The sequence below is a fragment of the Dreissena polymorpha genome, chromosome 2 (assembly GCF_020536995.1).
Source record: "Dreissena polymorpha isolate Duluth1 chromosome 2, UMN_Dpol_1.0, whole genome shotgun sequence".
Taxonomy (NCBI): Eukaryota; Metazoa; Mollusca; class Bivalvia; order Myida; family Dreissenidae; genus Dreissena; species Dreissena polymorpha.
Genome location: NC_068356.1, coordinates 70633156 through 70881905, shown reverse-complemented (window position 1 = coordinate 70881905; position 248750 = coordinate 70633156). Strand labels below are relative to the sequence as shown.

The window sequence follows — 248750 nt, the reverse complement described above, 5'->3', positions numbered from 1 at the left end:
GTACATTCGTTTTTATGACATGTCATTTCATGTTTGTAATTTCAAAAACAGAATATAAAACATGAGAGATAATAACGATTTGCAATAAAAATGCCTTCTTACGCATGGGTTTCCGTAATGCTGCGAAAGATATTTGCCCCTCATTAGCGACATCAGTTAGTGATGATAACTGTAAATTGTTTAGACTTGCCCGTGATTTTCAAACATACAGCGCGTATGCGTCACGTGTTGTTCTATTCGCCTTAGTGCGTTTAACCCATTATTGCCTAGTGGACTCTCCCATCCTTCTAAATTGGATCAGTTTATTTCCAAAATTAGGGATGTCTAGTATATTTATTTCTATATCTATAATACTTCTTAAAGAAATTCCTTTAAGCAAACAGCGCAGACCCTGATGAGACGCCGCATCAGTGCGGCGTCTCATCTGGGTGTACGCTGTTTGCCAAGGCCTTTTTTCTGGACGCTAGGCATAAATGGGTTAATAAATGAAAGTGATTTCGGAAACGTGAGTTAATTAATTAAGAAAACAAAAAGCAATCAAATACTGGATATACGATAAGTGTGTTTTGTGAAGTAGTTCCAGCAAACGACTCAAAGTCACGAAAATGGGTGGAGTCACGTTTCATGCAGATCGTACATAACCTTTGCGTTGATTGCCGTCTGTCAAAGGTGCCAGTGCTTACAATTACATCGAATTCGCGGTTTCCCTCTGTAAGGCGTTTGGCGTCAGTTGTACCTCCTGGCATTTCAAAAGTGTTGGTGCAAGAGATATTTTGCATAAAGGTAAGATTAACGTTTGTTAAAAAATGAAACAGAAACGGATTGTTTTTACTAATTGTTAACAATACGCTCTGAAATAGGCGCCGCACGGAAGTGCGACTGCCTATATGGAATTAAATGCTATTGTGCCTCTTATTTTATTTATGTATTTTTTACTATTTTGGAAATAAAATGACTTTTGAAACTACTAGTATATAAAATACCTTTATTTGTGTGATTTGCATATAAATGTGTATTTTTTAATAACTCGGTTCTCTTAATCAAAACTAAACGAAACTGTATTATCCCCATTGGGTTGGCTCTCGCATTCTATACAGTTCACAATATACCAAAAGATTACCTACACAAATTCAATGTAAAAGCAATAATCTTTAACAAAAAATAAAGTCAAACTTTTGCGCGTAGACACCCCCATAACCATACCTTTTCTTAAAGAGCATTCCAAGCCGCACTGATTTAAACAATAAAAAGATAGGTCATCCAGTATGTAAGAAAGAACTCATTGCGAATCAGCGGGCACTGTTTTATGGCCATCTTTTTTACCGGCATCCTCCAGTTGATGATGGTTTCCCGCCAACTGTCAAAGTCTCATGTAGACTCCAACCTAAAAGAAAAAGAGTGAATGTGTAGTATACAACAATGTCCCTACCACATGAACACAGAAATATTCAAAAAATAAAGTCATGGCAATTGCCCGTACAGAGAATTATCAAATAAATGAATATTTTGTTTTTAGAGGGTTTTTAGTATATTGTAACCTACATTGACGGTGACGTCAGTAAGACCGGTGTGTACACAATTCGGCTCTCGTCACATCAATACGATCGGGAACCATGTTAATCGTAGACAAGTCAAATCGTTCACAAGTTATTCCGGCCTTAGTAAATCATTCTCCTAGCAGAGTTGTCGTTCGTGTTTCAACATGAATGTAATGAACCGCAGTGTAAGAGTGTTAGTAAATAAGTAAGAAACCTCCCAAAAGTGAAACCGTCAACACAGCCGCATTGCAATTCACACACATTAAGATGCAAGTATTTTCTTCTTCTTTTGGACCAAAATTTAAAAAAAATGAAAAGGTTTTGATAAGAATGTGTGATTTTTTTTTACTTCATTCGTCTTCGTAAGCCAGTGAGTATAATTAGATTTTGCATGCGAAGATTTGGTTAAATAAAGGAAATACGAACGTGTGATTGTTTGCGTTGGTTGTTTTTAATATTGTGACGATATAAAACTATATATCGTCTCCTGATACATTTACCCAACACTCTAGTATGTAGAGTTTTGTTTAATCGTAAAAAAAGCATTGTGTTTTTTTTCACACAAGATCTGTGTTTACAGATTTCCAATTACCATCTACCGAATAAATGGATTGGTTTCTCATTGCGTTCGATTAAGTTGTTGCGAACAACATTGTTTAAGGTCAGATGATTAAACTTGTGTGCAATTCCAAAACTCTTCAGCTCCGTGAAGACATTTCAAATCTTTTTTGGTTTGTTTTAATTGTCCACACGCGCCGCTTTGCCCTCCGTTAATCGTACGTTAAGCATAATGGGGAATGCTTTCAACTGAGTAACAAATACCCATTCGTTAGCTTGTGTAAACAATATACTCTTTATGACGAAATCATATAAAAAACGCAGTGTTGCATATCAGAAGTTTTGGTTCCATTATTAAACTGTCTTTATTCGCTCTTTTACTTATATACTACAAAAATCCCTTTACTACATTATGTCAGCTTGTTACAAATGTTATTAATTGTATAAGCACTTGCAAATAAGAAACGTAAAACGTTTATGTTGAGAGACAATAAATGGCCACGTCTAATATTATTTGTGCACTAATATGAACTGTTAAATGACGCCCATTTTAAGATTCGCTTCAGTCGGTTTCTTGTCAATTTTATGTTAGTACACAACTTAGGTAATAGTGTTCCATTCTATACATAGATGGGGACGTCACTAAGTAAGACCGGTGTGTACACAATGATAGTGTTCCGGAGTGTTTTGTTGTTGTTTTATAATTTTAGCCTATAGCGATCATTGTGTACACACGGTGACAATAACGTAGTGACGTCACAATCTATGTATAGAATGCTATAGCCATTATATTTAGCCTATTGCATGTGATCACTCATCATGGAAGGAATTAAACGGAAATTGTCTTGTTTGATTGTTCATCAGAGATTGCATCAAACGATGTCTTAATCAATTATAAAATGTATACCTAACATTAATAGCAGATAACAACATCAGTGAACTATAAATACATAATATATCGTTTGCGTTGTCATGATTGCAGGTTAACAATGCAACAGGAGATCAAGAACCTTCGAGAAACGAAGAAGCAGTTGCAGGAGGAAGCGAAAGTTAAGCCAATGAAGGTGTCACAAGCGCTCTCAGAAATGATGGTATTCATTGAGACGAACAAAGCAAGCGACAAGCTGGTTACAGGCTTCAGCAATAACAAAGAAAATCCTTGGGTAGATGGAGGGGCGGCCGGAGGGAACTGTTTGATCATGTGATCCGAGGGGAATATGTGGTGCATTAAGCAATACGAATGAAGGACCCTCTATTGTGTATATTGTTCTTCTCTGGTAGATATTCATGTTCACATTATTGTATTACATCTATATGAAAGCACTTGCTATAATGAGACTTTAATTTAATATGCAAGAAAATTTTTGCTTAACTTCTGTATGATTATTACGGTAATGATAAATCAATAGAACTTAGATTGTTACGAAGTAGGTAAGATATACCATTGTGCAGTGGCCTTACAACGACCATTATTTAAAAGGCATTCTTATTTGCTGCAATACCACACTCGCGTTGGGCCTCAATAATATCAACATTACATGTACAAATATTAGGAGTTTCATCACTTCAGTATACATTGTTCAGTTTTGCAAGGTAAACTATTCTTTTAACAATAGTCCTTCCTAACTGTAGTTGTAACATGTTCCCGAAATATGACAATTATATACACACATTCTCGGTGTAATTGTGAGCGTTTCGGAAACAATGTTTGGAACTCTTTGTATTGCTAAATATGGTGCTATCTCAAACGGGGTGTGCTTTCTCAGCTATACCGTCCATGAGAAATATCTACGGTCTGTCATCTTGTCGCCCCTTAACACGGGGGTTAATTGATCGGTTTTTATTAAAATTAAGTTGTTATTTATTTTATTTATTGAGATGTTGGGAAGTTATTGTTAACTTATTGAAGTTTGCAAACTAAGGCAAGTAAAATTCAGTTTTGTTCAGTCACATTAAAACCTTTATAAATATTGTTGTACGAAGGGTCATTGTAGCACATAAAAACGTGATTAATATTGTTGTGCAAAGACCGAAATATAAAAATATATATGTGCACATACCATGGTAAATGTCGCTTTTGTTGAAACTTAAGATATGTGTATTCGTTTGACCACTATCATATTACAGTTTTATTTCAGTTATTATGTAAAACGTATTACACATATTTCTATGCAATGTTAACGTTACTGCATAATAAATAAATTAGTATTTAATGTACATTTACACCACGCTATACACGTACAAAACTGATACTGATACGAACTTTTAAATGCGTCCTTTGATAAACCGTATAGTGCGAGTATATATAGATTAAATCTAAACTATTATCCATCACAAATTTAGTCTGAAGATAACTCATTTATAAAGAGTGTTGATAAAATGATTGATTAGGTGCATAAGGTATGGATACCGACAGTTACACTGCTTGATTATACTCAAGGTAATCTAAATATTTTAATATTGTCTCTTTATGTATATGGATATTAGTATACTAAGACTTTATCTGGCTGTTATATAGTTTGGAATATATGTTCCTCATATTTCCTGAAACACGATAACTACTCCGCAAGAAAACATGGAACCGTCTTACTATATACAATTTTCCGTTTATGTTATTACAACCCCATGCTATATGGTTATTGTGTCTGTTAAATAATATTTAAAGACTATTATATTAATAATTATTATTTATTATTATTATTATTATTATTATTTATTAAATTGTAAAAAATTTGTCAAACATCTTATGTTCGCAATGCTTATATGTTATTCATTAACAATTAATAGTTAAAAAGCTATGTATGGTATCGGCCAACCGTCATTGTACTTGAAACAAATTCACACGTTTTGAAAGTGTGTACAAACCGGACTGTATATTAAAGAATTGTTGAAGGAATTCGTTTAGGTTTTAAAACCTCTTGTTCAACAAATTATTTTCATATGAATGTCAATCCATTAAATATCGTTAATGTCACTGCTCGATGTTTTGTTTAAACAGATTTTCGTGATAATGTTATGTAGTTAATGAAGCGAGTAAATTTGTTGGTATAGGTCCCTGATAAAAGTTAATAATTAATATATATCGTGATATCAAGTAAGTATTCTTCAAAGTTAGTAATCGTTCATAATTATTGGCTGGTGTACTTATGGTCAAACAGCTTATCTTGTTTAATTAGGTATTATTTGTATTTACTTTGTAGAACTGCCGGCAAAATGTCATTTGTAAAAATATCAACTTCAGAATTTCAAAGTACTGTTGAAAGCAAAGCAGTTGATATAGCCAACAAAACAAGTAAAAACAGTAGGTAAACTCCATATTTTTCTTTAATTAAGTTTTAATAATTGGAGACCGAACATATCCCCTAAATTTAATATTATGTGGTATTTTTTTTATAGTTTTTATGTTCAGTTTCACTTCTGTTTTTTTTAACACTGTTAACCCGTATCAACAATTACAGACAAGCAAAGTTCTTGAACTTGGCGATAATTTACACAGAGCAAGGCATAACAATGGAATTGCCAACTCTGAAACAGCGAGCAATCAATAAAGCAACAATAAAGTATGCAAATTACTAAATACCGATCATACGAAATATGTAGTAATATATATGTTTATTTGTTTTATCGTCAATTCATTTTTACAAAAAGTCAATTCCAAATTTGTGGGAAATAAAAATAAAATATGAGGTTAATGTGAAAAAAATACGCATGATGATTAAAAAAAATAAATGCAATTAGAGTAATCTTGTGAGTTTTACTTCCAGATGAACAGAATGTTACCAGTCGATTCCAATTTCCTGGAATAGATTTCACAGCAAAGTTGATAGGCATTGCTGATGTAGAAAGTGCTCGGGGCGAAGAAATGTGCCAGGAGTCAATGCTCCGATTGAAGCAGATTGTTAAACAGTCAAAACAACACAAACAGAAAATAATCGTGAATATTTCGTTAGTTGGCATCAGGATAGTTGATACAAGAACACAAGTAGGTGTTATTATTGCTAGTGGTACAAATGCCATAATAATGAAAAAGTAATCAAAATAAAACGTGCACTTTAATATACATGTACCTATTACATTTGAATTAAGTTACATAGTTTCTTACGAATATTGTCATACAGGGACTGATTTACCGACGGGGACACATATTGCACGTGGTTATTTTCACAGATTGGCGAAGTGATTCAGATAAAAATATGTATAGTCTCATTAAATCCGTGCAAAACTTACACGAACAAAACTAATTTCAACGTAGAAAAAAAGTAAAATGTATGCGCACGAGAGTTCACAAGAGCCAGCTCAATGTTGTCAGAATTTTCTACGAGCTCGCTTTCTTATATCTACTGCACGAGTTTTTCACATAAACATGTAATGTCCGCGCTTCAATTGGGAAACACATTTCTTTAACATATTTTTTTGCTTCAGTGATTTTGTTGGTTGTTGCCTGTTAGTTAAGACCTTGCTATTACCACGTATACTTACAGCAAACCTTATTTATCTCCAAAATCAACAATAAGAAAAATCACGTTTTGACCCGTCTCTGTCATATTGTCTTATCCTAACAATATATTGTATGTTGAACACCAAAGATAAATAATGTGCATAATCTAATTTTCTTAGGCAGTCCAATCTATTCATGAAATCAGCAAAATATCGTTCATATTACGTGACCGCTTCGACCACAGAGCGTTTGGCTATGTCTATGACGCTGGCGATGGACATCACAAGTTCTACGCTGTGAAGACCGAGAAGCCTGTATGTAGGAAACTCATACTTGCATTCGGTCTTGACTTAAAACAAATTGTTTTAATATACACTAATATTTTGTAAAACTTTTGTGTTTCTGCTGCATTTTTACAAGCATGATCATGGCAGCAAATTCATTTTCTTTACCTGACTTATAACACTAATTCCTTACATTAATCAATTTAATAAATATTTAACTTCAGTGCAGTTATTCTTATTCATGTAATTATATAACAATAAGATAATGGCATGCATTTTCAACAACGTTCCATTTTAAAGTATATAATTGTAATTACAAAGTGTGCCCATGAAAGTATCAAGGATGCAGAATCAACGAGGCTCACAGGGGTTTAGACACGGGCTAAACAGAATATAAACACACCGTTCGGAATTTATTTTTGCAAATATTTCAAGTTATTAAAGGGATCTTTTCACGTTTTGGTAAATTGACAAAATTGAAAAAATTGTTTCAGATTCGCAAATTTTCGTTTTAGTTATGGTATTTGTGAGGAAACAGTAATACTTAATATTTACCATGGTCTAATATAGCCATTATATGCATCTTTTGACAATTTAAAAACCTGAAAAATTATGAAGCGTTGCAACGCGAAACGATTGAATAATTTGGAGAGTTCTGTTGTTGTCGTTTAATTTTGTGAAACAAGAAGATTGCTTATATAAAGTATAAAATACGTCTTTAATAGATACTTGGCAGGATGGCCAAGCGGTCTAATTCGTTTTTACTCCAGGACTCCGGGGGTCACTGGTTCGAGCCCTGCTGCATGCTACTTTTTTTTCCTTTTTTATTTTTATTCTTGATTTTTTTACTGGAGCTTTTTAGATCCAATATTTATATTTATCAATATAAAGCATTTAGTGACAAACTTCAAAACATGCCAAAATCTGTGAAAAAGCCCCTTTGCAGTACATTTGCAAAAATCATTAGTATGAAAAAGAAAGTTTTTTGCAGTTTGTGCCAATATCTTATGATTTAAGAATAAACCATTGAATACGTCTTAAATCGGTGCCAAAATTGCTGTTAATATCGAATTTTTGGTCAAGAACACAGGCTTATTTAATAAAATAATTCTGATGTATTTCGCATTGCCATGAGCAGCATAAAAAATTGTCTTTTATGAACGAGTTGAAAATCTTAAGATAAATTGTTTTAAAAGCTAATTGAAAAAAGCTTCGCTTACCGGTGTGTCAACATCCATCAACTTTTAATTGTGAACTCGCAAAGCCACGTGATCCTGCACCCAGGTATCTTACATGTCGACACAAACATTTATGAACCTTTGATGTGTATTAACTATTGGCGAATGGGTTGATAGTGTACTAACGTGTATAACCCCTTGCTATGCATTACATATAGGCGGATGGGCTGGTAGAAACATTGCGGGATCTGTTCCAAACTGTATATCAAAAGAAAAAGAAAGAAGAGAAAGAGTTTGTTAAACACACGCATGAGGAGTCAGTCCAAATTCTCGCCTCAAAGATCCTTAAGCAGCATGAACATGTGAAAGCGATACAAGAAACAGGTCTAGTAAGTTTTCAATGCGGCTTTTTGTACATGTAGTTAAAAAACGCAACGGTGCATAAGTTCGGCAACAATGTTGCTTGTTGTTAATGTTGTGGTTATTCGTTATATCCGGTAGTATTTGATATATTGTGACTTAATTTTGCAGATAACAATCAATGTCGGACAAGATGACGTCGGACCAGGTATACAATAAATAACTTAATTCTCGTTACATTTGTCTGCCTATAAGCTCTAATTAATTGTTCAAAGTTAACAATATACATAGCGTTTGTAGTACCGTTCCCACTATGTTTATTTGTTTTGACGGCAAAGCTATTATGGCGTATAAGGTGTACATGTTAACTGACGGAGACGGATTTGTGTTTCTAGGATTGTATGTTGGCACAGTTTATCATGTGAATGTTTCTATTTATGTCGACAACGACATGGCTTACATTGTTTGAACGACTATAAAGTAACTTTAGTGGGAACGAGACAATCAGTCGTCGCAATGAAAACCAAGTGAGACAGTAAACACGTTGTTTATCGCATGTTTGAAATGATACAAGAGAGGGTAACATAATTTAATATAAATGATTTTCAAGGTGTATGTATTCTGATTAGTTGATTCTGTACGTTTCCAAGAGTAAGTGATCTACTTTCCAATATGCAATCTACTCATCCATAATATTGAGTTATTTCAGAGGATTAGCTTTATCGATGCCACATCTTACCGTATCTATAAGTCGTGCCTACGAGTAAGCAATGTCGACCACATGGGGACGTCGTGGTAACGTCATAAATAAAACCATGCACATTTCATATCTATGTCACCTAAGTATTACATACATTGATAAAATATTTCGATAGTTGAGTTTTCAACTATAACGTTCTTATCCACATTTTCCCATGATCAGAGAGTGCCGCTGTAGGTCGATTGTGGATAATAGCCGACGTCTGTGATGGGGAGTCAGAGGTCTGAGCGCCGTAGCCGCTGTGAATGCTCTACGAATATTGGATCTTGGATGAATCCCAATGGTTTTGACGTTTATGAGATAACATACGTAAATGAATGGGCGCTCGCATTTGAAATTGTTCAGAACATGACTTGCAAAGAAATAGTTTTGTGCCGTTAACAAATAACTCAGAATTAGTCATTCATTGTATACGATGCTTTTAAGCGTTATTGTTTCGTTTTATTTTGAAAAGAAGAAATACATTATTGAGAATTTTTCTACGATGAAATAATATTTGTCATGTGAACCTTGCCGTGTACATTCACATAATACATGCAATAACGTTATATTTGTATATACTGCATTTGTACATATACTGTTATTCATTGTTGCCTTTTAGATAGGGATTTAGCCAGACTTAAAAACTGACAGCACGGGGTGGGGCTGAAAAAGGGTCGGGTAACCTTTTTCGTGAAAATATTTCGATGGTAAACTGTTTCGATTTGAATTGACAAAATGTGCTATTTCCACTTAAGTCTACCAGCTATTTTAATAATTAAATAAAATTTGATGCTAAAATCAAGTAAAGTCACTGTTCGTTACTCAATAAAATAGTCAATAGCCAATAAAAACACATTGGATGTTTCTGTATTTACCAGACTGTTGACATATAAATCATGAACCGAAAAGGATGAAACATATTTTAAAAGGGTGGGGCATTAAAATGTAAGAAGGGCCACATATTTCAGCAGTTTGGGTCATAACAATAGAAGCCCGACCCCACCCACCCCTGTCATTTTGTTTCAGCTGAACGCCTATTTAAGGTATGAGTACTGGTACTCGTACACTCATGTACTTGTTGTAACTATGTTTGTCCAAAGTAAATTTTGAACTTTTTCATTCGTTTTTAGGTATACTGGCTTTTTGAATTGCAGTTGGTTAACAGTATTTTCAAAAGTGTTCATGTCACGCATACAGGATTGAAATGACAACTCACCCGTGCGTACATTTCAGAAAAAAAATACTGAGGAATAAAGCGTATATTTCCTCTTTGAAATATGAATATCATATTACCGCTAAGAAGGTGCTGTACAAATGCCCTTTGTGTATGCACAGAAAGCAACAATCGTTGCTATTTTTAGTCTAATTTGTGTTCATAAAAATCACCAAAGCTTATATCATCACTATCAATATCATAAAATTCGCAAAAATGCAGTGCATAAAAATAAGTTTTAAACGCTCTATAGTGGAAGTATCGGCGTGAACAAATTGTGTTTAAGACGCCGTGAAATGTGCAGATAGTGATGTACCTGCCATAAAGAATAAAATAAATGAGTGGTCATATTTAGCAAAACAATAGGGAGCTTTACTTGATAACGTCTTTAGACGGTATTGGACGTTATCGAATGATTTCGTGTTTCTGATGATTATCTGTGAAATTTGAATGGACATGCACATCGCATCGGAGCTAAGATGCACACAAAAAGACATTCCGATAGTAATTCATGTTTCACCAAGTGACTGTTATGATGACAGCTTACTTCGCCATTTTTAAAAGGATATAGACTCGCCCAATCATCAATTTTGTCTTTGTTAAACACCACATGCCATTTAACAAATTTAGCTGTCGTGACTCGACAAATGTATTTAATATGGAAAGATTTTGAACGGACAACTTTCGATAATATGAGTAACAGACCAATTATATCTGCCTAAAACATTAGTATCCACGTAAATTCCACAAGAAATTAAAGATATCGTTACCGGTAGAATGTATTGTTTTGTTAACATTGTATGGCATTTATGAGGCACACATCTATAAAAGGTTCTTCAAATGAACAGCAGAATGATTACTCTAATCTCCGATAACAACACAAGTATAGCCGTAACCGTTTGAACGCGCATGTGTTCTGCGTTTAAATAAATAAACAACGAGCTTTGGTGTTGTCGGCAATTGCTTGCGATAATTTGTCAATGTGACTAACTATTGTAACGTTCATTATTCCAGAAGGAAATCTTTACATAGGCCACGTTTAGGCATTGTATCAATGACACGTCTATAACGCTAGCTGAAGTGTTATTTCATCGATTTTCTAATGTTGGTTAATTATTACGGATTGACACCATATGGATCAATCATACACTTAAATAATCCCGCGTATTATATGTCACGCTGTGATCACATGGCAACGGCCCTTATTATTGGTGATCACTGAATTGTGTATCACCGGAACAGAAATAACAGCAAAATATCCCTATGCCTCTCTGTATACATAATATGCCGTACTATGTATCAAATAAATATAGTCAGTACAACTTCATTTTGTAAGTGTTCAAGTCACATCGAGTCATAAAAAAAACACTTCAATCGAAGACACAATTACAACAAATAGTTTACCTCACAAGAAAACGTCCGATTTATTAAAGGATTTATAAAATATTGTAGAAAATTATCAACTAGGCGAAATATAATATTCCGGAGAAAAAAAAGATAACGTTGAGCATAAGTATTTAAAACAATATAATTTGATGCGACGTTTTCTTGTTTCGTTAAAGCCATTCATTGTTTATTTGAAACAAAACTGATTATTCCTATTGATGGTTACGGTAAATGTAGTGTGCGTTTAAAATCACAATTCAAACATATATGATTGTGACAGCTGTAAGAATTACAAATGCGCACAGTCAACTTTCATTAAATAAAATAAATAGTTGGAATAGTTGAGTGTAACCTATTTAGTGACGAAATCGCCCTAGAACCCGGATGTTGGAGGTTCCGACGTCATTCGGTACCCCTCGCAGATTATCATAATCGGATGTTTGACGGAAAGGGCCGAGAATGTGCGATTGTTCCGACGTGTGGGATTCTCCACTGCCCGCGCGTGGTGTGATTCGATTGGTCCACTTCACAGAAATCAAACCAATGACTAGCTTCCATCTGTCGAATCACGTGGTTAAGACGCCGGGCTGTTAGTAGTTGACATCCACATCAGTCAATGGTAAACATCAAGATGAAAGTGCTGTGTTTGATAGTCTTGACAGGCTTTGCAATTGCAAGTGCCACTGTCTACTTCGAGGAAACATTCGACTGTAAGTGTGCTATTTTATTTCTGATATATTTTAGTATTATTCTATGTAAAAACTTCGATCTGTCATAGTCTATCTTTTGATGGGGATTTTCTCTTGGCTGAGCCTGGAGTTCGTAGTAATGGTATAAAGCATGTTTATTCGGTATAAAACGTAAATGCAACTGTTTAAGTGACATAATACTCTGGAAAAGCTGCTACTAAATACATTCGTTATGTCTATATGTATTAGAAGTTGCAGTGTTTTTTAAGTGAGACATACATTTTTAACAGTACGGTTCATGCCATTCATGGAAATTTTTAATGTTTATTATTTCCCCTAAAACTCAAACAATTTACCGCTCTAAGTACCGGTAGTTTTATTATTCTGTTTTTTTGGAGTTGTTTTAGTAACGTTCTATTATAAAATATATAGTTAACCTTACATTGATTTTCACTGTATTTTTCCAGCTGGTTGGGAAGACAGATGGGTCCAGTCAACACATAAAAGTGACAATGGCAAGTTTGTGTGGAGTGCTGGAAAGTTCTATGGAGATGCTGATAAAGACAAGGGTAAGTATTGGAATGAACAACTTCACTTTCACCTTATGCATAGATTTTTGTTTTGCAAATTTAGCACACAGTTTTGAAACTTGCTTTTTCTTAAAGTACAAATGCAGAAACAATCACTTAATGCTGCCTTACATTTTCAGGTATTCAAACTAGCCAAGATGCCAAATTCTACGCACTGTCTGGAAAGTTTGACAAATTCTCTAACGAGGGAAAAGATCTGGTTGTGCAGTTCACTGTAAAACACGAGCAGAACATTGACTGTGGTGGTGGCTATGTGAAGGTTTTCCCCAGCACTCTCAAACAGAAGGAAATGCATGGAGAATCCCCATACAATATAATGTTTGGTATGTAAATGTAAACTCAATATAAAAAAAGCTTCAATTTTCATGCTTGTTTATGATATTTTTGACATTGTCACCTCTTAGAAAGCTAAGCATTGGCTTCATTTCCTGGTAGACTAAGCATAATCTTTTCAATGTGCTCCATGCTTTTGCAGGTCCCGATATTTGCGGTCCAGGTACCAAAAAGGTTCACGTAATTTTCAACTACAAGGGACAAAATCTTCTTGTAAAGAAAGATATTCGTTGCAAGGTAAGAATATGTTACTATGTAGTTTTTCCTTTGGTTTTTTAGTACAACTTATATAATGTAATTAAGAATATGACTCACTGAAGAGCAAAGAAATGTGTCTCTTTCAACACAATTGTAGATTGATCACAATTGTAGCTTGATATTTGTAATGTTTTGTTAACTCTCTATATTCAGCTTGAGAACTTGTGTGTCTTTTTCCAGGATGACGTTTACACCCACTTGTACACTCTGATTGTGAAACCAGACAACACATACGAGGTCAAGATCGACAATTCAAAGGTCGAAAGCGGAAAGCTGGAGGATGATTGGGACTTCTTGAAGCCCAAGAAAATCAAGGACCCTGAAGCCAAAAAGCCCGACGACTGGGATGAGAGGGAGAAGATTGATGATCCCAATGACAAGAAACCCGAGGACTGGGAAAAGCCCGAGCACATCCCCGACCCAGATGCAAAGAAGCCTGATGACTGGGATGACGAGATGGACGGAGAATGGGAGCCACCTATGATTGATAACCCAGAATTCAAGGTAATATACACATGTAGACGAAGAAAAATGTTGGTTAATTTTTATCTTCATCAAGTTTATGAATTGTTCAAAACACATACAATGTATTTTTAACATAAAGATGCTTTTTAATGGTGATCTTCAATAGACGATAAAACCCTATTTATTTGATAGCTAATTGAAATCGTGGCACTTAATTCACTGATTTTGTTTTTAATGGTTAAATGTATGTATGTTGTCTTTTTTACAGGGTGAGTGGAAACCAAAGCAGATTGATAACCCAGCCTACAAGGGAAAATGGATCCATCCAGAAATTGATAACCCAGAATATGTGGCAGATGATAAATTGTACAGTTACTCAGACATTGGAGTCATTGGTTTTGATTTGTGGCAGGTGAGAACTTGTCATCTTTTGGAATTTGCTGTTATAGTTTGTAACAGTTTGTTTTTTTCTACAGTTTTTGAACAAATAGACATTCCCTGCCCTTTGCAAAGAAGCTGTTAGCTTCAAACAGCAATTTTGGCTATTTCAAATTTCCATTTGGCAAGAGATTGTTTATAAAACTTTATATATATAAACTATTCTAAATAATAATTTTGATGTCTAGAGATCATGTGACTAAAGAAAAGTTGAGTATATGGGAACTCTGTAGTACAGAACAATTAATTTGAAACTTTGCCCCCAAAAAATATTTTTTGATGAACACTGACAATATATTCACGTTTATTTACTCATTTAAGTGCGAATAAAGTAACCATTCCTAGAAAATACAATTTGCTTGAATGAATTTCAGGTTAAATCTGGTACGATCTTTGACAACATTCTCATCACGGATGATGTTGCCCATGCTGAGAAGGTAGGCAAGAACCTTTGGGAAAAGACCAAAGATGCTGAGAAGAAGATGAAAGATTCCCTCGATGAGGCTGAGAGGAAGGCACGAGAGGAGGAGGAGGCTAAGAAGAAGAAAGAAGGTGAGACAATTGATAGAGATAAAGGGCTATAGATTTTGTAAACTGATACAGATGTAATAGAATCTGTACTCATAACCTAACTCTAGCTGGTGTAGTCCATCTTTGTCACAGCTAGAATCTGTTCTCGTAACCTAACTATAGCTGGTGTAGTCCATCTTTGTCACAGCTAGAATCTCTACTCAACTCTAGCTGGTGTAGTCCATCTTTGTCACAGCTGCTGTAAATTAATTGATGGGTCTAAGGATCTCTGAAATAATTAAAAAACTTAACATCCAATTCTTATAATCTCTAATAAACAAAAAAATCGTTGAATTTCTTCAAAATTATTGGATTTGCTATCTGCCATGCATTAGAAAGTCATTGTGATGTCATTGTCTCTATCTTAGATGAAGACAAAAAGGAAGAAGAGGATGATGATGAGGACGAGGAAAATGAAGACAAGAAGGATGAAGAGGATGATCATGACCACGATCACGATGATCATGATGAGTTGTAGGCCTGCAACATTGACACGCCATCAGTCACTCATCATCACCTTTCTCAGCAATGTCACTTCATCAGTCATCACCAGAAAGTTCCATAGTCATTGTACAGCAGCTGTATATATACACGATCTGTGCGGCAACCATCTTATTGCCTTTAATCCATTGACATTGCATAGAGCACTTGTGAAACAGTTGCTAATAGGTCATAATCATTGTTTTACAATTGATACTTTCTTCGTTATTATGTTCATTTTGTTATCGTGGTTATTTCTTTAACAAATTATAATTAGATATTGGAAGAACTTATTCTCTGAAATGCAAAGGTGCCCATTTTCACTTAGATTTGGCAACTTACATATACCACACAATAGCCAAAACAGCGGAAACATTTGGTTACATGTGTTTTTTTCTGTAGAAAGAGTACTATCGTTCTGTGATATTCTATAGAATGTACCATTTCAGATAAATTGGTAAACGTGTTGTCAACCATTATGTTAAATATTGTTACCTCCATGGGATATGTTTTTATTTAATGTATTGACTGTGACACTTGTGGCATAGTGACATATTTCTTGAATTGCAACATTCAGAAAAGGTAATTTGATGTTCTTGGGATTATGAATCATGTTACGCATGTTTGAAAGTATAACTTTATTTTTGTTTGCTTGTTTGTGTACAAGTTATATGCAAGTTTTAGTTATTGTTTTATCATTTTAATACCTTCTCTTAATGTTGCAACTATTTAACAATAACGATAAATGAAGTTCAATGCTGTGAATATCATGGTATTAAAATCTTCAACAACAAAACAGAGTTGGTCATTTTATGCTTGCATTAAAGCCACACACCTTGAAATAAAATACATGTTAATGCATATAGATGCAATTTGAAAGTGTGCAAAATTGTCATTAAATCTTAAGCCTTGTTAGCAAGTAATTTTTTTATTAATTTTTTTATTTTTTAATTTTTAACTGAAAGTAGGATTTCTATACCTTTATGACCATTTCTACAAACGCGATTTTAAAAAGTTTTAAGAGCAAAAGACAGATTTCTACTTTGTAACCATGAAATATATTCCAATTGGCATAGATAAAATAGAATCTATAGCCTAGTTAGCAAGTTATCTATTATTTTTCAAATGGTATCGCTTTTAAACTGAAAGTAGGATTTCTAGACGTTTACGTCCATTTCGACAAATGTGATTATTTTTAAAGCGCAAAAGAGACGAATTTCTACGTTGTAACCACCAGATATATTCTAATTGGCATAGATAAAATATGTTTCTTATTTATACTTAAATTTACTATGCCACGTATTTCATTTCAAGATGTGTGGCTTTAAGAATGTTAAAATCGGTGTAAAAACTAAACAATATAGCAGTGTTTTACCTGTAAGAAGTCTCTAGATAGGAAACGGATTATGATAAAACCAATACTTTCTATACAATAGTTGATTTCTAGCTAGAGCTAAAATTAAGGGGTACTTTGGTATGGATATGCTCATACATTTATTGCCCTTTATAATTGGGTCATTCATTGTTGTTGTTCAAGAAAGGTTATGAATGAACGAGTTTCAATTGTAGTCTTAAAGGTTCACTGTTTTGGTATATTGACAAATGGAGAAAAAAATAAAATTAAGATTCTCAAATCTGCATTGTAGTTATGATATTTGTGAGGTAAACAATAATACTGAACATTAACCATGCTCTAAAATAGCCATTATAAGCATCTTTTGACAATTTAAAAACCTGAAAATTACAAAGCGTTTCAACGTGAAACAAATGAATAATTGTTGCTGTCATCATATTATGTGACACTACGAGGATTGCTTATGTTAAGTATAAAATACATCACCCATTGTATGAGAACGGGTGGCCGAGTGGTGTAAGCGATAGATTTTTACTCCAGAGGTCAGTGATTCGAGCACAGATGAGGGTTACTTGTTTTCTTTAATTTTTATTTTTTTTTTTTTACTGGAGCTTTTTATATCCAATGTTTACATTTATCAATATAAAGCATTTAATGACAAACTTCAAAATATGCCAAAATCTGTGAAAAGGTTGGTTTAATGAAAACCTGACAATATCAATATAGCCAGTCTTTAAGAAAGCCTACAAAAAACTGAATATGTAGGGATACCACATAACATTAAAAAAAAATTTTTTTGGATAACTTGAACTCGCATGCAAACAAAAATCACAACAAAATGTCATCACTCATCTAAATGGCAAAACCTTTGGAAATGGGGGTTTAAGAACTTGCTGACAATATTCACATCCCATAGGTATTTCTACACTTTTCAGCTGATTTCAATCTTTTAAATGTCTAATTTTACAAATTCTGATTAATTTCGTTGGCATTATTTAAAAATGAAGAGTGAAGTTAAACACTTTAAGGGGGTAGGGCAATTTTCTCCCCTAAAATAGTTCTGAAATAACACCCCTGAGGTATGTTGCATATAGTTTCATTAAATTTTGGTTATCTGGTCAATCCTTATATGCTTAATAACAAGTCATTTCAATAGGGCAAGAATTGCATTAAAGGAAGACCTGACATTTGTGCCTGTCCCAGCTGAAGAGATGCTGAATATAAAGTTACTGAAGGTCCATTGATTTCTGATCAGTGAAGATTGCTCATGGAAACTAAGTACAAGACGGACTGATGGAAAGACGTACATTGAGAATGGTGGTTAAATCTCTCGGTTATTAATTCACACCCAGCAACCTTACGGACTTATAAATCAGTTGGATAGAGGCCTTTATGTCCCCCCTCTCATCAAAAGTCGGTGCAGAATAATGCAATATAATAGTAATCTTGCATTTAATTAATAAAGCAATGGAATGTTTGTATTACCAGAAAGCTCATTAAAGTTCATGATAACTTTTTTTTGTTTTCCTTTCTGTCCAAAATAACCGAAGATATCACCAGTATGAGCATCTGCAATCTAGTAGGGATATTTACACGTAAGGCATTTAGAAACATAAACATATTTAGTTAACAGCGTAATGTTTTGATTCAAACCTGTATACATTCTAAAGGATATTTATTTTTTTTACAAACTAATGGTGTAGTTTTAAAAAAATAAGAGTGTAGTTGGAATAAGTCATTTGCATTTTTTCACATAAATTACATAAGATGCATTTTCCAATCATCAAAAATGTCAATTCTAGAGGTTCACCTGGCAGTTCATATAAATGCATATCATACTACTCGGCTTTGCACTATATAAGGTCTCATGTGTTGTGAAAAATGAATGCACTATGCAGTAAAACAACAGCAGGGTTCAGATAATACTTTATTAACTAAAAATATTTTTATATCAATAAATATTTCAATTACCATAACAATTTAATCAAGCCAGCAATCTTTTTGATCTGGAAGCTATCGAGTACTCGGTACAAACACCAACATGAAATACACATCACAGCGGGTTTACAGTAGTAATGAAAGTCATAAGTACCGGTATATGAGGGAAAAGCCATCTTAAGAAATATACAACAGCATGCGTTCAACCCTTACATTGTACAGCAAGGCAGCCATTCATAATCCGCCATTTTAATGTTATATAAAAAAACAGGCTACACAAATACAAGTAGTAAAATATTAGCATATAATGGAAGATAAGAAATATGGTAAATACTAAAATAATATATCTTTCACAGTGAATGGAACAATCATGCAAAATGATCAAACAAAATTAATGGACACATTCTCACTGCAGAGTTAAGGAACTGTTAAAAATCACTCAGTACATGTTAAGAGGGGACTGAACTCTTAAGATTGTACCGGTAATCCGCTTTAATGTTGACAGATATACATATTTGGTTCATGGTTTACATATGTGAACTATGTACATGTATACCGGTACATTGTTGAAACTGTAATAGACTTGTAAAACTACGTATATATGGTTGAAATTGTAATAGTCATTCTATGCATAGTATTGTAATAAATTAGGGAGTAATTTACAGCCAGGTAATATATATTGCCTGAAATGATAATCCAGAGATGCAGGACTTCCAAAATTGCAGAAATGAAAGTTTCATCCTTTATTATCAGGATGTTGGTAAGAAGAAAAATACCGGTAACTGATTTATCTCCTCCATGATTTTCCATATAGAAAAACCTATTATCATTAGACAAAAGAAGAAAACATAACTTATTTATCTAAATAAATACTGACATGATTCTCCATATAGAAAAACCTGTTTTCAAAAGACAATAAACAAACATTGAGTTCCAATTTCCAAAAATGATGAAAAAATCAGGGGCCTGACCCCTTTTTATTTTATTGTTTTTAGCCTCTGTCAACAGGATAACTTTATGCTCATATTTCAATTTAGTGTCAAACAATATTTTACAAATATTTCACGCTTTTATTGAACAATATTGCATGTGAACTTATAATACCTGTAGTATTTTTTACTAGGGCAAGGAGGTTTACACAAACAGTTGAAAAAAAGTAGTTCATGCAAGCTCTGGTTCCCATCGTCCAAATTTGGTAATTCATGTTGAACACTTATGAAAAAGTAAAACAAGAGGGCCTGAAAGGCCCAAAGTCGCTCACCTGAGATAACAAGATGTTATTGGGACAAATTTTCTGACCAAGTTTCATGAAGATCGGAAAATAAATGTGGCCTCTAGAGTGTTAACAAGGTTTTATTATAGCCATATAAGGAAAAATGCCCCGCCCCCTGGCAGCCATGTTTTTCAACCAACTGGCATCATTTCTGAACTCGTCCAAGATATAATCGGGATGAATCTTCTGTCCAAGTTTCATGAAGATCGGACAGTAAATGTGGCCTCTAGAGTGTTAACAAGATTTTACTATAGCCATATAAGGAAAATTGCCCCGCCTCTTGAAAGCCATGTTTCTCAAGCAAACATAATTATTTTCAAACTAATCCAAGATCATTAAGACCAATCTTCTGACCAAATTTCATGAAGACTGGACAATAAATGTGGCCTCTAGAGTGTTAACAAGGTTTTACGATAGCCATATATAGCCATATAAGGAAAAATGCCCCGCCCCCTGGTGGCCATGTTTTTTAAGCAACCAAAACCATTTACGAACTCATCCAAGATATCATTGGGACAAATCTTCTAACTAAGTTTTATGATGATCGGAAAATAAATGTGACCTCAAGAGTGTTAACAAGGTTTTACTATAGCCATATAAAGAAAAATGCCCCGCCCCTGTGGTGGCCATGTTTTTCAACCAACCTGCAATCATTTTTGAACTTGTCCAAGATATTATTGGGTTAAATCTTCTGACCGAGTTTCATGAAGATCGGACTATAAATGTGGCCTCTAGAGCGTTCACAAGATTTTACTATAGCCATATGAGGTAAAATGCCCCGCCCCTTGGCAGCCATGTTTTTCAATCAAACGTAACCATTTTCGAACTCATCCAAAATATCAATAAGAAAAATCTTCTGACCAAATTTCATGAAGATTGGACAATAAATGTGGCCTCTAGAGTGTTAACATGGTTTTACTATAGCCATATAAGGAAAATTGCCCCACCCCCTGGCGGCCATGTTTTTCAACCAACCAGCATCATGTTCGAACTCATCGGAAAATAAATGTGACCTCTAGAGTGTTAACCAGGTTTTACTATAGCCATATAAGGAAAAAATGCCCCGCCCCTGTGGTGGCCATGTTTTTCAACCAACCTGCATCATTTTTGAACTCACTTAAGATATTATTGGGATGAATCTTCTGACCAAGTTTCATGAAGATCAGACAATAAATGTGGCCTCTGGAGTGTTAACAAGATTTTACTATAGCAATATAGAGCCATATAAGGAAAAATGGCCCGCCCCTTAGCAGCCATGTTTTTCAAGCAAAGGTAACCATTTTCGAAATCATCCAAGATATCATTGAGACCAATCTTCTGACCAAATTTCATGAAGATTGGAAGATTTTTATATAGCCATATACATGTTTAGATGTATAAGAAAAATGCCCCTTGGCAGCCATGTTTTTCAAGCAAAGGTTACCATTGTTGAACTCATCCTAGATATCATTGGGACAAATCTTCTGAGCAAGTTTCATGAAGATCAGAAAATATATATATATATAAATGTGGCCTCTAGAGTGTTAACAAGGTTTTACTATAGCCATATAAGGAAAAATGCCCCGCCCCCTGGCGGCCATGTTTTTCAACCAACCAGCATCATGTTCGAACTCATCGGAATATAAATGTGACCTCTAGAGTGTTAACAAGGTTTTACTATAGCTATATAAGAAAAAATGCCCTGCCCCCGTGGTGGCCATGTTTTTCAACCAACTGGCATCATTTTTTAACTCATCCAAGATATTATTGGGATGAATCTTCTGACCAAGTTTCATGAAGATCAGACAATTAATGTGGCCTCTGGAGTGTTAACACGATTTTACTATAGCCATATATAGCCATATAAGGAAAAATGCCCCCCCCCCTAGGCAGCCATGTTTTTCGAGAAACGGTTACCATTTTAAAACTCATCCAAGATATATTGAGACAAATCTTCTGACCAAATTTCATGAAGATTGGACAATAAATGTGGCCTCTAGAGAGTTAACAAGTCAAATGTTGACGTCGCACAACGCACGAGGAACGACGGACAAAAGGTGATCACAAAAGCTCACCATGAGCACGTTGTGCTCAGGTGAGCTAAAAATGCAAACTAAAGCTAAATCACAATGAACCACAACAATAAACTTGCAAATGACCTCTTAAATCTTTTTGCAAACTCAACAGAACTTACAAACAACCTAGCTAAACTATTGAACAATCAACAATTCTTCACACCATACAGGTATTGCACAAACAATTGTGTATAATATAGCTATGAGCATTATGAAACAAATGTTGTAATATTTCAATTACAAATTGATTGGAAGACATTCTTATTTCAATGACGTGGAATAAAATGTCATATTTTTACAACCAGGCCAAAATGAAAGGATGATAAAATTCTAAGACATGAAAGAATAAACATCTTCAAAGCATATAGTTCATCTTATCCTAGTATCATATAATATGTTATAATATTGAAGCTTGAATGGGCATATCACCATAAACAAGAGCACCGCATAACAGGTGCCAACGCTCGGCTGCGGGTGCATTTTTGAATTAATGAAAGCTTGTCAGAATTTTCTTTTTTAAGAGGTCACAGTGACCCTGACCTTTAACCTAGTGACCCCAAAAATGGGTGTAGCGTGTAGAACTCATCAAGGTGCACCTACATATTATGAAGTTTTCAAAGTTGTTAGTGGAAGCACTTTGATTTTAGAGAAAAATGTCAAAGTTTTAACACGAAGCCGGCGGACAGTGGACGACGAGCTGGCTATGACAATACCTCAGGTTTTCTCCGCTAATAATATATATTACATTATATAGATTTGAAATGTTTTAACACGTTTTATTAAACAAAGCCTTTTTAATAATTATCTTCAGCAGAAAAATTTCCAAAATCAATGTTTGTATCAATTCCCTGATGATATGCGCCTAAATAAGTTTTTATAGTTTATGTGATAAGTTGCGTCAATCAGACAGTTATAACATTCCGAGTCTTTAATAATATAATGCCAGTCAGTAAGTTAATATCACAGCTATTAATTATACTATTAATGTAACATACTATATTGTTCTTATGTAAAATACTATTAAAGCGACATAGTCTTATTATGCCTCTCATTAATACAAACAATGGTGTACCCTGACAATAAACAACTCAGTCAATAGGGTCACAAAGTAAATTTTTCACTTGGCGGGACTTATTCGGACTCAATGATATAATAAGTAAACATGTAAGTTAGTTGAACTGAAAAGCATTTTTTGGAGTATAAATATAACCTGTTAGTTAGTGGGACTTATAATCGGTCAGTTTGGTATAAGGTAAACCTGTAAATTATTGGGACTAATGTATAAGTTCAACATGTAAGTAAGTGGGACTAGTAATCAGTGAATGTTACCTAAATAAACCTAAACGTTGGTTGGGTAACACGGCTCTAATTGAGTATTCCTTTTAAAAACAATTAGTTTCACAATAAACTTAACATTTAACAAACACAGCCATAAGGCTCTATATGGCACACTTGCAAATATTTACATTTACCATCACAAATATGGTTATTATTTTGTGGGGACCGTTTCAATAAACATCGTAGTAAACATTTACGATACATTTTTCGAAGATACATAATTGCTCAAGTCTATATCATATGATAATAAATTTTCAGTACTTAATTACATTGGCATCTCATGCGCCATATATATTTGATAAGCATGGCGAGCTAGTTCGTCTACTTATTAAGATTACAAAATTCTCTTGTAAGTTAAATTTGTCGTACGATTGTTTATGAAAAGGCCCCCTGGTTTGCATTACGTGTTTTGCAAGATTGTCCATCAAATAACACAAAAGGTAAGGTCCATGCTATAATTTTAAATTAGTCCAATCATTTAGGATAATTTCATTACACTATCACATAAATAGTCTTCACACTTCATGATGAGCTAATACAAAAGTTTGTGTATATATAAGAAAGCAATTCATTTCAACTACTTCTTAAAAGGCCAGTAAGATAAATCTAACCATTAAAACTTGAACGAAACAATTTGACTTTGTGTCTGAAATGTAATTCTTGTCTAAGAACTTCCAGTAACATTTGCATAGGTCCTAGCTGAGAACAATGATCAGTCTTTGGTCAGACTTGTATACCTGTAAAAGAGCAAGCAGAAAACAAACTTAGGAGCACAATTAACAAGTTCAAACTTTACTTTCATAAGCTTTTAAATACGAGAGAGAACAAAAGTTACCAGAGCGATAACACATTTATATGAAATGTGATTTTAATTTTTATCGTAGATGAGTGAGTCATCTTAGAAATTGCATTCAATTGGTTATTGTTTGACATTGTTAATCTTAAGGATGTTGTCAGAGAAGAATCACTGAAAAAACTTTAATATACATGTATACATTTGCATTATTGAGATACAAAGATAGGCTGTATGTATGAAGGTTCAGTTCATACGAACATTATTTACAGATTTGTCATTTTTTTCCATAAATTGCCATCAGAAATAAGCTAGCAAATACATGTTAGCGAAACTGTCATTATTCTATTTAGTAAGCACATAATTTCACATCATATCATCTACATAAATAGCATACAAATCACTGCCAACATTTCGTATGGTTAATAGTTTTTTGTTTACATAAATTTTGCAAATTACTACAATACAACATGTTACTGTTACGGAGAAAATAGAACCTCTGACTGACCTATTTAAATAGAACCTCTGACTGACCTATTTAAATAGAACCTCTGACTGACCTATTTAAATAGAACCTCTGACTGACCTATTTAAATGCCGAGTTCATCCCGAAAGGATCATTGACCTGAAAGAAAAAACAAGTCATCAGAATATGATAAAAACAAGGTATTAAAGAGAATCAGTGCAAAACAGTTACTTTACAAGAACTTACTAGATTGAAAAGAAAATGTTATATCAGAAACTATAAAATGTGCATTCGTAACCAGCATAAAAACTATTCCTTAAATAGTATGTATAATAAAAAAAAATGAACATAAAAATAAAACGGTACTGAACAAATATATGTGGATGTGAATTTTAACAAAGTACAGTATGCAACCATTTGAATGTAACACAATGAGCAAATATAAAGCCCAAACTTTAAGTCAAGTTGGTACTTTAAATTCAAAAGCAAGGCGGTCAGACGTAATCAAGCACATCAAGGGTTGAGCGCCAAACCATTTTGTCTGACACAGGAATGTGGAGCAGACACAGCAGTTTCTCTCAAACCTCAATTTTTGTATTAACAATCATTTTAACACGCGTTATCACAACAAATATTCAGTTACCAGCTCCAGTGTAGAAACAATTCCAGTATTAAAACATTCCATTATATGAATGAAGTATATAAAATATATATATGTGTAAGCTAGCCAAAGTGTAATTAACCATTACTTTTTATCTTACAGATGATTGTTAAGCATATATTTTTCACCATAACTAAGTCACAATGCAGCAAATTTAGAAACTCAAGACACTGAAGCACAATGATTTTTCTGCCGAGGTATACAGAGGCAAAACACATGGTAAATAATGAAAAGCAGATGAACATTTTTCAAGGAACACATGCCAGAATTATTAAAAAGTATACAGATATTACATTTTAAGCATATTCTAGCAGTCAAATCTTGAAGTTTAGTAGAAACTTTTCAACTGTTGTCCCATAAAAATGGATTATTACGGTTATTCTATATGGTAAAAGTATTAAACAAGTAAAGTATAAAATAAGCAAGGGATTGCCAAGCAATATGGTCCCCTACCGGTGAAACTCCACTATTGTCAGTAAAAAAATTAATTTATATATATATATATATATATATATATATATATATATATATATATATATATATATTTGTTGCCATAGCAACCATAATTTTTGACGTAAGAACAAAATGAAATGACGTGCATATTCTCCATATTGCCATCTATCCATGCTTCAAGTTTTATGAAAAAATAAGATGAACTTTTAAAGTTATCGCATGATCCAGAAAAGTGTGACGGACTGACAGACAGACAGACAGACGAAGTGCAAACTGTAAGTCCCCTCCGTTTTCACCGGTAGGGGACAACAAGCATTACCTGGTTTAAATTCAATGCATGAAAATTATTCATTCCTCGTGCAATACTGGCCATATGACAACAACAGTGAAAGTGTTAATACTTTTAAAGGACAGTTCAGATATGTGATGTTATATGTACCAAAACTCACATCAAACATGAAGAAAAACATACAGAAAAACATTCAGCAAGGAAACACAGTATGGATCTCCCAAAAACTTACAAGATTTTTTTGGAATTTTAAATAAATGTGTTTTAACTAGACCTGTTTGTTAACGAAACATTGTATATTTCTGTTACATGTACATTAAACCATTATTGGGACCTGGAAGCGAAGCCATTAACTTTAAAGAAAAAAAACTTAGCCAAACTAAATGAAACACAAAATGTACCACCCCAGACCCCTATCCCCGATCTTAATGATTCTATTTACATTGACATACAGCAACAAATCAATAATAATAACAAACTGAAACATTTAACAAAGCTAACACACATACTGTGCAAACACATCAATCAAAGAAATGAAATCATTTGTACCACTGTTTGTCCTTTGATGCCTTCAAATAAATTAAGCATATTATCAGAATGATAGAATTTAATATTGTAACGAAGAGTTGTATTAATAATACAATGTCCAGACAGTTACCCTTTCTACATCTACAAATGATGGCTACTATTGAGCATTTTGAGTACTTAAGCTGATTGTGCTTCAATAGATCATATACTTAAAACATGGGAAATGATTAAGGTTATGTTTACACATTTGGTGCATAATACAAGGGATAGTGGAATATGAACCTGATCCCTGGGCCATCATACCATCAGACTGAAACTATTGCTACAGACATTCCTTCTAGATGTTGAAGAGCTTTCATGCCAATTACAGACATCTACAATACTCCACTCTGTTTTGTTATTTACTTCTTTAAGGATGTATGATCGTTTCCAGCATTTTTTGTAAGAACATCCATCATTGTATTATTTTCTATATGCTGATTGTCATGTCTTTATGTCACAAATATGTAATAAAAAATGATGGTCACCATGAATTTAAATAATACAGTGTTTTCAATACCGTATATTTTTTACAAATCACAAGATTGGCAATTCATAATTTGAGGGGATTGTTAACAAAATTTATGTAAAAAACATAGATACTGAACAATGCACTTAATGTTTAACTAAATAAACAAGAATGATATTATTTTATTATAATGAACAACTTTAAACAAGAGCTGTCACCATAGGATGACATATGCCCCCTATAAACGCTTTGATAGAAGTTATGAACATTTTTCGAAACCTAAATACTAAATCCTTGAAATGCACCGAGTGACCCCGTGCCCCGGCATGACCCATATTTAAACTTGACTTAGATATTGTCTAGATACAACTTCTGACCAAGTTTGGTAAAGATCGGATGAAAACTATTTTAATTAGAGAGCGGACACGAAAAGTGTGACAGACTGACAGACAGACAGACTGACGGTTAGTGCGAAAACCATATACCCTCTTTCCTTCGAAAGGGGGCATAAAAATAAATTAGACACAGAATCAATATTAAGAAGTTTTATGGCTTGACAAATCTTTCATTTTTTGTAATTTGTTGTCATGTACAAATTTCTGACATGCCATACATGTACATATTTGTTTCCTTATTATAATTGTGCAAGTGATATTTAGTAAATTTAAGCTTTTCCAACAAAATAAAAAAGTTGTAAGTGCAAGTGATATTTAGTAAATTTAAGCTTTTACAACAAAATAAAAAAGTACCCATAAGTGGAAACAATTGCACATCCTTAAATATATTTTATAATGTAAGTAACACATGAAAGTATCAAGTATTGAGTTCCTTTAGGGTCATATACATACCTGAAACTTTGTGTCTGCCTTTGCGAGACGAGGTCTTTTCAAACTTGGAACTATCATTGGAGAATTTATGATCGAACACAGCAAAAGGGTCAGGTTTTAAACTGGAGCCATCTACCCTTGGGACAGAACTGATGAAGGGATCACTATGTTTACTGTGTGTGACCTCCCGCAAGTCAGAGAAAGGATCAGGTGCAAAAGGGTCATGTGCGAATGGGTCTGACTGGGTGAATGGGTCATCATGACCGAATGGGTCTGTGGACACAAATGGGTCTGCAACAACACTGGAAGACCTTTGTTTACTTTTGGACACATCTGAGATATTTGAACTATGAGATTCATTAGTCACAAATCCGTCTCTTTTTGCAATTTCATTATCTACAGTTTCTTGATGTTTATTGCTAAGACTGTTGGCTTGTTCAGCCAAAGTGTTCACACAGTCATGACTGCTGTTCATCATCACAAGCGAGCTATCAACTGAGTTCACACGAGGATAGCTAGTCCTATCACTACTAGGCCCGGGCACTCGAGATGCATCAGAGAGTGTTCTTGCTGTAGAGGGTCTAGGGCGTGGCCTAGGCACGGGTAGGGTTGCTGCGTCCTGACGCGGGCGGGGAGGCAAGGGTGGGGTCATCTGCAGACTCAGGGCTGGAGATTCTGACATGGAGTTAAGGCTGGTGTTGCTACTCCTAGAGCTGTCTGAGGTGGACTTGGGTCGCGGGGGAACAGGGGGGAACTGAAGCTCTGATCCAGCCGCATGCACGCCGTGACGAGCTGTAGCTGATGACAGGCTTGGAGATTCTACTTGACTCGCAATATCTTGAGGCAGGGGAGGGGGTGGTCCGGAGGGTAAAGGGATATTATATGGGTCACCAAATGGGTCGTCCTCATAAAGTGCATTCTGGTGCTTACTGTTTGGTGTAGAGGACATGCTGCTTGCAAAGGGGTCTTTTGTAAAGGGATCTGAAGTGCCAAAAGGAGCACTAGGTCCAAAAGGATCCTCACTGTCTGGTAAAGACTCATATTTATTATCATCAAACCCTACCAAAGAAGCAGACTCTTTCGGGTTCTTTCCCTTCAGTTCATTCATTGACTTCTTTTCAGGTGTTGCAAAGAACATGTCTTTGGGCTTAAGGTTTGTCCCAGTTTTCGGACTGATGTCAACCAAACCATCAAATGCATCTTTCTTTGCTGGCGTGGTGGTGGGGGGCTGTGGGCTGGCCTGCTCGTTCCGGGCTGGAGTCAGAAGGCTGTCACTGAAGACATCCTGGGAACCACCAAACGGATCATTGCCAAACGGGTCATCGGACACTTGCTGGAAGTGAACACAATTTAATGTTGTTTTGTATTATTGTCATAACTTAAATGATTGACAGACATGTAACAAAATATTCATAACATGAACATGAAATACTAGATTCAACAAGAGATACTTGTTAAACAAGTCCCCCCCTCCCCATTACCAAAAGTTTTACATCAGACAGGAAGTCAAGTCATTATGCCATTTTGGCCATATTAAATGGCTTGAACTGCACTTTCTAATCAACCTGTATAAGAGGATTACATTATATTGGTTTTCATTACTTTCAATACCGTCATCTATCCAATTATCATATAATTCAAGGTTCAATGTATAGATGTTTTATAACATTGAAAAGATAAGTGGTGTTTTTGCGGGAATTAACAGTACTTAATGGTGATAATGACATTGAACCTGTTAACATCAAAATCAATAGAGACTTTCTTTAAAATTTGGATAATGGTAGATCTAAGGGTTCCCAAGAAATGTATTGAAACAAAATGATAAACAGACTGACAAGCCATTTATCCAACCGACGGCCAGGTGCAAAGCGATATTCCCTGCTTCTTTGAAGGGGCATAAATATAGACAGCAATAATTGGTGATACATCCAATAATTAGAATATAAACATGATCTGTAATAATGAATGTTAACAACTAAACTAAATCGATATTATAAAATAACAATGGAGGCTGGTCATGGAATAACTGGGTCTTTTAATTATACAGTATTTTCTTTTTTGTTTCATGGGTTCGTACAAATTTGGCATATTCCTTGGATCTTAAATTCTCAGGTTTATAATTTTGCCAAAAACATGAAAAATACATTTTCAACTTGTATTCCTCTCTTAAACACCTTGTATGCTTACTTACCAGTCAATTAAACAACAACACATCAATAAATGCCACAGTCCAACTTATAATATCCAAATATCTCAATAACATAGTCTCTTAGCTAAGTTTAACATCCAAATAGCGGGACAGATTCCTACAGTCCAATTAGTGGTTACAATCTTGTCTTGTGTAATTGTAACAAAAACAGTGGTTCTTATAAGGACAGTTTGACAATTTCATATTTTAATCAAGGGAGCAAACACATCAGTGTCAAAACTTATTACCCTCCCCCCCCTTAAGTCTCAACTTCTAGGATATATTTCCCAGATAAGACCTTTTATATAAACTTTCCTGCAAAAATCCACAAAAAATAATGTCGTAAAATAATATCGGTTTCATAAATCATGTATGTATAGCTACTGTTTTTATTGGTCTGTTTTGAGTAAGTATCATCTATATAAATAAATATATTATAATATATATATATATATATATATATATATATATATATATATATATATATATATATATATATATATATATATATATATATATATATATATATTCACTGCATGCAGGCAGTGTTGTATTATTTATATCAATTAATATTAATATTTAAAAATAAGAACTATTAATAAGCATGAGTGGACATCCCACACTGATCTGGGAAGACCCTTTACCCACAGGCATTACGTCCTGTTTTCTAAGACAACTACACCATTTATTAAGTACACGTATTCCCACTGACTCACTGGAAAGGGCGAGGTAGCCTGTGGAGCCGGGGGTCCACTCTGGGGGAATCCCTGCTGCATGCCGGGGAAAAGGTTCATACCAGGCTGACCCTGGAACCCAGGTACCACACGTGGAGGAACAGAGGGGGCCTACAACAGGGTATATGTCACACCATATAAATTATATAAAGATTAAATCTGCCAATGCCCTATGTACACAAGGATTACACATAAAGACATTTTCTGTTAGTCTACAATTTCAGCTTAAATCACACATGTACAAAAGACAAAACAAGAGGAAATTTTGAGATAGGAATGTGATGGACATGTTTTATTTACAGAGTCTGGTCAATTAGAAGATAGTTCACTTGAACCAAAATTTGAATTTCTCACTTAAAAAACAACATGCAGGCAGGTATTCAAACACATACCTGAAACATGTTAGGCTGACCACCAAATCCAAGTTGTGGGGAAACCGGTTTAGCCCCAAACCCAGTTTGCTGAAAACCGGCCTGAAAACTTCCCTGACCACCAAATGGCTGACTAGCACCAAATGGCTGACCAGCACCAAATGGCTGACCAGCACCAAATGGCTGACCAGCACCAAATGGCTGACCAAATGGGTTAGAAGACTGCTGTGGCACTCCAAAAGGCTGGCTGGCCCCAAACGCTGCACCACCCACAGAGAACATGGGCTGGACAGGTGGAGACATGGTGCCTGAGAGAGAGGCAAGGTCACTGGCAAACGAGGTGCTATCAGAGGAGACAGGGGCCATGGTCTTCTTGACAGGGGCCGGCGCCTCCAGCTCAGCAAAGAACTCCTCCATAGTGTCGATCTGCTCAATCCTCTGCAAGGCACATGTCAACATGACAGGTAGATGATAAGCACACATGAGAAAAAAGAAATATGACTCAATATCTATCGCATTTATTTCTTAGTGAAATGCTGTATACATCCAATCAATAATTTTAATTTTAAGGTTTTGTTTGGGCAGGCAAAAAGTGAGATAATTGCTGAAAAGATATTGTTAAGTTTATTTTATTCTTGAAAATTTATGAAAATTAAATGCTTTTCTTTTTTTACTCATAGTAAACAAATAAAAATCCATTTAACATATTAACTAAACATAGATATAAACAAAAATATACAACATGATGTTTCTATCCAAGCCCTGACTGAACATCTATGGTGTGTGTTGGCCTACCCGTTCCATGGCCTCCATTTCACTCTCCAGGTTGAGCAGGTCTGGTGCCTCCTCCTCCACCACAGGCTGATTGTTAGGTGGCACCTGCAAGTACATGACATAAACACAACGGTCACAGACTGATTGTTAGGTGGCACCTGCAAGTACATAACATAAACAAAACTGTCACAGGCTGATTGTTAGGTAGCTCCTGCAAGTACATAACATAAACACAGCTGTCACAGGCTGATTGTTAGGTAGCACCTGCAAGTACATAACATAAACACAGCTGGCACAGGCTGATTGTAAGGTGGCACCTGCAAGTACATAACATAAACACAGCTGGCACAGACTGATTGTTAGGTGGCACCTGCAAGTACATAACATAAACACAACTGTCACAGGCTGATTGTTAGGTGGCACCTGCAGGTACATACCATAAACAAAACTGTCACAGGCTGATTGTTAGGTGGCACCTGCAAGTACATAACATAAACACAGCTGTCAAAGGCTGATTGTTAGGTGGCACCTGCAAGTACATAACATAAACACAACTGTCACAGACTGATTGTTAGGTGGCACCTGCAAGTACATAACATAAACACAACTGTCACAGGCTGATTGTAAGGTGGCACCTGCAAGTACATAACATAAACAAAACTGTCACAGGATGATTGTTAGGTGGCACCTGCAAGTACATAACATAAACACAGCTGGCACAGGCTGATTGTTAAGTGGCACCTGCAAGTACATAACATAAACACAACTGTCACAGGCTGATTGTTAGGTGGCACCTGCAAGTACATAACATAAACACAACTATAACAGGCTGATTGTTAGGTGGCACCAGCAAGTACATAACATAAACACAACTGTCACAGGCTGATTGTTAGGTGGCACCTGCAAGTACATGACATAAACACAACTGTAACAGGCTTATTGTTAGGTGGCACCTGCAAGTACATAACATAAACACAACTGTCACAGGCTGATTGTAAGGTGGCACCTGCAAGTACATGACATAAACACAACTGTAACAGGCTTATTGTTAGGTGGCACCTGCAAGTACATGACATAAACACAACTGTCACAGGCTGATTGTAAGGTGGCACCTGCAAGTACATGACATAAACACAACTGTAACAGGCTTATTGTTAGGTGGCACCTGCAAGTACATGACATAAACACAACTGTCACAGGCTGATTGTAAGGTGGCACCTGCAAGTACATGACATAAACACAACTGTAACAGGCTTATTGTTAGGTGGCACCTGCAAGTACATAACATAAACAAAACTGTCACAGGCTGATTGTTAGGTGGCACCTGCAAGTACATAACATAAACAAAACTGTCACAGGCTGATTGTTAGGTGGCACCTGCAAGTACATAACATAAACACAACTGTCACAGGATGATTGTAAGGTGGCACCTGCAAATACATGACATAAACACAACTGTAACAGGCTTATTGTTAGGTGGCACCTGCAAGTACATAACATAAACACAACTGTCACAGGCTGATTGTAAGGTGGCACCTGCAAGTACATGACATAAACACAACTGTAACAGGCTTATTGTTAGGTGGCACCAGCAAGTACATGATATAAACACAACTGTCACAGGCTGATTGTAAGGTGGCTACTGCAAGTACATGACATAAACACAACTGTAACAGGCTTATTGTTAGGTGGCACCTGCAAGTACATGACATAAACACAACTGTTACAGGCTGATTGTAAGGTGGCACCTGCAAGTACATGACATAAACACAACTGTAACAGGCTTATTGTTAGGAGGCACCTGCAAGTACATAACATAAACAAATCTGTCACAGGCTGATTGTTAGGTGGCACCTGCAAGTACATGAATTAAACACAACTGTCACAGGCTGATTGTTAGGTGGCACCTGCAAGTACATAACATAAACACAGCTGGCACAGGCTGATTGTAAGGTGGCACCTGCAAGTACATGACATAAACACAGCTGGCACAGGCTGATTGTAAGGTGGCACCTGCAAGTACATAACATAAACACAACTGTCACAGGCTGATTGTAAGGTGGCACCTGCAAGTACATAACATAAACACAACTGTCACAGGCTGATTGTTAGGTGGCACCTGCAAGAACATGACATAAACACAACTGCCACAGGATGATTGTTAGGTGGCACCTGCAAGTACATGACATAAACACAGCTGTCACAGGCTGATTGTTAGGTGGCACCTGCAAGTACATAACATAAACACAACTGTCACAGGCTGATTATTAGGTGGCACCTGCAAGTACATAACATAAACACAACTGTCACAGGCTGATTGTAAGGTGGCACCTGCAAATACATAACTTAAACACAACTGTCACAGACTGATTGTTAGGTGGCACCTGCAAGTACATGACATAAACACAGCTGTTACAGGCTGATTGTTAGGTGGCACCTGCAAGTACATAACATAAACACAACTGTAACAGGCTGATTGTTAGGTGGCACCTGCAAGTACATAACATAAACACAGCTGGCACAGGCTGATTGTTAGGTGGCACCTGCAAGTACATGACATAAACACAGCTGTCACAGGCTGATTGTTAGGAGGCAATTACATATCATGAGATGCATTCTTAGAATACTGGTCTTAATGCATGTGCATATCACTGACGATCTAATGTGAAGATATAAAGGGTATCTGTTGTCAGTGTAAGATCATCTTAATCATACATACTTGAGTGTTCATTTAATACATATCTTCAATATTTTTTTGTTTTATTTTACCATAAATGACATGAAAATATGATCATACACTAAAACCATTGAATTTTTAAGAGATTTATAAAATACATTACATTTTATGAGCAAAGAAATATAACCATGCTTCTTTGAAAGGGGAATATTATATATATGTGAACCTTATTTAGGTACCCAAAATCATAACATCCCAATATCTTTGACAGTGTACACTGTACACATGTTTCACAGTTATCAAACAATACTGACTGAGCTCAGGGGTTGGAGAAACCTTTTGTAATTAGATTCTGTTTTATGTACACTATTTATTATACAAGTAGTTCAATTGAACAATTTGAGCAGCATTCTGAACAAACTGGGCTTCATGCATGTGCATTATCTCTTTCAGTGCGGGAACCGAATTTTGAAGGCCTTTGCAAACAGTTTGGATCCAGATGAGACGCCACAAAACGTGGCGTCTCATCAGGATCCAAACTGTTTGCTATTCTGATAATGTTCTTTGAAGAAAATCGAAGAAAATGCTAATTTTAGAAAGTCAGCAGACGACATTTTAGCAGACGACAAATTTCCCAGCATGCAAAGGGTTAAGTGTCATCCCAGATTAGTCTTTGCAGTTTGCATAGGCTGATCAGGGACAACACTTTCTGTCTAGACTTGATTTTGGCTTAGAAGAGACTTCCTTTAAACAAAAAATAAATAAATAACATGAGTGCCAAACTGTCACAAGATACGCCAGTTTGAAGGTTTTGGACAACTTGATAACTTTACCATGACCCATATTTTAACTTGACCTACATATCATCTAGACACAACTTCTGACCAAATTAGGTGAAGATTGGATGAAAACTACTTCAATTAGAGAGCAGACACCATGCTAAATGCTTGAAATCCTTTTAGTGACCTCGTGACCTAGTCTTTGACACGGCATGACCCATATTTGAACTTGACCTAGATATGATTTAGACACAACTCCTAAATTTGGTGAAGATCGGATGAAAATTACTTCAATTAGGGAGCGGACACCATGCTTAATCCTTGAAATGCACTAAGTGACCCCATGACCTCACTGATTGCACAGGTTAATCAGGAACAACAATTTACACACATGAATTAAGCCCCCAAAACAAGCCTCAATCTCACTATTATGCCACTGCTTACCAACCTCATACGTGGGATCTGTAGCACTCTCCACAGGCCTGGCCTTATTGGGCACCTGGAAGTGAAGCATCACAGTCAGCCATATATTAACTAAGTTTATCAGAACCAGACATTTTTGTATTCACTGAAATCAACATTTTTCAGTTGGGGACCAGGGAAGCTATTTGGTTAAAGCCAAGTTTATATTATTTATGATACATGTTTTTGTGAACAAATAATATCGTTGTTTAGAACAAGACAGTATTCAGTAAAATATAAATGAATATGAAATAACTGGTTCCATCAGGTACAATCACTTGATCATCTATTTGGTGTTGGAAACCCAATTCAGCAAACAATTTTTTACAGACACTCTTATCTTTTAATCAAAATGTGTTTTACACAAAATACAAGATTATCTTAACAAATTAATTGCAACTAGTAATAAAAACTAAATCAGTTACATGCTTTGAAAAGATATGCATTACTAAGTCAACTTCCTTCAGATTTGTTCTAAGACCCAACTCCAGTATTGTTATAAATTCAACAGAGTGCATAATACATAACAAATTAAACACAGAATATTTGAGATGAAAAAATCAAGTACATTTATTAAATTAAAAACAATGCTTTCTTCAAGGCTATGAACTGCATGCTCATCCGTGCTTATTGCTTGATATTAGAAACAGAGCAAATTCAGATAGGACTATGAAACATCTAGGTAACAGTTAATGAAACATTTTGGGGGCATATAAATTGCTATGTAGAAGCCATTTCTGATTTCTGACGAAAAAACATATAGTTCTATTTTAAGCTGGTTTAAGAACAATAGTGACACAATCTTTAAATCATTCATTTCATTTATGATTGGTCACAATCTTATTCTCAACAAGGGACAAAATTGTCACAAAACCAGGTTTTCATTGTGAACAAAAAATCTGATAAAGGGAGAAAACTCAAACTGAACTTTTGAAATGAACAAACAAAATTAACCCCCTTTGTAAGTTTGTTTTTTTTAAATCTATTTTTAGTCGTGGCGACCTTGACATTGGAGATATTGACGTGATTCTTTCGTGCGACACACCGTCCCATGATGGTGAACAAATGTGCCAAATGATTTTAAAATCTCACAATGAATGACATAGTTATGGCCAGGACAAGCTCATTTCTGGCCATTTTTGACCTTTGAACTCAAATAGTGACCTTGACCTTGGAGATATCGACGTAATTATTTCGCGTGACACACCGTCCAATGATGGTGAACAAATGTGCCAAATGATTTTAAAATCTGACAATGAACGACATAGTTATGGCCCGGACAAGCTTGTTCCGCCCGCCCGCCAGCCAGCCAGCCAGCCAGCCCGCCCGCATTCGCCAATCTAATAACCAGTTTTTTCCTTCGGAAAACCTTGTTAAAAATATTTAGATCCTTCTGTGTATTGGAAGAACCACCACCTCTGCCATATGTGAACATGCTTTTACAGCCATCAGACTGAAAATATTGTGAATATTTACCACTGCCTCTGTTACTTCAATATCCTAGAGTAATAACATCTCGTTTTAAAATGCTAAAACAATAGGTTTAAGTGAAATGGTGGAAATAAAATGATGAACTTGGCTTAATCATAACATTGTTCCTTCGTAATAGATAGCTATTAAACCAATTTTGTTATTCATTAGGTATTTAAGTGTAAGATAAAGAAATAAAATTAAAAATATCTCATTTTAAAAAAGTCAAAAGCAAAACCATGTCCATATGCACTATAGCATTTGGAGATAATAAATCAGTAAAAGTCTCATCTAAATCACATTCACAATGTAAGAAATGCTCACAAACATTTTTTTATCTTATTTTACATAAAGGGCAATAACTATTTTTATAAATGCCATTGTGAAACCTTGACAGTATGGGATGATGCACTAAGAGATGATTATTGCACAGGTTTCATGAATACTGCAAAAAGTAGGCATTGCACACAAAAGCTCTTTTATCTCTTCCTTTTAAAGGGCAATTACTCCGGAAAAAAACAATGTAAAAGCAAAACTTTGACAAAATCTGCTGTAGCACTTGGAGACAATAATGCTATGAAAGGTTAAAACATACATATTGTATGCTGCATAAAGCGCATTTTGCCATATTTTCTGAAAAATAAGGAAATTACTCTGGTGTTCCTGGAACAAACTGGACGAATGTCAATAGGTTCCAACCTTGTATAGTAAAACAGAAACTGAACGAGTTTGGTCAAGATGTCATACATAGTGAGGTCTGCCCTACCAATTACTGATGAACAATACAGGCACAAAAGAGCTCCCCTTAACCAATAGCTTTTAACACACTATATTTCTTTTAATAAATTTTAGCATGGTTTAGGTGTGAATTTTGTTACATATAACAAATATCAACAGCACTATAATAGCAGTGCCAAGCATCAATCATCTATCCGTACAAAATGCTGATACTATTCTGCTGCAAGGCTCTAGTTTTTCCTACCGAGTATACAGGGTCCTCTCCACTCTGGCTTTCAGATGGCTTATCTACGGGCGCCTCCTCAATCTTGTGTTTGGCCTCCTCCACCTCTTTCTTCTTTATTTCGTAGACCACTTGGAAGAGATCCCGTAATGTAAGCACCAGGGCCTCTGCCTAAAGTGAACCAGTGTCACAGTGAGAGAGAATGGAACTTACAGGTTATGGGACATAGGATGTTTCTTCAAATTACTTAAATGTCTCAATGACAATAACAATCTGTATGTCTTGTATGCCAATGAATCTTTCTTTGGCCAACTATTGAGAAACTGTTTATTCTTCTTATCTCACAGACTTTATCTCATCTCACAGACTTTATCTCATGATACAAGTCTGCAAGTCCATCTGCTCAGAAAGGCATGTAACAGCAAGTTTAATATTCTATCCGTAGACTTAATAATATGAATAACTTCATTTTATGTTCTTTTTTCAAATATTCAATGTCATTATTTCATGTGTAAATGACATAAAGAGAAAACAATCATTCAATGATGGAATCAATAAAAGCCATTTTAAGGTAAAGGATGATAAAAGGTATGTAAATTTTGATTATTTAACTTTTTTCTATTCAAAAGTCAAAGCTTGCTTGCACAAGAACGATGGATATTTACATGTATGTAATAATCATTATTAGAACTTACATTTCTTTGACAAATAGACTTCATTAAGGAAATACAAGGACTCTCATTATCAAAATAATTGTTTTGTTGTTGTTGTTTTTTTTTTGGGGGGGGGGGCACAATTACATTTTCAAATCATATCTCAAGCAATAAAATTTAGTATGACAGTTATGTTAAATCAGTTACAACCTGAAAGCCAATGGACCAAATTAATTATGAAAACCTACATAAATTGTGAGTTGACACAACATTTTTACATACAGTTTAAAAAGAAAATGTATTTAACATACTGCTTTCTCCGTTTTTATTGCGTAGAATTTGTGTTTCCCTTCCCCAGCTCCATACACGTAGCCAAACGCTCGGCTGTCACTGACATCACGAGATATAAACGATATCTTATGGACTGCATGTGTGAAATTGGTAGCCTTCAATGAGATAGTTTTGTTGTACAGGTATTTGTTATTACAACAATTGCGTAAATATGATACAAAAGATGTTAGAAGAGTAATACTAAGTCATCTTATCATTTATTGCAATGATTAAATGGAAAGATAATAATCCATAATTGTCGCTGATAGTCTGTAAACAATCAATATTCAGTGGGAATCTCATTGGAATAGTAGGTCACCACAGTACATATAAACAAGTTCCACTATTTTTTTAGAAACAAAGAAGCCTATGATTACTTCACAACTAATAATAATATGAAAATAGTTTTAAACTATTGCAATACTATAGTGATAGTAGTTTTAGTGATTCATCATAGTATTTTTGCTGCCATATTAACCACTACAAGATTTAAGGAGTTTAAGATTGACATTTTCAAAGTTTCATTCTTTGTAAAAAGGTCAATGCATTCAAATGCTATTTGCTATCACTCAATGTATGATTGTTCAATCTAGAAATGAGCAATGATCTGATCTTTTTTTATCACTTTTTAAAAACAAGAAACCGTCGGAGACGGGTGATGCTCCCAAATGAATTTTATTTTCACAATATTGCACTATATATTCAGATAAAAGGAAACTTCTTGAGGGCACAGTAGTTGGGGGGACAAGAATTTTTTACAGAAAATTTCAAAGGGCCATCACTCTGTGAAAAATAGTCCGACCAGAACCTGCTGATAATATGCACATCTCCTCTTGGTAGTGATGCTTCCCATAAAGTGTCATTGAATTCTGGTCATTAGTTGCTGAGAAATAGCCCGGACAAGAATTGCACTATATGTACAGTTAATGGAAAATTTCAAAGGCCAATAACTCTGTGAAAAATTATCCGACCAGAACCCATTGATAATATGCACATCTCCTCTTGGTAGAGAAGCTTCCCATAAAGTTTCATTGAATTACGGTCATTAGTTGCTGAGAAATAGCCTAGACAAGAATTGCACTATATGTACAATTAATGGAAAATTTCAAAGGGCCAAAACTCTGTGAAAAATCATCTGACCAGAACCCGCTGATAATATTCACATCTCCTCTTGGTAGTGAAGCTTCCCATAAAGTTTCATTGAATTCCGGTCATTAGTTGCTGAGAAATAGCCCGTACAAAAATTGTGCAGGGACTGACGGACGGACAGATGAAGCGGCAACTATATGCTCCCCCCAAAATAAATTTCGGGGGAGCATAATGAAAATATATCCTTTTGATACATTGATACAAAATATTACCTTTATTAAATTCACTAATAAATTTAACTTCTCAACTACAAATTTGTAATTAAAATGTGTGACATACTTGTGTTTTTGTATCAATAATCCTAATGCCATCCAATGAAACATTCACGATTATTTTCTGTTTGTGTTGTTTGGACTGTCTTACAGCCAGTTTCAGTTTGACCATGGATTCCTGACACATCTTGTCACCCCGAGCACTCTCAACATCATTAATGCCTATCAACTTTGCAATGAAGTTTATACCTGGACTTTCAAATCTAGATGAATCATTCTTTAGATCTGAAAAAAAATATAATAAAATTAATTGAAGGGCATTTTCTTTTCCAAAAGGTCAACACATTTACAGATGGAAAATATTTTAATGCACATAGTCATAAAGTTAAGAGGCGACTTTCAAATCAATATTTTCCGACACTTCATTGGAATTTGTAGCAACAACTAATACAAATACAATTTAACACAGGATTAAATAATGCAAAGTATAAAAGAGGTTGAATCATAAATTTTGACATCTTTATAAGTGCAGATTTAATTAGAAGTCCCACATTATATTTAAATAACTTAAAGATGCTGTTTAATACCTTTTTTACTTGCATTCCTATTAATAGGTTTCGCTTGGTTGTTATTTGTGTTGTCCGCTGTTTTGTTGTCTGTATTAGCATCTGTGGCTTCTGTAGCTGTTTCTGCTGTTGACATCTTGTCTGTACTCAGGGCATATGACTGGGGGTCTGGAATGTAGATACGATGTAATGAGTGGTTTGAATGTACTAGGTGCATTGTGAAGTAAAGCAAACATTTGCTATTGATACTGCCTGGATAAGTGACCAAAAGTTACATCAACAGTGTCAAAAGTGAAAACACTTAAGAAGCCATGGGAGGAAAAGTTCACTCCATGTAGGGCTCAAAACTATTACCGGTGTAAGACTAGAAAAGCAAACTACCAACCGATCAAACAGGGCGGCTAGTACCCAAGAACACAACAACAATTTATCATTAAATCCAGAGTACAGTTTGAATGCAAAAAATGGATGAATGAAAAGTAAACTGAACCTGTAAACGCAAATGCCTTAGATAATTGGGGTCCAACTAAGATTATTAAACAGCAGTCATGAGATCGGAAAAAATCTTACTTAGAAAAAGGAGTCCCAAAAGAAGTCTTGTTGAATATTGCACTTGTCTTAAAAAAAATATTATATGATATTTTAATATTATTGTACTATTATTATCTTAAAATTTTAGAACAGTCCTACTTGACTTGAATGTCAAGTTTAAATCTGATACAATCAACATACATGTGTATTGCCATATTGTGTTGTCATTGTGGCATTTGCCAAAATATGCATATATAAACTCTCTCTCTCTATATATATCTGATAATCCCATACAACGACAAATTCTATTGAACATAAATATTGATTATAATGTATTTAAGAATTTTATGAACACTAAAGTACCGGTACACCATTCATGTACATTTTCATATAGCCAAAATTCAATACAAAACAATGTACAGAAATAAGGTGACTTCAAACAACCTTGATGTTAAGCGCAGGATTATTCACTTTAACGTCAAATAGGCAAATTTAAACAGTGAATAAGTAAACAGATCTGAGCTGGTGTTAGGGCTTAATGGAATGCACATGCAAAGCACCCTGTAGAGGGTGTGTCTGGTCCTGGAAACATAAAGAGATGGGGGAGTGTAGTGAAATAAGGTCACTTCCAGTCCAACAGCATTGCTGTTGGGCTAGCTCTATCGCACCACGGTTAGAGTGTCTGATTATCAATGGGAAGGACCAGGGTTCAATCCCCCATAGGAGCTCAGGTTATTTAAATCTAATGATAATGGACACAATTGTACCATGACATAACATTTATTATTTTAAATAGATGTACAGTTATACAATTTATATGTTCTAAATGTTTGCAACTGATATAAAATGTGTTCAAAATGGATGGCTAAAATAATTTTCTCTAGAGGCCATGAGAAAAAGGAGATTTTATGACTTAAGCTCTATACATGAAACCTGAGAGTAATGTGTATACACTTACAGGCAGTATACTACAAGGCAATGTTTTCGAAGTAAAATAAATACAAATCGCTATTGTTTTGGTCCTATTATTCAAGAAAGATCATGTTCATGCTAAATTCGATTGATTACGAAGAATTTATCTCTGTCTTAAAATCATATAACTTAAAATGCTAAAAGATGGGGGCGTGTTCAACATAGACTTCCGGTCATTAAGACAGACGCAAATAGCAACGAAACAAACAGTTACATTGAGAATTCTTCATAAAAGGCAATTTACCTTAACTGAAAATCCAACACAAAATATAATTGTGCATTGACACATGCGTAATTGCAGTTGGTCATGCACGAAATCAAACGATCCGCCTATATTTATTAAAGTTCGTAAGTCAACTGTCATTGACATGACATTTAAGTTGCTGCAATTTCGTCTACTATTCGATGTAAAAGTTAATGATTTTGTTATAAACTTACTCATTTCTTTCAAAACAACATCCGTTATTCCATATTTCACAGTCCAAGTGAATCAAAGTTAATGTTTAATAACAAAAACTTTGAAAACTTCCACTGACAAGACGACCGGAAGTTTGGCCTCATTCAAAGTACATAAGGCTACACAACACTATACTGTATATAGACTCCAATTTTCAGAGGACCAGTATTTGAAAAAGATTGGAATGAAGCATGATATGAACACAGAGGAAAGATTGAAACATGCTCAACTCACGAAAGAGGCAAAAACTAAGACAGATGGTGATGAAAATTTTCAATATCTGGTCAGAGGTCCGGTTTGGGACCGGAAGATAATAAAGATCCGGAAAGGAAAGAAAACAGGCAAGGGCGTGGAGAAGGGTCAGCTTCACCCAGGATAGATAATGAAAGCAAGTACCAGAAAAAGACTAATAAAACTGTAAATACCAGAACTGTTAATATTTTTGAAAATTGTATTGTTTGGTGTACAAATGATGATATGTTATCAAATGATAAGTTAATTGAACTGAAATTGAAATTGGAAGATTGTGAGATTAAACCTGCTATCATTTCCCTACAGGAAGTAAGACCAAAAAACATAAGATTTGAGAGAAACTTAGAAGAATATAGTTTAGATGACTACGAAACTTTTGAGAGAAAACTTAAAGAAAGGTGATCCAGGCAGAGGCTCTCTTTTATATATACATCGTAGTGTGAAATTTTCTCCAATTTCTTTTGAAACAAACTTTTGCGAATACTTAAGTGTGGAAATTGAATTCCCAAAGAGGGATAAATTATTATTTACTTCTATATACAGGAGTCCAAGCTCAAGAGATGAAAACAATAGCAGTCTTAATGATTTATTGAAAACTATATCAGTAAAAAAATACAGCCATTTTCTTACTGTAGGCGACTTTAATAACCCTGGTTTAAACTTGGAATTTTTACGACCACAGGAGGACCAGGAGATGAAAAATATGAATTTGTTGAATCTCTCAAGGACTGTTATTGGTTTCAACATATCAGGGAACCAACTCGTGGCAGGGGAACAGCTGAATCTTCAGTGCTTGATTTAATTGTGTCAAATGAAGAAGGAATGGTAACAGACATTTGTGTAAGTTCACCTCTAGGAAATAGTGATCACTCGTTGATAAAATTTGAGTTTGTAGGCGTTCGCAAGCATAGACTATGAAAAAACACGTTATAAATACGATAAAGCTGACTTTGAAACCATGGCAGAATTGTTAGACTTGGATTGGGAAAATATACTTAATCATAGTAATATTGAAGATCAATGGCAGGTACTTAAAGTTAAAGTACACACAGCAGTGGAGACATGCACTCCAAAAGTGCATGTGAAATCTAGTCGCAAAAACAAACGTAACAAAACTTGTTACATTGACAGTAAATTGAAATCATCCATGAAGAAAAAAGAGAGACCTTGGCACAAATACAAGCAATCGGGTAAAAACTGTGATCAGATAGAGTACAACAGAGTTAGAAACCAAGTGCGCAGACTTACTCGCCAGGCAGTGAAAAATAATGAAAAGAAAATCATAGAACAGGTAAAAGTCAATCCAAAAAAGTTTTGGAAATATGTTAAATCGAAAACGAAAACTATATCATCTATTCCGGATTTATATACAAACGACGAAAAAACTGAAGTCTCTGAAAATGATCATGAAAAAGCAGAAATCCTTGCAGACTTCTTCACGTCAGTATTTACTCATGACAGTGAAAGTACTTTACTGTGCCTCGGTCACACTGTCACAAATCAGAGCTACGATTACTTTTCGGCACAGTTCGTAGCTATCCTTACTGGACCGTGGCTCTCCGTACTTGATCCATGATCAGTCGTAGTAGTTTTTGGATGTCCGTAGCGACTCTTGACAAATTTTGAACATGTTCAAAAAATTGCTACGAATTTTTCGACCGTAGCGTATCCGTAGCAGTCTGTACTAAACCATACTGATCCGTACTAGTACGTAACGACACCGCAGTCGTCCGTACCTTTTCGTAGACCCAAATATTTTCAAGGACTTCTACGGATTGAAACGAAGAACTACAGAGAGGTACTGTTACGCTACGTATTAGCTACGATTATTCCACGGATATACTACGGAAAGCCACGGTTCTAGTACGTTGTACTACGGATAGGCAGGAATTTGCACGATATTGTACGATGTACTACATGTCAGCACGAAGCAGTACGGACATGTACGGTCCACTACAATAAATTGCTACTGAAATACATCATTGAAATTAAAACAACCGTACTTGCATTTGTTGAGTTCACAATCATGAAACGCCAACAAATTGCGTTTGCGATAAATTTGTTACACTTGGATATTGATATGGAACAAACTGCAGAGGCCTTAGTCGAGCTGCTTGACGATATGCACATAGGTAGTGATGATTCGATATCGTATAACTAGTATTGCTTTGTGCTAAAGGTTACGTATTTTTAAAATATTAGAATTTGAACTTACTACTAATACATTTTTTTTATTTGCAGGTAAGTGTCTGCCTCATATGCCTTTTGAATCGGGCTCTTACTTTTACGTGATTTAATAATTATTAAATTAAAAGCCGACATAATAAATTATACAAATTTAATCACACTTTCCTCAGCATAATCTTTATTTGTACATCAATAAATTCATACTTTATCAGGTCAGAGAAGAAAAAGGAGGTGGTGAATAAGAGACTTGCTTTAAGACGACCCGCTCTCGGCCAATACGAGACTTTGATGGCCGAACTGATGGCTGAAGATTCGGCGGCTTTTAGAAACTTCACCAGAATCGGGCCTGATATGTTCCATGAACTATGACGGGTCGTTGGTCCCAGGATCACGTAGAACCACACCTGGTTCAGACAGTCCATCAATCTAGATTTGAAAGTGGTATTAACCTTAAGGATCTTGGCCACTAGGAGACAGTTACCGTGTATTGATGTATGGGTTTCGTGTTGCGCACAATACGATATGTAGTAATGTACGGGGCGTTTATGAGGCCATAGTTTTAGCATATGCTGGGGTTGTTATCCAGACTCCTACTGAGCCTGAGTAGTGGAAGGCCATAGCCGATCGGGAGGCGGAAAACTACAACGGGCGAGGCATGGTCAGGGGTGATAACCCCAAAAAAGAGTTAGGGTAAGGGTTAGGGGTCGGGTTAGGGTTAGGGTTGGGTTTAGGCTAACCAACCCTAACCCGACCCCTAACACAAACCCTAACCCTCTAACCCCCCCCTTGCGCAATACCATACCATGCCTCGCCCGTTGTAGTTTTCCGCCTCCCTAGCCGATCAGTTCGCGGCTAAATGGCAATTTCCACACGCCATTGGAGCTCTAGATGGAAACATGTAGCCATACGATGTCTCAAGAACGGTGGCTCATTTTACTATAACTATAAAGGTTACCGTTCTGTTGTGCTGATGGCCCTGGTGGAAGCCGATTACCAATTCATATGGGTAAATATTGGATCGCAAGGAGGATGTTCCGACGCACAGATCTGGAATCAAAGCGACCTCAAGTTGGCAATCGAAAGGGGGATGATTGGCATGCCAGAAGCAACACCTCTTCCAGGTGACGACAGACGAATAGGATACTATATCATCGCAGATGATGCATTTGTCATGAGGACATGGCTAATGAAGCCATTCTCACGACGAGGCCTTGAGAATTAAGGACGAGCGAATTTTTAACTATCGCCTGCCAAAAGCCAGGAGAGTTGTGTTTTGGGAGGCATTTTGTGTATGAAAATACAAGAGGCTGTGGGCGTAATGTTCAATCGTAGTTTGTTCCTACCTTGTCCGTACCAGTCTGTCGCAATTTCCACTGCTTCGTTGCGGACCGTTCAAGTTCGTTCTTACCTTTACTAGACCGCAGCGGATCCGTAGTTAGATCGTACTGATTCGCGAAGCATCGTACTTAATCGTACCAAACCGTTGCGGATTCGTAGTTTAATCGTACCGATTCGTGGCGCTCCGTACTAAATCGCGTCGATCAGTAGCAGTCCGTACCTTTTCTTGTTCGTTTTCCAACATTTTGATTGTAGATTCGTCGAAATCCGTACTCACATCGTTGTGCTCCGTACTGAAATCGTAGCTGCCTACGAATTGTGACAATTTCGTAGTCATTCGTAGCCGATTGAATCGTAGCTCATTCGTAGCTCTGATTCGTGACAGTGTGACCGAGGCATTACCAGACATCGAGACAATGCATGTAGAAAATTGGGAATTTGCCAATAACATAGTTATAACTAGTGAAAATGTTAGAAAGAAACTTGAAATGCTAAAGACGGATAAATCACCAGGACCTGACAATATAAGCCCCAGAGTATTGAAAGAACTTAGTAAGGAACTCTAAGATTGCCAACATTAACCTACAGACGGATACGCGGAGATATGATTGAAACATTCAAGATTCTGAATAATAAATATGATTATAACCCAGATGAACTTTTCAGCAAAAGAAGTGATATAACGTCAGACAGAACAAGAGGACATGAACAAATGTTATTTAAGAAAAGGGCACGATTAAATATTAAAAAGCACTCATTTAGTTTCAGAACAGTAGACATTTGGAATCGTTTACCACCTAGTGTAGTTAATGCGCAATCAGTGAGAGCTTTTGAAAGTAGACTTGACCTATTCTGGAATGATCAAGAGATCAAGTATAATAACAAGTCAACAGTCGTTACGGGGCTGAACATCCATTATGTTGACGAAAACGAAGAGCTGGTGTCACAGGAGTAAATCCCTTCTACCAGAATCTACTATGTAACTATGTAATGTATGTATGTTAATACAGTACAGAGACGAATATTTCGTTCTTGAAATAGATTTTCGCGTTTCTGAACTAATTTTACGAGCAAGGTGGCGTAAGGAAGCCTAATTGAGAAAGTGGACGCCTTCGTTGACCCCAAGAGCTTCAGTAAGACAAGGGTCGTCTTTATTATAACCAGAAGTGCCCTCTGTACGTTGCACTGTACATGTTTAAGGCAACTGAATTTGATTACGTTTTATAATCACAAGACAAGCAGCTTGAGGAAAATCCATTTTGTTGTTCCTATAATATATAACTGCCCTTCCGACGGCTTCAGAATGGATATTGAATTGTGAGTCCGAGCACATAGTGGTCAGTGGCGGCCTCAGGAAGCATTCTCTTTAGTCGTCTGGTGGTAAAAAAGGTGCTTTTAACATTGACATTGTCTTAATTTGGCTTGTGTCATTTATTAAATTATGGTCGTTTAGTTATAGCAATTCAATCGTTGGTTTGCGAAATCCTAAATTATGTAATGCACTCCTCGATATAGAATCAACTGCAGCTAAGAATTCAAAAGCACAAACTGAATCTTCAACGCGCTAACATGACTAAACTGTGGGGTTAAACCGGTTTTATGGAGCCCAATTAGCCCAGAATAATGAATTAAATATTTACGTGTCAATAACCGCATAGCATCAATATTTAAATAAAAAAACGATAGAAGAGAAAACGATACATTTTAGTTTTATTATTTGATTATTTATTGGTATACAGACCAGAGCACCAGATCCGTCACTTTCTGAGTTACAATGTAATAAAACCAAAACGAGAGCAAAGTTCTACATCTGATCTTAAAAAAAGCTTTAACATCCAAATCTTCGTCGTGCAATTTAGGAGAAGCCGCAATGAGGTTGTTAAGGGCCAATTTACAAAGGCTTTGTTGCGTACGTCTTTTTTATCCACATAAAATAGTACAAAACTTAGTAAGAAAAAGTTCCAAATAAGTGAAATTGTTTGTTTTTTTAACAGCCCCTTAATTACAATTAGAATACGTTTTGAAACAAAAAAATAAACAGCGAAATTCATTGTCTAAAAGGCATTTAAGCAATTTATATCTCCGCTTCGGGTGACCTTCGTGCTCAGCTTGAAATCCAATGAAATGTTATTATCACTGGCAATTTTATAAATTTTAATCACAGTTGCATTATTTTATAACATTGTTTTATGCAAGTGCTCCAGGCGAAATAATTTATACTCAACCATCAGTAGGAACAATTATCTGTTCATAGCCGATTTCGAAATGTATTATTTTGGCTAAGAATTCAATGCAACATATTAAGATGGCATACAGTTTTGATTTAGTTGTTGTTTTCTATTGTTGTTGATTTTACATATGCCAGCTTCATAGCCTCTAGATTTATAATTCGAGCGTATTTATTTTATGTTTTATATACAGATTTAAAATAAGTTAAGCTAGGATAAAATTAAGACGATAAGTTGTGTTCAAATGTTGATCTATAATTGTTTCAATACATCGTAAGTTCTATGTATGCACGTGTGTCATGAAAATATACGAAGATTAGATCGACCTACCTTTACTCGGAGTAAATGCGTATCCGGCAGTATCCATACTCAAATAAAGTTTGTCGTTATCAACTCTCGGATTGAATGGTTTTATCTCAGCAGCTATTTGGCTTGCGTTAAGAGATCTACACTCAAATATTCGGTCATTTGGTTACTGTATCGCGCTTATCGGGAGCATAATCATACATACATTCATGTCGAGGCGCTAAATAACACACATTCCCATCTGTACCAACACGTTTTGGCGTCTTTAATAACCAAAACGTCACTGGCGTGTTACAAAAGTTATCAAAATGAAAGTGATTCATTACTGCCCCCGGACACGCGTGAAGTAAGAGCTTATAAGCGTGCATTGTAAACCTATCATTTGTCTGTTGCTCATACGGCAATTACGGCTTTGTTTAATATGACTGTCTCAGCGAAATAATCCGTATAAATAGGGGAATACAAGGTTTAAACGTAAATATTGATCACGTATACAGCGGCAGTGACGATAAACGTAATAAAATACCCAGCGGATGCCACGGTTCGCCCGTTTCACATAAGTTGCATCAGCGTACATGAACAGGTACGAACGACTGCCAAGAAGCATGCAACCTCTATCACCTCCACGTACGTACGACTGCTAAGAAGCGTGCAACCTCTATCACCTCCACGTATGTACGACTGCCAAGAAGCATGCAACCTCTATCCCCTCCACGTACGTACGACTGCTAAGAAGCGTGCAACCTCTATCCCCTCCACGTATGTACGACTGCTAAGAAGCGTACAACCTCTATCCCCTCCACGTATGTACGACTGCTAAGAAGCGTGCAACCTCTATCACCACCACGTATGTACGACTGCTAAGAAGCGTGCAACCTCTATCACCACCACGTATGTACGACTGCTAAGAAGCATGCAACCTCTATCACCTCCACGTATGTACGACTGCTAAGAAGCGTGCAACCTCTATCACCTCCACGTATGTACGACTGCTAAGAAGCATGCAACCTCTATCACCTCCACGTATGTACGACTGCTAAGAAGCATGCAACCTCTATCTCCTCCACGTATGTACGACTGCTAAGAAGCATGCAACCTCTATCACCACCACGTATGTACGACTGCTAAGAAGCATGCAACCTCTATCACCTCCACGTATGTACGACTGCTAAGAAGCATGCAAACTCTATCACCACCACGTATGTACGACTGCTAAGAAGCATGCAACCTCTATCACCACCACGTATGTACGACTGCTAAGAAGCATGCAACCTCTATCACCTCCACGTATGTACGACTGCTAAGAAGCATGCAACCTCTATCACCACCACGTATGTACGACTGCTAAGAAGCGTGCAACCTCTATCACCACCACGTATGTACGACTGCTAAGAAGCATGCAACCTCTATCACCTCCACGTATGTACGACTGCTAAGAAGCGTGCAACCTCTATCACCTCCACGTATGTACGACTGCTAAGAAGGGTGCAACCTCTATCTCCTCCACGTATGTACGACTGCTAAGAAGCATGCAACCTCTATCACCTCCACGTATGTACGACTGTTAAGAAGCGTGCAACCTCTATCACCTCCACGTATGTACGACTGCTAAGAAGCATGCAACCTCTATCACCTCCACATATGTACGACTGCTAAGAAGCATGCAACCTCTATCTCCTCCACATATGTACGACTGCTAAGAAGCGTGCAACCTCTATCACCTCCACGTATGTACGACTGCTAAGAAGCATGCAACCTCTATCACCTCCACGTATGTATGACTGCTAAGAAGCGTGCAACCTCTATCACCTCCACGTATGTACGACTGCTAAGAAGCATGCAACCTCTATCACCTCCACGTATGTACGACTGCTAAGAAGCATGCAACCTCTATCACCACCACGTATGTACGACTGCTAAGAAGCGTGCAACCTCTATCACCACCACGTATGTACGACTGCTAAGAAGCATGCAACCTCTATCACCTCCACGTATGTACGACTGCTAAGAAGCATGCAACCTCTATCACCTCCACGTATGTACGACTGCTAAGAAGCGTGCAACCTCTATCACCACCACATATGTACGACTGCTAAGAAGCATGCAACCTCTATCACCACCACGTATGTACGACTGCTAAGAAGCGTGCAACCTCTATCACCTCCACATATGTACGACTGCTAAGAAGCATGCAACCTCTATCCCCTCCACGTATGTACGACTGCTAAGAAGCGTGCAACCTCTATCACCTCCATATATGTGCGACTGCTAAGAAGCGTGCAACCTCTATCCCCTCCACGTATGTACGACTGCTGAGAAGCCTGCAACCTCTATCCCCTCCATGTATGTACGACTGCTAAGAAGCATGCAACCTCTATCACCTCCACATATGTACGACTGCTAAGAAGCATGCAACCTCTATCTCCTCCACATATGTACGACTGCTAAGAAGCGTGCAACCTCTATCACCTCCACGTATGTACGACTGCTAAGAAGCATGCAACCTCTATCACCTCCACGTATGTATGACTGCTAAGAAGCGTGCAACCTCTATCACCTCCACGTATGTACGACTGCTAAGAAGCATGCAACCTTTATCACCTCCACGTATGTACGACTGCTAAGAAGCATGCAACCTCTATCACCACCACGTATGTACGACTGCTAAGAAGCGTGCAACCTCTATCACCACCACGTATGTACGACTGCTAAGAAGCATGCAACCTCTATCACCTCCACCTATGTACGACTGCTAAGAAGCGTGCAACCTCTATCACCTCCACGTATGTACGACTGCTAAGAAGCATGCAACCTCTATCTCCTCCACGTACGTACGACTGCTAAAAAGCGTGCAACCTCTATCACCTCCACGTATGTACGACTGCTAAAAAGCGTGCAACCTCTATCACCTCCACGTATGTACGACTGCTAAGAAGCATGCAACCTCTATCACCACCACGTATGTACGACTGCTAAGAAGCGTGCAACCTCTATCACCTCCACGTATGTACGACTGCTAAGAAGCATGCAACCTCTATCACCTCCACGTATGTACGACTGCTAAGAAGCGTGCAACCTCTATCCCCTCCACGTATGTACGACTGCTAAGAAGCATGCAACCTCTATCACCTCCACGTATGTACGACTGCTAAAAAGCGTGCAACCTCTATCACCCCCACATATGTACGACTGCTAAGAAGCATGCAACCTCTATCACCTCCACGTATGTACGACTGCTAAGAAGCATGCAACCTCTATCACCTCCACGTATGTACGACTGCTAAGAAGCATGCAACCTCTATCACCACCACGTATGTACGACTGCTAAGAAGCATGCAACCTCTATCACCTCCACGTATGTACGACTGCTAAGAAGCATGCAACCTCTATCACCTCCACGTATGTACGACTGCTAAGAAGCATGCAACCTCTATCACCTCCACGTATGTACGACTGCTAAGAAGCGTGCAACCTCTATCACCTCCACGTATGTACGACTGCTAAGAAGCATGCAACCTCTATCACCTCCACGTATGTACGACTGCTAAGAAGCGTGCAACCTCTATCCCCTCCACGATTGTACGACTGCTAAGAAGCATGCAACCTCTATCACCTCCACGTATGTATGACTGCTAAGAAGCGTGCAACCTCTATCACCTCCACGTATGTACGACTGCTAAGAAGCATGCAACCTCTATCTCCTCCACGTATGTACGACTGCTAAGAAGCGTGCAACCTCTATCACCTCCACGTATGTACGACTGCTAGGAAGCGTGCAACCTCTATCCCCTCCACGTATGTACGACTGCTAAGAAGCGTGCAACCTCTATCACCACCACGTATGTACGACTGCTAAGAAGCATGCAACCTCTATCACCTCCACATATGTACGACTGCTAAGAAGCGTGCAACCTCTATCACCTCCACATATGTACGACTGCTAAGAAGCATGCAACCTCTATCCCCTCCACGTATGTACGACTGCTAAGAAGCGTGCAACCTCTATCACCTCCACGTATGTACGACTGCCAAGAAGCATGCAACCTCTATCACCTCCACGTATGTACGACTGCTAAGAAGCATGCAACCTCTATCACCTCCACGTATGTACGACTGTTAAGAAGCGTGCAACCTCTATCACCTCCACGTATGTACGACTGCTAAGAAGGGTGCAACCTCTATCTCCTCCACGTATGTACGACTGCTAAGAAGCATGCAACCTCTATCACCTCCACGTATGTACGACTGCTAAGAAGCGTGCAACCTCTATCACCTCCACGTATGTACGACTGCTAAGAAGCATGCAACCTCTATCACCTCCACATATGTACGACTGCTAAGAAGCATGCAACCTCTATCTCCTCCACATATGTACGACTGCTAAGAAGCGTGCAACCTCTATCACCTCCACGTATGTACGACTGCTAAGAAGCATGCAACCTCTATCACCTCCACGTATGTACGACTGCTAAGAAGCGTGCAACCTCTGTCACCTCCACGTATGTACGACTGCTAAGAAGCATGCAACCTCTATCACCACCACGTATGTACGACTGCTAAGAAGCGTGCAACCTCTATCACCACCACGTATGTACGACTGCTAAGAAGCATGCAACCTCTATCACCTCCACGTATGTACGACTGCTAAGAAGCGTGCAACCTCTATCACCTCCACGTATGTACGACTGCTAAGAAGCATGCAACCTCTATCTCCTCCACGTACGTACGACTGCTAAAAAGCGTGCAACCTCTATCACCTCCACGTATGTACGACTGCTAAAAAGCGTGCAACCTCTATCACCTCCACGTATGTACGACTGCTAAGAAGCATGCAACCTCTATCACCACCACGTATGTACGACTGCTAAGAAGCGTGCAACCTCTATCACCTCCACGTATGTACGACTGCTAAGAAGCATGCAACCTCTATCACCTCCACGTATGTACGACTGCTAAGAAGCGTGCAACCTCTATCACCTCCACGTATGTACGACTGCTAAGAAGCATGCAACCTCTATCACCTCCACGTATGTACGACTGCTAAAAAGCGTGCAACCTCTATCACCCCCACATATGTACGACTGCTAAGAAGCATGCAACCTCTATCACCTCCACGTATGTACGACTGCTAAGAAGCATGCAACCTCTATCACCTCCACGTATGTACGACTGCTAAGAAGCATGCAACCTCTATCACCACCACGTATGTACGACTGCTAAGAAGCATGCAACCTCTATCACCTCCACGTATGTACGACTGCTAAGAAGCATGCAACCTCTATCACCTCCACGTATGTACGACTGCTAAGAAGCATGCAACCTCTATCACCTCCACGTATGTACGACTGCTAAGAAGCATGCAACCTCTATCACCTCCACGTATGTACGACTGCTAAGAAGCATGCAACCTCTATCACCTCCACGTATGTACGACTGCTAAGAAGCGTGCAACCTCTATCCCCTCCACGATTGTACGACTGCTAAGAAGCATGCAACCTCTATCACCTCCACGTATGTACGACTGCTAAAAAGCGTGCAACCTCTATCACCCCCACATATGTACGACTGCTAAGAAGCATGCAACCTCTATCACCTCCACGTATGTACGACTGCCAAGAAGCATGCAACCTCTATCACCTCCACATATGTACGACTGCCAAGAAGCGTGCAACCTCTATCTCCTCCACGTATGTACGACTGCTAAGAAGCATGCAACCTCTATCACCTCCACATATGTACGACTGCCAAGAAGCGTGCAACCTCTATATCCTCCACGTATGTACGACTGCTAAGAAGCATGCAACCTCTATCTCCTCCACGTATGTACGACTGCTAAGAAGCATGCAACCTCTATCACCTCCACGTATGTACGACTGCCAAGAAGCATGCAACCTCTATCACCCCCACATATGTACGACTGCTAAGAAGCATGCAACCTCTATCACCTCCACGTATGTACGACTGCTAAGAAGCATGCAACCTCTATCACCTCCACATATGTACGACTGCTAAGAAGCGTGCAACCTCTATCACCTCCACGTATGTACGACTGCTAAGAAGCATGCAACCTCTATCACCTCCACGTATGTACGACTGCTAAGAAGCATGCAACCTCTATCACCTCCACGTATGTACGACTGCTAAGAAGCGTACAACCTCTATCACCACCACGTATGTACCACTGCTAAGAAGCGTGCAACCTCTATCACCTCCACGTATGTACGACTGCTAAGAAGCATGCAACCTCTATCACCACCACGTATGTACGACTGCTAAGAAGCATGCAACCTCTATCACCTCCACGTATGTACGACTGCTAAGAAGCGTGCAACCTCTATCACCACCACGTATGTACGACTGCCAAGAAGCCTGCAACCTCTATCACCTCCACGTATGTACGACTGCCAAGAAGCATGCAACCTCTATCCCCTCCACGTATGTACGACTGCTAAGAAGCATGCAACCTCTATCCCCTCCACGTATGTACGACTGCTAAGAAGCGTGCAACCTCTATCACCTCCACGTATGTACGACTGCTAAGAAGCGTGCAACCTCTATCACCTCCACGTATGTACGACTGCTAAGAAGCATGCAACCTCTATCTCCTCCACGTATGTACGACTGCTAAGAAGCGTGCAACCTCTATCACCTCCACGTATGTACGATTGCTAGGAAGCGTGGAACCTCTATCCCCTCCACGTATGTACGACTGCTAAGAAGCGTGCAACCTCTATCACCACCACGTATGTACGACTGCTAAGAAGCATGCAACCTCTATCTCCTCCACGTATGTACAACTGCTAAGAAGCATGCAACCTCTATCACCTCCACGTATGTACGACTGCTAAGAAGCGTGCAACCTCTATCACCTCCACGTATGTACGACTGCTAAGAAGCGTGCAACCTCCTTCACCTCCACCTTTTTTCGCATGTGGCCAGTTCTGCGTACATGATAATGTATTTCGCCCATAAATGCACGTGTCATGCAATCTGTCTACTTGCGTTTTTGCAGGCGTTGGATACGGATTTGTATTTTCGTCGACATGCCGAAATATACTTTTAACAAGTGTTCCGCGGTCGGAGACATATGCCACCCCCCCCTCCAAAAAAACAACAAAAACAAACTCAGGGCTTTGAACTAGTGACCCCAATTTCAATAGAGGTCATTACTGTCCAAGGCCAATGCGCATGTGAAGTATCAAGCTAATCGGTCAATTTGTTGATGAATTTTTGCCCAGAAACAATTTTCACACTTATTGTGACCTTGACCTTTGACCTAGTGGCCCCAATTTCGATAGGGGTCATCTACTGTCCAAGGCCAATGCGCATGGGAAGTATCAAGTCAATCGGTCGATTAGTTCACGAATTATTGATCAGAAACGCTTTTCCCACTTCTTGTACAAGTGACCATGACCTTCGACCTAGTGACCCCAATTTAATTAGAGTTCATTTACTGTCCAAGGCCAATGTACATGAGAAGTATCAAGCCAATCGGTGAATCAGTTGACGAGTTATTGATCGGAAACGATTTTACACTAAGTGTGTTACAGTGACCTTGACCTTTGAAATAGTGACCCCAATTTCAATGGGGGTCATCTAATGTCCAAGGCAAATGCACCTGGAAAATATCAAGCCAATCGGTGAATCAGTTGACAAGTTATTTAACAGAACAGAACAAACCGTTTATTTCACCAAAGTGTACATAATATACAATAAGGGCAATATAACAAAGCAAGAATATTTAGTAAATTATTAACTTCCGATAATATTAACAAAATGAATTTTCCAAACATAATTGCTGGAATATGGACAAGGGTGGGGAGTACTTAGGTGGGTAGAAATATTACAAATCTCTATGATAATTAGTGTTTTTTTGGCTGGAGATGTACGGTGTAGCATTTAGTTTTGCACACCGTGGGTATCCATCTTATTTTCCCAAAAGTTGTTTGTTTGGAAATATTGATGGGAAACGATTTCACGCTATGCATGTAACAGTGACCTTGACCTTTGACCTAGTGACCCCAATTTCATAGGAGTCATCTACTGTCCAAGGCCAATGCACATGGGAAGTATCAAGCCAATCTCAGAATCAGTCGACGAGTTATTGATCAGAAACAAGTGTACTCTTAATGTGTAACAGTGACCTTGATCTTTGACCCAGTGACCCCAATGTACATGTGAAGCATCAAGCCAATCGGTCAACTGGTTGATGAGTTATTGATCGGAAACAATTTTCACACTTAGTTTGCTAGTGACCTTGACCTTTGACTGAGTGACCCTGACTGAGTGACCCCAATTTCAATAGGGGTCATCTAGTGTCCAAGGCCAATGAACATGTGAAGTATCAAGCCAATCGATGAATTGGTTGACAAGCTATTGATCAAAAAAGATTTTCACACTTAGTGTGACAGTGACCTTGACCTTTGACATAGCAACCCCAGTTTTAATAGGGGTCATCTAGTGTCCAAGGCTAATGCACATGTGAAGTATCTAGTCAATCGATCAATTCGTTGAAGTTATGGATCTTCAACAGACAGACTGGTTTACCGACATCCATCGAAACTACATACCCCTTCTTCTTCGAAAAGGGGCATAATTATACCCCCATTACCATAGGTAATTATACCCCCATTACCATTGGTAATGGGGACTATCCCCCATTACCATTGGTGATAGGGGTTATATAGGAGTCACTTTGTCGGTCGGTCGGTCTGTCCTGAAATTGCATCCGATCTTCACCAAACTTGGTCACAAGTTGTATCTAGATGATGTATTGGTCAAGTTTGAATATGGGTCATGCCGGGTCAAAAACTAGGTAACAGGGTCACTTAGTGTGTTTTTAACCGAAAGTTTGTCCGCACCATAACTATGTCATTTAACGTTAGATTTTAAAATAACTTGGTACATTTGTTCGCCATCATGGGACGGTGTGTCGTGTGAAAAAAGTACGTCAATATCTCCAAGGTCAAGGTCACACTTGGAGTTCAAAGGTCAAATGCTTGTCCAGGCCATAACTTTATCATTTATTGTGAGATTTTAAAATCATTTGGCAAATTTGTTCACCATCATTGGACGGTGTGTCGCGCGAAAGAATTACGTTAATATATTCAAGGTCAAGGTCACACTTTAAGTTCAAAGGTAAAAAATGGCCATAAATGAGTTTGTCTGGGCCATAACTTTGTTGTTGATTGTCAGATTTTACAATCATTTGGCACATTTGTTCACCATCATTGGCCGGTGTGTCGCGTGAAAGAATTACGTCGATATCTCCAAGGTCAAGGTCACACTTTGAGTTCAAAGGTCAAAAATGGCCATAAATGAGCTTGTCCGGGCCATAACTACATGTATGTCATTAATGGTGAGATTTTAAAATCATTTTGCACATTTGTTTACCATCATTGGATGGTGTGTCGCGCGAAAGAATTATGTCGATGTCTCCAAGGTCAAGGTCACATTGTGAGTTTGAAGGTCAAATATGGCTGTAAATGATTTTGTCCGGGCCATTATAACTATGTCATTCATTGTGAGATTTTAAAATTACGTGGTACATTTGTTCACAATCATTGGACAATGTGTCATGTGAAAGAATTATGTCAATATCTTCAAGGTCAAGGTCACCCCTGGAGTTCAAAAGTGAAAAATGACCATAAATGCGCTTGTCCAGGGCCAAAACTATCCGTAGGTTTATTCGTATAGCATGCAGTGTTTTACCTCCAAAATTCAAATTAAAAAGCTGGTGAGCGCTATACATTGATACAATGCTATCCTGGCTGCTAAATTGGTAAAAATATTTTGTAATCGTAAATAATCAAAATGGCCGCCATTTATTTTCCAGAAAACTACCACCCTATAATCGTACAGACTGAGGGGCCATTGTCGAAACAACAAGAAGTCGCTACTGGTAGATATGAATGCGGTAGAAGAAGTTTTGGTCAAAAATAAATTTTAAACGGATGGGGTACTATTTTCAACTCGAACATGAATAACTCAAAAACCAACAATTACTCGAACAAATCTTGAAGTCCTGGCAAAATTGTTGACACTTCAATAAGAAAATACCACCTCTAACTTAAACATTCATAACTGGATAATTCAGCATATCTGTCGTACCCTAATCTTGAGCAGGGACCTAACCAAACATTTGTTTTATAGTTCCCTGTCCTTTGACCAATTGATTTGCACCCTCCATATTTCGGTTATTTTTACCTCTGTGTAAGGACTATCTGACAGGGGAAAATTGTTTGAATCTTCGAATCCATTAAGGGGTACTGGTACACCAATCTTAAATTAATCTTCAATATTTGAATACATTTAAACAACTGATCAGTAGTATTGCATGTATACTTCTTTAATATAAAATTGTTTAATTTATATATAATTGATCAGTGCATTAATGTCGAGGACTCATAATTACTTTCAAATTTAACTTTCAAATTAAGAAGATGTTTTTAACAATTCAATATGTTATCTTCGATAACTGGCTACCTTTGATAACTCCAGGATGTCTGTCATTCCATTGCTAACCAGAGTTAAAAATGTTATACTGTATTTAATTCAGTCATCATAGATTACCAAGCGATCCATGAAGAGTTCTCCCCTTCCTGGGGACAATGGCGTCACAATCCCAGTCAGATTATTAATTTCCCGCTATTCACCACCTATTGACCGTATTTTGCACGAGACATAAAACCAAGATGGACTGTATGCATTTAAATTGTTACAACTTGTATACAATGCTGTGTTATTGTTATCTGCGAGCGGGTTTCCCTATCATAACTTCTTGATAGATCGCTGTAAAATTGGAATGCATAATGTACATGGAAATTGCAAGTTAGTTAAAATCTTATATTTGTATTATATTCTTTTAAAGTATGATTTAAATTCCATCCAAACGCCTCAAGACAATCTCAGTGAATGCAGGCATACCCCAGACCCCAAGACTGCCGCCGATTACGGTAATGTGACTCTGACCACACCACTGTTGGTGGCATTTTCATAAAATATAAACATGTACTATAAAACTTCATATTGCCACTTTTGAAAATATCTATACAGCAAGCATTTATTTTAGATTGTTGCAAAAATATATAATTAATTATTTATACGTCAAACAATATAGTTAAGTAGTTTTGCTTCCAAAGAGATCCAAATGCATGCCCACCAAGATCACACATGCCAATGATAGTTTGTTGACATTTTCAGTACCTTTATATATGTATATAAATTGTGCACATGTGCATTGAAATTCTAAATGTAAATGGCATTAATATTTATTTATCTACTGCTATTAGTTTTCCAATGCCAACAACATTGAGAAACGAAGGAACTAAACTATTCTGATTTGAAATATACTTGTTAACAAGCTTTTTCTAAAATTTGGCCTTGTAACCTAATTTTTATCTCAAATGACCCAGTTTTAAATTTGACCCATGTTTGTGACAAAATTTTTGTTCTTGCCAACTTTCATGAAATGTAACCAAGTCTTCACTGAAGCCATATATGAAACACTGTCCAGGTTTTTAACAGACCCAAAATGTTTTCGAACTCGGCCTTGATATCATTAAAACAAATGTTCTGACCAAGTTTCATGACGATTAGACTAAAATGTGACTACAAGAGTGTTAACAAGGTTTATTAATTTTGGGAAAACTGCCCCACCCAATGGCGGTCTTGTTTTGTTGTGATCATCAACTATTTTCGAATTCAGCTGAGATATCAAATGTTCTGGCAAAGTTTCATGAAAATTTAACACTAAATGTGGCCTGTAGAGTGTTTACAATTAAAATATTGACAACCCACCACATACAACATGCAAAAGGCGATCACAAAAACTCATCATGAGCATTTTGTACTCAGGTGATCTGAAAATGAAAATAATAAAATATAATCATTAGCCATAATCAGGAAAATGTAACACACAATCAATTACAAAATATGTTATCTCGCATGTATCAATGATATAAATGATATATATGTTTCTCAAACACTATATTCCAGCCAACTATTGAATGACAAACTCTCATAACAATCATATAATTATTTATTTTTAGAATGATCAAAGGATAAAACACCATTTAACAAATTAATTATTCAATAAGTACTTGTGGTTGTGTAGTAAACAAAAGTTGATATTCAGCAATGTTTCATAATATGGAAAATATAAATTCTTTCAAAGTTGTCGTAAGTTGTACAGCTAAAAGTATACCATTGTGACACTGGAAACAAAATTTAACCAGCCCAAGTCATGCTAATGCAGCAATACTGTAACTGTTTTCTACATTCACAAACAGCTGACTCAGCATTATCAAGGAATTTTTCAAAAGTTTGTACTTATGAATTAAACTTTGTGATCCCTCATGGTATTACATACAGCCATGTCTGAGCAAACACTAGATCACACTGACTGTAAGCTTAACATCCACAAAGACTATATAGAACAGAGAGACCAGTTCATAATGTTGGTGGTGTGGAGATCTACTTTGCTGCCTCTGGTAGCTGCGTCAGGTGGACCTGGTTGAACAGTCGGTCTTTGATCACCTGGGACATCAGGCCGTGGATGGCCTCCATGGTCGTCTTGCAGCTGCAACAATGGCATATTTTAATATGAGCCTCTTTCTAAGAAAACTGGGCTTAATGCATGTGCATGAAGTGTCGTCCCAGATTAGCCTGTGCAGTCCAAACAGACTAATCAGGGACAACATTTTAAGCTTTTATTGTATATTTGTTTAATGGGAGTCTCTTCTTGGCAAAAAGTCCAGTTTAGGGGGAGAGTGTAACCTCTGGTTTGCCTGTACGTACATGCATTAAGTCACGTTTTACCAGAGCAAGGCTAATTTTTTTGTATTGAATGGATTTCTTCAATTTTCAAATGCTTTTATTCATAAAAAAGTCAGGGAACCTACTCACACTGAGTAAGCGCTGGTTTAACATCAACAAATGTTCATATACGCCAGTAGCTGATAAGTGCTTGAATCACAGGTTGGAACTGAGGTTAGTTTTTTATGCTTCCCCAAAAATTTTGGGGGGAGCATATTGTCGCCGCTTCGTCTGTCCGTGTGTGCGTCCGCAATTTTTACCGGGCTATTTCTCAGCAATTAATGACTGGAATTCAATTAAACTTTATGGGAAGCTTCACTACCAAGAGGTGATGTGCATATTATTAGCCAGTTCTGGTCAGATGATTTTTCACAGAGTTATGGCCCTTTGAAATTTTCCATTAAATGTACATATAGTGCAATTCTTGTCCCCCCAACTACTGACTGGAATTCAATGAAGCTTTATGGGAAGCTTAACTACCTTGAGGAGATGCGCATGTTATTTGTGGGTTCTGGTTAAATTATTTATTTTGAGAGTTATGGCCCTTTGAAAATTTTAAGTTGCTAAACCATAGATCATATTATTTTGTCCAAAGTTATGCCCCTCAAGACGTTTCCTTTTATCTGAATATATAGTGCAATATTGTGAAAAAAAAAACTTTGGGGAGCATCACCCGTCTCCAACGGTTTCTTGTTTACCTCTGGAGTCATGAAATTGTTTCTTCAACATTCTTGCATTACTTAAAGTCAAGTGCTCCACAAACTGAGCTAGCCTGCCAAGTGAGATTTCGAATTAATTTGTCCAGATACACAACCACTCAAGAATGAAGAAAAGGTAACCTGTTACATCAGAATTATTAGCACACATTAAAAAAAGAACCAAAAAAGAACCGATCTGTGTATATCTACTGAAAACTTCATAATCTCTTACAGCTGAACCTACCCATCTTTGGTAGACTTCGCCAGTTTGTCCTCTGACTTCTTCTCACTGGAGTCCATGCCCATGATGAAGCTGCCCCGCCCCAGCTGGGCCTCGGACTGCTCCAGCTTGTCTGCCAGGTCAAACACCTGACCTGTCGTGTAATCTGCGTTCTGTTGACATGCAAGATAATGGTGAACAACTATGTTCATGCCAGACATGACCAGTAATGCTCACTCTTTATCTCTATGAGCTCTGGTGAGCTAACAACTAATTGAATATGTTCTGATCAGATCACTATTAGCTCTGGTGAGCTAACAACTAATTGAATATGTTCTGATCAGATCACTATTAGCTCTGGTGAGCTAACAACTATTTGAATATGTTCTGATCAGATCACTATGAGCTCTGGTGAGCTAACAACTATTTGAATATGTTCTGATCAGATCACTATTAGCTCTGGTGAGCTAACAATCAGTTGAATATGTTCTGATCAGATCACTATGAGCTCTGGTGAGCTAACAACTATTTGAATATGTTCTGATCAGATCACTATTAGCTCTGGTGAGCTAACAACTATTTGAATATGTTCTGATCAGATCACTATTAGCTCTGGTGAGCTAACAATCAGTTGAATATGTTCTGATCAGATCACTATTAGCTCTGGTGAGCTAACAATCAGTTGAATATGTTCTGATCAGATCACTATTAGCTCTGGTGAGCTAACAATCAGTTGAATATGTTCTGATCAGATCACTATGAGCTCTGGTGAGCTAACAACTATTTGAATATGTTCTGATCAGATCACTATGAGCTCTGGTGAGCTAACAACTATTTGAATATGTTCTGATCAGATCACTATGAGCTCTGGTGAGCTAACAACTATTTGAATATGTTCTGATCAGATCACTATGAGCTCTGGTGAGCTAACAATCAGTTGAATATGTTCTGATCAGATCACTATTAGCTCTGGTGAGCTAACAATTGGTTGAATATGTTCTGATCAGATCACTATGAGCTCTGGTGAGCTAACAACTATTTGAATATGTTCTGATCAGATCACTATGAGCTCTGGTGAGCTAACAACTATTTGAATATGTTCTGATCAGATCACTATGAGCTCTGGTGAGCTAACAACTATTTGAATATGTTCTGATCAGATCACTTTGAGCTCTGGTGAGCTAACAACTATTTAAATATGTTCTGATCAGATCACACCCTTGACCAGTCATGCAGTCTTCTCTGAAATGTGTCTAGCCCGTCTGATAGTGCAACTGTTTCTATTTTCATGGTAAAATCGTAGTGTGAAAATTAAAGGCACAAAATGTAAATGATGTCAGTCCTTCTATAGAAACATTTTACCCTTACCTGTAGACAGGACTACCCTTAAGAAAATTATATTTTATTCCGTAATCAAGACACATTGAACAAACATGTAAGTTCTGGAAATTTTACCCAACTGCAGCATTTCATAGAGGTCTATTTGATGACTGACGGCAAGATAGATTTGTAAAATGAGCCACACATCCTCAATTTTATAACTGATTTTAACCAGATTCATGATTTCACCTGTGAGTGGTTCTTACCGTGAGCAGACTGGAGGAGCTAAGTGTGTTCACCCAGTACTTGTTCCATAGCGACTCAAGCAGCTTTCTGTCTAATGCAGACTTAAAATAGGACATTTCCAAGGAGTAGTAACTGAAACAATAACAAAGACATAATATAAATATACACTTGTCAAAGTTTTACCAAGTCATCTACCTTACTTAATAAATATCTACTAAGTATTGACAGCAGCATTAATGTTGTTTACATTAGAAATGTTTTAATTGGTGTTCAGTTGTGATGAAATCTGATTTCATGTCTATGTTTGAAAAAGCAGTTTGCAAAACATATTTGAAGCAATTATATGCAAAATCTGTTATATTTTCTATTGCCCATTTAAGCTCTGGGACAAAACAGACAGTTCATTTGGCTTCCTCTGGTGTTAGATGTAGTGTTATAAAACTATATATAAATAAATAAATATATAAATATTATTTAAATGAAATTGTTCATGCTATTGTTGCCAGCTACTGGAGATGTGTTTGCATTTATTGGATCTACATCTGTGCTATGATATATGTTTGCAATTCATGAATAATTACTAAATCTATAAATGACACACATTTATTTGGCATAGTACCAAACAGGTTCATTTTAATGCTAAAAAGTGGTTTGAAGATACAAGCACAACAAGTGGTGAATGTTGAATTAAACACCACACTTCAGCCTCACTCTGTACAAATTGGGCAAAATGCATGTGTTTAAAGTCTGTCTTAGATTACCTGGTGAAGTCCCCACAGGCTGTTCAGTGACAACACTTTCTGCCTTGATTTAATTCGTTGTTAAGGGACTTCCTTTCAACAATAAAATCCATACAAGAGGGCCTGAAAGGCCCAAAGTTGCTCAACTGAGATTCAAAGGAACTGACCTGTTCTGTGCAGCCCAAGATGTCATTAGAACAAATTGTTCTTACCAACTTTTATGACTAGTGAACACCCTGGCAGCCACGTTTTTCAACAGACCAGAACTATTTTCATACAAATCCAAGATATCATTTAAACAAATATACTGACAAAGTTTCATGAAGATTCATAAGTCCTGATAAGGGAAAATGCCCCGCCCACTGGTGGCCATGTTTTTCAAGCAACTGGAACCATTTTCGAACTTTCCAAAATATCATTGGGACAAATCTTTTGGCAAAGTTTCATGATGATCATACAATAAATACGGCTTCTAGAGTGTTAACATGGTTTAACTATAGCTATATAAGGAAAAATGCCACGCCCCCTTGGCAGCCATGTTTTTCCACCAACCAGAACCATTTTCAAAATCGCCCAAGATATCATTTTGACAAATCATCTGACCAAGTTTCATGATGATCGGACAATGAATGTGGCCTCTAGAGTGTTAACAAGGTTTTACAAAAGCATGATATATAGCCATATTAGGAAAAATGCCCCGCCCCCTGGTGGCCATGTTTTTTAAGCAACTGAAACCTTTTTCGTTCTCATCCAAGATATCATTAGGACAAATCTTCTGACCAAGTTTCATGAATATCGGAAAATAAATGTGGCCTCTAAAGTCTTAACAAGGTTTTACTATAGCCATATAAGGAAAAATGCTCCGTCCCCTGGCGGCCATGTTTTTCAACCAACCGGCATCATTTTTTATCTTGTCCAAGATATTATTGGGATGAATCTTCTGACCAAGTTTCATGAAGATCTGATAATAAATAAAGATTTTACTATAGCCATATAAGGAAAAATACCCCGCCCCTTGGCAGCCATGTTTTTCAAGCAAATGTAACCATTTTCGTACTCATCCAAGATATCATTGAGACCAATCTTCTGACCAAATTTCATGAAGATTTGACAATAAATGTGGCCTCTAGAGTGTTCACAAGGTTTTACTATAGCCATATATATATAAGGAAAAATGCCCCGCCCTTTGGCAGCCATGTTTTTTAAAGCAAACGTAACCATTTTCGAACTCATCCAAGATATCATACAGACCAATCTTCTGACTAAAATTCATGAAGATTGGACAATTAATGTGGCCTCTAGAGTGTTAACAAGGTTTATAAGCCATATAAGGAAAACTGCCCCGCCCCCTGGTGGCCATGGTTTTTCACCGATCAGGACCATTTTCGAACTTGTCCGAGATATCAATGAAACCAATGTTTTGACCAAGTTTCATGATGTTTGGGCAAAAAATTATGACTTCTAGAGTGTTCACAAGGTTTTTCTATAGCCATATACGGAACACTGCCCCACCCCCCTGGCAGCCATGTTTTTCAATGAACCGGAACCATTTTTGAACTGAACTAACATATCATTTAGACAAACATTTTGACAAAGTAACATGAAGATTGGGCATCAAATGTGACTTCTACAGTGTTCACAAGGTTTGTTTTTTTTTGACCTAGTGACCTAGTTTTTGACTCAGCATGACACAGTTTCGAACTCAGTCAAGGTATCAATAGGACAAATGTTCTGACCAAATTTTATGAAGATCAGACAATAAATGTGGCTTCTAGAGTGTTCATAAGGCAAAATATTGACAACGAACGACGGACAAAAGGCTATCACAAAAGCTCACCATGAGAACGTTGTGCTCAGGTGAGCTAAAAAGCGGAAAGTGCTGTCCATGATTAGACTGTGCGGACTGGACAACACTTAACACAAATGCAGTAAACCCCCTTTTCCCTGAGCGTGTCTCATTTGAAGGTCATAAAGTTGGTTACATACTTTTTACAGTGCACACCAAAGTCCTCTATCTTGCTCAACGGAATGGACTGGTACTCAGATTGGGCCTCATCAGGAGCCTTGTAACCCTTTGGATACGTACGGAATGCTCCGATATTTACCTTTCCAGCTGATATTGTCCTTACTGGATCAATCTGTGAACAGCAATTTAAGTTAACACATTTGAAGATGAATATTTTTAACAGTTATATAGTATAAGTAAACCTTAAGCTGAACATGTATGAGATATTATCAACTTGTAATTGTTATGTTAAGTTATGAAAACTTAGAGCTGAAAATGTATACATAAACAAAGAAATTTGACCGTGCCAAAAAAACTTGAATTTCATCTTTTTATCATTTATTTACCAGGGGTTTTGCTGCCAATCTATACTGTCGAAAATGGTACAAAAATTCTATAGTGGCGACAAGTTTTGAAAAGAGGTGAATTTCATTACTGACACCTACATTAATGGAGCATATTAAATCATCAGCATTAAAAAGTACAAAAGAGGACATATGTATGGAGTTTATATTGAATAATTGTTGTTGAAACAGTGATGTGCAGGTATACTTCAACCAACGCCAACAAATAGGTGATTCATAAGGCTCAACTGTTTGGTTAAAAGTAAAGCTAAAAACATTGCTACTAAACATGTGATACTTTACTAGTTTAGTAATAGGTTTTGAACATAATTGAATGAGCAACATAACAGCTAAAGTGTGTTTATTATTCACAGAGATTTTATTTGCTTTTATTTTACTTCTAAATCTTGTGCCTTTTAGTTTAAGAAACAAGCGCGATAAACCATGATATTGGGGAAAATAAAACATTATTAATATGAATAAATAACAGTTTTCCAATTATTAATAAGTGCATATTAAACTACATTTTTAATTAACATTATAAAATGCTACAGACTTGTATTGCTGTATAATACACTAAAAAGACGGGGGAAATATTTGGTCAGAATTTGGGGAAAATGTTGTATTTGCGATTGGGAAACTGCCTGTAAGAAGCTTAATTTGTGCAAAAACATCACTGATTCAGCATACCACAATGGCTACAAATGGTTCCTGGAACTGCTGGTTGAGCATCTGAGTGCTGACATCGATACCAGACAACCAGCAACCATAACCAGGGTGACTGTGGTACCAGCCAATGGCATTCTCTAATCTTTTCACCTAAAAAATATTAAACAGAGAGGGATATGGATCTAAGACTTCAAGATAAACTAAAATATTTACAATAAAGCAATCTTTTAGTGTACTTCAACTATTTAACATTCAATGTTTTTTCTTTGTGTGGCATTATTGACATTCCTTGTACACAAAATGCTTTGCTATTCAATAATTGTCCCGACATTCATACAAAATGACATATGTTCTATAAGGTCAAAATAAAATTCGCTACTCAAGCTCCGTCTGGATTAAATTACCATCACTAATCCCTTTATTGCCTCCTAATTAACAAACAATATCTACTAGTCGATTGATCCAGTGTTGTTTTTGACACCTTTTCAGTGCTCTATTAGCAAATTATTTATTTTATCTGGCATTCACACAATAGTATTTGTATGATAGGTGTCGAAAATTGCAAGCGATAGATGATTCGTAGTGCATTAAGCGCAAACTGCTTTTTCATGGCCCAAATCATTGCTAGCCATAGATGCATCATAGTGCATTAAAAGCAGACTGCTTTTTCATGGCCCAAATCAAGTCCAAAGACTCTATTACGCGGTATTCTGTGTATTACACAACCTGAGGCTAAAAAACCCGTCAAAACACCAATTTTGTATATCAAGCAAATTGAGCGCTGACCGATACACATTGTTTCATCAGTCTAAATTTAGAGTTAATTGATGGTTGGTTGAATAAAAACAGTGCTCAATGCGCCCAAATCGCGTTGAACAATAACGCATGCCTCTGTCAATACATTTCACGTTATTGATTCATCCGCATAGTGCACATGCATGTTTACTTTCGGAAAATGGTTAACGTCTGTGTTCTTGAAATTCTAAAACACATTATTTATCGTCAATATTTGCCAGAAATTATGAGGTTTTGTAAATAATATACTGATCACTGACTACAGTAAAGGTGTCATGATTGATATTTTAGGTGTCCCATTTTTTGGTCAAATGTCCCGACATTTTTAATGGAATGTCCCGATTTGGACCTGAAAATTTCTGGCATGTATGCCTTTTACTGGTGATAATTACTTACAGATTTTGCTGCATCTGTATACGCAGCCATATATTCATATGCTTGTGCCTGTGCATTGACTCTAGTCTCTGTTCCCTCCACAGGAAGTGCAAAACAGTCCATGACAATCATGGTGTTACCATCAACCTTGCCAAGTAGCAATCCCATGACTTCCAGATTACCTCCAGACCTTGCATGCATTACCATCTTTAACAGGGCTAGAGCTGAAACTTTGATGTGCTTGAAGTAATGAGGACTGAAAATAAGATTATTTGTATGCAGTTAAACTTGAATTAAATGTATATTAATTAAAATCATTTTTAAACATCCGATAATATTATTATCCGAATTGTAAGCTACTTATAATGCTCACAAATTATCAACATACTCTTTATCCCATGGTCTGGCAGTCAAGATATCTTGTTGCTGTTTCTTATCGTAACGATATATTTCATCGACAGTACTTATTGTTTCCATATTATTGCTCATCTCCCAAGTTTTCATTGCGTTTTTGGAGTCCATTTTGTTGACATGAACGGATTACCTCCCCTGTATAATACTGGACGCAAATATTTATATTTTAAGCTCATTGGCAAATTTATCAAATGTTATGTATGATACATAACATTAAACTTATTTATTAAAAAGGATTTAATAATGAACACGGAATAAAGAGTTATCAAAATTAATTCCGACAGTTTATTTTCAGATCTGACACAGATCACGTGACACAAATATGGTGGCTGACATGTCGCCGGAAAAGTCAACAAGTGTCAAAAAGTGACAACATTTTACGAGTTTATTCAGTTTTGAATCTTCTGATGCAGTATTTTGTTAAATAAATATACACAATGTTTCTAACTCGCGCGCTTGAGAAGATTTTAAGCGACAAGGAGATCAAGAAAGCGCATCATTCGCAATTGAAGAAGGCCTGTGAGGTGGCACTTGGTAAGGCTACATTCAACAGTATTTAATATTATCCTCCAATTACCTCGAGCGGTTAAGGAAACAAGTAAAAGAATTTCTGAATTAATTCAAACAGTGCTGCAATAAACAGTGTACCTTTAAAGATTGATTTATTTCCTGTTAAATCCATGTCAAAATTGTTCATTTACAAATAAGTCTATGGTTCCATACAGGGTGCTGGAGGTTTCGGTAAATAACAAGTTCGGTAAATTGGATATATATAGTAAATGCCGTGGAGGTTTCGGTAAATTGGTTTTTTATAGAGGTGGTATACCTACAATGAGGTACGTGGAGGCCACCTCTTGTAAGAGCTAAATGTTAAAGTTCATATTACATATTACAAAAGACCATCAGCGGCCCAGCGCAGAATACTGCGCTTGGCCACTACAAAAATTTTGGATTGCTTCAAATTAAATGTCAAATTTCGAGTGCGCTTTATATATAACAATGTTTTATTTATTTTTTTTTGGTTTAGAAAAACACATGAAACAAGAGCTGTCACCATAGGATGACTTATGCCCCCTATAAACGCTTGATTGAAGTTACAAGCTTTTTTCGAAACCTAAACGCAGATTTTGAAACCTAAACGCGGACCCTAAGTTCAAGGTCACAGGGGTCAAAATTTGTGTGCGTATGGAAAGGCCTTGTCAATATGCACATGCATACCAAATATGAAGGTTATATCTCAAGGGACATAGAAGTTATAAGCATTTCTCAAAACCTAAACGCAGATTTTGAAACCTAAGCTTGGACCCTAACTTCAAGGTCAGAGGGGTCAAAATGTGTGTGCGTATGGAAAGGCCTTGTCCATATACACATGCATACCAAATATGAAGGTTATATCTGAAGGGACATAGAAATTATGAGCATTTTTCGAAACCTAAACGCAGATTTCGAAACCTTAATGCGGACCCTAAGTTAAAGGTCACAGGGGTTAAAAGTTTTGTGCGTATGGAAAGGCCTTGTCTATATACACATGCATACCAAATATGAAGGTTATATCTCAAGGGACATAGAAGTTATGAGCATTTTTCAAAACCTAAACGCAGATTTTGAAACCTAAACGCGGACCCTTAGTTCAAGGTCAAGGTCACAGGGGTCAAAATTGTTGTGTGTATGGAAAGGCCTTGTCCATATACACATGCATACCAAATATGAAGGTTATATCTCAAGGGACATAGAATTTATGAGCATTTTTCGAAACCTAAACACAGATTTTGAAACCTAAACGGGGACCCTAAGTTCAAGGTCAAGGTCACAGGGGTAAAAATTTGTGTGCGTATGGAAAGGCCTTGTCCATATACACATGCATACCAATTATGAAGGTTATATCACAAGGGACATAGAAGTTATGAGCATTTTTCAAAACCTAAACGCAAAGTGTGACGGAAAGACGGACAGACAGACGGACAGTCCGATCACTCTTCTTCAAAAGGGGGCATAACAAACAACATTTTGATCAGATAATTTAATTAGTGCCAAACAACTCAATGAGTGTACACGCTTATCGAATAAAGGTGAGATAATCCCTATTTATACCAATTTACCGAAACCTCCGCGGCATTTACTATATAAATCTAATTTACCAAACTTGTCATTTACCGAAACCTCCATAACTCTCCATACACACCCGCAAATTACATACACTATGTGCGTTGTTTACCTTGAGTCCAGACATCACATCTGAAAAGCGAGAGAACTTGATTGCAATAGGCATATGGTCAACAAAACTTGACACAGACCGTTGTACATTGTTCATGTCACAACAACTGTCAGTGTCCATGTCTGTAAAATATTGTTTCAATTTACTTTTAAAATATAATTATACAACTTTACAAGGTCACTTCCATGTTTTTGCATCTATAATACTCTTAGCAAAAATAAAAAATGTCAGAATACATGTATTCATGTATTCCTCAGAATTAAACAGTTAAAATAAAACACTAAATTAAATGTATCATTGGTTAGTTATAAAACTTACTTTGTAACTCTCAGTGGTGAAATTTAGCGTTATGATGCATTTCCAGTTGCAATAATCCAACTCCCAGCTATTGACCCTGCAATAATCCAACTCCCAGCTATTGACCCTGCAATAATCCAACTCCCAGCTATTGACCCTGCAATAATCCAACTCCCAGCTATTGACTCTGCAATAAACCAACTCCCAGCTATTGACCCTGCAATAATCCAACTCCCAGCTATTGACCCTGCAATAATCCAACTCCCAGCTTTTGACCCTGCAATAATCCAACTCCCAGCTATTGACCCTGCAATAATCCAACTCCCAGCTATTGACTCTGCAATAATCCAACTCCCAGCTATTGACTCTGCAATAATCCAACTCCCAGCTATTGACCCTGCAATAATCCAACTCCCAGCTATTGACTCTGCAATAATCCAACTCCCAGCTATTGACCCTGCAATAATCCAACTCCCAGCTATTGACCCTGCAATAATCCAACTCCCAGCTATTGACCCTGCAATAATCCAACTCCCAGCTATTGACTCTGCAATAATCCAACTCCCAGCTATTGACCCTGCAATAATCCAACTCCCAGCTATTGACCCTGCAATAATCCAACTCCCAGCTATTGACCCTGCAATAATCCAACTCCCAGCTATTGACCCTGCAATAATCCAACTCCCAGCTATTGACTCTGCAATAATCCAACTCCCAGCTATTGACCCTGCAATAATCCAACTCCCAGCTATTGACCCTGGGCTCTATGTGTGGACATGTACTCATAAATGCTCAGAGCATTCAAGAAGGACTAGATGCATCTCAAATTGTTTATTAAAGAAACTGACTGTCAAAACAAATGTTATAGAATTATATTTTAATTCCCATTATTATTACAAATTGTAACATGTCTTCATTTGTTTGGCATCTCCCAAAATTGAGCACGCATACCTTCACAATCGTTGGTGGACATAACAAATAATAAAGCTTATAGAATAATGATGAAGTTACCAATTCTTTAATAAATTCTTACTGCTGAGGTTAATTGGACTGAGAAATACTGGAGGAATGTCATGTTGTGTTGTTATTTGGCTTTTTCTAATATACTTGTAGTACTTGAAAATAAAATCTTTTAATGTAAACTTTTTTATCTATTTTGTGTTTTGCAGAAAATATCAAGAAAGACAGTCTGAATGAAAAAAGGTTTGTATTTAGAATTAAGTTCATGATAATATTGGTATAAAACCATCAACAGATACAAAATGTTCAGTAAGAGAAGGCAGAAATATCCAGTCCCTTTTTTGCCAATAGTCTTTCTACAAAATGAGCATTTTGAATTATGCAACAAACTTTTTGTTCACTCTTTATAGGGACAACCTTAGGCCTTAAAAATAGGAAAAGTAACTTCTCCTTTTTTCTGAAACAGGGAGAAGTTTAGTCAATTAGCGATCCATGCAGGGAGTAAATTGTGTAACCGTTAGACAAACAACAAACAATAAACTTGCTAATCACCTGCGGGCAGTAGCACGCCTTAGCAAAAAAAATTGGGCGACTTGATTTTTCGCTTTTCATGTCTTGCTTACTAAAAAAAACAGGCAACTTGATCTTCGCTTTTCTGGGCTCGTAGGGCGAAATCACGGGTGTTATAGTGAAATTATCGCTCTAGTCGTCCATAGGTGCAATCCCTGCTCTTATACAGGGCTACTCCTGGCTCTAAGTTTATTACCACCTTTTCTCTTACATAAATCTAAAGCAAAATGTGTAAATTTGTAGCTGTTGGGTTATTTAAGGAATTGCAGAGAAACCCTGGTAACATTTCATGATAGAGAACTATTGAGCAAAATTATATACAGAAGTAAAATGCTATGACAAATATGAATTAAGAACACATTGAAGGAATCGACAAAACATTTACTCAATTGACATAAGAAGAACATTTACTTAAAGCCCAATGCTAAGCGATTCTTGTTGGACTATAATTGTGTGCCATTGTAATAGTCCTACTTAGCTATGAAAACACCAGTCTACTGCATCATTGTACAGTAATGCAATAAGGATCTGTTACCCCCTTATTCAGGGAATCAACCCTCAACAGTTCCTGGGGTCTGTCTTATCAATGATCGTACGAAAATGTTAACTTACGATTGAATTGTGTAATTTTAAAATATAAGTGATTATGATCGGTTTGTTTCAAATATAATGGATATTTGACAGCTTCTTTGGAAATGAATGGAAATGTTGAACAAAAGTAATTATAAAAATGACGGTTACATATTTATGGCGCTTCGAAAATTGCATCGTAAGGTGAAAATGTTGTACGATGTTTGATAAGACGGGCCCCTGGAGACCAAATGTCAGCCAGGTAGTTCAAGCACATCAGAGCTAGCTGTATGAACTGAGCTCCAGTTTGTACAGGGTTGATTTTAAAAGAGGCTTAGTTGGGTATCAGTATGTTTTGATTGATGGCGTAGTCAGGAGCAGATTAATGACTTCAATCTCCCCAGTTGATGAAAAACATCAAAACATTATTGGTGCTTTAGAGAATTGTATGATGTGACCATTGCCAATGGCATAGATAAATTCATTACTGCTTATGATTCTGATAATGATATGTCAGCCAGTCTATCAATTTTAATATCAATTTTATCTTTTCCAAGTTAGTGGTAGAGCTTAAATATTCTCAACAATGACCAAGCTGATAACAACATCTAATAGTCTGTTTGTTTCCTACTCTTGCCAATTGTGTTTAAAATTATAACAATGGTCATGAAAGAGAAATAAAAGCTACAGTTTATTGTCTTGTTTACATTGAGTCTTAAACACTTTTTGTTTATTTAATAGCTTTAATTAGAAATGATGATACACATATTAGTATTTGGGACTATAATGCAACCATAGTCTGCAGGCCTATAGTCCTAAACTGTTCTTTTTACATCTACTGATATTAGGGGATTACATGAATCGTAAACTGGAAGTTTTGAAATAATGTGTTTTAATCAATGGTGAACATAAAGATTAACTATTTAAGACATTGTCACTAAGGCCATATTTAAATCTGACTTTATGCTATTTGCTTAATTCAAATTCAAACACTTTGTGATCTGTTTTGTTGATAAAGTAAGTTGTTACATTGCTGGAATACTAAATATTACAACAAACTCAAATTCAACTGGCATGTATTGTAAGCTAACTAGAATAGTGAAATATGCTGTTTCTTGTTCAGTGACACTTGCCATAAAAAACTATGATCCTATTATCAGTCACTGAGACAGTATTTAATACTAAGTTGACATTCATTGATATATCTATTACATGTTCATTGAGTTTCAAAGAAAAATGCCATCCTTGGAAAAATAAGAACATTTTATCTCATCATGGAATGTGCAAGGAATGTATTTCTAAGTAGTATGACATATGCATGTACACAAACAAGCTATAATTAGTTTATGTATCTTATAAAAATCTTCCAGGGGTCGTATTCCAGTAGCATCTTAAGTTAAATTTTATTCTTATCCTTAAATTGAGAAATTATCTTAAGCGTTTCATTTCATATTGCAATAGATTGTCATCAAGATATACATTTAAATAACATCATTATGCCAATATTATTTTAGGAATACCAAAAAAACATGTGTTTCCTTATTTAGTAGAGAAATACACAACATTGTAATTTTGAACTTAAGTTAAATTATTTAAGAAATGACTTAAGTTGTTTCTGGAATACCACCACAGATCTACAACAAATCACTTTGTTTTCAATGCTTTTTGCACAAGTATCATTGTTTATCAAAGATTAATCTACGTGGTAAGAATTTAAATGATGTTCATAGCCAGACCTGTATTTTCAGTTCTGAGAATGACCGCTCGTCTGCCCTACCGATGCCCAAGCAGGCAGGCTTTGTGGATGCTGATAGGTACTTCACGCCCTTTGAGTTGGCATGCCAGTCAAAATCACCCAGAATTGTCAACTTGACGTTAGACTTTCTTCAGGTATTACGAAATAATTGGTGTACTAGGCATGGTTGATTTTCTACATCAATTAATGGAGATTTTTTTTCAACAGTGAAGATAATTTTCTGCAACGGAGAGTTACAAACTCAAAAATGAATGATGTAAACAAGTCCCTGGTCAAATATTTACAGACATCTTTTATAACAACATTATTGTTAATCGTATTACATAATATCACATCAGTGTTTTGTTAAGTCTGCAGTAACAATGTATTATACACTATGCAATTCAGCACTAAAGTTATATTTCGCTTGTGCAATATTTTTAGATAAAATGTATTTTTACCTTCATTATAAATGTATTTTTAGCTCACCTGATTGCTCAGGTGAGCTTTTGTGACCGGTCTTTGTCCGTCGTATGTCCGTCTGTCCTTTAACATTTGCTCGTAAACACTCTAGAGGCCACATTTCTTGTCCCATCTTCATGAAACTTGGTCAGAAGCTTTGTCCCAATGAAATTTCGGCCGAGTTCGAAACTGGGTTGTGCTGGGTCAAAAACTTGGTAAAAAAAAAGAAAAACCTTGTAAACACTGTAGAAGTCACATTTCATGCCCAATCGTCATGTAACTTTGTCAAAATGTTTGTCTTAATGATATCTTGGTTGAGTTAAAAAGGAGTTCCGATCCGTTAAAAAACATGGCCGCCAGTGGGAGGGGCAGTTTTCCTTATTTGGCTATGGAGAAACCTTGTAAACACTGTAAAAGTCACATTTCATGCCCAATCTTTATGTAACTTTGTCAAAATGTTTGTCTTAATGATATCTTGGTTGAGTTCAAAAGTAGTTCCGATCCGTTAAAAAACATGGCCGCCAGTGGAAGGGGCAGTTTTCCTTATTTGGCTTTAGAGAAACCTTGTAAACACTCTAGAAGTCACAATTTTTGCCCAATCATCATGAAAGTTGGTCAAATAATTGGTTCAATTGATGTCTCGGACGAGTTTGAAAATGGTCGAGATCGGTGAAAAAACATGGCCGCCAGTGGGCGGGGCATTTTTCTCTATATGTATATAGTGGCAGTTTTCCCTATTTGGCTATAGAGAAACCTTGTAAACACTCTAGAAGTCACAATTTTTGCCCAATCATCATGAAAGTTGGTCAAATAATTGGTTCAATTGATGTCTCAGACGAGTTTTCCCTATTTGGCTATAGAGAAACCTTGTAAACACTCTAGAAGGAACAATTTTTGCCCAATCGTCATGAAAGTTGGTCAAAACATTGGTTTATTGATATCTCGGACGAGTGTGAAAATGGTCGGGATCGGTGAAAAAACATGGCCGCCAGTGGGCGGGGCATTTTTCTCTATATGTATATAGTGAAAACATGTGAACACAGTAGAAGTCACATTTTTGGCCCAATTTTCATGAAACTTGCTCAGAACATTTGTTTCCTTGATACGAGAGTTGAGTTCAAAAATGGTTCCGGTCAGTTGAATAACATGGCTGCTGGGAGGGGGGCAGTTTTCTCATTATGCCCCCCCTCCCTTTCGAAGAAGAGGGGGTATATTGTTTTGCTCATGTCAGTCCTTCCGTCCACCAGATGGTTTCCGGTTGATAACTTAAGAGCGCTTATGCCAAGGATCATGAAACTTCATTGGTACATTGATCATGACTCTCAGATGACTCCTATTGATTTTCAGGTCACTAGGTCAAAGGGCAAGGTCATGATGACTCGAAATAGTAAAATGGTTTCCGGATGATAACTCAAGAACACTTATACCTAGGATCATGAAACTTCATAGATACATTGATTATGACTTGCAGATGACCCCTATTGATTTTCAGGTCACTAGGTCAAAGGTCAAGGTCATGGTGACCCAAAGCAGTCAAATGGTTTCCGGATGATTACTCAAGAACGCTTATGCCTAGGATCATGAAACTTCATAGATACATTGATCATGACTCGCAGATAACCCCTATTGATTTTCAGGTCACTAGGTCAAAGGTCAAGGTCACGATGACCCGAAATAGTAAAATAGTTTCCGGATGATCGCTTAGGCCTAGGATCATGAAACTTCATAGGTACATTGATCATAACTCGTAGTTGACCCCTATTGATTTTCAGGTCACTAGGTAAAAGGTCATGGTCACGATGACCCGAAATAGTAAAATGGTTTTCGGATGATAACTCAAGAACGCTTAGGTCTAGGATCATGAAACTTCATAGGTACATTGATCGTGACTCGTAGATGACCCCTATTGATTTTCAGGTCACTAGGTCAAAGGTCAAGGTCACGGTGACATGAAATAGTTAAATGGTTTCCAGATGATAACTCAAGAATGCTTATGCCTAGGATCATGAAACTTCATAGGTACATTGATGATGACTCGAAGATGACCCCTATAGATTTTCAGGTCACTGGGTCAAAGGTCAAAGTCATGGTGACCTGAAATAGTAAATGGTTTCTGGATGATAACTCAAGAACGCTTATGCCTAGGATCATGAAACTTCATAGTTACAATGATCATGACTGGCAGATGACCCCTATTGATTTTCAGGTCACTAGGTCAAAGGTCAAGGTCACGGTGACCTGAAATAGTAAAATGGTTTCTGGATGATAACTCAAGAACGCTTATGCCTAGGTTCATGAAACTTCATAGGTATATTGATCATGACTCGCAGATGGCCCCTATTGATTATCAGGTCACTAGGTCAAAGGTCAAGGTCACAGTGCCAAAAAATGTATTCACACATTGGCTGTCAAGGTCACGGTGACTCAACTTAGAAAAATGGTTTTAGGATGATAACTCAAGAATGCTTACGCCTAGGATCATGAAACTTCATAGGTACATTGATCATGACTCGCAGATGAAATACTGATGAAACTTGACCAGGATGTTTGTCTGGACAATATCTAGGTCAAGTTTGACATTTGGTAAAGATTGAATGAACCGACTGCTCTCAGGTGAGCGAACTAGGGCCATCTTAGCCCTCTTGTTACATTTAAACTTTATTTAGCATGTATGTGAAGCTTAGTTTTTACATTATATGTATTACTGCATATATTAACAACTATATTTATATATAACCTTTAAGTACATGAACATAAACTGCTCTTCATATAAAATTAACGTATGTAATATTCCATGGTGAAAATGAAATTTAGCATACAGAAAAATCTGATAATTCTCTGCAAATAAAGAGAAAAGTTTTTCCTTGAGACATTTTTACCCTCAGATTGTTGGCAATATATATTGGCAATTTTTGATAACCAGCCAAATATTCATGCATGTATATATCTCAGATTGCTTTTTAATGTAGTCTGTTCAACTGTATTACAAACAGCTCCTAAAAAAATAATGAATAAACCACTGTTGACAACCTGTACATACTATAACTTGCTGACATTGCAGAAGCTGATAGCGTATGGTCACATGACAGGTAACACCCCAGACAGCACATCCCCAGGCAAGCGTCTCATTGACCGCATTGTGGAGACAGTGTGTGGCTGCTTCCAGGGACCCCAGACAGACGAGGGGGTACAGCTACAGATTATCAAGGTATGACAGGGCCTTCTCAGAGGCATTTTAGTTCGACTTGGACAGACCCATGGCCCCTAAAATTAGTATTGGACTTAAAAGAAGATAGACAAAGATTTCTGAACTCAGGGCTTAAACTGAAGGAGTCTGATGAAAAGTAACTTTTAAAATTTTAAGAGTATGTTGGAGACTTTATAGATGAGAAGAGACTTGGTAAAAGCCATAAAGTACCTTGTGCTACTATGAGATTTCTCTTCTACTGGTGCATATGAAGTTTCATTTTGTTTGTTTTTGTACAAAACGAGATAGTGGGTAATATTCTTCTCTTGTTTCAGGCCCTGCTGACTATAGTGACATCAAACACATGTGAGATCCACGAGGGTACGGTCCTACACACTGTGCGAACGTGCTACAACATCTACCTGGCCAGCAAGAACCTTGTCAACCAGACCACGGCCAAGGCCACCCTCACACAAATGCTCAATGTGATCTTCACGAGGATGGAGAGTCAGGCGGTATGGCACCCCACTCAACACTTGGGAGTTTTGTTCTGGAAAAACAGGGCTAAATGCATTTGCGAGTGTCATCCAAGATTGGCCTGTGCAGTTGGCACAGGCTAATCAGGTATGACATTTTCAGTTTTTATGTTCCCCAAAATATATTCGTTGGAGCATATAGTTGCCAGTTTGTAGTTCCTTCCTTCTGTCACACTTTTTTGACAGTTTCTCATAGCACCTTCATTTCTTTACCGATCTCTTTCATATTTGGCATGTAGGTACCTTGCATGGACCTCTACCTTTTGATGAGGTTTTAGGTCACTCGGTTCAAGGTCAAGGTCACCGAGGCTAATAATACATTTTTCCGTCACACTTTTTGACAGTTTCTCATAGCACCTTCAATACTTTACCGAGCTCTTTCATATTAGGCATGTACGTACCTTGCATGGACCTCTACCTTTTGATTAGATTTGAGGTCACTGGGGTCAAGGTCACCGAGGCTAATAATATATTTTTTAGGTGGTTATTAACACATAGATTGACAAAGCGCATCATCCGGGAGCATCCATCAGTTTCACTGATATTCTTGTTGTTGAATTGTTAGTTTAAAGAGGGTGTCTTCTAAATGAAAACCTAGTGTAGGCGGAAAGTGTCATCCCTGATTAGCATGTGCAAACTGTGATTAGTCTTCGCACATTTAGCCCAGTTTTATCCGAACAAGGCTCCCACGATTTAAAACAAGTGTAGTTAAAAGCAGTGCTTGTAACAATCAAGCATTGATGTTCATTAGTGGAAAGTTCAAGATTGAGACATAGAGATTAATACTGATTCAGACTGAGAGGGGTGATAATTTAACTAAACAGGCAACAAATGAGCTTCATTCAGGGAAAACTGGGCTTAATGCATGTGCAAAAAGTATTTTCCAGATAAACCTGTGCAGTCCACACAGGCTGATTAAAGACAGCACTTTCCGCCTAGACTGGATTTTTGTTTAGAAGAGACTTCCTTCAAACAAAAAATTCCATAAAACCGGAAAGAGTCATCCCAGATTCCTGAGCAAGATTGCACATGCTAATCTGGGACTACAATTTGTGTGCATAAATTAAGCCCTGTTTTCGCAGAGCATAGCTTATGTAAATACCACGTGTCTACAATATTGACTGGTTTCAGTGTCATGTGACTTGTATGTGTGTTTTAGGAGACAGAGGGAGAGCAAACTGCAGCAGACCTGAAGCAGTCAGAGAGCTCATCCACTACCACCGAGGTCAGTTGATAGCAGGATCTGTATTGTGCAGTAGTGGGTAGGAGTAGTTACACTTTGTACACAAAACTGAATTCTTGAAACAGTCATGCCATTTTCGATTAATGGAATGATATTAGTTTATATTGGCTGAAAAGTGGTTTGACTTCCTTAACATTGTATACTTTAAAAGGATAAGAAGATCTTGAAGAATATCCTGGTAAAAACTATAAATTTGAATCAGTAATTATGGCTTAAAACAGTGACCATTGCCTAAGTGGTAATTTTCACTGTTTCACACTGGTACCAATTTACTGCAATAAACCAACCTTAATTACTCATATTGGTTTTACTTGCATAATTTTATGTTTTTATATCCCAGTAAAAATGTAACATGATTAATTAAAATAAAGACGTTGTCATCCTGTAATTTTGTATCTATATTTGCCTATCCAGCAATGTGAGGAGCCAGGAGGAGATGATACGACCAGTGAACAGAACCAGTCAACAATATCTGAGACCCAGTCAACTAGTAATATGTCCATGTCTGAAACCCAGTCCATTGGCGACCAGACTACACCTAGTACACAGTCCACTGTAGACCAGTCTACTGATGAAAACCAGTCAAATGCTGCACACATGTCCAGTGAAAACCAGTCTATTAATACAGTGTCTGGTAAGTGTGATATTTTCAGTGCTGATTGTTTATCGTTCAATGTTCATGCCCTATTGTTGAGATCATACATATTTTTGGCATTCTTATATTAATATCACTATATGACATATAAATTCCTACTCATGGCTTGTATTTGGAAAAAAATCCTGTAGCAGTAAATTAAGTTAGTAATATTAAAGTCATTAAGCTTGTTCACCATCATTAAACATTAGATGGTTAATTTTTAAGTTTAATTCTTAAATTAATATGAAGAAGCAATACAAATTATTTACGTTGTATTTCTCTTGTCGTAAAAGATGGAGGTGACAGTTCAGAAGGTGAAGCGAGAGCTGTGTTGGATGACATCATAGATCAAGTGACTGGTAAGGATTCTAGGCATTCTGCGCTATCCTTTCTTGTCATCTTATGTTTCTTCTCTAGAGTCAAGGCATTGTCAAAATGACTGAAAAATACCATCACAGCTTGAGATGTAAGAGTGAATGTTATTATCTTCATATATATGATTGAGCATTTACCATAGATTGGAACACTAGACTAGGGGTAAAAGTTACAGTTTATACAGGAGACGTCATAGTCTTGTTGATAATTTTGTCCTAGTTTGACATCATAAAAAATTCCAAAGTGGAACATGACAATTTAAGACAATTAATGCGAAAATGTATCAAGCATGGGATGTCATTTCAAGGAATTCACCAAAGTGCTGTGCTGGAGATGACATCAGAGCAGGTCCCTAACTCATTGGCGCAGGTGCCCAATTCTGTCTTGGATGTACCCCCAGAAGCCCTGCGGGCACGGGCTAACACGGGGGAAAGTAGTGAGCCACCATCTAAGCCTGCCTCACGAAGTACCAGCACTTTGGGTAACACATGCAGTTGAAAGTACATGTAGTTGCTTTAAACAATGTTGACCATTAAAATGAAATTTCTGAATAGCAGATTTAATTATTCGGAACACTTAAAATTCTAGGTACCATAAAACATTAGTAGTGCAATACCCCTTGAAATTGTGAACCTGGAATGGAGACATAGACATGTTAAAAAGTACATTCACTATGTGGCTTTACATTTCAAGGTTGATTAGGAAATGTAGGACATGTATCAGTTTAATATTTCTATATTAGATGCATTTAGTTTCCAGCCCAACCCTAGCTTTATTTGTGTCCCTTCTCCAGCGGTGAACAAGTTGGTGGATGAAGAGCAGACAGAGGGTGGAGACATGGGTCATGGGGCGTTCAGTCACATCCTTCAAAAGGACGCCTTCCTGGTGTTCCGTAGCCTGTGTAAACTCTCAATGAAACCCCTTACAGATGGGCCCCCAGATCCCAAGTAGGTAGCCATAAAGGAAATAAGTTATAGGAATTGATAGCCATGTAGGAAATCCGTAATTGGACTGAAGTTAACATTAATTGACACATTTCTCTTTTTCATTTACATACATGTTGAATCAAATTTATTTCAGGGTGATATTTATATATTTTGTATGGCATATTACTAATGTCGATCATTGGACTACAAATCCAAAGAACGTTGGTTTGATCCCCAAGCTGGCCACATAACTTGTGTTTGGTTTAGTTTTGAAATCCTATCATGCAGCCATTATCTTCCCTTACCTCTGATTCAAGTTGGGCAGTGGTCAGCAGTTATTGGCATTAGTAAGTGCACTTAAAACTGGTAAACCCTTTTCCACTCAGAGGCAAAGTGAAATTTGCTATGTGCAAACAGCATAAAACCAGAACAGCCTGCGAGTAACTAGCAGTCTGTTCAGGTTTTATGCTCTTTGCTGCTCATTAGTATCTAAAGGTTGGAAATGAAGCCTTTCAAGTATTATTTTAAAGTATTTTTCATACCAAGTAGAAGTAAGTATATTATTAGAAAAAAATCCAGTTGAGGCGTAGAGTGTCTTCACAGATAATATTATGGAGACTGCAAAGGCTAACCTGGGACGACCCTGTACGCTCATGCATGAAGCCCAGTTTTCCCCAGAACAAAGCTCATTTTATGACCAGTATGTTGATACAAACTTCCATGATTGCCACTAACACAGACATGAACTATTATACATCCAGATCCCATGAGTTGCGTTCCAAGGTGTTGTCCCTGGAGCTGCTGCTGTCCATCCTACAGAATGCCGGCCCGGTGTTCCGCACCAACGACATGTTCATCAACGCTATCAAGCAATACCTGTGTGTGGCCTTGTCCAAGAACGGGGTCAGCTCGGTGGTTGAAGTGTTTGAACTCTCCTTGGCCATATTCCTGACACTGCTTGCTAGCTTTAAGCAGCATTTGAAGATGCAGATTGAGGTGAGGCTCATGAGTTATCACTGATGTCAGGGCTTGTTACTATGCCTTTTGTCAAACGAGCTAGTAGCTTCAACATAGCAAATTTAAAATAAGAGACAAAATTAAATTATTCTCTTGTAATCTGGTAAATTTTGAGAGAGAAATATTCAGGTCTAAGTCCTAAAGATGATAAAAATGTACTGTTTTTTTATTTGTAACCAATGAGAAATTTGGTATGGTTGACCTAATTTGATTCTCAAATCAGTAAAACATTTATATCAACTAGTTGTGCAATTATTGCAATGCAAGTAAGGACTTTCTTGATAATTATGCATAAATAATATTTAATATCAAAACAGTTCTCATTAAAAAAAAAATATTTATTGTTTCATCCATGACATTTTCTTTTGCGCAATTAATAAAAAATATGATATCCAATAACTAATTTGTGGCAGCACTTTTAAATGTCTTAAAAGCTTTGTCTCTGAAGTTCTTGTTACCTTTATTGTGGATGTTTTTCAAGTCGATCTTGCTGTATTGCAGGTTTTTCAACGATTTTAAACTGGAAGCATTTTCTTGTATTTTGCTCTGTACAGGTGGTTTTTAAGGAGTCCTCTCTGAATTACAGGTGTTAAAGAAGACTTCTGCATTGCAGTTTTTTATGCCCTCGGATCGAATGATCAGGGGTATATTGTTTTTGGCCTGTCTGTCATTGTATGTATCTGTTTGTATGTCATTCTGTCCCAAAACTTTAACCTTGATCATAACTTTTGCATTTTTTTGCAATATTGAAGATAGCAACTTGATATTTGGCATGCATGTGTATCTCATGAAGCTGCACATTTTGATTGGTAAATGTCAAAGTCCTCCTTCAAGGTCAAAGGTCAAATATATGGCTTCAAAGAAGCGCAGTAGGGGGCATTGTGTTTCTGACAAACACATATCTTGTTTTTTATGCCCCCTTTCGAAGAAAAGGGAGTATATAGTTTTCGCACTGTCAGTCTGTCTGTCACACTTTTCGTGTCCGCTCTCTAATTCAAATTGTTTTCATCCGATCTTGGTCTTGTATCTAGAAAATATCTAGGTCAAGTTTGAATATGGGCCGGGTCAAAAACTAGGTCACGGGGTTGAAAAAACAAATCCAAGGGAAGTAATAAGCTTTAAATGGACATAATGAACTGGCCTGCCAAATTATATAATTATGTTAAATAAACCAAAGCGGCGCAGTAGGCGGCATTGTGTTTCCGACAAACACATTGTGGTAAAAGGTCAAGGTCATCCTTCAAGGTCTTATGTCAAAAATACAAATCCAAGGGAAGTAATAAGCTTTAAAGGGAGATTTTTATTCAATATTGAACATGGCAACTTGATATTTGGCATGCATGTGTATCTCATGGAGCTGCACATTTTGAGTGGTGAATCTACAGTCACGGTAATGGCGTTTAATTATTTGCTACTAAAAATAGAGATTTGTAAGAGACAATTATTTTCAAGGGAAGTAATTTATATTATTCTAAATCTCAAATTATATATTTCCTTACACAGAATTTAAGTTGTTTTCACAGTTACTGTACAGATTTTTTATTTTTATTATTTATAACTCAAATGATTGATTTGTCAAAGTTTTTTTTTAATGATATAATTATCATTTCTTTCCTGTACTAATTTGTGAAAGGTAGGGTTAATTACATACCTGTGGATTTCTGTCCATAGATACATGATGAACTCTGGCTATGATCTCTTTGATAAACCACAGGCCTTGGTTGTCAGTGCTGTATGACTTGGTCATTTTTGACTGTCTACAGACCCCCCCCCCGCCCCGGTTGGATTGGATAAAATCCAAGGGAAGTAATAAGCTTCAAAGGGAGATGATTTCTATACCTGCCAAATGATAAATAGAAATTTTATTTCAAAGCGGAGCAGTAGGGGGCATTGTGTTTCTGACGAACACATCTCTTGTTCTAGGCATCTTTCTGTAATGCAGGTGTTCTTCATTGAGACCTACATTGCAGATGTTTAAATGGGATCCTAATGTTTTGCAGGTGTTTTTAGCTCACCTGAGCACAACGTGCTCATGGTGAGCTTTTGTGATCGCTTTTTGTCCGTCGTTCGTCGTGTGTCGTCCGTCGTCAACATTTTGCCTCGTGAACACTCTAGAGGCCACATTTATTGTCTGATCTTCATGAAATTTGGTCAGAACATTTTGTCCCATTGATACCTCGACTGATTTCGAAACTGGGTCATGCTGGGTCAAAAACTAGGTCACTAGTTCAAAAAAAAGAAAAACCTTGTGAACTCTGTAAAAGTCACATTTGATGCCCAATCTTCATGTTACTTTGTCAAAATGTTTGTCTAAATGATATGTTGGTTGAGTTCAAAAATGGTTCCGGTCCGTTGAAAAACATGGCCGCCAGGGGGCGGGGCAGTATTCCTTATATGGCTATAGAGAAACCTTGTGAGCACTCTAGAAGTCACAATTTTTGCCCAATTATCATGAAACTTGGTCAAAACATTGGTTTCATTGATATCTCGGACGAGTTCAAAAATGGTCCAGATTGGAGAAAAAACATGGCCGCCAGGGGGCGGGGCAATTTTCCTTATATGGCTTTAGTAAAACCTTGTTAACACTCTAGAGGCCACATTTATAGTCCAATCTTCATGAAATTTGGTCAGAAGATTGGTCTCAATGATATCTTGAATGAGTTTGAAAATGGTTGCTTGAAAAAGATGGCTGCAAAGGGGCAGGGCATTTTTCCTTATATGGCTATATATGGCTATAGTAAAATCTTGTTAACACTCTAGAGGCCACATTTATTGTCCGATCTTCATGAAACTTGGTCAGAAGATTCACCCCAATAATATCTTGAACGAGTGCAAAAATGATGCTGGTTGGTTGAAAAACATGGCTGCCAGGGGGCGGGGCATTTTTCCTTATATGGCTATTGTAAAACCTTGTTAACACTCTAGAGGCCACATTTTTTTTTCCGATCTTCATGAAACTTGGTCAGAAGATTCATAATGATATCTTGGATAAGTTCGAAAATGGTTTCGGTTGCTTAAAAAACATGGCCACCAGGGGGCGGGGCATTTTTCCTAATATGGCTATATATCAAGCTTTAGTAAAACCTTGTTAAAACTCTAGAGGCCACATTTATTGTTCGATCATCATGAAACTTGATCAGATGATTTGTCCCAATGATATCGTGGATGAGTTCGAAAATGGTTCTGGTTGGTGGAAAAGCATGGCCACCAAGGGGGCGTGGCATTGTTCCTTATATAGCTATAGTTAAACCTTGTTAACACTCTAGAAACCATATTTATTCAAGATCATCATTAAACTTTGTCAAAAGATTTGTCCCAATGATATTTTGGACAAGTTCGAAAGTGGTGCCAGTTGCTTGAAAAACATGGCCACCAGTGGGCGGGGCATTTTTCTTATATGGACTTATGAATCTTCATGAAACTTTGTCAGTATATTTGTTTAAATGATATCTTGGATGTGTATGAAAATGGTTCTGGTCTGTTGAAAAACGTGGCTGCCAGGGTGTTCACTAGTCATAAAAGTTGGTAAGAACATAATGACATCTTGGGCTGCACAGAACAGGTCAGTTCCTTTGAATCTCAGGTGAGCGACTTTGGGCCTTTCTAGCCCTCTTGTTTAAAGATATTGTTAAGTATTGCAGGGGGTTATCAAGGAGATCTTTGTTGTCCCCTACCGGTGAAACCAGAAGGTTTGTGCTCTGTGTGTCTGTGAGTCTGTCACACCTTTCTGGATCTTGCGATAACTTAAAAAGTTCTTCATATTTTTTCATGAAATTTGAAACATGGACAGATGGCAATATGGAGATTCTGCATGTCATTTCGTTTAGTTCCTATGTCAAGAATTCTGGTTGTTATGGCAAAGAAGAGACAAGAAATATTGCTGAAAATGGTGGAGTTTGAGCGGTAGGGGACATATATTTCTTGGAAATAGTCTTGTTCATTGCAGGTTTCTTAAATGAGATTTGTTATGTATGGCAGGTGCTTCTATTACCATCTCTTTGTCTTATAGGTTTGTATGCCCCCGGATCGAAAGATCGGGGGTATATTGTTTTTGGCCTGTTTGTCTGTCAGTCAATCATTCATTCATTGTGTGTGTCCCAAAACTTTAACCTGGGTCATAACTTTTGCATTATTGAAGATAGCAACTTGATATTTGGCATGCATGTGTATCTCATGGAGCTGCACATTTTGAGTGGTGAAATGTCAAGGTCATCCTTCAAGGTCAAAGGTCATCCTTATAGGTCAAATGTCAAATATATGGCTTCAAAGCGGCGCAGTAGGGGGCATTGTGTTTCTGACAAACACATCTCTTGTTTAAGGTTATTTTTATGTATTGCAAATGTTAACAAGCAAATTCTTTCTTATATAGTTTATTTCCAAAACATCGTTCTGTATTGCAAGTATTTTTCAAGGAGACCTTCATATATTGCAGCTGCAGGCCTTCTCAATGTGATCTGTTTTATTTTGTCAATACCTTTCTGTGTATTGCAGGTGTTTTTAGATCATTCTGAATATTGAGGGTAATTTTAGGAGGTCTGTCTGTATTGCATGTGTTTTTCAAGGATATCATTCTGTATATTGCAGATGATTTAAGTAGGTCTGTCTGTATTGCATGTGTTTTTCAAGGAGATCTTTTTGTACTGCTTTATTGTGTATTGCAGGTTTTTCCAAGGAGATCTTTATGTATTGCTGTATTCTGTATTGCAGGTTTTTCCAAGGAGATCTTTCTGTATTGCTGTATTCTGTATTGCAGGTGTTTTTCAAGGGGATCTTTCTGTATTGCTGTATTCTGTATTGCAGGTGTTTTTCAAGGGGATCTTTCTGTATTGTTGTATTCTGTATTGCAGGTGTTTTTCAAGGAGATCTTTCTGTACATCCTGGAGACCCCCAGCAGCTCCTTTGATCATAAGTGGATGGTGATCCAGGCACTTACAAGGATATGTGCAGGTAACAGCTTGTGTATCTTTAGTTTTCTGTGGAAAGATCTGAAAAAGAGGATTATTATTTCCTGGCTGCAGGACATCTTGGACATGTCACAGTTTGTTACCTTTCATCTGTATAGTCTGTCAATAATTAATTCTGTATTTTTTGGCACCATCAAGAAGAAGGCATTAAGCATTCACTTGTCTGTCTGTCTGTCTGTTGGTCTGAACATTTGTATGTTTCAAAGCTTGGTTATTATGTCCCCCTTCGAAGAAGAGGGGGTATATTGATTTGCTTATGTCGGTCGGTCGGTCGGTCGGTATGTCGGTCCGTCCACCAGGTGGTTTCCGGATGATAACTCAAGAACGCTTGGGGCTAGGATCATGAAACTTCATAGGTACATTGATAATGACTTGCTGATGACCCCTATTGATTTTGAGGTCACTAGGTCAAAGGTCAAGGTCACAGGTGAAGGTCACAAAAACTGGAAATAGGCATTATAAGGATTTAGCATGGTTCAAACAAGGGAAACAACTACGGTTTATGCATGTTCTTTTTATTACAGATTTGCCTCCCTTTAATTCATTCAAAATCTCATTTTACAGCAGAGATTCCAAATCTGACCTGTAAATGAGCCCCATATTTACTGCCAGTGCTAGGTTACCTTTTCCCATTTGATCATTCTTAAGTATTGGTATTGTAATGCTGCTACTGCTGCTGCTGCTACTGCTACTGCTACTGCTACTACTACTACTACTACTACTACTACTACTTCTACTTCTACTACTACTACTACTTCTACTACTACAACTACTACTACTACTACTACTACTACTACTACTACTACTTCTACTACTACTACTACTACTACTTCTACTACTACTCCTACTAATACTACTACTACTACTACTACTACTACTACAACTACTTCTACTACTACTACTACTACTACTACTACTACTACTACTACTACTACTACTACTACTACTACTACTACTACACCACCACCACCACCACCACCACCACCACCACCACCACCACCACCACCACCGTTCACAGTGACATAAAACGTATTCACACAATGGCTGCTTCTACAACTTATAGCCCATATAGGGGGGCATGCATGTTTTACAAACAGCCCTTGTTTTAAATCTTGTAAAACTGCTGGTTAGATTCTGCTAAGCTTTCGCAGGTGAATTGCTTTTATGTGCAGATGGTATTAAAGAAAGGAATTTGGGCTGAGACAATTTTTGCATAATCATAGCTCTTTGTCTTTCTTTTAACTATAGAATATCCTTATGGTTGAATATTGCTCAAACTGTAGTATTTGAAGGACCTTAAGGTGTAGATGATCATAAAGAAAATAATTTTGACCATGACCTGTTTTGGCTGAATTTAAAATCTTTTTATGCCCCCAAAGGAGGGCATATAGTGATCGGATTGTCCGTCCGTCTGTCCCTCACACTTTGCGTTTAGGTTTCGAAAAATGCTCATAGCTTCTATGTTGCTTCATATAGCAATTTCATATTTGACATGCATGTGTATATGGACAAGGCCTTTCAATACGCTCACAAATTTTGACCCCTGTGACCATGACCTTGAACTTAGGGTCCGCATTTAGGTTACGAAATCTGCGTTTAGGTTTTGAAAAATGCACATATTTTCTATGTCCCTTGAAATATAACCTTCATATTTGGTATGCATGTGTATATGAACAAGGCCTTTCCATACACACATAAATTTTGACCCCTGTGACCTTGACCTTGAACTTAGGGTCCGCGTTTAGGTTTCAAAAATGCTCATAACTTCTATCAAGCGTTTATAGGGGGCATAAGTCATCCTATGGTGACAGCTTTGTTTTGTCTGTCCTCTGTATAATATATTTTGGATTTGTCTTTGCCCAACTATTTTTAGCTCACCTGAGCACATCGTGCTCATGGTGAGCTATTGTGATCGCCTTTTGTCCGTCGTGTGTTGTGCGTCGTGTGTCGTCAACATTTACCTTGTTAACACTATAGAGGCCACATTTATTGTCCAATCTTCATGAAACTTACTCAGAACATTTGTCCCAATAATATCTTGGACGAGTTCAAAAATGGTTCTGGTTGATCGAAAAACATGGCCGCCAGGGGGCGTGGCAGTTTTCCTTATATGGCTTTAGTAAAACCTTGTTAACACTCTAGAAGTCACATTTTTAGTCCAATCTTCATGAAACTTTGTCAGAACATATGTCCCAATAATATCTTGGACGAGTTCGAAAATGGTTCCGGTTGGTTGAAAAACATGGCCGCCAGGAGGCGTGGCAGTTTTCCTTATATGGCTTTAGTAAAACCTTGTTAACACTCCAGAAGTCACATTTTCAGTCCAATCTTCATGAAACTTTGTCAGAACGTGTGTCCCAATAATATCTTGGACGAGTTCGAAAATGGTTCCGGTTGGTTGAAAAACATGGCCGCCATGGGGCATGGCAGTTTTCCTTTTATGGCTATAGTAAAACCTTGTTAACACTCTAGAAGTCACATTTTTAGTCCAATCTTCATCAAACTTGGTCAAAATATGTGTCCCAATAATATCTTGGACGAGTTCGAAAATGGTTCCAGTTGAATGAAAAACATGGCTGCCATGGGGCGGGGCAGTTTTCCTTATATGGCTTTACTGTATGGTAAAACCTTGTTAACACTCTAGAAGTCACATTTGTGGTCCAATGCTCATGAAACTTGGTCAGAATATTTGAACTAATAATATCTGGCCTAAGTTCAGAAATGGTTGAGATCTGTTAAAAAACATGGCCGCAAGGGGGCGTGGCATTTTTCCTTAAATGGCTATTTACTACAAAAACTTTGTTAACACTCTAGAAGTCACATTTATTATCCAATCTTTATGAAACTTGATCAGAACATTATTTCTAACAATAGCTCGAGTGAGTTTGAAAATGGTTATGGTTCGTTGAAAAACATGGCCGCCAGGGGGGGGGGCAGTTGTCCTTATATTTTGCCAGAGATTGAAGCTTGGTCATATCAGCTCAAAAACTAGGTCACAAGGTAAAATATAAAAAAAAAACATGTTAAAAGTCACTTTTTTGGTCCAAAATAATCTTCATGAATCAGCTTGCATTTTTTCAGAATAGTCTAGTTCCTTTGGCTTTCAGGTGAGCGCCGTAGGGCCTTATGGCCCTCTTGTTTTAGAATGTTACACATGTCTAGTTATATTTGAAAAAACATATTAAACAAAACAGCCAGAAATAGAAGTAGTTTTTCACATTTTGTCAACTTAATTTACTTGTTGATGTAATATAATTCCTTGTATGGATGCTCATTGACACTTGTTCTGAATACCTGGGTATTGATATATGTTGTCTTTTTGCTCTTGTTATTTACCTTATAAAGAGCCTTAGAATAAAAGGCTCGTTACTTACTTCTGTAGTAGTTATATTCGTTTATTCTGTTATGAAATCTGTATTGCATTAGGACTGACTTTCTAATATTTGATATGGATAGAGAAATCTTGTATTTAACTTAAATTTGCCATATTACATGTCCTGTGTCTTTTCATTGCAGATGCCCAGTGTGTTGTTGACATCTATGTCAACTATGACTGTGACCTTTCCTTGGCCAACCTTTTTGAGCGGCTAGTGAGTGATCTGTCCAAGATTGCTCAGGGCAGACAATCCCTGGCTCTGGGTATGTGTTCCACTGAAGTGGTTTTTTATTATGCCCCGGGTAGGGTGGCATATAGCAGTTAAATTGTCAGCCTGTCTGTCTGTCTGAAAACTTTAAAATTGGCCATAACTTTTGCAATATTGAAGATAGCAACTTGATATGCAGCATGCATGTGTATCTGATGAAGCTGCTCATTTTGATTGGTGAAAGGTCAAGGTCATCCTTTAAGGTCAAAAGTAAAAAAAAACAATCCAAGGGAAGTAATAAGCTTTAAAAGGGTGATAATTTCTAAACCTGCCAAATGATATATTGAAAATTTTATTTCAAAGCGGCGCAATAGAGGGCATTGTGTTTCTGACAAACACATCTCTTGTTGGTAGAATTTTAGGCTGTTTTTTTTTCCCCATTCCCAATGATAAAAAAAGTATGTATTTTTCACTTATGACTGCAAAAAATGCCCAATTGAAGGTTTCCAAAAGAATTTTAATTTATTTAAAAAAATGCAGCATACAGTTGATTCCCAAATCAGCTCTAAGGGTTAAACCTTAGTAACTATGATATCATAAACACTCATCAACTTATAAGTATTTGTTAGCAAAAGAACAACAACAAATTTCCCAGTTATAGTCAAAAAAATGCAATTTGTCCCAATCCAAAGGGTCTTGGCCCCATCTCAAAATGGTGGGAAAAAACACTGCATAGTATCACTGTTTGTTTAGGTTTGTACGTTTTAACATAAAGTCTTTTATAGACAGTATTGTAAATACATGTGTTGTTATTTCAGATGAAACACCAGGTAAGGAGAGACAATAACAGTAGTGTTGATTTATAAAAATGGTATGTAATTCAACATAGAAAAATAATTGCATAATATTTGCCCCAGGAGTAACGCCAACCCAGGAGCAGAGCATGCGTGTGAAGGGTCTAGAGTGCCTTGTGTCCATCCTCAAGTGCATGGTGGAGTGGAGCAAAGACCTGTATGTCAATCCTCACTCACAGTCCAACCTCGGTGAGTCAGACTAGATGTAACACCATTCATATAGTTTTCTCCAGCAAGTCGTTAACTTTGATAGTATTGGTTTTAATGCTATAAGGCAATGTTTCATTGACTGAATTAGATGAGAATATTCATGAGATTGCAAGCAAGCTATTTATTCTCATTTGTAATCACCTCAACCTTTGTGAATTACCAGCTTTAAGAAATAACCGACTAAGATACTTGTATAACTCCCTTGGTCAGCTTGTGTGCAATTAGATACAGATTTCTTAAAGGATTCCTTAGTTCTATGATAAATGCCTAGACTGAGATGAATGCTCTTCTTCTACTCTATGTAAAACAGAGTCATGTCCTCAATGTTGCTAGGTGCTGATAGCAAGCCGTCCCAGGAGTCAGACTCAGACTCGGGTAAAGGTACGCTGGACAGCTATGGTAGCGTGAACTCACTGGAGTCCAACAGCAGCAACCACACCCTGTCTGTGAGTGTGCAGCCCCAGGACAGCCCGGAGCAGTATGAGGTCCTCAAACAGCAGAAGGAGATCATGGAACATGGCATTGAACTGTAAGCAATCAGGTCATGGAAAATGGCATTGAACTGTAAGCAATCAGGTCATGGAACATGGCATTGAACTGTAAGCAATCAGGTCATGGAACATGGCATTGAACTGTAAGCAATCAGGTCATGGAACATGGCATTGAACTGTAAGCAATCAGGTCATGGAACATTGCATTGAACTGTAAGCAATCAGGTCATGGAAAATGGCATTGAACTGTACGCTATCAGGTCATGGAACATGCCATGAACTGTAAGCTATCAGGTCATGGAACATGGCATTGAGCTGTAAGCAATCAGGTCACGGAACATGGCATTGAACTGTAAACAATCAGGTCATGGAACATGGCATTGAACTGTAAGCAATCAGGTCATGGAACATGGCATTTAACTGTAAGCAATCAGGTCATGGAACATTGCATTGAACTGTAAGCAATCAGGTCATGGAACATTGCATTGAACTTTAAGCAATCAGGTCATGGAACATGGCATTGAACTGTAAGCAATCAGGTCATGGAACATGGCATTGAACTGTAAGCAATCAGGTCATGGAACATGGCATTGCACTGTAAGCTATCAGGTCATGGAACATGGCATTGAACTGTAAGCAATCAGATTATGGAACATGGCATCGAACTGTAAGCAATCAGGTCATGGAACATGGCATTGAACTGTAAGCTATCAGGTTATGGAACATGGCATTAGACTGTTAGCAATCAGATCATGGAACATGGCATTGAACTGTTAGCAATCAGGTCATGGAACATGGCATTGAACTGTACGCTATCAGGTCATGGAACATGCCATGAACTGTAAGCTATCAGGTCATGGAACATGGCATTGAACTGTTAGCAATCAGGTCATGGAACATGGCATTGAACTGTAAGCAATCGGATAATGGAACATGGCATTGAACTGTAAGCAATCAGATCATGGAACTTGGCATTGAACTGTTAGCTATCAGGTCATGGAACATGGCATTGAACCGTAAGCAATCGGATAATGGAACATGGCATTGAACTGTAAGCAATCAGATCATGGAACTTGGCATTGAACTGTAAGCAATCAGATCATGGAACATGGGGTTGAACTGTAAGTAATTAGTCTATGGGACGTGGCATTTATCTGAAAGCAATACACTGAGCCTCTTTGCTGCATGAGCACTATTTAATTGAGCCTTGTTATGGGAAAACTGGACTTTCGTGGTATCTTTGTTTAAAAACTGGACTCATGGTATCTTTGTTTAAAAACTGGACTTTCATGGTATCTTTGTTTAAAAACAAACAAGTCTCTTGTAAGCAAAAATTCACAGACCTATTTGGGACAACACTATATGCACATGTATTAAGCACAGTTTTCACAGACCTATTTGGGACAACACTATATGCACATGTAGTAAGCACAGTTTTCACAGACCTATTTGGGACAACACTATATGCACATGTAGTAAGCACAGTTTTCACAGACCTATTTGGGACAACACTATATGCACATGTAGTAAGCACAGTTTTCACAGACCTATTTGGGACAACACTATATGCACATGTAGTAAGATACAACACTATATGCACATGTAGTAAGGGACAACACTATATGCACATGTAGTAAGGGACAACACTATATGCACATGTAGTAAGGGACAACACTATATGCTCATGTAGTAAGGGACAACACTATATGCACATGTAGTAAGGGACAACACTATATGCACATGTAGTAAGGGACAACACTATATGCACATGTAGTAAGGGACAACACTATATGCACATGTAGTAAGGGACAACACTATATGCACATGTAGTAAGGGACAACACTATATGCACATGTAGTAAGGGACAACACTATATGCACATGTAGTAAGGGACAACACTATATGCACATGTAGTAAGGGACAACACTATATGCACATGTAGTAAGGGACAACACTATATGCACATGTAGTAAGGGACAACACTATATGCACATGTAGTAAGGGACAACAATATATGCACATGTAGTAAGGGACAACACTATATGCACATGTAGTAAGGGACAACACTATATGCACATGTAGTAAGGGACAAAACTATATGCACATGTAGTAAGGGACAACACAATATGCACATGTAGTAAGGGACAACACTATATGCACATGTAGTAAGGGACAACACTTTATGCAGATGTAGTAAGGGACAACACTATATGCACATGTAGTAAGGGACAATACTATATGCACATGTAGTAAGGGACAACACTATATGCACATGTAGTAAGCACAGTTTTCACAGAATAGGGCTCATTTGTTTGTTTGTTTGAATTGTCTGCCATATTTAACAGTATTTCAGTCATCGCAGTTGCCAGTCAACCCACTTACACTTGTAAGATTTTACTGGGCAAACTTAGCTCTAACTGGTAAAACCAGTGCGCCTACTGACGCCATATATTGCAGGTTCAACAAGAAGCCACGTCGAGGCGTGCAGTACCTCCAGGACCAGGGCATGCTGGGAACGTCACCAGACGACATCGCTGAACTCTTCCACAACGATGACCGACTGGATAAGGTGTGCATGCAAACAGCATTCTTTGACTTTATAATTGCTTATTTGTTTATTTGTGAGTTGTGTATAATGATGATTCTAGTATATTTGTTGTTTTGGTTGTTTTGCATATTCAGATTACTTGTTTTCTTGTTTACGACATGTCATAGTTATATATAGTATATATAGTAATTTAATATTAAACATCTGATGTTCAAGACATGCTGAACATATGTATCAGATTTGTACAATACAAAAAGGGTGTAAAATTTCTATGCCTGCTTGCCATGACAAGTGAACATTTTATGCTTCTACACCTGCCACTATATTTAAAATAATTTTACATATTTGCCTATTATTTTATATGTATGCAATGTGCTAAGCAGTTAACTTAATCTTATATAAAAAGGTGATTGGGTTTTGTCTGGGACTTTAAACAGACAGGTGGTTATTTTTGTGATTTTGAATGAATGGAAATTTATCCATGAACAATATTTGGTGAGGATTTAAAACTTTAAGTGGAAAAACCTAAATCCAGTTTTGTGGGTGGGCGAGCTTCATTTATCTGATGCTTGTAAGACGGAGCAAGGGCATTTTGTACATGTAAAATTGAAAACGTCATAAACATGTCAACACCTCCGTTTTTATTTTTAAAAATTAAAAAGCAGAAATTTGACAAAGAAAATTATTACATATGAAAGGGTGCCTACCAATCCAGTTTTCTTATGCATGCATGATAAAAATGATAATGCTTTGACAATTATTTGTATACTATTTTTTAATGATTTAAAATTGAAGTATTCAATTGCTTTCATTTCAGACTATGATAGGAGATTTCATCGGAGACAATGATAAGTAAGTTATTATTCTAAAGCATTCATTTGCAGCCATACACAGGGTGAGGGTATGTTTGAGTCACTCTCTCAATCGGTCAGTTGGTCAAGCAGTCGGCGTAAAATGTTGTAAATTTGTAGAGTGAACTGCTTCCATATTCCCCAAGTGACTGAGTTGAAATGTAAAATATGTCACGACTATAAGGTGTAGATGTACCAGACACGTTTTTCATCCCCACGGAGCCACGCACTCCTGAGATATATGCTGTTAAACATTGGTGACAAATAAGTGCCAGGGTATTAGACTTAATTGTGAGAAAGCTCTTATAAGTGTTTCTGGTGTAATCTGAGGGTAATATAACTGTCTATTCATAACTCTGAGTTGTGAGTGTCCATGTGTCTGTCCGGTGTAATCTGAGGGTAATATAACTGTCTATTCATAACTCTGAGTTGTGAGTGTCCATGTGTCTGTCTGGTGTAATCTGAGGGTAATATAACTGTCTATTCATAACTCTGAGTTGTGAGTGTCCATGTGTCTGTCTGGTGTAATCTGAGGGTAATATAACTGTCTATTCATAACTCTGAGTTGTGAGTGTCCATGTGTCTGTCTGGTGTAATCTGAGGGTAATATAACTGTCTATTCATAACTCTGAGTTGTGAGTGTCCATGTGTCTGTCTGGTTTAATCTGAGGGTAATATAACTGTCTATTCATAACTCCGAGTTGTTGTGAGTGTCCATGTGTCTGTCTGGTGTAATCTGAGGGTAATATAACTGTCTATTCATAACTCTGAGTTGTGAGTGTCCATGTGTCTGTCTGGTGTAATCTGAGGGTAATATAACTGTTTATTCATAACTCTGAGTTGTGAGTGTCCATGTGTCTGTCTGGTGTAATCTGAGGGTAATATAACTGTCTATTCATAACTCCGAGTTGTTGTGAGTGTCCATGTGTCTGTCTGGTGTAATCTGAGGGTAATATAACTGTCTATTCATAACTCTGAGTTGTGAGTGTCCATGTGTCTGTCTGGTGTAATCTGAGGGTAATATAACTGTCTATTCATAACTCTGAGTTGTGAGTGTCCATGTGTCTGTCTGGTGTAATCTGAGGGTAATATAACTGTCTATTCATAACTCCGAGTTGTTGTGAGTGTCCATGTGTCTGTCTGGTGTAATCTGAGGGTAATATAACTGTCTCTTCATAACTCTTAGTTGTTGTGAGTGTCCATGTGTCTGTCTTGTGTAATCTGAGGGTAATATAACTGTCTATTCATAACTCTGAGTTGTTGTGAGTGTCCATGTGTCTGTCTGGTGTAATCTGAGGGTAATATAACTGTCTTTTCATAACTCTGAGTTGTTGTGAGTGTCCATGTGTCTGTCTGGTGTAATATGAAGGTTATATAACTGTCTATTTATAACTCTGAGTTGTTGTGAGTGTCCATGTGTCTGTCTGGTGTAATCTGAGGGTAATATAACTGTCTCTTCATAACTCTGAGTTGTTGTGAGTGTCCATGTGTCTGTCTGGTGTAATCTTAGGGCAATATAACTGTCTATTCATAACTCTGAGTTGTTGTGAGTGTCCATGTGTCTGTCTGGTGTAATCTGAGGGTAATATAACTGTCTCTTCATAACTCTGAATTGTTGTGAGTGTCCATGTGTCTGTCTGGTGTAATCTGAAGGTAATATAACTGTCTATTCATAACTCTATAAGTCTTTCTGGTGTAATCTGAGGGTAATATAACTGTCTATTCATAACTCTATAAGTCTTTCTGGTGTAATCTGAGGGTAATATAACTGTCTATTCATAACTCTGAGTTGTTGTGAGTGTTCATGTGTCTGTCTGGTGTAATCTGAGGGTAATATAAATGTCTATTCATAACTCTGAGTTGTGAGTGTCCATGTGTCTGTCTGGTGTAATCTGAGGGTAATATAACTGTCTATTCATAACTCTGAGTTGTTGTGAGTGTCCATGTGTCTGTCTGGTGTAATCTGAGGGTAATATAACTGTCTATTCATAACTCTGAGTTGTGAGTGTCCATGTGTCTGTCTGGTGTAATCTGAGGGTAATATAACTGTCTATTCATAACTCTGAGTTGTGAGTGTCCATGTGTCTGTCTGGTGTAATCTGAGGGTAATATAACTGTCTATTCATAACTCTGAGTTGTGAGTGTCCATGTGTCTGTCTGTTGTAATCTGAGGGTAATATAACTGTCTATTCATAACTCTGAGTTGTGAGTGTCCATGTGTCTGTCTGGTGTAATCTGAGGGTAATATAACTGTCTATTCATAACTCTGAGTTGTGAGTGTCCATGTGTCTGTCTGGTGTAATCTGAGGGTAATATAACTGTCTATTCATAACTCTGAGTTGTTGTGAGTGTCCATGTGTCTGTCTGGTGTAATCTGAGGGTAATATAACTGTCTATTCATAACTCTGAGTTGTTGTGAGTGTCCATGTGTCTGTCTGGTGTAATCTGAGGGTAATATAACTGTCTATTCATAACTCTGAGTTGTGAGTGTTAATGTGTCTGTCTGGTGTAATCTGAGGGTAATATAACTGTCTATTCATAACTCTGAGTTGTGAGTGTCCATGTGTCTGTCTGGTTTAATCTGAGGGTAATATAACTGTCTATTCATAACTCTGAGTTGTGAGTGTCCATGTGTCTGTCTGGTGTAATCTGAGGGTAATATAACTGTCTATTCATAACTCTGAGTTGTGAGTGTCCATGTGTCTGTCTGGTGTAATCTGAGGGTAATATAACTGTCTATTCATAACTCTGAGTTGTTGTGAGTGTCCATGTGTCTGTCTGGTGTAATCTGAGGGTAATATAACTGTCTATTCATAACTCTGAGTTGTGAGTGTCCATGTGTCTGTCTGGTGTAATCTGAGGGTAATATAACTGTCTAATTATAACTCTGAGTTGTGAGTGTCCATGTGTCTGTCTGGTTTAATCTGAGGGTAATATAACTGTCTATTCATAACTCTGAGTTGTGAGTGTTTATGTGTCTGTCTGGTGTAATCTGAGGGTAATATAACTGTCTATTCATAACTCTGAGTTGTGAGTGTCCATGTGTCTGTCTGGTGTAATCTGAGGGTAATATAACTGTCTATTCATAACTCTGAGTTGTTGTGAGTGTCCATGTGTCTGTCTGGTGTAATCTGAGGGTAATATAACTGTCTATTCATAACTCTGAGTCGTGAGTGTCCATGTGTCTGTCTGGTGTAATCTGAGGGTAATATAACTGTCTATTCATAACTCTGAGTTGTGAGTGTCCATGTGTCTGTCTGGTGTAATCTGAGGGTAATATAACTGTCTATTCATAACTCTGAGTTGTTGTGAGTGTCCATGTGTCTGTCTGGTGTAATCTGAGGGTAATATAACTGTCTATTCATAACTCTGAGTTGTGAGTGTCCATGTGTCTGTCTGGTGTAATCTGAGGGTAATATAACTGTCTATTCATAACTCTGAGTTGTGAGTGTCCATGTGTCTGTCTGGTGTAATCTGAGGGTAATATAACTGTCTATTCATAACTCTGAGTTGTGAGTGTCCATGTGTCTGTCTGGTTTAATCTGAGGGTAATATAACTGTCTATTCATAACTCTGAGTTGTGAGTGTCCATGTGTCTGTCTGGTGTAATCTGAGGGTAATATAACTGTCTATTCATAACTCTGAGTTGTGAGTGTCCATGTGTCTGTCTGGTGTAATCTGAGGGTAATATAACTGTCTATTCATAACTCTGAGTTGTTGTGAGTGTCCATGTGTCTGTCTGGTGTAATCTGAGGGTAATATAAATGTCTATTCATAACTCTGAGTTGTGAGTGTCCATGTGTCTGTCTGGTGTAATCTGAGGGTAATATAACTGTCTATTCATAACTCTGAGTTGTTGTGAGTGTCCATGTGTCTGTCTGGTGTAATCTGAGGGTAATATAACTGTCTATTCATAACTCTGAGTTGTTGTGAGTGTTCATGTGTCTGTCTGGTGTAATCTGAGGGTAATATAACTGTCTATTCATAACTCTGAGTTGTGAGTGTCCATGTGTCTGTCTGGTGTAATCTGAGGGTAATATAACTGTCTATTCATAACTCTGAGTTGTTGTGAGTGTCCATGTGTCTGTCTGGTGTAATCTGAGGGTAATATAACTGTCTATTCATAACTCTTGAGTTGTGAGTGTCCATGTGTCTGTCTGGTGTAATCTGAGGGTAATATAGCTGTCTATTCATAACTCTGAGTTGTGAGTGTCCATGTGTCTGTCTGGTGTAATCTGAGGGTAATATAACTGTCTATTCATAACTCTGAGTTGTGAGTGTCCATGTGTCTGTCTGGTGTAATCTGAGGGTAATATAACTGTCTATTCATAACTCTGAGTTGTGAGTGTCCATGTGTCTGTCTGGTGTAATCTGAGGGTAATATAACTGTCTATTCATAACTCTGAGTTGTGAGTGTCCATGTGTCTGTCTGGTGTAATCTGAGGGTAATATAACTGTCTATTCATAACTCTGAGTTGTTGTGAGTGTCCATGTGTCTGTCTGGTGTAATCTGAGGGTAATATAACTGTCTATTCATAACTCTGAGTTGTTGTGAGTGTCCATGTGTCTGTCTGGTGTAATCTGAGGGTAATATAACTGTCTATTCATAACTCTGAGTTGTGAGTGTCCATGTGTCTGTCTGGTGTAATCTGAGAGTAATATAACTGTCTATTCATAACTCTGAGTTGTTGTGAGTGTCCATGTGTCTGTCTGGTGTAATCTGAGGGTAATATAACTGACTATTCATAACTCTGAGTTGTGAGTGTCCATGTGTCTGTCTGGTGTAATCTGAGAGTAATATAACTGTCTATTCATAACTCTGAGTTGTTGTGAGTGTCCATGTGTCTGTCTGGTGTAATCTGAGGGTAATATAACTGACTATTCATAACTCTGAGTTGTGAGTGTCCATGTGTCTGTCTGGTGTAATCTGAGGGTAATATAACTGTCTATTCATAACTCTGAGTTGTTGTGAGTGTCCATGTGTCTGTCTGGTGTAATCTGAGGGTAATATAACTGTCTATTCATAACTCTGAGTTGTTGTGAGTGTCCATGTGTCTGTCTGGTGTAATCTGAGGGTAATATAACTGTCTATTCATAACTCTGAGTTGTGAGTGTCCATGTGTCTGTCTGGTGTAATCTGAGGGTAATATAACTGTCTATTCATAACTCTGAGTTGTGAGTGTCCATGTGTCTGTCTGTATCAGGATCCTGCCAGAACTCAAAAAGTACTTAGGCTACGCTGATGAAACTTAGTAATTAATTTCATTTTTTTGTCAGAGTAAAATTGTGTTTGCTGTGGTTATGAAATTTATTGATTACTTAAATCTGGATCCTGGGATAACTCATAAAAAAATCAAGCTCAGTTTGATAAAGTTGGTATGTTGAAATAGGGCCATATGGGGAAAATGCATGTTATTTTAGTTGTTTTGTCAGACAATAATTGTGATTGCTATTGTTACAGATGCTTTCCCTGCAGACATAATTGTGATTGCTATTGTTACAGATGCTTTCCCTGCAGACATATTTGTGATTGCTATTGTTACAGATGCTTTCCCTGCAGACATAATTGAAAACAATAGCCTGGGTCTTGCAATAACTCACCAAGTATATCAGCTAATGAAGCTTTGTATGCTGATAGAAGGCCATAGGAGGAATGAACGCTTTATTTCAGTTTTGTCTGGTGTTTTTTTAACCGACAACAACTGCTGCTGCTTTGGTTTCAGAAATAATTGAAAACTTAATTAATCATTCTGCTTTTACTAAAATATACTTGATTAACGTTCATGAAATGTATGGAGGTCCTGTACTTACTTTGACAAAATTATTATGGCAGGGGTCTGCTATTTAGTCTGTTACAAAGCTCTTGTTTATTATCACATAAATTTGGTCAAGACTGTCAGAATAAAAAAGTATTCAATTTAGTATAAAAAAACGTAGTGAGATATTGAAAAATATCATTGAGGTAAAATTTGTATTTTTCAATGTGTTTATACATGTACTCTTAATTTTATTATGTTTGACTCTAAACTGTTAGCAATTGCTATGACCTTTATGTATCCTTCTTTCCTATTGTTTCATCCATTCCTATAGATTCATCCACCTCCTTATGTTGGTAATAATGACAGATTTCTGATAAAACTTAAGTGAGTTATGCTTATTTTTAAAAATCTATAACATATACATGTTGTATTTAGCTTAAAAACATGCAAATGTTATTTTTTGGAGAGAAAATTTTAATTTAGGTAAAAATTAAGTAAAATCAGCTACACATGCTGTGTAAATACCAATAATTCTGAAAATATTCATGTTTAAACAGTGTTTTTGTGTTTATTAGTCTATAAGAATATTTATTTAGTGATTTATATCCAAAAAACTTAAAACATTTATTGTTTTCCTATAAAAATAATGACTGAACAGATTGATAGGAAAGATACCAACATATCAGGACTGCTAGGGTGCCCACCTAGAATTGGCCTGTTACTAAGGAAATACCTGCGTTGTAAATTATTTTGCCATACTTTTGTGGGAAAGAAATAAAACGTTTAATTAAATGTCTCACTTGTGCCGAAAATCTTTTCATTTAATAGAAAAAGTCAATTTCACTCTTAAGTGGCCGAATATACAGACAAAGAGGCTATACAGTTCTAAATGTATTGAATTTAATTAAATGTTCATGACTTCTATTCAAGGTTCAACAAAGAAATAATGTATGCGTATGTGGACCAACTGAACTTTGCTGAGATGAATTTTGTGTCTGCACTGCGTCGTTTCCTGGAGGGGTTCCGGTTGCCGGGGGAGGCCCAGAAGATTGACAGACTGATGGAGAAGTTTGCCTCTCGCTTCTGTGAATGCAACACCAAGTAAGGATTTGTGCATAGAATAATCTGGTTTATTCATACATTTATAAATTCTAAAACATTCTTCAAGCGTTTTGATTTGATTAGATGACTATTTTTGGTATTTATGGTTGATGGGGATGAGATGTCATTTGTTGCCATAATCGATGTATTGAAGATTGCTTGTTCAGGAAGATGGTACTTAATTTTCATGATATCTCATCTGGAGTCTTGTTTAATTGCTGATAAGCTTCAATGTATAATAGAGCAGCAATCCGGAAAAACAGGTCATAAAGCATGTTTATAAAGTGTTGATTCAGATTAGCCTGTGCAGTGTTACAGGCTAATCAAGGATGACACCTTCTGCTTGTATAGCCTGTGCAGTGTTACAGGCTAATCAAGGATGACACCTTCTGCTTGTATAGCCTGTGCAGTGTTACAGGCTAATCAGGGATGACACCTTCTGCTTGTATAGCCTGTGCAGTGTTACAGGCTAATCAATGATGACACCTTCTGCTTGTATAGACTGTGCAGTGTTACAGGCTAATCAGGGATGACACCTTCTGCTTGTATAGCCTGTGCAGTGTTACAGGCTAATCAAGGATGACACCTTCTGCTTGTATAGCCTGTGCAGTGTTACAGGCTAATCAAGGATGACACCCTCTGCTTATATGTTATTTTTGTGTTCAAAGGAAGTCTCTTCTTAACATACATCAAGTCTAAGAGGAACATTTTGTCCCTAATAAGCCTGCACTGACTGCATGGGCTGAGCAGGGACAACACTTTACTTGCATGCATTTGACCTCATTTTCCAACAGATTTGCTCATCTGGTTTTAACTTTTTATTTCTTATGAAATTCTTTTTGCTACCTTTTTCTTGCTACCGTATAGGGTACTGGAAGCAGATTTATGTTTTGTAGTTTGTAATTCTCTCAATTATGTTGGGATATCATATATAATATTTTATTATTAATATTAAATTATAAAAATGTTAAAATCTAAGATTTGTATCTGTTAGATATTTTCAATAGTGGCATTTAGAAAACAGAAAAATATCATTGACATTTTTTATTATTGAAGAGTGGAGTGGTTGGTGGTGCTAACCCAGTTGTTAATGTGGTTGTACATTGCAGCAGTGAGATATTTGCCAGTGCTGACGCGGCCTATGTTTTGGCGTACTCTGTGATAATGTTAACTACAGATCTGCACAGTAGTCAGGTATTGTGTGAGCTGTCTTGGTGCTTTCTTGGTTTTTGTTTTGACCATTTATATTTTGTTTTTGCAGACTTGGCATTTTTGCCAGCGCAGATGCAGCCTATGTTCTTGCGTATTCAATTATTATTTTGACCACTGATCTTCACAGCTATCAGGTAGACTTTGGTAATGGTCATTGAGGGTTTTGGTTGCCATTTTGTAACACTTCTTCGTGCTTAATCCTGAATATATTCTTTGTTGCTAGAAATAGTGTTTGCACCTAAATTGCTTTTTCAAAGAGCTTCTCCTCCTGTGGCAATGTTTTTTTTAGGGATGTCAAAACTTTTGTATCTTTCATTTCCTTTCTTTTCTCCATACTTTTCTAATAATTGTTATGTACCTCTTCGAAGAAGAAGGGGTAACTTGTTTTGCTGGATGTCGGTCTGTCTGTCAGTAGACCAGATTGTTTCCGATTAATAACGAAATGACCGATTGGCTTGATACTTCACATGTGCATTGGCCTTAGACAGTAGATGACCCCTATTGAAATTGGGGTCACTAGGTCAAAGGTCAAGGTCACTATCACACTAAGTGTGAAAATCGTTTCCGATCAATAACGCGTCAACCAATTGACTGATTGGCTTGATACTTCACATGTGCATTGGCCTTGGAAAGCAGATGACCCCTACTGAAATTGGGGTCACTAGGTCAAAGGTCAAGGTCACTGTTACACATTAAGAGTAAAATCGTTTCCGATCAATAACTCGTCAACTGATTCACCGATTGGCTTGATAATTCCCATGATCATTGGCTTTGGACAGTAGATGACCTCTTTTGAAACTGGGGTCACTAAGTCAAAAGTCAAGGTCACTGTTACACACTAAGTGTGAAATCTTTTCCGATCAATTACTTGTCAACCGATTCCCAGTTTGGCTTAATATTTCTCATGTGCATTGGCCTTGGAAAGTAGATGACCCCTATTGAAATTGGGGTCACTAGGTCAAAGGTAATGGTCACTGGCTTAAAAGGTGGGAAAAGCGTTTCTGATCAATAACTCGTCAGCGATTCAACGGATTGGCTTGATACTTACCATGCCCATTGGCCTTGGACAGTAGATGACCCCTATTAAAATTGGGGTCAAAGGTGAAGGTCACTGTCACAATTAGTGTGAAAATTGTTTCAGAGCAATGACTCATCAACGAATTGAAAGATTGGCTTGATACTTCACGTGTGCATTGGCCTTGGAAAGTAGATGACCCCTATTGAAATTGGGGTCACTAGTTCAAAGCCCTGTTTGGGGAGACATATGTCTCCGGACACGGAACTCTTGTTTTTAAGTGAAGCAATAGTAGTTTTAAGCTTTTAAAGAGTCAGTATCAGTGGTACATTATTGCCACTCAAGCATGTCAATATCAAGCTTGATAAAATTGCCGATCAAGCAAGTCATTGACCAATAGAACTGCGGCGTCTTTTCATGTTTACTTTCCCCCATTTATACCTTTTTTTATAAAAGAAGAAGAAAATGTTGTTGATGTGATGAGATTATTGTCTTGTGTATCAATATGTTAGTCATACAATTTCTGCTGAAGATTGAAACTGTGGGGATTTTTTGTCCATAATATTTATATATATACCATTTGAATGCTATATTACTTAAGAATTGGTGAATATAAATCTACACCTTTGTCTTAGCTACCCCTATAGCAAAAGTGTTTGCTTGTGTAAACAGATTGCACTCTTATTTGGTTAAGTGACATGTGTATTTGCTAGATTGCAAACTTATTTTAAATACAGCAGGTCTGCTTATCTAGAAGCTCCGTTATCGCATGCACATAGCATGAATGTCTAGTGTTTAAAAAAAACTACATTAGCACAACTGGAAAAGATCCTTTATTGAAAAATTGATAAATAAATAAAAAGACAGAAAACAGCACATTCATTTTGAGCACACCTGAGCACAATGTAGTCATGGTGAGCATAAAAAAAATGGTTGCAGTCTGTTGAAAAACATGGCCGCCAGATGGCGGGAAAGTTATCCTTATATGGCCATAGATAATCCTTGTTAGCACTCTAAAAGTTAAATTTATAGTTCACTCTTCAAAAACTTGGTCAGAAACTTTGTTCTAATGATATCTTGGGCTTCACAGAACAGGTCAGTTCCTTTGTATCTCAGGGGATCGACGTTGGGACTATCAGGCCCTCTTGTTTCATAAAGTTAACTGGGGTATTATGTGGGTTTATTCAATGAGCTTGAAACATATTAGTGAGATGCCATCAAGTCCCTTGGAATGTACATTTTTTTTTCCGGTAGGGTGGCATATAGCAGTTAAACTGTCAGTCGGTTTGTCTGTCTGTCTGCCTGTGTGTCAGTCCGAAAACTTTCACATAACTTTTGCAATATTGAAGATAGCAACTTGATATTTTGCATGCATGTGATCTTATGAAGCTACACTTTTTGAGTGGTGATTGGTCAAGGTCATCCTTCAAGGTCAAAAGTAAAAAAATACAATCCAAGGGAAGTAATAACCTTTAAAAGGGAGATAATTTCTTAACCTGCCAAATGATATATTGAAATTTTATTTCAAAGCGGTGCAATAGGGGGCATTGTGTTTCTGACAAACACATCTCTTGTTTTACATGTGTCTTGGGTTGCATGTGCATTCATTGAATGATCTGGTATAGGGGCTACAATGGTTAAGCTAGGAAGTAATTGAATGATCTGGTATAGGGGCTACAATGGTTAAGCTAGGAAGTAATTGAATGATCTGGTATAGGGGCTACAATGGTTAAGCTAGGAAGTAATTGAATGATCTGGTATAGGGGCTACAATGGTTAAGCTAGGAAGTAATTGAATGATCTGGTATAGGGGCTACAATGATCTGGTATAGGGGCTACAATGGTTAAGCTAGCAAGTATTAGAAAAAATAATCAATAGCAAAACAGCTTTGAAAATGTTGAATATCACACATGTCCAAATGTTTAAATATATTGATGCAGTATTAATTATTCATTCCATTCATGCAGATGATCTTAGGTCATGACTGATCTTGTTTGTAAAGCAGTTCAGATGTTCTGAAGTAACGACTTATCTTGTTAAGCTTATTTTTCAAGCAGCAACCAAAATAATCTATGAAAAAAAGGCTTACTGGGCAATCTTTTAAGTTTAAATTAAACTAGAAGATATTTTCTGAATTGTAATTTTGCCCTGATAAACAACTCTTTAATCATTCAAATTCCATGTTGGATGACTTCTATCAATTTGAAATTCTTTGTAATAATATGAGAATGTTTTCAAAGTCCTTAATTCAAAATCAATGTTTCATTGATTGTGTCTGATAGATCAAGGAGAAGAACCGAATGACGAAGGAGCAGTACATCAAGATGAATCGGGGCATCAATGACAGCAAGGACTTGCCTGAGGAGTACCTGTCGGCCATCTATGACGAGATAGCGCAGAACGAAATCAAAATGAAGGCAGTAGGAGTGCAGAAGAATGTCACCACAGGAAGTAAGATATAGGTTACCATGCCACCAGAGGAGTATTGCAGGTTATTTAAAACACCAGAAATCAGTTATTTTAATTGGAAAATAAAGAATTGTTCAGTCTTGAACAACATATGTCTATTTTTGCTGGAGGGCTTTATTAGGGATTATAAAGAAATTAAGCACTAACTTTTTGTTTGGGACCATGGACAACAAGTCATTTTCAGTGCTGAATCTTTTCCTTTATGTTAATCATTGTGGGCTAATGATAAGCTCACTTGTTCTAAGGTAAAAGACAGTCTGTGAAATCCACTCCTCCAGATACATTTATGATATTAATATTATTGTCCCCTACTAGAGGGGACTTATGGTTTGCCCACTGTGTGTCCGTGAGTCGGTCACACTTTTCTGGATCCTGCGATAACTTTAAAAGTTCTTCATATTTTTCATGAAACTTAAAACATGGACAGATGGCAATATGGAAATTATGCACGTCATTTCATTTTTTATTACACAAGAATTCTGGTTGCTATGGAAACAAATAGACTAGAAATATTGCTGAAAATGGTGGATCCTGCGATAACCTTAAATGTTCTTCATATTTTTTCATGAAACTTAAAATATGGACAGATGACAATATGGAGATTATGCACGTCATTTTATTTTGTTCCTACGTCAAGAATTCTGGTTGTTATGGCAACAAATAGACTAGAAATATTGCTGAAAATGGTGGAATTTCACCGGTAGGGGACATATATTGCTTGGCAATAGTCTTGTTTAAAAATTGAGGTTATTCAAGAATACTGTATATGTCTTATAGTCAAGCATTCTTGGACTCACAAAATGCACCTCAGTCACTAACATAAATGTTGTTCTGCCAGTGAATATCAGATAATCCTCAATGGCCCTCTAGTCAATACTACATGCATATATGCAGCGTTGTGGAAAAAACTGGGCTTTATGCATGTGGGTAAAAGTGTCATCCAAGATTAGCCTGTGCATTCCACACAGGCTAACCTTGGATTACACTTTCCGCATTAACTAAACCAGAAAAGTGGAAAGTGTTGTCCCTGATTAGCCTGTGCAGACTGCACAGACCAATATATAATTACACTTTTCCCACATGCATTCAGCCCAATTTGTTTACAACAGGAGATATAACGAATGACAAGCAGAGGCGCATGCTGTACAATGCTGAGATGGAACATATGGCCACGGCCGCAAAGGTGCTCATGGAGAGTGTTAGTCATGTGGAGTCCAACTTCATGTCAGCCAAGCACCAGGAGCATGTCAGACCTATGTTCAAGGTATGTCAGCCAAGCACCAGGAGCATGTCAGACCCATGTTCAAGGTATGTCAGCCAAGAGGAGCATGTCAGACCCATGTTCAAGGTATGTCAGCCAAGCACCAGGAGCATATCAGACCCATGTTCAAGGTATGTCAGCCTAGCACCAGGAGCATATCAGACCCATGTTCAAGGTATGTCAGCCTAGCACCAGGAGCATGTCAGACCCATGTTCAAGGTATGTCAGCCAAGCACCAGAAGCATGTCAGACCCATGTTTAAGGTATGTCAGCCAAGCACCAGGAGCATGTCAGACCCATGTTCAAGGTATGTCAGCCAAGCACAAGGAGCATGTCAGACCCATGTTCAAGGTATGTCAGCCAAGCACCAGGAGCATGTCAGACCCATGTTCAAGGTATGACAGCCAAGAGGAGCATGTCAGACCCATGTTCAATATATGTCAGCCAAGCACCAGGAGCATGTCAAACCCATGTTCAAGGTATGTCAGCCAAGCACCAGGAACATGTCAGACCCATGTTCAAGGTATGTCAGCCAAGCACCAGGAGCATGTCAGACCCATGTTCAAGGTATGTCAGTCAAGCACAAGGAGTATGTCAGACCCATGTTCAAGGTATGTCAGCCAAGCACCAGGAGCATTTCAGACCCATGTTCAAGGTATGTCAGCCAAGCACCAGGAGCATGGCAGACCCATGTTCAAGGCATGTCAGCCAAGCACCAGGAGCATACCAGACCTATGTTCAAGGTATGTTAGCCAAGCACCAGGAGCATGTCAGACCCATGTTCAAGGTATGTCAGCCATGCCTCATGAGCATATCAGACCTATGTTCAAGGTATATCAGCCAAGCACCAGGAGCATGTCAGACCTATGTTCAAGGTATGTCAGCCAAGCACCATTAGCATGTCAGACCCATGTTCAAGGTATGTCAGCCAAGCACCAGGAGCATTTCAGACCCATGTTCAAGGCATGTCAGCCAAGCACCAGGAGCATGTCAGGCCTATGTTCAAGGGATGTCAGCCACGCACCAGGAGCATGTCAGACCCATGTTCAAGGTATGTCAGCCAAGCCTCAGGAGCATGTCAGACCTATGTCCAAGGTATGTCAGCTAAGCACCAGGAGCATGTCAGGCACATGTTCAAGGTATGTCAGCCAAGCACCAGGAGCATGTCAGGCCTATGTTCAAGGTTACTGGTATGTCAGCCAAGCACAATAAGCATGTCAGACCCATGTTCAAGGTATGTCAGCCAAGCACCAGGAACATGTCAGATCCATGTTCAAGGTATGTCAGCCAAGCACCAGGAGCATACCATACCCATGTTCAAGGTATGTCAGCCAAGCACAAGGAGCATGTCAGACCCATGTTCAAGGTATGTCAGCCAAGCACCAGGAGCATGTCAGACCCATGTTCAAGGTATGTCAGCCAAGAGGAGCATGTCAGACCCATGTTCAAGATATGTCAGCCAAGCATCAGGAGCATGTCAGACCCATGTTCAAGGTATGTCAGCCAAGCACCAGGAGCATTCAGACCCATGTTCAAGGTATGTCAGCCAAGCACCAGGAACATGTCAGACCCATGTTCAAGGTATGTCAGCCAAGCACCATTAGCATGTCAGACCCATGTTCAAGGTATGTCAGCCAAGCACCAGGAACATGTCAGACCTATGTTCAGGGTACTGCTGACAATGTTTAGGGAATATGGAATGAAAGATTGGAACAAAAATTAAAACACTTTCATTTTTATTGTGTCATTTTTATTGTTTCTGCAATGGGATATCAAAATGGGATTCATTGGAATTACTAGCACAGATTAATATCTTATATGTGACAGTTATGGGAAAGACGTTTAATATCCAGGCAGGCTAGCTCTGTTGGTAGAGCACTAATACAAATCAGAGCATAGCAGGATTGATAGCTTGCCCAGACACAACTTTTGAGATGATCAGTCATGAAATTATTTGTATGGCCATTCTTCCCGTATCTCTGTTTCAAGAAAGGCATTTGTCAGTTACTGTCATAACTTGATAACCCAGGTGTTTACTGACCATTGAAATATTACTGCAATACTGTTGAAAAGGCACAACTTTTGCATTTTATGTGTCTACAGATGGCCTGGACTCCGTTTCTGGCAGCATTTAGTATTGGTCTGCAGGACTGTGACAACCCCCAGATAGCCTCTCTCTGTCTGGATGGCATACGATGTGCAATACGCATCTCCTGCATCTTCCACATGGAGGTAAAACTATTTCTATGATGAAATATTGAATCTCGCACTACGATGATTACATTTGCAAAATTCCATAAGATTACACTTGATTTACCCATTTATGCCTAGCGTCTAAAAAAAGGCCTTGGCAAACGAATTTCTGTAAGAAATATAGAAATAAGTATACTAGAAATCCCTAATTTTGAAAATTAATAGATCCAATTTAGAAGGATGGGAGAGTCCACTAAACATAAATGGGTTAATGATAATGGGTTATGATGATGATTGAATCAGGATGAAAGCATTGAGTCAATTTACAAGAGGAAAATATGCAATTGTGTGTATATGACAATCTGTTAGAAGGTTAATAAATATTAAGCAAATATGTCAATTTTATATCGATTATTACATGACTTTATATTTTGCTTGTAAAACGCATGCATCATATGTGATAAATTTCTCTTATTGTGCTATGCGTTGTCAGCTGGAGAGAGACGCGTATGTCCAGGCGCTGGCTCGGTTCACACTGCTGACTGCAGCCTCACCCATCACTGACATGAGGAGCAAGAACATCGAGACCATCAAGACTCTCATATCAGTTGCACACACCGATGGCAACTACCTGGGCAAGTCATGGCTTGAGGTAGGGCAATCATTTCCAGTCAACTTGCTGTTGTTTGATAAGAGGTGGACATGTTTTAGATTTTCAGAGCAGATTTGTATTGATTGTGCCAACATTGAATCTCTTCATTCACTGTTGCAACAAAATTTTATAACATGGAATGTTTGTGTGTTTTGATATTTGGCAAATATGAACGTTTTAATTAATTAAATACCAGTGCTATCCATATGTTACTATTATTAAAATGTCACTTGAGAAAAACAGACGGACTGCCATATTTGTAGTAATTTTCTAGTATGTTAATTTAGACATGCCTTAACATATAAATGTTAAATCCTAAAAAGATGCTGTAAAGATCAGTGTCTGCATGAATGACACAGAAACCCTCCAACATTTCAGATCCTATGTCCACACAGGCACACTCACCCTTATATTTCAGATTCTATGTTATCACAGGCACCTCCAATATTTCAGATCCTATATTTACACACCCTCCAACATTTTGTTGTCCAATATTCACAGACACCATTCAATATATCAGATCGTATGGTCACACACTCAGGACCTCCACTATTTCAGATCCTATGCTCACACACTCAGGTCCTCCACTATTTCAGATCCTATGTTCACATACTCATGTCCTTCACTATTTCAGATCCTATGTTCACACACTCTGGTCCTCCACTATTTCAGATCCTATGTTCACACACTCAGGTTCTCCACTATTTCAGATCCTATGTTCGCACACTCGGGTCCTTCACTATTTTGGATCCTATGTTCACACACTCGGGTCCTCCATTATTTCAGATCCTATGTTCACACACTCAGGTCCTCCACTATTTCAGATCCCTTGTTCACACACTCAGGTCCTCCACTATTTCAGATCCTATGTTCACACACTCTGGTCCTCCACTATTTCAGATCCACTGTTCACACACTCAGGTCCTCCACTATTTCAGATCCTATGTTCACACACTCCGGTCCTTTACTATTTCAGATCCTATGTTCACACACTCAGGACCTCCACTATTTCAGATCCACTGTTCACACACTCAGGTCCTCCACTATTTCAGATCCTGCGGTGCATCTCTCAGTTGGAGCTGGCCCAGCTGATAGGCACCTCCTCCAAGTCCATCAGACACGCCCCTTCCCACCGCAGGGAAAAGTCCAATGGCTCCACACCACACCCCTTTGAGTCATTTGATCATGATGGTGAGTGAAAAATTTCTGTGGTTTACTTTTTTTATGCCTCCGGTAGGGTGGCATATAGCTTTTGCTCTGTCTGTGCGTCCGTTCGAAAACTTTAACATTGGCCATAACTTTTGCAATATTGAAGATAGCAACTTGATATTTGGCATGCATGCGTATCTCATAGAGCTACTCATTTTGAGTGGTGGAAGGTCAAGGTCAATGTCATCCTTCAAGGTCAAAAGTAAAAAAAACAAATCCAAGGGAAGTAATAAGCTTTAAAGGGAGATAATTATCTGTACCTGCCAAATGATAAAAAAATTAAATAAATCAAAGCGGCGCAGTAGGGGGCATGGTGTTTCTGACAAACACATCTCTTGTTGTAATTTTAATAATTTCTTCAATGTTTAAAACTGAATTATTTCATCAGTTAAATGAATGAGTAAGTTCTAAAAAGTGCAGACATTTTGTTGAGCTTTGTTAATATTTTTTAACCAACATGACATAAAAATGCTAATAAAGTAACAATTGCAGCATGAGCTGGCATTTTGCAATGCTTTTTATATGTCCGTATTATGGAAACATCTGATGCAAGAATTATGTCCACTAATTATTAAAGATAAAATTTGATCATCATAAAACTTACCTTGTCCACTGTCTTGCTTCAATAGTTTACATATAATCACGTGGATACTTGTTGGAAATGATTATGTGCATATAATCTCCTTCCAGTGTGAAAACCAGACAAATTGATGAAGAACTTAATAAGAATGGCCCTGAATTATTAAAAAAATCCAATTAGAGAGTTTGCCCTCTATTATAGGGTTTGCCCTCTATTATAGGGTTTGCCCTCTATTATAGGGTTTTACGTCAATAACTTTAGTTCCCATGAACTAATCTTGATTAAACTTTGGATGTTGTTTACTTTAATGAAGACCTAGCATTTGATTGTATTTAGGGCTAGTAGGGTCAAGTTTGAGGTCACTGTTACTAAAAATAGATAACAGTTTCAGCTCAACAACCTAATATTGTTTTGAGGTATTGCATTTAAATTGTGTGTGGAGACCTAGCTTATAATTGCACACGAGGATTGTTACCTCAAAGTGAATGTCTCTGTTACAAAAAAGAGAATTATGGTGTAACTTAATATAACTTATGTTAGGAAGGAGGTTTTACACAGAAATTGTGGGTATAGGTAGCTTACCTGCGGACTTAGCTTTGGATTGCATTTTGGGCCAGCTTGGGATTGCATTTGAGGCCAGTCAGATGAAGGTCAAGGTCACTGTTACTAAACATTGATGAAAAAATTTTACTGAATAAGTTTGGTTACACTAACACTATTGTGTAGGTTAGTGTCATGTTTTTTGTGTGTAGTATCTAACCTACAAACTTAACTGGAGAAATGTGTTGTTTCCATTATTTTATTTGCCATTATTGTGAGATGAATTAATACATTGTTGGCAGATAATTGATACCCAGAGCTTTAAACTGGTTTAACAACCCTTAGGTAAAATCTATACAGCCTCTAATAAATTTGGCTTTAATTATTTTCTACTTTCGAAAATCATCTGCCTTCTTGAAAACTAAACAAAACCCCTGCAGACGTTTAAATTTTTTGAAACTTTAGATATCTTGTACAATGCTATCTACTTTCATGATTGTTTTCAGCGATTGCTCGTGGTGGCTTTGGTTCCCGGACCCTGGATAAGTTCCAGGAGACCATGGGGGAAACCAGCTCCCAGTCTGTGGTTGTGGCAGTGGACAGAATCTTCACAGGATCTGTCAAACTAGACGGAGACGCCATTGGTATGACAGTTAGCTGAATCCTCTACAAAAGAACAATGTGGTACAAATAGGGCAATTCTTCCTTAACCTCTGTTTCAAGGAGGGCAGTTGACAGTTACTTGCATGAATATGTACTTTTCAAAACTTGCTGAGTCATTAAATGTTAACTGTTAAATGAGCACCATGACATGACTGGAATACTGCTTAAAAGTGAACGAAAAAACAGTTCTAATTAATAAACAAACAAAATTTTCTTTCAATATGGTTTATAGATCAACATGGCTTACACGTCTTTCAGTTGAGTTTGTGAAGGCGCTGTGTGCAGTGTCAGTGGAGGAGTTGTCCAACCACAGTCGCCCCCGTATGTTCAGTCTGACCAAGATCGTGGAGATCTCGTACTACAACATGGGCAGGATCAGGCTGCAGTGGTCACGTATATGGCAGTACCTGGGAGACCACTTCAATAAGGTAAACATGGACCAGATGATTTAGTATTCTGTCGTGGTAGAAGTTTGGGTGCAGTAAGCATCATAGATGATCTTTGCCCTAGTAAAATGGGACTTTATGCCTGTGGGAATAGTGTCGTTGCAGATAAGCCTGTGCAGTCCCCACAGTCTAATTAGGAACGATGCTCTCTGCCTTTACTGGATTTTTGCTGAGGAGAGACTGCTTGTTAATGAAAAATGGAAAAAACAATCCTTAAAAATAGCAAATATATAAATTAATCTGTTCATAGGTTGGCTGTAACCCTATTGAAGACATGGCTTTCTTCGCTATTGACTCGCTGCGTCAGTTATCCATGAAGTTTATTGAGAAAGGAGAGTTTGCCAACTTCAGGTTCCAGAAGGATTTCCTCAGGCCTTTTGAGCACATCATGAAGCGAAATAGGTACATTTACTTTCAAATCATTATTCTATGTGTGAATATTTTTGTGTACCCTCTAAAATGTCCAATTGAATGAGTGACAATTTACCTTGCACCTTAGCTTTGAATCACAAACAGGCTCAAGTCAATATTGTGTTTTAACTTTGATTATTTTCTCATTGTTTTTTATGAGTTTTACCATCATGTTTAATTTGGTGTTCTTAAAAGCTTCAATGAGTTTTGAGTCTTACTCAACGGTGTCAACCCTGAGTTTGAAGACAAATATGTGCATTTACTCAAAGCTAAGATTTGAGATTGTTCATGACATGACCAGCATTCTCAATACTTAGCCGAGTGTATACTCAAATCTCATATAAGATGAGTTGAGCACACAATAGTATTCTTGATACTGGTCCCATGTTCTTAGCATTAATAACACTGCTTTACATATCAGTAAACAATTTTCAAAATTACAGGGCTCTTTTTAAATACTATATAAATGTAAAGCATGTATATCAGGTCTCCCACAATTCGTGACATGGTGGTGTGCTGCTATAAATGTGAACCACGTATGTCAGGTCTCCCACAATTCGTGACATGGTGGTGCGCTACTATAAATGTGAAGCCTGTATATCAGGTCTCCCACTATAGTGACATGGTGGTGAGCTGCTTTAAATGTGAAGCATGTATATCAGGTCTCCCACTATAGTGACATGGTGGTGCGCTGCTTTAAATGTGAAGCATGTATATCAGGTCTCCCACTATAGTGACATGGTGGTGTGCTTCTATAAATGTGAAGCATGTATATCAGGTCTCCCACAATTCATGACATGGTGGTGTGGTTCTATAAATGTGAAGCATGTATATCAGCTCTCCCACAATTCGTGACATGGTGGTGTGCTTCTATAAATGTGAAGCATGTATATCAGGTCTCCCACAATTCGTGACATGGTGGTGTGCTACTATAAATGTGAAGCATGTATATCAGATCTCCCACTATTTGTGACATGGTGGTGTGCTTCTATAAATGTGAAGCATGTATATCAGGTCTCCCACTATAGTGACATGGTGGTGCGTTGCTATAAATGTGAAGCATGTATATCAGGTCTCCCACTATAGTGACATGGTGGTGCGCTGCTTTTAATGTAAAGCATGTATATCAGGTCTCCCACTATTGTGACATGGTGTTGCGTAACTATAAATGTGAACCACGTATATCAGGTCTCCCACTATAGTGACATGGTGGTGCGCTGCTTTTAATGTAAAGCATGTATATCAGGTCTCCCACAATTCGTGACATGATGGTGTGCTGCTATTATTGTGAAGCATATATATCAGGTCTCCCACAATTCGTGACATGGTGGTGTGCTTCTATTATTGTGAAGCATATATATCAGGTCTCCCACAATTCGTGACATGGTGGTGCGCTGCGTGGCTCAGATGGTCAACTCTCAGGCAGCAAATATCAAGTCAGGCTGGAAGAACATCTTCAGTGTGTTCCACTTGGCTGCCTCTGATCAGGACGAGGGCATTGTGGAGCTTGCCTTCCAAACCACCGGGAAAATTATATGTAAGACTTAATCTGATTATTTTAGGCTGAAGAATAGAATGAACTTGAACACAAAAAGCTTATGTGGTCATTGTGCATTTTCTTAGATGTATTTTTAAATGAAAAGCATCAAAAGCTTGTTTACCAGTTTAGACAAAAGTGGTGTAGTTTACGTATTTAATCAAGTCATTTATATAAGGATGTTTATTATACTCCCCCAAAATTTATTTTGGGGTGAGCATATAGTCGCCGCTTCGTCTGTCCGTCCGTGTGTCCGTCTGTGCACAATTTTTGTCAGGGCTATTTCTCAGCAACTAATGACCGGAATTCCATGAAACTTTATGGGAAGCTTCACTACCAAGAGGAGATGTGCATATTATCAGCGGATTCTGGTCGGACGATTTTTCACAGAGTTATGGCCCTTTGAAATTTTCTATTAAAAAATTCTTGTCCCCCCAACTACTGTGCCCTCAAGACGTTTCCTTTTATCTGAATATATAGTGCAATATTTTGACAAAAAAAAACTTTGGGGAGCATCACCCGTCTCCGACGGTTTCTTGTTTTGACTATTTTCTGTAGTTGCAATTTCAATTTCAAAAGAATTAACAATTAACGTGTATTAATTATCTTAGCACTTGTGGTAAACCTATAATGTCCAGACAACCTTTCATATATGTTTTATACATCAGTCTGTGCACATTGCTTCTCTCTGTCTGCAGCGTCTGTGTTTGAGAAGCACTTCCTGGCTGTGATGGACTCGTTCCAAGACGCTGTAAAGTGCCTCTCTGAATTTGCCTGCAACGCTGCCTTCCCGGACACCAGCATGGAGGCCATACGACTCATACGCAACTGCGCGAAATACGTGGCAGAGAAACCACAGGTATGGGCTTGTATGAGAAATGAGCCTCGTTCTTTGTAAACACGTTTTAATGCATGTGCGTAATGTGTCGTCCTAGAGTAGCCTTTTTAGTCTGCACAGGCTTATCAGGGACAAAATTTTCCGTGTATTCTGGATTTTCGCAAAACAGTGACTGCCTTTAAATAAAAATACCATACAAAGGCAAGGTGTCGTCTTTGATGAGCCTGTGAAGACTTCACAGGCTAATATGCGATGCCCACTTTGCGCACATGCATCAAGCCCTATTTTCCCAAAAGTGAGGCTCGAATGCAAGTGGTCAAAATTAGCAAGAGCCTGTAAGCCCTGCACAAATAAATGTGCTTTTGGGTTGCTGACATGTATCTAGGTAGGCTGGTCACAAATAAATGTGCTATTGGGTTGCTGACATGTATCTAGGTAGGCTGGTCACATTGTCTTACACTTGAGCTGGTCTCAAAGAATTTTTGCTTGCTTTTCCAAATTGCCAATTTTGACTACTGATATACCACATAGCCGTCATGGTTATTGTGTTCTGTGTAAACCAGTCTTAGTGTATGTAGCCATAGTAGTTCTATGATCTCTTATAAACAAGAAACAGCAGTTAGAAAGTATTTAAAGAGGTTTCAACTTAGTTAAAAATATTGGTTATTAAATTAAGGTATGGTGGATGGGCAGCTTCATACAGGTGGTTTTCAGGCAATTACTTTAGTTTGCATTGATCATTGATTAAACTTTGGATATAGGATGCTTGTATTAAGACCTTGCTTGGAATTGGATATGGGGAATTTAAGGCCAATGTCACTGTTGCTAAAAAAAGGAAAAAATGTTCCACTCAATAACATGAGTGTGGATGGAGACGATACACTAGCATTGTGTGCATATGCAGTTTACATATAGACCTTGTGATTGCATTTTTGCCCCTTTGGTTAAGGTCATTGTTACTAAAAATAGAAAACAGTGACCAGGTTATTTCTGGCTAATAACTTAATTTTGAATTTGCCTGCCTTGATAAATTTTATGATATAGGAAGCTTGCATGGAGACCAAGATTTGAATGGTAAATGGGTTAGTCCTGCTAGTAACTCGCAGCCTGTTCAGGTTTTGTGCTGTTTGCTGCTCATCAGTAACTAAGGGTTGGAAATAAAGCCTTTAAAACTTGAATTAAGAAAGAAATGTCTTGTATTAGATTAAACTTTCTAAGGGACTAAAAATGCGTCAAAAAACGTATCTAAGTGGGAAAGGGTTAAGGTCAAGGTCACTGGTTTAAAACGTAAAAAAAGGTTGCTGGCTTGGATGAATGTATTGCATTTTAATTTTGTATGTAGAATGCTTATTATTAGCCATAACGCCATATTTCATTGCATTCTAGTTGTGTTTAAAAGTAAAGGTCACTGCTACTAAAAAAAGTTACTAACTTGAAAATGGTTGGAGTTTTGGTGGTGAAATTGTTTGTGTAGGCAATTTCCATGCATACCTAGCTTCCATCTGTGATCAATTGAGTCAAGAGGAAGGTCACTGATTTAGAATTTGTTAAAAAATACAGTGTCTAAAAGTACAAAAAAAACTTTCTTCTCAATAGCTTGAGTTTTTATGGTGATATTGTTGTGAAATTGTGTGCATCAGTTTCTTACATGCAAGTTATATGAAAAAACATTGAAAAGCTGGTTTCGTGTGTTGTTATGACTTTAAAACCATGATGCCCCAAACGTATGATTGCAGAGGTTTAAAGTTCTTGAGATTGAGGCTGCAACAGACGATGCCATGTATGCAAGGGTAAAGCTAGTTCTGTCATAAATTCTCAGGCAAGAGTGCTGATGTGTCTGGAGTCTAATATTCTGTAGCATTACTAACATTCTGCTGTGCTAGGAACTATTCTTTGTGGCTATTAAATGTTTGCCTCTCCAATTTAACTTAATGTGTCTATTGTTGGCAATTTAGATTGGTGGTTATTAGGGTCTTTTACATCTTAGTCAGCATTAATAAAAATGATAGGGAAGTTAAACTCCTTTGATTTGTGGTTTTAGTATTAATTTGATAGTTTGAGAATACATTTAAATTGTAATACAAAAATATAATATTAGAAGAAGTAATTAACACGTGCCATACCTTATATTTTAATTATATATTTTATATGCTTTTCTCTCTTAATCATTACATCTTTTTGCATGTTTTATTAGCCTTATACTGTTCATAAACTCACGTGTATTTGTCATTAAGCATTAAAAGTTCTAATATCACAACTGGTTGAAACAGATGACAGTACAACATATCTGTATTTTATCTGTAATATATCAAAGTCTTGTTTTAACTTAATGAGTGTTTTATATCATCATCGGAAGCTTTTTAGATGGTAATTTAATGTGCCGGGGCATATCGGTATTATAAATTTTACCTTGTGAACACTATAGAGGCCACATTGTTAGCCACTCTTCATACATATTGGTCAGAACAATTCACATTTAAAATTTTTGTCTGTATGCTATCTCTGCTGAGTTTTATACTCTGTTACTTGTTTAAAAATCTAGGTCAGTATGTCAACTTCAGATGCCATTATAACACTTTTGAAGTCAGATTTTTTGCCCAATCATCATTAAACTGTCAAATAAGGTTATTTTGTACCTATGATATCCATGTCATGTTCGAAAAAGATTCCAGTCCTTTTAAAAGATTATGTCTATGGGATGTGTGACGTTATTCAAACATTGTTAAACTGCAATAAATCACAATTTTCCCTCATGATCATTAAAATGCTCAGAACTTTTGATTATATATTTTCATAAGTTAATAAGGAGAGTGTCAGCTGATAAAATAGGTGTCTGCCACCATGAGGTGATGCAGTTTTCCTAGTATGAGATGATAGTATGTGTACCAGACTCTTTTTTCATGATTTTAAAATTATCTTCATTGGGTACAGTGGCTGCTTACTGTATGGAAAGTGATAAGCGATGGCTTATAACCCAGCGAATTGGGACTTAATGTTTAGTTGGCTAAAGATGTACTTGCATGACAATCTCAGACTTTAAACCTGGCACTTAGCTTTAAAGGTTTGTGATCTCTTGGGCACATATGTATAATATAATAGTTTGAGTTGTTATTCTTGCCTTTGTAAGTAGTAAAGATTTTTTTCTGCACCATACAATTCTCTCATGACTGAACACATGATATATTTGTTTAAAGTTAACATCGAGCTGGTGTAATTGACATTTAATTGATTTTTGTTAGCTAGACTAGTCAATTAATAGATTGAGCCATTCTTCTCACTGTTCAATGACATAATAATGTGGTTACTGACTGCAACAAGTACATATCTGTTTAAGTACTACTAAGATCGTGTTGATTCAGTTGATGTCCTAGGGATCATCGCGTGACAAAGAGGTCACTGAAAAAATTGATTTTATTTTCTCTTTCAGGTTTGTGAGCATGCAAAGAAATATCCCTGTAAATAAAATAGAAAGACTTTGATGAACTCTTACACACATGAACGAAATTTGTTATGAGAAACTGAAAAGCAATTTTTGAGATAAATGAACACACAAGTTAAGTGTGTTAAGTCTGCACTCGTTTTTTTCTGTAAATTGAGCCAAGAATATTTGGATCTATTGCTACACGTATGTTACCATTTAATTGTTGAGTACTTATGGGAAAAATGTATGACAAGAGCTTATTATGTAAACTTCTCGTGCCACATTCGGTTTGCTCATACTAGCCGAGATGGAGTATATATGTGCACTTGGAGACTTTTCTAACGCAACACTTTTCAAACTTAATTATCTCTCTCATGAGTTAAGATTTTGATTAAAATTTTTATTTCAATGTCATCATTTTATGTGGGTTCTTACACCAGGAAACATTATGGCAAATTGCAGGCTACCTACCCCACGTGATTAAGCTGTTGATCGTCACGGATGAATGATTTTATTGTTAGCTGGCATCGAATGTAGTCAAATGATCACATCTACAATTTTGAATGAACATTTTTACTTATAAGAGAGAAATGTCAGTTTGAAAAGTGTTGCATTAGAAAAGTGTCCAAGACAATTTGCTTAAATGCGTAGTTGCGCTCTAAAATATTTATATGCGCCATACATTTTTAGAAACTAAGTTTTATGTAATCCTAATGTAAGAACCCAACATATATGATTACATTGAAATAAATTTATAATAATATTTGGTTTCACCATTTTCACGTGCAAACAGATGAAACCATACACACCCCACGCTCATCAAGGATATATGATTTTATCGTGTGCTTGATCAGAATTTAGTCATATGATCACACGGAAAAATTGTAATCAAAATCTTACCTAATAATTGAGATATTCAAGTTTGAAAAGTGTTTTGTTAAAAAAAATTATATATAATATATAATATACCTTGTATATATATTATTTACTCTTTCTGACTGTGAAAGGAGACAAGTATTTTTCCTGCTTTTCTGTGATCTTTTATAACTGAACAGGGCTTGTGAGTTTAATATTTCTATATTCATGACTGAAATAATGTTCTTGTCAATCTTACTGATTTTAGCCTTGTTTTGATACATCATGAAATTGCTTTAAGACATTGGGTTTGAATGGTTATTAAGCTTGATAATGATACGTTATGAGTTCATCACACATATCTTCATAGCATTAACATGATGTGTGTATTATGAGTTCATCACACATATCTTCATAGCATTAACGTGATGTGTGTATTATTGTGAGCGGCCTCCTAATGTCTGCTTAATATTGCTTAAAGATGTGTTTTGATTTGTTTCTAAAAGCTTAATGAATATAACAATTACGGATTTTTTAAGTAAACATAAGGCCTCCCTCTAAATCACGCAAACATGTTTTATAATTTCAATTGATTATTAAGTGTGAAACTATTGTTTCTGATAAAGCAGATAAAAGTCTTACAACAGTTTACTCTCAACCCAAAAGTTAGCTGTCAAACCCCTGCACTGTGCATATTGACGTTATATTGGGTGATGCCATCTTCCTTCAGATGTTCCGGGAGCACAGCGGGGACGACCTGAACGTGCCGGAGTCCGATCGGGTCTGGGTGAAGGGATGGTTCCCTGTACTGTTTGAGCTCTCCTGCATCATCAACCGGTGTAAACTGGATGTCAGAACTAGGTAAGGCCATCAACCGGTGTAAACTGGATGTCAGAACTAGGTAAGGCCATCAACCGGTGTAAACTGGATGTCAGAACTAGGTAAGGCACAACAGAGCAGCCAATATACAGGAGCCAGCGACTTCTTGGCAATTTGAACTAACAGCAAAATATTTTTTTTGTTTCAAGTAAAAAACATTGTATTCATGATTTCATAATGCACAAGATCTATACTAATTTTTAGCTCGGCTGTTTTTCGGAGAAAACCCGAGGTATTGTCATAGCCAGCTCGTTGTCCGCCGTCTGCCGTAGGCGTCGTGCTAAAACCTTAACATTGGCTCTAAAATCAAAGTACTTTTACCTACAACTTTGAAACTTCATATATAGATGCACCTTGATGAGTTCTACATGCCACACCCAGTTTCGGGTCACTAGGTCAAAGGTCAAGGTCTCTGTGACCTCTAAAAAAATAAAATCTGACAAGCTTTTGCAGCCGAGCATTGGCACCCGTTATGCGGTGCTCTTGTTGTGTTTGTCCTTCCATCTGTTCATAAGAAATGTTACTGCTGCATCATTGCACATGGGTACTTGCTGGTGTCCATGATGTCAACAAGTATTTCTTTGTGTATTTATAACAAGTAATTTAGCTAGACTCATGGTCCATTTTGCCTGTGAATGTTTCAGGGGTCTAACAGTGATGTTTGAGATCATGAAGACCTATGGAGAGTCATTTGAGGCTCACTGGTGGAGAGACCTCTTCAGAATTGTGTTCCGTATCTTTGACAACATGAAACTGCCAGAGTCACAAAATGAGGTGAGACTACAGTAGATTTGCTTTAACAATTGTTTGTGGGCGTTCATTGCGGACAAAAAAGTTCCAATTTTTAGTTCTCAATCACATGTCTTTAGCTAAGAATGCAATCCATAAGAGTAGGTGCATAGAGACATTTCTCTGTGTGTGTGTGTATGGAATATGAACCCATTCAAGAAAGTATCATTGAAGGATTTGAACAAATTTTGTAAATATAAGTATCTTTCAGTTATATGTATTTGAAAAAAGTGCTTGTGATTGGGTCAATAGTTAAACTACTTTCAGAAGTAAAAAACACTGCTTTTTGTAGTTCCATTAATACACGATTCTTCGCCTTCAAATGGCCTCTAGTTAACATAATGTTTTCATATTTTTATAGGATGAATATTATGTACAGGTAATTTTGTAAGTCCTTGTAAAAGAGCAGGGCAAATGGAAGCTTGTCTTGTGAAGTATCATATTTCCATGTTTTGTGTATTATTCAAACTCCCGGAAATGTATAAATTGATAAAAATTATATACTTCATAAAGTTAAATTACCCAATAAATATGAATATGCCTCAAGATTTTGCAAACAATGTGATGATAAGATATTTACATACAAGGCAAGTTTCATTTTTCATATTTTTTGTTTCTTGTTTCTCTCAAATATGCTTTTGCTTGAATGTTAAGATTAATTCTGAAAGTGTTATTGCTAACAAAAACCACTATACTTTGCTAAATTTTGTGTGTGTGTGTTTTTATGATTGTTAAATACTTTTCCATGTACTTTCCTTGGTGATTGACTAATTGTAACAGTTTATATGGTAATAAATTTCTTTCTTAACTTATAAACCATGCACTGTTAGTGTTTACATCTGCACTAGATTCACAAACTGTATAGAATAAGTTAGACAACACCCAGTAAGTCTATTGTGACTAACCAAAGTAGATCTCAAAAACGGTGTTGTATAATGAGTTGTTATTTAGTTGATGCTTTGTATAATTTAAAATATGAGATCTGTCAAAGAAAATTTCATTTAGGTTTTTGTTTTTAATGCATGATAAAATATTGTACAATATCATGTTTACATGTGAAACTTGTGCATTGTGCTTTTGAATGGAATTCTTAAGTAGTTATATTATAATGTTTTGATTGGTTGTAAGACTAGACAGACTTTTATATGTATATTATTTCCTAAAATAAGTCCATCATGCCAGGTCAAACAATTAAGAATTCAGTCTCAAATTGATGTCTCCTCTGAATATGTTAACCAATCACAATTCTAGTAACATTTCAGCTGTGGTATAGTCTAAAAATATTGTTCAATCAAAACTCTTGTAAAATACAGTAATTCCTTAAATGATGCAAAACAAAAACTGAGATATGTTTTAATGGTTTCTTACTTCTATCATTTCAAATGCATAACCACTTCTAGCTATGCATGAAACCATTGTGTTTAACTGCTACACATCCCTATTTACCCCTAAAAGCAAATGTAACGGTCTACTAATGTTTCACATTTATCTGCTTGAGATGTCAACATATTTACATAATTCAACAGTTATTTGCTTCCAAAAATTTAGGGACATTAACTATTGAGGAAAAGCCTTGTGTCAGAAAAATTAGATTCATGCCAAATAATTAACGTTGGTTAAAAAAAAAAGAAGGTGGAAGAAAGTCTTTTTGAGAAAGTTAAATTGTAAAGCTGACAGTTCTATATATAATTGGTTATGTTCTGACCCCCAGCCCGAGGGTAAGCCGTCTGCAAGGGCACAGTGGGTAAGTGGCCATCTCTAGAACACTAACCAGTCTATCTGGGAGTGTACAGCTCTGCAGTGTGGCACTACATGTACAATATTGTTTTTAGCACCGTATTTGGAGTTAAAAAATATATACTGGAATAAATGTATTTTGCTACTGCTAGAAATGTATTCTGCAGCATTGGACTCAATTATGGAATAATAACAACACATTTTGTGTATGGGCATTAAGTATGAGTATCTATAGTTATTTTCCCCTACCGGTTTCACCTGACTTATGGTTTGCGCTTTGTGAGTCTGTCTGTCTGTCTGTCACACTTTTCTGGATCCTGCCATAACTTTAAAAGTTCTTAATATTTGTTCATGAAACTTGCAACATGGATAGATGGCAATATGGACATTATGCACGTTATTTCATTTTGTTCCTACGTCAAAAATATGGCAACCCAAAAAAATAAATCTGAAAATGATGGAATTTCTGACAATGGTGGAGCCGGTAGGGGACCATATTGCTTGACAATAACCTTGTTTTATATTAATTCATTACAGCTGTATATTAATTATGATGTAAATGAAATGAAGACTTCATATTTCTGTTAAATGAAACATTTTTTAACACATTCAATCTCAATTCTAGTAATATAATTTATTTAAATTAATTAGAACAAGCATATCTCAATATTACTCTTTATAGAATGTGCTAGTGTTGGGTGATTTATTCTTATTGATTGGAGATTTTTTACTCAATTCTTCTTTGATTTGTGTTGATGTGACATTGAAGGGGCTTTTCTGTTTCTAGATATGATTCTGCTGTCGTTCTTTAACTACCTCCCAGTTCTCATTATTTTGTATTATTTTGTTTATTATTCCATTTTTCTTTTAGAGCTGTCATTTGTCTGAAAGTTTGTTCACATTTTGAATTTTGATTTACCTCGTTACATTACAAGATAGGATCATTTTGTGACCTTTATGTTGAGGGTGGGAATGTCAAACGGTAATTGAACTTACTATAATATTTTTATTTCCACATAGTATAGTAGTATTTTTTTAACTTAAATATTTGTATTTCCGTAAAGTATAGTAGTGTTGTTGTTGTTTTTTAATATTAATATTTCCATAAAGTATAGTCATTTTTTTTAACTAAAATATTTGTATTTTAATACTGTATAGTATTTTTTTTAAGTACTGTAGTGTTGTTGTTTTTTAATAAAATATATGTATTTTCATAAAGTGTAGTCGTGTTTTTTTTAACTAAAACTTTTGTAAACTAGTATTTTGTTGAAACGCACTGTTTTTAGTGTGAATTTTATTGTTTAAATAGATTTGAAGCCACCAAAACAATTCATGCATGATGCTTTGCACCTTGGGAGTTTTTATATTTTCTTATTTCAAAATAGTTAATTATGTTTTAGAACTGCCTAGTTGCCTTTGTGGTGTTGTTAAATAAATATAGTTTGCTTCACCTTCAAACTATAATACTGAGCTACCAATATCTATTTGCTATGTTAAAACTTCAGAAATGTAATTAAATAAGATATACAATAGTTTCAAATAATTTGCTGATGTTTTTGTTTGTTTGGACATGACTGAAGATAATTAAATTCCACATGTATCCGGGCAGTATTTTTCTTGTTAAAAATCTTGTTTGTTATTTTGATATTTGCATGATTGATTGTTTTAGCCAATGTACTTTTAAACTGAATGCTCAGTTTCTTGCAGCTAAATGTTTATGTTGTTGGCGTTTCCTTTGTTACAGTCCAGAGCAAATGTAATGCAATATTCTGAAGCCATGTAACACCTTATAATGCTAAGATAAAGCTTAGATGTACATTTTGAAGCCATATAATCACTTATCAAGCTTTCATGTACATTTTTACTTATACTTAGAGTACACATTTCTTGTTATAAGTAGCATGTTGTGGTGCAATATTCAGGGCTTTGTTTATTTTGTTATTAAACAAATTATTTTTATTTTTATTATTTTTTGCATTTTCTACAAAGTAATTATAATCAGATATATATTGTTATAGTGTATAGTGTATAAACAAGAAATATAAATACTCTTTCAAATAAACACTTGTTTATTTTATTGTTTGATATATAAAGGTTTTTATCAACTGAAGCAAAGAAAGGATTGTTAACAAACAGGACGTTATCTTTCTTTAATCCACTCCATTAGTAAAATAAGACAAATATTCTTTTGCTAAACATATTTTGCACTCATGATCTATGTCTGACCAGACCATTTCTAATATTTTATTTCTAGAAAAAAAATGTTGCTCATTCCACCATAACTCATATTCAAGACTATTACATGCAAGTGTAATTATAAGCAATGCCATGGCAAATAGATCATGGTTCATTTTATAAAAAAGGTATAAATCCTAACCTTGACTATTTCATAATGAACAGAAGTCTGAGTGGATGACGACGACATGTAACCACGCGCTCTATGCCATCATCGATGTGTTCACACAGTTCTACGATGTCCTACACGGTTTGTTGCTCGATGAGCTCTACCAGCAGCTGATCTGGTGTGTCCAGCAAGGTAATAAATGCAAGGTGGACTTTCATGTTGTTGTGGATAAAAAGGGAGACACCACAACTACTGCAACAAATCTGTTCTTAACGCATTATGAGTTCTTGATGACAAGATACACTCAGCCAAAGACACAGGTTGATAGACATTATTACCTTATTCATTTTCATATTGTTAAGTTTTTCCCAGTTTTCATCCAATGTTCACTTAGAATGATAGATCAAAATTTCATACCAAGTGCAGAGTTATGGAACTTGGAGTCCTAAAGACCATGAACATATCCAATTTTCAATTGATATTTTATCTCAAAAATGCTTAATGGCAAGATGGGGACATGACTGTGTAACACACATCTCTTGTTTTGTTTCAACCTATGGGAATACAGGCCTTAATGCATGTGTTGTCTCAGATTAGCCAGTGCAGTCCACACAGGCTAATCAGGGTTTACACTTTCTGCTTTAATGGTATTTTTCGTCTTTCCTAAGCAAAAATCCAGTTAAGGCAGAAAGTGTTGTCGTTGATTGTTCTGTGCAGACAGCACAGGTAAATCTGTGATGGCTCTTTACGTCCACACTATCTTCACAAGGGGATGGCTGTTATTTCCTGACTCTTTACGTCCACACTATCTTCACAAGGGGATGGCTGTGATCTGCCTGACTCTTTACGTCCACACTTTCTTCACAAGGGGATGGCTGTGATCTGCCTGACTCTTTACGTTCACACTATCTTCACAAGGGGATGGCTGTGATCTGCCTGACTCTTTACGTCCACACTATCTTCACAAGGGGATGGCTGTGATCTGCCTGACTCTTTACGTCCACACTATCTTCACTAGGGGATGGCTGTGATCTGCCTGACTCTTTACGTCCACACTATCTTCACTAGGGGATGGCTGTGATCTGCCTGACTTATCTCTCTCTTTACGTCCACACTATCTTCACAAGGGGATGGCTGTGATCTGCCTGACTCTTTACGTCCACACTATCTTCACAAGGGGATGGCTGTGATCTGCCTGACTCTTTACGTTCACACTATCTTCACAAGGGGATGGCTGTGATCTGCTTGACTCTTTACATCCACACTATTTACAAGGGGATGGCTGTGATCTGCCTGACTCTTTACGTCCACACTATCTTCACAAGGGGATGGCTGTGATCTGCCTGACTCTTTACGTCCACACTATCTTCACTAGGGGATGGCTGTGATCTGCCTGACTTATCTCTCTCTTTACGTCCACACTATCTTCACAAGGGGATGGCTGTGATCTGCCTGACTTATCTCTCTCTTTACGTCCACACTATCTTCACAAGGGGATTGCTGTGATCTGCCTGACTTATCTCTCTCTTTACGTCCACACTATCTTCACTAGGGGATGGCTGTGATCTGCCTGACTTATCTCTTTCTTTACGTCCACACTATCTTCACAAGGGGATGGCTGTGATCTGCCTGACTCTTTACGTCCACACTATCTTCACAAGGGGATGGCTGTGATCTGCCTGACTTATCTCTCTCTTTACGTCCACACTATCTTCACAAGGGGATGGCTGTGATCTGCCTGACTTATCTCTCTCTTTACGTCCACACTATCTTCACAAGGGGATGGCTGTGATCTGCCTGACTTATCTCTCTCTTTACGTCCACACTATCTTCACAAGGGGATGGCTGTGATCTGCCTGACTTATCTCTCTCTTTACGTCCACACTACCTTCACAAGGGGATGGCTGTGATCTGCCTGACTTATCTCTCTCTTTACGTCCACACTATCTTCACTAGGGGATGGCTGTGATCTGCCTGACTTATCTCTCTCTTTACGTCCACACTATCTTCACAAGGGAATGGCTGTGATCTGCCTGACTCTTTACGTCCACACTATCTTCACAAGGGGATGGCTGTGATCTGCCTGACTCTTTACGACCACACTTTCTACACAAGGGGATCACTGTGACATGCCTGACTTATCTCTCCCTTTCTGTCCCTCACAGACAATGAGCAGCTGGCGCGGTCGGGTACCAACTGTTTGGAGAACCTGGTCATCTCCAACGGCAACAAGTTCACTAGCGCTGCCTGGGACAGCACCTGCACCTGCATGCTGGACATCTTCAAGAACACCATACCTCACAAGTAGGCAATGAGTGTTATATGGTACCATTGTCTTGTGCATCAAAGTGACATATATTGTATTTATGTATGCCACCCAAATTAATTTTCTGGGGATCATATAGTATCCACTTTGCCCACCATTTCTTCTGTAAATCTGTTTTCATTTTTCTCTTCATTTCTCTTCCTTATCCTTCATAACTAAAAGCTCTAGTATATACTACCATAGTAGTACCAGAACTTTTAGCTTCTATAATTTTTAGCTCACATGAGCATAATGAGCTCATGGTGAGCTTTTGTGATCGCGTTTTGTCCCTCATGCATTGTCTGTTGTGCATCTTCAACAGTTACATTGTTGAAACTCTAGAGGCCACATTAATTGTCAAATCTTCATGAAAGTTTGTCAGAACATGTGTACCGATGATATCTTGGACGCGTTCAAAAATGGTTCAAGTTGTATAAAAAATATGGCCCCCACGATACAGAACAGTTTTCCGTATATGGCTATAGTGAAGTTTTGTTAACACTCTGAAAGTCACATTTAAAGTCCAATTTTTATTTTTATTTATATGGCTATAGTACAACCTTGTTAACACCCTAGAAGTCACATTTATTGTCCAATCACTGTGAAACAGGGTCAGAATATTTGTTCTAATGATATGTGTGTTAAAAATGGTTATGGTTTACTGAAAAATATGGCTGCTAGGGGTCCAGGCATTTTTCCTTATATGGCTTTAGTAAAACCTTGTTAAAACTCTAGAACTCTATTAGTCACATTTTTAGTCCAATCTTCATAAAACTTGGTCAGAACATTTGTTCTTATGATATCAGCGCGGAGTTGGAAAATGGTTCCCCTCCGTTGAAAAACATGGCTGCCAAGGGGCGGGGCATTTTTCCTTATATGGCTATTCTAAAACCTTGTTATTCTCTACTAGATATTTTGCCAAGTTTGAAAATGGTTTCAGAAACATCTCAAACATTGCTGAGAGCAGTTTAGTTCCCTGAAGTCTCAGTTCAGTGTCTGTGGGCCTTAGGCCCTCTTGTTAGTCCAATCTTTATGAAACTTGGTCAGAACATTTGTTCTAATCATATCTGGGCTGAGTTCAAAATGGTTCCGGTCTGTTGAAAAACATGGCTGCCAGGGGGGCTGGGCATTTTTTCTTAAATGGCTATAGTAAAACCTTCTTAACCCTCTAGAAGTCACATTTATGGTCCAAACTTTATGAAACATGGTAAGAACCTTTGATCTATTGACAGCTCGGCTGAGTGTGAAAATGGTTACAGTTGTTTGAAAAACATGGCCAATAGGAGCGGGGCATTTGTCCTACTATGGCTATGCGGAAACGTTGACACTCTAGAAGTCACATTTTTAGTGCAATCTTAATAAAACTTAGTCAGAACACTTGTTCTCATGAGTTCTTGGTCGAGTTTAAAATGCTTCTGGTTTGTTGAAAAACATAGGATGGGAGTCAGTTTTCGTTATATGGCTAGAGTGAAAACTCATTGATGCTATATTAGCCACATTTATTGCCCAATCTCCATGAAACCCTGTCAGAACATTTGTCCCAATTAAATCTCGGCTGAGATTGAAAACTGAATCATGTGAGCTCAAAAACTAGGTCAGCAATAAAAGAAGAAAATTCTCTAGAAGTTACTTGTTTGGTTCAATCTTCATAAATCAGCTCACACTTTCTCAAACTAGTCAAGTTTCTTTGGGTTTAGGTAAATGCCTTAGGGACTATGGTCATCTTGTTTTAGAGTAAGGTACTTTGAAGATTTCTGAAATTAATGTATAATAAATAATAAATTCTTATCTTGGCTATTTCTCAGCATCCACTGACTCGAATTCAACCAAAGAAATTACTAAGAAGAAATGTATACTGCCATGATGTTCTGCTAATGATTAGTCTTGTTATCATCTGCCAAAGGCTGAGGGATATAGAATAGGCGTTGTCCATCTTTCCATCCATTTGTCAGTCCATCTATCACAAAATTTATTTTGGGAAGGGGATATCTATTCAACAAAATTGCTTGTAATCTTTATTTTTATTTGTCGATACTACGCATTAAGTAGCACTTAATTCGATTTTCCCTGTTAGACCAAACTCCACCTACAAGGAGTGGAAATCACTTGAGTGTTTGTTCTGGTTTCCTTACTTAAAAAGGCCAAAGTGATGTAAGGGGAAATCTTTTACAGTAATGTTATCAACAACTTCAGTCATTAAAGCAGCTTAAATGATATATTATGCTGCACTGTGCAGTGTTGATATGCTCTTTTTAGGCGCCGGCTTATGTTAATGACAGAATTCAAGCACCCCTGGACACATGCATTATTGCGGGCTGTGAAAGTCCATGGTAGATTAAATGTCATGAAATGACTAAATATTGATAAAAATGACCCAAAAAATCCAATAAGCAAACAAGGCATAAGTTTTGTAAAATGGTGTTTTACAAAAATAACTGCTTGTAGATTGTTGGTCTGGAAGCCAGATGATGGGATGTCTTCTGTGGAGGATGTGATTGGTGGCATGGAGTCCGTTACCATGGATACTGCACATGACCCGAGTCGTCTGCAGCGAGCAGACAGCAACCACAGCGTCAACAGCGTCGTGTCTGTTGACTCACGGGATCACAAGTTCCCCAGAACAAGTAGGTGGTTTCTAACATGACCATTGTTGTTGTCTGAGTTTTACCATAGACAAAAATGTCGGATAAAATTTTGCATCAATCTTTTATTACTCAATACCAATATTTGCTGTAACAACCAGCCAGATAATTTTAAGTGAAATTTGGTTATCAGCCTGTTCATGTAAAAAAATCTAATGTCTGCTGTGGAAATATAAGATTGAAAGCCCTAGCATTAAGGCCCACTTCTTTTTGTCCAAAAGTTCCCAAATTTAAACAACTGTATATAATTAAGCTTCACTCTGTTAAAATGGATCTAAATGCATGTGCCTAAATGTATGTGCCTAAATGTATGTGCCTAAATGTATGTGCCTAAATGTATGTGCCTAAATGTATGTGCCTAAAGAGATCTAAATGTATGTGCCTAAAAAGATCTAAATGTATGTGCCTAAAGAGATCTAAATGTATGTGCCTAAAGAGATCTAAATGTATGTGCCTAAAAAGATCTAAATGTATGTGCCTAAAGAGATCTAAATGTATGTGCCTAAAGAGATCTAAATGTATGTGCCTAAAGAGATCTAAATGTATGTGCCTAAAAAGATCTAAATGTATGTGCCTAAAGAGATCTAAATGTATGTGCCTAAAGAGATCTAAATGTATGTGCCTAAAGAGATCTAAATGTATGTGCCTAAAGAGATCTAAATGTTTGTGCCTAAAGAGATCTAAATGTATGTGCCTAAAGAGATCTAAATGTATGTGCCTAAAGAGATCTAAATGTATGTGCCTAAATGGATCTAAATGTATGTGCCTAAAAAGATCTAAATGTATGTGCCTAAAGAGATCTAAATGTATGTGCCTAAAGAGATCTAAATGTATGTGCCTAAAGAGATCTAAATGTATGTGCCTAAAGAGATCTAAATGTATGTGCCTAAAGAGATCTAAATGTATGTGCCTAAATGGATCTAAATGTATGTGCCTAAATGTATGTGCCTAAAGAGCTTTCTAAGATTAGCCTGCACATTCTGGCATAATACTTTCCGCTCTGATTGTATTTTTTAAAGGAATTCTCTTCTTAGTGAAAATCAATTTTAGGCGGAAATTTTTGTTAATTGATTATTCACAGGCTAATTATTGACGACACTTTATGCTCATGTTAGTTTTCCCCCATGTTACAGAGGTGCTGACCGACCAGAAGCTGTTTCAATGCCTGCTCATCAAGTGTGTGGTGCAGCTGGAGCTCATTCAGACCATCGACAACATCGTCTTCTTCCCCACCACCAGCCGCAAGGAGGACGCGGAAAACCTTGCAGCCGCTCAGGTCAGTACCTACACATTGCAGCCGCTCAGGTCAGTACCTACACCTTGCAGCCACTCAGGTCAGTACCTACTCCTTGCAGCCCCCCAGGTCAGTACCTACACCTTGCAGCTGCTCAGGTCAGTATCTACACCTTGCAGCCCCTCAGGTCAGTACCTACACCTTGCAGCCACTCAGGTCAGTACCTACACCTTGCAGCCGCTCAGGTCAGTACCTACACCTTGCATCCCCTCAGGTCAGTACCTACACCTTGCAGCCACCCAGATCAGTACCTACACCTTGCAGCCCCCCAGGTCAGTACCTACACCTTTCAGCCGCTCAGGTCAGTATCTACACCTTGCAGCCCCTCAGGTCAGTACCTACACCTTGCAGCCGCTCAGGTCAGTATCTACACCTTGCAGCCGCTCAGGTCAGTACCTACACCTTGCAGCCACTCAGGTCAGTACCTACACCTTGCAGCCACTCAGGTCAGTACCTACACCTTGCATCCCCGCAGGTCAGTACCTACACCTTGCAGCCGCTCAGGTCAGTATCTACACCTTGCAGCCACTCAGAGCAGTACCTACACCTTGCAGCCGCTCAGATCAGTACCTACACCTTGCAGCCGCTCAGGTCAGTATCTACACCTTGCAGCCACTCAGGTCAGTACCTACACCTTGCAGCCACTCAGGTCAGTACCTACACCTTGCAGCCGCTCAGGTCAGTATCTACACCTTGCAGCCGTTCAGGTCAGTATCTACACCTTGCAGCCGCTCAGGTCAGTATCTACACCTTGCAGGCGCTCAGGTCAGTACCTACACCTTGCAGCCACTCAGGTCAGTACCTACACCTTGCAGCCACTCAGGTCAGTACCTACACCTTGCAGCCACTCAGGTCAGTATCTACACCTTGCAGCCACTTAGGTCAGTACCTACACCTTGCAGCCGCTCAGGTCAGTATCTACACCTTGCAGCCACTCAGGTCAGTACCTACACCTTGCAGCCGCTCAGGTCAGTATCTACACCTTGCAGCCCCTCAGGTCAGTACCTACACCTTGCAGCCACTCAGGTCAGTACCTACACCTTGCAGCCGCTCAGGTCAGTATCTACACCTTGCAGCCGCTCAGGTCAGTATCTACACCTTGCAGCCACTCAGGTCAGTATCTACACCTTGCAGCCACTCAGGTCAGTACCTACACCTTGCATCCCCTCAGGTCAGTACCTACACCTTGCAGCCACCCAGATCAGTATCTACACCTTGCAGCCCCTCAGGTCAGTATCTACACCTTGCAGCCCCTCAGGTCAGTACCTACACCTTGCATCCCCTCAGGTCAGTACCTACACCTTGCATCCCCTCAGGTCAGTACCTACACCTTGCAGCCACTCAGGTCAGTATCTACACCTTGCAGCCGCTCAGGTCAGTATCTACACCTTGCAGCCATTCAGGTCAGTATCTACACCTTGCAGCCGCTCAGGTCAGTATCTACACCTTGCAGCCGCTCAGGTCAGTATCTACACCTTGCAGCCGCTCAGGTCAGTACCTACACCTTGCAGCCGCTCAGGTCAGTACCTACACCTTGCAGCCACTCAGGTCAGTACCTACACCTTGCAGCCGCTCAGGTCAGTATCTACACCTTGCAGCCCCTCAGGTCAGTACCTACACCTTGCAGCCACCCAGATCAGTACCTACACCTTGCAGCCACTCAGGTCAGTACCTACACCTTGCAGCCACTCAGGTCAGTACCTACACCTTGCAGCAACTCAGGTCAGTACCTACACCTTGCAGTCCCCCAGGTCAGTACCTACACCTTGCAGCAACTCAGGTCAGTACCTACACCTTGCAGCCCCCAGGTCAGTATCTACACCTTGCAGCCCCCCAGGTCAGTACCTTCACAGAGAGTACTGGAGTTAAGGCTGTTTGATTGACAGCCTCACGCTTTTCAAGTGATTTCATTCCTCCTTGAAAAGCTGGCTTTTACCCTTTGAGTAAACTTTTCTTCAAAAATAGTTTATGGCAAAACCATTTAAGAGGAAGGTTACATTCTTCCCTTTGGTTGTTTTTTAATCACACCCCTGTAGTTAGTCATTTCCTTTGATAGAACCAGTACTTAAGAAAGACTATGAAAATCTCCAGGGATTAAGTCCAGGTCTTTTGTGTTAGGAGGTGGACACCATATCTACTCAACCAGGGTGAAACACTAGATTAATTTTGAAAAAGTTTTTAATCACAATAAGAAAGCTCCCAAAATAGCCTTTTCCAGTGAAGTTAGTGTAAGAACCTAGTAAAAAATGTAATTCTAATATCATTAATTGACACCAAGGATACTAAACTGCATTCAATAAAAAGTGCAAGATGAACAAAACAATATGTTTTGAAAATATTTAAGTTAAATTCAAACATTTTGTCTGCTACTTTAATAAATAAAATAGGCCTGTATAATACTTATGTTGAACAATTTTGAGCATTCTTGTAATGCTTCGATTGCATCCTCATATTTCTACTATTGCGCAATCTTTTGCTATATTATGCAATCCTTTACTGCACTGTACAATCTGTTGTCCTTTTGCATAATCCTGTGCACTATTAGGCAATCATTTGCTTTATTTCGCAATCTGCCTGTCTCAGAGCTCGGGCCAGCAGCCTGACCTTGAGCGTGTGTACCAGCGTGAGGACCAGGGCATGTACCACCAGCTGAGTGCCGCCCAGCTCCTGCAGCTCGTAGAGTGCCTCCTGCAGTCACACACGTTTGCCAAGGACTTCAACTCCAACCATGAGCAGAGAAATATGCTCTGGAAAGCTGGTAAGACATCCACGTTAAAATATTATATATTTTTCTGATAGTATACAGGATACCATATTAGAGTTGAGTACTGATCAATTTATTTAACAAGGCTTAAAAAACCTTAGTCATGAACTTTGTTGTTTGGATCAGGTTTTTACGCCAAGAAAATTAACTTTTCTGTATTTGACTTGTACCTGGTAGTCTACTTGTCATTTGGCTTTATTATTCCTCCTTTAAAATAAGAGGGGTATTTTGCTTGACACCTGTCTGTCTATCAGTTTGGTCTGTAGGATGGTCTTGTTATAGACCATTATTTTCCCCGATTTCTAGAAAATACAGCCATGCAAATTGGTATGATGGCTATTTGGGAACAAAGGAAGTCAAGGTCACAGTAATTTTTATTTTATTATACGCCCGTATAAAATACGGGACGTATTATGTGAAACCCCGCGGCGGGCGGCGGGCGGCGGGCGGCGGGCGGCGGGCGGAAGGCATCACTTTGTCCGGACTCTAATTCAAATTGTATTCATCCGATCTTCACCAAACTTGGTCAGCAGTTGCATCTAGTTGATATCTAGGCCAAGTTCGAATATGGGTCATGCCGGGTCAAAAACTAGGTCATAGGGTCAATAAGTGCATTTTCAAAGGGGCCACTTTGTCCGGACTCTATTTCAAATTGTATTCATCCGATCTTCACCAAACTTGGTCAGCAGTTGCATCTAGTTGATATCTAGGCCAAGTTCGAATATGGGTCATGCCGGGTCAAAAACTAGGTCATAGGGTCAATAAGTGCATTTTCAAAGGCATCACTTTGTCCGGACTCTAATTCAAATTGTATTCATCCGATCTTCACCAAACTTGGTCAGCAGTTGCATCTAGTTGATATCTAGGCCAAGTTCGAATATGGGTCATGCCGGGTCAAAAACTAGGTCATAGGGTCAATAAGTGCATTTTCAAAGGGGCCACTTTGTCCGGACTCTATTTCAAATTGTATTCATCCGATCTTCACCAAACTTGGTCAGCAATTGCATCTAGTTGATATATAGGCCAAGTTCGAATATGGGTCATGCCGGGTCAAAAACTAGGTCATAGGGTCAATTAGTGCATTTTCAACGGCGCCACTTTGTCCGGACTCTAATTCAAATTGTATTCATCCGATCTTCACCAAACTTGGTCAGAAGTTGTATCTAGACAATATTTAGGTCATGTTCGAATATGGGTCATGCCGGGTCAAAAACTAGGTCACAGGGTCACTTAAACCATTTCAAGCATTCAGCATGGTGTCCGCTCTCTAATTGAAGTAATTTTCACCCGATCTTCACCAAACTTGGTCAGAAGTTGTGTCTAGACAATATCTACATGTTGGTCAAGTCCAAATATTGGTCATGCCAGGTTAAAAACTAGGTCACGAGGTCACTTACCGGTAGTGCATTTAAAGCATTTAGCATGGTGTCCGCTCTCTAATTGAAGTAGTTTTCATTAGATCTTCACCAACTTTGGTCAAAAGTTGTGTCTAGATGATATGTACATGTAGGTCAAGTTGAAATATGGGTCATGGTAAAGTTATCAAGTTGTCCAAAGCCTTAAAACGGGCGTATCTTGTGACAGTTTGGCACTCTTGTTTTTATATTATTATTATTTCCCCACAGATGAAGTTTAGGGGGGTATATAGGAATGAACTTGTCGGTCGGTCGGTTGATCGGTCTGTCTGTCGGTCCGTATTAAGTGTCCGCTCTCAAATTCAAGTAGTTTTCATCCGATCTTCACCAAACTTCGTCAAAAGTTGTATCTACATGATGTCTAGGCCAAGTTCAAACATGGGCCTTGCCGGGTCAAAAACTAGGTCATGGGGTCACTTAGTGCGTTTTAAACATTCAGCATGTTGTCCGCTCTCTAATTCAAGTAGTTTTCATCCAATTTTCAATAAACTTGGTCAGAAGTTGTATCTAGATGATCTTAAGGCCAAGTTCAAACATGGGCCTTTCCGGGTCAAAAACTTGGTCAAGGGGTCACTTAGTGCGTTTTTTAACATTCAGCATGGTGTCCTCTCTTATTCAAGTAGTTTTCATCCGATCTTCACCAAACTTGGTCAGAAGTTTTATCTAGATGATCTGAAGGCCAAGTTCGAATATGGGCCATGCCAGATCAAAAACTTAGTCACAGGGTCACTAAGTACGTTTAACACATTGAGCATGGCGTCCGCTCTCTATTTCAAGTAGTTTAAATCCGATCTTCACCACGCTTGGTCAGAAGTTGTAACTAGATGATGTGAAGGTCAAGTTCGAACATGGGCCATGCTGGGTCAAAAACTAGGTCACGGTGTCACTTAGTGTGTTTAAAACCTCACCATGTTGTCCGCTCTCTAATTCAAGTAGTTTTTATCCAATCTTCACCAAAATTGGTCAGAAGTTGTATTTTGATAATGGTTAGGGCAAGTTTGAATATGGGTCATGCCGGGTCAAAAACAAGGTCACGGGGTCACTTAGTGCGTTTTAAACATCACAATGTTGTCCGCTGTCTAATTCAAGTAGTTTTCATCCAATCTTCACCAAACTTGGTCAGAAGTTGTATCTAGATGATGTCTAGGTCAAGTTTGAATATAGGTCATGCCGGTTCAAAAACTAGGTCAGGGGGTATCTTAGTGCGTTTTAAACCTCACCATGTTGTCCGCTTTCTAATTCAAGTAGTTTTCATCCAATCCTCACCAAACTTGGTCACAAGTTTTATCTAAATGATCTCTAGGACAAGTTTGAACATGGGCCATTCCGGGCCTAAAACTAGGTCACGGGATCACTTAGTGCGTTTTTTAACATTCAGCATGGTGTCCGCTCACCAAACTTGGTCAGAAGTTTTATGGAGATGATCTTAAGGCCAAGTTAGAACATGGGCCTTTCTGGGTCAAAAACTATGGCAAGGGGTCACTTAGTGCGTTTTAAAAATTGAGCTTTGTGTCCGCTGTTTTTTGTGAAGACGACATGCAAAATATTATGTGTCAATGCAGCATGTGGAGGTATTCGTCACGTCTGTGACAAAGCTCTAGTTTATTTTATTTTTATATTAAAAATGTGTTTACCTGCAAACATGCACATTGGATACATTGATATAGTGGGGAAAAAACACAATTATAAGGTTACAACCACTTCAAATTTCATGGTCATATGTTCTTGTAACAATAAATTCTGTTCAGCGCCATTTAACAAGAACACTTTTACCTACAATTACATGTATATAATTTGTTATTGTTGTTACACAGGAGGAAAAGATGACATATTTTGATTTTGTGGTCACCAGCTCAAATGTCAAGGTCACATGAGCTTGTATCAAGAAATTAGTTTCCGCATGATATCTATCGGACACTTTGACCTATGATAATTTAATTTGGTATGAATTGATCATGCAAACTGGTATAATAGTTACTTAAGTGGAAAGAAGGATGCCTATTTGTTTTGGAGTCAACAGTTAACAGATTGACGTCACATGGGTTTGTAAGATTAACAATGTTTCAACAGAATATATATAAAAAGCTTAAGATTGAATAAATAACTATGATGGATAGTCGTGACGAAGAATGACCCCTTATGATCTTCAAAACAAGAGATCAAAGGTCAAGGTCATGTTGACGACTTTGTTGCTAGTTGTGTGACATACATGATTGATAAACATTTCTTGTTTTTAAAATACATGAAAAAACATGAAATCAGATTGATACACAAATATTAGGTTTTCAAAATTATTGTGTAAGTACAGCTTTGTATACACTATAAAGTGTTAGTTTGTGTTATGTTGAAATTAAATTGTTTGTTATCTTCTATGCATGATGTAGGAGACCATTGGCATCAGAAGAAATAATACCTGATTACTTCTCCCTTAATATTGTCATCTGCCTGCTTTGCATAAATAATTATGCTGAATGACACTTATTGCCATCAATAGAGATACAGGTTGTATTATGTTTGTTTTGTTATACACACACCTCTTTTTTATTAATAAGAACTTAATGCTAAGAACACGTATCAGTGAAGATATTTGTTTTGAATTGTGTAATATTTTGTACAAAAAGTCATCATTGAAATTAGATTTAAATATACTATATTATTAGTTACAATTAGTAGAACTTACTCTGAAGTATGTATGTTTAATGTTGTAGGTTTTGTTATGAATTCAAGAAAAGGTAGTGTTTATTTTACAATTTTTTTAGCATAAGCTTCCTTTACATGTTATTGCTAATCACTTTGATTTAGTTGGATTTATATTTGTGTTAGTGAATTATTTTGTATGACTGTTTTCAGTTTGTGAGTTCTATCTTTTATATGGCTGTTCCTTTGAATTCTGGTAAACTCTTGAACTGAGTGGAGTTTGGTATAATTTATTTGAAAATGGTCACTGCTGTTTTTATGCCCCCTTTTCGAAGAAAAGGCGGCATATAGTGATCAGACTGTCCGTCTGTCTGTCTTTCCATCACACTTTGCGTTAAGGTTTTGAAAAATGCTCATAACTTCTATGTCCCTTGAGATATAACCTTCATATTTGGTATGCATGTGTATATGGACAAGGCCTTTCCATACGCACAAAAAAATTTACCCCTGTGACCTTGACCTTGAACTTAGGGTCCGCGTTTAGGTTTCGAAAACTGCGTTTAGGTTTCGAAAAATGTTCATAACTTCTATGTCCCTTAAAATATAACCTTCATATTTGGTATGCATGTGTATATGGACAAGGCCTTTCCATACGCACAAAAAATATTACCCCTGTGACCTTGACCTTGAACTTAGGGTCCGCGTTTAGGTTTCGAAGTCTGCATTAAGGTTTCAAAAAATGCTCATAACTTCTATGTCCCTTGAGATATAACCTTCATATTTGGTATTCATGTGTATATGGACAAGGCCTTTCCATATGCACAAAAAATTTACCCCTGTGACCTTGACCTTGAACTTAGGGTCCGCGTTTAGGTTTCGAAATCTGCGTTGAGGTTTCAAAAAATGCTCATAACTTCTATCAAGCGTTTATAGGGGGCATAAGTCATCCTATGGTGACAGCTCTTGTTTGTGTTTATATAACATGTATATGCTATGTGTATTCTTTAAAGTTTAAATTGCTTGTTTCTGTAGATGATTTTGTGTTTTCTGGCTATAGGGATATATAACTGGTAGGTGTCATTCTTTCCGTGCCTATGTCTGTCTCTTACACTCTTGTGTGGATTATGAAGTAACTAAACGGGCACTTAAGCTAAGTTGATGAAACTCAGTATATGGATAGAGTTTTATCGCTTATGCTATGGTAACAGAAATTGGTGCAAACTCAAGTCTGGATCCTGCAATAACTAAAAATGTACTTCTGCTAGGTAAATGAAACTTGGTATATGAATAGAACCAGACAGGGAGTATGCATGCTAGTTCTTTTTTTCAGACCAAATTGTAGTTGCTTTGGTAACATAAATAATTAAAAATGTGAATCTGGATCCTGGGATTACCCAAAAAGTACTTATACTTGTTTTATCAAACTTGGTGTGCGCATACAGGGTCAAGTGAGGAATATGCAATTTATTTCAGTTTTTTGGTCAGACAAAAATTGTGGTTGCTATGGTTACAGAGAAAACTGAACACAAAAATCTTCATCCTGCAAAATAACTCAAAAATTCAAAAGTTACTGAAGCTAGTTGATGAAGTTCTTACTTAGACATAAACTTGGTATAGGGGTGATGTTTTGTCTGAAATAAAGAACTTGATTTTTTGAAAAATGCAATAACGAAGTCTTACTTGACCCTTTAGACAACAATGCACCCATGGCCAGAAGAAACACTGTGTGTAACAGATCCTTGTCATTTATGCTTTTGAAGTCATTGCATATTTCTTAAGAATAAACTTAATATTGTGAAATAATCAAAATGCTTATTATAATGCTTATACACTTAAACACTATTCTTAGTCAGAAAACAACAAGAAAAGTGGAGCACACTGTTCTAAGACAGCTCTTGTTATTAATTTTTAAATGAATATGATATTTCGCTCAGATTTTCAAAGGAAAATTAATAATCTTGGCGTGCTTCAATTTGCACAAAACAGTGCTGGAAATCCACACCAGCACAGGGTCCAAAAGTATCCAGGCATCATGGATTAGTGATTTCCATGAAACTACTCATGCAGCTTCAAGATGATATCTTGAGCTTTTTGAGAATTATACAAGTATTGTGTTATTAGTGTTTGATTGCATTTAAATAATTTTTTATACCCACATTGTGCTTTTACATGGTGACCCAGCAAATTACTGTAAGCAGAGTATCCCTTTCACAAGGCATAATGCCCATTTGACTGCTGTACCGGTAAAATTACTTATCTTTGCCAAGTAGACTCACACTTTCTGAAGCCTCTCAGTCCCCAGTCTCATTGCCTTATATGTTGCAGGGTTCAAGGGCAAGACCAAGCCCAACTTGCAGTCCCCAGTGTCAACTTGCCCTATATGTTGCATGGTTCAAGGGCAAGGCCAAGCCCAACTTGCAGTCCCGAGTCTCATTGCCCTATATGTTGCAGCGTTCAAGGGCAAGACCAAGCCCAACTTGCAGTCCCCAGTGTCAACTTGCCCTATATGTTGCATGGTTCAAGGGCAAGGCCAAGTCCAACTTGCAGTCCCCAGTCTCATTGCCCTATATGTTGCAGGGTTCAAGGGCAAGACCAAGCCCAACCTGCAGTTCCCAGTCTCATTGCCCTATATGTTGCATGTTTCAAGGGCAAGGCCAAGCCCAACTTGCAGTCCCAAGTATCATTGTCCTATATGTTGCATGGTTCAAGGGCAAGGCCAAGCCCAACCTGCAGTCCCCAGTCTCATTGCCCTACATGTTGCAGGGTTCAAGGGCAAGGCTAAGCCCAACTTGCAGTCCCCAGTGTCAACTTGCCCTATATGTTGCACGGTTCAAGGGCAAGGCCAAGCCCAACTTGCAGTCCCCAGTCTCAACTTGCCCTATATGTTGCACGGTTCAAGGGCAAGGCTAAGCCCAACTTGCAGTCCCCAGTCTCATTGCCCTATATGTTGCAGGGTTCAAGGGCAAGGCGAAGCCCAACTTGCAGTCCCCAGTCTCAACTTGCCCTATATGTTGCACGGTTCAAGGGCAAGGCCAAGCCCAACTTGCAGTCCCCAGTTTCAACTTGCCCTATATGTTGCAGGGTTCAAGGGCAAGGCCAAGCCCAACTTGCAGTCCCCAGTCTCACATTGGCCTATATGTTGCAGGGTTCAAGGGCAAGGCTAAGCCCAACCTGCAGTCCCCAGTCTCAACTTGCCCTATATGTTGCAGGGTTCAAGGGCAAGGCCAAGCCCAACCTGCAGTCCCCAGTCTCATTTCCCTATATGTTGCAGGGTTCAAGGGCAAGGCTAAGCCCAACTTGCAGTTCCCAGTCTCATTGCCCTATATGTTGCATGTTACAAGGGCAAGGCCAAGCCCAACTTGCAGTCCCAAGTATCATTGTCCTATATGTTGCATGGTTCAAGGGCAAGGCCAAGCCCAACCTGCAGTCCCCAGTCTCATTGCCCTACATGTTGCAGGGTTCAAGGGCAAGGCTAAGCCCAACTTGCAGTCCCCAGTGTCAACTTGCCCTATATGTTGCACGGTTCAAGGGCAAGGCCAAGCCCAACTTGCAGTCCCCAGTTTCAACTTGCCCTATATGTTGCACGGTTCAAGGGCAAGGCTAAGCCCAACTTGCAGTCCCCAGTCTCATTGCCCTATATGTTGCAGGGTTCAAGGGCAAGACGAAGCCCAACTTGAAGTCCCCAGTCTCAACTTGCCCTATATGTTGCACGGTTCAAGGGCAAGGCCAAGCCCAACTTGCAGTCCCCAGTTTCAACTTGCCCTATATGTTGCAGGGTTCAAGGGCAAGGCCAAGCCCAACTTGCAGTCCCCAGTCTCACATTGGCCTATATGTTGCAGGGTTCAAGGGCAAGGCTAAGCCCAACCTGCAGTCCCCAGTCTCAACTTGCCCTATATGTTGCAGGGTTCAAGGGCAAGGCCAAGCCCAACCTGCAGTCCTCAGTCTCATTGCCCTATATGTTGCAGGGTACAAGGGCAAGGCTAAGCCCAACTTGCAGTCCCCAGTCTCATTGCCCTATATGTTGCAGGGTTCAAGGGCAAGGCCAAGCCCAATTTGCTGTCCCCAGTGTCAACTTGCCCTATATGTTGCAGGGTTCAAGGGCAAGGTCAAGCCCAACTTGCAGTCCCCAGTGTCAACTTGCCCTATATGTTGCAGGGTTCAAGGGCAAGGCCCTAGCCCAACCTGCAGTCCCCAGTGTCAAATTGCCCTATATGTTGCAGGGTTCAAGGGCAAGACCAAGCCCAACTTGCAGTCCCCAGTCTCATTGCCCTATATGTTGCACGGTTCAAGGGCAAGGCCAAGCCCAACTTGCAGTCCCCAGTGTCAACTTGCCCTATATGTTGCAGGGTTCAAAGGCAAGGCTAAGCCCAACCTGCAGTCCCCAGTCTGATTGGCCTATATGTTGCAGGGTTCAAGGGCAAGGCCAAGCCCAACCTGCAGTCCCCAGTCTCATTGCCCTATATGTTGCAGGGTTCAAGGGTAAGGCCAAGCCCAACCTGTTGAAGCAGGAGACGCAGAGTCTGGCGTGTCTTTTCCGTATCCTGTTCCGCATGTACAATGATGAGGACCGTAGGGACGCCTGGCCAGATGTCGAGAACAAACTCATCAGGTCAGTCTCGCCTTCAGCTGATACGAATTGTTTATAATTGTTTCCTTTAATGTGTTTATTGTTTGGGCGTTGTCCGTCCTTCCATCTTTCCGTCCGTTTTTTCGTCCGTCCTTCCAGAGCCATTCATATCTTGGAAGTGCTTTGGTGGATTTCATTGAAACTTGGTATGAGTATGTATATGGATAAGAGGATGATGCACGCCAAATGGCATTGTACAACATCTGTTAATAACGGAGTTATGGCCCTTTGTATCTTGAAAAAATGCTTTTTTGAGTGTCAAATACAATACTTTGTGTCCAGAAGCATATTGGCGGGGGATATCAATATAACAAACTTGCTTGTTAATTATACCTTTCAATTTGAGTGGTCCTTTGTTGGTGAGTTTTTGTTGATTGCTGTATATCAATTTCTTTTTTATATTCAATTTGACAGGTTTGAGGTTATTTTAGCTCATAACTTTGTTTTTAATGATTTACATTTTTTCATTTACCGTACATATTTTTATTAGGAAGGGAGGCATTTAGTAAATGCATTATCCGCCCTTCCACCTTGAGTATGTTCCCCATGTGTATCCTAGTTTGTCTTTGATTTCCAAATGTACAAGCGTGCCTCGCTCTGCGAAAATGCAGTACTCAAAGGCTTATCAGGAATGACATTTTCTACTCTTATGTTTGTCTTGTTTAAAGAACTATCTTCTTAAAAAAAAGCAGGTTTAGGCAGGAAGTGTCATCCCTGAAAAGACTTAAGTGTGTTAGTTTTGTCTCTCAAAGCAAAGCCAGGGCAAAGGTATTTTCGAAGATGCATCATCAGATGCACTATCTCAATGAAACACATTGTGATAGCAGGCTAATCAGAGATGACACTTTACGCTTTTATGATATTTTTCATTGAAAGAAAGTCTCTTCTTAGCCAAAATTCAGTTTAAGCCAGAAGAGTTGTCACAGATTAGCCTGTGCAGTTTGCACAGGCTTATCTGGGATGTCAATTGACGCATGTATATAAAGCCTGTTTTCCCATAACTAGACTCATATTGTTGCATGTTTGCCATTTCAGTGTGTGTCACAGCTCCCTGGAGTACTTCCTGTCACTACAGTCAGACAGCCATCGCGAGGCCTGGAGTAACATCATCATCCTGCTAGTAACACGCCTACTCAAGATGTCCGACGACAGGGTAGGAGAAATAGCTGTTTATTGAACAGTTCTGTAAAATGTGAATTGAACTGTGTATTTCCAATTTTGAAACCACAAACTTCTGGAAATTGCCAAGCTTTGTTTGTGAAAAAAGTGTCTTTTAATGATATGATACACATGTGTAAATATGCCACCTTTTGTATTTAACAAAGAAGTGGAACAAAAACATAATTTACAAATCTATATTTAAAGCGCATTTCTGTATTGTATGATGAATGGTTTAATACAAAGTACTCTGCCATAGTCAGAATTTATGTATCCTGTCACTGAGCAAAATGCCAATCTTCAATGCCCCTAGAGATCAATCAGCTAGTCCTAGATACTAAAATTCAAACGCTTAAAATTGTAAATACTCATACATATATACCCAACTTGAAAGACCTTAAAACCCAAGTTTGAAAGCCCTTTATACCTAACTTTCATTACCCAAATACGAAACTTCAAGCCCTTAATTAATTGGGAAGTATAATAATTTCACACTCAACTTAAAAGCACTTAATACTCAATTTACTTAAAAGCGCTTTAAACCCAAATTAAAAGTGCCCAATACTCTACTGCCCATCCATGTCATGCCGAATATGAAATGCCTTTTATGTCCAACTTTGAAGCTGTTTAATACTCAACATCAAAACCACTATATCTCCCAACTCCTAAGTCCTCTTATTCCCGATTTGAAAGCCCTTTAATTGCTGATTCCCAACTTCAGAGCCCTTCAATTCCCAACTTTAAAGCCCTTCAATTCTCGAGTTCAACATTCTTCAACTCCCTTCTTCAAAGCATTTATATTCCCAACTTCAAAGCAGTTTAATGCCTAACTATAGCTTTGAATGCTCAACTTACAATCTCTAATTCCCAACTTCAAAGCTCTTTAATGCACTACTTCAATTCCCTTTAATACTGTCTTCAAAGCCTTTCATACCAAACTTCAAAGTCTTCATTTCCATTATTACACATCTGTTTGTTTCAGTTTCGAGTGCATGCCTCCAACTACTATCAGCTGATGTGTGACACCATGAACTATGACCTCAAACACGAGCTGAGGGCCGTCCTGCGCAAGTTCTTCATCCACTGTGGACTCAAGTTTGGGATTACACATCCAGACACACGGACCAGCTAGTGTGGTCATGCGGGACGTCTTAAGACTTGTGCATGTTTCTTGGCCTCTTAGAGCTGCCTGTGTGAAACCATACTTGGCTAAAGGTGTGTGATGACCATGATATAAAGTGTGAATCAAATACCTATAAATTCAGTTGTAATTCCATTGATACACTCACAACTGTGCTTAAATGGTGGACTTGTTAGATAACAATGATGTTCTGTTTGTGTGATTTAATCACAAAATTTGATTGCATAGAATTGAGTGTCATTCCGTCACAGTTTACCAAGTTGTAGAATGCCTGTGATGGCCCAAGCTTCATATATAACATATCAATGCCGTCAGCAGTGATACAGGTGTACATTCTGATTCAAAACAGGTGGGTAGTGTACATGGCATAGTGTTCTTGAACATGGCGATTGTTTAGTGTGCTTGTGGTATCTAGTTAATGATGTATAGTACTCTTAATGTTTTTAAATGATTTACTGGGTCTGTGAAGGTTATGTGTAAGATGATATTCATTCATGACAATGACCCATTTGTCCTTTTTGTGAATTAGCCATCTAAAAGCCTCCATATATGGATTATATAGGATGCCTTTAATATAAAACTAACTCATGAATCTTACAATTTTTCTTTAAACAACTACAATTACTTACACTTCAACTTAAATTACAGGCAAAACACAATACCAGAAATAGTCTAGGGGGATACTGCATTGTTTGTAGTATCGCATCATTAGTACTAGACATGTTGAAGCCTTGGGTAAGACATGTCCTCATATGACTTCCAAGGTGGCGTACGTTTATCGTAAAAATGGAATTAATAAAATTTAATCTGTATTTGATATAATTCTGTTTCTTTTCTATAATAATACCACTGCATAAGTCTGTAAAACATGAACCATTAAGTAAATGGATATCTATTCCAAACAAATCCAGTTTTAACCTTGATAATTGTCTTATATGTGTTTATGGTGTAAATAGTTCCGCAAACCATTCCAGTGTATTGGTGATATGATATATAAGTGTTGGCCCCAGTGTTGACATTGTGGTCATTCTATCATTTAATGATGTTAGTCAAATCCTTAGATTTTGTAAACCTTAAATTTTTATATTAAAACCTTTAAGTACAAAAATCAAAGTCTTTATTTTATGTGATATCTGAAAACATGCCATGATACATGTGTGTAAATTGTGTTTATTTATATTTTATAAGAACTAACAATAATGGGTTGATTTTAACCAAAATAATTTTACTAAAGAAACATGTAGCTAGATTGGCATTAAAATTAAATAAAAAGTTGAACTAGTTATTTCATACTGTACAAAAAAAATTACTTAAAAACAAGAAATTGTTAAGACAAATTGGACTGCAATATAAACATGTTTTACATTTTTTAAACAGAAGAAAAAAAATTGGATCAATCTTTATGTAATGCTATTACTAGCCAAAACCTGCAGTATGAAGATAACTTTTGACAAACATTCACCACAATACTCAATTGATGACATACAAGTTTACTGGGTAAAGTATGGTAATTAAATTGCCATCTCATTTGTGAATGTTATTTCTTGTCCATGTCTTTGTAAAAAACGTGTGTCTTAGTTGTTTTCAGAGAAGCTGTAAGCAGTAATGATTTGGTGAAACCCAAGCTCTGTACCACAGATGCATAGTGCAATGTAGCCTTTTCATGGTGAATAAACAGTGCAAATCAAATACTAAACTTTCTGTCACAGTGTCAGAATTTTTGACAGGGGTAATGAAATGTGGAGCCAGGACGTATTTGTGTGGAGCAAGGACAAATGTCCAGTACCAAATAATACTGTGTCTCTGGTAACAACCACTGACACGGTGCAAGAAAAAAATAACATTGATTGGCTTGTAACTCTCCAGATAAAATGAAAAAAAGAAAAGTTTGTATTGTGTTTTGCTGTACATTATGTATTAATGGACATGTTATGCATGGTATGTTCAGAGAATTCCTCTTAAATTATTGTACAATATTCTTTAAACCTTGCTTTATTATATATATATGTTTGAAGAGTGTGAATTAATACACCGTAAAATTGGAATAATTTTTGTTTACACTTAATGATTTGGAATATGGTTCTGTGTATAAGTTAGAATATAGCATTCAGCATGAAGTTGAAAGTTAATGATTTGGAATATTGAACAGTTAGAATTGATTGTTGCTCTATATTTTGTTAATGCAGATATCGTATCATTTTTGTGAAAATACTATTATGTAAACAAGAAATGTATCTTTCTATTGTTTTATATATATATATATTATATTTATTAATTGCCTTATATCTGTAAATATCACATGTTCTAAGCTACTTAAAACGATAGAGGAGAACGTTAATATATTGCGAATATTAAAATGTATTTTGTTGAAAACAGTCATGAAATAAATAATAGTAATTAATTTGACTCATTGTTTACTTCTTATATGTAATATATCAATATTTCTCTGTTCTTTTCCTTTCAAACTAAGAGCCCATATGTGAATTCCTTTAATATGGAAATCCCTCATGATAACAGGTTATATGCTTTAACCATTCATATTTTAAAGTCATTTGCAAAAAATATTGTTGTTTTTTAAATCCTTGAATGTTGCTTTATGTCCATGATGGTTAATTATGTTTATTATAAATGCATAAAAGAAGTCATATTGGTACCTTATTTTTATGTGAACATATCTCGTCTATGTAACAGTATGTTTGTGCTGTTTAGTTATTTATATTTCTGTTCAGTCCGTGATCAGTGATTTAGTGACTTTTTAAATACCCTTCTGTTCACCTAAGCTTTAATTGATCACTCAATCATTACTCAGTAACAGTGTTAATCTTTAATATTTTGAGCCCTTAACTCTCGTTATTAAGTGTTATAATCACAGTTACAGGACTTCTTTTACAACGTATACTGTAAACAATATTTTGTCAAGTCATAGCAGATTTGTTATAAACAAATGCATTTGTTGGGTTTATACATTTTCTGTTGAATGTTGTTTTTGTGATCCGTTATGTGGCTTATACCATTACCTTATTTTGTATGTTACGTGTATCAAATAAAACACTTAAACAGGTGATTAAATATTGATTTATGCAAATTGCAAATTGATTCGCTTGTGGTGACATTATGTTCATTTATTCAATATGAAACTGAGTTGCGCCAAAATGTCTGTACATTTGGTTAAAATCAATACTGCATTGCATAAGTGATCAGCGCAGGACGCCATTTAGCCTAGGCATCTGTCAGATTGTTGTGATATTGTTAACATTGTATCAATATTAGATTCAGCTTCTAGTTAAATTGTCTAGCATATACTTATGTAGTTGATGGCAAGAATCATTTTAAGGAACAATTCCTCCAGCTTTCTGCAGAGTGTTAATCTAACCTTCGAAACACCTATAATGCAGTGGTAAATTTCATTATGTTTCATTTACATTTGTACATGCAATATAACAAATAAAATGTGTCAAACAACTCATTTATTTCTGATTAGCAATTATTAACACAATCTAAACAAGCGTCATATTCACAGCGCCTCCTGCAGGAGGTAGATGCTCGTTAACCATAGGCAGTTTGACGTAAATCACATATCACATAATTGATCAGATCTGGTAGGATTTTGACTAGTGTACTGTACTATAAATAAAGACTGATCATTGTATGTTGATTCTTTGGCCTGTAATAATCTAGCACCTGTCACCTACATATCACAAATAGTGCTACCATAGCTCAATGCGGTCTACATGGGTAACCCTAGACCTATGTACGCAATACTATCTCATAAGATACCCTGTCCCATCCATTTACTCATTTCCTGGCTCCTTTCGACGATCTTTGGTTGATGGAAGATTGCCTGGCACCAGCTGGTATCCACTTCCCATGAGGCACGGTCGTATCCTCAGGTTTTGCTATCGGCGGAAAGCCTGCCTGGCCTCTGCCCTGAGTGGTCGCAGCCTGTTTCATGGTTGTTATTGAAGGCATTGACGATCTAACAGTAGCGTTTGGTTTTTGCATTGTTGTGGATGGCCCGGGCCCCCTTGCAGTTAGCGGCATCCGTGTACCATAGTTGGGCGTTAGATTGATGTTTTTCACATCAATTTTATCTTTGTGCATGACTTCCATTTCTGATCTCACAGTTCCTTTCAACAGTATATCTTTAATGTCTCTGACATCGCTTGAAATTTCAATGTTCTGCTCACGTAGGTTCCTCATCTCTTCATACTGTTGCTTCATCACCTCACGCATTCGCTCTACCTCACTGCGCATGGCCCGACTGGCACGGTCCAGTTCCTCTCTGAAGCGGTCACTCAATACACCTTTTTCTGCCTCCAAACCACTAATTTTTGTGTTCTGTTGATCTATTACAAACTTGGCTTTAACCAACTCCTTTTCCATGGAGTTCACTTTGTCTTTCATAGACACGATTTCGTGTCTCAGTTTTTGCATTTCCAGATTCTGTTCCTTATAAAGGTCATCGGATTGCAGTTTATGTTTGTCAACTCTCAATTTCTCAACTCGTTTCTTCAGCTGCTCTGCGTAGTCCTCTGTTTGCTTCACCAGATCTTTCAAATCAATGATTTCTTGTTCCTTCTCCTTAATATGCTCATCCTTTTGATGCCCCTCTTTCACAAGGCTCCCGATCCGTTCGTCCCTATTTACAAGAGAATCCTTCAAGTCATTGATTTCCTCTTCTTTTTTATTGATTTGTTTTTCCTTTTCTTTAATTATTTTGTATTTCTCGCTGTCGTGGTTTTTCGACTCCACAGTGAGCCTCATCCTTAGTGCGTCTATCTGTTGTTCCAAAGCTTTGTTCATGTTGATGACCGTCTCAAGCACGTTGACAGCTTCCGCTGGCATGGAGAAGCTTCCGAAGGCTTCCGACTGATCGCCGGAAGTAGCAGTGGACGGTCGCGAAGCGTTTGGCGATGGTTCGCCGGTAGTGAGATTAACCGAACTATCTTGAGACCGTGTTGTCATCAGCCCTTGGCCTTGTATGCCCAACTTGTCCTGCAGTAAGAAGTATACGTGTAGTTTAGTTTACATAATAGTTTATCTGAACGCTCTATGGGAAAAACGTAATTATAAATATCACTGTTGGTTAAACGTTAACGTCAGGAAATACGTTGGGTGGTGCGATCTGGAGAATCATGAACGGTAACATTCTCAATTTTAAAGTGTATTTATAATAAATGCGACCCAGTTCACAATGCAATATCAATTTAGTCACAAGAGTAGTTCACGCAAGCAGAACCATTCTTATTGTTGCTACCACGTGTTAACCGAGTAAGGTATTTTCGCAGTGCTTCCAAACTTTGTTTTACAAAGAGTAATTGGCTTTACCCTGACAGAATTTCGTCAACTGCCATAAGAAACAGTATATGGCATGTATCGACATTATCATGCACGCATGGGTTGTAGATGGCATTGCTTCTTGACACGGGCACCAGTTAATATGAAATCAGTAATGGCGTTCCATTCATATCTGCATTGCACGTGCCGTCCAAGATCAACCTACTAGACTGCACATGCTGATACAGAACGACACTTCACAAAAGCAGAAAGTGTCCATTTTCAACGACTTCACTTATTATAGCCGTAATTGTGGAGAGACAAAATAGCGGCACTCACCCTGGAGGCGTCCAGTCGGTCCACCGGGGCCATCACTACGCCTCCCGAGGCCATACCTGAAACCACAGCAACATGTCAGTTGACGTGACGTTTAATCGAGCACATCCACTGTTGTCCGTTTCATACAAAATTTTGACAGTGCAGAAACTACGATTTTTTCATTTCTCTTCTTAACCAATGTAAACTTTGATATGCGTTTGTTTTATATAGACGCCGTAGATAGCTTTTTAACTGTATTAAATGTGAATTGGAACTCTTAAAGGGACCTTTTCACAGATTTTGGCATGTATTGAGGTTTGCCATTAACTGATTTATATTGATAAAAGTAAACATTTGATTTAAATAGCTCCAGTAAAAAAACAAGGATAAAATTAAAGAAGAAAAAAGTAACCCTCAAGAGCTCGAACCACTGTCTCCTGAAGTAATAGTCCGACGCATAGACTACTCGGCCATCCGTGCTCATACAATTTATGATGTATTTAAATACTTTATGTAAGAAATCCTCGTAGTGTCACAAAGTATAACAACAGCAACAGAACTCTCCAAATTATTGAATCATTTCGCGTTGCAACGCTTTATAATTTTCAGGGTTTTACATCGTCAAAAGATGCTTATAAGGGATATTTTAGAGCATGGTTAATGTTCAGTATTACTGTTTCCTCACAAATATCATAACTACAGCGAATATTTGCGAATATGAAACGTTTTTTTCAATTCTATCAATTTACCAAAACGTGATAGGGTCCCTTTATGTATATCGGTACACAATTATGTAATCGTTTACATTAAATTATTAATAAAAGCCCGTGCTACTGTCATTGTACATAGCGATGTCATCTGCAGCTTTGAATTGCACATATAGAACGTTCAGTGCCATGCCGACTTGCTTCATAAAATCGTCATTTACAACACAACAATATAGTTGTTTTGTAACTCTTTCAATACTTCGAGCGTTGTCTTATGATACATGTAAACGTAATAGACAGAAATTGATTTACCAATTGGTATCGTATAAGAATGACGACATTCGACTTGGGACTAACATTTGATAGTTTCATTAAATTAGCAGCACGTTTTGAGTAATTATACCAATGCAATGTTTCGTACACTTACTACAACATAAATCCGTGTTACCTATATAAATCATATTGCGTTAGTCACCGAGTAATTCCCCATTTGGCTCATTGCCCAACGTAGTAACCAACATAAGCCATCGGTATTGAAAGCCGCTATTGCAATAGAAGCTACGCAAAAAGAGCCCATGCGAAAGGCACATAACCATCTTCACGAAATTCAACATTTTTATTGCAAATAAATAAATATACATCCAGCTCGATACACCAAATGGAAATACATGTATCTCGTCCAAAATAAAACTTGCATTGGCATCAGCAAAACATCGTTTACAGAATCACGCGTGTATTTTTTATGTAATCAAATTACTAGTTACAATTAAAACCAACACTAGCAACGGTGTTGATCATAGTCTAGTATCAGCACAAACGACCTGCAGCAAACAAACGACAAGGATAGAGCTTAAAAGAAAAAACAACTGACTGATATAATGACATGCAGCCAATAGCCACTCAGACAAAACTGTGAGCAAACAAATGACTGATGAAAAAACACTTATCTACAGAACAAATACTGAACTAACGAATGATATAACGTACAATGCGGAAGACAACAGAACAGACAGTGCATAGACCACGAACTGACTTAACAATCCGCAGTATGAGAGGAAGTGCATGCTGGTCACCAAACGACATCACATAATCGTCCCAGTAGTCTTTTATTTAATAAGGACGGACCATTTTTACTCAGATTTTAGAGTGATGTACGAAACGACACGGGGCACTGATGGCTTTAAACGATGACTATGACACGATAAAACAAAACATAAAACGTTGAGAGCAGCTTACAGCATGGACGTTCGTTAAAGGGAGAAGTTCACAGATTTTTACATTTTTCTACGAGGCCATTAAATGTATTGCCTAACGATTTATTATATTGTTAATGCCATAAAATGATATAATAACAAAAAAAAGTTTTTCGTGTTTGCCTTCGCAATTATTCAAACCCTTGTCCTTGGAGAGTAATTTCTAAGTCATTAACACTGGGTTAAATAGGCGTTTTATCTTCAATGATTATTTCAATGTTTTAGTTAGAAAAACAAGATTCAACGTATCAATGGAAAGCTGTTTATTTTTTATATTTCGACATGATATTTCTAGTCATAAGAGTTACACGTATTTGTTATAGTATACACATGTACTGTATCCTCTTTTAGTATATATGACGATACAGTTTTTGATTAATTGAATTGAATCTGCCATTGTTAAACAAATACATGTAAGTTACAACCAGCCGGATAAAAAAAGAGGCGGCGTTCTTTCATTAACAGACGAGAACATGTTGATCACGTGTCATGTGTGTTCGCTAAATAAACTTCTACCTATTAAAGGGATCTTTTCACGCTTTGGTAAATTGACAAAATTGAAAAAAGTTGTTTCAGATCCGCAAATTTTCGTTTTAGTTTTGATATTTGTGAGGAAACAGTAATACTGAACATTTACCATGCTCTAATACACAGGTGGTTAGCGTGTGGCTATGATATTAATTAGTGAAAACATCATTTTGAATGATAAATAGTCATATTATAACAAAAAAATAACTTTTCTGAAAAAAATTTTTTCACTATCAAATATATATATAACAAGGTATGCAACTCAAAATCACCCCAAAACGGGGTGCATCGCTTTGAACAGCCATATCTTCATCAATTGTGCAGCGATTTTCACGATCTCTGTCTTATTCAACGCAGAAATGAATTTCCTTTCTGGAAATGTATATGTCTTGCAATATTTTTACAAATGCTGGGTCAACTTTTAAGAAATAACACGATACACAACACGCATGACCCAGTTGACAGTGATCATGTATTCTTTATGAATGAAATCTCCAGTTGTAAAGACACACCTCCGCATTGGACCAATGAAATCACTCGTATGTTTAAAATGTCAGTTAGTTGAAATGTATGTAAACAAAGGTTTCAAACGGCGCTGGACAGTTAGTCTTGATGCAGAATGTAACGACAAGAACGGTAATAATGTTTTTTCATACGTTTTATTGAATTATGGTATCGAACTACATGAACTTTGTAGGGAAGTTGCCCTTTACTCCGTGAAGATTTCAGTCTTAAAGACAGCATGATCACTGTCAACTGGGTCATGCGTGTTGTGTATCGTGTTATTTCTTAAAAGTTGACCCAGCATTTGTAAAAATATTGCAAGACATATACATTTCCAGAAAGGCAATTCATTTCTGCGTTGAATAAGACCGAGATCGTGAAAATCGCTGCAAAATTTATGAAGATATGGCTGTTCAAAGCGATGCACCCCGTTTTGGGCTGATTTTGAGTTGCATACCTTGTTATATATATATTTGATAGTGAAATATTTTTTTTTCAGAAAAGTTAATTTTTCGTTATAATATGATTATTTATCATTCAAAATGATGTTTTCACTAATTAATATCATAGCCACACGCTAACCACCTGTGCTCTAATATAGTCATTATATGCATCTTTTGACGATTTTAAAACCTAAAAATTATAAAGCGTTGCAACGCGAAACGATTGAATAATTTGGAGAATTCTGTTTTTGTCGTTAAATTTTGTGAAACTACGAAGATTGCTTATATAACGTTTAAAATACGTCAAGAATGTGTACTCGGCGGAATAGCTCAGTAGGCTAAAGCGTTTTTACTTCTGGACTCTGGCAGGACTCCAGGGGTCACTGGTTCGAAACCTGCTCCGGACAATGTTCTTTTCCTTTTTTAAATTTTATTCTTGATTTTTTACTGGTGCTTTTACGATCCAATGTTTACATTTATCAATATAAAGCATTTAATGAATAAGTTAAAAAATGCCAAAATCTGTGAAAAGGCCCCTTTAATGCAAGTATTTCTACAAGGCACGTATGAGGTTCATATACAGGCGTCTCTGTAAATACATTCATATGTGTATTTTAAATATGTGTATGCCAAACGAATGACTATTTCATGGTAATGCATTGAAATAGAAAAAGTACTGTATCAGTGTTGCCTTGTAAAGATGACAATGACAATTCTTATCAGGAAGATCAAAGGTAGAGAGAAGACGATTACTAGTTGGCGGTGACAATGAAGATGTCGCCGTGGTGTAATGGATATGGTGTCCGCCTAGCGACCGGGAGGTCACGGGTTCGATCCCCACCGTGGGAGCATTCTTTAGATCTCCCCTAAAGACAAGAACTACTGGTTCTAGGCCCAGGAAACGAACTCGAGAGCGTTTATATAAGCCTTAGGCTTTCGATGCAATCGAACTAACATATATTAAAAAGGTTTAAACTTATGAAGATGTAAATGTTAATCAGACCAATTAATGGTTTAAAAGGTTGTCAAAATGAAGACGATTATACGTATCAGGACGAGTATTGGTATAGAAGGTTGTGACGATGACAATGCTAATTAGGACAATAAAAGGTACTGTAGGTTGTTAAAATGATAATGATGACAATTCTAACCAGGACGATTAATTGGTAAGGTAGGTGATGACGACGTTGATGACATAACAATAAGGAAATTTAGTGGTATAGAAGGTTGTGATGCTGATGATGAAAATGCTAAACAGGGCGATTAGTATTAGTATGGAGGAGTGTGACAATAATGATGACAATGCTTATCAGGACTATTGATTGTACATAGATTGTGAGGATGATGATGACTATGCGAATCAGGACGAATTATGGTATCGTATGTTGCGACGATACTGATGACACTGCTTATCAGTATTATTAATGGTTAAGTAGATTGTGGCAATTATAATGGTACGGATAATAATTTTAATTAATGGTAATTAAGACGATTAATACTAGTATAGGTTGTGACGATGATACAGATCATTCTTTAATTGCGCAGAATGTATGGGACGTTTAAAAATGCATAACTCCATTCTTGACATTTGAAATATTTTATGAACGATCACCTAAGTCAGCCTCGCGTTTTAGCCTTTGTTTCATCTTTTTCAAGAGCGGATAATTATGCATATTTGCAATTATACAGAAGAAGAAGAAAAAGCCCGGATAGCGCGGTCGATCTCGCGAATCGTCTAGACGGTACTTTTGACCACTTAATGTTAACCAGTCAAAGCTTAACCGGTATAATTATAAACAAAACTCAATTTAATATTTACCATTTCTTCTGAACAAGATTTCATGTGCTGTTCGCAGGGCATTAGTCCTGTCCATGGTCATTTTACATCACGAAGTTAAGTTCCACTCTTTAAACACATCTTGTCACGTTTGCATCACCGCATGTACAAACCAAAAAATGAAAATATCGATCTGATCGGTGAGTTTTCTGATTTCATTTCGGCACCCTGCACGTATAAATCTCTCCTTCGTTATTTGATGAGATTATGGGCTTATAAAAGTAGACCTTTCACTGCGGAAAATCCTATCTGTAAACTATTGACCCGAAAAGTGAGCAATAATAAACGCTGACGAGGAATGTCAACGGCAGCAAGAAAAAAACATTATTTGATACGCGTTCTGGAAAAATTGGGCTTAATGCATGTGCATGTGCAGTCCGCACAGGCTAATTAGGGACGACACTTTCCGCTTTTATGGTATTTTTAGTTTCAAGGAAGTCCCTCCTTACCGAATATGAAGTTTAGGCGGAAAGTGTCGTCCCCGATTAGCCTGTGCGGACTGCACAGGCTAATCTGTGATGACACTTTACGCACATGCATTAAGCCCAGCTTTCTCAGAACAAGGCTCATTTGTTTGTACGACTAAATTGATTAAATCCAAGGAAGTTAACTGAACAACCGTTTAGCTAGACATTTTATTGAGCTTTTCCATTATTTTCGCTAAGATGCCGATACAAATTGAACCAATTTCATCAAAATGCAAAACAGATAAATGGCCCACTTGGTTGACAATGGCTGCCATGAAGGTTGGCTAAATAGATGTGAATCAACGGGAATCACAAGCGGGGCACATACATTTACTGGTTACTCACTCCCATGCTGAATTCTCATAGTTTATTCAAGTCAGTAAACATAGTTTAGTATTTAAATAAGAGTGTAGAATGTATTTATTTAAAAAAAAATGACCGACTCGATTTTGGTAATAGAGTTTTAAAAAATATTGTTCAATATTGCGCTCAGGGCATTGATTTCATTTTGTGTTGTTTAATGGACAGTTAAACAGCAATACTGCTGTGCAATGAGATTTAAAAATGACGGGAATGACGTAATAATTTAAACGTTCTTACTATTATTTAACAATGATTAAACATCTTGCGCGTATTTCTCTTACCAGTTAACATTGTAGCTCGAGTTTTGATTTCAAAACCGTTCCTAACGTGTATGGACATTGTTGCTGTTCGAAGTAACCAGAAGTTTGTATTACACTTTTAATATGTTCTTGAACACCAGTTGTATTCCATATAAACATAAATCCATAAGCATTGTCCATGTATATCCAGATGTAATAAAACTATGGTGACTTTAAAATCTAGGATGGCAATAAGTGTTCTTCTAACATTTCCTAATTATTGAAGTTCCAAGTAAAAACATGCTTATATATGATTTATTAAAACACACGTTTGTCAAGCACTTATATCTTCCCATATTTAAATTGTTCTTGCATTGACATGTATTAATATTTTATTTGATCAACTAGTCCACTCGATTATTGATCAGTATAATAAATGCCATTAAAACGATTTTAGAAACAGAACACCCCATTATAAGCAGAGCTGACCCATTTTCGAGCGGATAGTCTTTATTGAATTAAAATTGAGACATGCTGCTTATATGATAGAAAATCAATTACACTGATGTCATAGATTTATGTTTACCCGAACAGCACACAACTGCCTGTATATATTGAATGTACAAAGGTCGGTATTTAATAAATACGCCAAAGCAAATGTTACCTGATTTTGATATCGACTCGAGTGATCAGAAAGATGAATAACCCAGATGCAAATTGAGTGCGTTACTTGCTAAAATCATATCCTATGATAATATATCATATGTGTGATTTTCAAAATAAGGATACCCCACGAACACGCCCTCGCGTTGTATTTCGTAGTTATAAGCGTTGCCATTGGAAACACTTCGGCTTTTAAAACCAACATCAGTAAGAATTAAGAAGTAGTGCCAGTACCTTTAGCGGAAGAAAGCAGCAAGTAAATTCCTGTTGTAGAATGAGTCCAGACATAATAATTATGTCTTAATATAAGTGATTCAGAACATTATCCAGTTCCACTTCCCGAGTAGATGTTGTATAAACTAATCCTTTAAAGGTAACGACATTTTAACAATATTGAACAGCGCAACGGCTTTGTGTGTATATATATCATTATAGAGTAAAAGGTGCATTGTCGCTTATCGGTAGCGGGTCGGTTCGACAGGCACTGAATAGGAAGTGTTTACTCTCTGATCAAGAGTGGAAATTGACGCGTAAATCGTCTATAACCAGAATCATTCAACGCGTTTACAGCGGGCACGGCAGAGCTTTTACGCGTACAAGTTACTCAGTGGTTGTTTGATCAAGAAGAAACTTAAATATCGCTTAAATAAATAAAGAATAATGTATGTCCAATATTTGAATGCGTGTTTATCTTGCAAATTCACCGTCATGTATTCTTTTTGTCTGCGATCAAAGGTGTGACATGTAGACAATTATATCAACTTTTCAAACAGCCTTTATTCCTCTGTCATCTGACATTCAGCTTCGATTCAATCAGTATTGATCTGGGCCCGTATTCACCAACCGATTCTTAGACTTAAGAATAAAGAATTAGAACCAACAAAAATGTGTTCAGTGTTTGAATATATACAGGCGTCCGCTAGTGATTATGTCCTTAACAAAATGTTCTATATAATGATTAATATAGATAGAGATGTTTACTGGAGAGTTTGACTCAAAATTAAAGAAATCCTTGAATATTCTAATTTAAAGAATTTTCTTTATTCTTAAACTTAAGTCTAAGAATGTTTGGTGAAACGGGCCCGGATCTACATTGATTACAACGATCAAAGTTTGATTTCAAAATATTATTCGATGTTCATGATTTATTTTTGGTAGAAATATGTGGTGGTGGTGGTGGTGGTAGTAGCAGTAGTAGCAGTTACAGTAGCAGGGGCAGAAGCAGCAGTAGTAGTAGTAGTAGTAGTAGTAGTAGTAGTAGTAGTAGTAGTAGTAGTAGTAGTAGTAGTAGTAGTAGTAGTAGTAGTAGAAGCAGTAGTAGTAATTGTAGTGGTAACAACATCAGCATTAGAAGTAGATGTAGTAGTAATTCAAACAAATACTGTAAACACTCACTGATCTTGACGACAGGAACTCGTTTCATTGCGGCGACCTGTGCCTCCTTTCTTGTCATCGCTGAGGCCTGATACATCTATGCCGGGTCTGCATCTGAGTCAGAACATCTCGCAGAATCTGTAAGTACGAGCCCTGAGTACGGACACCCAGGCTACCTCGGCTTTTAAGGTCACTAGATCCAGAAACTTCGAGGTTTTAGTAAGATGACCCAAGATTTATTAATTCCTTTAAAATCATTGATATAGTCACTAGTTTTGCTCAAATAAGATAATAACTGAAGAATGATACCTTTCCAATATTGAACAAGAGTTATTTTTTTAGAAACTTTCTTAGTGTTAATGTATGCACATGTATAATGGTCGAACTTTGTATTTGTGCTTAGGCCTTCCACGGAGCGTATATTGACTCATCTAGAGTCCGTGGGCCTTCTTTGTGTTCGATATCGTTTTAAATGAAGGCTAAACGTATTTGAGTTTCCTGGCCGTTCAGTCTTCCAGAGCACGTACTGTCTAAAGAATGAATTTGTACAGGCAATTTTGCGAAACGAAATTACCATTATGTTTAATATTTAATACTTCACACGAAAGAGAAAAATGATGGTAAAATAAATAAATGCAGATATTGAGAACAACACCGAACCAAAACAAAGAATTAATAATGTTGATATAATTTAATGCTTATAATGATAATAATAATAATAACAAGCAAATTCGTTGAATTGATATCCCCCGCCTTTAAACTTCTGGACACAAAAGTGTTATATTTGACACTAAAAAAGCATTTTTTGAAGATACAAAAGGCCATAACTCTGTTATTATCAGATGGTGTACAATGCCATTTGGCGTGCATCATCCTATTATCCATATATATATACTCATACCAAGTTTCAATGAAATCCGCAAAAGCACTTCCAAGATATGGCTCCGGACACAAAAGTGACGGACGGACGGACAGCCGGACGGACAGCGCCAAAACAATATCCCTCCGCCTCTGGCGGGGGGTATATACTCATACCAAGTTTCAATGAAATCCGCCAAAGCACTTCCAAGATATGACTCAGGACACAAAAGTTCCTATAGTAAAAAGCTTTTTTTTCAAGATACAAAGGGCCATAACTCTGTTTTGAACAGATGGTATACAATGCCATTTGGCGTGCATCATCCTCTTATGCATATATATACTCATACCAAGTTTTAATGAAATCCGCCAAAGCACCGTCAAGATATGGCTCCAGACACAAAAATGTCTATAGTAAAAAGCATTTTTTCAAGATACAAAGGGCCATAACTCTGTTTTTAACAGATGGTGTACAATGCTATTTGGCGTGCATCATCCTCTTATGCATATATATACTCATACAAAGTTTCAATGAAATCCGCCAAAGCACTTCCAAGATATGGCTCCGGACACAAAAGTGCCGGACGGACGGAAGGACAGCCGGACGGACGGACGAACGGACAGACAACGCCAAAACAATATCCCTCTGCCTCTGGCGGGGGATAATAATAATAATAATAATAATAATAATAATAATAATAATAATAATAGTAATACTAATCAAATGAATTATTATTATTATTAACGTATTTCATAATTAAATCATCAGCTTTTGTAATACCATATTTAAACAAAAAAATAAAAAATATCCATATATTGTTTCATGTTTGACACGAAACTTAGCCAATATTTCCTAACTGCCTTATGAAGGACACATACCCATTGAACTGTTTAATTCGATCGCTGGCTAGATTAGTTATAGATTTTGAAACATTTATCATTAAATAACGGAGTGAACAATATTGTGTTAAGTATTCAATGATAAGAGTTTACAGAAAGGTGACATTGCAATAAATAGAATTCCCCTTTGTATCCATATCGGATTGTAGTATGTTTGATTCATGGGAAAATAGTAGTTTGCGTAAAGCCGCACCGCTTTGAAAGCTATGTTTCTTAAAGGGGATATCGACGGCAAATAATGTATTTTATTTTCCCTTTGGAATACTTTCTGCGGGCGCGGAAAAATAATTTCCGTAACTTATATGTTAATTTACCGTTGGGAAGGTATGCTTTTCTGCATGTAATCAAATAAACTACGTCTGATTTTATGTATAATGTCATTTGAATTCATTTACTTTATATACTTCGATTTCCCTTTTTCACACAATACATTCATGGCATTTATATCCGCACAAATATCATTATGTGTTCAATTTGATTGTGGTTTAAATGTTGTTGACACCAAACATATAAATGAAATATCCTTTGTCCTCCCTTTGCCAGAAATCAAACCAATCAAATCGAAAATACTAACAAAGATATTCATTCTTTAATGTGACATAAGAGAAATATCAGACACACATTTGTACATAAGCACATAAATATCAGCAATATGTCATACAAGTGACGTTAATCATATTAACTGTTTTCAAGCAATTAACGCCCGAATCGTCTAATTATTTCTCCCAGAAGCACGTGATTCACGTTAATATAAATGATCGATATATATAAGTTTACTGGCGTAACTCTGATTGATTTTGCCCACACTAAAAAATTAAGTACTACAAATAACAACAAATCGATGTTACATTGATTCATGTAAAACACTTTGTCTTAGATCACTTAAGTCATTTGTGAACAAACACTATATGCGATTTGATTATTTTCTTCGATTTGTCGTCTTTTTGCCGCTTTCCTTATTTAGAACTGGAAGCGATGGTTTAAGCGCACCCATGTTGAAGCCGTTCGTCGTCTGCTTGCTTCCACGTGCAGTCTGCGGCAACGCCACCTGGTGGGCCGAGGCAAACTGACCGGGAACAGTTGTGTTACCTTGTGGATGACCTTGACCCTCTTCCTGCTGTTGCTGCAGTTTGGAATCGTCGTCAAGGCAACCGTTGATGAGCAGACTGCGGATGTCCTTGATGTCCTTGCTCATACTGAAGTTCTGCTCCCTCAGCGATCGCATCTCTTCCCACTGTTTCTTCATGACGTCGCGCATGCGCTCTACCTCCATCCGCATCGAATGCGAAACGCGGGCGAGTTCTTCTTTGAACTTGAACTGCAGTGACTTCTTATCGCTGTCGACCAGTTTCAGTTTGTTTCCCTGTGTTGCTATGAGGTCTCGCGCCTTGCTAAGCTCATCCTCAAGCATCGTTAGGTTGGACTTGAGGTCACTGACCTCCTTCCTTAGCGCCAGCATTTCCAGTTCTTTGTCACCGAACACCCCCTCGCGCTCAAGCTTTTCTTTCTCCCGGGTCAGTGCACTCATCTGCGACATCAGGTCATTGGCGTAAGCCTTAGCACCCACCACGTCGTTATTCAAAGTTTCTATCTCACGCCGCAGTGCACTGATCTCATTAGACTTCCTTTCGTTGTCCTTTTCTATTTCCTTCACTTTAGAATCCTTGGCGATCAACTGGTTCTTCATTATATCGATCTCCTCCGTTTTTGCCTTCAGTTTGGCTCCCGTCTCAACCAACAAAGCGTGTTTCTCCGCCTCGTGATGCCGGGAATCAAAGTCCAGTCTAAGACGGAGAGTCTCGATTTGTTTCTCCAATGTTCTGTTGATGCCAGTGAGCTCGTCAACCAACACGGGCGTCATGCCTTCATCTCCCTCCGTCTCCGAGTCCGACGGAAATGCGTGTGACGCCATGGCGCCGACGTGTGAGGCGGCGGCGGCACCTCCTGGGTCGTGATCAAGTTTCGGGTACCCTTGACCTTGAATAGCGAATAGTCGCGCAGTCCGCTGTCGAGCACTCTGGAAAGACCCACAAAAAGTACACAAGAACTCTAGAAAATAAATTATGTGTGTATAATAACAAATAATAATAGTAATAATTATTCTTTATGATATTATTGTTTGTATTCTGTAGCTGCAGCAGTTTTAGCACGGTCATCTTAATAATAATCATCTTCAGATTTATTATACAAATCATATGCTATGGACGTTATAATTGTCGATGTCACCACCACCACCATCATCATTATCATCATCATAATCATCATCATCATTAGCATCATCATCATCATCATCATCATCATCATCTTATTCTTCTTATTCTTCATCATCATCATTATCATCGTCGTCAATTTACTGTTCAATATCATAATCGAAATAATCAGACTCAAAATAATAATAATAGTGATGTTGATTATTTTTATTATTATGTTGTTGTTGTTTTTATTGTAATATATAATCATGATCACCATTATTATCATATTCACGATCATCAGCAGCAGCCCTTCTTTTAACTATTACATTATAATGATCCATATCAGAACACCAATTTAAATCCCTGTATCTTACACTGGACATCTCTCGGAAGATCGGCTTGTGCTTCCGAGGGTTTCTGGAACAGAAAGAATTGTGGAAGCGGACAACGACAACGAGCGTGGCCTGGTATTGTAATGCGCATGGGATGTTAGAGGGTTAGGGTAAGGGGTAGGGGTAGGGTAGGGATCGGGTTTGGTTTAGGGGGCCTTAACCCTAACCTTAACCCTAACCCGACCCTAATCCTACCCTAACCCTAACCATTACCCAGGGTTACCTCCCCTATACCAGGCCTCGCTCGTTGTCATCCGCTTCCCAAAGAATTGTGTCAATAATATACGCTTTGTTGACACTTATCATGTGGAACGGCTTTTCCCAATGACGAATTGCAACCTACATTTCTGTTATATAACTTTGGCGACTTGTCAAACAATAGACATATAAAACGCCTGTTCGAAATACGAAACAATCTGGATTCTCTAAGAAATTTGCGCCGATATAATAAATTATAAATTTTTATAGGTTCAAATATATGTGTATTATTGTAAACTTATGAACTTTTTCGTAATTAAATGATACTTTGCAGAGGCTATACTTAAAATTCAAACTCTGTCAGAATTAAGAGTTTTTCAATTGATTGCTAATATTACGTCCTAAAATATCGTACAAAACAATCAACTCATATGCCATTGTTTTTATATATATTACGTACGCGAAAAAAATAAACGTAGTAAAGCAAAAATAAACCAACGTTGTTTTAAGTTTAGCTTGACTCGCTATTAAAACACGGTGAGGTTAATAAAGCAAAAGCACAGCACACTTTTGGTTATTGTAGAGGCCAAGAACTAAACCCAAACTGCCACCTAGCATTACATGGGCAAGCCTATATGAAAACTCCGATGAATAACCCTTTTCACACAGTAAATATAAACTCAACTAAATTTTTACTTTTTATTAAAGGACCTTATAACATAAAAACATAAAAAATGGTTCTGGCATATAATGTCTCGACTCCAAGCAGCAAGGGCCACCTGCGAACATGGCAAGCCCAAACTAACTGCAAATAACTAACTGCACAAATAAATTGTATATGAGTGCTGACTCCGGGTGACGGCCATCAGCACTCCCAACAAAATCATATATATTTTCCCCAAAAAATGTGCCAGGTAAAAAGCGTCCATCCGGCACTGATTGCCAAGGAACTGTTAACTTCAAGCGACTGTCGACGAACCCGAGGTGTCCGAACTGCCCCATCGGAAGTGGAGTCGTGACCGACCTGTATCCGACGTTTGGTACTCTGCGTCTACACGGCAAACTGAAAAACGCAACTCAAACCAGCAGAATATGTAATATACTAAAACCAAATCTAGTACGGAAAACAATCAGTTTCCCCTTATGTTATTAAGATTAATGTGGACAGGCAAATAAAACTTAAAATAAATCTATATTTACCCTAAGCCTGACCAAATTTTTAAATATATAACGGACGCAGTAAAGTGTGACAGAACAACCCTGTGTAAAAAAAAAACTACATGGGTTGGGTGGGAGGGGAGAAAATTTACAACCTTTTGTTTGTGTAGATAACAATGAGAAAGAAATTTTAAATCTGTAAAATTCGCTACTTCGGTTAAAAAACACCAACAATAAGAAAACTGAAAAACCAGCCCAGCTGTGGCCCAACAATAAACAGGTCTATTATTTAGTAATAGACCATATTATTGTAGAGGCCAAGAACTAAACCCAAACTGCCACCTAGCATTACATGGGCAAGCCTATATGAAAACTCCGATGAATAACCCTTTTCACACAGTAAATATAAACTCAACTAAATTTTTACTTTTTATTAAAGGACCTTATAACATAAAAACATAAAAAATGGTTCTGGCATATAATGTCTCGACTCCAAGCAGCAAGGGCCACCTGCGAACATGGCAAGCCCAAACTAACTGCAAATAACTAACTGCACAAATAAATTGTATATGAGTGCTGACTCCGGGTGACGGCCATCAGCACTCCCAACAAAATCATATATATTTTCCCCAAAAAATGTGCCAGGTAAAAAGCGTCCATCCGGCACTGATTGCCATATGGCCACCCAACAACGCTGACCCAGCGGTCCAAATGCCCCAACCTCGAAACCAGCTGGGCCAGAGATGACGGGTGGCCACTGCCAAAGAACTTTGGCTGCAGGGCGGATGGACGCATGCTTGGAGTCGGAAGCAGTAAACTGTAAACACAAGGCAAAGATATGAATAAAAACTAGCAGCAAAAATGCATAAAACCCAGCAGAAAAAAAAAATGCATAAAAACTAGCAGCAAAAAATTGCATAAAAATTAGCAGCAAAAAACTTTCTTTTTTCTTTTTTCATACATATGAGTAAGAAAAATATGCATACAAACTAACTGCAAATATCTATTTTTGGACTCAATAGCAACACCAACATACATAATGTTTGGGATTTAAAATTGTAAGAACCCCCAAATTTGTGCATCTAGAACTTCAGTAATGGATTGGTGTATTATGCTTTATAAATTTTTCAAGCCCTGCAGACATATTAGAAAGAAAAATATCTGTACCCAGAGTTGACAAGTGGACTCCGTCCTTCTCAAACAAATGTTCCTCAAATTTTCCAAAGTCAGAGTTGGCCAAGTAATGCCCTCCACATGCCAAAGCCCTAGATGAACCTTGACTATTAAGGCGCTTTCTTGCTTTGTCCATAGCAACTTTATTATCAGAATATCTCCAATTTGACCTTGGAAGCACTGCAGACCATACAATCTTAACACTTGGAAATATAGACAGTATAGTCCTGAATAGCTCGACAATCAATTTTCGAAGGTCCACCAGTGACCGACGACCAAGATCATTACCACCTAAATGTAACACAATATAGTCTGGAGAATTACCCACATTGGCAAGCGAAAGAAATTTTTTCTTTGATTCTGCAAGTGTTAACCCACTGTACCCTTGCCACCAGATGATGTTGGGTTCAAGGCAGAGGTTGGCCCCTTCAGGTCGTAATCTTGCTGCTATGAAGGCTTGCTTGATTATTGATGAACCCAGTATCCAGATGGTTTTCCCTAAATACAACTTGGTTTTTGTTAGTCACATGAATCTAACTATATGAACCATACCTTTTTAATGGGGGTTGTTTATTAGGCTGGGCATGACAACAGGAACAGGACGAACATATGTTTGGTAGGCATTGGAAGCCCATCTGCCTGCCTGTTTAATGATCTCCACTGAATAGCCTAGTTGGGAAGCTGCAGTTGCTGCTCCAATTCTGAAGGAGTGGGATTTGTAAGACCCATAATTTAGACCCAAAAGAGAAACCGTTTTCTTAAGAATAGCAGAAAATTGGTAACGAGTAATTGGTTGTTTGTTAAAGTGCAAAAACAAGGGACCAGGCCCTTGAGGACGAACATGAAGATACTGGTTAAGACACACAACTGGGCAAAATTCACTGTTTGACCTAGTAATTTTGAGCGCTACCCCTTTGCCCAACTGATCAGTTTTTGAATGCCGGATTGAAATGATTACCCCATTGTGATCAAATTGTAAATCTTCTATTGCCAACACCGCTGCCTGTAAAATACTATCACCTTTTTTAGGAACAGCTATTTCGCCCACTCTTAGAAAACCGAAAAACACTAGCATAAAAGCTGCAGTGAACAGTTTTGCTTCGTAGACACTGGAACACACAATATTAAGTTTGCTTACTATCCCTTGCAGTAACGAGAGGGTAATTGGAAGCCTATAATCGTGTGTTTTCTTATCTTTTTGCATTCCTTGCACCATTTTTGAAACAATGAACTTTTTGGTAGGGTCAACAACATCAAGCAGCTTGCAATGAAAAGCTATAGAGCTTAAGTATGATTTTGCTGTTTTGTGGGATAGTTTCTGTAGGGATAGCCATGCTACAAATCGAACCACCTGTTCAACTGTAGGCGGCCAGGCATCTGACAAGCCGTATTGCCTTTTAAACTCAGAGAATCTCTCTAACCCAACGATGTATGCCTTTTTTGTATTAGCAGCAAGGGAATTGTCTAGCAATCTATTAGCCTCTTGTTGCAGATCATCAGTAAAAACTCCGGCGGGACTGATTCTGGACTCGCCTGTGCCTCTGGTGCTAACTGTTGTAACCTGTGAAACTGTTTACGAGAAATTGCATCAGCAATGTAATTGGACTTTGATGAAATATGTACTGCTTTAAACACCACCGAGTATTTCATAACTAACAACACAAATGTTCTAACCAGAAACATCAAACGTTTCGACTTTGAAGACTGTTTGTTGATCACTTCTACCAAACCTAAATTATCAATATGAAACTTAATCTTCCTGTCCCTCAAAAAGACCCCCCAGAGCATAATGGAAACACCATGCGAGCTATGTCTTTTCGCGACATTTTAAATGACCTGCTGATGCACAATGAATCGCTGTTTTAAACTTGGGTCTGTTTTTACGCGTCTCCGTTTCTAATGCGAGTCTCCTTCTAATGCGCCTTTCATTTTTATGTGGGTCGGTATCCAATGCGGGTCTGATTTTGACGCAGCTCTGTTTACAACACCTCTCTGTTTCTGATGCAGGTCTTTTTTAATGTATTTCTGTTTCAAACGTCTCTCTGTTTCTAACGCAGGGCTTTTAACGCGTCTCTGTTAGCAACGCCTCGCCTTTTCTAATGCGGATCTGTTTAACTCGTCTCTTTAAAACGCCTCTCTGTTGTTTTGATCTGTCCCAGCTCATGTGTGTTGAAACGCATATCTGGTTCTAATTCGGGTATGGTCTCTGTTTTTAACGAATATTTGTTAAAATTGGGCGTCTGTTTGTAACCACTCTCTGCTTCTAATATGGGACTTTTACTAATACGTTCTGTTCCGAAAGCATTTCTGATTATAATGTGTGTGTGTTTTCTTACGCGTTTTTCCCCCGGGGGGCGGGGGGGGGGGGTAACTTCCTATATACGGGTATATAGGGGTGTGCCGATTTTATGGGGTGTGTTATTCGACTAAAATTATAGCTATGGGTATGGTTTTGAGCATCTAAGTATAGATATGGGTATTGAAATAAGAAATTTACTTGTATATAAATGCATATAGATTTGAAAGTATCAGTATCAAAATGGGTATGATAAATGTCATTCTTGTATAAAAATGGGTATCAAAAAGTAAATTTCAGTAGCGGGAAAGATGTAATAGAAAATTCAATAAGTATACTGTATTGATATGAAAGAGATTATAGTATGAAATGTGTCAACTTTATGAAATTCTAGTATTTAAATGGGTCCAGTTTATCAAACTTCTTGTATTGAAATGGGTTCACTTTCTCGATGGTATCGTATACAAATGGGTATGCCCTTTCAAAAATCTTGTATCAAAATGGGTCTACTTTATCAGAGTTCCGGTATAAAAATGGGTCACATTTCGGAAGTCTCAGCGGGACACCCCTACCCTAACATTTGGCAAGTTACCCCCTCCCCCCGGGCGTTTTTCTGTTCCTAACTCTCATTGTTTCTGACGCATCTTTGTTTATTATGTCGGCTTGTTTCTAATGCGGGTCTGTGTCGAACGCGACTCCGGTTCTAATTCGCGTCTGTTTCTAACGCCTCCTGTTTCTAGAATGGTTCTATTTCTGGCGCGTCTCTTTTTCGAATGTGGGTCTGTTTCTAACGGGTTGCTGGTGTCAAACGCAACGTCGGTGTGTTTTGCAGACCGGTTTCTAACGCATCTCTGTTTCTGGCAGAGAACCAGAAAAGTGGAAGTTTTAAATCGCGTATGAAAAAAGGGACACAATTATAAATTGTCGTTCAAAAAGTTCTACATTGTTACGAGGGGAGCACAGTTTATATAGTGCAAAAGGGGACAAATGTCAGTTTGAAAGGTGAACATAGTTCAGAAAGAGGGTCACATTTATATAAATTGCATTTCAAACGAACAGTTTTACATTTTTACACAGAAGTTGAAAAGGGGATCAGAGTTACAAATAAATTAGATCAACAAGGGCAGTTATGTGCATCGCAGTTTAAATAAAGACACATTCCTACATCGCTAATATAAAAGGGGAAAGAGTTATATCTCGCTGATCACAAACAGTGCTTGGTTATACATCGCAGATGAGGAAGGGGACACAGTAAATAAAATGCATTTCAAAACTGGACACGTTTATGGATGGCATCAAACGAGGACACAGTATTTTGTACCTGTCAGACTTGAACATGCTGTAACGGAATGTATTAAATATTTGTAAACAAACACTGTACGAACACTCCGAACAAAGCCTAAATTAAATGCGCATGAATAGAATAAGATAAAGAGGCGGGTATATTATGAATTGAATGGTACTCCACTAAAATGTATTTTTAAAATTAAGTTTGAATGACATCTTGCTTTAAGGAAGTGTGAATGTCATTGGACATCAAATCGAGTAGGCGTTATACTGTAACACCTTCAAGTGTGGAAGAACGAATAACATAACCAGTTTTTGATAATTTTTGTAACATTTGATCATTTTCTCAAAATGATTTTCAAATAAAAATAAGTATATGTTAAAAAAATATTTGGAATACTTGTGTCATCAAATATCCATATCGAAGGGAAAAGTAGCGTGTATACTAATAAAAAATATATTTTGCAAAAAAAATGTGCCAAACTACCTACCCTATTTCTTTCGATAAGTGGAAATCAAATTGTGTGTTTTCTTCTCGCTTTCAAAAGCAATAATGTAAAGGTGACACATTAGACATGCGTCATTCGTCGTGACAGTAAGCATATACTATGAATATTTAATGATTAATACAAGTAATTACATTGGTTAATACAAAATAATTATATCGCGATATCATTGTTTTACAAACACAAACTTAAAAACTTCTGATTATTTGCGCTACATTTTAGTCATATTATTTTACATAAGATACTAATAAAAGTTAGATTTGTTCGCATTATAACTAATAATTGTAAATTATTTACACACTAGTTGTAAATACTTTAAAACTAAAGATACTTTGTTTAGCAATTAGTTTAATTGCTGTTATCCTGCTGGAAATAGAGATGTTAATCGATTATTTTAATAAACAAAATACTCACTCGTCCGATAGTAAATTTCCTAAAGAGTAGATTGGTATATATAGAGTTTATAATGGAACTCATTGAGACTGAAGTTGATATACCGGCTTATTAATACCCACATTGTAAATACGTGTATACAATAGAGCCTTAGTTCTTATTAAAACGCAGTTGTGAATTTAAATCTTTTGTAATCCTCTTTGGCGATTACAAAAACTTCGATGGCTGACATCAGAGGTTGAAATGTATGTAAAAGCTAATCCATAGTGAGATCAGACCCCTGATTTTTATAACGAAAAAAGGAAGGCATACATAAGCATGTAGTATGATAGATAGAGTATGTTAATGGAAATGTCTTATTGGCTGACGATGCTTGATATGATAATTACGTTAAGCGAACTGTATGCTACAGTGAATTAATTTCTTGTGCGTTTCATCAAACTCATGTGCGTTCTTGTAGCCTGATTCCACAGCCAATTGAGTTCCACTTATGAGTTCATAATAATTCAAAAACAAGTGTCACCGTCAACAAAGTATTCACTTTTGCTGCAATTGTTTTTGAAAATGTCTCCATTGAAATATCTTATAAATAAATGTCAGGCATTATTTGTCTTACTTAAGAACATCTTTCTATTCAGTCTTATGAATACCAGTTTGAACATTATATTGTGAATGTTTTATTATAGTTCTCGTGTTTAACTGTTAAGTACGAAAATATATGTAAGCATGAGTATCTGCGTAGGCGCGATACAAGCAATGGTAAACATAGGCGTATCATTAAAAGCACCGATCCAAAAAAACACGACGATTTCAAGGAAAACAGTGGATCAAAGAGAGAGTATGCGAATATTACCATACCTTGCTGTCAATGAAAGCGACATCTTTAATAAAACTGAAGTTATTCCGTAATAGCAAACATAATTAAAACAAAATATTATTTCAGATACGAATAGTTTATTTGAATGCGAACTTTTGTTACCGCAACTTTGAGTGAACGAAAACATTCATAAAACACTGAAAAACGGTATTTAAAAGAGACCAAAGACGTTGATCAATTAGTGCCTACAAAAGACATCGATACTTCTGCTTTAGTTCTACCACAATACCGAGTTAAAAGATAGCTCTCAAATTATGACATTGTCATTCTGTTAATACAATGACCAATTAAGTCAATTACAATACACTCAGTACCTGGTCTAGCTGCAAGCATTCCGCTGAGAGGATATAAGAAACAAGAAATATCTTTTAAAAAGATATACGGCGTTGATTGTGGTCGATGTTTATGAACGATCAAAAGTTATCTCTATGAGATAAAAAGTAGCGGATGCCTTTTTTCTGCGCAGTTCTTAGCTACATCATAAGCAAATCAATTACGGGGTGTTGCGCCAGATTTCGTGGCTTATTTTGCTTTATGTGATATTATTACTCAGATATCTATATTTACAGAATAGAAAAACACAAGAAACATGAAAATAAACGATTGCATATAGGTCAGCCGGCAATACTCGAATCTTATTTAATTGCATAATTATAGTATAGTGAATTATTGTGCTCATGCTTAATAAACTGGTCTAAATGGATAAATATTTCTAATTATTTTTATCAAAATTGGTCCTTATCATGCAAATGTTAAAACCATATTAAAAATCGATGATTGACATACCACAATAATATCGCCGAATATCTGTATTTAGTATCTTTCTGATCAAAACAGACTTCAAGTGCACAAAGTTTACGAGACGGCGTTTATATAAAGATTTCTGCAACTGACCGCAAACTGACCTTGATACCTTGCGGATTGGAATGCAATGCATTACAGTCAGTACGTTATTGTCAGTAAGACCGGTGTAACACAATGATCGCAACCCCTTCTGCGAACTCCGGTGATGAACTGTATATAAACTCTGACTTTCACAAATGGCCGGGAGTTGACCCGAAACCTCGCGGGTTGAAATGCAATGCAAGTAAGTACTAAATATGACAACATAGCTACTAGTATAAACGCTTTTGCGCTGGTAATTCTCTGAAAATAAAAGGTGAACGCACAAACTGTATTTATGTCGAAAATTGATTGTAAAACTGTTCTATCTATTGAGCCTTTTCATTAGAGATAAAATTGTTTCATGCAGTAAAACAGTGTTACAAAGACGCGGATATGTTTCCAATGTTATGGTGTTATACTCAAATCAGCCAATGGAATAAATGAAGTGTATTCATTCGTACCTAGCCGCGGGAAATTTTATTTGAGTATTATTGGACACTTACAAAGGTCAAGTCAGGGTGAAAAGCTGGCTTATTCAGCTAACGCCGAAAAAGGGGAAATATTATTTCATTCTATATGGTGATTGTGTGGAAAATACCAGTTAAAATCATTTATCATTTAAAAAAAGGTCAAATAAATATATGCGGAGCCAATCGTGAACTTTATGACTGAAATCAATAGGATTTCTTTTTAGTTCATATTTCTTGTTAGAAGACAATAATGAACGCGAAATTTTTCTGCGAGTCATAACATTTTATGTACATTCATATCAGAAATATGAAGTCACATGCTTACATAAATTGTTTAAAGAAAACAATAGCAAAAGACTTGTCACGTAGCCTGGAGTGAAAATATCAAACCTGATCATTTCTCTCCAGGTCGAGCGAGATGATCAGGTTATAATTTGAGCCTCGTTCTGAGAAAACTGGGCATAATGCTTGTGCTTGTGCGTAAAGTGTCGTCCCAGATTAGCGTGTGCACTGGCTTATCAGGGACGACACTTTCCATTTTTATGGTATTTTTAATTTCAAGAAATTCCCTCCTTACCGAAAATCAAGTTTAGGCGGAAAGTTTCGTCCCTGATTAACCTGTGCGGACTGCACAGGCTAATTTGGGACGACACTTTAAGCACATGCATTAAGCCCAGTTTTCTCAAAAGACGACTAATTTAATGGTTTTCTACGCTCTTTCAGTGTATTGCATGAAATAAAACCAGATTATTTTGAATAATTTTAAACCATGTTTAATAAAACCTAAATAACCCAGTTGCCTGTGTAATTGGACCTGCCCAAGGGACTTGTACATAAATTGTCAAAATGACAACAAAAAAAGTTGTCATATATTCAAAAAATAATGTATTCATTATATTCATACAGGCAAATAACACTCCCAACAAACATGTTCAAACTATGTGTTGAGCTATATATTATTATCATCAATCGAAATTGTACAAATATATAGCGTTTGTATCTCTTTTTATTGATAATTTAGAAAAAAATAACGTGTATAACCCACATAACGTTTTAATTGCCATACATATTGGATTAGACTGCGTGGTGTAGTGGTAACAAGTTAGTTCTTGCTTCAAAGGCTGCCAGGTTCGAGTGTCGGATTGGGCATTTTTTTTAAATCTTATCGTTTACCTTGTGTCTATAATTATTTAAAACTAGTCCAATATTATTGGTTTTTAAATATACCCAATTTTGACCGTGCAGCATCATATTGTATTCAATGTTTATACGAAACAAAATAATTGCATATTCAAATAGGTGATTGTAAACACACATGTGCAGAAATAAGTGACTATTAAACATAAGGTAATTTCCCGATGACATAAAAATATATAATATGAAGACGAGTCGATATAATTTAAGTGGGCAAAGACCGTTGTTCAAAAATGTTTGAATAATATCTGCGTGGATCACTGGATTTCGACATGACTCATGAAGACATGGATATAACATATAGATATGTCGATCTATATATGATATAGAAGCGTATATAGTACACCCTGATACTGTGATGATGTCAGCATTCTATGACGACATGATATGAAAAAGGTGTCATGGCGTAAAAAACAACTCATCGTTGCGACTAAAACTACGATGGAAAGTCATTTTCACAAGAGCATTATGACAAAAATTAATTTGATTTGTCGACTTAGATTATGTCGACCAAATATTTTTTCGGGAAAAGCCTTAGTGCTCTTTCTTGATTTTTTTTTCCACTTTCTTTGTATTTACTTCTCCACACGAATGCCAGACTATAGGGCAATAGTTAAAACTTGATAGGATAAAAGAATGGTAAATGGTAAGTTTACCTAATTTACAAAGGTGTTTTCCTTTTTTTTTCAAAACGTTTAAGTGCCTTGAGTTTTTTTTTACAAATGTTAGATATATGGCTATTAAATTTCAGTTGAAAGTCAATTGGGACCCCTCATAATTTTACTTCTTCATTACATATGATAGTATGAGTATTTCCAAGATTGAAGGATATATTTTGTTGTCTAGATCTTTTTCCAATGGCAATTCCTTGAAATTTATCTGGGTTAGCTTGCATTTTATTGTTTGAAAACCAAGTTATTAATGTTTTACTATCTTCTTCAAGAGTATTAACAACCTCTGTTAAATTATGTCCTGAATATGAAAGGGTATTGTCGTCAGCAGAGTTATACAAGCTGCTATTTGAAATAAAATATAAAATGTCGTTTATAACAATGTTAAATAAAACCGGCCCAAGAATAGATCCTTGAGGGACTCCTTTGTATAGGTGTAAAAACTGACTATTTAAATGTCCCATACGAAAACACAAGGTAGCTTTTCAATAAATCAGTTGAGTGTTCGGACATACCATATGCTTTAAGTTTTAATAGTATCAAGTCGTGAGGGAGACAATCGAACGCTTTAGATAGGTCCATTAAAATTGCAAAGCATTTCACAGTAAGTCGATATAAACTATTCCGGCATGACCATATTATTGGGGTGTACCATATTCTATGACGGCATGACATGAAAAAGGTGTCAGGGCGCAAAAATTCAATCATCGTGTCGACTAGCTAGAACTATAATGGCAAGTCATTTTCACAAGAGCATGACGCCAACAATTATGTTGATTTGTCGACTTAGATCATGTCGACCAAATATTTTTTCGGGAAAAGCTGGAAACATTTACGTCGAGACTTAATGTCGTTATGGCGAATTAAGTTAAGTGAGAAAACCCTACAAAACTATGACGACATACCATGTTATTTCACAGTAAGTCGATAAAAACTAATCCGGCATGGCCATATTATCGGCGTGTACCATATACGTTTCCGTACGATTGGTCATGAAATGTGTTCGACTTAAATTCAACGAGAACAGTTGTGATGTACTGACTTAAGTATGTTGACTTGGTGATTGTAAACCAGCTTACCCAGACAAAGTGAAGGTTGTTAAACTGACCACAGTGTTGAAAAAAGCAATAAAATGCAATTAATAATATACAAACAAAACAAACACATTTTACGCTATCGTGTGTTATTTTGTTTATAAAACTTATATGTTATACTCTCTGAATCAAGAGCAAGCCAGATACGTATTTACATTTTTTTTCCTTATTTAAACTTTATCTCAATTCTGAATGCATACAGAGCCATTTATTGCGCAATACCGCACCTTAAAGGAATCTTTTCACGGTTTGGTAAATTGATAAAATCGAAAAAAGTTGTTTCAGATTCGCAAATTTTCGTTTTAGTTATGATATTTGTGAGATAACAGTATTACTGAACATTTACCATAGTCCAATATAGCCATTTTATGTATCTTTTGACGATTTGAAAACCTAAAAATTAGAACGCGTTGCAACGCGAAACGATTGAATAATTTGGAGAGTTCTGTTGTTGTCGTTTAAATGTACGAAACTACGAAGATTGCTTATATAAGGTATAAAATACTTGTGTTTTTACCGTGCGGAATAGCCGAGAGGGCTAATGCGTTTTTACTTCAGACTAACTCCAGGACTCCGGGTGTCACTGGTTCGAGCCCTGGTACCGTCTACTTTTTTCCCTTTTTTAAATTTTATTCTTGATTTTTTACTGGAGCTTTTAAGATCCAATGTTTACATTTATCAATATAAAGCATTTAATGACAAACTTCAAAATATGCCAAAATCTGTGAAAAGGCCACTTTAACCGAACTATGCTCAGAAATGTTGGATAACTGGGGAAATTGCGTTTCTGTAATGACTTCTATTTGCGCATCCGTTTACAATCGGTTCCAGACAGGTAAGCGCTGTTACTAAGCAAACTCGAGACGCAATAAGCTGCTGAACTCATTTTAATGCAGCCAAAAAAAATCAGCTGTTGTAAACAAACCCACGTGACTACTATACATTACCACCGAAATCGCATGCGCAGAATCAGCCAATCAAGAAACAGCTTTCGTTTTGTTGACCAATCGACAGTACAGTATATCTTAACTCCGTGAAATTAGGTTACTGTTTCCTGTAATATGTAAACAGTGCGCAATACATTGAACAAAGAATCAATGAACGTGATATAAACGTGCAATTTGTAAACATTTCGTGACAATGCCTTTCTTAGGACAAGATTGGAGATCACCTGGGGATGAATGGGTGAGAACAAAGGAAGGCTCGTGGGAAAAATTAAAACTGTGGCGAATTCGTGTTTTTGAGAATCTCAATTCAACGTACGTAGCAAGGTACGTAGGTCGATTATATCAATTGGCGATTCACCTATTAAAAAGTTTTGAATTAAGTCATGTCAGATAATTATATGTTGTGATAAATGTATATGTTTTCAGGTTCATCGATTTTAGCACGACATGTTAATAAACTTAACATTTAGGCAGAACTTTTAGCAAATCTATCATCAACATATTTGATCTTTCCCACGCGTAGGAACATTGGAATATGATTATGTATCTATATCCGAGTCTAGATCTAGGGCAATGACTTAACATTTCGTAAGCCGTAATACGGTGTGTGATAACATATCTTGTAAACAATGTTGAAGATTTCCACGTGTAAAGCAGGAATATTAACAGTAACTTTACAAATACTGAAATAAGACATGTCCGTACAAATATATTTTTCAACGAGTGTATTGTATAGTACTGCACAGTATTGATCGGCGGTTGATGTTGTTGTTTCCTGTTTATAAGTGTACTGTAACGGAAGTACCATACATGTATACATGAACTGCGCATTATGTTTTATTGATAAATAGACTCTTAATTAAAGAAACATATATAGTTTAAAATTAACAGCATTTATGATGTTCATATGCAATGATGAAGATTATGCGCAGTACACCGTCACTTCCACCAAACAACAATAACTACTACTACTCATACCACTATTTCTACTACTTATACTTATTCTATCTAACAAACTACTTCTTTTGCTGCTACTTCTTTCATTTCTACTACTACAACAACAGCTACAACAGCAACTACAACAACTACTACTTCTGCTACTGTATAATAATACTTCACCAGCAGCATGGTAGGAGTAGCGAACGTATAGACTACCGAGATTGGCAGTAATTAATACATGTTATGCACGAGAGGCGCACGTGATACCAGGAAACAAGAGCGCTAAATAATGCTTTAGTTTTAAGTAAATATTGCGAAACAAACACGTCATTTTTCTGTCAATACGTCTATCCACCAGCATGTACATTGTATTTGATACTCGTCGTGGTTGCATTATACGTTGCTGGTAATTGATAGAAAAAAGGACGAACGCATAACTGTGATCGATGGGATATTTATGGGAGTTATTAACCAATATAGATGAAACTTTGCATATAGCACGGAAACCTTTATTAGGATTTTCTTTGGAACATGTCGGGTTAAGGTTACTGTTTCTAAAAAATAGTAAAACTGTTTCCACTCATTAACTTTAGTTTTGGCTTTAGTTGTTGCTTTTATACTGTATGTATACTATATACCTTGCTTGGGATTGCACTTAAAAATGGAAAACAAATCCTAGAACAGTTGGTATCCGGGCAATTATTAGTAGCTTGAATTTACCAAACTTGATGAAAATTTTGATATAGAAAGTCTATATCGACACCTAACTTTTGAGTGCAATTGCAGTTACTTAAAATACAAAAATGGTTTTCGCGCAATCTGTTTACGTGGGATAGATAAACTGTTACCGTTATTTCACTAACATTTAACTGACATAACTAACGACTAGACATAGCCTTCATATTCAGACAATCTGAGAAGGGCTTCAGTATTTTGACTTCTCAAAAAGTTAAGCTTAATGATAGTATTGTCGGAGTCGTATTTGCACAATGTTGCTTGTGTTAATTATCGTTTATGAATGTTTGTGTCGATACCAGTATAACTGTAATAATGGCGCTTCGAAATGACCGACGATTCATTTACTGGATGAATGCTTGTGTATGTCTCCCAGGTTGCTGCGACTGGCGCTCGAGGAGTGGGACAGTTGCTATGACGACCTGCACAACTTGCACCGCCCATGTATCCGCTACCACCGTGCCACCTCTAGGGAGGTACGTTCACGGAGAGGAATTATACAATACTCGTTATTCTCACTACGACTTTTAATTTTAATAGTGACAGACAGACAGACAGACATAGTTTATTCAGACTTATACAATAGTACATCGTCTTAATACTAAAAATACACATCATATTCTGTCACGTGAATGCGAATAATAACATAACATTATATAACATAAAATCAATACAAATAAACATAATATATGGTAAGAACACATAAGTTCTAACTAGGGGTGGTAAAAACTATTCAACAGTATTATTTAGGATTGTATTTCTTACAACTAGAGCTTCTTTTATATATTTGCATACATTGGAAATTACTAATCTATCACAAGAAACTAATAATTTGTGAAATTTATACACAGATGGATTAATATAATATGTATTACTTATATATTTTTTTCTTAAATCGATGTAACATCGGCATATACATATAAAATGATATTCGTCTTCTAAATCAGTGTCATTACAACATAAACAATAACGTTCATTGCGTGGAATATTGTGTTGGGCATATCTGCCAGTTTGAATTCTCAACGGGTGTGCAGAGACTCTTATTCTTACAAAAAATAAACGCAGACGTCTAGGAAGTAAGTCCAAATATTCTTCATATTCAAAAGAGGTTTTAAAAACTTTATACATATCTAATACAGGACTGCTATTCAGTTTACCATACCACTCTTGTCTAAAATTGTCAACAAGTCTACATTTGAATTCTCTAATAAAACTATTTATTTGCACAACATTTGGATTTTCAAATACATAACCAAATCCATAATTATTTAACATGTTTTTTACATGTGAGACCCAATTTGTAAAACCTTTATTACAATCGTTTAAAGCTTGTTTGTAAACAATTTGCATAATAATATTTTCACTGGTTAAAATTTTAAACCAATATTTTATAATTTTTACAAACCTGTTTACATACAATGGATATCTACCTAATTCTCCATAAACAGCAACATTACATGTATTTATTTTAACTTGAAGTAATCGTTTGCAAAATTTTAAATGTATGCGTTCAATGCCATCTGACTTGTTAAAACCCCATACTTCTGCGGAATAATTTAATATGGAACCCACAAAGGAGTCAAACAACTGACATAATATTTTTGGTTTAATATCGAAGTCATGACATTTTATCAACAATGTATTCATGGCTTTAAGGGCTTTACCAATCAAATGTTCTTGGTTTGATTTAAAACTTCCAGTATAATTTAGTACTGTGCCTAAATAATTAAAGTTATCAACAACTTCAATATCATTACCATTGTATGCCCATTTTTCATTTTGTTTTAAACCTCCTCTCTTCCGAAACACCATAATTTTTGTTTTAGCAGTGTTTACATTTAAACCCCAAGAATTGCAGTATAAATACAATCTATCTAAATGTGACTGGACTTCAGCAGGTGACTTGCCTAAAATGGCCATGTCATCAGCAAATAATAGTAAAATCATCGTAATATCATCTATACTCAAACCAGAATTAATGTTGTCTTGTAGGTACAATTCAAGATCTTCAACAAATAAAGAAAACAAAATCGGCGACATAACTTCACCTTGCCTCAGTCCAACCGCATAACTAAAATAATCTGAATAAGATGAACATGATTTAACACGCGATTTAACATTTGCATACATATCCTTCACTATTCTAAGCAATTTACCTTGTATACCAGACTTAAACATTTTCAACCATAATGCATTGCGGTATATACTATCAAAACATTTTAACATATCGACGTATATAACATACAAACGTTTATTTTCATTTAAATAATTTTGAACAATCGACATCAAGATATAAATAGCATCAACAGTTGAATATCCTTTCCTAAATCCGAACTGAGCATCCGAAATAATAGTGTTTTCGTTGCAAAACGTTTCAATGCGTTTGTTTAGGATAGTAGTAAATAATTTTGAAAAGCAACTAACTAAAGTAATGCCTCTATAGTTATTTACATCATTAACAGCACCTTTTTTATGCAAAGGGATTATAACACCTTCTGTCCATTTATCGGGAAAAAAGCCCGATACAAGAATACCGTTAAAAACATCGCACAAATGTGCTGACAATATATCACTGCATTCAAGAAAATATTCATTCAAAATACAATCAATACCTGACGATTTATTTCGTTTTAAACGTTTTATTGCATTGTTAACTTCTTCGACAGATATAGGTACGTCAAGTTCTGGAAATACAGAATTTTCTAAGTTAAAATTATTATTTAAACAAAAATCTTCTGCTTCATAATTACAAAAATCAGACTCATTGTTACTAAGCTTTTCGAAAAAATTTGTAAATTCTTCTAAGGATATTTTATTTTTTGTGGAATTATTTTTTGATTTGAAAAATTCCAAAAATCTCTTGGTTTGTGTTGTCTTAAATTTTCTATCTCCAACATTTTTTGCCGATAGCAACATGCTTTCTTCTTGCGGATTAAGTCTTTATAATACCTCTTACTTGTGCATAAACGTTCTCTGTTTATATCTGATTTACTGGAGTTAAAAATACGTAAAGCGTCATTGTACAAATGTTGTGCATTAATACATTCGTGATCAAACCAATCAGCATTCTTTACACCGCTATTTGCACGGAAAATAGGATTAGTTTTGTTAACACATGTTTGAGAGAATAACGGATCAGCAACACTGCGGATTGTTTCAGTAAATCTATTTAAAATGTCATTAATTGACGCTCTACTTGAACAATCAATATTTTCTACAATAGAATTAAATACAGGTAACATACAAATAATACCTGAACGAAATTGGCTGCGTAACGCATCGTTCCACTTATATTTAACATCGGTGTAAGACTTATACTCAGACGATGCGTTATTACATAATAATGAAAACTGTAATGGGGCGTGATCACTAAATACGTTAAAATCATGCACGGTAAAATCTGAAATACTTGTAAAGCTGTATTCATTTGCCAATAAATAATCGATTACAGAAGTACCGTTAGTTGAATAAAAAGTTAGCTTACAGCTATTCCCAACTCTACCATTAACAATACGCATACATGTGGATTTACATAAATCTAGTAATTTTACTCCATGATTATTTAATGAACTATCTACTGAGGCCCTTACAGAGGCGTTGTCTGGGTGGTAATCTACATCATCATTAACAGTATTAATTCTATCATGTACAATATAATCACATTTATTACCAACTCTACTATTGAGATCGCCAGCAACAAAAACTTTACCAAATTCAGAATAATAAGAGATATCATTTTCTAAAATTTCAAATAAATCCACATTAAATGTGTTATATACTGGAGAGTCGTGTCCCCAGATATAAGTTGCACAAATATAAAAATCATCAGAGGTATGGAAAAATGTGTGGTCTAGTTTTAACCAAACAATTGTATCATAATGATTTTTTAAAATAACAACACCACCAGCTAATTCTTCTTTAATATATATTACAATGCCACCGCTATTTCTGCGAGATTTTCTATGCTGAAATTTTCTAAAAAAGTTTAAAGACAAGTAACCATTCAAATCAATATCACTAGTGCTATTCGTCCAAGATTCATACAAAAAACATATATCATGATCACTTAAAATATTTACAAAGGAAGGATTACTTTTCTTGCAATCTGTAAGACCATTTACATTCCAAGAAAGAATGTCAATTTCTCCCCCGTCGTGTCCCTAGTCGCGCACTGGTCGCCCGTCGACGTACAGGGTGTCATAAGCGATCCACGATCGCTTGCCTTTTGCCCTTTCCTCTTTCATCTTGGGAAGCAGCTTCCTACGTTTTGCAACCACTTCCGGTGGAAATTGTTCGAAAACGTTAAATCCTGTCCCATTGAGATGCTTCCACTGCCGTCTCACTATTTCCTTGTCTTTGAAAAAAGAAAACTTGGCAATTATTGAACGAATTTTCCCACGGGTATGTTCCCCCGGCGATCTATGAACTCGCTCGAACTTAATTGTGTCCGCCGTTTCTTTTGCAATATTCAGAGCCTCGTTAATGTGCTTTCTAAGTATCGACTCCGTGACCTCAGGCGTCTCTTTGTCCACTTCCGGTACGCCAGTGAATACAAGGTTGTTTCGCATACTTTGCGATTTCATGTACACGAGGTCGTCCCGAAGGCTGTCGCGCTCCCGTTCAAGGCCGTCGATCCTGCTAGAGACCTGTGCCGCCGCAATGTCCGCCCCCTCTGTGACGTGTTCGAGCCTCGACACGCGCTCGTCAACCTTTTTTACTTTATCGTCAAGAGCCAACCAAAGGGTTTTAATGTCCTTTTCCATTTTTGCCATACGCTGATCCATGTTGTCTAGGCATTGTAATTTTTGCTCAACTGCAGTAAGTCGCCCACTTATTACTCCTAGGGCACTCATAACATCCTGCAATGTTGGTTGAGCGCCGGCCATGGTGGTATCCTTTGGCGCTTTGCAGGATTCGTGGTTATTTAGAAACACGCTTGTGTTTGATATATCACTGACTTCTTCGCCATATAATACAGAGTTTGTAAGACCAAGTAAATCACTTACTGAAAAAGAAGTGTCTGAATTCTGTTCCTCGCTGGACGGGCCTCTTTGTTTTGATAGTTTTTTATTGTTTAGATTTACACTGTCATTTCCACTACTATTCCTGTCTTTCCGTTTATTATTTTTATTTCGACCCATCAGAAATTTCATCAAGTAATATTTATCCACATATTACGAGTAAAGTAACACCACGATATATATTTAAATTTAAATAGTGTTATAGTGAATGCTGCGAGTGTATAATTGATATGAACATTTATCAATCAGGTAGTGTAACCGGTTTCCCTTCCTAAATACTGTTTACAATCAAAACACCTTTATGCAAGACACATTTTTATTTAGATTCTCTGTTGTTCCATATAAACACAAGTTAAACATAATCACTGTTTCATAAATACTTTAAATACTTAATTTAATGAAATAATATACACTTATTTGACAAGTCCTAATAAAATGAATTTAGCTTTCTAATTATTGAAAACAATTGACTATTTAGACGGGAGGGCATGGCTCCGTTCTTTACTTAGGTAAAAGTTACCTTGGGTGTCTCTTGAACTCGGCGATCAATTTAAAAAATCCAAAGCATTCAATACCCTTTTGGCAAAGACAAGCATGGGAATCTCATGCACAAAAAGGCGGCAACTGCCAAATGTTAGAGGGACCATACAAAAGTAATCTATATATTGAATAGATATTTAAATTATCTAATATAGACTAAAAGGGTTTATAGCTTATAGTAAAGTTTAACTCTAGTTGTGAAACAGCCCTCCTGTGTATTAAATAAAATGCATGAGTGATTCAACATGTACACATGCTTAGACAACCTTAGTTCAATAACTGGGAACAATTGTAGAATAAGATCTATAATGTAAAACAATTGTAGGCTGATAATATAATGTTAATCTAAATAGTAAAGACTAGATTTATTACTAAATTGTATATGACTGTAAAGTAAAAATCATTCCTGTTACAGGTAGCACTCTGCAATAACAAATTTGTTACGATTTATATCAAATGAATAATTGAATGGATGTCCGGTCCAGTCCTTTTAGTTAATTTCTTTTCTTAGTTTCAAGACACGTTTTTATTTCATACTACACGTTTGTTTGTTTTGTTAGAAAAACAACATGAAACTTATTTTAACTTTTCAAGCTAGGGTCCCATAACCGGTGCACTCACTAATTTCTTTGGTACATAACGGTGTTGTATTGTCCAAGTTGTCTTTACTTATTTTAATCATTCTCGTCTTACCCCAGCAAAAGAAGCTGACCAGTATCAGCGAGGCCTTCATCCACCTGGACATGTCCACTGCCGGCCGCGATGTTCGCAGGTTCAACTACGTCTGCAAGGTGCGTACTGACCCCCCTCCCTGCCCCCCCCCCCACACACACACTCGTTCCTTAATCATTGAGATTATTAGTTTCCGACAGAGACGTAGATCAAATCTACGTCTCTGTTTCCGATCATTTCATGTGCTAGGACTCTCCATGATGGCACATGGCTGTTTGCTTTGATTTCTTCTTTGGAGACAACAGACTAGATGCGAATTGTCTATAAAACTGACACATCAGCACTTTATATTTTAGTGTTGAATAAGTGTAAATGATTTTGAATCCAATGATTTTTCCTTTAAAACATTTCACACAAATTTAAATAAACATTTAAACAAAGAATTCGTTTGTTTTACAAATAGTCTATAGACCATACAGCCCATACACGTGTTACTTTAAGCTCATTCAGTGGTACATTTTAAACGATGTATTTTGGCGCCCACGTTTACGTCTCCCATCTCCCTGGTTATAGCTGCTGCGTCTGTTGCTATGCGACAAGCTGGCGTTCCTGAGCGGCCAGGCACAGAAGCACGTGTTCAGCATCATGGAGGACATGGTGAACGACGGTACGGCAAACACTGTTAACTTAATTGGTATGGGGACAGACAAAGCTCTCAGCGAACGCCATGTTCTATCCACATTGGTTAGGTGTTTGGGAAATAATTGAATCTGTTAAAGTATAGGAGTCTCTTCCAACTGTTAATCAATTACCGGTATATGCGTAATAAGTCATCCTGCATTTGCCTGGTTTTCCAGCTCAGGTTAAAAATATTTTACAGAAAAGTTTGGTACCTAAAGGTAATTTAGAAATGTGATGACCCTGTTGAAAACCTTTTAGCATTTTTTAAATGAATCAATTGCAATGTAATTAAGTTACTGGTAATAGATTCATATACAAGGCTGTTCGTTATAAAATTAACATTTATAGATTTATCGTTTGATGTTTGCTTAACTCACGTTTTATTGACCTTCCAGTAGTTCTATACAATCCATATTAATGTAAATACAACATACATTTTGCATTGTCTTTAATGAAATAGATCTTTAAATATCCAATCAATGATGTTTCAACTGCTGCCGCTATTTCAGTTATCCAGTCTCAGAACAACGTCGCTGAGATGCGCCTGCTGGTCGGGTTTGCCTCCCAGGCCCTGAGCGACCATCGCTGGGATCACATTGGCAGCTCGCGGCTGTGGAACGCCCACCACACGTCAGTCAACAGGATGAACGCCAAACTGAGAAAGTTCAAGGTCAAAGAGGTAACCACGCACTGTCTGTTTATCTACTTACACTTATTATGCCCCCCTTCGAAGAAGAGGGGGTATATTGTTTTGCATGTCGGTCCGTCCACCAGATGGTTTCCGGAATATAACTAAAGAACGCTTAGTCCTAGCATCATGAAACTTCATAGGTACATTGATCATGACTGGCAGATGACCCTTATTGATTTTCAGGTCACTAGGTCAAAGGTCAAGGTCACAGTGACTCGAAATAGTAAAATGGTTTCCAGATGATAACTCAAGAATGTTTAGGCCTAGGATCATGAAACTTCATAGGTACATTGATCATGACTTGCAGATGACCCCTATTGATTTTCAGGTCACTAGTTGAAAGGTCAAGGTCACAGTGACTTCGAACAGTAAAATGGTTTCCGGATGATAACTGAAGAATGCTTACACCTAGGATCATGAAACTTCATAGGAACATTGATCATGACTGGCAGATGACCCCTATTGATTTTCAGGTCACTAGGTCAAAGGTCAAGGTCACAGTGCCTCGAAATAGTAAAATGGTTTCCGGATGATAACTCAAGAATGCTTACGCCTAGGATCATGAAACTTCAGAGGTACATTGATCATGACTGGCAGATGACCCCTATTGATTTTCAGGTCACTAGGTCAAGTTCACAGTGCCTCGAAATAGTAAAATTGTTTCCGGATGATAACTCAAGAATGCTTACGCTTAGGATCATGAAAGTTAATAGATACATTGATCATGACTGGCAGATGACCCCTATTAATTTTCAGGTCACTATGTCAAAGGTCAAGGTCACAGTGACTTGAAACAGTGAAATGGTTCCCTGATGATAACTCAAGAATAATTAGGCCTAGGATCATGAAACTTCATAGGTACATTGATCATGACTGGCAGATTACCCCTATTGATTTTCAGGTCACTAGGTCAAAGGTCACAGTGACAAAAAACGTATTCACACAATGGCTGCCACTACAACTGACAGCCCATATGGGGGGCATGCATGTTTTACAAACAGCCCTTGTATATTAATGTGATTTATTATGCCTCCGAAGTTGGGCATATAGTGATTGCATTTCCGTCTGTCTGTCACACATTTGCATGTAGGTTTCGAAAAATGCTCATAACTTCTATGTCACATCAGATGTAACCTTCATATTTAGTATGCATGTGTATTTGGACAAGGCCTTTCCATACGCACAAAAATTTTGACCCCTTTGACCTTGACCTTGAACTTAGGGTCCGAGTTTTGAAATCTGCGTGTTGTTTGAGGGCATATGTCTTCCTATGGAAACAGCTCTTGTTTGTTGATGAAATTATGCTGGCACAACAATATGTTTGTACTGTATTTGGTAGGAATGGGAGTTAATTTTGCCGTTTATTGCATTTGGTATATATTATTGTTAAAATTGAGAGACGAAATGCAATTTACCTTAAAAATTTCTGGATTTAATTTAATCCAACACTATAAACACTTTATATGCTTTGCAAAACAAAAGGTGATACGCAAGCCATTATCCGTTAGGATGTATATATTTAGCGGAAATCGGACGGGAAGATGACTTTCGGTGCGCTGCCGGAGGAATGCAAGAGACACATTCTCATCTCATTGCCCGACCATCGAGACATTCTGCACCTCGGGGCCACGGACGTCACCAATCACAACATCAGCAACAATGCGTTACTATGGAAACAGCTGTGCTTCTTCCACTTCAATAACCGCCAGATTACAACTTTTGTGAATATGAATGCTGAAGAAAAGGACGTAGACTGGAAATATGTGTACCGGAGATGTTACCTGTAAATATTTGCTGCATTTTATTGAATATCAGTGTGCAGTTATCTCTGTTCAGAATTGTATAAAATGCAACTACATGTATATTGTTTGTTTCTATGTTACATCTCATATACAAACAGACTATCTTTGCTAGACACACTAGATTGGGAGACCACTTCTCAGAGTCACAATCTTGTAATGCAGATTAGACTGTTTTGTGGTAGTTTTTAGAATGATATTCCATGATTTAATTTAGTTTTTGTCAGATAAATTATATGTCAGGCGATAACTTGGAAGAAATTGGCATCAAAAGTATTCCCACTAACGGAATACAACTATTTTAAAATGGTTAACGTCATGAATGCACATAAACATAACAATATTAGAATTGAGTGACTAACAAGTCAATTTATTGTTTCTCTAACTTTCAGTCGTTTTGGCCAGAAGGCTGTTTACAGTGACATGCTGGCCATCTGTCGACACTGTAACAACATCTTCTGGAATGTAAGTTAACATGGTTACAAATGTGACACGAGGAATACAATAAGCAAGGCTCTGAGAACACGGAGTTTAATTGCATGTGGGTAAAGTATTGTCCCAGATTAGCCTGTGCACTCCACATAGGCTTATCAGGGACAACACTCTCTGTCTCAACTGGATTTTATGTTTGCAAATGACTTCCTTTTGAAGTGTCTACCCTGATTAGTCTGTACACACTTACAAGGCTAATCTGGGACGACACTTTTCACAGATGACCAGTTTACACAGAGCTAGACTCAATTCAAATGTAATGCTATGGATCGTTAAATGTATTGTTAAAGCTGGTTATGTTTTGTTACATACAATTATGCAATCTTCGCAGAATATATTTGTAAGTTTAAATAACAAACATTGTTATAATGTCTGTGTATTTTGCTATAATAAATCTTTTACATACTTCATAGCAGTACGAAAACAAAACCATCTTTCACTTTAAAAAGAAGCTAAGTAAAGTGCTTGTCATAATGGAAAATAATGTCAGTAATCATACAAATGAGCCATTTTGGGTCTTTTTTATTAGTAGCGATGTTTTTTTTTTCTTTCTTGATAAAATATTATACTTTTAAATACTTAAAAGACACAGTTTTTCTATTATAAAATGTAGTTAAGTAGTAAAAATCCAATTCATGAATATCTGTTCTGTTCCAATCATATAAAATACATGTTGGTGATGACTTTTCAGTCACTGGGTCATCCATGCTCCAGCGAGCTGCCACCGTGTTGTTTGAGTCTCAAACCTGAGGAGTTCATCGCGCTCTTCCAGTTCTAACAAGTACAGGCAAATACTGTGGCCTGTGTTCATCTTTCAACTATGGTCATGACCTAGCGATAGGCCATGGGACTTGTCAATATAAAACAATGGCTGTAGCATAGTCACGATCACAATATGTTCATGAAATGTGTTCATATGTAGCCATGGCCATAGCATATATAGTCATGATCACTAAATGTCCAAGGCACATGTTCATTTGTAGCAATGGCCATAGCATATATAGTCATGATCACTTAATGTCCAAGCGACATATTCATATGCAGAAAGTGCCATTGCATATATAGTTATGATCACTAAATGTGTAAGGGACATGTTCATATGTAGCAATCGCCATAGCATAGATAGTCATGATCACTATATGTCCAAGGGATGTGTTCATATACATATGTAGCAATGGCCATAGCATTTTCATGATCAAGACATTGGCCATGTGATGTGTTCATATGTAGCAATTTCCATAGTCATAATCACTACTTGTCCGGTGTATGTGTTCATATCTAACAATTGCCATAGCATAGTAATGATCACTACATGACCATGGAATGTGTTCATTTCTAACAATGGCAATTACATGGCCCTGATGTTGACATTTACCATGAGATGTGTGCATGTGTAGAAATAACCAAAGCATGGTTATGATCAAGACATGATGCACATACAAACTTAATTTGATTTTCTTGTAAAAGAAATAATGACCTCTAAACCCTAATATATTGCAGACATGGCTTGTACAGTTGCAATAGCAAGAAAACTGTATTTGCAGACTTAGAGAGAGCAATTATCAAAATGTAAATATTTCCCAAAGTTTGTACTACATAGTTCTTTTTATATACAGGCCATTGTAACAAACCTTTTTAGGGTCAGTGAAGATTTATAAACCACTTACTTTAGAGACATTGCCTTCGTTTGAATGAATATAGGATTATTTATGTAACCAAAATAAAGCCTTGAGCAAACTTCATCGTAGTTTATGTGTTGGATCTACAGACTGCGCTAACACCAACCTAGGGTCAATTATGCTGTAACTTAAAGCATAAAGTATGGTCTGATTGAAGCTTTGGCCCCTGGACAGATGGCCAGATGTTCAGGCATTGCAAAGATTGTGAATCATAGGCCTTCCACATTTCATGACAACCTGACTATATGGGGCTTTGAATACTGGGATTACTGTATGCATCCTAGATGTTTTTGTGTTATTCTGTTACGTTTTCAAAAATTGGAGTATTCAAATTTAATTATGTGCTTTTTTATGTTCTGTTCATTTGCAGTATATTTATTAAACAGAAATGCTAGGTTGTAAATACTAAATGTGTTTGGATGTAAATATTATTTTTATTTCATATTTTAATTGCTTGTTATCATCCTAGCATACCCATATATTGTCAAAGCGCAATTGATCTGTACAATTGTCAAGTTCAATTACTATTTAAGCTAATTTTGAGTTGTTACACAGCTTGTTATTGATAAATGCATTTCTAATCTATTTATGCATATCTGTTAATTGTTGAATTCTTATATAAAACATGAGTTGTTGCTGTTGTGCATTGTTTAGCCCCTTGCTAGGTAGTAGAAGGGAATACCGTAACACTTGTTAAGCCCCTCGCTAGGTAGTGGAAGGGAATACCGCTACACTTGTTAAGCCCCGAGGGAATACTGGTACACTTGTTAATACCCTCGCTAGGTAGTAGAAGGGAATACTGGTACACTTTTTAAGCCCCTCGCTTGGTAGGGAAGGGAATACAGGTACACTTGTTAAGCCCCTGGCTAGGAAGTAGAAGGGAATACTGGTACACTTTTTAAGCCCCTCGCTTGGTAGGGAACGGAATACAGGTACACTTGTTAAGCCCCTCGCTAGGTAGTAGAAGGGAATACCAGTACACTTGTTAAGCCAATGGCTAGGTAGTAGAAGGGAATACCGGTACACTTGTTTATCCCCTCGCTAGGTAGTAGAAGGGAATACCGGTACACTTGTTAAGCCCCTGGCTAGGAAGTAGAAGGGAATACCAGTACACTTGTTAAGCCTCTCGATAGAAAGTAGAAGGGAATACTGGTACACTTGTTAAGTCCCTCGCTAGGTAGTGGAAGGGAATACCAGTACACTTGTTAAGCCCCTTGCTAGGACGTAGAAAGAATACTGGTACACTTGTTAAGCCCATCGCTAGGTAGAAGGGAATACTGGTTCACTTGTTAAGCCCTTTGCTAGGTAGAAGATGGGAATACCGGTACACTTGTTAAGCCCCTCGCTAGGTAGTAGAAGGGAATACCGGTACACTTGTTAAGCCCCTCGCTAGGTAGTTGAAGGGAATACTGGTTCACTTATTAAGCCCCTTGCTAGGTAGTAGAAGGGAATACCGGTACACTTGTTAAGCCCCTCGCTAGGTAGTAGAAGGGTATACCTGTACACTTGTTAAGCCCCTCGCTAGGTAGTTGAAGGGAATACTGGTTCACTTGTTAAGCCCCTCGCTAGGTAGTAGAAGGGAATACTGGTTCACTTGTTAAGCCCTTTGCTAGGTAGTAGAAGGGAATACTGGTTCACTTGTTAAGCCCTTTGCTAGGTAGTAGAAGGGAATACTGGTTCACTTGTTAAGCCCTTTGCTAGGTAGTAGAAGGGAATACTGGTTCACTTGTAAAGCCCTTTGCTAGGTAGTAGAAGGGAATACTGGTTCACTTGTAAAGCCCCACACTAGGTAGTAGAAGGGTATACCTGTAAACTTGTTAAGCCCCTCGCTAGGTAGAAGGGAATACTGGTTCACTTGTTAAGCCCTTTGCTAGGTAGTAGAAGGGAATACTGGTTCACTTGTTAAGCCCTTTGCTAGGTAGTAGAAGGGAATACTGGTTCACTTGTAAAGCCCTTTGCTAGGTAGTAGAAGGGAATACTGGTTCACTTGTAAAGCCCCACACTAGGTAGTAGAAGGGTATACCTGTAAACTTGTTAAGCCCCTCGCTAGGTAGAAGGGAATACTGGTTCACTTGTTAAGCCCTTTGCTAGGTAGTAGAAGGGAATACTGGTTCACTTGTTAAGCCCTTTGCTAGGTAGTAGAAGGGAATACTGGTTCACTTGTAAAGCCCCACACTAGGTAGTAGAAGGGTATACCTGTAAACTTGTTAAGCCCCTCGCTATGTAGTAGAAGGGAATACCCATACACTCGAATCACAGTGTGTATCTGTTGGTCTGTCTTTTGGTACACACAGACTTGATAGATCATAGAAAACAAACAGAAACAACATAACATTTATCGTTATTGACTTATACCGTTTAAGTTTGCTTTTCCCACATAGTTTCAAGAGAGTAAATTGTAAATGTTCATATCACCGGTATTTAAGCTTCTTATTAATGTATTTATCAAACATCTTTTGTTATTCAATGAATTGTTGTTAGTATTTATTTTTGGTTGTAATATTTGTAGTTTTAACTTATTTCCTTGTTGAATTTCTCGAGAGCAAGCATCGAGACGAGTTATTGTTACACATATGAATTCCCTAGTTGGAATTTTAGTATTTTGACTATTTTCTGATGTATTAGGTGAAGTGTAAAGGAGTATTAAGGAGTATTATCTCTGGTGAATTACAATAGTTTAATATTCATTAGCAATTATGGGGCTTATTTCATTTCCAGCACATCTAGCCCCTTTTAAGGCTGTTTTGGTTCAAAGGAAAGAAAACTAGCATTTGTGTGTGCAATATTGCAAAGCAGTTTCTAGAAGCCTCACCTGCACATGTGATTCATGAGTATCACAGATACATCAAGTAATAATAGTCATATTTTGTAAATAAATGCCAAAGGCTTATGAAAAATAATCATCATACATGGATACATACATGTATTGTTCAATGTTGTACATGTGATCAACTTGTTTGGCAGATGTTATTTCTCATGTTTGCAAGTATTTTTCAAAAGGCTGGTGTGTTCAGTTTTGTTTAAACTATACCAAGTGACCTCAGGATGTGTCAGAAATGTATTCGTCATGGTTACTGGACAAAAGCTCTACTAGATATTAGCTTACCTTGATGTAAGCAAATTTCCAGGAAAGCTTTGTCCAAATATCATTCAATGTTTGAAAATATTATAAAGGAATGAAGGACTGATATTTCTCATTCACTGCCTCACTGTTAGTTTCCATGCTTATCATTTCTGCAGTTATTGATCGAGCTGTATTTTTCAGTTTAAATATGTGCGAAATGCATTGCTAAATTTCATTGTTGTAACTTGTTTTTGAATTATTAAAACACAGAAGTTACAACTATGTTTTGTTATTTTTTACACAAAAAGTAGAAGTTACATTATATTACAGTATGTAGAAACAAAAATACACTTATATTGATGTAATTTATAGGTAACTTAATTTTAATTAAATTATAATGATGGAACCAAAGCAAAATAACAACAACATTGCACACTGGCTATGGCTTTTTATTGTGCAATAGTTTTCATAGAAAAATATGACAAAAGTACAGGGACACTTTAAAGTCTCTTCTTAAGAGTAAATTATGAACAGAAATCATCCATTTCTGTCCCATTCAACCAGAATAAGACTTCTCCATACATAGAGAATAATAGGTTGGTGACGTGGATGGAGAATGGTTATCTGGCAAGTCGGAGGAAGTTTTCGGGTGAGCCGAAGGCGAACCCAATAAGATCCTCCGATAAGCCAGATAACCATTTTCAATCCATGTCGCCAACCTATTATTCTTTTTATCCTATCACATTCGATGAAATGTTTCTAAAATATCTAGTTTTCAAGTATTTTGTGTTTAAATATTTAATATGGGAAAACGCGCAAACAAAAACATTGTTACGTCACATCATGCAAAACGCTTAGGCTAGCTTCCATCTTGTTAAACAACACAGAAATCGAGTCAACCTTATTAATTCAATACACAAAGACGAAATTATGGTGTTACAATAATAATGTTTAAACAAACAGTGCTTTACATGTATTTTGTTGTTTTCTTTTATTGAAAACAAGTATATTTTATTAATAGAAAATAGTACAGGCGTGCGCATGCGCGGACAGCAACTGGCGGATTCTCGAGGTCACGTGGTCATCTAGCCTAATATCTTTTGGGATATTAGGTTACCTGGTTAATGGGCTGATTTAAAGGCATGTGACAGGATAAATATAGTTCCGTTCCATTCAAACAGTACAAGATCACATATAGTTCTGTCCCCTTTAACCAGTATAAGACTAAATATAGTTTTGTCCCATTTAACCATCATAACACTACATGTAGTTCTGTCTCTTTCAACTAGTATAAGATTTCATATACTTTTCATCAATGATTGTCTTTGGATTTACAGCAACATAAAACAAGAGCACCGCCTTGCGGGTGCAGACCGCTCATCTATTTTCTTTTTAAAGGTGAAGGGACTCTCATTTTCAATCACAAAGGAGGGAGGGGTGGAGTGAAGAGGGGTGTATAGTGTAGGGGTGTGGACATATTACATTATTTTCCTAAAATGCGATTTTTTAAAATAAAATTCGGAGGGGGGGGGGGGGGAGGGGGAGGGGGTGCGATGGTTGGATGGTAATTCAAATATAAAATAATAAAAATAAATATTTGTGTTTTTTAACCGTTTCAAAAAAAATAAAAAAATAAAATACATTGGGGGGGGGGGGGGGTGGGGTGGGGGGGGGGGAGGGGTATAGTGTGAGGGTGTGGTGGTCATTTGTGAGACGATCTTAAAAAAAAATAAAAAAATTAGGGGGGGATTCGGGTGGGGGGAGGGGGGGGGGGATTCTTGGGTGCGATGGTTGGACGGTATTTCAAACATAAAATAATAAAAAAAAAATTTGGTTTTTTAACGGTTAAAAAAAAACAAATTGGGGGGGGGGGTGAGGTGGGGGGGGGGGGTATAGTGTGAGGGTGTGGTGGTCATTTGTGAGGTGATCAAAAAAAAAAAAAAATAGGGGGGGGGGATTCGAAGGGGGGGGGGGGAATTCGGGGGGGGGAGGGGGAGGGAGGAAGGGCACAGGGGATGGTTTGGGTGGAGTCTATTGTGGTATGTCAGGTAAGAGTAGTTTTGTCAAAGTATCAATCAAATCTAATCATAAATAAAGAAGTTATGGCAATTTTAGCAAAATTTAATAATTTGACCTCAAGAGTCAAGGTCATTCAAAGGTCAAGGTAAAATTCAACTTGCCAGGTACAGTAACCTCATGATAGCATGAAAGTATTTGAAGTTTGAAAGCAATAGCCTTGATACTTAATAAGTAAAGTGGATCGAAACACAAAATTTAACCATATATTCAAAGTTACTAAGTAAAAAAAGGGCCATAATTCCGTAAAAATGACAACCAGAGTTATGCAACTTGTCCTTTTACTGTACCCTTATGATAGTTTGCGAGTGTTCCAAGTATGAAAGCAATATCTTTGATACTTTAGAATAAAGTGGACCAAAACACAAAACTTAACCAATTTTTCAATTTTCTAAATATAAAGGACCCATAATTCCGTCCAAATGCCAGTCAGAGTTACATAACTTTGCCTGCACAGTCCCCTTATGATAGTTAATAAGTGTTGAAAGTATGAAAGCAATAGCTTTGATACTGTAGGAATAAAGTTGACCTAAACACAAAACTTAAACAAATTTTCAATTTTCTAAGTATAAAAAGGGCACATGATTCTGTCAAAATGCCAGTCAGAGTTACATTACTTTGCCTGCACAGTCCCCTTATGATAGTCAGTAAGTGTTGTAAGTATGAAAGCAATAGCTTTGATACTTAAGGAATAAAATGGACCTAAACATAAAACTTAACCAAAATTTTCAATTTTCTAAGAATAAAAAGGGCACATAATTCTGTCAAAATGCATGCCAGAGTTATCTAACTTTGCCTGCCCAGTCCCCTCATGATAGAAAGTAAGTGTACCAAGTTTGAATGCAATAGCATTGATACTTTCTGAGAAAAGTGGACCTAAACGCAAAACTTAACTAAAATTTTCAATTTTCTAAGTATAAAAAGGGCACATAATTCTGCCAAAATGCACGCCAGAGTTACCTAACTTTGCCTGCCCAGTCCTCTCATGATAGTTAGTAAGTGTACCAAGTTTGAATGCAATAGCATTGATACTTTGTGAGAAAAGTGGACCTAAACGCAAAACTTAACCGGACGCCAACGCCGACGCCAAGGTGATGACAATAGCTCATATTTTTTTTTCAAAAAATAGATGAGCTAAAAATTCCTGATAAAATGCTGTACAGTATACAATGTTTTTACACTACATCGCTGTCAACAAATGTTTTTATCCTTCCAAATGGGGATACACATTGTAATTGACGTTCATCGTTCAATTCTGATACTGGGCTGCAGTAGACTGCCCCAAACGTGGAAGAGACTGAAGCAGTTGGAGTGAAAGAGCAATGCCCACTGATGCAGATGCACTGAACCTTGTTTTGAGAGATCTGAGCTAAATGCATGCGCGTAAAGTGTCATCTCAGAGCGGTCAGCACAGGCCACAGGCCGATCAGGGACGACACTTTCCGCTTTTACTAGATTTTTGTTTGAAGGAAGTCTCTATTCAACAGAAATCCAGTAAAGGTGCATTGTGATGTATATATGCCTGTGCACATGCAGTAAGGCCAGATTTCCTAGAACAAGGCTACACTACACTAATGTGTGAGGCAGCATCCCACACTGCTAGCGCCGGAACAGCATCTTTGGTGTTTCATGGAAACCATTGCCATGTGAGATGTTGATGCTATGTTCCACTATCACCATCTTGTCTGAAAATATTAAGCCAATGTCTGAACCTAGAATTTCAATTACATTCCTCTTTTTTTACTTAACTGTATATACAAGTGAAATAATATATTCCTATACTTGAAGTTTACTATAGCATTCAATGATCAAATGATAAAAAGAAATCAGATTGTTTTTTTATGCTTGCTTTAAAGAACTTTGCACCAATCAGTATAATGAGCAAAGAATGATCAGATAAATGTTAATAGTCATTGATATATTGATATTGATAGGCGGTAGGTATTTGACAAAGATGAAGCATTATTATTCCCGCTTAAAAACAAATAAATGAGAGACTTGCAGAGCTCTCTAATGTTGCGTACTAAACTTGATGTGTATGCAACCCTCACCTACCAGTCTTCCAATAAATGAACTTTAGAAGCGACTTACACTTGCTGATGGTGAATGTACTCATCCAGGGTCTGTGTTAGGTCCCGCAGCTTTCTCCTCCGCGACTGCTCACACTTCCTGTGTCGTTTGCTCTTGATGTGAACTAAAGCACAAAAGTGTGAATTATCTGTTCTGTCAGCAAATTGACTGATTACCTTTTAACGAGAGAACAGTTGTAAAATAGAATAATCATTTTATGGAATATACAAACCTTGTAAACAAAATCTGGTGCAAATTAAAATGTCGTGGAAACTACAAGCAAACATGATTCTTGATTTTCAATGGCAGAAATATTAATATAAGATAAAACAATTAGTATATTTGGAATGAACAGTCTAAGTAAAATTAAATGTTATAAATTTAAGTTCAGTTGAACAATAAATCAAATTTTCATTGTTAATATTTTGTTGTTGTTAAACCAACTATGTAAACTAACAAGAGCACTGCATAACGGGTGCCAACGCTCGGCTGCGGATGCAGTTTTGAATACATGAAAGCTTGTCAAATTATTTTTATTTTATTTTTCTTTGGAGGTCAGTGACCTTGACCTTTGACCTAGTGACCCAAAAATGGGTGCAGCGAGTAGAACTCATCAAGGTGCATCTTCATATGAAGTTTCAAAGTTGTACATGGAAGTACTTTGATTTTAGAGCCAATGTTAAGGTTTTATCACGGCGGACGACGAGCTGGCTATGACAATACCTTGGGTTTTCTCCGAAAATAGCCGAGCAAAAAATGGAAGCTACAAACTTATCATGACAACTTAGTCGAACCAAAAATGAACCAATACCTTACCACATGTCCGGTGTGGTGGCATGCACATCAAACAGCTTGCAGTGCTGTATCACAAACTTACCTTGCCATATTTCTGGTGTGGTGGCATGCACATCAAACAGCTTGCAGTGCTGTATCACAAACTTACCTTGCCACATTTCTGGTGTGGTCGCATGAACATCAAACAGCTTACAGTGCTTTAACACAAACTTACCTTAACACATTTCTGGTGTGGTGGCATGCACATCACACAGCTTGCAGTGCTGTATCACAAACTTACCTTGCTACATTTCTGGTGTGGTGGCATGTACATCAAACAGCTTGCAGTGCTTTATCACAAACTTACCTTAACACATTTCTGGTGTGGTGGCATGCACATCAAACAGCTTGCAGTGCTGTATCACAAACTGACATTGCCACATTTCTGATGTGGTGACATGCACATCACACAGCTTGCATTGCTGCATCACAAACATACCTTGCCACATTTCTGGTGTGGTGGCTTTGCTGTATCACAAACTTACCTTGCCACATTTCTGGTGTGGTGGCATGCACATCACACAGCTTGCAGTGCTGTATCACAAACTTACCTTGCCACAAATTTGGTGTGGTGGCATGCACATCACACAGCTTGCAGTGCTGTATCACAAACTTACCTTGCCACAATGCTGGTGTGGTGGCATGCACATCACACAGCTTGCAGTGCTGTATCACAAACTTATCCTTGCCACAATTCTGGTGTGGTGGCATGTACACCAAACAGCTTGCAGTGCATTATCACAAACTTATCTTGCCATAATTCTGGTGTGGTGGCATGCACATCACACAGCTTGCAGTGCTGTATCACAAACTTACCTTGCCACAATTTTGGTGTGGTGGCATGCACATCACAAAGCTTGCAGTGCTGTATCACAAACTTACCTTGCCACAATTCTGGTGTGGTGGCATGCAAATCACACAGCTTGCAGTGCTGTATCACAAACTAACCTTGCCACAATTCTGGTGTGGTGGAATGTACATCAAACAGCTTGCAGTGCATTATCACAAACTTACCTTGCCATAATTCTGGTGTGGTGGCATGCACATCAAACAGCTTGCAGTGCTGTATCACAAACTTACCTTGCAATAATTCTAGTGTGGTGGCATGTACATCAAACAGCTTGCAGTGCTGTATCACAAACTTACCTTCACACATTTCTGGTGTTTTGGCATGCACATCACACAGCTTGCAGTGCTATATCAAAAACTTACCTTGCCACAATTCTAGTGTGGTGGCATGTACATCAAACAGCTTGCAGTGCTTTATCACAAACTTACCTTGCCACATTTCTGGTGTGGTGGCATGTACATCAAACAGCTTGCTGTGATGTATCACAAACTTACCTTGCCACATTTCTGGTGTGGTGGCATGCACATCAAACAGCTTGCAGTGCTGTATCACAAACTTACCTTGACACAATTCAGGTGTGGTGGCATGCACATCACACAACTTGCAGTGCTGTATCACAAACTTACCTTGCCACATTTCTGGTGTGGTGGCATGCACATCAAACAGCTTGCAGTGCTGTATCACAAACTTACATTGCCACAATTCTGGTGTGGTGGCATGCACATCACACAGCTTGCAGTGCTGTACCACAAACTTACCTTGCCACAATTCTAGTGTGGTGGCATGTACATCAAACAGCTTGCAGTGCTTTATCACAAACTTACCTTAACACATTTCTGGTATGGTGGTATGCACATCAAACAGCTTGCTATCATGTATCACAAACTTACCTTGCCACAATTCTAGTGTGGATGCATGTACATCAAACAGCTTGCAGTGCTTTATCACAAACTACCTTAACACGTTTCTGGTGTGGTGGCATGCACATCACACAGCTTGCAGTGCTGTATCACAAACTTACCTAGCCACAATTTTGGTGTGGTGGCATGCACATCACACACCCTGCAGTGCTTTATCACAAACTTACCTTGCCACATTTCTGTTGTGGTGGCATGCACATCATACAGCTTGCAGTGCTGTATCACAAACTTACTTTGCCATATTTCTGATGTGGTGACATGCACATCACACCGCTTGCTTTGCTGTATCACAAACTTACCTTGCCACATTTCTGTTGTGGTGGCATGCACATCACACAGCTTGCAGTGCTTTACTGTAAAACCATTAAATTTCGTGTGGTACGAATTTTCGTGGATTTCGTTGGTCCACTGAACCACGAATTCAAGTACCAACGATTATTTATACATTCTTTTAGCAGAAATCGGTCATTTCCGAATGTCATTTCCGACATTTTCTTTTGTTTTCGGTTATCCGAGATATTTGTTTTTTGTAATAACTACTTCACTTCAGTAGGTCACATTACACAATTTCTTGATTAATTAAAATATTTCCGAATAAAAATGTTTTCCACTGAATCGTTAGCGACCTGTGTCAATAATGCTTCAGTCATAGACTGAGCCTTTGCAAGGTCGGACAATCCTGCTATAGTAGGGGAACGTGTCTGAACTGTTTCCGTTTTCAACCATTTTGAAAGAGTCATTGTTTGATTGAGATATGCTAGTTAATACAATATGTTGTTTTCTTGATAAGTGTCTGGGTAAAAATACTTTTTTACGTGACGTCGTCCAATTAACAGTTTGCAGATTATCACATATGTTAATAAGTGCCAATTAAAGTTAAAAGAGATATAACGGTTTTCACACGTGTATTTTGGGGACCTTATTACTTAATTGTTACTACTAAGAGACCGATTGCGCTGAGAATTGCACATATTGTCAAAACAACATTGATGGCAATTAGCGAGCAGGGACCCACATGTGCGCCGCTTTATTGATCTTTTAGACAATTATTGGCATTCGGCAACACTTTCATGCTTCAGAGCACATTAACCCCAAGTCTAGCTGTCAACACAGATTAGCAGATTATGCTTCGTCATTACTCTGGTTGTTTTAATTAAAGTTTAATTATTATGACGGTCAGAATTCCCCAAAAAATTGAAATCCACGAAATTACGTGTCAACGAATTTGTTGATTTTTATTAAACCACGAAATTTCATACCGACGAATTTCTATACGTTTACAGTATCACAAACTTACCTTAACACATTTCTGGTGTGGTGGCATGCACATCACACAGCTTGCAGTGCCGTATCACAAACTTACCTTGCCACAATTTTGGTGTGGTGGCATGTACATCAAACAGCATGCTGTGATGTATCACAAACTTGCCTTGCCACATTTCTGGTGTGATGGCATTCACATCACACAGCTTGCAGTGCAGTATCACAAACTTACCTTGCCACATTTCTGGTGTGATGGCATGCACATCACACAGCTTGCAATGCTGTATCACAAACTTACCTTGCCACAATTCGGGTGTGGTGGCATGTACATCAAACATCTTTCTTTGCTGTATTACAAACTTACCTTGCCACAATTCTGGTGTGGTGGCATGTATATCAAACAGCTTGCTGTGCTGTATCACAGACTACCTTGCCACATTTCTGGTGTGGTGGCATGCACATCAAACAGCTTGCTGTGCTGTATCACAAACTTACCTTTCCACAATTCTGGTGTGGTTGCATGCACATCACACAGCTTGCAGTACTGTATCACAAACCTACCTTGCCACTATTCTGGTGTGGTGGCAAGCACATCACACAGCTTGCAGTGCTTTATCATAAACTTACCTTGCCACATTTCTGGTGTGTTGGCATGCACATCAAACAGTTTGCAGGGCTGTATGACAACTTACCTTGCCACAATTCTGGTGTGGTGGCATGCACATCACACAGCTTGCAGTTCTTTATCACAAACTTACCTTGCCACATTTCCGGTGTGGTGGCATGCACATCACACAGCTTGCAGTGCTGTAGCACAAACTTACCTTGCCACATTTCTGGTGTGGTGGCATGCACATCACACAGCTTGCAGTGCTTTATCACAAACTTACCTTGCCACATTTCTGGTGTGTTGGCATACACATCACACAGCTTGCAGTGCAGTATCACAAACTTACCTTGCCACATTTCTGGTGTGTTGGCATACACATCACACAGCTTGCAGTGCAGTATCACAAACTTACCGTGCCACATTTCTGGTGTGTTGGCATGCACATCACACAGCTTGCAGTGCTGTATCACAAACTCCTGTCGAACATCCTGGTAGGGCAGGGGAGAGATAGGAGTAGTCTCACCCTAACATAAAAATAACATACATTAATGGGTCACCCTTTATATAAAACAGTCAAATGTCAATAAGATGACTTGAATATATACTGACTAAATTATTTGTACCTGCATCGTTCTAACTTACACAAAACATAATTCAATATTTTCAATACAAGGATTTACCTAAAAATCATCGAGCATCATCACTCATCCTATTTCAGTTACATAGTTAACAAGAACTCTGCCAACAGGCACTCCATTTTCTACAATGTGTTTGATCCCTGTTCTTTTATTTATGAAATGTATTCATTCCTGTACAATTTGAAGTTAGTGCCTCTTATCTTTATTGAGAAATACCTTAGTTCAATACCTCCATCAAAATCCTCAGATACTTTAATAGTCTCACATCAAGATGCGAGGGGTATAATCAAGAAAACCAAACATTTTAGCCTCACTCTAGGAAAAACAGGGCTTCTTGCATATGGGTAAAGCTGCGTCCCTGATTAGTTAATGCATTCTGCACAGGCTTATCAAGGACGTAACTTTTAACCTTTATTTGAAATAGTTGTTGCATAAACTAATCAGGGATGCAGCTTTACGCACATGCATTAAGCACAGCAGGCCAATCAAGGACGACACTTCATGCACATACATTAAGCACAGCAGACCAATCAAGGACGACACTTCATGCACATACATTAAGCACAGCAGGCCAATCAAGGATGACACTTCATGCACACACATTAAGCACAGCAGACCAATCAAGGACGACACTTCATGCACATACATTAAGCACAGCAGACCAATCAAGGACGACACTTCATGCACATACATTAAGCACAGTAGACCAATCAAGGACGACACGTCATGCACATACATTAAGCACAGCAGACCAATCAAGGACGACACTTCATGCACATACATTAAGCACAGCAGACCAATCAAGGACGACACTTCATGCACACACATTAAGCACAGCAGGCCAATCAAGGACGACACTTCATGCACACACATTAAGCACAGCAGACCAATCAAGGACAACACTTCATGCACATACATTAAGCACAGCAGGCCAATCTAGGTCGACACTTCATGAACATACATTAAGCCCAGGTTGCACAGTTGAATCTAGGACGACACTTCATGCACATACATCAAGCACAGAAGGCCAATCTAGGACGACACTTCATGCACATACATTAAGCACAGCAGGCCAATCTAGGACGACACTTCATGCGCATACATTAAGCACAGCAGGCCAATCAAGGACGACACTTCATGCACATACATTAAGCACAGCAGGCCAATCAATGACGACACTTCATGCACATACATTAAGCACAGCAGGCAAATCAAGGACGACACTTCATGCACACACTTTAAGCACAGCAGACCAATCAAGGACGACACTTCATGCACATTTATAAAGCACAGCAGACCAATCAAGGACGACACTTCATGCACATACATTAAGCACAGCAGGCAAATCAAGGACTACACTTCATGCACACACATTAAGCACAGCAGACCAATCAAGGACGACACTTCATGCACATACATTAAGCACAGCAGACCAATCAAGGACGACACTTCATGCACACACATTAAGCACAGCAGGCCAATCAAGGACGACACTTCATGCACACACATTAAGCACAGCAGACCAATCAAGGACGACACTTCATGCTTATACATTAAGCACAGCAGACCAATCAAGGACGACACTTCATGCACACACATTAAGCACAGCAGGCCAATCAAGGACGACACTTCATGCACATATATTAAGCACAGTAGACCAATCAAGGACGACACTTCATGCACATACATTAAGCACAGCAGGCCAATCTAGGTCGACACTTCATGAACATACATTAAGCCCAGGTTGCACAGGCGAATCTAGGACGACACTTCATGCACATACATCAAGCACAGAAGGCCAATCAAGGACTAAACTTCATGCACATACATTAAGCACAGCAGGCCAATCAAGGACGACACTTTATGCACATACATTAAGCACAGCAGACCAATCAAGGACGACACTTCATGCACATACATTAAGCACAGCAGGCCAATCTAGGTCGACACTTCATGAACATACATCAAGCCCAGGTTGCACAGGCGAATCTAGGACGACACTTCATGCACATACATCAAGCACAGCAGGCCAATCTAGGACGACACTTCATGCACATACATTAAGCACAGCAGGCCAATCTAGGATGACACTTCATGCACATACATTAAGCACAGCAGGCCAATCTAGGACGACACTTCATGCACATACATTAAGCACAGCAGGCCAATCTAGGTCGACACTTCATGCACACACATTTAGCACAGCAGGCCAATCTAGGACGACACTTCATGCACATACATTAAGCACAGTAGGCCAATCTAGGTCGACACTTCATGCACATTCATTAAGCACAGCAGGCCAATCTAGGACAACACTTCATTTACATACATTAAGCACGGCAGGCCAATCTAGGACGACACTCATGCACATACATTAAAACAAATCCTGTACGACACTTCATGCACATACATTTAGCACAGCAGACCAATCTAGGACAACACTTCATACACATACATTAAGCACAGCAGGCCAATCTAGGTCGACACTTCATGCACATACATTAAGCACAGCAGGCCAATCTAGGTCGACACTTCATGCACATACATTTAGCACAGCAGGCCAAGCTAGGACGACACTTCATACACATACATTAAGCACAGCACGCCAATCTAGGTCGACACTTCATGCACATACATTAAGCACAGCAGGCCAATCTAGGACGATACTTCGTGCACATACATTAAGCACAGAAGGCCAATTTAGGACGACACTCCATGCACATACATTAAGCACAGCATGCCAATCTAGACGACACTCATGCACATACATTAAAACAAATCCTGGACGACACTTCATGCACATACATTAAGCACAGCAGACCAATCTAGGACGACACTTCATGCACATACATTAAGCCCAGCAGGCCAATCTAGGACAACACTTCATGCACATACATAAAGCCCAGCAGGCCAATCTAGGACGACACTTCATGCACATACATTAAGCACAGCAGACCAATCTAGGACGATACTTCATGCACATACATTAAGCACAGCAGGCCAATCTAGGACGACACTTCATGCACATACATTAAGCCCAGCAGGCCAATCTAGGACGACACTTCATGCACATTCATTAAGCCCAGCAGGCCAATCTAGGACGATGCTTCATGCACATACATTAAGCACAGCAGGCCAATCTAGGTTGACACTTCATGCACATACATTAAGCACAGCAGACCAATCTAGGACGACACTTCATGCACATTCATTAAGCCCAGCAGGCCAATCTAGGATGACACTTAATGCACATACATTAAGCCCAGCAGGCCAATCTAGGACGACACTTCATGCACATACATTAAGCACAGCAGGCCAATCTAGGACGATACTTCATGCACATTCATTAAGCCCAGCAGGCCAATCTAGGATGACACTTAATGCACATACATTAAGCCCAGCAGGCCAATCTAGGACGACACTTTATGCACATACCTTAAGCCCAGCAGGCCAATCTAGGACGATACTTCATGCACATTCATTAAGCCCAGCAGGCCAATCTAGGACGATACTTCATGCACATTCATTAAGCCCAGCAGGCCAATCTAGGACGATGCTTCATGCACATACATTAAGCACAGCAGGCCAATCTAGGACGATACTTCATGCACATTCATTAAGCCCAGCAGGCCAATCTAGGACGACACTTTATGCACATACCTTAAGCCCAGCAGGCCAATCTAGGACGACACTATATGCACATACATTTAGCACAGTTTTCCCGCAGCAAGTTTTTTTTTTCTTTACATAGTTACTATCCTCCCCTTTACAGGTCATAAACCTACCTGTCTGAGAGCTGTCAGAATTCTAGTTGCAGGTTCTAGAACATTCTCATCCCATCGTGATACATCTGTGCCGTCTAGACCATACACCAAGGGGACATTCTCACTGCACGGTCCTGGCACAAACAATAAGGTTGTGTGTAACCTGACACTATCGGTACTAGGTTAAGACTACTTGTTCAAGGTATGATTTGAAAGATATTTGACGAAGGCACTAATTTTATCTCACCCAATGTAACATGTTATTGTTAATAATGCAACAAAAGTGCATGTGTTCGTTGTGCAAATAATTTGTGTTAAAATAAGTTACATCACAATGAAAAGAGATTTATGCCAACAGTTTATGTCAAATTGTAAAATTGTTGTGTTATTTCCTTCAGTAATCCATAATTAGCAGTACCCTGTGTGAAAACGTAATAAAAGATTGTGAACAAAAATGGAGACCCAAACTGTTGACCATGAACTCCAACCTTGCCTTGACTCAGCATGCCTTTATATCATCTTAACGACCGAGTCAGAATCATGAAAATCAGAGAGCATACGTTTAATCCCATTCCTAATTCCTGACAATGGATTGACAAAGAGCCATTATTCTGCCAAGATCAGTCTTATCCAAATTAATGCTATTCTAGTTATTTTAGCACTCAAATTTTTTTACCTGTACATGTCTACGTGAAATCTTACATGCAGTTACAGATATATATCTTAATAGATATATGTCATATTTACTGTTCAGAAGTCTTCTTTCAATCCATCGTTTTTGAACTCTAGCATATTTCCGGGTCACCTGTTTTAACTTCTCAACAGCTAAAAAAAACAAAAAGGCAATAAGGTATGAACTAGTTTAAACTGGTTAATACATTCACACCACTGCAAACATTAAAATAAATGTTAGCTATGACTAAAGAATAAATCCCATTGAAAGATATTAATCATAAAAAAATTATTATCATCATTTTATTATTCGTACTTCTCTACACCAAACTTAACACAAAACATCATTTATTATGAATAACACCAAACCAATATTACTTTGTTTCATTGAATGTACAGTCTACTCTCGTTATCTCGACATCGGATATCTCAATTTTCTCGATATGTCGAGGTTAGCTCAATGTCCCAACTTTTTTCCTTCTTTATCTATATTAATAAATATTGCATATCTTGATTTTCGTTATATCGAATAATTCGATATCTCGATATAAAAATTTGTCCAGAGTCCTGATTTTACATGTATTTACTGTGGTTTATCTAGATGTGCGAATAACTGTCCCAGTGTCGGCAAAGGTGAGAATTTTTTTCTCTGATACTTCACCGTACCGCTTGCCCGGCTGCTCCCGATACTGTGCGGTAGATAATTGATCCGTTAATTGCATCAATGACCACATGTGTGTAATTTCGTTAGCCATTAACACTTGAGCAAGACCTGTCACTTTGACTGTCACTTTAACTGCAAATGACTGCAATTAATACACACCCTGCCTAAAGGCCGCAATGCTTATTGTTTTTATAAACAACATTCCAAAATGCATTGAGCTATATTTTTGCGAATATAAACCGTCTCAAATTTGCAGAATGTTGTTCTATTCTTGAACTCCAGCAGTCATTATCATGGCTAACGTGAAAATCTAATCGATTGAACTTTGCATTCAAACTACAAAATGTACATGTACAGTTCAGTATTCCGGAACGTGATTTAAGCACGATCTTACAGATGGAAAACCCTCGTCTTGATTGGACGTCGATTGCATCAAAACTTTAAATAGCAATATTACCAGATGTTTACTCGACAGTTTAGAGAAATGATAACCACATGTGTTCATGCAGTTCTGTAACACTGAAAACCCATTTTAAGCACTTCAATAGCAAATTTAATCGTGCCTCGTAAAAACGCGTATATCAGGTAAAAGATAGGGTAGTAGAGAGTATTATGCCACACGGTGACGGCTTTAGTTAGACCACTTAGCAGGTATTTAGATGTTAAAAACAAGGTACATTTTTGTCTAATTTTTTCTTTGAAAACGCCTAATCGGATATCTCGAACTCTCGTTATCTCAATATTTTTTCCTGTTCCCGCCAACTTCGAGATAACAAGAGTAAACAAAATAAAAGGCCTATTAGCTTCCTAATTGTCGGTTTTCACAAGTTCCCCCATCACACTTGCTGCATGTACCTGCTCTGAAGGCTGCCTGTCCCTTTTCCGTCTGTCTGCTGTCAGCATCCATCAGAAGGAAGTCATGGAACTCCTTGAAGCCAATACTCTGGAATATACCGCGAGTGTAGTCTGCAGCCCTTAAAAATATGTACAGTTCTAGACTATGAAATATTGTGTAACTTGCAACGTTAAAAAATTACATTAACTATACAAGAATATGATGTACAACATGACAAATTCATAAACTTTCAGAACAGTGACACAGACAATATCTGTCCATGGCTAAAACTGGTACACGGTCATGACACATAAATGTCCAAGCCACAGTTTGCGACACATACCTATTATTCTTGAGCCTTTCCTCATTGTACTGCCTGTGGAAGTCAAGGAGTTCATTGACGAGTCCCTGCTCGAGCATCTTGTCCACCCGGGCATCCAGCCGCCGGTCCAGCACTGAAACAGAAACTTGCAACATCTATCACAAGTTTAATACATTCAGTCCTTCTTTTCAAACAGATTGACTTACAGAGTAACAAACAGACACATGGACTGACAGAGGGACCAACACACAGATGGCCTGAAAAAGTTACTAACAGACAGATGGGCTTACAGAGGGACTAACAGACAGATGGACTGACACAGGGAATAACAGACAGATGGACTAACACAGGGAATAACAGACAGATGGACTGACACACACAATAACAAACAGATGGACTGACACAGGGAATAACAGACAGATGGACTGACACACACAATAACAGACAGATGGACTGACAGAGGGACTAACAGACAGTTGGACTGGCAGAGGGACTTACGCGGTACAGATAGATGGCCTGAAAAAGTTACTAACAGACATATGGACTGACACAGGGAATAACAGACATATGGACTGACACAGGGAATAACAGACATATGGACTGACACAATGAATAACAGACAAATGAACTGACACAGAAAATAACAGACAGATGGACAGTCAGAGGGACTAAATGACAGATGGACTGACACAGGGTCTAATAAAGGGACAAACAGACATGTGGACTGACAGAGGGATTAACAGATGGAGTGATAAAGGGACTAACCATCAGATGGACTTACAGAGGGACTAACTGTCAGATGGACTGACCATGGGATTAACAGACAGAGGTACTGACAATGGGGCTAAGGGACAGATGAACTGTAAGAGTGAATAACTGAAAGATGGACAGACAGATGGACTAACAGACAGATAAACTGACAGAGGGACTTACAAGACAGATGAACTGACAGAGCAATTAACAAATAGATGTACAGACAGAGACATTAACAGACAGACGAACTGACATAGCCGTTCACAGAAAGAAGGGTAGACTGACCGAGGTGTTAACAGATACATTGACTGTCAGATGGTTTTAGTGATGGACTGACAGAGGGACTTACAGACAGAGCAACTGACAGAAGGAATATTGATTGTTTAGTATGTTAACTGTTTGATCTGTTGCGTCCCTATTTAAAACATTAAAGTAACCCTTGATTTCAAGATTAACTGGTATGTATATTTAACAATAAATACCACTTATGTCCAAGTGAATAAACAAGAGGGCCATGGTGGCCCTGTGTCGCTCACCTGAGTGGATGAACAGTAAGCAAGGGTTGTTAACGTTGTTTGGTGAAAAGAAAGGGTTTGTTGTTTTGGCAGATATATACATATATGCGTTATAAGTAGTTTTGTGTGTGAGTATTTATGTTTTTTAAAATAGGCATTTGTTACCTGTTGCAACAAAGCTATATTTTGGATAAAAGTAATACGAGGACAGTAATTTAACTAAAAATGGCGCAGCACAGGCTGACGCGTATCCCCACGCCGCATTGGTAATGGGGCCATGCATAGTTAAGATTTACCGTATTGTCATAAGAGAAGTTCAGTATCAATTAGAAGTGAATCAGTGTAGAAATGAAAAAGTTATAGTAAAAGGCAATTTTGGGTTGGTGTGGTCTATGTTGGCGGGGCGCCTAAGGGTTGGTAATGGGGCCATGCATAGTTGAGATTGTCTGTATTGTCATAAGAGAAGTTCATTATCAATTTGAAGTGAATCGGTGTAGAGATGAAGAAATTATAGTAAAAGGCAATTTTTGGTGGGTGTGGTTTATGTTGGCCCTAGGGTTGGTAATGGGGCCATGCATAATTGAGACTGACCATATTGTCGTAAGAGATGTTCAGTATCAATTTGAAGTAAATAGGTGTAGAAATGAAGAAGTTAATGTAAAATATCATAAAACAAGAGTGCCAAACTGTCACAAGATACGCCCGTTCGAAGGTTTTGGACACCATGCTCAATGCTTGAAAGTGTCCTCAAGACCTAGTTATTGACCCGGCATGACCCATATTTGAACTTGACCTAGATATCACTTAGATGTAACATTTGACTAAATTTGGTGAAGATCAGATGAAAACTACTTCAATTAAAGAGCGGACAACATGCTTAATGCTTGAAATGCACTATGTGACCTCGTTTTTGACCCGGCATGACCCATGTTCGAACTTGACCTACATATCATCTAGACACAACTTCTGACCAAATTAGGTGAAGATCAGATGAAAACTACTTCAATTAGAGAGCGGACACCATGCTAAATGCTTGAAATGCACTAAGTAACCTCGTGACCTAGTTTTTGACCCGGCATGACCCATATTTGAACTTGACCTACATATCATCTAGACACAACTTCTGACCAAATTTGGTGAAGATCGGATGAATACAATTTGAATTAGAGTCCGGACAAAGTGGCGCCGTTGAAAATGCACTAATTGACCCTATGACCTAGTTTTTGACCCGGCATGACCCATATTCGAACTTGGCCTATATATCAACTAGATGCAACTGCTGACCAAGTTTGGTGAAGATCGGATGAATACAATTTGAAATAGAGTCCGGACAAAGTGGCCCCTTTGAAAATGCACTTATTGACCCTATGACCTAGTTTTTGACCCGGCATGACCCATATTCGAACTTGGCCTAGATATCAACTAGATACAACTGCTGACCAAGTTTGGTGAAGATCGGATGAATACAATTTGAAATAGAGTCCGGACAAAGTGGCCCCTTTGAAAATGCACTTATTGACCCTATGACCTAGTTTTTGACCCGGCATGACCCATATTCGAACTTGGCCTAGATATCAACTAGATGCAACTGCTGACCAAGTTTGGTGAAGATCGGATGAATACAATTTGAATTAGAGTCCGGACAAAGTGATGCCTTCCGCCCGCCGCCCGCCGCCCCGCCCGCCCGCCCGCCCGCCGCCAAGGGGTTTCACATAATACGTCCCGTATTTTATACGGGCGTATAAAAATGAGTGAAAATCTCTGACCGGGCCCCACCCCAACCCCCATAACTTTTGACCCAGGGGTCAGATCAAAATTCCAAATAGTGCAGGGTCCCACATATGCTCATAGCTACCATGTGTGTAAGTTTCAAGGCTCTAGTGCTTACAGTGTAGGAGGAGATAGTGGCCAGGACGGACTGTAATAGACTTGTCGGGATGGCGAGTCGTGTTTCCGTGTATGGATTATAAATAATAAACGTAAGACTATAAGGTTGATGATAATGTTACTATATTTCTTCTTGTTCGATCACCAGGCAAAACAACTATAACGTCCACATATAAATATACATAAGGTTCATCCTTTCTTTTAGTTGTGTTATGGTTACGATTTGTTTCTTATTTTAAGTTTGAGTTGACTATTATATTTTATTAGAGGATCTTATTTTTACTAGATGTTGTCGATTCAGAGTTGGAAATTTAAATGAATCCGCCTTGTGACGCTCGCCTTTTTATAGACAGTATCAGCCAATCGGGTTGCATGTTACAAAATTCGGACCAACGAAAACAATTGTTACAAAGTAACATTGGCGTTCTAAAATAAATATTTCAGAGAAAATTCAGCTTCTGATGCAAAACTACAATTAATTACAATTTATAATGTGGCGTTCACTTGATATTTAGAAAGAACAATATTTAATGAATAAAATGGCACCACATATGGTTTTAATAGACAAAAATATGATATCAAACGCCGGTTTTCAAAATAGACAATGACAGCTTCCAAACAAGATGGCGGATGCGAATGATGTTTGAAAAGTAAGTTGACATGAGAACTGCTAAAAATTGCATTACATACCGTTACATTAATAATCTCATTTAGCCATTAGGCTATAAGAAAAACATATTAACTATATAAAGGGTGACCTTTTTCAGATTCATACTTATTTTAAGCATAAGCACTCTGCAAAATAACAACACATCAATAAATAATTAAATACAGTTTCAACAGTTCCCCAGTAAATTACTGGTGAATAAAATCACATTTTAACTATTATATTGCATAGGCTATGTTAGCCTAACATTGATACTTGGGCAATGGCCAAGTAAACATACAATAAATTATTTGAGTCAAAATAATATTGCATTTGCAATAAAAACATAGCCTATAATCATTCATTTAACAACTACTAAGTAAAAATACATTATGAGATATATATTAGAAAATATTAGAAGTTAAGAGTTATGGCTACAAAAAGATCTGTAACTTGTTACAGGACGAACGGAGAACAGAGATAACCACAATATCCCCACTTTTTTTCAGAAAAGCGTGGGGATAATAATGGGCATAAGCAAAAGAAAATGGAAGTACATTTTTTCCACAAATTGTTGTCCAGTTTTGAAATCATGAGATAAGCATGATAGCATCTTTGGATATTATAGGGGATGACTAGATACAACTTGTTTTTTCAAGAAAAGCTTTAGGTACTGAAAACATCTGTATTTTTTCTATAGATCGAGTGTTTATGAAATAGTTTTGCATAATTAAATACAATATGTTAAATTGTTGTCATTTACAAAGTCGGTTGTAAAAAAGTAAACGAGTATGCAAATAATGTACTAAAAATTCAATATTGATCTTCTTTTAAGGTACAAAACATCACTTGATCTTTCCCATAGTTACAATCATAAATGTGACTTATAGAGTGTTAACAAGGTTTCAATAAAGCCAGATAAGCAAAACTGCCCCGCCCCCTGGCAGCCATATTTTTCAACAGACTGGAACCATTTTCAAACTCAGACTAGCTATCATAAGAACAAAGTTATGACCAAGTTTCATAGATTGGACTATAAATGTGACTCCTAGAGTGTTAACAAGGTTTTATAATAGCCATATAAGAACAAGAGCACCGCATTACAGGTGCCACGCTCGGCTGCGAAAGCTTGTCAGAATTTTTTATTTATTTTTTATTTTATTATTTTAGAGGTCACAGTGACCTTGACCTTTGACCTAGTGACCCAAAAATGGGTGTGGCGTGTAGAACTCATCAAGGTGCATCTACATATGAAGTTTCAAAGTTGTAGGTGGAAGGACTTTGATTTTAGAACAAAACCTTTACAAACATTGAGATATCATTAAAACAGATGTTCTGACTAAGTTTCATCAAGATTGAACTAAAAATAAGACTTCTAGAGTGTTTTAACAAGGTTTGACTATAGCCATTTAAGGAAAACGGCCCCGCCCCCTGGCAGCCATGTTTTTCAAGGAACCGGAACCATTTTAGAACTCAGCTGAGATATTATTGGGACAAATGTTCTGACAAAGTTTCATGAAGACAATAAATGTGATTTCTAGAGTGTTAACAATGTTTTTCTTTAGTTTGACCTAGTGACCGATTTTTTGACGTTAAGTGACCCAGTTTCGCAACTCCACCAAGATATCATTGGGACACATTTTCTGACTAAGTTTCATGAAGATTAGTTAATACATGTGGCCTCTAGAGTGTAAACAACGCAAAATGTTGACGATGGACGATGCACAACGGACAAAAGGTGATCACAAAAGCTCACCATGAGCACCCAAAAATATTACATGCTGTCATCATTGTGGCTTTTATTATGAATGTCACATTGGCTTAGGTTATTTTATGTTTACTGACATCTAATATGTGGTGAAATAGTTTAGTTTTTTGTAAAGACTAGGTCAAATTAAGTTTGAAACAAGAGATGTGTTTGTCAGAAACACAATGCCCCCTTCTGTGCCGCTTTGAAACCATATATTTGATGTTTGACCTTGAACGATGACCTTGACCTTGATCTTTCACCACTCAAAATGTGCAGCTCCATGAGATACACATGCATGTCAAATATCAAGTTGCTATCTGATGTGACATAGAAGTTATGAGCATTTTTCGAAACCTAAACGTGAAACCTTAACGCAAAGTGTGACGGAAAGACGGACAGTCCGATCACTATATGCCCTCCTTCGGGGGTATAAAAAATGCTCACAACCAAAGAAGCAATTTGGTTTAGACAGGGATTCAGCTTGGACAGATTTCACTGTATATAACATATTTCCCCAAGAGGTGTGTGCCATTCCACGCTAGAGCACCTACCGTCTTGATCACATTTTATCCAGAGCAGGCAGGTGTCCCGGTACCTGAGCGACCCTCCCATGGCATTGTCAGCCAGGCCGCTGTGCTGATGTCTGTACACCTCACTCATCTGTATCCCGTAGCGATCATACACCTCCAGCGCTCTACAACACACAGTAGCGATCATACACTTCCAGCACTATACAACACACAGTAGCGATCATACACCTCCAGCGCTCTACAGCACACAAGTATCCTGTAGTGATCATACACCTCCGTGTTCCACAACACACAAGTATCCTGTAGTGATCATTCACCTCCAGCGCTCTACAAGACACAAGTATCCTGTAGTGATCATACACCTTCAGCGCTCTACAAAACACAAGTATCCTGTAGTGATCATACACCTTCAGCGCTCTACAACACACAAGTATCCTGTAGTGATCATACACCTTCAGCGCTCTACAACACACAAGTATCCTGTAGTGATCATACACCTCCAGTGTTCCACAACACACAAGTATCCTGTAGTGATCATAAACCTCCAGCGCTCTACAACACACAAGTATCCTGTAGTGACCATACACCTCCAGTGTTCCACAACACACAAGTATCCTGTAGTGACCATACACCTCCAGCGCTCTACAAGACACAAGTATCCTGTAGTGATCATACACCTTCAGCGCTCTACAACACACAACCAACCACATCAAATACTATCCTGTAGCGATCATACACCTCCAGCGCTCTACAACACACAAGCAACAACATCAAATACTATCCTGTAGTGATCATACACCTCCAGCGCTCTACAACACACAAGCAACCACATCAAACACTATCCTGTAGCGATCATACACCTCCAGCGCTCTACAACACACAAGCAACCACATCAAATACTATCCTGTAGCGATCATACACCTCCAGCGCTCTACAACACAAAAGCAACCACATCAAATACAATCCTGTAGTGATCATACACCTCCAGCGCTCTACAACACACAAGCAACCACATCAAATACTATCCTGTAGCAATCATACACCTCCAGCGCTCTACAATACACAAGCAACCACATCAAATACCATTCTGTAGTGATCATACACCTCCAGCACTCTACAACACACAAGCAACCACATCAAATACTATCCTGTAGCGATCATACACCTCCAGCGCTCTACAATACACAAGCAACCACATCAAATACTATCCTGTAGCGATCATACACCTCCAGCGCTCTACAACACACAAGCAACCACATCATATACTATCCTGAAGGGATCATACACCTCCAGCGCTCTACAACACACAAGCAACAACATCAAATACTATCCTGTAGCAATCATACACCTCCAGCTCTCTACAACACACAAGCATCCACATCAAATACCATCCTGTAGTAATCATACACCTCCAGCGCTCTACAACACACAGGCAACCACATCAAATATTATCCTGTAGCGATCATACACCTCAAGCGCTCTACAACACAGAAGCAACCACATCAAATGCTATCCTGTAGAGATCATACACCTCCAGCGCTCTACAACACACAATGTAGCCATCATACACATCCAGCGCTCTACAACACACAATGTAGCTATCATACTCCTCCAGCGCTCTACAACACACAATGTAGCAAACATACACCTCCAGCGCTCTACAACACACAATGTAGCCATCATACACCTCCAGCGCTCTACAACACATAATGTAGCCATCATACACCTCCAGCGCTCTACAACACACAATGTAGCCATCATACACCTCCAGCGCTCTACAACACACAATGTAGCCATCATACACCTCCAGCGCTCTACAACACACAACCAACCACATCAAATACTATCCACAGTTAAAGCATGTTTGTATAAAAAAATAACATTCAGGCAAAACATTTTAATAAAATCTTCTATTAAAAATTTCTGTGCTAGTCAGAAAGATAGAAAAAATAGCAGTTTGTATACTATAAGGGTGGTAACTCAAATAAATAAGAATGAAAATTAACATTTCATTTGTGTACCTGAGTTACCTCCCTTATACCATCCATTAACACTCCTTTTGTAATTAATAAAGTACCAGCTTCATTTGAAATGCACATACCAAATAAAGGTCATTAAAATATAAATAGCTTTTTTAGGTCGCCATGGCCTATTGTATATGGTGTCTGCCCAACGACCGGGAGGTCACGGGTTTGATCCCCACAGGAAACGTTCCTTTGACCTCTCCTAAAGACACCAAGTACTGATTCTAATACCAGGAATCAAACTTGAGAGCTTGTCAATAAGCCTAAGGCTTTTGATGTAATTGAGCTTAAACGATAGATTACCAAGCAATATGTTCCCCTACCGGTGAAATTCAACCATTGTCAGTAATTTTTTTATTTATCTTTTATTTGTTGCCATAGCAACCAGAATTCTTGATGAAGGGACAAAATGAATTGACGTGCATAATCTCTATATTGCCATCAAGTTTCATGAAAAAATATGAAGAACTTTTAAAGTTATCACAGGATCCAGAAAAGTGTGACCGACTGATAGACAGACAGACTGACTCACAGAGCGCAAACCATAGGTCCCCTCCAGTTTCACCAGTAGGGGACAATAATTAGGTTTAAACTAAATAGCTTAAAAATGCTGACTTAATAGTGCTTTGAAGTCATCTATATTTTAAATGACCATTTCAAGTTTATGTAATAAGATAATTGTATTACATTTATAATGTCATGCACTTTTAGCTATAAAAGATTACAGTCATATTTAGTAGCAATTCACATAGCAGTCAACAAAGATCAATTAATATCTGTTGTTTTAAAGTTTGCAACTTTGAAGAAAATGACTACCACAAAGTGGTCACAGCATGCATCAGTTTAAAATCATATTTTAATTCAATTTCAACGAGTATTTCATATCTAAAGAAAGAGTGACACATTTAACAGGAAGATAACCACACATTAAACTGGTAGATAACCACACATTAAACTGGTAGATAACCACACATTAAACAGGTAGATAACCACACATTAATCTGGTAGATAACCACACATTAAACAGGTAGATAACCACACATTAAACATATAGATAACCACACATTAAACAGGTAGATAACCACACATTAAACAGGTAGCTATCCACACATTAAACAGGTAGATAACCACACATTAAAAAGGTAGATAACCACACATTAAACTGGTAGATAACCACACATTATACTGGTAGATAACCACACATTAAACTGGTAGATAACCACACACTAAACAGGTAGATAACCACACATTAAACAGGTAGATAACCACACATAAAACTGGTAGATAACCACACATAAAACTGGTAGATAACCACACATAAAACTGGTAGATAACCACACATTAAACTTGTAGATAACCACACATTAAACTGGTAGATAACCACACATTAAACTGGTAGATAACCACCAGCCCTCAAAGTTTGAACCTGATGATTTTTCTCTTGTCCTTTGGGTGCAGCCTGTCCGCCATTTTTGGGTCGACCTGAGAGAGACGGGCATGAAGATCGACACTTGACTGCATCTCATACTTTTCACGGTCTTTCACAGTAAACGCCCTCTCAGTCAATCTCTCCTCATCTGAACAACTAAAACAAAACATCAAGTATGACTACACTTAAAATAAAAATATAACAATCAAATGTGTTAAACAATTATTCACAACTTGAAATGAACCTGTAAGACACAGATGCATCATGCCGCCACCCCCCGCCCATGCATCATTGGCTGTAATGTACCACAGTTTGCATACATTCTGTTATTTGTCCCCATGCATCATTGGCTGTAATGTACCTATTACCACAGTCTGCATACATTCTGTTATTTGCCCCCATGCATCATTGGCTGTAATGTACCACAATAAGCATACATTCTGTTATTTGCCCCCATGCATCATTTGCTGTAATGTACCACGGTTAGCATTTGCCCCATGCATCATTGGCTTATATGTACCACAGTTTGCATACATTCTGTTATTTGCCCCCATGCATCATTGGCTGTAATGTACCACAGTATGCATACATTCTATTATTTGCCCCCATGCATCATTGGATGTAATGTACCACAGTCTGCATACATTCTGTTATTTGCCCCCATGCATCATTGGCTGTAATGTACCTATTACCACAGTCTGCATACATTCTGTTATTTGCCCCCATGCATCATTGGCTGTAATGTACCACAGTAAGCATACATTCTATTACTTGCCCCCATGCATCATTGGCTGTAATGTACCACGGTTAGCATACATTTTGTTATTTGCCCCATGCATCATTGGCTGTAATGTACCACAGTTTGCATACATTCTGTTATTTGCCCCCATGCATCATTGGCTGTAATGTACAACAGTTTGCATACATTCTATTATTTGCACCCATGCATCAGTGGCTGTAATGTACCAGAGTCTTCATACATTCTGTTATTTGCCCTCATGCAGCATTGGCTGTAGTGTACCACAGTTTGCATACATTTTGTTATTTACACCCATGCATCAGTGGCTGTAATGTACCACAGTCTGCATACATTCTGTTATTTGCCCTCATGCAGCATTGGCTGTAGTGTACCACAGTTTGCATACATGCTGTTATTTTCCCTCATGCAGCATTGGCTGTAGTGTACCACAGTTTGCAAACATTATATTATTTGCCCTCATGCAGCATTGGCTGTAGTGTACCACAGTTTGCATACATTTTGTTATTTGCCCTCATGCAGCATTGGCTGTAGTGTACCACAGTTTGCATACATGCTGTTATTTGCCATCATGCAGCATTGGCTGTAGTGTACCACAGTTTGCATACATTCTATTATTTGCCCTCATGCAGCATTGGCTGTAGTGTACCACAGTCTGCATACATTCTGTTATTTGCCCTCATGCAGCATTGGCTGTAGTGTACCACGGTTTGCATACATTCTGTTATTTGCCCCCATGCATCATTGGCTGTAATGTACCCCAGTCTGCATACATTCTGTTATTTGCCCCCATGCATCATTGGCTTTAATGTACCACAGTCTGCATACGTACTGTTATTTGCCCCCATGCATCATTGGCTGTAATGTACCTATTACCACAGTCTGCATACATTCTGTTATTTGTCCCCATGCATCATTGGCTGTAATGTACCACAGTAAGCATACATTCTATTACTTGCCCCCATGCATCATTGGCTGTAATGTACCACGGTTAGCATACATTTTGTTATTTGCCCCATGCATCATTGGCTGTAATGTACCACAGTTAGCATACATTCTGTTATTTGGCGCACACACACACATTATTTTTGAAAGGAGAATATTCTTGAGATCTATTTCAGAACAGACTTTGAGTAAAACATTCAGCTTGGGCTATTCCTGTAGACATTCCTTGTTGACAGACATTAGATGGCGGAAGGTCATGCTTTTTCTTTCTCCTAGTGCAAAAAAGGTGAAGGTGATTGAAGATGATTATATGGCCACCAAAAGTACTAGTTTTATGATGATCTAATGTAAACTATTGGATTAATAGAGCACACAAGCTGAAGTTGGCTACGTTTTTTAATTCAATTTTAATTTAATTAAGAAATGCTTAATGCCATCTTGCTAGGACTGCACAGGCTAATCTGGGACGACACTTTACGCACATGAATTATGCCCAGTTTTCTCAGAACAAGACACAAATGCAAGGAAAGCTGAACTTGAAAGCAATTGAAAACAGGAAAAATAGGGATTAATGCATGTGAGTGTTTCATCCCATTTTATCATATCCGAGACAATACTTTCCCCCTAAATTGGATTTTCATTTAGATCTTTTTTTTTAAAGTTTAGAAGGGCTGTTTTTGACCATGGTTTGGTTGAAGACTATGAACCTAAATATTCATCAGATAAATAAAGGTGATCCGTTAATAGATAACTTAAATCAAGTAACTTCATGCTGCTGTCACCTTTCAGTGGTTGACTCCTCATCTTGACTTTCCATAGATCTTACATCTCCGTAGCAACCAGGGTCAAGGTCATCACCAACAACTGACCCATCATGAGGTAACCATTCTGACTGGGGTGCAGGCTTTACTTTTGCCTGATCTTCAACTATCTGTGATTGCTCTTGCTGTTGTTGCTTCTGCTCTTGTTGCTGCTTATTGCCTTCATATTCTGATTCAGGTCTCTGTAGTGATGCAAGTTTCTGAATATCCTGGCAAAAATATTGAAACAATCAATATATAACAAAAGCACAAACAGTAAAGTTACTATTAAAAAGCATATAACTTAATAAGCATTTAAGAAAAATTATACTGTATTGCAAAATGTTGTACTGAAGAAAATAAAATATGAAAGTGGTACTATTGGAGTTTATATCTAATCATAAAGTAGAAGTCTTCTATTTAGCATTAACTCAGAACATTTACATCTTTGATTTCATAAGTCTTATTTTATTCAGTACATCTGTAAGGAAAGAAATTAAACACATATTGCTATAAGTATTGCAACATTAATTCTGAGTGTTTAAGTAAAAACAGGGAATTGTAATGCATTTGAGGAATTCAGTTTATCACCTAAACGAAAAAATCACACATACAATTATATATCGCTCCATTGATGCAAAAAGGTGCCATGTGCCTTCTAATTTCAATGTCACATGGTACTTTTTTGCACCAAGGAGGCGATATATTTCAATCACTCCTTATGCCACTTAAACAATGCCTGCTAAAGTGTATACAGTAGAAAACTGACAAATTACTCTAGAACACTTTTCATATTTCATCCTTTGGAAAAAACAGGTTTTGATGCATGTGGGTAGTGTTGTCCCAGAATGCATGTGGGTAGTGTTGTCCCAGAATGCAAGTGGGTAGTGTTGTCCCAGAATGCATGTGGGTAGTGTTGTCCCAGAATGCATGTGGGGAGTGTTGTCCCAGAATGCATGTGGGGAGTGTTGTCCCAGAATGCATGTGGGTAGTGTTGTCCCAGAATGCAAGTGGGTAGTGTTGTCCCAGAATGCATGTGGGTAGTGTTGTCCCAGAATGCATGTGGGGAGTGTTGTCCCAGAATGCATGTGGGGAGTGTTGTCCCAGAATGCATGTGGGGAGTGTTGTCCCAGAATGCATGTGGGTAGTGTTGTCCCAGAATGCATGTGGGGAGTGTTGTCCCAGAATGCATGTGGGGAGTGTTGTCCCAGAATGCATGTGGGTAGTGTTGTCCCAGAATGCATGTGGGGAGTGTTGTCCCAGAATGCATGTGGGTAGTGTTGTCCCAGAATGCATGTGGGGAGTGTTGTCCCAGAATGCATGTGGGTAGTGTTGTCCCAGAATGCATGTGGGTAGTGTTGTCCCAGAATGCATGTGGGGAGTGTTGTCCAAAATAGGAAGATACTTCCATTTGACCAGAAATACCTTAACCCTTTGCATGCTGGGAAATTTGTCCTCTGCTAAAATGTCGTCTGCTGAATTTGTAAAATAAGCATTTCCTTCATTTTTTTTCAAAGCATACTATCAGAATAGCAAACAGTTTGGATCCAGATGAGACGCCACGTTCTGTGGCGTCTCATCTGGATCCAAACTGTTTGCAAAGGCCTTTAAAATTCGGTTCCCGCACTGAAAGGGTTAAAAGCGCAAAAGGTTGTCTTTGAAAAACCTATGCAGATTGCAATGGGCTAACCTGGGAGATGAGCACATTAAGCCCCTTTTTCCCAGAAGTTTGCTCATTTGTTTGTTCTAAGAATGAGGCAATTATCATCAAAGAATGACAAAGATATTACTACAACAGGGAGAAAACCAAGAAGATTTGAAAGGATAGGAACAAATGTGAGAGGAGATCTCATTTTCAATCTGATATCCTTACTTCCTGTTGGTGTAATTAACTGACTGTCCAGTGCACAAGCATTTTAATGTATGCAGATTAAAGGAACCTTGTACAATGTGCAAACATTATTCACAATAGTGATCAAGTACAATAAGAAATCTTTTTTGGAAAGATGTCCTAAAACTGTTAAAATAATACATGATACAACTGACATTTTTAACCATCCATTTTCTATCATCAAGCATCTTTTTAACTTCTGGTATAAGGCGTGGCAACAATACATTGAGGATCTTTTCAATGATGATGTTACATTTAATTAAACAAATAGAAAATATAATCCGAAAATTGTTTTTCGTTCATATAAAGGTGTATAAAAAAGACTACATTTTCAGAAATTCAAAACACAAAACTGACAATTTTTTTTTTTAATGAAAAGACCTTTTAAACTACATTTTAAGTAATTGTAAGCCGTAAATCGAGGGAAAAACGTATGTATGACATCCTTTAAAGAACTGTAATGGAAATGCAAACATTCATAATTTCAATGGATTCAAATTAGAATAATTCCCCGCATAATTGAACAATTAAATATTTTTTTATAAATGAAAAACTCATAATCCACTACATTTTCCCCTTGCAACCATTAACAAGGAGAACATAAAAAACTATAATTCTAGGAATACCCAACCTGAAAGTTACTTTTTAATAGCGGTAATCTGCTTATGTCCCAATGCAGAATAATTGTCAGGAATAGGAAGTTAATCTGAAAAGTTATTTGCAATGTTATGCAAATCTGCAAAGTTCCTCAATGTAAAGCAGTTCCGCAATATGCAAATCCACCAGACTACAATTATTATTGCAAAAGTAAATTTCAAATTGTGTAACATTTATTAAGGAATTACCTAAATTATCCAAAGTTTCCAACTTTACATGCTACTGATGTTATAACCCTTCACCTCTGTGAAAGAAAACATCCTATGCTCAATATTATACATGTTTTAAATGTAAATTATCAAAAGATTGATGTAGACAATACTAGACATATAGTTTAGTATATATGGATTGGAATTAAAAACAAAGGAAAACAATCAAATTCGTTGAATTGATATCCCACCCTGAATAAATTTTATAAATTGGTGGGCGCAGAAACTAAAAGGAAATGTTGTTTGAAGAGTTGTGCCTTTTCTCATGTGTTTGTTATTGTGATGGGTTTGCAGCAAACAATAAAATACAGAAAATATCTTTGTTATGAATAAATTAACCTTGAAAAATGAAGGTAGCATCTGTTTCATGAATCGATTAACATTAACATCTATACACTCATAACATTTTATGTTAAACTATTGTATAGTATCTGAGATATTGCCCTGAAAAGTTACATCATTCAAAATCAACAAAGGGCAATAACTCTTATTTAAGAAAGTGTAGGGTTTATAATGGTTCTTTGCTCATGGCACTTCTCCCAATTAATATCTATTCATCCATCAAGTTTCTTTGAAATTTTATACAGTTTCAGAGATAAAGCCCTGAAAAGTTTGTGACATACTGAGGGGAAAGACAATGCCATAACTACATCCCTCCTACTTCAGTGGGGAATAAATTAAGTATCAACTCAAAACCACTCACCTATAGTTGACACATATAACCAGATACCTGATTTTGTCTTTGACCCATACCAATAAAATAACAGGTTGGTCTAGCAGGTCACCCTTTACCTCCCTTGTGACTATTAAAATACCAACAGGCAACAAGGTGTTGGCAGAATTATGTAACAGAAGTGAAATCAATTTCCTTTATGGCCCCATTTATTAGCATCAAGGCTTGGCAGATCAGATTGTTAACTTGAATAGGGGCCATAAATCTTGTCATGTTGGGAGCATGGGGTCTCTTGTTTGCAATAAAGCAAGCATCCCAGACTGTTGCATGACCTTGTAAAGCTGATCCCAGGGCATGACCTTTGGTTGGGGTAGGAGGGAGCAGGTCAAAGTGAGGGAGTGATTATTCTGAGCCCTTTACACTCTAGGAATTCACTTCAACTATTATGACTTCATTAAATTAAGGTCATATTTCTTGGCGCTGCTGAATAACAAAATGAATTATTTACCATCTTTCCCCATTTAAATTAAATGTTCTTTTACTATCTGAAGAATCATCAACACTCAATAAATCAAAACAATGAAAACATAACACACAGAAAATAAAAATGCAATTAAATACACATTCATAGGACAATAATCAGTGTTATGTTCATTTTCAGAGGAAGTATTGCTATTATGAGAATGATCTTACAATTGACATTACTACATAATTTACGCAGTAAACAGGTTATTTATTTTTAAGTTTTTCTTTTTTCATATTATAGGTAATTGAATAATTTTTCCCACTGTTTAAACATCCAGTGAAAGATACAACATTAAGTATACCTATATTCAGTAACAAACTGATTATTTCCAATGAAAAACAATGATTTAACGAGAAAATGAAGTAATCGGACTGTTCCAAATGTAGCCATATACAGTCTAATTAACTGAATGATGAATGCCCACATCAGCCAACAACGAAATAATACAGGAGCTTATTACGGGTACACTACCTAACATCAAAACCAAGGCAAAGACTACAGTTAAGTCAAAGCACTCAGTATATTTTTCTTGAGCATTTGACAAAAGATCTCATTTACACCTTATGTTAAATGAATCAACATACTTTCTGCAGATCTAACAGCCCATTATTCCATTAAGAAACAATACATCTCTTGGACATTACCCATTGTACCAACCCATGTGTGGGAGACATGTCCTGTGTATTGTATGTTGAGACTGATTGATAGTATGTACCTGTTCCCCGACCAGACTTGTTCCTCTATACAAGAGAATGTACCTGTTCCCCGACCAGACTTGTTCCTCTATACAAGAGAATGTACCTGTTCCCTGACTAGACTTGTTACTCTATACAAGAGTATGTACCTGTTCCCTGAACAGACTTGTTACTCAATTCAACTAAAGGAGATTATTTTTCATATGTACTCTATCAGAACCTTGTAGTATGGCCCTCATACAATCTGTAACAGGGTACAGACTCATACTTAGGGGATGGAAGCTGGGATAGTGGTAAATATATCTCTGAAAATAAACTATCAAAAACTGATAGGATTGGCAAAAAGTATAGGAGGCTGTGAATGAGCTCACTTTATCACGTTACATTTCTTTGACAGTCTTTAGATTACTGCCTTCAGGCATACTGCAGTAAGAAGCACATACAAAAATCAAATATGACAAAGTATACGTTTGACAGAAATAACCTGGTCAGTCTAGGAAAGGGGGAAAATTTTTTTGTTATGTCCCGAAATGTTCCGGAATATGGATCAGAAGGCTAAACCTCAGGAAACCAGGTCCCTCAGGAAACCAGGTCCCTCAGGAAACCAGGTCCCGGATTCCCATCTCCATGTCATGCACTTCCTGAGCAAAGAAGAGGTAATGTCATACCAGTAGGAGAACAAGGACGCTAAGTAACGTGTGATTAACCCATTTATGCCTAGCGTCTAGAAAAACTGCCTTGGCAAACAGCGTAGACCCAGATGAGACGCCACATCATGCAGCGTCTCATCTGGGTCTACCGTGTTTGCTTAAAGGAATTTCTGTAAGAAATATTCTAAATTATAAAATATAGAAATAAATATACCAGACATCCCTAATTTTGGAAATAAATTGATCCAATTTAGAAGGATGGGAGAGTCCACTAGGCATAAATGGGTTAAAAGATAGGTCAAAGGTGATAGTGAAATGCCAGTATATACTACTGCAGATTTATGTCACACACAGTACTGGCTGCACCAAGATACTGTCATCTTTCAACATGATAAAACATACATTCATGGTAATATAAAAACTAATTAATCATGTCATGTCTTGTACAAGCAGATCTTTCAGTGTGCATCACTTTGAAGTTCCTTTAAGGCCCATGTCCGCAAACAAGGCCATATTACTTGTTTCCACTGCTGTGATCATTGGATTGATACAAACAGCTGTTTCCAGTCTAATAACATGACAACCCAATGTAAAGATCATTTGAAATACTTCATTTTACTTTATGAACACATTTACATGGTGTCCCCTGTTGAACTGTCATAGGTTAAAGAAAGAGTTCGAGGTGGGAGGGAATTGTAACTGCTGATATCAAAATTTGGCCTTTTAAGTTACCACATGTTGTTTTAAAGGGGTTTGCTGCTCATAACTCACTTAATATCTTGTTGTAATGTTTAAGAGCAATAATTTAGAATATTAAGAGGTTGCAAAATAATTTTTTACATATGGCAAACAAATCTAAATAATGACTTTTCACACATTAAAACAAATAACTTCCCCTATTAAGCAAAGCATGTCATTTATGTCATTAAGGAGTGGGCTGTATTTGTTCTGGCAATGTGGAGATGATTATACAATCCCCTTGTTCAGCCTCCCACAGCCTTGCATGACAGCCCTGATTGCTACAGCACATGCCACATGGCCCTGGTTGTGGCCCCATCGCATTCCATGTTGTTAAATCACATGAAATTCATTCATGAAAACTGACTCAGAAAGTTCTCTCACACTTTGCCAGTGAACTGTATAGTCTGCTTGGATCTCTATCTCTGAATTTTCCCAGGCACTACAACGATCCATTAAACTTTCAAATGTAACTTGATATGCATTGCTAATTTTTCAAGATGATTCACTTTCCCTGAAATAAAGAGTCAAGAAAATGATACACCCTGAGTGCAGTATGAAAAGTTACAGGAGTAAAAGTTGTGGGGAACAACACTTAGTAAGAACCACAACAAATATGTTTGAAGCACTTTTTTAAGTGCATTACCGGTAAGTACCATGAATTGTAATTGCCAAAGCCAGCAATTGCACCTAAGTATTTCTCATAATCCACATCAGCATACAGAAAGTGATCTGGAATTTGCGATTTTCAACAAAGTTTGTTCTTTAGTTGGTTTAAACATATTTATTTCGGAATGCATATACATGAATAATATACACATTGGATTGACCTGGAAGCTAAGCTAAGCTTATTGTAAGTGGTTGTTCTTTAGTTGATGCTGTATGTATCAATAAAATCACAAAATCATTAAGAATCTACCCTTTTTCAGAAGAAACCACTATAACAATGTGCATGACCTTTTATCAAAGAATACTTAAGAAATAGTGTGAAAACAAATGTACGGTGACAACCATGTGATTTACTGTTACATCCCAGTGACCTTTATCTTGGACATGGTGACTTCAAAATCCTAAGTAAATTGATCAGAAGGAAGCACTTAAATGTTTTACCAAAAGTCAAAGATAGCCTGGGGAAGCACACTTTCTGTGATACAACCCCTTGTGGCATTGACTTGTTGACCTCTAAACCAATAGGCGTCTTGTCTTATCTCTCAAGTAACCATCATTACAATGTGCGTGGATGGTTGTAGGTCAAAGCCTTCTCTAGATATCATCAGGAAATGAAAAGTCTGTCTATTCACCTTTAAACCAACTTTCCAAGTGACAGACCTACCTACCCACTTACATGTGAAAAGCAATATACCCACAGCATCTTCGAAGGGGGCAAAATAAAACAAGAGATGTTTGTAAATATTACATGCCTCCTATATACACCAATGTTGTAATTGTGATCTTGACCTTTGATCTCTAGATTTCATAATCATTTCATATCATCCTTCGTCAAGACTAAACTTCATACTAATTTAAATTATCCTAAGAATGTCCTTGATATTGTACAGAAACCTTTGGTATGTTACAAGCACATGTCACCTTGTTCTTTGACTTGTTGACTTCAACATTAATAGGAATCTTTCTGTCTTCCCAATTATTCAAAATGGCAATTTATATGATATGATGGATAAAATCGTTCTCTAGATAAAAAGCAGGTACCTATTTCTTTTACAAACCCCTGTTTCCTTTTACCTGTTACTTAAAAGGTTTCTTCATTTCATACCAAGTAATCAGATCATTGCAAGATCATAGGTCAAAGGGTTCGCCAGATATTGCACACACAAAAATCATTTACAAGCCAATGTGACCTTGACTTTTTACCTACACATCAATAGACATCATCCCTTTCTCCCAAGTAACCAGCATAAAATGTTGATGATTGTAGTTCAGTGTTCTCTAGATATCTTGGATGAACCAATTTGATGACAAAAATCATGTGACCTTTACCTTGACCCTGTGACCTCAAAATAGATGGGTATCTTTCTTTCCTCACAAGTAATCATCACTAGACTTGCATGGTTTTAGGTCAATCATTATGTAGATATGGTGTCGAAATGAATAATTTAAAGACCAACCGACTGACCTACCAACTGACTGACATGTGCAAAGCAATATACAACCAAGTCTGTGAAAGGGCATCAAAGGTCCAAACCAGAGGCTCACAGGCAGCAATGTTTTAAAAAATACTTTGAAGTGCTAGATGGTACAAAGATTTTTTGTTCAACATTATTTCAAAATCAGACTTTTTTTTAAATACAATGTTGATGATGCCCAAGACAAATAGTGACTGCCCAAAACAGCCTACCATTGAGTACTACATGGTGAAGGGTGGAAGGAAAGTGTTGTTGGCCTTTTGCTTCTTTTTCTATTTTGTTTGAAGTCAAATGGTAACAAAAAATCAGGAGACTGTTAATGCAGAAACAGCATGTCAATTACAACATCCTGATCCAAACAATTGTAGTGCTGTAGAGGGCAAACATTGCACATTTCCTGTTAAGAAAAGGAACCAATCTATAGTTTCCCTAATAGTTTCAAGTACTGTTGTAACCCCCTTTCTTTTTTCTTACTCAACAATATCATATTATATAAACACCATTCATTATCAATTGTCACAGTATAAAGAGCATGGGCTTTTCCTTTCTAAAAGATTTGAAAACAGTTGTCATGAAGATGCAGATAGGACCTGTAAATAAACTTTTGATCTACACACACACTTCCTAAAAGATTGGAGTGTCTCTTTATATTAAGAGAATCTCTCAGAACTGTGGTCAACCAAATTGTCAACAACAAAAAACAGTTCCAGATCCCGTTAAATGGAAAATTTAATTTTTATACTATACAACATTTTGCAAGAAAAGTTTCCTAAAACAAATGATAATTGCCATAATGAGAATTACAACTGTCATAGGCAACATGCAATTAAAATGTTACATATTGTTGAAAGGTTTACCTGTCTTTAATTAAGAGTTAGCTGCACAAAATATTATTATTTCACAAAATTGGTTGTATATCAGAACAGTTTTTAATCTAGTGTTTGTTGTTTTTTTTGGTTCAAAATCAGGGCCCCATTCACAATTATTTTTTTATTTTTTTCCCAAATTGGACCTTAAAATTCCCAAATTAAGTTAAAAAATAAATTAAATTATAATATTTTTTTATTAGATCTCAACATTTAGTTCATCTCCCATCCAGCTCTTCAATTTTCCCCTTAGTAAATTTATTATGGAAAACACTGTTATTCTCGATTTTGAAGCATTTGTAAGCCAAACAACAACAATACTAATTTGCCAATTTTGGTCAAAACACCATGATTTTTCCCTTTGGGACCCGGCCCCATTCCCAAAATGGTGAAAAAAACGCTGGACCATTAAAGTGTTAATAACTAAGTGTTTATCATGCACTGCACTGTAATTTGCCAAACAAACAATAACAATTATGGTTACAAGTACTGCATGGATTACATAAAGCCAAAATGATCTGATAACAAGCAGACGTCACAAAATGACATCAGTATTCAGATCCTGTGTAAGAGACAAAGCACTGTTGAGATAACATCCATAGCTGATTTAAGTGACAAATAATAGTGTATTGTGACAACACTTTTTTTGGTTTCATGGCTAATTGTGTTCAAGTGCTTTGTGACAATTTTATTTAATAACTCCCAAGTGTCTCAATGGGATGAGTGAAGATTTTATTGGTTAATCCCAATAACCAATAGCAAAAAGGCTTGAAAAGCACAATGAATACGATATGCTTACTAGCAAAAAAAGTGTCGTTGTCCCTTACATACTAACATTAGACCCTAGTAGGTCTGGCAAACTGGAAACTATAATGTTTGAAAGATTGCAGTCTAGAAAGCAGTATTTAAGATAGCAGCTGAAATAATATTAATAAGAAATTTTTCAGATTTGTGCCAAATAAATGTTCCCAATATTGCATGTTGTTAGGTATATGGAATCTCACAGAATTTATCAAAATAATGCTTTTATTAAATACTATTCAATTGAAATACCAGTTCATAGGTATTAACACTGATGTCCAATCCATAGATAAGAATGTGAATGCATCAATGGCCCATGATTAACTGCCATGCAGATTACATAATGCTCATATTTTCCATTTTATATTACATTCTTTGACACATTCTGTTCTTTTTTTTAAATAAAACAAAACGCTGGTATCAGATATGAAACCAAAAAGCTACACCTGCACCTAACATAAAATTAAATGCATCTGTGTTTTTCTTTGCAAGTTAACATAATCTTATCCAGCTTTCACTTTCAGTTATCTATTGTGACACTTATGCATTCTCTCTGGAACAATACAAAGCCCATTATCTCTGACATCATTCATTCCAGAAAATTCATGATCTTACAAGCAGAGAAAGTGCCAGAAATGTATGATGGTTATAGGTTGTCTTTTTTCTCCTTGAAAGAATGTTTCTGCCTCCATGTGCATTATGTAGTATGTTGCATGATAAATCATTGGAAAACAATGCTAGGGAGAAAATGCCATAGTAACAGACTCATTTCTGGGAGCTGTATAACTAGGTAACACAGAATCTAATTTACATCACAGACATGCTGTAAGCTGTAAAACACTCAAAATATATTTGCATCATGCACAAAAAGTTGTCATCTTGTGTTGTCCGTCGATCATTGCTGTTCAATCAATAAATGAATTGTATTAAGAGGACCGAAATATGTAATAAAGAAGTACTACTGAAGAGAGACAAATAACCATGTCATTTTATTGCTCTACCTTAACAGACTTTACATCAGGTTATCTGACCACACGCTCATGCAAAACCCTTATTAAGCAAGACAGATTCTACATTTATGAACATGTGAAATAACATGTGATATAACATGTGAAAAAATGGCAAACTTCATAATTAACACTTCAGGCTTAAGTTCTCAGGACACAAAGAAAAGCACTTTGTTTTGGTCACACAACATCATTTAAAAACATACATGTACATATGAAATACATATCAAAATCATGTGAACAATATAATTAGATGACATCAATCTGAAATTCAAGCTTCAATTTGAAGTTTTGACTACACAAGACTTTAAAACTGTGAAACCAAAATCAATAGCCGAACCCTAATTTTCATAGAATTTCGTGGGTAAGCTATAACACAAAATACCATGATCAATTAACATTTGCATATTTATGTCACAGACACTCGTGTCCCAACCACTAACCACTATATATTTTACAGCGGACAATAAGTCCATAATGCAAAATAAACTGTTCACAGTCAAAATTCCCTTTTATACAATCAACCACACATAATTGTCATTCAACTGTAAAAGTTTGTGCAAGATCCTCCCAGAAGCTATGGGCAGAAGCTATGGAAGAGTTCCAAACACAAGCTTCCCGAGACCATATGAGTCATGTTCTGACAAAACTGGGCATAATGCATATGCATAAAGTGTAGTCCCAGATTAGCCTGTGCGGACTACAGTGACGACACTTTCCGCCTAAACTTGATTTTTGGTAAGGAGGGACTTCCTTGAAACTAAAACTACCATAAAAGCTGAAAGTGTCGTCCCTGATTAGCCTGTGCGGACTGCACAGGCTAATCTGGGACTACACTTTACGCACATGCATTTTGCCCAATTTTCACAAAACAAGACACATATATTCTTATTCTACCAAAACTTATGTTGCAGCCAAAATTTCTTTGTAAACCATCATCTACACATTCAGGATTTTCAACTGTGAAAGTTTGAGTGAAATCTAAATACCAGTTAAAAGATGAGCTTAACCCTTTACCACTTAGAAACATATTTTGACGCATTTGTAGTCCCTTAGAAAGTTTAATTCAATTAAAGACCTTTCTTACGAGATTCAAGTTTTAATGGTTTCATTTCCAAACCTTAGATAATGATGAGCAGCAAACAGAATAAAACCTTAACAGACTGCGAGTTACTTGCATGCTGTTCTGGTTTTATGCTGTTTGCACATCACCATTTGTACTTTGCCTCTGAGTGGGAAAAGGGTTAACCCTTTGCATGCTGGGAAATTTGTCTTCTACTAAAATGTCGTCTGCTGAATGTCTAAAATTAACATTTTCTTCAATTTTTTTTCAAAAAATACTATCACAATAGCAAACAGTTTGGATCCTGATGAGACGCCACGTTCTGTGGCGTCTCATCTGGATCCAAACTGTTTGCAAAGGCCTTTAAAATTCGGTTCCATTGCTTAAAGGGTTTAAACAAGCTTCAAGTTCTAGGTATGTAGGTACTGATGGCCGCACAAGTGACATGCTTAATGCCTTAAAATATTATTTTGAAACATGGCACACATGAAAAATAAGAACACAATTCTTTGCCAGTTATCAAACTAGAGCTGTTTATTTACATGCTAAATTGCTTCCTATCTAAACTACTCAGCCTCTGCAATTGACAGTTTCTGTTATGGGTATGCTGCATGGCATAAATTGCTGATCAGTCAACGGGACTACATAAGCATACTTTAGCATTAAATATATCCATCTAAAAAACACACACACATTCAACAGCTGCGAAACATGCATAATTATATCATATTTGTATTTACAGTTGAGGAAAAAATGGACTTAAATGAATTGATTGTTATAAATTAGCTCTGACTTAAAATTTCTGTTTTACAGTCCGGTAAGGTAACCTGAATTTATTCTTAGTGGTACAAATATCACCCAAATCTGAAGTCTATTGAGAGTAACTAAGGTGACCTTAATCTTGGGACATGTGAACTAGTGGCAATAATTTTGTGACCTTCATTCAGTTCACTTAACCCTTTGCATGCTGGGAAATTTGTCGTCTGCTAAAATGTCTTCTGCTGAATTTCTAAAAATAGCATTTTCTTCGATTTTTTTCAAAGAATACTATCAGAATAGCAAACAGTTTGGACCTGATGAGACGCCACGTTCTGTGGCGTCTCATCTGGATCCAAACTGTTTGCAAAGTTCTTTACAATTCGGTTCCAGCGCTGGAAGGGTTAAGTGCTCCCCAAACAGCATGAAAACAATTCAAACCTTATCAATAACAGAAAAGCTGCAAATGCTAAAATTGAGGTCTATTAATGTTCACAGACAAACGTACCTCTGTGTTGACAAGGTTTCTCCATAACAAGCTTTCTATGTAGTAATTAGATCCGCCCACTATAATTGGTGTCTTCTTTGCTGCCAAGATTGAATCAATCTAATTACTGTTAAGGTCTCTCAGGAAAGCGGACAGCTGTCTATGGAAAAAATGAAATTTCACCCCATTGTCTAATTTTAACATACATTTCCTTTAAAATCCTAACTCAATGTAAAAAACAAATGACCAAATAGTACCAACATTAGCAAATAATAGAGAATAACAGACTACTGTCTTATCGCTGTGTAATATATTGTATATCAGATGAGTTGTAGATCAATTGAGCTTCTTTTCATTCATGCCAATCTTATATACTAAATAGCTCCATTTTTAAATATAAAATACTAATAAAATATAATTGCTACATGTCTGTATTTTTAATTGTGATGAATCTGTGCTGTGACTTTGATGTGCTTGATAGTTGCAAAAATATGCTTTTTGCTGTTGTTCGCTACTTATTGTGTCTAAAATATAAAACATCTTGGTATGAAATACTTTTTTTGTTGGATATATATTTTTTTTACGAAAAATAATGACTTCATAGTCAGTCATGAGTAATATGAGGTACCTTAAAACACTGACTGATTTCAACTTATACTGACCAAATTAAAAAAAATCAGACACATTTAAATCCGGCTGATTTTAGTGTAAAGTTGAATCTTATAGGACAGGTGATTATGTTAATTTCATATAACATGAAATATTTTTGTTAAATAAATATAAATTAACTATGATTTAATAAAACACTTTTTTTAATCTGCTTGTCAAAGGAGGGGAAAACATCCTCTACAGTCCAAACAATGATAACAGTAAAAAAGGATACTATTGGTACTGCAGCATTTCGATACTCAAGAACTGTTACGTTATCTTTGAGTGGAGAGATGAAGTCTATCATGTGGTGTCTACACATCTGTAGCTCTTCCTTTGTTGCCTTATTTGTCACAATGCCCAAACCTTTGTACATCTGAAAAATCAAGATTATCAGAGAATGTTTCAAGCTGCATAATATATATACTGTATTGTCTAACATATTACCTGTTCAGGATTTTTATGCAGGTCCAAATGTTGATGGTGGGGTCAATTAGTGTTTAATTGACAAACTAGAAAAGCCTTGAATTTAACTAGAGCTTTGTCAAAGACGTGACGTATACCCCCACGTGCCGCATTGACACAGACTATTTTGCATGCTGTCTTCACAAAACAAGAGAATCTAATTTATTATGCCATTATTATTTATGGCCATTTTGACCTTTGAACACTTGAATTCTTTCGCATGACACGCCTTCCAATGACTGTGAACAAAATTAATGTACAGAGTCATTTTAAAATCTCACAATGAATGACATAGTTATGGCCCAGACAAGCTCATTAATGGCCATTTTTCACTTTTGAACTCCAAGTGTGACCTTGACCTTGGAGATATCGACATAATTCTTTCGCATGACACATTGCCCAATGATTGTGAACAAATGTACCAAGTAATTTTAAAATCTCACATTGAATGACATAGTTATGGCCCGGACAAGATCATTTATGGCTATTTTTGACCTTTGAACTCACAGTGTGACCTTGACCTTGGAGATATCAACGTACCTAATTCTTTCGCCCGACTTACCGTCCAATGATGGTGAACAAATGTGCCAAATGATTTTAAAATCTCAAAATGAATGACATAGTTATGGCCAACAAGCTCATTTATGGCCATTTTTGACCTTTGAACTCAAAGTGTGACCTTGACCTTGGAGATATAGACATAATTCTTTCGCGCGACACACCGGCCAATGATGGTTAACAAATGTACAAAGGATTTAAAAATCTCACAATGAACAACATAGTTATGGCCCGGAAAAGCTCATTTATGGCCATTTTTGACCTTTGAACTTAAAAGTGTGACCTTGACCTTGGAGATATCAACGTAATTCTTTCACGCGACACACTGTCCAATGATGGTGAACAAATGTGCCAAATGATTTTAAAATGTCACAATGAACGACATAGTTATTTTTTGGACAAGCTCATTCATGGCCATTTTTTATCTTTGAACTCATAGTGTGACCTTGACTTTGGACGTAAATCTTTCGTGCAACACACCGTCCAATGGTGGTGAACAAATTAGCCAAATGATTTTAAAATCTCACAATAAATGATAAAGTTATGGCCCGGACAAGCATTTGACCTTTGAACTGCAAGAGTGACCTTGACCTTGGAGATATCAACGTACTTTTTTGACACGACACACCATCCCATGATGGTGAACAAATGTACCAAGTTATTTTAAAATCTAACGATAAGTGACATAGTTATGGTGCGGACAGACTTTCAGTTTAAAACACACTAAGTGACCCCGTGACCTAGTTTTTGACCCGGTATGACCCATATTCAAACTTGACCTATACATCATCTAGATACAACTTGTGACCAAGTTTGGTGGAGATCGGATGAAATTTCGGGACAGACAGACCGACAGATCGACCGACCGACCGACAAAGTGACTCCTATATAGCCCCTTTTACCAATGGTAATGGGGGTATAATTATTTATTTGTGATAATTCTCGCTTAGTATGGCAATCTCGTCTCTGAAAGCTTAACATGTGCAATTATTGCACATAACTTAAAAGTTTATTCTGGTTTTTATAATGTTTCCTATCACAGCCTCTAATTCTGTATTTACTAAGACCTTACTTCAAATTGAGTTGAATGTATGAGCAATCAAATGAGTACCCTCTAAATTTGTTTCCTTGTCAATTATTTTAAGTGCCAGTTTTCTTGAATGAACTCCTTCTTTCCTGTGACACCTGATACACATTTTACAAACATACAAGTCTACATGATAAACATTGTTAGGATAATTCATGTACAGTTGGGATGTATTAACATTTGAATGCCCATAAAATATAAACAAGAACAAGAAATGAAAATAATGAACCACGAATCAAACAAATATGATATGTTAACACATATTCACCTTGTAATGGTAATATATGTTTATTATGCATTATTATTTCAAATGTTTTGGATAAATATTGTGTTAAAATGTTTGTAATGAATATGGTGTCGGCCTAGTGACCAGGAGGCACAGGTTTGATCCACACCGTGGGAGCGTTCTTTACATTTCCTTTTAAGCCACCAAGTACTGGTTCTAGGCCCAGGAAACAGACTCGAGAGCGTTTATATAAGCCTAAGGCTTTCATCGCTTTTAAAGACCTCTATGCTGAATGACAAAACAAGGTGCTCTGGCAACAGGTTCCACAATAGTACGTGAACATGTCACAGGTAGTCATTTTAGCATGTCCTCTTGCTGTTTTTGATCAATGGTGTAGGAAGCGTGGTATGTCAAAGTAAACATGCTATGTGTTATATCCTATATAGCTTGGCATGTTGCCTTCCATGTTGTAGGACCAAGCAGTAAGAGACAGTGATCATTTGTGTGGCGCTGTAGTGTGGCAATGCCCAGGACAAACTGAGCGGCATGCAAGCTGAAGTATGCGATCCAAAATAGAGGAAGCAGACTCTTAGCTGGACGAGTAACATGTAGGCAATAACTTTGGTATGCCTGAGGCAGATGGTGAGGTTTCTTCTGAGGAACATTAGGGTGTTATTGACTTTCTGTGTTCAGGTAGATTTTTTCATTAGGGCCTTTCAGGAGAGATTGTCTGAAAATGTTGCTTTAAATACCTCCCGGTTTTGGCAATATAAATGGTATGCCTGTGAATGGTGCATGTTTACTGGATCGGAGTCTCATGATGCGAAATACTTCACATTTACTTGGATTAAAGTTAATCTGCCAGTTCTTTTCTCACTGCTGAGGTCAGGTCATCTTGCAGGTATGACCACATCATCCATTGACCTTATCTTCCTAGGAGACTATTGTTTGCAAATAGTCTGATAGTTGATCTCACTTTGTTGGTCAGTAATTTATCAAAAAGAGCCTAAAAGAGGAGCGGGATTAGTTCAGTTTTAGTGCCTTGAGCTACAGCCCAAGAAACAGAAGATGCAGGTAACATATGACCTTTAACCAGGAATTATTGCTACATTCTGACTGGAAGCTTGTTATCCTGTCCAGAACTGTGTGGTGGATGCCAGTGGTGAAGTTTGTAGATTTGTCTCACATGGCGCACCTTATTGAACACATTGTTAAAGTCAAGTAGGGCATCTGCATCCACACAAGAGGCATACATGCCATAAATTTTCAAACCAATTCCAGGACATTGAGCTCAATTTTCCCGGACATTTGCCGATTATCCGGGACATGTGTACATATAGCGATATATATAGACATATATGCATTTTTGGTACGCATTTTTTTTCAATTCGTAAATTGCTAAGTTCGAAAGGCTACAGTATCTGAAATACACGAGATATATTACCATCAAATTAAACATTACTACTTCCGTTACTACATGTAGATACAAGCCACGTGTTTTTCGTGTTAGAAAAGAGCACCAAATTGCTATTGTGAACATGTCACATCATCTGCAGGAAGAAAAACTAAGTTAAATGTATACTTTTCTGGGATACATTGAGGGTGTCCAAAAAGTAAGAGCGTCCAAAATCTAGTGCCATAACGGCAAGTCACAATGGTGCTTACAATTGTGAACGCAATTCAAATTCACTTATTATTTTTATTGTTATAATTACTGGGGGTTTAGAACAAGACAGAAATAAACCTAGTGAGAATGACAATTTGTATGACTAATTTTTGTACTCAACTTCTTTGTCGGTTAAAGGTGCGAACATAACCAGTTTTTAATTTTTTACTCAACAATGTTGGACTTCAGATGTGTGTACAACTCCTTTGCCCTTACGCAGAAAGAAATTAGAACGTAGTATATTTAAGCAACTTCACAACCACATTAAACAATGCCGCCTTTTTCGGTTTGACTGCGAATGTGAGACAATCAATATGATAACAGGATGTTAATTGATCGATTTTGACACGTAGCGTAGTCACCTATTCTGACAGGCATTGCCATGAGGACGCTGAGGATTAGTGGGAACACAGATTTGAGGTGCAGTTAAGCCTAAAATAAGGTGCGTGTATATATGGATTTTGTAAAATCCGGGACATTTGACAGATTTCTGGGACTGCGGGACATGTTCTTCATTTCCGTGACAATCCCGGACAATCCGGGACGTATGGCATCTATGCAAGAGGAAACGTAGTGAAGGCTGAGCATTTACTACACATGTCAAGATGTGGCATGACTTGTGAGTGGATGATATACTCGAGGGTTTACTGCAGCCACCTTTTTTGTATTTTGTGCGTTGTAGTTTTTTAAACTTATTATCTTAGACACAAATAGTACTTTGTATTATTATTTTACATTATTACCTATTCTACCACGGCACGTAACTTGTTTTCTTTATACAAAGAAGGAAAACTACCATTAGTTATTACCCTGATATACCAACGGAGATAATAATGACGTCACTTTGATTGTCTGCACACTTTTTATGAATTAAGACGATGTCATTTGATTTTCATTGTTGTGGTGACGTCACGTTTTCGCAGAAAAGTGAAGGACGTTTGGTAAATATAATTCTCATTCATAACCTTTAAATCGCGGCTAACTTATTAAAGAAATCGTGTTAGAATAGATATAATTAATATGTAAACGTCAGTTTTTGCCGTAGTTACCAACGGTATGTCGTTCCGATACTGTTGGTTATTACCGTAATAACCAACAGCTACCCGACGATTATTTCTTAGTGTTCAAAACACACATTGGAATTGTTGAATCGTTAAAGATAACATATTTAATAACTTCCAATTTTTCACAAAATTAAGTTTACATCAAAGCTATTTCAGTTATTTTTACCTCGTCTAGTTTCTTATAATTTTGACACTGCTACAGTTTGTCCGAATGATTGAACTATCCGAATAATGTATGTTTGTCATTTTCTTTTCTTCGGCATTGTACGCATTCTGGAAACATATTTACCTGAATAGCATCAGCGCTTATAATCTCTCCGTTGAAAAGTTTTCCTAATTCAATAGACAATTTAGTTTTTCCTGTCCCAGTAGCGCCTAGAACAACAACTACGGGATTACGCATGGAGGCTGCCATTTTTGGTACAGTATAGTACTGTCGTTGTCGGCAAATTATAAATAGGAAGAGTTTGTCATTTTATACGAGCTTAAATTGTTTAAATGCGCGTCATTGTATGACGCCGTCGTGTATGGTGTTTGGCCGCGACATCCCACATTCGCGCTTCGCCGTTTGACGTCATGCATTTAAAAAAAAACATTATTTGGTTTGCGAGGTTCGTTAAATTAATAAATAATCGACGGGTAACCGTTGGTTATTGCGGTATTAGCCAACGGTATGAAGTTCCGATGCGTTGGAATTAAACCACGAGGGCGTTGCCCGAGTGGTTTGATAACAAGCATCGGAACGACATACTGTTGGTTATTACCGAAATAACCAACGGTTACCCGTCGATTATTTCGATTCTCACACGATTTCATTAATAAGTTATCCGCGATTTGAAGGTTATCAATGACAATAATATTAACCGAACTTCCTCCTCTTTTCCGCGAAAACGTGACGACACCACAACAATCAAAAAGAAATGACGTCGTCTTCATTCATAATCAGTGAGCAGACAATCAAAGTGTACTTTATTACTTTAAACAACCGTTTGTATATCGGGGGTAATAACCCACGGTAAGCTCCCTTCTCATTCTAATGTGCATGCGTGTGCGACTGTGTTAGAATTAAGAAATAATCGACGGGAAACCGTTGGTTATTGCGGTTATAACCAACGGTGTGTAGTTTTGATGCGTAGGAATTAAACAAGCATCGAAACGACATACCGTTGGTTATAACCGCAATAACCAACGGTTACCCGTCGATTATTTCGACTCTAACACGATTTCATTCATAAGTTATCCGCGATTTAAAGGTTATAAATGAGAATTATATTAACCGAACGTCCTCCACTTTTCCGCGAAAACGTGACGTCACCACAACAATGAAAATCAAATGACGTCGTCTTAATTCATAAACAGTGCGCGGACAATCAAAGTGACGTCATACTTACAACCGTTGGTATATCGGGTTAATCAATCGCAAATTCTCGGCCCTTTCCGTCAAACATCGGATAAGTACCTCGAAGGAGATAGTATGAATACACATTTCGGAAGCGGTATTGTGGTCTACCTACGCGGGCCTACGCGAATCAAAATTACATAGTAAAAACAAACATGGCCGGTTTTGCGAGTTGTTTACATTTTGCAAAGATGAAAATGGGGATTTTCTATGCTCTGAAGCCAGAGCAAGTACAAACTCTACAGGAATTATGGACGCCATCGTTGTTATTGTTTTTGTTGTTGTAACATTCTTAGAATGGTATCACGTGGGCGGACTACTTTCAACCCGTATTTCTCCCGAGTCCGATTATAATAATCTGCGAGGGGTACCGAATGCGGGTTAATAACCCTCGGTAAGCTCCCTTCTCATTCTAATGTGCATGCGTGTGCGACTGTGTTAGAATTAAGAAATAATCGACGGGTAACCGTTGGTTATTGCGGTATTAACCAACGGTATGGAGTTCCGATGCGTAGGAATTAAACCACGAAGGCGTAGCCCGAGTGGTTTGATAACAAGCATCGGAACGCAAAAACGTGACGTCACCACAACAATGACAATCAAATGACGTCGTCTTCATTCATAAACAATGCGCGGACAATCAAAGTGACGTCATACTTATATCCGTTGGTATATCGGGGTAATAACACACGGTAGTTTTCCTTCTTTTATAAAGAAAACGAGTTACGTGCCGTAGTAGAATGGGGAACACCATATTCGGTATTAAGTATTGTTAATGACTTAATGCTATGTAATAAATATTGTATAAGACATTCAGATGTAGCGAACTTAAATCATTATTAAGAAGTTCGATCTTTATTGAAAATGTTTCAAATTGTCACCTTTTATCCTAATGAGTGTATGCAAAGACCTATAGAATAGATGTGTATTTTATAGGTCTTTGGTGTATGCTAGTATATTATACTTTGAATAGCATATCTGTTGTACTATAATCTTATTATTCATTTTAGTTTTATGGTTAATTTCATTTATTGTAGAGAATCGTAAATGCCATTCGTCATAATCTTCATATTCGTCATTGTCGTGTTGATTAAGTAATAGAATTACGAAACAAATTGAGACGCATTCTGAATTATTCCAACGACGTCCTCGCAACAGTGTGCATGAACGTTTAGATCTGTTGTACATCGTTATGCATGTTAAGATATAGTGCAAGTGCGTTTGCTATCATTAAAATTAATATCGCATACCGTAAAGCAAAACTTATCATTAAACTTCACCATGATCTCACGACGTAACATGGTTGTTTTTGGAAGCGAAAAACACAAAACTACATATTTTAATGCATTAAGAAGTAATGATTTCTTTTAAAATATTTCTCCCTACTAAACTTTACTTTGCTCATTTTTGTGTCGAATTTCTGCCCCATTCCGCTGCTATCTAGACATTATCAAAACAATCCCTCCCAGAAAATTCCCAAACGAATATTTTACGTGTATTTTCTTTTTTACTGTCGATTAAAAATGGACTAAAATGCATATTTTAAAACAATTTCGAACATTCATATAAATTAAAAATAAGCATATTGTGGAATTTAATGTATAATTTGTAGCAAAGCAACTTCTCATTGTTTCCTTTATTTTATTTAAAAAAAAACTCGTAAAAAAATTATACTCGGTTTGCTAGATACGGTATCGTGTTGGTATTATGCGTGTTACTAAGAAGAGGGAGAGAGAGAGAGAAAAGTACGGTTATGGTTTAGCGCGAAAAAATGCACGGTTTCTCGTCCTCAAGTTTTTTTATGAGTTACACAGCTATGGATTCGCCTATCGACTGGCGTGTTTCATAGATATGAAGAAGAAAGAAATAAAGGAATAATAAGCTCCATTATTTTACTGGTGTATTTTTTTTAAATATTAAAGTTGACATTTATTTAAGTTGTGTTTTAGTTCATGTGAGATAGGAACCAACCCGAACTGATTCCTTTGCTGACGATGGAGGTTTCGAGACTCCTCAACTGCGCGGTGTCATTTAGGTCGATCTCCATTGAACAGTGAAGTCATACGGGCGACAGAAGTCTGTCAGTTGCATCTATGTGTAGAAATCCCTATCAAATGCAAGCACCCATTCCTAATTGCGTCTTCATATCATTATTTATTAGGAAATAACTTGATAAAATTCAATTGGATAATAATGATGACCTAATTTAGGTTGATGATGTTGGTGGGGATTGTACAGTATTTTATAATAGAGAATAATAAACATGGGTCAACATGCTTATGCAAAAAAGCGTTCGGGACTGTGTTGTTAGGGGCCGTCCATAAAGTATGTCACGCTCCAGGTGGGGGGAAGGGGTGTAAAAAAAAGTGTGACAGTTTGTGACATAAAAAAAAATATTTCTAATTTACTTATTATTTCTTTAGTAGAAAATAGTTTTCAAAAAAAAATGTGAAACATTTGAATTAGTTTTGAATGTGTTGTTCGAATTTTTATAGGCACCTTGGCACAACCTCCACGCAGATTTCATTAGTAAATGACGAAATATTTTATTGGACTGTTCCATTTTTTAGATAGTAAAAGGTTGAAAGAAAATCTAAGTTATAATTTCATTTTTATTAGAGGTTTACACATGGATAAATATTCATTGGTGCCAGTCGTAACACTGGATGAACACTTCACTTCACCATGCATGGATGATGCCCACCGTGAAATTTTTTTAATTAAACATATAAACTGTGACAACTGTTGACAATTTACTATTCTAGTATTAAAGTCG

The 248750-nt window shown here is 37.4% G+C and overlaps 9 protein-coding genes across 77 annotated transcripts; 4 read left to right on the top strand and 5 right to left on the bottom strand.

The window, feature by feature from the left end:
• The first annotated feature begins 3813 nt into the window (after positions 1 to 3813).
• On the top strand, positions 3814 to 10213 carry LOC127867538 (disabled homolog 1-like). Of its 3 annotated transcripts, none has more exons than XM_052408795.1 (7): positions 3814 to 3889; positions 5338 to 5397; positions 5861 to 6078; positions 6714 to 6848; positions 8215 to 8380; positions 8528 to 8564; positions 9279 to 10213. In XM_052408795.1, exons 1-6 carry the CDS (start codon positions 3829 to 3831, stop codon positions 8551 to 8553), a joined length of 666 nt encoding a protein of 221 aa, XP_052264755.1. In that variant the 5' UTR covers positions 3814 to 3828; the 3' UTR covers positions 8554 to 8564; positions 9279 to 10213. The 3 variants fall into 3 exon arrangements, with proteins under 3 accessions (XP_052264755.1, XP_052264753.1, XP_052264754.1); XM_052408793.1 differs by having other exon boundaries at positions 8215 to 8385; XM_052408794.1 differs by lacking the exon at positions 3814 to 3889 and adding an exon at positions 4379 to 4536 and having other exon boundaries at positions 5297 to 5397; positions 8215 to 8385.
• A 2027-nt stretch (positions 10214 to 12240) lies between these two features.
• Positions 12241 to 16316, top strand: LOC127867536 (calreticulin-like). The gene is made up of 8 exons (XM_052408792.1): positions 12241 to 12407; positions 12854 to 12955; positions 13096 to 13299; positions 13452 to 13546; positions 13748 to 14071; positions 14301 to 14444; positions 14845 to 15022; positions 15409 to 16316. Exons 1-8 carry the CDS (start codon positions 12314 to 12316, stop codon positions 15516 to 15518), a joined length of 1251 nt encoding a protein of 416 aa, XP_052264752.1. The 5' UTR covers positions 12241 to 12313; the 3' UTR covers positions 15519 to 16316.
• A 2472-nt stretch (positions 16317 to 18788) lies between these two features.
• Positions 18789 to 49772, bottom strand: LOC127867535 (disabled homolog 1-like). Of its 6 annotated transcripts, XR_008043540.1 has the most exons (13): positions 49624 to 49772; positions 41350 to 41496; positions 40830 to 41047; positions 39383 to 39517; positions 38440 to 38589; positions 35974 to 36024; positions 32091 to 32174; positions 31317 to 31733; positions 30907 to 31035; positions 29066 to 29335; positions 24831 to 24895; positions 21182 to 24214; positions 18789 to 20729 (listed from the first exon to the last, which is right to left on the bottom strand). XR_008043540.1 is itself a non-coding variant. In XM_052408788.1 (12 exons), the coding sequence occupies exons 1-11, from the start codon at positions 49658 to 49660 to the stop codon at positions 24857 to 24859; spliced, it is 1677 nt and encodes a 558-aa protein (XP_052264748.1). In that variant the 5' UTR covers positions 49661 to 49772; the 3' UTR covers positions 18789 to 24214; positions 24831 to 24856. The 6 variants fall into 6 exon arrangements, 4 of the variants coding, with proteins under 4 accessions (XP_052264748.1, XP_052264749.1, XP_052264750.1 ...); XR_008043539.1 differs by having other exon boundaries at positions 18789 to 24214; positions 24805 to 24895; XM_052408788.1 differs by having other exon boundaries at positions 18789 to 24214.
• Positions 49773 to 61621: 11849 nt separating this feature from the next.
• Positions 61622 to 70488, bottom strand: LOC127867534 (COP9 signalosome complex subunit 5-like). The gene is made up of 7 exons (XM_052408787.1): positions 70216 to 70488; positions 69849 to 70083; positions 68679 to 68807; positions 67626 to 67777; positions 64920 to 65031; positions 63358 to 63506; positions 61622 to 62179 (listed from the first exon to the last, which is right to left on the bottom strand). The coding sequence occupies exons 1-7, from the start codon at positions 70347 to 70349 to the stop codon at positions 62074 to 62076; spliced, it is 1017 nt and encodes a 338-aa protein (XP_052264747.1). The 5' UTR covers positions 70350 to 70488; the 3' UTR covers positions 61622 to 62073.
• Positions 70489 to 70548: 60 nt separating this feature from the next.
• On the top strand, positions 70549 to 153429 carry LOC127867530 (brefeldin A-inhibited guanine nucleotide-exchange protein 1-like). Of its 9 annotated transcripts, none has more exons than XM_052408774.1 (42): positions 70549 to 70775; positions 73923 to 73956; positions 76602 to 76743; positions 80112 to 80258; positions 80573 to 80752; positions 81933 to 81998; positions 82431 to 82650; positions 82947 to 83012; positions 83336 to 83509; positions 83822 to 83975; positions 84716 to 84950; positions 89819 to 89918; positions 93452 to 93574; positions 94437 to 94562; positions 94917 to 95112; positions 97532 to 97643; positions 98440 to 98474; positions 105163 to 105333; positions 106595 to 106679; positions 109843 to 110011; positions 111139 to 111293; positions 113394 to 113522; positions 113977 to 114135; positions 115188 to 115326; positions 116971 to 117108; positions 117386 to 117555; positions 117824 to 117975; positions 119349 to 119521; positions 120220 to 120380; positions 125366 to 125496; positions 126159 to 126288; positions 126665 to 126682; positions 128015 to 128047; positions 130441 to 130576; positions 132550 to 132688; positions 135135 to 135313; positions 136465 to 136607; positions 139209 to 139383; positions 143513 to 143536; positions 147912 to 148050; positions 149104 to 149221; positions 150209 to 153429. In XM_052408774.1, the coding sequence occupies exons 1-42, from the start codon at positions 70679 to 70681 to the stop codon at positions 150356 to 150358; spliced, it is 5523 nt and encodes a 1840-aa protein (XP_052264734.1). In that variant the 5' UTR covers positions 70549 to 70678; the 3' UTR covers positions 150359 to 153429. The 9 variants fall into 9 exon arrangements, with proteins under 9 accessions (XP_052264734.1, XP_052264735.1, XP_052264736.1 ...); XM_052408775.1 differs by lacking the exon at positions 106595 to 106679 and adding an exon at positions 106443 to 106527; XM_052408776.1 differs by lacking the exon at positions 126665 to 126682.
• A 390-nt stretch (positions 153430 to 153819) lies between these two features.
• On the bottom strand, positions 153820 to 164773 carry LOC127867533 (putative leucine-rich repeat-containing protein DDB_G0290503). 3 transcript variants are annotated; one of them, XM_052408783.1, is made up of 3 exons: positions 164362 to 164773; positions 155984 to 156039; positions 153820 to 155362 (listed from the first exon to the last, which is right to left on the bottom strand). In XM_052408783.1, the coding sequence occupies exons 1-3, from the start codon at positions 164435 to 164437 to the stop codon at positions 154163 to 154165; spliced, it is 1332 nt and encodes a 443-aa protein (XP_052264743.1). In that variant the 5' UTR covers positions 164438 to 164773; the 3' UTR covers positions 153820 to 154162. The 3 variants fall into 3 exon arrangements, with proteins under 3 accessions (XP_052264743.1, XP_052264746.1, XP_052264745.1); XM_052408786.1 differs by lacking the exon at positions 164362 to 164773 and adding an exon at positions 163201 to 163451; XM_052408785.1 differs by lacking the exon at positions 164362 to 164773 and adding an exon at positions 161217 to 161353.
• A 1990-nt stretch (positions 164774 to 166763) lies between these two features.
• Positions 166764 to 181992, bottom strand: LOC127867523 (uncharacterized). The gene is made up of 3 exons (XM_052408722.1): positions 181832 to 181992; positions 168665 to 168707; positions 166764 to 168115 (listed from the first exon to the last, which is right to left on the bottom strand). Exons 2-3 carry the CDS (start codon positions 168671 to 168673, stop codon positions 167018 to 167020), a joined length of 1107 nt encoding a protein of 368 aa, XP_052264682.1. The 5' UTR covers positions 168674 to 168707; positions 181832 to 181992; the 3' UTR covers positions 166764 to 167017.
• LOC127867524 (F-box only protein 32-like) lies at positions 181928 to 197542 on the top strand. 50 transcript variants are annotated; one of them, XM_052408758.1, is made up of 15 exons: positions 181928 to 182155; positions 183882 to 183981; positions 189765 to 189857; positions 190312 to 190405; positions 190929 to 191098; positions 192634 to 192893; positions 193302 to 193374; positions 194093 to 196037; positions 196082 to 196128; positions 196345 to 196385; positions 196430 to 196473; positions 196518 to 196605; positions 196650 to 196781; positions 196826 to 196998; positions 197172 to 197542. In XM_052408758.1, exons 1-8 carry the CDS (start codon positions 182025 to 182027, stop codon positions 194177 to 194179), a joined length of 1008 nt encoding a protein of 335 aa, XP_052264718.1. In that variant the 5' UTR covers positions 181928 to 182024; the 3' UTR covers positions 194180 to 196037; positions 196082 to 196128; positions 196345 to 196385; positions 196430 to 196473; positions 196518 to 196605; positions 196650 to 196781; positions 196826 to 196998; positions 197172 to 197542. The 50 variants fall into 50 exon arrangements, with proteins under 50 accessions (XP_052264718.1, XP_052264705.1, XP_052264727.1 ...); XM_052408745.1 differs by having other exon boundaries at positions 194093 to 195925; positions 196013 to 196385; positions 196518 to 196561; positions 196694 to 196781; XM_052408767.1 differs by lacking the exons at positions 196082 to 196128; positions 196345 to 196385 and having other exon boundaries at positions 194093 to 195907; positions 196518 to 196561; positions 196694 to 196781.
• A 2594-nt stretch (positions 197543 to 200136) lies between these two features.
• Positions 200137 to 245169, bottom strand: LOC127867522 (tRNA dimethylallyltransferase-like). 3 transcript variants are annotated; one of them, XM_052408719.1, is made up of 13 exons: positions 244865 to 245169; positions 239745 to 239885; positions 238883 to 238981; positions 225681 to 225928; positions 223194 to 223352; positions 219765 to 219907; positions 213684 to 213795; positions 213361 to 213479; positions 211917 to 211994; positions 211191 to 211303; positions 207180 to 207291; positions 202312 to 202414; positions 200137 to 201905 (listed from the first exon to the last, which is right to left on the bottom strand). In XM_052408719.1, exons 1-13 carry the CDS (start codon positions 244988 to 244990, stop codon positions 201881 to 201883), a joined length of 1578 nt encoding a protein of 525 aa, XP_052264679.1. In that variant the 5' UTR covers positions 244991 to 245169; the 3' UTR covers positions 200137 to 201880. The 3 variants fall into 3 exon arrangements, with proteins under 3 accessions (XP_052264679.1, XP_052264680.1, XP_052264681.1); XM_052408720.1 differs by lacking the exon at positions 244865 to 245169 and adding an exon at positions 244321 to 244476; XM_052408721.1 differs by lacking the exon at positions 244865 to 245169 and adding an exon at positions 244255 to 244277.
• Between the last annotated feature and the right edge of the window lie 3581 nt (positions 245170 to 248750).

What these genes read in the sequence shown, in the direction of transcription:
- LOC127867538 (XM_052408793.1), top strand. Translation starts at nt 3,829, where the DNA reads ATGGTGCTATCTCAAACGGGGTGTGCTTTCTCAGCTATACCGTCCATG. An exon ending in CAACAAAACAAGTAAAAACA is followed by an intron (nt 5,398 to 5,860) that starts GTAGGTAAACTC and finishes TTTTACTTCCAG; the next exon opens with ATGAACAGAATGTTACCAGT. An exon ending in CTGTGAAGACCGAGAAGCCT is followed by an intron (nt 6,849 to 8,214) that starts GTATGTAGGAAA and finishes CATTACATATAG; the next exon opens with GCGGATGGGCTGGTAGAAAC.
- LOC127867536 (XM_052408792.1), top strand. Translation starts at nt 12,314, where the DNA reads ATGGTAAACATCAAGATGAAAGTGCTGTGTTTGATAGTCTTGACAGGC. An exon ending in CTTCGAGGAAACATTCGACT is followed by an intron (nt 12,408 to 12,853) that starts GTAAGTGTGCTA and finishes GTATTTTTCCAG; the next exon opens with CTGGTTGGGAAGACAGATGG. An exon ending in AGATGCTGATAAAGACAAGG is followed by an intron (nt 12,956 to 13,095) that starts GTAAGTATTGGA and finishes TTACATTTTCAG; the next exon opens with GTATTCAAACTAGCCAAGAT.
- LOC127867535 (XM_052408788.1), bottom strand. Translation starts at nt 49,660, where the DNA reads ATGGATACTGCCGGATACGCATTTACTCCGAGTAAAG. An exon ending in AAATGGAGGCCATGGAACGG is followed by an intron (nt 31,734 to 32,090) that starts GTAGGCCAACAC and finishes TGTGCCTTGCAG; the next exon opens with AGGATTGAGCAGATCGACAC. An exon ending in GTCAGCCTAACATGTTTCAG is followed by an intron (nt 31,036 to 31,316) that starts GTATGTGTTTGA and finishes ACCCTGTTGTAG; the next exon opens with GCCCCCTCTGTTCCTCCACG.
- LOC127867534 (XM_052408787.1), bottom strand. Translation starts at nt 70,349, where the DNA reads ATGGACTCCAAAAACGCAATGAAAACTTGGGAGATGAGCAATAATATG. An exon ending in ATACAGATGCAGCAAAATCT is followed by an intron (nt 68,808 to 69,848) that starts GTAAGTAATTAT and finishes AATATTTTTTAG; the next exon opens with GTGAAAAGATTAGAGAATGC. An exon ending in AACCATTTGTAGCCATTGTG is followed by an intron (nt 67,778 to 68,678) that starts GTATGCTGAATC and finishes TGCTGTTCACAG; the next exon opens with ATTGATCCAGTAAGGACAAT.
- LOC127867530 (XM_052408774.1), top strand. Translation starts at nt 70,679, where the DNA reads ATGTTTCTAACTCGCGCGCTTGAGAAGATTTTAAGCGACAAGGAGATC. An exon ending in AAACTGGATGTCAGAACTAG is followed by an intron (nt 125,497 to 126,158) that starts GTAAGGCCATCA and finishes TGAATGTTTCAG; the next exon opens with GGGTCTAACAGTGATGTTTG. An exon ending in AAATATGCTCTGGAAAGCTG is followed by an intron (nt 139,384 to 143,512) that starts GTAAGACATCCA and finishes TTAATGTTGTAG; the next exon opens with GTTTTGTTATGAATTCAAGA.
- LOC127867533 (XM_052408783.1), bottom strand. Translation starts at nt 164,437, where the DNA reads ATGTATCAGGCCTCAGCGATGACAAGAAAGGAGGCACAGGTCGCCGCA. An exon ending in AGTTCCTGTCGTCAAGATCA is followed by an intron (nt 156,040 to 164,361) that starts GTGAGTGTTTAC and finishes CTGTGGTTTCAG; the next exon opens with GTATGGCCTCGGGAGGCGTA. An exon ending in ACCGACTGGACGCCTCCAGG is followed by an intron (nt 155,363 to 155,983) that starts GTGAGTGCCGCT and finishes TTCTTACTGCAG; the next exon opens with GACAAGTTGGGCATACAAGG.
- LOC127867524 (XM_052408771.1), top strand. Translation starts at nt 182,025, where the DNA reads ATGCCTTTCTTAGGACAAGATTGGAGATCACCTGGGGATGAATGGGTG. An exon ending in ACCGTGCCACCTCTAGGGAG is followed by an intron (nt 183,982 to 189,764) that starts GTACGTTCACGG and finishes GTCTTACCCCAG; the next exon opens with CAAAAGAAGCTGACCAGTAT. An exon ending in GGAGGACATGGTGAACGACG is followed by an intron (nt 190,406 to 190,928) that starts GTACGGCAAACA and finishes CCGCTATTTCAG; the next exon opens with TTATCCAGTCTCAGAACAAC.
- LOC127867522 (XM_052408719.1), bottom strand. Translation starts at nt 244,990, where the DNA reads ATGGCAGCCTCCATGCGTAATCCCGTAGTTGTTGTTCTAGGCGCTACT. An exon ending in GAAAGGCTCAAGAATAATAG is followed by an intron (nt 213,480 to 213,683) that starts GTATGTGTCGCA and finishes CATATTTTTAAG; the next exon opens with GGCTGCAGACTACACTCGCG. An exon ending in TGAAAGAAGACTTCTGAACA is followed by an intron (nt 211,304 to 211,916) that starts GTAAATATGACA and finishes TGTTTGTGCCAG; the next exon opens with GACCGTGCAGTGAGAATGTC.